The following is a 209,551-nucleotide window of genomic DNA, read 5'->3' as shown; positions in this document are numbered from 1 at the left end:
TAATCTTTACTCCCAAAGGTAATCATTTTGGTATAAGCCAGGAATGACTGGAATACTATCTTTTTTTTTTTTTCCTTCCTTAACATACTACATGGTACCTGCTTTTGGCTAAAGCATGTTCATGATGGGAATGTTCATGATGGGAATGAAATGGCACATGCTCCATCTTGCTTGAGAGAGCTGTTCATCATGCAGGTGTGCGTATACATTTCTTTTAGGCATACCCTCAGCTGCAGGATGCAGGTAAGAGTTGAGTGTATCTATCCTGAGAAGGGTATGTGAGTTGAGCTGTGATCTGTTTTCCACTTCTTATTCCCACCCTGTCCTTCCAGCATCTAGAAGGTGAAAACCCAAAGGCAAAGATTCAATAAAGGAGGAATGTTGGGAGGAGACTTTCAGGTGTTGCTTGTTCTCATTCTTGCAACGCTTATAAGGTCCACCTGCAGTTCTCCCAGCATTTACAAGATGGTGGTATAACCCTTCCATGGAGCTCCTCTGACCCTAGCAGAAAGTTCACTTGAGAAGCCGAGGTGGAGAGACAATCTTACCAAGGATCTGAAACCATGATATCATGCAGTTTATAAGGTGCTTTCCGACATTATTTCATGTATTTACCTACTCCCACCACGAAATCTTGGATGTTGGTATTGTTCTGATTTTTTCCTGTTGTTCTTCCCATTCTCAGAAAAGTGAAGTGTCTTGACCAGGCACTTAACGGAAACTGGCTTTGAATTCCTTTTGATCCCAAGAACAGTGCTCCTTAGGCTCTACTCCACTGTTCCAAAGCATTAGATGCCACCAGAGAATTCTGAAGGTCAGAGTTGTGGGGGTTAGGGGTGGTGGGGCAAGGAGTATGGACTGAGACAGAAGAGAGAAATTTCCTGCTCCACATAAAGGAGCTTGACTTTGCTGTCTGCCTCAGATGCTCCCCACCAACCCCTGGGGGTTCTGGTCTGGCTCAAGTCTGGGAGAGGAAGCAGCAGGAATGGACTGAAAGAAAAGTTGAACTATGGTGCAGGGAGTCTTAATGACTGCCTTGGCGAACCCCACAGGGAGCTCTGGAGCTCTGGAGCTAAAGGGCTTGCCAGATTGCCCCAGGGTGTGTGGAACTGGCTGGGCCTGTATCTCCTGCCTCCATTGGCAATTGGAAGTGGGCTGCCCCAGGAAGGGCATGCTCATGGTGAGGCAGCTCTGAAGGGGTCCAGCTGAAGGCTGTCTGCCAACAGCACGCCTAGCAGCTGGGGCAACTAGTCCTCTGCTAAGGGGGGTTCTGGGGAGTGCATCTCCATCACAGTCCCTTTATGGGGACTATCCTTTTGCATTCTGTTTCCACATTTCCAAAGCCTCCCAAATCCAAAAGGACTCACTCAGAAGCATCAGTGCATCATTCAAGGCCTCAGAGATCAGTCTCTAGCCTCATCGATGGTGACAGTTGTTCTGTCCCTCCAAGTTTTCACTTGAGCAATACTAAAATCATGTGTAGTTTCCTGGAAATTCCACACCCCATTCATCCATGCTGTTGCCTGTGGTGATACTTCTGTGGATAGTGCCCATTTAATTCATTTGTTTGAAAAGTATTTCATAGGTATCTACTATCTACCAGGGCCATTATCTGTATCAAAATCCAGCTCAGCTCTCATTGCCTCTGGGAAAATTTACCCTTTTCAAGAAAGAATTAGTCATTACCTCCTACAGGTTGCTTTGTACACACTTCTTTTTTTTTTCCCCCATCATATTTACACCATTTGCCCATTAGTCTCCTTAGACTGTGAGCCTTTTCACCTTGGAACTGCCTGCCCTGCACAGGGCCAGACAGATTTTCTTTGGGTCCTGAATTTGTAACTCTCTGTTTTCAAAGACTATTAGATATGAACCACTTGCTTGACTCTTTCACTCCATACCTCTTGCTCTAGAAAAAGCCTCTGCTTTGTAGATGTTCTGCATTTGTTCCAGACATCAGGGCATCAATGCTCCATCAGCCAAGTGGAAAAAATTTCGTGTGTTTTTAATTTCTTCCCTGGATCTGTTATCATCACTATGCATTGCTGTGGGGATATTGGTTTTTCTGATGAAGGAATTAAGATGTAGAAAGGTCAAGTGACATCAAATCTCATGCAATGAATTAGGTTGGTAGCCTAAAATTAGAATTAAAATGTGTTTGAAACTGATGTGGCATCTGCCTGATTCCCTCTGCAAAGTGGAAAGGTTTTAATCATTGTGTGGATTGATCGCTTTGTAGTTTTAAACATATAGTGGATTTCATTGATTCCAGAGAATCAGAGGGTTTAGAGTTGCTAGGCTCCAAACTTGGTTCCCAGCCATCTCTTAAAGTATAAAAATGAATCCAAGGATTTCTCCTGAGCTGTCCTGAGTAGGGCTCATGCTGACCAGGCACTTTCCTAGCCTTTCTCCTTTGCTACTTTTTTGCCATCTTGTGATCTCATGGTGGGTTATTCCTTTGGTTTTTGAAGAGTCCCAGAGGTATGCTTTCAATGCCGCTGGGGATTCACAGTTAGGATTATGGTGTTATGGGAAATACCAAGACTGGGGCACCTGAATTCAGCCCCTGATTCCCTCTGTGACTTCCCTGGTGACCTGTGCAACTCATTCCATTTTTCTGGGCCTTGGTGTTTTGCGGCTGAGGAGACTGAAAATGAGAGGCACATCTCTTGCTCCCTATAGTCTCTCTAAATTCTGGATGCAAACTAAATTGTTCTTCTTTAGCTCATCTCTTATCTTAGGCATCTAAAAGAAGCAAGCCTAACTGAGAACAAAAGAACCACCCAGTTGAGTCCAATACAAATTGCTGACCCATAGAATAATGAGCTAAATAAATGGTTGTTGTTTTAGAACACTAAGTTTTGGGGTGATTATAATTTGATGAAAGGTGGGGCTGAGCTGGCTCATGTGTCTATAGCCAGGCACCAGTCTATTGGTCACTTGTTTGGCTTAGGGTCACTTCCTAATAATAAGAAAATTATATATTTGTATGCACCTAATAATGTAGCCTTAATATATATAAAACACCAATGCAGTTAGGCTAGAGAAAGCCTTTAGAAGCAGAAGAATTGGGGGAGGGGGGGCGGCAGAGCAAGATGGCGGAGGAGTAGGAGACCTGGATTTCGTCTGGTCTCAGGAATTCAGCTGGATAGGGATCAAACCATTCTGAACACCTACAAACTCAACAGGAGATCGAAAAAAAGAAGAGCAACAACTCTCTCATCAGAAAAGTGACCACTTTCTGGAAGGTAGGACGTGCGGAGAAGTGAATCTGAGGCGATATTCGGGAGGATAGATGGCGGGGGAGGGGCCTCCGTCGGCCGCTTCTGGCAAGTGATAGAGCCGCAGAGCACAAAATTGGAACTTTTAAAAGTCTGCTCCACTGAGGGACGTCATTCTGGTGGCTAAGCGGGGGGTGGGACCCTCCGGGACAGTGTGGTCTCAGGACCCTCGGGGTCACAGAAAGACCGGGGGTGCCTGAGTGTGGCAGAGCTCCCAGGTAATGGAGCAGGGAAGCCAGCTGCAGAGGCGGAGCCCAGGCGCGGGCTCTCAGCTCGGGGTTGCCATAAACCGTGATCCGCGGCACAGTCGGGCCCCTGCTCCTCCAGCAGGGACCCCACAAGCGGTAGATCCGGGGAGACTCACCTTCCTCCCCGGGGAGGAGCCTCACGGGAGTGCACCACAGGGATCTGCTGGGTTTGGAGACTCCACCCGGGGTCGGGTGCCAGAGATAGAAACGCGTGGTCACAGGCCGGGTGAGCACGGAGTGCGGCCGGAGACCAGGGAGACGGGAGTGACTGACGGCTTTTCTCTGGGGGCTCATTGAGGAGCGGGCTCCGAGTTCTCGGCTCCTCTGGGGCGGAGATTGGGAGGCCGCCATTTTCACTCTCGGCCTCCAAAGCTGTAGGGAAAGCTTGCAAGGAACTAAAGCTCCCGAGAGCAAAGCCAAGCAGATTACTTAGCCTGGACTGGGCAAGGGCGGGGCAATTCCACCTCTGGCAAAAACATTTGGGAACCACGGCAACAGGCCCCTCCCCCAGAAGATCAGCAAAAACAGCCAGCCAAGACCAAGTTTACCCATCAAAGAGAATGGCAGAACTCCAGCGCTAGGGATATACTGCACATAGAATTCATGGCTTTTTTACCATGATTTTTTAGTCTTTCAAAGTTAATTTTTTTTAACTGTCTTTTTTTTTTTGAATTTTTCTTTTTCCCTTTTTCAACCAATATCTTATCAATCCCTTTTTAAAAAAATCATTTTTATTTTTCATTGTTAGAGTCATATTCTATCCCTCCATAGTAGTTACCCTTATTTTTGGCATATATATATAAGTTGTTCTCACTTTAAAATTTTGAGATACAGTTTCTTCCAACAGATCAAAATATACCCTAAATCTCTAGTGTATGGCTTTGTTTTAGTCTCCTGCCTGATCACATTCTCTGCCTTTCTTTTTCTTTTTTTTTTAAATCCTCTTCATTCTTTTTTCAAACAACTTCTTATCAATTCCTTTTATAATTTTTTAAATAATTTTCATCTTTACAGTCATATTCCATCCCTTCATCGTATCAACCCTTATTTTTGTACATATATAAGTTTTTCTTTCTTTAAAATTTTGGGAGGCACTTTCTTATAACAGACCAAAATACACCCCAAATCTAGTGTGTGGCACTGATCTATGCACCAGCCCGATCATATTTGATCATTTTCTTTTTTTTTTCTTCTGTTTTGTTCTGTTTTTATCTTTTCTTTTTTCTTTTCATTTTTTCTTTCTTTCCCTTTCTTTTCCCCTGGCTTCAGGTCTTTTCTGATTTGTTTAGAGTATATTTTCTGGGGACATTGTTACCCTGTTAGCATTTTGTTCTCTCATTCATCTGTTTTCCTCTGGACAAAATGACAAGATGGAAAAAATCACCTCAACAAAGAGAACAAGAGATAGTACTGACTGCCAGGGACCTACTCAATATGGACATTAATACGATGTCGGACCTAGAGTTCAGAATCATGATTTTAAAGATACTAGCTGGGCTTGAAAAAAACATGGAAGTTATTAGAGAAACCCTTTCTGGAGAAATGAAAGAACTAAAATCTAACCAAGTCAAAATCAAAAAGGCTATTAATGAGGTGCAATAAAAAATGGGGATGCTATCTGCTAGGATAAATGAAGCAGAAGAGAGAATCAGTGATATAGAAGACCAAATGATGGAAAATAAAGAAGCTGAGAAAAAGAGAGATAAACAACTACTGGATCAGAAAGGGAGAATTTGAGACATAAGTGATACCAGAAAGCAGAACAATATTAGAATAATTGGGATTGCAGAAGAAGAGGAAAGAGAGAGAGGGACAGAAGGCATATTGGAGCAAATTGTAGCAGAGAACTTTCCTAATTTGGGGAAGGAAACAGGCATCAAAATCCAGGAAGCACAGAGAACCCCTCTCAAAATCAATAAAAATAGGTCAACACCCTGAGATCTAATAGTAAAACTTACGAGTCTCAGAGACAAAGAGAAAACCCTGAAAGCAGCTCGGGAGAAGAGATCTGTAACCTACAATGGTAGAAACTTTAGATTGGCAACAGACCTATCCACAGAGACCTGGCAGGCCACAAAGGACTGGCATGATATATTCAGAGCACTAAAGGAGAAAAATATGCAGCCAAGAATGCTATATTCAGCTAGGCTGTCATTGAAAATAGAAGGAGAGATAAAAAGCTTCCAGGACAAACAAAAACTAAAGGAATTTGCAAACACAAAACCAGCCCTACAAGAAATATTGAAAGGGGTCCTCTAAGCAAAGAGAGAGCCTAAAAGTAACATAGACCAGAAAGGAACACAGACAATATACAGTAACAGTCACCTTAAAGGCAATACAATGGCACTAAATTCCTATCTTTCAATAGTTACCCTGAATGTAAATGGGCTAAATGCCCCAATCAAAAGACACAGGCTATCAGATTGGATAAAAAAACAAGACCCATCGATATGCTGTCTGCAAGAGACTCATTTTAGACCCAAAGACACCCCCAGATTGAAAGTGAGGGGGTGGAAAACCATTTACTATGCTAATGGACACCAAAAGAAAGCTGGGGTGGCAATCCTTATATCAGACAAATTAGATTTTAAACCAAAGACTGTAATAAGAGATGAGGAAGGATACTATATCCTACTTAAAGGGTCTACCCAACAAGAAGACCTAACAATTGTAAATATATATGCCCCTAACATGGGAGCAGCCAATTACATAAGGCAATTAATAACAAAAGCAAAGAAACACATTGACAACAATACAATAATAGTGGGGGACTTTAACACCCCCCTCACTGAAATGGACAGATCGTCTAAGCAAAAGATCAACAAGGAAATAAAGACTTTAAATGACACACTGGACCAAATGGACTTCACAGACATATTCAGAACATTCTATCCCAAAGCAATGGAATACACATTCTTCTCTAGTGCCCATGGAACATTCTCCAGAATAGATCCCATCCTAGGTCACAAATCAGGTCTCAACTGGTACCAAAAGATTGGGATTATTCCATGCATATTTTCAGACCACAATGCTTTGAAACTAGAACTCAATCATAAGAGGAAAGTCAGAAAGAACTCAAATACATGGAGGCTAAAGAGCATCCTACTAAAGAATGAATGGGTCAACCAGGAAATTAAAAGAAGAATTAAAAAATTCATGGAAACCAATGAAAATGAAAACACAACTATTCAAAATCTTTGGGATGCAGCAAAGGCAGTCCTAAGAGGAAAGTATATACCAATATAAGCCTTTCTCAAGAAACAAGAAACGTCTCAAATACACAACCTAGCCCTAAAGGAGCTGGAGAAAGAACAGCAAATAAAGCCTAAACCCGGCAGGAGAAGAGAAACAATAAAGATCAGAGTAGAAATCAATGAAATAGAAACCAAAAGAACAGTAGAACAGATCAATGAAACTAGGAGCTGGTTCTTTGAAAGAATTAACAAGATTGATAAACCCCTTGCCAGAATTATCAAAAAGAAAAGAGAAATGACCCAAATCAACAAAATCATGAATGAAAGAGGAGAGACCACAACCAACACCAAAGAAATACAAACAATTATAAGAACGTATTATGAGCAACTCTTTGCCAGCAAATTAGATAACTGGAAGAAATGGATGCATTCCTAGAGATGTATCAACTACCAAAACCGAACCAGGAAGAAATAGAAAACCTGAACAGACCTATAACCACGAAGGAAATTGAAGCAGTCATCAAAAATCTCCCAACAAACAAAAGCCCAGGGCCAGATGGCTTCCCAGGGGAATTCTACCAAACATTTCACGAAGAATTAATACCTATTCTGAAACTGTTCCAAAAAGTAGAAATGGAAGGAAAACTTCCAAACTCGTTTTATGAGGCCACCATTACCTTGATCCCCAAACCAGACAAAGACCCCATCAAAAAGGAGAATTACAGACCAATATCCTTGATGAACATGGATGCAAAAATTCTCACCAAAATACTAGCCAATAGGATCCAACAGTACATTAAAAGGATTATTCACCATGACCAAGTGGGATTTATCCCTGGGGTGCAAAGTTGGTTCAATATCCACAAATCAATCAATGTGATACAATACTTTAACAAAAGAAAGAACAAGAATTATATGATCCTCTCAATAGATGCAGAAAAAGCATTTGACAAAGTACAGCATCCTTTCTTGATCAAAACTCTTCAGAGTATAGGCATAGAGAGGACATACCTCAATATCATAAAAGCCATCTATGAAAAACCTACAGCAAATACCATTCTCAATGGGGAAAAACTGAGAGCTTTCCCCCTAAGGTCAGGAACGCGGCAGGGATGTCCACTCTCACCACTGCTATTCAACATAGTATTAGAAGTCCTAGCCACAGCAATCAGACAACAAAAAGAAATAAAAGGCATCCGAATCAGCAAAGAAGAAGTCAAGCTCTCACTCTTTGCAGATGATAGGATACTTTATGTGGAAAACCCAAAAGACTCCACCCCAAAACTGCTAGAACTCATACAGGAATTCAGCAAGGTGGCAGGATATAAAATCAATGCACAGAAATCAGTGGCATTTCTATACACCAACAACAAGACAGAAGAAAGAGAAATTAAGGAGTCGATCCCATTTATAATTGCACCCAAAACCATAAGATACCTAGGAAGAAATCTAACCAAAGAGGCAAAAATCTGTGCTCAGAAAACTGTAGAATACTCATGAAAGAAATTGAGGAAGACACAAAGAAATGGAAAAACGTTCCATGCTCATGGATTGGAAGAACAAATATTGTGAAGATGTCAATGCTACCTAGAGCAATCTACACATTCAATGCAACCCCATCAAAATACCATCCACTTTTTTCAAAGAAATGGAACAAATAATCCTAAAATTTGTATGGAACCAGAAAAGACCCTGAATAGCCAGAGGAATGTTGAAAAAAAAAAAGCAAAGCTGGCGGCATCACAATTCCAGATTTCCAGCTCCATTACAAAGCTGTCTTCATCAAGACAGTATGGTACTGGCACAAAAACAGACACATAGATCAATGGAACAGAATAGGGAGCCCAGAAATGGACCCTCAACTTTATGGTCAACTAATCTTCGACAAAGCAGGAAAGAATGTCCAATGGAAAAAAGACAGTCTCTTAACAAATGGTGTTGGGAAAATTGGATAGCCACATGCAGAAGAATGAAACTGGACCATTTCCTTACACCACACACAAAAATAGACTCCAAATGGTTGAAAGACCTCAATGTGAGACAAGAGTCCATCAAAATCCTAAAGGAGAACGCAGGCAGCACGCTCTTCGACCTCAGCTGCAGCAACTTCTTCCTAGTAACATCATCAAAGGCAAGGGAAGCAAGGGCAAAAATGAACTATTGGGACTTCATCAAGATAAAAGGCTTTTGCACAGCAAAAGAAACAGTCAACAAAACCAAAAGACAACTGACAGAATGGGAGAAGATATTTGCAAATGACATATCGGGTAAAGGGCTAGTATCCAAAATCTATAAGGAACTTATCAAACTCTATACCCATAGAACCAATGATCCAATCAAGAAATGGGCAGAAGACATGAACAGACATTTTTCCAAAGAAGACATCCAAATGGCCAACAGACACATGAAAAAGTGCTCAACATTGCTCGGCATCAGGGAAGTCCAAATCAAAACCTCAATGAGATACCACCTCACAACAGTCAGAATGGCTAAAGTTAACAAGTCAGGAAACGACAGATGTTGGCGGGGATGGGGAGAAAGGGGAACTGTCCTACACTCCTGGTGGGAATGAAAGCTGGTGCAACCACTCTGGAAAACAGTATGGAGTTTCCTCAAAAAGTTGAAAATAGAGCTACCATACAATCCAGCAATTGCACTACTGGGTATTTACCCCAAAGATATAAATGTAGGGATCTGAAGGGGTGTGTGCACCCCAATGTTTATAGCAGCAATGCCCACAATAGCCAAACTGTGGAAAAAGCCAAGATGTCCATTGACAGATGAATGGATAAAGAAGATATGGTATATATATATACAATGGAATATTATGCAGCCATTAAAAGGAATGAAATCTTGCCATTTGCAATGATGTGGAACTGGAGGGTGTTATGCTGAGCGAAATAAGTCAATCAGAGAAAGACATGTATCCTATCACCTCACTGCTATGAGGAATTCTTAATCTCAGGAAACAAACTGAGGTTGCTGGAGTGGGGGGTGGGGTGGAGGAGATGGGGTGTCTGGGTGATAGACATTGGGGAGGGTATGTGCTATGGTGAGCGCTGTGAATTGTGTAAGACTGTTGAATCACAGACCTGTACCTCTGAAACAAATAATACAATATATGTTAAGAAAAAAAAAAAAGAAAAGAAAAGAAGGAGATAGCAGGAGGGGAAGAATGAAGGTGGGGAAATTGGAGGGGGAGATGAACCATGAGAGACGATGGACTCTGAAAAACAAACAGGGTTCTAGAGGGGAAGGGGGTGGAAGGATGAGTTAGCCTGGAGATGGGTATTAAAGAGGGCGTGCTCTGCATGGAGCACTGGGTGTTATGCACAAACAATGAATTATGGAACACTACATCAAAAACTAATGATATAATGTATGGTGATTAACAGAACATAATAATAAATAAATAAATAAATATATAATTTGGATACTGACCCCTAACCAGATATATCATTTGCAAATATCTTCTCCCATTTAATAAGTTGTTTTAATTTTGACTCTTAGAATTGGACAGGGCCTAGAAAGTAATTTACAAGGAGAAATGTAAGAAGTAATATCCATTTATCCAAAAAAATATTTACTGAACACATACTTACCTTAGTTCTTATATGTTAAGAAAACTTCTATTAACTTGGGATATATAAGTAAAGAATAAAGAAAGAAATTCTTGCTCTCATCTGCTCACATAGTTACCTTTTTTTTCATCTGCTCACATAGTTACCTTTTTTTTTGTATGTGATGAGAGCTCCTGAAATTTACCCTGTTAGCAAATTTCCATGGTACCATATAGAATTATTAACTATAGTCATCATGTTGTATATATATATATATATATTTTAGATTTTATTTATTTATTTGCGAGAGAGAGAATGAGAGACAGAGAGCACAAGAGGGAGGAGGGCCAGAGGGAGAAGCAGACTCCCCACTGAGCAGGGAGCCCGATGCGGGACTTGATCCAGGGACTCCAGGATCATGACCTGAGCCGAAGGCAGTCGCTTAACCGACTGGGCCACCCAGGCGCCCCATCATGTTGTATATTATATCTCTAAATATTCAACCTATATAATTGCAACTTTGTACCCTTTAATCAACATCTCCACATTTCTCCCACCTCTCTGAGCCTGGTAACCACTGATCTTCTATTCTCTATTTTCATGTATTTGACTTTTTTTAGATTCCACATATAAGAGAGATCATATAGTGCTTTTCTTTCTGTATCTGAATTATTTCCCTAGTATAATGTCTTCCAAGTTCATCCATGTTGTTGCAAATGGCAGGATATCCATCCTTTATTAAGGCTGAGTAATATTCCATTGTATATACATACCATGATTTATCTATTAATCTGTCAAAGGACGCTTAGATTGTTTTCACATCTTGGCTATTGTGAATAATGCTGAGGTGAAGGTGGGAGCCTGGATATCTCCAAGGTACTGATTTCAGTGCCTTTGGATATATACCCAGAAGTGGGATTGCTGGATCATATGATAGTTCTAGTCTTCATTTTTTGAGAAACCTCCATACTATTTTCCATAATGGTTATGCCAATTTACATTCCCACCAACAGTGCACAAGGGATCCCTTTTCTCCACATCCTCATCAACATTTGTTATCTCTTTTTAAAAAAGATTTTATTTCTTCATTTGAGAGAGAGAGAGAGCACAAGCAGGGGTTGTGGGGTAGAGGGAGATGGACAAGCAGATTCCCTGCAGAGTGTGGAGCCCAATGTGGGGCTTGATTCCAGGACCCTGAGATCATGACCTGAGCTGAGGTCAGATGCTTAACCAACTGAGCCACCCAGGCATCCTGTTATTTCTTTTTATTAATAGCCATCTTAACACATGTGAGGTGATATCTCATTGTGGTTTTGATTAGCACTTTCCTGATGATTAGTGATGTTTAGTACCTTTTCATCTACCTATGGCCATTTGTATATCTTCTTTGGAAAAATGCCTATTCAGGGACTTTGCTCATTTTTTCAAACTGGTTGTTTGCTTTCTTGCTATTGCATTGTAGGAGTTCCTTATACATTTTGGGTATTAACCCTGTTTTAGATAAATAGTTTGTAAATATTTTCTCCCATTCCATAGGTTGTCTTTTCATTTTATTGATTGTTTCCTTTGCTGTGCAGAGCTTTTTAGTTTGATGTTGTCCCACTCATTTATTTTTGTTTTTGTTGCCTAAGCTTTTGGTATCACATTCAAAAAATCATTGCTGATCAACATCTGGCAGAGTAGTTGATACTGGCCTTTGTGTCCTCATACCCACAACAACAGCAACTAGACAGCTGTCCACCAACAAAAACAACACTGGAAGAGCTGAAGAGCCCCATTAAGAATCTACTGTAATACAGTGGAGCAAAAAATGAATAACTACAGAGAAAAGATCACTGAGGAGATTGTCTTAGTTGAGATGTTTGGAGATGACTAGGAACAAAGAAGAGGAGTGGAGGCTATCATGGATCAGATGCCACTTGCTGCCATCTCCCTAATGGCCTGCTCTGCCGAGGACCCCTTCTGCCTTTGCCACTGAGGACTTCACAGCCCCAGCAACAGCTGCAGATTCCCCATAGCTTTCATTGCAGAGGACCCCATAATGTCACTGGCATAGACCCCAGCACAGAGTTCACTAACAGCTTTTGCCACTGACATACAAAGAGCCATAGCTGCCATGGAGCCCCAGAAAAAAGATGCTGCTGTGCACCTTTCAGAACGAGCTGCTGTTGTGTTGCCCTGGAACTTGGACTTCCTGTCCCCACAGCCCCATGCGTGCCTGACTGCAGAGCCACAGTTGCTCCACATGTAGCTGCATTTCAGACCCCGGCTTTGTGTACACCCACACTCCAGACCCTGGCTTAATGATTGCTATGTGTACACCCCCATCTCAGGTGCCAAAGCCACTGTTAATGCAGGCAAACCAGCACCCCAGACCCTCAAGTGCTATTTCTCCATGCATATCTTTGCTTTAGGACCTGGCTCTGTGGCCACTTGTACTCACCTGTGTCTCAAGCACCCAAGCCATCATGTTGTGGGCTAGCCTGTGCCCTAGACTTTGGAGATGCTGTCACTCTGTGAGAACCAGTGCTCCAGACTCCAGCTCAGTGGCTGCTCCACAGGCACAAATGTGTCAGATACCAATACTGCCACCACCACGAGGGCATGCATGAGCTTGACCCAGCACCAAGAGGAATCCACTTGGCCAAGATATCCCTTATAGGAGAAAAAGAGATCAGGTGGTCCCCAGTAGCCTTCACCACTGAAGATTCCAGCAGCCTTTACTACTGCTACAGACACTTTGGTCTAAGCCTTGGCTGTTGGGGACCCCTACAATCTTTGCCATCGCTAACCAAAGCTGAGCTGCACAGAGACTATACCAGCAAGCCTTCCCCAAATCTGAAACCACCACACCCACCCTAGCACCCACCTGCAGGTGAACCATTTGTATGTCTGAAAGAGGTGATTGCTCTAGCAAACATTCAGACATCAAGCAAAGCTATGAGAAACATGAAAAATTAAGGAAACATGATATGACCAAAGGAACATAATTTTCCAGTAACTTACCCCTCCAAAAAAGAGCTCTATGTATCGTCTGACAAAGAATTAAAAATAATTGTTTTAAGGAAGCCCAGTAAATTACAAGAGAACACAGACAACTCAATGAAATCAGGAAAACATTATGTAAATAAAATGAAAAGTTCAACAGAGAGACAGAATTCATTAAAAAGCACAAACAGAAACTCTAGAGCTAAACAATATAATGAATGAAATTAAGAAATGCAATAGAGAGCACCAACAGCAAACTTGAACAAGGAGAAAGTAAGAATCTGATCTTAAAGGTAGGTCATTTGAAATTATCGAGTCAGAGAAGAAAAAAGAAAAAATGAACGAGTGAAGCAAGCCTAAGTGAATTGTAGGGCACCACAAAGTAAAACAGTATTTACATTATGGGAATTTCAGAAAGAGGAAAAAAAGAAAGGAGCAGAAAGACTATTAAGGAAATAATGTCTGAAAACCTAAATCTGAAGAGTGATATGAATGAACATCTAGGCACATAAAGCTCATAAATCCTCAAAGAGACTCAACACAAAGAGGACTTCATTTAGACACATTACAAGAAAACTGTCAAATATCAAAGAGAGCTTATTCATGAACAATGAGTAAGTCAAAGAAAAAAATCAAAAAAGAAATAAAAAAATGTCTTGAGACAGATGAAAATGGAATTGTGACATACCAAAACTTCCAGGATGTAGTAAGAGCAGTTCTAAGAGGGAAGTTTATAGTAATAAATGTCTATAGTAAGAAGAAAGCAATCTCAAATAACCTAACTTTGCACCTCAAGGAAATGAAAAAAGAACAAACTAAGCTTAAAGTTAGCAGAAGGAAGGAACTAACAAAGATTTGAGCAGAAATCAATGAAATAGAGACTAGAAAGACAATTGAAAAGATCAACATAAGAAAGTGCTGGTTTTCTAAAAAGATAAAATTGTCAAACCTTTAGCTGGACTAAGAAAAAAAGAGAGGGCACTCAAATAACATCAGAAATGAAAGAGGAGACATTAAAATTGATAACAGAAATATAATGGATCTTAAGAGATTATTATGAACAATTATATGCCAAAAATTGAATAACCTAGAAGAAATGAATAAATTCCTAGAACATGCAGCTTATAAAGACTTGATCACGAAGAAATAGACAATCTGAGCAGATCAATAACAAGTAAGAAGATTGAAATAGTAGTCAAAAATCTCCCAACAAAGAAAAGCCCATGTTTTGTGTCAGTCTTAGCCTATCAATAGTGATGCTATGGGCTAGAAATACCTGGGGGCACTCGCCTGGACTGGTACCTGGGCTGGCGAGCCCCATAGACATTTCCTTTGCCAGAACTAATGTTATAGCTGCATTGGCCCTTGAGGTTCTTATAATGATTGTAAGATGCACTTCAGCAACGACTATCTGGGAACTTTGGAAAAAAGCAAGGTTTATTACAAGTCCTGGAGGGTGTGCAGTATGCCCCGGGACCACACAGCAAGGTTGTGGGGAGAGAGAGAGAGAGAGAGAGAGAGAGAGAGAGAGAGAGAGAGAGAGAGTGTGTGGACCTGGGTTTTGCATTTATTAGGGTTGAAGGAGGGGTGTCTAGGGTTTCACAGGCTCAATCTATATTGGTGAATTTAAAACATAAGAACAGGAATTAAGTCACAAGAAGGGAAATGCAGAGTCACTCAAATGCTTAATTATGTATGTCACCCAAGACTTTCATGCATAAGGCAGCCTGGCTCTTTGTCTTGTGTGTAGCAATATGTTTATTTGAGTTGGATGTCTTTATAATAGATGACTTGGCAATCAGAAGCGTAATGTCTGGCACATTATATTACAATCAAACAAGCTAATTGTCAGGCATTTACACTACATCCCAGAACTGGATGGCTTCAGTGATGAATTCCACCAAAAGTTTAAAAAATTAACACAATCCTTTTCATATTTTTCCAAAAAATTGACCAGGAAGGAACACTTCTGACCTCATTTTGTGAGTCAATAATTACCCTGTTACTAAAGCCAGATAAGGACACTAAAGAGGAGAAAACTACAGGCCAATATCTCTGAGGAATATAGATGCAAAAATCCTCAACAAAATGCTAGCAAACAAAATTCAGCAGCACATTAAAAGGATAATATACCATGATCAAGTGAGATTCATCTCTGGGATGCAAGGGATGGTTCAACATATGCAAATCAATAAATGTGTTACACTATATTAACAGAACAAAGGATAAAATTGATCATCTTAATAGATGAGGAAAAGGCAGTTGACAAAATTCAGTATCCTTTTATGATAGAAACTCTCAATAAATTGGGTATAGAAGGAATGTACTTCAACTTAATAAAGAACATATATGACAAGCCCACAGCTAACATCATACTCAATGGTGAAAGGTTGAGAGCTTTTCCTCTAAGATTAGGCACAAGACAAATGTGCCCACTCTCTCCACTCCTATTCAACATAGTACTGAAGTCCTAGCCAGGAGCAACTAGGAAAAAAATGGGAAATAAAAGACATCCAAAACAGAAAAGAAGAAATAACATGGCCTCTCTGCCAATGATGTGGTCTTATATTTGGAAAACCCTATATAATTCCACCACAAAACTGTTATAATAATAAACAAATTCAGTAAAGTTGCTGGATACAAAGTCAGCATAAAAAATCAATTGCAATTTATTTGAAAAAGAAATTAGGAGAGCAGTCACATTTACAACTGCATCAAGAAGAATAAAACTTAGGAATAAATCAAACCATGGTGTTGAAATACTGGTGCACTAAAAATTAAGACATTGATGAAAGAAATTGAAGATGACACAAATGAATAGAAAGATATCATATATTCTTGGATTGGAAGACCTCAAACTACTTAACTAATCTCCAACCTACAGATGAACCGGTAATTTCCAGTTTTTAGTCAGTTTAAGACTGATATTAAAGACATCATTACATGGGCACTTATCATACAGATGGACACCAGCAGAGGACCATCCCAACATACAGTGGTTGAATATAGTTTTGATTGCATTGTGTTTTGGCAAATGTTGATAAATAAATTCACTACTAGCAATGAGATTGCTGCAGCAGAAGAGGTATGCATCTTAAATTTTAATAGATCTTGCCAAATAGCCCTTGAAATGGTGATATTAATTTAAATTCCCACCTGTGGTGTGAGAGAGGGCCCACTTTCTCTTACATTTATTAGTGCTGGTTTCATCAGATTTCAAAATTTTGATAAATCTGATATATTAAAAATGGCAAATTGTTTTTATTATAGTTCTTTAATTATGAATATGATCACCTTTTTTGGGAGGGCTATTTGGATTTCTTTTTTGTTTTGTTTTGTTTTGAAACTGCCTATTTATAGCCTTTAAATAGAATTTTCCATAGAGTTCATTATCTTTTTCTTATTGATATTAGGATCTCTTTGCAAATAAAGAAAATTATCTGTCATATGCATAACTAATATTTTTTATAGTTTGTCATCAGGTTTTAGACCTTGTTTTATATATATATGTAGGAAAGATAGAGAGTGGAAGTTTTCCAATTTTATGTAGCCAATTTGGCAATTATTTCCTTTATGGTTCCTCCTTTTGTGTATTTTTTGTGTCTTATTTCTTTTATTTAAAAAAACCCCCAAATTATAGAATGGTGTTTGCAATGATCACTTCTCTTAACAGCAGCAACTCCCCTCGATCAGTACCTCCCCAGGACTCTCCAAAGCTGGCTATGGGAAGAGAATCTCCCAGCTGGAAAAACACCTGACAAACAAAACAAATTCTGTTCCTTGAGTACTGACTTTCTTTCTTACTGTCTCTTTTTCTCACTGCCGTTATCACATTGTCTCTTTGGGTTTCAACCTTTCCAACCCTATTCTACTTTACAGTCTGGAATGCTGAAAGCCCAATTTCTCAGACTCCCTTGTAGCTAGGGAGGCTGTGTGACTCAGAAGTACATAGAAGTCTGTTGGTGATGCCTTTCAGCTTCCTTGTTCTTTTTGCCTACAATGTGGACACGAGACTGCAGATGCAGACAATTTTGGTTAGGATGGCAGAAAATTGGAAAAAGTCTGTAATCTTGTTATAGGCGTTAGATCTACCACTGTCTACTGCCTATACTGGACTTCTTGTCATGTGATTACAAATTCCTTATTTGAATGAGCTATTGTTTATCAGGCTTTCAGGAACCAGCAACCAATCATGACCCTACTTGATGCATAGGTGTTCAAAACTCCTCCTTTAAATCTCTAGTTCAAGTGCAGACAACTCCCTCATCTCTTATACTTTAGTCAAGACTCTTGGATTTAAGTGACAGAAGTGAAACTCAAAACAATAAGTTAAGACAATAAGAAGAATTCAATGGCTCATGTAACCCTTTGAAGGAACAGATTCAGTTGGGTTTTTGGAACTCAAACAGTGACTAGGCTCCATATTTCTATCTTTAATTCTATTTCTTTCAGTTGGTCAGTCCAGTTTTTCATACCAGTTCTTTCTAGAAGTCTTGAACCATCATCTCAATAGTTCCTTGGTCATGTCTTCCCAGCTGAACCACCAGAAAATAAGGATCCTCTTGTTTTGTGATATTAGCACACTTGTTACAGAGCACTGGGAACTTCCTCATTCCTAGGTCCCCTTCCCTTGTCGGGTGTTATCCAAAATCTACCACTAGGAAGCCTCTTCTTTGACACTCTGACTCTGAGTAGTCAAAATTAGAGTCTCACCTGCATGCTACCTTGGTAGCCCCTTCTTGGTCCCGATTTCTTGTCAGACTTCTACTTTTCAGCTGATGCATGTAAGAGGGTAGCTTTTATCTTGAAATATTGTCAGCAAATCTTAATAAAATATAAACATCCTTGTGGGCTTTTCACACATGGCTTTTATGATATTGAGGTATGTTCCCTCTATCCCTACGCTGCAGAGAGTTTTAATCAAGAAAGGATGCTGTATTTTGCTGTATTTTGTCAAATGCTTTTTCTGCATCAAGAGGATCATATGGTTCTTATCCTTTCTTTTATTAATGTAGTGTATCATGTTGATTTATGGATGTTGAGCCACCCTTGCACCCCAGGAATAAACCCCAGTTGGTCATGGTGAATAATCCTTTTAATGTAGTGTTGGATCCTATTGGCTAGTATCTTGGTGAGAATTTTAGCATCCATGTTCATCAGGGATATTGGTCTGTAATTCTCCTTTTTGGTGGGGTCTTTGTCTGGCTTTGGGATCAAGGTAATGCTGGCCTCATAGAATAAGTTTGGAAGTTTTCCTTCCATTTCTATTTTTTTAAATTTAATTTTATTATGTTATGTTAGTCACCATTCTATTTTTAGAAACAGCTTCAGAAGAACAGGCATTAATGCTTCTTTGTTTCGTAGAATTCCCCTGAGAAGCCATCCAGCCCTGGACTCTCGTTTGTTATGAGATTTTTCATTACTGCTTCAATTTCCTTGCTGGTTATGGGTCTGTTCAGGTTTTCTATTCCTGTTTCAGTTTTGGCAATTTGTAAGTTTCTAGGAATGCATCCATTTCTTCCAGATTGCTGATTTTTGGCATATAGTTGCTCATAATATGTTCTTATAATTGTTTGTATTTCTTTGGTGTTAGTTGTGATCTCTCCTCTTTCATTCATGATTTTATTTATTTGGGTCCTTTCTCTATTCTTTTTGATAAGTTTGACTAGGGGTTTATCAATCTTATTAATTCTTTCAAAGAATCAGTTCCCAGTTATGTTGATCTATTCTACTGTTCTTTTGGTTTCTCTTTCATTGATTTCTGCTCTAATCTTTATTATTTCTCTTCTTCTGCTGGGTTTAGGCTTTATTTGTTCTTTTTTCAGCTCCTTTAGGTGTAAGTTTAGCTTGTGTATTTGAGAACTTTCTTGTTTCTTGAGAAAGGCTTGTAGTGCTATATACTTCCTTCTTAGGACCACCTTTGCTGCATCCCAAAAGTTCACAGCAAATATCATTCTCCATGGGGAAAAACTGAGAGCTTTCTCCTAAGGTCAGGAATACAACAAGGATGTCCACTCTCACCACTGTTGTTCAACTAGAAGTACTAGCTTCAGCAATCAGACAACAAAAAGACATAAAAAGCATCCAAATAGGCAAAAAAGTCAAACTCTCACTCTTTGCAGATGATATGATACTCTATGTGGAAAACCCAAAAGACTCCACCCCAAAATTGCTAGAACTCATGGGAATTCAGCAAAGTGGCAGGATATAAAATCAATGCACAGAAATCAGTTGCATTTCTATACACTAACAATGAGACAGAATAAAGACAAATTAAGGGATCAATCCCATTTACAATTGCACCAAAAGCATAAGATGCCTAGGATTAAACCTAACCAAAGAGGCAAAAGATCTGTACTCTAAAAACTATATAACACTCATGAAAGAAATTGAGGAAGACACAAAGAAATGAAATATTGTTAAAATGTCTAGGCCACCAAGAGCAATCTACACACTCAATGCAATCCCTATCAAAATACCATCAACTTTTTTCAGAGCTAGACAAATTATCCTAAAAGTTGTATGGAACCAGAAAAGACCCCAAATAGCCAGAAAAGAAAACCAAACCTGGTGGCACCATAATTCTGGACTTCAAACTATATTATAAAGCTGTAATCATCAAGACAGTATGGTACCGGCACAAAAACAGACACATAGATCAATGGAACAGAACAGAGAACCCGGAAATGGACCCTCAAATTTATGATCAACTAATATTTTTATTTTATTATGTTCAATTAGCCAACATATAGTACATCATTAATTTTTGATGTAGTGTTCAATGATTCATTAGTTGCATATAGCACCCAGTGCTCATCACAACACATACCCTCCTTAATACCTATCACCTGGTACCCTCTCCCCCACTCCCTCCCCTCTGCAACCCTCAGTTTTGTTTCCCAGAGTCCAAAGTCTCTCATGGTTTGTCTCCCTCTCTGATTTCTTCCCATTGAGTTTTCCCTCCCTTCCCCTATGGTCCTCCATGCTATTCCTTATTCTCCACATATGAGTGAAAACATGATAATTGTCTTTCTCTGCTTGACTTATTTCACTTAGCATAATCCTTAATCTTTGACAAAGGAGGAAAAAATATCCAATGGAAAAAAGACAGTCTCTTCAACAAATTGCATTGGGAAAATTGGACAGCCATATGCAGAAGAATGAAATGGGACCATTTTCTTACACCTTACACAAAAATAGACTCAAAATGGGTGAAAGACCTCAATGTTAGAAAGAAGAATCCATCGAAATCCTAGAGGACAACATAGGCAGCAACCTCTTTGACCTCAGCCTTACCAACTTCTTGCTAGACATGTCTCCAAAGGCAAGGGAAACAAAGGCAAAAATGAAGTATTGGGACTTCAACAAGATAAAAAGCTTTTCCACAGCAAAGGAAACAGTCAATGAAACTAAAAGTCAACCTACAGAATGGGAGAAGATATTTGCCAATGTCTTAGCAGATAAAGGGCTAGTGTCCAAGATCTATAAAGAACTTATCAAACTCAATACCCCAAAACCCAGTCAAGAAATGGTCAGAAGACATGAACAAACATTTCTCCAAAGAAGACATCCAGATGGCTTAGAGATGTATGAAAAGATGCTCCACATCACTTGGCATCAGGGAAATACAAACCAAAACCATGAGAGACCACCTCACACCAGTCAGAATGGCTAAAACTAACAACACAGGAAACAACAAATATTGAAGAAGAAGAGAAAGGGGTACCCTCCTACACTGTTGGTGGGAATGTAAGCTAGTACAGCCACTCTGGAAAACAGTATGGAGGTTCCCCAAAATTTGAAAATAGAGCTACCCTATAACCCAGCAATTACACTACTAGATATTTACACAAAGGATACAAATGTTGTGATCCGAAGGGACACCTGCACCCCAATGTTTATAGCAGTAATGTCCACAATAGCCAAACTATGGAAAGAGCCCAGACGTCCATTGACAGATGAATGGATAAAGAAGAGGTGGTATATATACACAATGGAATATTACTCAGCCATCAAAAAGATGAAATCTTACCATTTGCAATAACATGGATGGAACTGGAAGGTATTTTGATAAGTGAAATAAGTCAATCAGAGAAAGACAATTATCATATGGTTTCACTCATATGTGGAATATAAAAAACAAAGCAGAGCCTCATAGGGGAAAGCAGGGAAAAATAAAATAAGACAAAATCAGAGCGAGAGACAAACCACAAGAGACTCTTAACTCTAGGAAACAAACTGAGGGTTGCTGGAGGAGAGGTGGGTGGGGGATAGGGTAACTGGGTAATGGGCATTAAGGAGGCCACATGATGTAATGAACACTGAGTGTTATATGCAACTGATAATTAACTGAATTCTACATCTGAAACTAATGATACACTAGTTTATTTATTTATTAGACAGAAAGAGAGTACAAGCAGGGAGAGCGGCAGGTAGAGAGAGATGGAGAAGCAGGTTCCCCGCTCAGCAGGGAGCCCGACGTGGGGCTCAATCCCAGGACCCCGGAATCATGACCTGGGCTGAAGGCAGCCGCTTAACCGACTGAGCCACCCAGGTGCCCTGATACACTGTATGTTAATTGAATTTAAATAAAATGTGATAAAAAAGATGATAGTTGAAAGATGGTATATATTATATATCCTTATCATTGCAACTACAAACCTAGTAAGAGGAGAGGAGAAAAGCACGTTTTTTTCTCATGCGACTAGCTCCACCCCTGCTCCAAATTATGTGAGAATGTACTTTCCTAAGGAAAACAATAAAATTGAAATAAATAATTTAAGGACAAAGGGCACTAGCAAGAGTTATATGAGTCACAGTGTGGTTTTTTCAGAATAATGAAAGAGTGGTTGGGTTTTAAGAACTTCTCCACCATTGACACATACAGAATGAGGCCAAAGTAGAAAAACAGAAATGCTTCACTACAAATTTATCATAATTTATGAGATAAGTAGATATATATATGCAAAAGGAGATGGTAGAAGACTTCCAGTTAGAATTTACAGAATCATTTATTTTTTTAAAGATTTTATTTATTTATTTGACAGAGCACAAGCAAGGGGAGCAGGAAAGGGAGAGGGAGAAGCAGGATCTCTGCGGAGCACGGGAACCCAATGTAGGGCTTGATCCTAGGACCCTGGGATCATGACCTGAGCCAAAGGCAGATGCTTAACTGACTGAGCCACCCACGCGCCCCTAACAGAATCATTTAAACCACTTTCTTTCCTCTCTGAAACCACAGAAAACAATAAAGATTATAGGAGACCCAAATCCCAAATCATCATCTGTAAAGAAAGCTGCCAATGCAGTGAAATCTAGATAATTCTATTTTAAATTATAACCTATTTATCTCCTACTACACCTGAATCCCTCTTTCTGCTTTCTGCCTCCCTAGCATTTATTACTTTTATCATACTATATAATTTACACCAAGTAACAACATTTATGTTTTCTTGTCTGCTGCCCCTTCCCCCTTCCTCTCAATAGTATAAATTCTGCAAGGGCAGGGGTTTTTGCTTGTTTTGTTCAATGATACATTTCAAAGACTTAGAATAGTGCCTGGAAATGGTGACCCCTCAGTAAATATTTGTTGAATGAATGAAAATGCTTCTGCAGATGCTAGAAGTACATAGAATTCTCCATGAATAGGTGGTATAATGAGATTATCAACTGTCAACCCCTGATCTTAGAATAGATGGTTTGCCAGAATTTCATTGAGCTCCATTTGATGTTAAATAGTAGTAAGACATTTCAGGCTTACAGAGGAACAGCAGACATGCCATCTCATGAGAAGCACACTGTGGAACAGCAGTGTAAGGAGAAATGTTAGGGGGCAAGGTGATTTAAAGAGAAGGAAGCACAAAATCACAAGATGAAGAATCTGTAGTATTGGCTTCACCAAGAGCCATGGATGGCTCCTGACAGCTGAGACAAAGGAGAAAAGTCCTAGAACAGAAAGTTGGTGGGAGACTTTCAGGACAACAGATCTAAACCCTAGTTGCTAGCTAGATCAGCTCACCCAGTCTGATGTCTGTTATCATACCATATTCTTCAGCAAGTAACTGACCAAGAAAGACTGGCTTCTGTGAAAAGATGAACAATAATCATAAAGAAACTAGCTGGGAATATGAGGAAAATATTGAAAGATAAAAGTGGTGAGGACTCAAGAGGAAAAGATGGTGGAGGAGTAGGGGACCCTATTCCAACTGGATCCCGGAATTGAGCTGGATATCTACCAGACCACTCTGAACACCCATGAAATCAGCCTGAGATGTAAGAAGATAGATCTGGATCTCTACAAACAGAATATCACAGGCAGTCGGTTTTGAGGTATGAAGCAGGGAGCCATGATTCCATGGGCACATATCTGAAGATAAAAGGAAGGCAGAGGGAGCCAAGCTCTCAGGATCCTGCACCGCTGGTGAGCAATAGCCTCCTGCACTGGGGATGGGGTACAGACTCGCAGACCAGTAGTGGCGGGGAAAGGACTTTAGGGCAGCCCCTGGACGGAAACCCTGAGTGGTGGGGCTGCGCATGCAAACTGGGGGCAGCTGGTGGTTTTAGAAGCACAAAGGGCAGAGACATGCCCTGACCTGGAGGGGAGAACTGTGAGTATGGCTGAGGGGGCGCATAACCCAGGACACTGCAGTTTATAGCAGCATAGACAGAAACGGAGATAGTGTGGCCTGGAAAGCTCAGTGAAGAACAGACTGCGATCTCTCTGCTCTGAGGCAGAGGGTTGGAAACGATCTCTTCTGCTCTGACCCTTGGAAGAGACATGGAAAGCTGCCAGGGAAAGCTGCCAGAGAGCAAAAGCCCCCCAAAAACTGTTTTTCACTGAGCCCATCCCCCCCCCCCCACAGGGGCAAGGCAACTCTGCTCAAACAGGGTTGCCTGAGTAACAGCGTGGCAGGCCCCTCCCCCAGAAGATAGGCTGGGAGAACAAGATGCCAACAACCTTAAGGTCCCTATAAAACAGCTGCAACTTGCTTGGGTTGTGGCCAATAATTTGGACTCTGTACATTCCCTCAACCACCCCTCAACAGAATGACTAGGAGGAGAAACCCCCAAAATAGGGAAGACTCAGAGACTGTGACTTCTGCCACAGATTTACAAATGGATACAGATATAACCAAGATATTGGAAATGGAATTCAGGGTAGCAGTTGTGAAGAAAATAGCTAAACTGGAGAAATCGATTAATGGCAACATAGAGTCTCTAAGGAAAGAAATGAAAGCTGAACTGGCAGAACTTAAAAATTCTATCAATGAGATCCAACCTAATCTAGATAATCTAACAACTAGGGTAAGCAAGGCAGAAGAATGAATTAGTGATCTAGAAGACCAATTGATAGAAAAGAAGGATAAAGAGGAGGCCAGGGACAACCAACTCAAAATCCATGACAACAGAATCAGAGAAATAAATGATACCATGAAACATTCCAGTGTCAGAATTATTGGGATCCCTAAGGGGGTGGAGAGAGAGAGAGGACTAGAAGATATAGTCGAGCAAATCAGAGCTGAGAACTTCCTTAATCTGGGGAATGAAAAAAACATTCATGTCTTAGAGGCAGAGAGGACCCCTCCCAAGATCAAGGAAAACAGGCCAAAACCCCAGCATGTGATAGTAAAACTCGCAAATCTTAGAGCCAAGGAAACCATCTTAAGGGCAGTTGGGGGAAGAGATTCTTACGTACAGAGGGAGGAACATCGGAATAATGTCAGACCTATCCACAGAGACCTGGCAAGCCAGAAAAGGCTGGCAAGACATATTCAGGGTATTAAACAAGAAGAACATGCAGCCAAGAATATTTTATCCAGCAAGGCTGTCATCTAGAATGGATGGAGAGATGCAGAGCTTCTAAGACTGGTAGAAACTGAAAGAATATGTAACCACTAAGCCGGCCCTGCAAGAAATATTAAGGGGCATTCTATAAAAGGAGAAAGACCCCAAGAGTGATATACAACAGAAATTTACAGAGACAATCTATAGAAACAAGGACTTCACAGGCAACATGATGACAATAAATTCATATCTTTCAATAGTCACTCTCAGTGTGAATGGCCTAAATGCTCCCATAAAATGGCACAGCATTGCAGATTGGATAGAGACAGGACCCATCTATATGCTGTCTACAAGAGACTCATTTTGAACCTAAAGATACATCCAGACTGAAAGTGAAGGGATGGAGATCCATCTTCCATGCCAGCGGACCTCAAAAGAAAGCTGGGGTAGCAATTCTTATATCAGACAAATTAGATTTTAAGTTAAAGACTGTAGTTAGAGACACAGAAGGACACTATATCATTCTTAAAGGGTCTATCCAACAAGAAGATCTAACACTTGTAAATATCTATGCCCCCAACATGGGAGCAGCCAACTACATAAGCCAACTGTTAACCAAAATAAAGAGTCATATTGATAATAATACGTTAATTGTAGGAGACCTCAGTACTCCAATCTCAGCAATGGACAGATCATCTAAGCAGAAAATCAACAAAGAAACAAGAGCTTTGAATGACACAGTGGACCAGATGGACCTCATAGATATATATGGAACATTCCACCCTAAAACAACAGAATACTCATTCTTCTTGAGCACACATGGAACTTTCTCCAGAATAGACCACATACTGGGTCACAAATCAGGTCTCAACCAATACCAAAAGATTGAGATTATTCCCTGCATATTCTCAGACCATAATGCTTTAAAACTGGAACTCAAACACAAGAAAAAATTTGGCAGAAATTCAAACACTTGGAAACTAAAGACCACTTTTCTCAAGAATGTTTGGGTCAACAAGGAAATCAAAGCAGAACTTAATCAATTCATGGAAACCAATGAGAATGAAAACACATTGGTCCAACATCTATGGGATACTGCAAAGGCGATCCTAAGGGGGAAATATATAGCCATCCAAGCCTCACTCAAAAAAAAAAAAAAAAAAGAAAAATCCCGAATTCAGCAACTAACTTTACACCTTAAAGAACTAGAGAAAAAGCAACAAATGATGCCTAAGCCACACATTAGAAGAGAAATAATTAAAATTAGAGCAGAGATCAGTGAATTAGAAATCAGAAACACAGTAGATCAGATCAGTGAAACCAGAAGCTGGTTCTTTGAAAGAATTAATAAGACTGATAAACCACTGGCCAGACTTATCCAAAAGAAAAGAGAAAGGACCCAAATTAATAAAATTATGAATGAAAGGGGAGAGATCACGATTAACACCAAGGAAATAGAAACAATTCTTAGAAATTATTATCAACAATTATATGCCAATAAATTAAGCAACCTGGAAGAAATGGATGACTTCCTGGAAACCTATAAGCTGCCAAGACTGAAACAGGAAGAAATTGACAACCTGAATAGGCCAATAACCAGTAACGAGATTGACGCAGTGATCAAAAACCTCCCAAAAAACAAGAGTCCAGGGCCTGATGGATTCCCTAGGGAATTCTACCAAACATTCAAAGAAGAAATAATACCTATTCTACTGAAGCTGTTTCAAAAAATAGAAACAGAAGGAAAGCTTCCAGGTTCATTCTGTGAGGCCCGCATTACCTTAATCCCCAAACCAGGCAAAGACTCCATCAAAAAGGAGACTTTCAGACTGATATCCCTGATGAATATGGATTCCAAAATTCTCAACAAAATCCTAGCTAATAGGATCCAACAATACATTAAAAAGATCATCCACCGGACCAAGTGGGATTTATCCCCGGGATGCAAGGGTGGTTCAACATTTGCAAATCAATCAATGTGATAGAACACATTAATAAGAGGAGAGAGAAGAACCATATGGTCCTCTCAATTAATGCAGAAAAAGCATTTGACAAAATACAGCATCCTTTCCTGATTAAAACTCTTCAGAGTATAGGGATAGAGGGAACATTCCTCAAGTTCATAAAATCCATCTATGAAAAACCCACAGCGAATATCATCCTTAATGGGGAAAAGCTGAGAGCCTTCCCTTAAGATCAGGAACACCTCAAGGATGCCCACTCTCACCACTATTGTTCAACATAGTACTAGAAGTCCTAGCAACAGCAATCAGACAACAAAAAGAAATAAAAGGTATTCAAACTGGCAAAGAAGAAGTCAAACTCTCTCTTTTCGCAGACGACATGATACTTTATGTGGAAAACCCAAAAGACTCCACCCCCAAATTACTAGAACTCATACAGCAATTCAGTAATGTGGCAGGATACAAAATCAATGCTCAGAAATCAGTTGCTTTCGGGCGCCTGGGTGGCTCAGTTGGTTAGGAGACTGCCTTCGGCTCAGGTCATGATCCTGGAGTCCCGGGATTGAGTCCCGCATCAGGCTCCCTGCTCAGTGGGGAGTCTGCTTCTCCCTCTGACCCTCCCCCCTCTCATGTGCTCTCTCTCTCTATCTCATTCTCTCTCTCAAATAAATAAATAAAAATCTTTTGAAAAAATAAAATTAAAAAAAAAAAAAGAAATCAGTTGCTTTCTTATACACTAACAGTGCAACTGTAGAAAGAGAAATTAGAGAAAAGATTCCATTTACAATAGCACCCAAAACCATAAGATACCTTGGAATAAACCTAACCAAAGAGGTAAAGGATCTATACTCTAGGAACTACAAAACACTCATGAAAGAAATTGAAGAAGACACAAAAAGATGGAAAAACATTCCATGTTCATGGATTGGAAGAATAAACATTGTTAAAATGTCTATGCTACCCAGAGCAATCTATACCTTCAACGCCATCCCAATCAAAATTCCAATGACATTTTTCAAAGTGCTGGAACAAACAATCTTAAAATTTGTATGGAATCAGAAAAGACCCCAAATCGCCAAGGAAATGTTGAAAAAGAAAAACAAAGCTGGGGGCATCAAGTTGCCTGATTTCAAGCTATATTACAAAGCTGTGATCACCAAGACAGCATGGTACTGGCACAAAAACAGACATATAGACCAACGGAACAGAATAGAAAGCCCAGATATGGACCCTCCACTCTATGGTCAAATAATCTTTGACAAAGCAGGAAAAAATGTGCAATGGAAAAAAGACAGTCTCTTCAATAAATGGTGCTGGGAAAATTGGACAGCCACATGCAGAAGAATGAAACTCGACCATTCTCTAAAACCATACACAAAGATAAACTCAAAGTGGATGAAAGACCTCAATGTGAAACAGGAATCCTTGAAACTCAGCAATTTCTTTGCTTTTATTCACTTTCAGTTTCCTATTCTTGTGTTACAATCAAGGTTTAAAACCCTTAAAATTAAAAGATGACCATGGATTTCTGTTTCTGACCATGGTAGAGTAACAGAGATTGTACTGCCCCCTTGCTGTAGATAACTATAAAACTGGTCAAAATATATGAAGCAACTATTTTTTTTAATTTAAATTCCAGCTAGTTAACATACAATGTAATATTAGTTTCAGGTGTGCAATATAGTGATTCAATACTTACATACAACACCTGGTACTCATCACAGCACATGCACTCCTGAATCCCCATCACCTATTTAACTCATACCCCACCCACTTCCCCTCTGGTAACCCTCAGTATGTTCTCTATAGTTAAGAGTCTATTTCTTGGTTTGCTTCTCTCTTTTTCCCCCCCTATGATCATGTGTTTTATTTCTTAAATTCCACATATGAGGGGCACCTGGGTGGCTTGGTGAGTTAACCGGCTGCCTTCGGCTCAGGTCATGATCCCGGGATACTGGGATGGAGCCCCCCATCAGGCTCCTTGCTCAATGGGGAGCCTGCTTCTCCCTCTCCCTCTGCCTGCAGCTCCTCTTGCTTGTGCTCTCTCTCTTGCTCTCTCTCTCTTTGTCAAATAAATAAAATCTTTTTAAAAAATTCCACGTATGACTGACATTATATGGTATTTGTCTTTCTCTGACTAACTTAACTTCGCTTAACATTATACTCTCTAGCTCCATCCACATCATTGCAAATGGCAAGATTTCATTCTTTTTAATGGCTGAGTAATATTCCAGAATATATCCCACATCTTCTTCTTCTTTTTTTTTACGATTTTATTTATTTATTCATGAGAGAGAGAGAGAAAGCACAAGCAGGGGGAGCGGCAGGCAGAGGGAGAAGCAGGCTCCCCGCTGGGCAGGGAGCCCGATGCGGGGCTCGATCCCGGGACCCTGGGATCATTACCTGAGCTGAAGGCAGTCACTTAACCAACTGGAGCCACCCAGGTGCCCTCTTCCACATCTTCTTTATCCATTCATCAGTCGATGGACATTTGGGCTCTTTCCATAATTTGGCTATTGTTGACAATGTTGCTATAAATATCAGGGTGCTATATCCCTTCAAATCAGTATTTTTGTATCCTTTGGGTAAATACCTAGTTGTGCAATTGCTGGATCAGAGGGTAGTTCTAATTTAACTTTTTGAGGAAGCTCCATACTGTTTTCCAGGGTGGCTGCGCCAGTTTGAAGCAGCGATTTTCAAGCATTGAACAGTAGGCACTGCAGGGCTCTAATCCTCAAGAGAAGAGAAAACATGAGTTGAACTCTGCACTTACTCCAGCTGTCTGCATGAGGGAGTTTTCCAAACTGTGGCACAGGAAAGTGGATCCCAGAGACCCGTGAGCTGATGGGGTGGCTGAAATGCGTGTGCCAGAGAAACAGAGAGAAGGAAGCAGTGCAGAGACGGATCTCCTAGAAATCTTTGGTGACCACTTGAGCCTTTGGCTGACACAGCCCACGAGGACAGATGCAGAATGGCTACTGTGGGTTTGTGAGCTAAACGGAGCTTTCTGAAGTCACAAAGTGCTGGGGAATGCTGGAGTTCTAACCAGCTAGGGTGGAGAGGGCTCACTGAACAGAGGGGGCATTTAGCCGAGACCTCTGAAAGGCCATAATTTAAGAGTAGAGCTACACAAGTCCTAGAGCAGCCTGCCCTAGACCTACCCAACCAGAGTCCAAGGGGAAAAATCTGATCTGTCAGTAAATTAACTGCCTTATATAACAGAACTCAACATTCATAAATAAAAATGACCTATAGGTGTTTTGTTTCATCTCTTCCCTCCTCTTGCCTTCACCTCTTCTTTCTATCCCCCCTTCCCTACTTCCTTCCTTTCAATTTTCTGGGTTTTTTAAATCAGCATTTTCTGTTAGCATTGTTGAATCAATTAGATAGTTTCTATAATTTACCAAGACCTCAAGCAGTTGACATAATAAAGGAATTTTCCAATGATTGATTCAATTCATTCATAGTACCATCTGGGTATGGTGGTTATTTTAGGGGTACATCTTCAAGAACCTACGCAGTTTATTGCAATATGATTGGCTGATTAAGGTTTTCTCCTACTTCAGATCATTTTGGTAATTTATATGTGCCTGTATAATCACCCATTTTGGTTAATGTTAGTGTTTATTGAATGAAACTATGCATGGTAAGAATCTCTAATTTCTAACCCTTTTTCTAGGTGTAGCTTTGCTCTGTCAACTCAAACTTTATCTATCAGGTCTTCTGTTTTGTTGTTATCAGAGTGGCAAAAAAATTTGTCAATTTAATTCCTCTCTTCAAAGAGTCAGTCTCTGGTTTTACTGACCAATCTCCCTTTTTAAAAAGTATTTTTTTGTTTTCATAATATTGTATTTTCTCTTTTGAAAAGCATTCCTTCTTTTGTTTTATGATCTGCATTTTCTTTGTTTTGCTTTGAAAGTTTTTTTCTTCATTAATTTGAATGTCTTATTATCTGTTTTCAGTGCTTCACATAAGTACATTCATAACTTTGACAGTTCTTAAACCTGCTTTTTAAAAACTTCCCATTCATATGGTATTTATTAGCTTGAAGAGTGAAATGGTGAACTTGAAAGTTGAAAAAATAGTGCACTTAGAAAATTTCCCTCTTACCATCCTCCAAATTGCCTCCAAACATTTATTTCCATTATTATTCTAAGGTCCAGTTTTAATGATATTGACATTTTGTTCTATATCTTTATTTCCTATACTCACCTAGTCTTAATTCTCTATTTAAAAATATCAGTAACCTCCATTTATCATTTTGGCTCATGACATCTTTAACACAAGTTCTTTTTTATTTTTTCCTTTAGTCATTTGGTTCTTTTAATCACTTTTCAGACGTGATCTTCATAGAGGCCCATAGTGCTTTATACCTTGGGTCTTTACATGTTTGAGAAAAACTTTTGGTTGTTTTAATGTATGGATGACAGTGGCTGGTAAGTCATTCAGAGCTCAATCAGGGAAGTAGAATGCTGAGTTTGGCATGTAAGATTCAGAATAGGAAATAAATAAATTTTACACAGCTGCAGAGGATCTGGAAAGCAAAGATTCTGGAGGGAGTGAAGAATCTGAGAAGTCATCAATTTGAGATGAGTGCTGAAGTGAGAGTGCAAAGAGGAAGCACATGGGAAGGTCCATGGGAAGCTATGTCTCTACTACCTCCGTCTCTCTTGTCTTCTGTCAAGCAACTGGTGTTCAGCCTGTGGCTGCTATTGATCAACAGGATCATCATTTGAGAGGAAGAGCTGGAAATGAAGCAGAGAGAGCAAGGGTAAGCTGTAGTATCCCACCCCCACCTCCATCATGGCAACCTTCAGACCTGTAATCATACACCAAGGAGAAGTCTGGGAAATGTAGTTTTAACCAAACTGACAGCACAAACTTCTAACTGGGTATAAAAATTCTTGTAATTTTTCACAGCTTTGCTTTCATGTGAATACTCTCAAAGTCCTTCCCCACTTTATAACTCAACCCTCAGATCACAAAATATACATTAACATCCATTTTGATTTCTGTTATGTATAACTTTTATTTAATTAAAAAAAAGTCTTTGCATTTGAGGATTTGAGGAAAGAATTGGCTTCTTAAAAAAATATTTTGGAAGCTTATTTTCTTTCTCTGAGGCTGAAGCAATTTAAATAGTACCAACTCTTTCTATTCTATTTCTATTGAGAAATTGACTAATTAAAATATTGGAACATTTTGTTGTTTTGTTTCCTTGTTTGGTGACAGCATAAAGAGAGGAGTTTTTTGGGAACTTCTTCAACTTCCTTCATGGATTTAATTAATTTGCTTTTTCTATTTCTTCTTGAGACAGGTTTAATAACTGTTCAATTCCAGAAAATAATTCTTTTTAATCTAAGTAGGAGTGATGTTCTTAATTACTATTTTTATTTGTTTGTTTTCAGCTTTTCTTGAGTATAGTTGACACAAAATGTTACATTAGTTTCAGGTGTACAGCTTAGTGATTTGACAAGTTTATACATTATGCTGTGTTCACCACAAGTGTAGCTATGATCTGTCCTATTACATCGCTATTACAATATCATTGACTGTATTTTTTTTTTAAAGATTTTATTTATTTATTTGAGACAGAGAGAATGAGAGACAGAGAGCATGAGAGGGAGGAGGGTCAGAGGGAGAAGCAGACTCCCTGCTGAGCAGGGAGCCTGATGCGGAACTCGATCCCGGGACTCCAGGATCATGACCTGAGCTGAAGGCAGTCGCTTAACCAACTGAGCCACCCAGGCGCCCCTCATTGACTGTATTTCTTATGCTGTGCCTTTTATTCCAATGACTTATCCATTCTATGTGGGAAGCCTGTATTTCCCTCTCCTCTTCACTGATTTTTGCCCATCACCCTAGGCCCCTCCCCTCTGGTGACCATCAGTTTGTTCTCTGTATTTACAAGTCTGATTTTGCTTTTTGTTTATTTTTTTTTTATTTTATTTTTCTTAGACTCCACTTAATGAGTGGAATCATATGGTATTTGTCTTTCTCAGTCTGGCTTATTTCACTTAGCATAATACCCTCTAGGTCCACCCATGTTGTCTCAAATGGCACAATCTCATCCTTTCTTATAGTTGCATAATATTCCTGTGTGTGTGTGTGTGTGTGTGTGTGTGTGTGTGTGAGTCACATCTTTATCCATCTACTGCTAGACAGGTTGCTTCTAAATCTTGGCTATTGTAAATAATGCTGCAATAAACATAGGGGTGCATATATCTTTTTGAATTAGTGTTTTCATTTCCCTTGGCTGAACACCCAATAGTGGAATTATTGAATCATAAATTACTATTATTGAAAGTAGAACTCCTTCATTGAGTTTTTAATTTCATTGACATCTGATGTGTGATTTTCAAATTTACCTTATCATTTGTGATAGTGCTTTGTTCCTATCTCATGCTATTGTTATTCTTTCTTTTAACAAATAATTTCTTTTTATTTATTTATTTATTTATTTATTTATTTATTTATTTATTGAAAGAGAGAGAGAGAGCACAAGCAGGGGGAGCGGCAGAGGGAGAAGGAGAAGCTGACTCCCTGTGGAGCAGGAAGCCCCTTGTGGGGCGCAATCCTAGGACCCTGGGATCATGACCTGAGCCAAAGGCAGACACTTAACCAACTGAGCCACCCAGGCATCCCTTAACTAATAATTTCAAGTATACTTAATATTTTATTTTTATCTGATAATTGCATTATCTGAAGTTTTGAGGTTCTCATTTTGATATATGTAATTTCTGAAGACTCTTGTTCATGATGGATTGATTTTTGTGTTCTTGTTGCTTTTATTTTATTTTTTTGAGATTATCAAATTTATTTATATTCTTTTTAAAATTAATTAATTTTTTTATGTTTTGTTAGTCACCATACAGTACTTCATTAGGTTTTGATGTAGTGTTCCATGATTCATTGTTTGCGTATAACACCCAGTGCTCCTTGCAATACGTGCCCTCCTTAATACCCATCACCAGGCTATACCATCCCTCCGCCCCCCCTCCCCTCTGAAACCCTCAGTTTTCTGGAGTCCATAGTCTCTCATTGTTCATCTCTCACTCTGATTTCCCCCCCTTCATTTTTCCCTTCCTTTTCTAATGTCCTCCATCCTATTCCTTATGTTCCACAAATAAGTAAAACCGTATGATAATTGTCTTTCTCTCCTTGACTTATTTCACTTAGCATAATCTCCTCCAGTCCCATCCATGTTGATGCAAGTGGTGGGTATTCATCCTTTCTGATGGCTGAGTAATATTCCATTGTATATATGGACCACATCTTCTTTATCCATTCATCTGTTGAAGGGCATCTCGACTCCTTCCACAGTTCGGCTATTGTGGACATTGCTGCTAGGAACATTGGGGTGCATGTGCCCCTTCTTTTCACTACATATAAATTTATTTTCTAATTTTGAATTTGTACTTATGTTGGGCAGAGTTCTGTCAGAATCTTGTGAGCTCTGGGTCAAGCATGTTTCTCCTGAAGATGATTTGTGTTGGCTTTTGCCAGAAATCCCAGGGTTGTTTTTAATCTAAGACCACTTTTTATGATAATTTCTTAACTTGGGAGTCCAAGATCATGCATTGAACATTTGAACCCCTATCCTGTATGAGAGCAGAGGTTTGCCTATCAATTCTCAAGTGAGACATTCCTTTTTCCCAGATAGGGCCCAGGCCAAAATAGATAAGTTATTTGGAATGTCCTTCTTTTCTGGAAAGCATTGTTCCTTTCCAATATCCCCCCCCCTTTTTTTTTACCAAGAGAGTAGCTCTTCGAGAGTCTTGGTTCATGTAGGGGTCTTATTCCAACCCCTTGCACAGGCCCAACATCTTATCTCCCTGTCCCTGAAGGTCATTAAATTTCAAGCTCCTTCATTTCTTTAACTGGCAAATGATGCCAGAGTGAAGGTACCTTCTGCTTTTCCGTTTCTTTTTGGTTTTGCCTGGGAGACTCCTCTTTCTTTAAGCTCAGGCATAGAATTAAAAGTATGCTTCACCAACATTTCTGGTTGCTTTTCAGTGAGAAGTCCCCTTCTGCAATATGCCTTGCACATAATATTAATGGAATTGGAAATCTGCCACACAGTTTTAGTTTCTTCTGCTGCTTAAAATTTAACTTTAATTTTTAACAAGATTTTATAGGTACATAATTTAAAAAGTCAATTGTTTCTACTAAGATAGCTACAAAGGATGGAATTTTCTTGCCCTTTACCTCCTCAATTCAAGCTCTCCAAAGACAATCACATTCAACTCTTTTTTAAAAAAATTATTTTATTATTTTTAAAAAATATTTTATTTATTTATTTGACAGAGAGAGAGACAGCGAGAGAGGGAAAACAAGCAGGGGGAGTGGGAGAGAGAGAAGCAGGCTTCCCACGAAGCAGGGAGCCCAATGTGGGGCTTGATCCCAGAATCTGGGATCATGACCTGAGCTGAAGGCAGATGCTTAAAGACTGAGCCACCCAGGCACCCCACATTCAACTCTTTTGTATAATTTTCTTACCCATGTCTTTCTTGATGTTTTATTTTTAGATACTCCCTATTGAATTTCTACTACAGGCTTTCTTAATCACATATACATGCCCCTTCTCCTCGTCCTCCAAATAATTATATCTTTTTAAATGAGATCAACATGCAGGGTTTATATTACTACAATTATGTAAATATTATTCCTAGCACAACCATGTCATACATTTCATAACCCGATTGTTTTTTGGGGGAGTAACAGTCACTTCTATTTTTTGTTTTGTGTGATAGTCACTTATACGTGTCCCTATTTTATTGCCAAATGCTGTGAGAAGTATAATGCTTCTCTCAATGTATTCAAACACATGAGTTATTCTATCAGTTTTCTCTCTCTACATCTCTCCTGGAGCCCCCTGCCGTTGGTGCCAGTCTAGTCGAGACTGCTTGCTCTTCACTGCAGAGCTGTCACCTGAGAACTGCAGGGGAGAAACTGAAGGGTGATGATTGTCTAGAGTGGGGATAGCGGTGGGTGTTTGAGTCATACAGGTATATACACTTATCAGAGCTCAGCAAATGTGCACTCAATTTGTGTATTTCATTGTATGCAAATTTTGTATCAAAAGGACAAAAGCATAAACAAATATTCAACTTTAGTTAGTGGCACATTGGCTGAAGTATTTAGGGGGAAGTGTACTGATGTCTGTAACTTTGAAATGTGTCCAGAAAATAAGATGAATAAGTGGATGGATAGGTAAAAGGATGGGCAAGCATGTTAAAGCAAATAGAGTAAAATGTTAATGGTAAAGTCTAGATGAGGGTATAGAGTAAATTCACTGTAGAATTCCTTCAACTCTCCTGAATATTTGAACATTTTTATAATAAAATATTGGAGGGAAAAAGAGAGAAGATAGTAAAATGAATTAGTCTGTGTAGGGGTCTAAACAGGCTCTCAAGATAAATGTATCAATTATAGCAGTGCTGGTAAGGAGCTAAGGAAGGATAAATGAATTATAAACTTAGCTACTTGTCTTTGGAGTCTAATTTTTCAGTGTTCTGTCTCAAATATATCCAAATTCAAAGGAGCTGTAAGTTTGCCTGATTCTTTCCAGGGAGAATCAGCGGAGCTATAGGGGAGGAGGAGAGCAGAAATCCTAGAGGCAGGAGCTCTTCATGAATGCGTATGCCCACAGCAAACACTTCCGCCCTTGAGTGTCAGCTCGCCTAGAGGATCAGAGCTTTTATCCAGCCTCAGGGTGGAATATTCTTTGACTTAGGAAAGTTGTCACACTGACAACTTTATTTTTACCAGTGACATAGATAGTCATCGACATAATCATACCAAATAAGCATGGTGTTCAGAAGGCAATTACAGAGGGCTCTGGGTTGCTATGGTGATAGACCAGTCAGCCAGACCTGATATTTCTCTCCCAACTTATTAAAATAGCTTTAAAGAAATAGAAAAAGATAAAAACTAGCAAACACACTGGAAAATGAAGATAAAAGATGTCAGAGTTGGAGTGGAATTTCTTCAGAACACACCATTTTAGGATGATCAAGGAGCATCCTCTTAGATCACTCACCTTCTTGTCCACCTTATGCAAACAGACAGTTTGGAGCCCCTCAGAGAATTGAGGAAGGCTTTGAGTGATGCCTCCTAAATCTGGGACACAGGAGTTCACTGGAAAGCAGTGGATCTTACTCTAAAACTCAGACTCCTGATCCTTTCTTTCTCTATTCACTGAGAGATTAATATTCCTAGCCACAAATATGATAGGAGTAGAAGATGGGCAGAGGTCCATTGTATCCTCGGATTCTTTGTCACTGAAGAAATTCACCAAACAGTCGCAGAGACAGGCAGGGTTCTGGGGAGCAGTGCTCACATAGGATTTAATGCTCCATGTACTACAGTTCACCGGAACAAAAGCTGTAAACATCTGAATTAGCTGTAGAGATCTCCAGCTGTTGGATCAAGTGAACAGCCAGTCTCAGGACAGCAGACTCATGCTAAATGAATACTGTTAGACTCTACTAATTAAATTAGTAGCTGTCCAGGTTTACCTGACATTCTTATCTAGGTCTGAGATGAGGAGGTGCCAGCACTGGAGAGGACAGTGAGAAGAGCTAAGGACATCCCACACTGTCGCCAAATTCTAAGTAAACGTCTCTATTTGAAGTAAGTAAACAGAAAAACTCTATGGATACTATACAAAGAATGCAACATAGGTACAACAAGTGCTCTGTTGATGATTATGAGAAGAGCAAATATCTGAAAATGATTTTTTTCCACAGAAAAAGAACACTTTATTATTTTATTTTTTATATTTTATTTTTATTTATTTTTTAAGATTTATTCATTTTAGAGGTGGGGAAGGGACAGAGGGAGATGGAAAGAGAGAATCTCAAGCAGACTCCCCACTGAGGGCGGAGTCCAAGGTGGTCCTTGATCCCATGACCCTGAGATTATGACCTGGGCTGAAATCAAGAATGGGACATTGGGGCTCCTGGGTGGTGTAGTCGGTTAAGCATCTGCCTTCCACTCAGGTCATGATCCTGGAGTCCTTGTATTGAGCCCCATGTCAGGTTCCTTTCTCAGTGGGGAGACTGCTTCTCCTATGTCTACCTGCCTCCCCCCGCCCCCGGTTAGTGCTCTCTCTCTCTCTCAAAATCTTTAAAAAAAATGAGTAGGATGCTTAGGGGTGCCTGGGTGGCTCAGTCCATTAAGCCTCTGACTCTTGGTTTTGGCTCAGGTCATGATCTCAGGGTCCTGAGATCAAGCCCTTTACTGGGCTCCATGCTCAGCTGGGAGTCTGCTTCCCTTCCCTCCCTCTCCCTCTGCCTCTGGCCCTCCCCCCACCCCCCTTGTGATCTCTTTTTCAAATAAATAAATAAATCTTTAAAGAAAGAAGAGTCAGACACTTAACCAACTGAGATACCCAGGTGCCCCAAAAAAGAACATTTTAGAAATCAGTTATTGGTTTCTTTCCTAAAAGATGAAAAAAAAATCTCTACAACACAAAGATTGAGGAACACATTAAAGTGAGAGTAGAAATGCAAAATGTTCTGGCTTACATAAATAATGCATAACAATCTGAAATATGATAGAGTATTTTTATAGCAGTGACAGTGGAAAGCTGAAAACTCTGTCGTGTTTTAGAAAACAAACCTGGAACACTTTCAGAATACAGAGGGGGAAAACTGAAGAGAAGAAACTGATCAAGAAGATGATAGATGGGAAAGAGAGAGTAGAGATTTTGTTTCAATAAATTAAATGAGAAAAACAAGGACATGACATTGGCTGACAGTGAGGAAAAACCATCCAGAGCTAAATAAAACCTTAAATTCAAAATTTGAAAAGGCTCTCGCTCTCTTTTGTTCTTGATAAAGTTAACAAAATATTCAACATGTAGGAATATCCTGGCAAGAATTTTAATATCAAAAGAGGAAGAAAAAAATTTTGTAAAAAAAAATTGTAAGTATCCAGGTTGAAAAGGAGCGTTAAGTGTAAAAACAAAAACATGAAGCAGGCTTCAGGTTATTCCCCCATGATATGTAATCACAGAAGACAATGGAATAATATCGACCATCTTCTAAGGGGGAAATAAGATGATGTAAAAATTCTATACTTTGTCAAATGTTTTGGGTGCTCAAAAGTCAGAGATATCCTGCGATCAGCAAAAACTCTGAAAAGTAATAGTTACTCTTCCTTTCTTAAGAAAATTTCTCAGTTATGCATTCCAGTTAATTGAATAAATCCAAGGCTAAAGAAAGAGCTCTGGTTCTGCTCTGGTGCTAAAAACCTCATACAGCCTGTTCTCATGAAACAGTTTGTACAAAATACAAAGACAACTCCTTGAGATCTGAAAGGTGAACAAAAGGATGCAGGTTTTGGAGAGGAATTAAATCATGTGGTGGCTACATAGTGTTGTATTTGTGTTTAACTTTTTTGTTGTTGTTGTTCCTCTCTTAAAGCCTCGTTTTAAGAGCAGGCTACATTTCTTTCTTTCTTTTTTTTTTTTTTTAAGATTTTACTTATTTATTTGAGAGAGAATGAGATAGAGAGAGAGCATGAGAGGCGGGAGGGTCAATGGGAGAAGCAGACTCCCTGCTGAGCAAGGAGCCCGACGCGGGACTTGATCCTGGGACTCCAGGATCATGACCTGAGCCGAAGGCAGTCGCTTAACCAACTGAGCCACCCAGGCGCCCAAGAGCAGGTTACATTTCATGGAAAGGCAATATGGTCACAGTAGCACTGGCAGCGAAATCTTTGCAGGAAACCTTGTCTTTCTGGCCAGGAACCAAAAAAAGTGGGTTTTTTTCTGTGGGCCAGATAGAATGGGGAGAATCTCAGAGCCCAGGCGAGGTCTGTTTTTTGTAATCCCTTGGGTAGCTGCTTAGAAAAAGAAATTCAGCCAAAGCCAACTGATGAGTTAGAATGAAATGCTAAATATATTCAAAGAATCAAAGAGAAGGCAAGAAAGTGGAAATATTTAAAAAATAAAGAAGAAAAATTAGACCAAGAAAAACTGATAATACAATGGGAGCCTAAATCCAAATTAATTGTTATATTAAATGTTAATGTATAATCACTCTAATTATAAGACAGATATAAACAGAGTGGATAAAAAGCAAGACACTATAATTCTTCCTGAAGATGCACACTCTGAATATAAAGACACATACAGATTAAAAGAAAAAGACACGACATGCAAACTGTATGCACAAGAAGAATGAAATCATTATTCTAAATATTACATAGAATAGACTTCAAGACAAGAATGTTACCAGAAACAAAAGGGATATTTCATAATGATAAGAGGAACAGTTCATCAGAAAGACACAACAATTATAAGTATGTATGTCTTTAACAACAGAATCTCAAAATACATGTAGCAAACATTGACAGAATGAAAGGAAGAAATAGATAATTCCACAATTACAGTATTTTACAAATAACACCCCTCTTCCAGGATTTGATAGAACAACTGGACAAAAAAATTCAGGAGAGCCCCAGAATATCTGAACAACACTGTTGACCCCTTGGATGTGATTGATGTTTATAGAACACTACATCCAAAACTGTAGACTACGCATTCTTTACATATGCACATGGTGTATTCATGATGACAGATCACATGCTGGGCCACAAAACAAGTCTCAATAAATTTAACAGGACTTACATCATGCAGAGTGTATTATTTGACCACAATAGAATTAAAGTGAAATTAATAACTAGAGGGTGTTATGCTAAACAAAATAAGTCAATCAGAGAAAGACAATTATCATATGATCTCACTGATAAGAGGAATTTGCGAAACAAGACAGCGGATCATAGGGGAAGGGAAGGAAAAATGAAACAAGGTGAAACCAGAGAGGGAGACAAATAAGAGACTCTTAATCTCAGGAAACAAACTGAGGGTTGCTGGAGTGGAGGGGGGTGGGAGGGATGGGGTGGCTGCGTGATGGACTTTGCAGAGGGTATGTGCTATGGTGAGTGCTGTGAATTGTGTAAGACTGATGAATCACAGACCTGTACCCCTGAAACAAATAATACATTATCTGTTAATAAAAAATTTAACAGAATAATAAAAAGAGATCCAGAAAAACCATGAATACCTGGAAATTAAACAGCATATTTCTTCTTCTTTTTTTTTTTTTTAACATGTAATGCTTCATGAATTTGTGTGTCATCCTTGTGCAGGGGCCAAGTTAATCTTCTTGGTGTTTTTCCAATTTTAGTATATGTGCTGCCGAAGTGAGCACATGAAATACCTTATTTCTAAATGATTCATGGGCCAAAGACAAAATCACAAAGGAAATTAGAAAATATTTTGAACTGAATGACAATGAATACAACATGCCAAAGCTTATAAGAAGCAGAGAAAGCAGTCTTGAGAAGGAATCTATAGATTTATATACTTATATTAGGAAAGAAGAAAGATTTAAAATCAAGGACTAAGATCCCACTTTAAGAAACTAGGAAAAGAAGAGCAGAGTAAGAATAAAACTAGTAGAAGGAAGGAAATTATAAAGAGAAGAGAGTAAGTCATTGAAAGAGAACAGACAATAGAGAAAATTAACAAATCTGAAAGCTGGTCCTTTGAAGAGATCCACAAAATTGCCGAACTTATAATGAGACTGATGAAAAAAAGGGAGAGAACACAAATCACTATTAGCAGGGATGAGGAGGAATTATCAGCTACAGATCCTTCAAAAATTAAAAGGATAATAAGAAAATATTATGAGCTTTTTTTTTTTCCAACATGTTAAAAAAACTTAAGACAAAATGGAGAAATTTCTTGGAAAATACAACTTACCAAAAATGACAAAAGAAAAAACAGAAAATCACAATAACCCTATTATATGTATTAAAGATCAAATTTATTATCAAAAACTATCTCACTGAGACAAATCTAGGTCCCAATGATTTCAATGGTGAAGTCTATGAAAAATTTCATGAAAAAAAACCTTACCTTATACAAATTTTTTCAGAAAATAGAAGTGATCACTGCACAACTTATTCTAAGATGCTAGAATTATTTTTATATCAAAACATTCAAAGAAATTACAAGAAAACTACAGATCATTATCTCTCATAATTATAGATATAAAAATCATTAACAAAATATTAGCTAATGGGCAAAGGGGATCAAAAAGTACAACTTCCAGGAATAAAATAAATAAGTCATGGGGACATAATCTACAGCATGGTGACTGTAGTTAATAATACCGTCTTGCATATTTGGAAGTTGCTATGAGAGATCTTAAAAGTTCTCATCACGGGGGGCAGAGCAAGATGGCAGAGGAGTAGGAGACCTGGATTTCGTCTCCTCTCAGGAATTCAGCTGGATAGGGATCAAACCATTCTGAACACCTACGAACTCAACAGGAGATCAAAGAAAAGAACAGCAACAACTCTCTGAACAGAAAAGCGACTACTTTCTGGAAGGTAGGACGTTCGGAGAAGTGAATCCGAGGCGATATTTGGGAGGATAGACGCAGGGGAGGGGGCCTCTGTTGGCCGCTTCTGGCAACTGATAGAACCACGGAGCACAAAATTGGAACTTTTAAAAGTCTGCTCCGCCGAGGGACGTCACTCTGGTGGCTAAGCGGGGGGTGGAACCCTCCGGGACAGTGTGGTCTCAGGACCCTCGGGGTCACAGAAAGACCGGGGGTGCCTGAGTGTGGCCGAGCTCCCAGATAACGGAGCCGGGAAGCCGGCTGCAGAGGCGGAGCCCAGGCGCGGGCTCTCAGCTCGGGGTGGCCATAAACCGGGATCCGCGGCACAGTCGGGCCACTGCTCCTCCAGGAGGGACCCAATAAGCGGCGGATCCAGGGAGACTCACCTTCCTCCCCGGGGAGGAGCCGCGCGGGAGTGCACCGCAGGGATCTGCTGGGTTTGGAGACTCCACCCGGGGTCGGGTGCCAGAGATAGAAACACACGGTCACAGGCCGGGCGAGCACGGAGTGCGGCCGGAGACCGGGGAGATGGGAGTGACTGACGGCTTTTCTCTGGGGGCTCACTGAGGAGCGGGGCCCCGAGTTCTCAGCTCCTCCGGGGCGGAGAGTGGGAGGCCGCCATTTTCACTCTCCGCCTCCAAAGCTGTACGGAAAGCTCGCAGGGAACAAAAGCCCCGGAGAGCAAACCCAAGCAGATTACTTAGCCCCGACTGGGCAAGGGCGGGGCAATTCCGCCTCCGGCAAAGACATTTGGGAACCATGGCAACAGGCCCCTCCCCAGAAGATCAGCAAGAACTGCCAGCCAAGACCAAGTTTACTGATCAATAAGAGCGGCAGAACTCTAGCGCTAGGGGAATAATGCACATAGAATCCATGGCTTTTTTACCATGATTCCTTAGTTATTCAAAGTTAATTTTTTTTAAACTACCCTTTTTTTTTTAATTTTTCTTTTTCCCTTTTTCAACCAACATCTTATCAATCCCTTTTTTAAAAAAACATTTTTATTTTTCATTGTTAGAGTCATATTCTATCCCTTCATAGTAGTTACCCTTATCTTTGGCATATACATATAAGTTGTTCTCTCATTAAAATTTTGAGATAATTTCTTCTAACAGATCAAAATATACCCTAAATCTCTAGTGTATGGTTTTGTTCTACTCTCCTGCCTGATCACATTCTCTCCCTTTTTTTTCCTTTTTTCTTAAAAATCCTCTTCTTTCTTTTTTCAAACATCTTATCAACTCCTTTTATAAAATTTTTTATAATTTTCATCTTTACAGTCATATTCCACCCCTTCATCATATCAACCCTTATTTTTGTACATATATAAGTTTTTCTTTCTTTAAAATTGTGGGAGGCACTTTCTTCTAACAGACCAAAATACACCCAAAATCTAGTGTGTGGCACTAATCTATGCACCAGACTGATCATATTTGATCATATTCTGGTTTTTTTTGTTTTGTTCTGTTTTTGTTTGTTTTTATCTTTTTCTTTTTTTTTCTTTTTCTTTTTTCTTTCTTTCCCTTTCTTTCCCCCTGCCATCAGGTCTTTTCTGATTTGTTTAGAGTATATTTTCTGGGCACGTTGTTACCCTGTTAGCATTTTGTTCTCTCATTAATCTATTCTCCTCTGGACAAAATGACAAGATGGGAAAAATCACCTCAACAAAAAGAACAAGAGGTAGTACCGACTGCCAGGGACCTACTCAATACAGACATTAGTATGATGTCAGATCTAGAGTTCAGAATCATCACTTTAAAGATACTAGCTGGGCTTGAAAAAAAGCATGGAAGTTATTAGAGAAACGCTTTCTGGAGAAATAAAAGAACTAAAGTCTAACCAAGTCAAAATCAAAAAGGCTATTAATGAGGTGCAATCAAAAATGGGGGCGCTTGGGGCACCTGAGTGGCTCAGTCGTTAAGCATTCGCCTTCGGCTCAGGTCATGCTCCCAGGGTCCTGGGATCGAGCCCCGCATTGGGCTCCCTGCTCAGCCAGAAGCCTGCTTCTCCCTCTCCCAATCCCCCTGCTTGTGTTCCCTCTGTCGCTGTCTCTCTCTCTGTCAAATAAATAAATAAAATCTTTAAAAAAAAAATGGGGGCGCTAACTACTAGGATAAATGAGGCAGAAGAGAGAATCAGTGATACAGAAGACCAAATGAGGAAAATAAAGAAGCTGAGAAAAAGAGAGATAAACAACTACTGGATCACGAGGGCAGAATTCGAGAGATAAGTGATACCATAAGACGAAACAACATTAGAATAATTGGGATCCCAGAAGAAGAAGAGAGAGAGAGAGGAGCAGAAGGTATATTGGAGCAAATTATAGCAGAGAACTTCCCTAATTTGGGGAAGGAAACAGGCTTCAAAATCCAGGAGGCACAGAGACCCCTCTCAAAATCAATAAAAATAGGTCAACACCCCGACATCTAATAGTAAAACTTAGGAGTCAGAGACAAAGAGAAAATCCTGAAAGCAGCTTGGGAGAAGAGATCTGTAACCTACAATGGTAGAAACTTTAGATTGGCAACAGACCTATCCACAGAGACCTGGCAGGCCAGAAAGGACTGGCATGATATATTCAGAGAACTAAAGGAGAAAAATATGCAGCCAAGAATGCTATATTCAGCTAGGCTGTCATTGAAAATAGAAGGAGAGATAAAAAGCTTCCAGGACAAACAAAAACTAAAGGAATTTGCAAACACAAAACCAGCCCTACAAGAAATATTGAAAGGGGTCCTCTAAGCAAAGAGAGAGCCTAAAAGCAACATAGACCAGAAAGGAACACAGACAATATACAGTAACAGTCACCTTAAAGGCAATACAATGGCACTAAATTCCTATCTTTCAATAGTTTCCTCCTAAGAGGAAAGTATATAGCAATACAAGCCTTTCTCAAGAAACAAGAAAGGTCTCAAATACACAACTTAACCTACACCAAAGGAGCTGGAGAAAGAACAGCAAATAAAGCCTAAACCCAGCAGGAGAAGAGAAATAATAAAGATCAGAGCAGAAATGAAATAGAAACCAAAAGAACAGTAGAACAGATCAATGAAACTAGGAGCTGGTTCTTTGAAAGAATTAACAAGATTGATAAACTCCTGGCCAGACTTATCAAAAAGAAAAGAGAAATGACCCAAATCAACAAAATCATGAATGAAAAAGGAGAGATCACAACCAACACCAAAGAAATACAAATAATTATAAGAACATATTATGAGCAATTCTTTGCCAGCAAATCAGATAATCTGGAAGAAATGGATGCATTCCTAGAGATGTATCAACTACCAAAACTGAACCAGGAAGAAATAGAAAACCTGAACAGACCTATAACCACTAAGAAAATTGAAGCAGTCATCAAAAATCTCCCAATAAACAAAAGACCAGGGCCAGATGGCTTCCAGGGGAATTCTACCAAACATTTAAAGAAGAATTAATACCCATTCTTCTGAAACTGTGCCAAAAAATAAAAATAGAAGGAAAACTTCCAAACTCGTTTTATGAGGCCACCATTACCTTGATCCCCAAACCAGACAAAGACCCCATCAAAAAGGAGAATTACAGACCAATATCCTTGATGAACATGGTTGCAAAAATTCTCACCAAAATACTAGCCAATAGATCCAACAGTACATTAAAAGAATTATTCACCACGACCAAGTGGGATTTATCCCTGGGCTGCAAAGTTGGTTCAACATCCGCAAATCAATCAACTTAATACAATACTTTAACAAAAGAAAGAACAAGAATCATATGATCCTCTCAATAGATGCAGAAAAAGCATTTGACAAAGTACAGCATCCTTTCTTGATCAAAACTCTTCAGAGTATAGGCATAGAGGGGACATACCTCAATATCATAAAAGCCATCTATGAAAAACCCACAGCAAATATCATTCTCAATGGGGAAAAACTGAGAGCTTTCCCCCTAAGGTCAGGAACACAGCAGGGATGTCCACTCTCACCACTGCTATTCAACATAGTATTAGAAGTCCTAGCCACAGCAATCAGACAACAAAAAGAAATAAAAGGCATCCAAATTGGCAAAGAAGAAGTCAAACTCTCACTCTTTGCAGATGATAGGATACTTTATGTGGAAAACCCAAAAGACTCCACCCCGAAACTGCTAGAACTCATACAGGAATTCAGCAAGGTGGCAGGATATAAAATCAATGCACAGAAATCAGTGGCATTCCTATACACCAACAACAAGACAGAAGAAAGAGAAATTAAGGAGTCGATCCCATTTATAATTGCACGCAAAACCATAGGATACCTAGGAAGAAATCTAACCAAAGAGGCAAAGGATCTGTACTCAGAAAACTATAAAATACTCATGAAAGAAATTGAGGAAGACACAAAGAAATGGAAAAACGTTCCATGCTCATGGATTGGAAGAACAAATATTGTGAAGATGTCAATGCTACCTAGAGCAATCTACACATTCAATGCAACCCCATCAAAATACCATCCACTTTTTTCAGAGAAATGGAACAAATAAACCTAAAATTTGTATGGAACCAGAAAAGACCCTGAATAGCCAGAGGAATGTTGAAAAAGACAAGCAAAGCTGGCAGCATCACAATTCCAGATTTCCAGCTCCATTACAAAGCTGTCTTCATCAAGACAGTATAGTACTGGCACAAAAACAGATACATAGATCAATGGAACAGAATAGGGAGCCCAGAAATGGACCCTCAACTTTATGGTCAACTAATCTTCGACAAAGCAGGAAAGAATGTCCAATGGAAAAAAGACAGTCTCTTCAACAAATGGTGTTGGGAAAATTGGATAGCCACATGCAGAAGAATGAAACTGGACCATTTCCTTACACCACACACAAAAATAGACTCCAAATGGTTGAAAGACCTCAATGTGAGACAAGAGTCCATCAAAATCCTAAAGGAGAACACAGGCAGCAACCTCTTCGACCTCAGCCACAGCAACTTCTTCCTAGAAACATCACCAAAGGCAAGGGAAGCAAGGGCAAAAATGAATTATTGGGACTTCATCAAGATAAAAGGCTTTTGCACAGCAAAAGAAACCGTCAACAAAACCAAAAGACAACTGACAGAATGGGAGAAGATATTTGCAAATGACATATCAGGTAAAGGGCTAGTATCCAAAATCTATAAGGAACTTATCAAACTCAATACCCATAGAACCAATGATCCAATCAAGAAATGGGCAGAAGACATGAACAGACATTTTTCCAAAGAAGACATCCAAATGGCCAACAGACATATGAAAAAGTGCTCAACATCGCTCGGCATCAGGGAAATCCAAATCAAAACCACAATGAGATACCACCTCACACCAGTCCGAATGGCTAAAGTTAACAAGTCAGGAAACGACAGATGCTGGCGGGGATGTGGAGAAAGGTGAACCCTCCTACACTCCTGGTGGGAATGAAAGCTCGTGCAACCACTCTGGAAAACAGTATGGAGGTTCCACAAAAAGTTGAAAATAGAGCTACCATACAATCCAGCAATTGCACTACTGGGTATTTACCCCAAAGATACAAATGTAGGGATCTGAAGGGGTATGTGCACCCTGATGTTTATAGCAGCAATGTCCACAATAGCTAAACTGTGGAAAGAGACAAGATGTCCATCAACAGATGAATGGATAAAGAAGATATGGTGTGTATATATATACAATGGAATATTATGCAGCCATCAAAAGGAATGAGATCTTGCCATTTGCAACGACGTGGATGGAACTGGAGGGTGTTATGCTGAGCGAAATAAGTCAGAGAAAGACATGTATCCTATCACCTCACTGATATGAGGAATTCTTAATCTCAGGAAACAAACTGAGGGTTGCTGGAGTGGGGGGTGGGGTGGGAAGGATGGGGTGGCTGGGTGATAGACACTGGGGAGGGTATGTGCTATGGTGAGTGCTGTGAATTGTGCAAGACTGTTAAATCACAGATCTGTACCTGTGAAACAACTAATGCAATATATGTTAAGAAAAAAAAAGAGAAGATAGCAGGAGGGGAAGAATGAAGCGGGGGGGGGAAACGGAGGGGGAGACGAACCATGAGAGACGATGGACTCTGAAAAACAAACTGAGGGTTCTAGTGGGGAGGGGGGTGGGAGGATGGGTTAGCCTGGTGATGGGTATTAAAGAGGGCACGTTCTTCATGGAGCACTGGGTGTTACGCACAAACAATGAATCATGGAACACTACATCAAAAACTAATGATGTAATGTATGATGATTAACATAACAATAAAAAATTTTTAAAAAGTTCTCATCACAAGAAAAATAATTTTTTTGCGACTATGTATGTGCTTATTGTGGTGATCATTTTGTAATATGGTATCATTATATGGTATACATGAAACAAATATAATCTCCTATGTCAATTATACTTTAGTAAAAAATAAAAAGCAAATGGAATCCAACAAGAAGGAAGATATATCATGACTAATTAGAGTTTATCCTAGGGATGTAAGGTTGATTTAACATTTGCAATGAATCAATGTAAATCACTATATTAACAGAATACACTAAAGAATCATCTGATCATTTTAACAGATGATGAAGAAGCATTTGACAAAATTCAACATCCCTTTTTTTTTAAAGATTTTATTTTTTATTTATTTCACAGAGAGTGAGAGAGCACAAGGGAGTGTGGCAGAGAGAGAGGGAGAGGGAGAAACAGACTCCCCACTGAGCAGGGAGCCCCATGTTGGGCTGGGTCCCAGGACTCTGGGATCATGACCTGAACTGAAGGCAGACACTTAACCAAGTGAGCCATCCAGGTGCCCCAAATTCAACATTCTTTAATGATACAAACTTTCAGTGAACTAGAAATAGTAGGGAACTTCCTCAAATTGATAAAGGGCATTTACAAGAAACCTATAGCTGATATGCCTAATAAAGGTCTGACTTGTTGCCTGCTGAGGTTGGGAACAAGGCAGGAATGTGTGCTTTTAGCACTTGCTGCCCTACAAAGCGCTTGGCCTTCTGAACTCAAAAGAAGTGCATTTGTAATCATACCTTGCATTTCAGACTACATAAGCCTGAGCAGTTAAAACTCTCTGAGGCTGTTTCCACATCTATGAATGGCTATATCAGCTAAACATCTGCCTTTGGCTCAGGTCATGATCCAGGGTCCTGATCCCAAAGGACCCCCAAAACAAGGAGTTGGGAGTCGGGTTAGGTGCCTAGCACAAGGCCTAACAGCAAAGAGGTTATATAAATCTAAGTATTACATTAGTACCTACCCAATAGTCTATAAGCTCTCTGAATGCAGAACCCATTTCTCTTTTATTTATTTCCATCTCTTTGGTGCTTAGCTCAGTACCTAGCACAAAGTGGATATTATGTAAAAATTTGTTGGCTAAATTATTGGGATTAAAACACCGATAAATGGGACCTTAAAGATTCTTTAGCTTTCTAAATGAAATTCCAAGACTGGGCCATTCCCACTGAAAAATAATTTTCTTTGATTTCTTTGATGAAGTTTGTGTTGAGTTGTTTATCTTCACTTGAGACTTGGTTGCTTTGGGGGAGTCCTGTTAATCCTGTATGCTTTGATTACAAGCTCTGAGACAAGACAGATGCTTTGGCATTGTACTCAGGACCCGCTCTTCTAAGTCTGTTTCTCAAGTGAGCAGTCCTTCAGTCTAGTTAAGTTGATTTCCCCACCCTTCCTTGAACATTTTTGCATTGTGCCATTTTAGCCCTTGCTGGGGTCATGTGCTCTGCCTGAAATGCCCTCTTCCCTCTTCTCTCCAATCAACATCCTACCCCATCTTCCAGGCCTCTCCCTTAGGAGTCCTTCTCCCATCTGACCTTTATCTTGTCATAAATGTTATTTCTGTACCCTGAACTTTGGAGGAAATAAAATTAAGAATAAAAAAAAAAAAATCTGCTGCCAGTGCAGAAATTCCTCTCCACTAACTATAGGAAGACAAGAAAACAGTTTGGTTATTGAACCAGACTGTGATGGGCATCACAGGCCATCTGCTATCCAGTTGCAAAGACAGAAAGAAATCTCACCTTCTGTACAGCCAGCCAGCTATAGGCCACTGCATGCATGTTCTGAAGATAAAGAACTACTTCTCAAGAAAGAAGCCTTTTACAGTGCCATTTGTCACACATCGTTCATCCTGAATTCATCTGGTAATTGGGTGGCTATCTGTGTTTGCTAACTGCCTTGGTCCAAAGAAAAAAACTTTCATATCTTTACCACAAGAGGTAATTTTGCAACTTGGAGTCAGGTGCCCTGTCAAAGTTAGGATCCTACCCTACCATGGAAACTGGGAGATAGGAGTGATATCTTCTTCCTTTACATTTTGTTTTATTATTTTTTTAAGATTTTATTTATTTGTCAGACAGAGAGAGGGAGAGTGAGCGCAAGCAGGGGGAGCGGCAGGCAGAGGGAGAAACGGGCTTCCCTCTGAGCAGGGAGCCCAATATGGGACTCTATCCCAGGACCCTGAATCATGACCTGAGCCAAAGGCAGATGTTTGACTGAGCCACCCAGGCATCTTTTAAAGAGACGGCTCCCAAATCCTCGAGAAAAACATTTCTGGGTTGTAAAACTGTCAAGAGGCTTATTTAGCTTTTTTAAAGATTTATATATGTCTCAAAGAGGCAGAAAAAGAATTTAGAAATACAAATTTTCTAAAGTAAATGCTCTAGGAAAAGGGAAGTGGGAAATCTCTTCCTTTTTTCTTATATACTAGAGAGACTTAAAACAATTTTTTTGAATTTGTATTTGCCCTTACAAACTCATATAGCCTTTTTGGTTAGTGCCATTAAAATGCTACTCCACTGTTGGAGCTATTTGTATACTCCTCATCTCTTTTTCCTACTGGATTGTGGTAGAAAAGGTGTCCTATGCATTTGTGCTGTGACACGTCATGTGTCCCAAGTACATTACTGGAGGTTAATTAAAATTGATTGGCTAATCAGTATACTGGTGTGGTATAATATCCACAGTTCGGTTATATTTCAGAGCCACTTTGTGTTCAGTTATGGACCATCTATTCTGCTATTATGGTGTTAAGTTTGATAAATGCACTTTGGAGGAAAGAATTAAAAATCACTTTCAAGGGCAAGGTCTACATATTGCTAAGTTCTGCTTAAAATTTCATAATGGCTCCTAAATGTCATAGCCAGAACCTTCGGTATAGAAGGGATGGCACTGAAATCATGAGTCAGAACACTGATATGCATGGAAGAGAAACTACACATGATTTAGTCCAGTTCGGCCTTTAGCAACCAGAATTCTCCAAGGGAATTATTCCCTATTGTCTTAAGGTGGTAGTTCTCCAACTGTGGTCCCAGATGAGTAGCACAGTGATGCCTGGAAGCTTGTTAGAAATGCACGCTTTCTTCAGGCTCCACAATATATCAGCTGGATCAGAAACTATGATGGTGGGCTCCAGCAATCTGTGTTTTAACAAGCCCTTGGGGGTGGTTGATACTGACTAGTGTTGGAAACCACTGACTTAACACATCCTTTGCATGCCATGAATTAACTTCTTTCCTTTGCATCTAGAATGGTACTAATTATGTACCATTGTTGGGAGAGTTAGGGAAATAGCTGCTCTAAATATGTTTGTATTCTGTGGTTCAGGTGGGAGAAAGACTGGATGGTATTTTAGCTCTTTCATGTTCATATCCACCCTACAGTAAATGCTAATAATACACAGGACAAATGGGTGACCATGTCTGGAACCTGGAGTCCTGCACATTCATTTGTGGGCCTGTTGTCTTTTTATTTGCCCCATCTCTGGCTTTGATCATCAATGAATGAACATCTGTAATCTCTTCTGGCTCTCATCCTTTGAGTCCTTGTGGTCCTCTGTGGCTTGGCCTCAACTTACTGTCTTGGGAACTGCCTCCTCGAAGAGCCCAGGTAGGTGCACCACGTACATTTAATGGAACCTTCCTGTTTTCCTGGTGCTGGTACTAGAGGAATCGGTTTTTAAAAAATAGTACCTCTGGCTGCAAAGTTGGAAGGATGCCATGTGTACTGAATTTAGCTAAGCCAAGCAAAACCCAAGAACTTCAAAAATTGTGAGAGAAAAAGATAAAGTCTTCCATTCCTTGAGGGCTTATTATTGAACAACTGTGGTAGGTTGTAGTTTACACTTCAGAGAGAAAAACCCAATAAAATGGGGGAGGTATTGAGGTTTGGTGGGGAGCACTGAGAAATGGAGCACCCTGCAAGGGAAAGGCCAGGGAGAACTCCCCGGGGAGACGGTGAGGGAAGAAGGGACATAGGATAGCATGTCTAATGAGAATTTTTTAATTAGTTTGCTCTGTGGTGTGTAATTAGGGCCCGTACTGATTAAGGGCAGTACAACAACTGCCCACTCAAAAGTCTTCAACAAAATCTGCACTGCTCACTAGTGCTTTTAATATGAGTGAATTCTCTTTAGGGAATGCAACTAGTGTTGAGTTTGGGGTGGTCAAGAATCATAAAGAGGAAAAACAGATCATGTGGGGAGATCTGACCTCTGGGTTCCACTAGACTTTACAAGTGTTAACTTAAAATTATTTCCACAAAGATTATAACTCCTGACTGTTTTCTAGCTTTCTTAAGGTCAGGATGGAGACAGTGGTTTAATTAAAACATAATTCAGAGACCAAGTGGATTAAAGAAGAATTTCCCAACAGTGGTACTGCTGACTATTGGTATGATTTCAAAAAAAGGTATTAAAGAATCAAATGGGGGTGGAAAAGTTCTCATCTCTTTCTTAAGATGAAGACTCCTTTCCAAGGTCCATTTTCATTTGACCAAGATGATAGTATGGCCTGGACTACTTAAACTTGAGAACTGACCTCTTTGATGGCTCCTTGGCTTGGCAGGACACAGCTAGAGTAGCTCACGCTCCACTAGCTAGGGGCATTATGATGTGGTCTTCAGCTACTATTCCTACAAAGGCTGAGGGCCTCTCAATCTCCCCGCACCCCATGCAGAGCTGTCTCCCCTCAATTTCTCATGTTTTCATAGAAAGCCATTCAGCTTGCACTCAGCTGTCTTGATCTCACATGTTCACATCTGCTACTTAACATTGTTTTCCAAGTATATGAAAACTTTTATACTGAAGATGAGGCTTTTGTTTGGTTTAAGAAGACAGAAACATCCTCTAGTTAAAGCATCCATTTTTTCCCAGTTATTACGATTGTGATAAGAAAAATAACCTTTTTTCTTATCCCCCCATCTCATTAAAAGCTGTCATCTACCCTGAAGCTCAAGCCAGAAATTTACAGACCAGCTCTAACACTTCTCTTCCCTTCATATCTCACCTCCGATCTATTGCCAAACCAAAGTATTTTATTTTATATTACAGCTGGACTCTGGCCACTTCCCTCCATTTACACGGCCACCAGCCTAGTTCTAGTCACCATCCCTCTGATCTGGGCCACTGCAATAGTCTCCATGCAGTTTTTGTCCATTTGGTTATCACAAAGCAGGGACAAAGTTCTACTTAAAATGTAAATGGACTCCTGTCATTTTCCAGCCTAAAACCTTTCAAAGATTTCTCAACATGTTTGATAAAATGCAAACCCCACAACATGCCTACATAATGTTTGACCATGCTTATCCCTCCAAGCACGTTTTGGGCTATTTTCCCTGAGTGCTTTCGTTTACTAAATTGCTTACCTAGTTCCACTGTATTGGGATGAACAGTATTCGCAGACTTAACAAAGCTTAGCCTATGGAATGGTTCTGACAGCTCATACTTAACCATACTCGAAAAGCATTTCTAAGGTTCCTCACTAAAGTATTTAACCTTAGATGAAGTTAAATAATGTACCGTGAGTTTAGTTACTGCAGACATATGTCTTTCCCAATTAAACTTGAAACTGTTCTCTAAAAGGTTTACAGTGGTAAGTCTGTCTCCCTCTATTCCTCACAGACAACCATGCTTATTAGTGAATTTGTGAATCTTCCACAGATATATTGCATGTAGACAAGCAAATAAAAATATTCTTTTTTTCTTTTTATAAACATAAATCTTAGTAACATTGTACGTACTTACTCTATATCGCTTTTTGTTCTAAGAATTTTACCGTTGGGGTGCCTGGGTGGCTCAGTCAGTTGAGCCTCTGACTCTTAGTTTAGCCTAGGTCCTGATCTCAAGGTCATGAGATTAAGCCCCAGGTCAGGCTCTGTGCTCAGAGGGGGCTCTGCTTGAAGATTCTCTCCTTCTGCCCCTTCCCCCTTCACGCACTCATGTTCTCTCTTTCTCTCTAAAATAAATAAATAAATCTTAAAAAAAAAAAGAATTTCACATTTATTAACTCATTGAATCCTCTATAAGATATACACTGTTATAACCTCTAATTTACAGATGAGAAAGCTAAGGAACAGGGAAGATATATGACTTTTTTGAGATCACATAGCTTATAAGTACTGGGGGTAGGATTTGAACCTGGGCTATCTGATTCTAGAGTCCATCTTTTTTTTTTTTTTAAAGATTTTATTTATTTATTTGACAGAGAGAGACACAGCGAGAGAGGGAACACAAGCAGGGGGAGTAGAAGAGGGAGAAGCAGGCTTCCGGCAGAGCAGGGAGCCCAATGTGGGGCTCGATCCCAGGATCCTGGGATCATGACCTGAGCCGAAGGCAGACGCTTAATGACTGAGCCACCCAGGCACCCCTAGAGTCCATCTTCTTAACCACTAAATTGTATGAATTCAGAGATAACCAGAATTAACATAACAAATGTATTTTATTCTGCATATTTTATAAAGATAATATTATACTCTTCCTATGGTATAGTAATGCATTTTTTAAAAAATCCATTTATTCCCTTCTACTAGTTAATAAATTATTATTTTTTAAGTCATTAATTTTTTAAGTCATTAATCTTAAAATATAACATGTATAGTCAATAAAATCTACAATTAGTATTTCTATTCTTATTCAAAATTCAGAAAGAATCTGCATTTGCTTTGGCTGGGTATCACATGGAACCACCAGCATGGAAACCCTTTAACTTCTAGGTCTGGCGATTACGGAGGCAGAGGTGGTATAAACCTAAATCCCAGACCCACACTGGAGCAAGCCTACAGTGATCATTTCTCAGCAAATCTGCTGTTGTTATTTTTATAATTTTTTTTCCATGCAGAAAAGGAACATAAAGAGCTCCTTCCCATATTGGCTCCCTTTGCAAGTACACAGAATTTTCTTCAAGGACCCTCTAAGTGACTCCCAACATGCTTCAGGCTAAAGGCTGCTCTCCTGATCCCTGAATCAGCTAGCCATGACCCCCAAATTCTAGGTTCCTAAAATTGGCTTTTTTCTCCTAGAAGCATCAACTTTTGTCCATCTTTGCCTACTTCTGTAATTTTAACTTACTCTTTATTTTTTCTGGCCTTTAGGGATTTTTGTACTTCTGTATGAGCTCAGCAATGCATTAAAAAAATATGTGAGTTCTAATTTACCTAGTAGCTCATTTATTCATGACGATGGAGCTTTTCAGAATGCCCTGTCTACCGTACTGCCCAAGGCAGAACTCATGGAGTGATCTTTTCAAAATGTTTTGTATCCTTACTTAGAATATTTTAATGGAGTCTCAATAATCTTAGAACTATAAAGACCTCCTTAATGTAGTTATAATTTTGCATTTATTTGAGTTATCATTTATTAATGTCTGGCAGCCAGTCTCCAAGATGCCCTATGATTCCCACCTCCATGTATTTATGCCTTGTGTAGTCCTTTCCTATATGGACTGAGGCTGGCCTATGGAACCTAGTATACTGTGGAAGTTACTGTCTGTGACTTCTCAGTTGAAAGCATGGAAGACTTTTTTATTTCTGCCTTGCTGTCTTGGATCACTCATTCTTGGGGAAGCCAGCTGCCATATCATGAGGTTAGTTAGGCAACCTTCTACCAATAGGTATGTGAGTGAGCCATTTTGGAAGCATATCTTCCATCTCCAGTTGAGCCTTCATCTGGCTAACATCTTGACTCTTGAGAAACCTTAGCCAGAACCACACAGTGAAACCATTTCCATTTCCAGATTCCTGACTCACAGAAATTGTCTGAGATAATAATAATCACTGTAGTTTTAAGCCACTGGGTATGGAAGTAATTTATTGTGTGGCAAGAGATAATGATAGATAACCAACACAATGTCCACCTCTTCTCCGACACTAAACACTTTACAGAGCAGGGATTCTGTCAGGTTTTACTTTCTTTTGCAGGACCTGTGACTGGCATATAGTAGGGACTAAATAAATGTTTGTCTAATTGATAAATAAAGCAATGAATGTAAAGATTGTATGTCTTGTGCTACAGAAATGACCAGAAGAACACCTCGGTGGTTAAGATGCAGGAATAACTATCCTGACATCATTTAGTGGCCTGTATTTTCCTTATGGACTGAGAAATTTTGAACCTGGAGTGTGAAAATGTGGAAGATGCTGTATCTATGGGGTTTCAAAATATTTGGGCAGTGAAGCAAGACAACAGGGATCAGGCTAAGTAGTTCTCATCATTAAGCCCTTAAAAGGAAACAAGATATCACAAATGATCCAAAAGATTTTGGTTCTATTCCAAAGTAGGAATTAAAATATAAAGTAATTTGAGTGTGTGGGTGTCTTTGGGTATGTATGTGTTCACCACAGTGATAGTGATGGTGGGATGGTGGCCCTGAGAATGGGGGTAGGAATTGTGTTGGTGACGGTTTTAGAAAAGGATGAAAATAAAACAACAATGCAATATTGTATCAATCCATTGAAGAATCTGCTCTTTAGCTGATGGTTTCATCTCAGACTTTTAAAAAAGATTTATTTATTTGAGAGAGAGAGAGAGAGAACGAGTAGGGTGGGGGAGGTGCAGAAGGAGAGGGAGAGACGGTGTTAAGCAGACTCCTTGCTGAGTGTGGAGCACAATGCAGGGCTTGATCTCATGACCCTGAGATGCTTGAGTCGGATGCTTAACTCACTGTGCCACCCAGGCGCCCCTCATCTCAAAGACTTTCTCTTCTGCCCTGCGATGATTTCCTTTTACTTTCCCAGAATGCCTCACACCTTCCCTCTGCTTCTCCAACAAATGGCAATTCAAGTCCCACCTCCCTGATTTGTCCAGCTCTAAGTTATAACTCTCCCTGAACTTTATATTGCATTTATTGTCTGTGGATCCTTCATCGGGTTCTTAGCTGGTGTTACTTCATATCATGGTTAGTGTACTATGTGCCTGATTCCTTTCCATGAGACAGCATTCTTAAGCAGGAGCAAGACTCCCTCAGTCGGAGTTACTATTCAGAGCAGTGGGGAGCACAGATAGACTAAAATAGGGCTACCTGAAGAGGGGTGGAGGGTTAGTCCCCGAGTCCCTGAGGATCAGTTTCAGTTTCATGCCTTAGTGGGAAGTGTAGAGAGAGACTTCAATGAAGCTAGAGTCAGGAACTGACCAGGGAGTGGACTGGAAGGCAGGAAAAGACAAGCAGATTCTGGTGCAGGCATGAAAACACAGGATCAGGAACTCAATTTTTTTTTAACTGAAGTATAATTGACATACGGTATCCTATTAAATGTTTCAGGTGTACATCATAGTGATTCAGTATTTTTAGACATTATAAAATGATCCCCACAATAAGTTTAGTTACTGTCATCCTACAGAGTTATTACAGTATTATTGACTATATTCCCTGTATAGTATATCTTCATGACTTATTTATTTTATAACTAGAAGTTTGTACCTGTTAATCTCTCCTTCTTGGGTACTGTCTACCTGGTCCCCAGGACAGAATACTCAGCTCAAAGTTGGAGATCTGGACTGATGCTCCTTCCCCAACTAGACTATGAATTCCTCAAGGATTGGTATTTTTATGTATCTCTTTGTATCTTCAAGATATCACATAGTGCTCTAAACATGATAGCTGCCCAGTACATTTAAAAAATGTAAATATTACCTAAATTTTGATTGTTTTACTATATTTTCAAATTTAACTGTATTTGTATTTTATCCTCATAGAGCTCTGTGAGGTAAGAATTATAATCTTCATAGGCAGATAAGAGGATTGAAACTTATGTAGTTATAAGTGGTATGTATATATGGTCCAAAAATGGCCCATTTTTTGATGAATCCCCAAAATGAAAATGAAACAAAATTTATAACATTGTCTGAACTAAAAACATACATACCCTAATAGAGCTCACTTAGACAAACCTTAATGAATAGGTAAGAATCATTTGTTTTGTTTTGTTTTAAGATTTTATTTATTCACTCAAGACACAGAGATACAGAGAGAGAGAGAGCATGAGCAGGGGGAGAGGCAGAGGGAGAGGGAGAAGCAGGCTCCCCGCTGACCTGGGAGCCCTATATGGGGCTCGATCCCAGGACCCTGGGATCATGACCTGAGCCGAAGGCAGATGCTTAACCATCTGAGCCACCCAGGTGCCCCGATAAGGATCATTTGTAATTGGAAAATAAAACAAATAGGATTTGCTAAATAACATGTTTTTTTCCTTAAAATATTTTCTCCTTCATGACGTGCCTAAATTATTACTAACTCTGAATTAATAAGGTCCAAATTAATAAGATTCAATTGCTATGTGATATGTTAAAATATTAATTTGTACTTGTTCTTCCTACACTTGTTCTTTCTACCATTTCAAGCAAGTATCCAGACCCTGGATAATTCCTGGGATTTAAATTTATTTTTTACTTTTATGATTTTGGCAAGGCTAAAACCTAAAGCTGCTTGAAATCAAAGGATCTTCACATCTTTGTTGGAGGCTAAATTCACTGAAGAGATTATGCTATATGCCTTTGAGGAGCGGTTAGGGAAGAGAAGAATGGATATAAAGCAGAAGTCCCAACCCCATCCACCAAGAAATGTCTTTGGGACACACAATGTCTTTGAAATGCTTTAAATTGGATTTGTATAGGTGAGGTGAACTCTACTCAATTTGATACCATCCCTTCCTCCTCATGACATTTGATTTGGGAATTCTGCTAGAAGGCAATAGTAGCAGAAAGAGAGGGGCTTTTCTAGACTGAAAAAGACAGCTTTAGGCCATGAGTCAGGAGAAAGCAACTCTTAGCATAAGGTGCATCTAGAGGGAGTTGAAGGTAGAGAGCACCTTGCACTGTCTGAAATAAAATAGGTGAATTTACTGCTTACATTGTAGGAAGAGATCTTCTGGCAGGCAAGATCTCATTGAATAATTCAACCCACTGATCTCACATGGGGTTTTGGTGTTTGTGGGTTGTGTTGTTTTCAGAGGTGGGAGTGAATTGACCTCAGCATTAGAAGCAGGTTCAATACAGGGAGTCCACCACCTATTGGCTGATTCCCAAAGCATGAGACTTACAGAGGTATTTGCTCATTGAATCCAGTAACCATTAATTAAATAGGTTTAAAGCCCATTTTGTATGTTATATGTACTGTATATTATGTTCTTACAATAAAGTTAGAGAAAAGAAAAAAAAAAACCCATTCTGATGTTTGCTTGGTACATGGCTATAAAACTACCAGTCTTTTCCTAGAAGACTGGGATTTTAATTTTTTTTTTATTTGTTTAATTCTCAGAAAGATGGAACCCTGAGCTCCCGTTTGCTGCCTAGACAAAGAATTCCATACCCACATAGAGCTCTCAAATGGAGCTTCAGACCAGAAGGGACCACTGGGTTTTGGACATGAGGATGTGAGGGTCAACTCTAAGCACCTGGAGTTGAAAGGCTCTTCTCTTGTTTTCAGCTGTCATGGTGATCACACGGCTTCTGCTTTCCTCTCTGAAAGGAATTACCACAACAGCAACTAATAGTGAATTATCCAGCAATCCAAGGAGATGGGGACTCAGAGCAAGATTTGAGTTGATTTAAAGAAAATAAATAAATGCAGTAGTTCTTTCACAGCTTTGTTTATAGGCTGATACCATTTCCCTCATTTTATGTATGGAGAGATTGATACGAACCTATCACTAAAAGATGGGATTGGAGGTTTTGTTTAAATTGGATGTAGAGGGTAAGGGACCAGGAGTCCATAGCCCAAGTATGCATGTTTCTGCTTCTCAAAAGAAACCCATTTTTTCTTTCTTCTCCTTTCTTTCTTTCTTTCTTTCTTTCTTTCTTTCTTTCTTTCTTTCTTTCTTTCTTTCTTTCTTTCTTTCTTCTTTCTTTCTTTCTTTTGAGAGAGAACACAAGCACGGGGAGGACAGAGGGAGAGGGACAAGCTGACTCCCCGATGAGCGCAGAGCCTGGTGCAGGGATGGATCCCAGGACCCTGAGATCATGACCTGAGTTTAAGTCAGACACTTAACTGACAGAGTCACCCACGCATCCTGGAAAACCATTGTTTCTGAATGAAGGACTGGGCTAGATCGTTTCTAGGGTCATTCATAATCTAACATATTAGTTCCATTAATGTTTCTTTTAATAGAACTATGATGGCAGGTTCCATGTTTCAGAATATAAATGCATGATTGTTAAGAAGCCAAATCTATTCATTCATTAGTAACAGCAAAAAGTAAATAAGCTTGGTTATTTTACACACAATACTCTAGATTTGCAAAATAACTTCATGTCACTTAATTTATATTGAACAAAAGTCTATATATCTTTCGGAGTAGGAGATAGTAGAAGTGTACAGAACTCCTGGGTGGCCTCTTCCTAGCTCTAGTACTGCCATTGGCAAGAGTGATGATAGGACCACAGAGTTCCTGGTGCTTTAGCAAGACCCTCATCCCCAGCTGAAGGCCTCACCAGCCCCCTCTGCTTCAGTCTTTTGGGCTTTTCTGTCACCTGCTATAGTCCTTTCCACATCAGCCACCATAGGAAGCATGATTTTCAGGTCTTTGAAGATCAGCTGGACTCTCACTCCCATAAGGCTCTGTGCACCCCTAATCTTTCTGTCCCTTCTTCCACCTATTTCCAAAGCCCCTAAACCTCTCACTGCATCTTCTGGAACTCAGTTATCAGCAAAATCTTCTATGTTCTCAGCATCTTCTTTTATTTCCTTTTCTTACCTAATTGCTATGATTAGGACTTCCAGTACTATGTTGAATAGGATGGTAATAATGGGCACCCTTATCTTGTTCCTGATGTTAGAGATTTGAGCTTATCACCATTAAATATGATTAGCTGTGGGCTTGTCATAAATGGCCTTTATTATGTTGAGGTATTTTCTCCACTCAACGTACTCTGTTGAGAGTTCTTTTATCATAAAAGGATGTTGAATTTTGTCAAATGCCTTTTTGGCATATATTGAAATGATCATTTGATGTTTATATTTCATTTTATCAATGTGGTGTATCACATTGATTGATTTGCATATGTTGAAATATACTTGCATCCCAGGAATAAATACCATTTGATCATGTTGTATGATCCTTTTAAAGTATTGTTGAATGTGTAAGGGGCGCCTGGGTGGCTCAGTCATTAAGCGTCTGCCTTCAGCTCAGGTCATGATCCCAGGATCCTGGGATCGAGCCCCGCTTTGGGCTCCCTGCTTCGCAGGAAGTCTGCTTCTCCCTCTATGACTCCCCTTGCTTGTGTTCCCTCTTTAGCTGTCTCTTTGTCAAATAAATAAATAAAATCTGTAAAAAAAAAAAAAAGTACTGTTGAAAGTGTTTTGCTAGCATTTTGTTGAGAATTTTTGCATCTGTATTCATCAGGGAAATTGCCTCTAGTTTTCTTTTCTTGTAGTGTCCTTGCCTGGTTTTTGTATGAGGGTAATTCTAGTCTTGTAAAATGAGTTTGGGAGTTTTCCCTTTCAGCTTTTTGGAAGAGTTTGAGAAGGATTGTTAGTAATTTCTTTTTGGGAGGGAGGAGCGTGGAGCCCAGTGCAAGGCTTGAACTCATGATCCTGAAATCAAGACCTGAGCTGAGATCAAGCGTCAGATGCTTAACCAACAGAGCCACCCAGCACCCCTGTCATTAATTCTTCTTTAAATGTTTGGTAAAATTCACTCATGAAGGCATCTGGTCCTAAGCTTTTCTGACTTGTGAAGTTATTGATTCAATCTCTTTACTCATTATTGGTCTGTTCAAATTTTCTATTTCTTAATGATTCAGTCTTATCAGGTTGTATGTTTCTAGGAATTAATCTTTTTCACCTAGACTGTCCAATTTGTTGATTTAGGATTCATAGTTCATAGTAGTTCTCTTATGATCCTTTGTATTTCTGTGGTAATGTCTTTCATTTATAATTTTATTTATGAATCCTTTTTTTCTTAGAAAATCTAGCTTAAAGTTTGTTAATTTTTTTTATCTTTTTAAAAATCCAATGCTTAGTTTTGTTGATCTTTTCTATTTTTTTCCCACTCTGTATTTATTTATCTTCTAATCTTTGTTATCTTCTTCCTTCTGCTAACTTTGGCCTTAGTTTGTTTTTCTTTTTCCTTGAAATATAACATTAAGGTTTTTTTAAACATGTATCTTTTTTTTCCTATGTGGTATTAATTGCTATAAAATTCCCTTTTAGGGGCACCTGGGTGGCTCAGTGGATTAAGTGTCTGCCTTTATCCCAGGGTCCTAGGATTGAGCCCTCTGTCAGGCTCCCTGCTCAGTGGGCAGTCTGCTTCTCCCTCTCCCTCTGCCCCTCCCCCCACTCATGCCCTCTCTCTCTCTCTCAAATAAATAAGTAAAATCTTTAAAAATTTTTCCTTTTAGAACTGCTTTTGCTGCATCTCAGAAATTTTGGTATATTGTATTTCCTTTTTGTTTGTTTCAAGATATATTTTTTATTTCCCTTGGAATATGTTGTTTAATTTCTACATATTTGTGAAGTTTCCAATTTTTCTTCTGCTATTTATTTCTAGTTTCATGCTTTTGTGGTAAGATAAGATACTTGGTATAATTTAAATCTTTTAAGATTTGCTAAGATTTGTTTTTGTTAAGAAATAACATATGATTGGGTGGCTCAGTCATTAAGCATCTGCCTTCAGCTCAGGTCATGATCCCAGGGTCCTGGAATCGAGCCCCGCATCGGGCTCCCCGCTCAGCGGAGAGCCTGTTTCTCCCTCTCCCACTCCCCTTGCTTGTGTTCCCTCTCTGGCTGTCTCTCTCTTTGTCAAATAAATAAATAAAATCTTTAAGAAAAAAAAGAAGTAACATATGATCTATTCTGGGGCAAGTTTTTATGTGTGCTTAAGAAGAATGTGTATTTTGGGGTGCCTGGGTGCATCAATTAAGTATCTACCTTCAGCTCAGGTCATGATCTCAGGGTCCTGGGATCGAGCCCCACATCGGGCTCCCTGCTCAGTGGGGAGCCTGCTTCTCCCTCTCCCTATTCCGCTCATGCTCTTTCACTCTCTCGCTCTCTCACATGTGCTCTCTCTCTCTCTCAAATAAATAAATAAATAAATAATTTTAAAACGCATTAAGAAAAGAAGAATGTATTCTGCTGCTATTGGATGGAATGTTCTGCATACGTGTTAGGTCCATTCGGTCTGATGTGGAGCTCAAGTCTCATGTTTCTTTCTTAGAGTCAGACGTGCTACTGTTGTGGCACAAGGTTGGTCAGCCTCACGTTTCCTTCTTGATTGTCTAAATGATCTGCTCATGACTGACTGTGGGGTACTGAAGTCCTCTACTAATCCTGTATTGTCTATTTCTCCTTTCAGATCTGTTGATATTTGCTTAATGTGTTTAGATGCTCTAATGCTGGGTGCATATGTATTTATAGTTGTTACATCCTTTTGATGAATTAACTCCTTTATTACTGTATATTCCCTTCTTTGTCCCTTATTACAGTTTTTGACTTACAGTCTATTTTGACTGATATAGGTATAGTTAACCCTGCTCTCTTTTGATTTCCCTTTGCGTATAATATCTTCTTCCATTCTTTCATTTTGAACCAATGTGTGTCCTTAAAGTTGAGGTGACTCTCTTGCATATAGCATATAGTTTGGGGCTTAGGTTTGCTTTTTCAAAAAAATCCATTCAGCCACATGTTGTCTACTAGCAGGATAATTTAATCCATTCACATTTAAAGCAAGTATTGATAGGTAAGGACTTATTAATGCCATCTTACTCTTCTCTGGTTCTTTTATAGTTCTTTTGTTCCTTTCTTCTTCTCTTGCTTTCTTCCTTTGATGATTTGCTGTAGTGGCATACTTTGAATCTCTTTTCCTTATCTTTTATCTACTTCTTTGCTTTGTGGTTATCACAAAGCTTACATAAAATATCTTATAGATATCACAATATATTTTATGCTGATAACAACTTTGATTGCATACAAAAACCCTCCCCTTTTATTCACCCACCTCATTTTGTTTTTGATGTCACAATTTACATTTTTTATATAGTATATAACAAATTACTGTAGCTATAGTTATTTTTAAAGATTATTTCTAGAGAGAGAGAGCTCTAGTGGGGGGATGGGTAAAAGGAGAGGGAGAGAATCTTCAAGCAGACTCTCCACTGAGCATGGAGCCTGACATGGGGCTCAATCCCAGGAGCCCAAGATCATGACCTGAGCTGAAATCAAGAGCTGGCCACTTAACTGACTGAGCCACCCAGGTGCCCCTATAGTTATTTTTAATACTTCTATCCTATACAATTTATACTAGAGTTAAGTGATTAACATGCCACCATATTACAGTATTAGAGTATGCCCTTAACATATTAATGACAGTTATTTTAAATTCCTGGTCTGATAATTCCAACCCTCCTGACATGTCCGGTTCTGATGCTTACTCTGACTCTTCAGATTGTGTTTTTTGCCTTTTGGTATGCCTGGTCATTTTTTCTTCATGGTCAGACATGATATCATGGGCAAATGGAGCTGCTGTAGATAGGCCTTTTGTAATGTGGTGGTAAAGGTATGGGGAAAGGAGAAGCATTCTCCTTCTGATTAGGTTTCAATTTTTCAAGTGAACTTATGCCTCGGACTGTGCTTCTCAGATTTTTCTCCCCTCCTACGTGGGTCAGAATTGCTAAAGTGAACTGGAATTGGGCATTTCCTTCCCCAAGGTCAGTTAGCTTCTGATAACACCCCAGCAGGTTAGGCTCTGGTTAACTACTTTCTCCTGATGTTAGGCCTTGTTAGGAAATACAGAGTTTCCTGGTGTATTACAAGATGAATTCTTTCCCCCTCCACTTGCCAGAAGGTGAGGGATTTTTCTTTGATATTTACTATGTTCCTGGAGGTAAATCTCACACTATTGTGGAACACACCTACAACGGGTCCTTCTGGAGTTTTTAACTCTCACAGTTGCAGATCAGGTTTTCCTACCCTGGCACGTGTTTTCCTGGGTGTTTCCACTCATGAGTCTCTGCTTTGGTAAGCCTTGACTCCATGTACTCACCTATCTGCCTCTCTAATCTTGGGGCAGCAGTTTGCCCTGTGTCCTCATCTCTTGTATAGATCCTAAAAGAGAATGTTATTTCAGTATGTTAAGTTTTTTACTTGTTAAGATAAAGTGGAGACTTCTGATATCCTTACATGTGCCAGAGAGGGAAGTCTCATAGTAGTCACTTTTTGCCTTTTCAATGACCTAGTTAACTACTTTTATATTAACTTCTCTGATAAGATAACTGGTGGAGCCCTGGCATCCAGTCTTAGGTGTTTACCTAACAGAAATGAAAGCATCTGTCCATATAAAGTCTTGTACATGGATGTTCATTGTAGCTTTATTCATCATAACCAAAACTGGGAACAACTCAAACATCCATCAACATGGAAATGCATAAATAATTGTGGTACACATGGAATAGTATTCAGATATAATAGAACAAAATACTTATATACCAGCAATATTAATGCATTCCAAAAGCCAGTAAAATAAACCAGACACAGAAGGCTCACACTATCTGATTCCATTTACATGGTATTCTAGGAAGTATAATGATAGAAAAAAATAGTGGTAGCCAGAAACCTGAGGTCAGCAAAGGGGATTGCAAATGGACATGACAGAACTTGCAGTGGTGATGGTAATATTCTATCTTATTGATGATTACACAACTATTTGTTTTTAAAACTAATTGAATTATACATGTAAACTTTGTGAATTTTATTTTATGTAATTATACCTCAATAAAAAAGTTATACCTCATATAACAAGTAGAAATTGAATCTTAAAAAATACAATTTACAGTAGTTTCAAATATGTGAACTATTTAGGCATAAAGGTCACAAAAGATATGCTAAACAGGTTTTGTATGCTGAGGGCTATAAGACATTGCTAAGAGAAATTAAAGATCTAAATAAATAATGAGATAACTGTGTTCACAGGTCAAAAGATTCAATCTTTTTTAAAATGTCAATTCTCCCATCCAAGTATTAACCAGGCCCAAAACTGATCTATAGATTTAACAGGATTCCAATAAAAACTCCAGTAATTTTTAAAATGAAAATTGACAATCTGATTCAAAAATTTATGTGGAAATGCAAAAAATCTAGAATAGCCAAAATAAGTTTGTGAAGAACAAAAGTGAAGGACTTACACTATCTGACTTTAGACTTATTATAAAGCTACAACAATCAAGATGGTGTGGTATTGGCATAAAGATGACAAATAAATCAATGAAACAGAATAAAGAATCCAGGAATAGACAACATATATGTAATCAATTGATTCCGATAAAGGTGAAAAGGTAATTCGTATAAGAAAGAACAACTTTTCAACAAGTTGTGCTGGAATATTTGGATATTCATATGCAAAAGTAAATATTAATCCATACATTACGTTATATACAGTAATTAATGCAAAGTAGATCATAGACCTAAGTGTGAAACCTAGAATTATAAAACTTCTAGAAGAAAATAGAAAATCTTAGTGACCTTAGGTTGGGCAAAGATTTTTTTTAAAGATTTTATTTATTTATTTGACAGAGAGAGAGACAGTGAGAGAGGGAACAGAAGCAGTTGCTTCTACTATTATTCCTCCTGGGAAAAAGTAAATACACATAAAACATATAGTGTGTGTGTGTGTGTGTGTGTGTGTCTAAAAAGCAAACACTGCTTTCTCCTTCATTGTAGCCAAAGATAGGTGGTCACAGTCTCCAGTGAATGACAGGGCTTGCATGCTACTCAGTGTTTGCATTACAAGTGATGAGAAAGCATCTATAGTGCTAGGCCTTTCTTATTTGGGGTCATCGGCAACTCCACTGAGCTTGGGGTGTGCGGGCTTTCACTTCTTGCAGAGTCCTCTTTGTCCTTAATATTTGCAGTTTCTCTTTCAATAACCTCACATCCTGCACACTCTAGGCAAAGGCAAGGAAAGTTTCAGTCCAGAATTCTGCTATGTCTAAAATATTCACGTTCTCTCCTGTAGAGGAATGCTTTGCTATAAGGACCTCTGTTGTTGGGTGTGAAATCATTAATTATTGTGCTCCGATGTGTTCTGTGAAATGTGCCATTTCCACCAAGCAGGGAAAAAAATGCTGTACAAAATGACTTTTGGGACAAGACTTCAGATAAGCACAATGGAAGAAGGTAGTATTTATTGAGCATCTACTATATACTATATTAGACATGGGTGACAGATCCAGACTTCACAACAATCTGTAGCATAGGTATTATCCATGTTTAGCAGAGGGGGAATCTGACAGAAAGAGATGAAGTAACCTGCCCCAAATCACACAGCCAATAAAAAACAGCTGGGTTTTTTTTCTTTTCTTACAGCATTTATTTTTTTTAAATTTTATTTTATTATGTTATGTTAGTCATCATACATGACATCATTAGTTTTTGACATAGTGTTCTATGATTCATTGTTTGTGTATAACACCCAGTGCTCCATGCAGTATGTGCCCTCTTTAATACCCATCACGAGGCTAACCCATCCCCCCACCCCCCTCCCCTCTAGAACCCTCAGTTTGTTTCTCAGAGTCCATAGTCTCTCATGGTTCGTCTCCCCCTCTGACTTCCCCCCTTTCATTTTTCCCTTCTTACTATCTTCTTCTTCTTTTTTTTTTTTTTTTTAACATATAATGTATTATTTGTTTCAGAGGTACAGGTCTGTGATTCAACAGTCTTGCACAATTCACAGCGCTCACCATAGCACATACCCTCGCCAATGTCCGTCACCAAGCTACCCCATCCCTCCTACCCCCCCACCACTCCGGCAACCCTCAGTTTGTTTCCTGAGATTAAGAATTCCTCATATCAGTGAGATCATATGATATTTGTCCTTCTCTGATTAACTTATTTTGCTTAGCATAATACCCTCTAGTTGCATCCATGTTGTTGCAAATGGCAAGATTTCTTTTTTTTTTTTTGAAGGCTGCATAATATTCCATTGTATATATATGCACCACATCTTCTTTATCCATTCATCTGTCGATGGACATCTTGGCTCTTTCCACAGTTTGGCTATTGTGGACATTGCTGCTATAAACATTGGGGTGCATGTACCCCTTTGGATCACTACATTTGTATCTTTGGGGTAAACACCCAGTAGTGCAATTGCTGGGTCGTAGGGTAGCTCTATTTTCAACTTTTTGAGGAAACTCCATACTGTTTTCCAGAGTGGCTGCACCAGCTTGCATTCCCACCAACAGTGTAGGAGGGTACCCCTTTCTCCGCATCCTCACCAACATGTGTCATCTCCTGACTTGTTATTTTTAGCCATTCTGACTAGTGTAAGGTGGTATCTCATTGAGGTTTTGATTTGTATTTCCCTGATGCCAAGCGATGTTGAGCACTTTTTCATGTGTCTGTTGGCCATTTGGATGTCATCTTTGGAAAAATGTCTGTTTGTGTTTTCTGACCATTTCTTGATTGGATTATTTGTGTTTTGGGTATAGAGTTTGATAAGTTCTTTATAGATTTTGGATACTAGCCCTTTATCTGATATGTCATTTGCAAATACCATCTCCCATTCTGTCAGTTGTCTTTTGGTTTTGTTGACTGTTTCCTTTGCTGCGGAAAAGCTTTTTATCCTGATGAAGTCCCAATAGTTCATTTTGCCCTTGCTTCCCTTGCCGTTGGTGATATGTCTAGCAAGAAGTTGCTCTCGCTGAGGTCGAAGAGGTTGCTGCCTGTGTTCTCCTTTAGGATTTTGATGGATTCCTGTCTCACATTTGGATCTTTCATCCATTTTGAATCTATTTTTGTGTGTGGTGTAAGGAAATGGTCCAGCTTCATTTTTCTGCATGCAGATGTCCAAATTTCCCAACACCATTTGTTGAAGAGACTGTCTTTTTTCCACTGGACATTCTTTCCTGCTTTGTCGAAGATTAGTTGACCATAGAGTTGAGGGTCCTGGGCTCCCTATTCTGTTCCATTGATCTATGTGTCTGTTTTTGTGCCAGTACCATGCTGTCTTGATGACTACAGCTTTGTAATGGAGCTTGAAGTCCAGAATTGTGATGCCACCAGCTTTGCTTTTCTTTTTCAACATTCCTCTGGCTATTCGGGGTCTTTTCTGGTTCCATACAAATTTTAGGTTTATTTGTTCCATTTCTTTGAAAAAAGTGGATGGTATTTTGATAGGAATTGCATTAAATGTGTAGATTGCTCTAGGTAGCATAGACATTTTCACAATCTTTATTCTTCTAATCCATGAGCATGGAATGTTTTTCCATTTCTTTGTGTCTTCCTCAATTTCTTTCATGAGTATTCTATAGTTTCTGAGTACAGATTCTTTCCCTCTTTGGTTAGATTTATTCCTAGGTAACTTATGGCTTTGGGTGCAATTGTAAATGGGATCGACTCCTTAATCTTTCTTCTGTCTTGTTGTTTGTGTATAGAAATGCAACTGATTTCTGTGCATTGATTTTATTATATCCTGCCACTTTACTGAATTCCCGTATGAATTCTAGCAGTTTCAGGGTGGAGTCTTTTGGGTTTTCCACATAAAGTATCATATTATCTGCAAAGAGTGAGAGTTTGACTTCTTCTTTGCCAATTTGGATGCTTTTATTTCTTTTTGTTGTCTGATTGCTGTGGCTAGGACTTCTAGTACTATGTTGAATAGCAGTGGTGATAGTGGACATCCCTGCCATGTTCCTGACCTTAGGGGAAAGCTCTCAGTTTTTCCCCATTGAGAATAATATTCGCTGTGGGTTTTTCATAGATGGCTTTTATGATATTGAGGTGTGTACCTTCTATCCCTAGACTCTGTAGAGTTTTGATCAAGAAAGAATGCTGTACTTTGTCAAATGCTTTTTCCTGCATCTATTGAGAGGATCATATGGTTCTTGTTCTTTCTTTTATTAATGTATTGTATCATATTGATTCATTTGCGGATGTTGAACCAACTTTGCAGCCCAGAGATAAATCCACTTGGTCGTGGTGAATAATCCTTTTAATGTACTGTTGGATCCTATTGGCTAGTATTTTGGTGAGAATTTTTGCATCCATGTTCATCAGGGATATTGATCTATAATTCTCCTTTTTGATGGGATCTTTGTGTGGTTTTGGGATCAAGGTAATGCTGGCCTCATAAAATGAGTTTGGAAATTTTCCTTCCATTTCTATTTTTTGGAACAGTTTCGGAAGAATAGGTATTAATTCTTCGTGAAATGTTTGCTAGAATTCCCCTGGGAAGCCATCTGACCCTGGGCTCTTGTTTTTTTGGGAGATTTTTGATGACTGCTTCAATTTCCTTAGTGGTTATGGGTCTGTTCAGGTTTTCTATTTCTTCCTGGTTCAGTTTTGGTAGTGGATACATCTCTAGGAATGCATCCATTTCTTCCAGATTATCTAATTTGCTGGCATAGAGTTGCTCATAATATGTTCTCATAACTGTTTGTATTTCTTTGGTGTTGGTTGTGATCTCTCCTCTTTCATTCATGATTTTATTTATTTGGATTGGTTTTCTTTTCTTTTTGATAAGTCTGGCCAGGGGTTTATCAATCTTATTAATTCTTTCAGAACCAGCTCCTACTTTTGTTGATCCATTTTACTGTTCTTTTGGTTTCTATTTCATTGATTTCTGCTCTGATCTTTATTATTTCTCTTCTCCTGCTGGGTTTAGGCTTTATTTCTGTTCTTTCTCCCACTCCTTTAGGTGTCAGGTTAGGTTGTGTATTTGAGACCTTTCTCATTTCTTGAGAAAAGCTTGTATTGCTATATACTTTCCTCTTAGGACCGCCTTTGCTGCATCCCAAAGATTTTGAACAGTTTTGTTTTCATTTTCATTGGTTTCCATGAATTTTTTAAATTCTTCTTTAATTTCCTGGTTGACCCATTCGTTCTTTAGTAGGATGCTCTTTAGCCTCTATGTATTTGAGTTCTTTCCAAATTTCCTCTTGTGACTGAGTTCTAGGTTCAAAGCATTGTGGTCTGAAAATAGGCACGGAATGATCCCATCTTTTGGTACTGGTTGAGACCTGATTTGTGACCTAGGATGGGATCTATTCTGGAGAATGTTCCATGGGCACTAGAGAAGAATGTGTATCCCGTTGCCTTGGGATGGAATGTTCTGAATATGTCTGTGAAGTCCATTTGGTCCAGTGTGTCATTTAAAGTCTTTATTTCCTTTTTGATCTTTTGCTTAGACGATCTGCCCTTTTCAGTGAGGGGGTTGTTAAAGTCCCCTACTACTATTATTGTATTGCTGTTGATCTGTTTCTTTGCTTTTGTTATTAATTGGCTTATATAATTGGCTGCTCCCATGTTAGGGGCATAGATATTTACAATTGTTAGGTCGTCTTGTTGGATAGACCCTTTAAGTATGATATTGTGTCTTTCCTCATTTCTTATTACAGTCTTTGGTTTAAAATCTAATTTGTCTGGGGGCGCCTGGGTGGCTCAGTTGTTTAGGCATCTACCTTTGGCTCAGGTCATGATCCCAGGGTCCTGAGATCGAGCCCCACATCGGGCTCCCTGCTCGGCAGGAAGCCTGCTTCTCTCTCTCCCACTCCCCCTGCTTGTGTTCCTTCTCTCACTGTGTCTTTCCCTGTCAAATAAATAAATAAAATCTTAAAAAAAATAAAATCTAATTTGTCTGATATAAGGATTGCCACCCCAGCTTTCTTTTGGTGTCCATTAGCATGGTAAATGGTTTTCCACCCCCTCACTTTCAATCTGGAGGTGTCTTTGGGTCTAAAATGAGTCTCTTGCAGGCAGCATATTGATGGGTCTTGTTTTTTTTATCCAATCTGATATGCTGTGTCTTTTGACTGTGGCATTTAGCCCTTTTACATTCAGGGTAACTATTGAAAGATATGAATTTAGTAACACTGTATTGCCTGTAAGGTGACTGTTACTGTATATTGTCTCTATTCCTTTCTGGTCTATGTTACTTTTAGGCTCTCTCTTTGCTTAGAGGACCCCTGTCAATATTTCTTGTAGGGTTGGTTTCGTGTTTGCAAATCCTTCAGTTTTTGTTTGTCCTGGAAGCTTTTTATCTCTCCTTCTATTTTCAGTAACAGCCTAGCTGGATATAGTATTCTTGGTTACGTATTTTTCTCCTTTAGTGCTCTGAATATATCATGCCAGTCCTTTCTGGCCTGCCAGGTCTCTGTGGATAGGTCTGTTGCCAATCTAAAGTTTCTACCATTGTAGGTTACAGATCTCTTCTCCTGAGCTGCTTTCAGGATTTTCTCTTTGTCTCTGACTCCTAAGTTTTACTATTAGATGTCAGGGTGTTGACCTATTTTTATTGATTTTGAGGGGGGTTCTCTGTGCCTCCTGGATTTTGATGCCTGTTTCCTTCCCCAAATTAGGGAAGTTCTCTGCTATAATTTGCTCCAATATACCTTCTGCCCCTCTCTTTCTTCTTCTTCTGGGATCCCAATTATTCTAATATTGTTTCATCTTATGGTATCACTTATCTCTTGAATTCTGCCCTTGTGATCCAGTAGTTATCTCTCTTTTTCTCAGCTTCTTTATTTTCCATCATTTGGTCTTCTGTATCACTGATTCTCTCTTCTGCCTCATCTATCCTAGCAGTTAGAGCCACCATTTTTGATTGCACTTCATTAACAGCCTTTTTGATTTTGACTTGGTTAGATTTTAGTTCTTTCATTTCTCCAGAAAGCGTTTCTCTAATAACTTCCATGCTTTTTTCAAGCCCAGCTAGTATCTTTATAATCGTCATTCTGAACTCTAGTTCCAACATCTTATTAATGTCCATATTGATTAGGTCCCTGGCAGTCGGTACTTCCTCTTGTTCTTTTTTTTGAGGTGAGTTTTTCTGTCTTGTAATTTTGTCCAGAGGAGAATAGATGAATGAGAGAATAAAATGCTAACAGGGTAACAATAACTCCAGAAAAATATACACTAAACAAATCAGAGGAGACCTGAAACTGGGGGGGAAAAGAAAGGGAAAGAAAAAAAAAAAAGAATATGATCAAGTATGATCAGGCTAGTGAATAGATTAGTGCCACACACTAGATTTTGGGCATATTTTGGTCTGTTAGAAGAAACTACCTCCCAAGATTTTAAAGAAAGAAAAACTTATATATGTACAAAAATAAGGGTAAATACAATGAAGGGATGGACTATGGCTGTAAAGATGAAAATTATAAAAGATTTTATAAAAGGAATTGATAAGATAAGTTGGTTGAAAAAAGAACAAAGAGAAATTTAAAAGAAAAGGAGAGAATGTGATCAGGCAGGAGACTAGAACAAAGCCATACACTAAAGATTTAGAGTATATTTTAGTCTGTTAGAAGAAACTGTGTCCCAAAATTTTAAAGAGAAAACAACTTATATATATATACAAAAAATAATGTTAACTACAATGAAGGGATAGAATATGACTCTAAAAATGAAAAATAAAAAAGATTAAAAAACAGGGATTGATAAGATGTTGGTTGAAAAAGGGAAAAAGGAAAATTCAAAAAAAATAGAAAAATAAAAAAATAAAGAAAATTAAAAAAATTAACTTTGAAAGACTAAAGAATCAGGGGGAAAAAAAGCCATGAATTCTATGTGCTGTATTCCCCTAGTGCTGGAGTTCTGCCATTCTTATTGATCGGTAAACTTGGTCTGGTCTTGGCTGGCAGTTTTTGGTGAGATTCTGGGGGAGGGGCCTGTTGCCATGGTTCCCAAATGTCTTTGCTGGAGGCGGAATTGCCCCGCCCTTGCCTGTCTGGGCTAAGTAATCTGCTCGGGTTTCCTCTTGGGAGCTTTTGTTCCCTGCAAGCTTTCCGTACAGCTTTGGAGGATGAGAGTGAAAATGGTGGCCTCCCAATCTCCACCCCAGAGGAGCCAAGAACTTGGGGCCCCGCTCCTCAGTGAGCCCCAGAGAAAAGCAGACACTCACTCCTGTCTCCCCGGTCTCCGGCTGCACTCCGTGCTCACCCAGCCTGTGACTGAGCATTTCTATCTCTGGCGCCTGACCCTGTGTGGAGTGTCCAAACCCAGCAGATCCCTGCAGTGAGCTTCCGTACCGCTCCTTCCGGGGGAGGAAGGTGAGTCTCCCCGGATCTGCCGCTTGTTGGGTCCCTGCTGGAGGAGCAGGGGCCCGACTGTGCCCCAGATCACAGTTTATGGCAACCCCGAGCTGAGAGCCCGTGCCTCGGCTCCCTCTCTGCAGCCGGCTTCCCTGCTCCGATCCCTGGGAGCTCTGCCACACTCAGGCACCCCCGGTCTTTCTGTGACCCTGAGGGTCCTGAGACCACACTGTCCCAGTGAGTGTTCCACCCCCCACTTAGCCACTGGAGTGACGTCCCTCAGCGGAGCCGACTTCTAAAAGTTCCGATTTTGTGCTCCGGGGCTCTATCACTTGCCAGAAGCGGCCCAGAGGCCCCCTCTCCCGCCGTCTATCTTCCCGAATATCACCTCAGATTCACTTCTCTGCATGTCCTACCTTCCAGAAAGTGGTCACTTTTCTGTTCAGAGAGTTGCTGCTATTCTTTCCTTCAATCTCGTGAGTTTGTACGTGTTCAGATTGGTTTGATCCCTATCTAGCTGAATTCCTGGGACCAGATGAAATTTAGGTTTCCTACACCTCCACCATCTTGCTCCTCAAAACAGCTGGGTTTCAAACCAAGGTTGATTTTGTTCCAAGGATTAAACTCTTAGCCACCATGTTAAGACACACGAATACAGTATTTCATTGAATTCTTACGACATTGTGGTGTGACAAACACAATTATCTCCGCCATTTTTACATCATGTCACTATCAAAATTCATATTATAATTCAGATGGTTTTGCATTAACAAGGATAGCACATGTTCCCCAAAATAGCTTGGAAATACATAATAAAATTGATATTCTTGTTCAACAGCATTTTTCTTTTTCTTTTTTATTTTATTTTATTTTATTTTTATTTTTTTAAAGATTTATTTATTTGAGAGAGCGAGAATGAGAGAGAGAGAGAGAGTACATGAGAGGGGGGAGGGTCAGAGGGAGAAGCAGGCTCCCTGCTGAGCAGGGAGCCCGATGCGGGACTCGATCCCAGGACTCCGGGATCATGACCCGAGCCGAAGGCAGTCGCCCAACCAACTGAGCCACCCAGGCGCCCTCAACAGCATTTTTAAAAAGATATTTTACCATATTTTCATTACCTTTAAAATCAAGGTGAAGATACAAAACTGAAGTTGGCTTTGGGCTGTTTAAAAAGGCTCATAGCTATCAACCTTGCTGGCTAAGTCAAGGGAACTTGTACTTTGAGATTTTAGGCTTCTTCTCATCATGGGAGCTGAGGGCAGGCTGTACCCAAGTATGCTACAAGAACATACTATTTTGAATTGAAGCCACTTGGGAAACAGCCAGTGTGAGGATACTCAAGAAAGCATGTTGGCTTACTTATCAATATTGCATTTTATTTATTAATTGTTCTACCTACTGGTATACAGGCATGACAGAGTGACATTGAGTCACTTGGTGAGAGAAGTGTTTTCTTTTTCCCCCATCTTTTAATAATTCTGATTGTATCAAGGAGAAAGTCAATCATGTTCATTTAAATCATCTCCCATCCAAAATCATCTTGTGTATTTCTGGTAGCACGGGTTTCACATTTTTGGAAATGCCACCAGTATTTCTCCATGGGAACTAAAGAGTGAAGGCTAGACCACAATTTGATATGTTATCTCATTATTTAAAACAGTTGCAAAAATCCCAGACTGTTGAGTTTGGGTTAATGAACAGCAAATATAACCAGTGGTGAACTCTCTGAAAAACATTTAATATTGTTTCCACAATTTGGAAATTCTGGATTCCTTTTCTTTGACTCAGTAACTTTTTGTTTTCTAGAGAAAAAGGCCATTTTCTAGCGAAAATGAAGCCAAGGTCAGTACATCTAATATAAGTTCAATTAGGCTATTTTCTGTATTAGGAAATCAAAAACTTGGTGATTTTAGTGTCTGAATTCCTTCAAATGTCCAGTTTAAAACTCCTACTTTCTGAAACAAATTAATTGAGATTAATGCATCCTTAGGAGGATGAATGTAATTCTCAATAGAAGCAAACTTCGCATTAAAATTTCTCTAGGGAAAAAGCTTGTTTAAACTTTACAAGCAAAAGAAAGGAAAAGGAAGTGTTGAATTCTGTGGAAAAGGTTGTATGTAGATCCCCAAAGCCACTTTTGTGTCATATTGTGGTCGTGAAAATTACATTGGAATTGTATTGTAAGTAAAAACATTCCTACAATAATACTTTTCAGAAAAGTTACTCAAAGAAGCCAACTTTCTTTGACTCCAATGCTATTTGAATACTACTTCACTAGTTGTGGAGAAAGGGTCCCACCCTTCTCCTGAAGTGTAGCCGGCTTCCTTTCCTCCCTCGGGATTTTACTCTGGGTTGAGGAGGAAGGTTCAATTTATAAATATTTGCACACTGGGGGTGTATGGACACAGCCTGAGCAAGGCTTCCAGTGGGGCCAGGCGTGAACATGAACTGGAAGTGTAATTTGTCCCCAAGACTCCAGCTTTTAGAGCTTCCAGCCTTCAGTGTCGCTTGCTGTGTTTCACTCTGATGGCCAAGGACACATTCTCTGTTAGAGTCTGAACAGAATCTGAGATTCACTGATATTAGAGGATGGGTCTTGGGGTAGGTGGGGAGTGCATCTCAACCAGGGAAACCGTTCTATGGAAACTTGAAGTTTTTTTTCTGATAATGTTCTAGAAACAATGCTGTGTGTTGTACAAAGAGCACAGCCTCCCATCTTCCCCAGCCATTCTGCTTTTATTGGGTTACACTGGTTCTCATTATATCACTTGGAGGATTGTTGAGGTGGGTCATGTTTGATAGTCAGAACAGGTCTGGTGGGTGGTACCAGGGCTGGTGAATACTCACGGCATACGTCCCCACACCCCAACACACACACACACACACACACACACACATGCTCGCACACGTGCACATGTGTGTCCCTTAGTAGAGAGAGAAACCAAATAAGCAGGTTGTGGGGCTCTTGCCCCCTGTGGTCCTGGCTGAGACCTCCTCCCAAAATTGAACAGAACTGTGTTCAAATCCAGGATTTCAGGATGTTCTGTGTAGAACATCCCATAATCCTGACTGTACTAAGTGGATTCCAGAAGTCCAGGACCCCTTTGGCTTAGAGCAAATACACCATCTTCTGAGGAAAACCATTTCCCCCCTTGTTAATAAAAAAACAAACAAACAAACAACAAAAAAAACCAAGTTATTAATTTACTCCTGTTTGTGTTCTCTTTGTTTAAAAAAAAAAATGATAATAAAGGGGAAAAGTCCTGAGAGCCTTCATTCAGTTTCCTTCTCTCCATCCTTCCAACCCCATCCCTTCTGAGAAATACTTGGAAACGTTCTAATTTACTTCGGAAGCAGTCCCAGAATCAAGCAGCCTAGTGCCTCAGAGGTCCGTGTTGAGTGAGGGGAAGCTCCCATCTCTTGTGTTTGCTCTTGGCTTTTTAACAAATTCTCATCAGTGTGAGTGACTTCAGCGTGTCTCTTCACCAGGCACAGACAGACAGTATTCAAGGACACCAGCTGGGAACACGTGTACATATAAAATCTCAGCTGTGAGCACATGCCCAGGAGAAAACCAAGCAAACAACAAGCCCTTCATCTAAGAACAGACAGTGCTTCTGGAGTTCTTCATTGTGATCTGTGTGCTAAATCACATCTTCATTTCTGTTGCCTGCTCCACTTTCCAACTCTGCTCTTGCTGGAAGCTCCTGGAGAGAACTGTTATCCTTATCATGGGTGTTCTCTCTCTCTCTCTCTCTCTGACCCCAGCTTCCCCTCTTTTGGAATTTTCTCTGCTTCTCTGCGGGAGGGTTCTGTAGATACCAGTGAGTAAATCCTTGGAGCTAAATAGCGAGTCCTCAGCCCAAGCAGCAGCAGTGACCTCAGCTCAGCAGCCAGCAGATAAAGGCTGCCCTCGGTTTCTGAGAAACTTCCCAAGTTCTTTTGGCCGCTTCCGGCTTCTCCGGAATCGCTGCTAAGCCAGCAGGCAGCTGGACCGTCTCTGGACACTCACATGTAAACCCGCTAGCAGTTAAAACCCCAGCGAGTAGGGCAGCCTGGCCAAGGTCAAGGGTCGGCGGCGGCTATAAAAGGCTGCCGCTGGTTACCACCTGCGGCGGCGCAGCGCGGACCCTGGCTTCCCGCGCGCTCCCTCAGGTCCGCCGAGGGCGCCCTGCGGACCCCTGCAGAACTGGGGCTTGGTCTCTGGGATTCTGAGCGGCCCCAGACCCGGGGAAGTTCGGGAAGCTCGGTGAGTGTGAGGTGCGGGAGCCTGAGGCCCAAGGTGGGCAGAGGAGGGCGCAGAGGGCAGATAATGCCGGTGTGAGTGAGGTTATTCCCCTCCGGTGATTTTGCACCTGTGGGATGCCCTAAAATCCGAGACTCTAAGGAATCTTGCAAATTGTTGAGACTAGGTTCTTAAAGGCTAGACTTAGAATTGGAAAGGACCTTAGAGCAGTGCTATTTGAAGTGTGGTGCAAGGACCCCCAGCATCCCCAAACCCTGGGGCCTGTTAGAAATGCAAATTCTTGGGCTCCAAGCCAGACCTGCCGAACCAGAATCTCTAGGTATGGGGACCAGGAATGTGTGTTTTCACAAGCCCTCCAGGAGAGTCTGCTGAAGCTAACATTTGCTTACCCCTGACTTTGAGGTCATTTAGTTTAAGACTTGCACCCCTCACTCCGTGCAGGAACTTCCAAGTGAACAGGAAGGGCTGCATAGATAATAAGCCATGAGGCATTAGATGCTAGGATATAGTCAGATATAATAAGAACTTTGAAACACTCATGGCATGTGGGAATTGCTGTTCAGTGTCAAACTGTGAACTGTGACGTTTGATTTCCTCAAAAGAGCACTCAGGGCTTTAAGGAATTTTACCGTGTCTCTACTATGTGCAAGGCTCCAAGCAAGGTTCTTTCTTTCTTTTTTTTTTTTTTTAAATGTTTTTTATTTATTCATGAAAGTCAGAGAGAGAGAGGCAGAGGCAGAGGGAGAGAAGCAGGCTCCCCGCCTAGCAGGGAGCCCGATGCGGGACTCGATCCCAGGACCCTGGGATCATGACCTGAGCCCAAGGCAGACGCTTAACCATCTGAGCCACCCAGACGCCCCAAGCAAGCAAAGTTCTTTCAAAGTGAAGGAGGGAGTTGTGTACTTTTAAGATCTCCGGACAGGTGGAGTAGTTTTCCTTTAACCAGGATCTTTGTAATTTGGTGTAGTGCTTCATACCCTCACATTTATTTCGGGTTTTGGTATTTAAGTGCTCCTCCTGAGGTTAATTTTTGTTACTGTTTTTAACCCAGAATGCCAGATTAGATTTTTTTTTTCAAAGATTTTTTGTTTTTTATTAGCGCGCGCGAGAGAGTACAAGCAGGGGGAGAGGCAGACAGAAGGAGAGGGAGGAGCAGGCCCCCCACCCAGCAGGGAGCCCGATGTGGGCCTCGATCCCAGGACCCCAGGATCATGACCTTAGCCGAAGGCAGACGCTTAACGACTGAGCCACCCAGGCGCCCCAGATTGGATATTTTGAAAGAGATTAACTTTGTGAGTTCTGAACAAAAATCCTTAAGAAAAACTCTAAAAATCCTTAAGACATATTTTTTGATGTTTGTATTGAAGTCTACTTAATACATTTTACAAGTAGAATATATAGGGATCCTGAGATTTCTTATGAATCAAAGTGAGAAAGACAATTTGTCATCTTCATTGATGAATCCAGTACCAGAGCTAGCTACCTCATAGAGACTCTGAGAAGAAATCAGTTGCTATGGGAAAGCCCCTTGGAAACGATTATGGATGCCATAGGGACCCAAATTATGCTGTTCCCTGATCTCTGAGGTTCTGTCGTATAAGTACCGCGCGCTAACCGATTGCGCCACTGGAGTTCCATGATCTCCGAGGTTCTGAACCATTCCTGCAGATTCCTTCATCACTGCTGAGAACCTCGCCCATGACATATTTGATGATGAAAGTTGTATGAATGGTTTGCTGTTAGTTGTGGTTTTTGTTCTCCTTTGGTGGCTTAACTTAAATATTAAGTCTAAATCTACTACTGAGTCATCCTGAGACTCTGGAGCAAATGTCTGTGGATGTTTCTCAGTTTTCCCCTCTTGTCAATGGGTGGATGCAGGGTATATGCTTTTGATGTGGTACTTGCCAGCATTATTCCAAAGTATCCCCCCAGAGTTTCCTACCTGCTATATGATTACAATATTGAATCTTTATTGATATGTTAAGTAGACAAAATACTTAATACAATGATCATAGTTAATTATGTATGCATATTTTAAGTTAAAACATTTGAGACGCTTGCTCACAGATTTCAAAGGCTAACTTCTGTTTTGAAAACAACTTTAGAAATGTCGGTTAAAATTACAAGTTATTGCTAAGAATGTCATGTGCCTGTGAAAATAAAGCTTGCCACTGTAAATATTCCTCATCCTGAATCATAGCTGCATGCGGAGCTTGCTCATAAGAATTCAAAGGGCATATATACTCAGCATCCTTTTATAATGGAATATAAGGTTTGCAACATAGGCCTTTTTTGGTCATATTTTATGTTGTTATTTCCCTCCTTCAAGTTCAAATCACCTTCCAAAAGAAAAGACTTTTTAACCCTGGGACATTTATCCAGAACCTCTAGCTCTGACAGTGGGGGACAGGAATTTACTTGAGATGTGTACTTTTCATGGCATTGGAGCTTGCTTTGAGGATGCCTCTGTCAACCTCCTAGGATCTCAGATCCAGGTCCTCTCTGAGCAGGTACAGAGGAGGAGGTGACGGGCACTGGGCAAAGTTGGGACCTAGGATACAAAGGAGATTCATGCTTACCTTATGAGGAAGGACTAGCCCTGGATTCTTCTGACCTGTTTGAATTCTAATCCTTCAAGCCATGTTTTGGGGTCATACTGTAATTCAAGACTTGGTCTCTGAAAAGTCGCTGTAAAATTCTACTTTCTTTGATGGACAGGAGTGACACTTTGAGACCTCTCCCGTAGCCAGGTTGGAGGATAATAAAGGATATGAAGAAGCCAGAATAGTGGAATGAGAACTTTATAAGGACAGTGTAGTGCGGTGGAAGGAACATTATCTTTGCAGTCAGAGAGACTGAAAGTTTGGGGGCAAGCTGTACTACCTCTCTGAGCCTGTTTCTTTATCAGTAGTAGTAAGGGTATAATCATCATGCAAAAAGACCTACTCTTCTTCTGGTTCATCCACCTTCAGTGTTTATTTCATTGGCTAGCATTAGCTACAAAGGAGGTTTGGAAATGTGTTTTTATAGCTGAGCACATTGCCCTATCCATCAGTATAGGGGTTCTATTGACAAAGAGGGAATACTGGGTAATGAATAGGCAACTAGGAGTTTCTGAAAAATGAATGCAGGACAAGAATGGTTCTTTGGAGATTGTAAAGTGACAGTGGTTGTGGTGGATAGTGGTGTGTACATGTGTGTGCATTGGAGAATAGAAGGTGGTAGAGAAAATGTGATAGTAAGTTTCTAGGCAACTAGATGGCTTGAGGATGTTCAAGTTAAGCAGAGAGGCCCCTGAACTAGAAGTGCTCTGGGTGTGAAATTGTGCTAATAATGGTATCTGTAGGTCTTGAAGCAGTTTACATAAATGGCTCTATTTAAATCTCACAGTAATCCTGAAAGGTCAAAAAATAGATGTGTTTATTATCACTTCACTGATAGAAAAGTTGAGGCTTAGAATTATTAAACCCTTGTGTATGAGCACATGCTCAGCACAGAGCTACTCTAGACCTTAGCTTTTCTGGCACCCAGTTGATCTCCTTAATCAGGAAGGGTCAGGTTGTAGAAGAAATGAGAGAAGGAAGATAACTTTGCATACTTCATTTTTACCATTGCAATAAGGTAAGAAAAAGTTGGGAAAGAGGGAGATAACATAATGAAATTTTGTAATTTAATAATTAAAGATGATTTAATGATCTAAGAGCCTATATACCTGGGTTCAAATCAGCATTTAATCACTTACTAGCTGTGTAAACTTGGGTAAGACATTTAACACCACTATTTTTTTCTGTCTTATGAGGTAATAGTAGTACTCGCCTCATAGAGATGTTGTAAAGATAACGAACAAGAAATAGTGACTGGTACATAATAAGAAATAAATGCATGCTGTAAGTGCTTGCTGTTTCAGATAGACCATAGCTAAGAGAAAAATTGGAAATCAATTGAGTTAATTGAGATAGCTGACTACAAGATAAATTTAGGAAAGAAACCAATAGTTTTTCTATAAAGTAGTAACAAGCAGCTAAGAGTATAATGAGAGGGAAATGTCTATTCTCAATAACAATAAACTACAGAATAGCTGAGAACTATCAATGTGAAATGTGTAGGACCAACTCCTATGGATCCCTGCTGCCTGAACTTTACCTTCCACCCTGTATATTAAATGAATGTGTCACAAACTATTTCTCATTTGAGAAAGATTAATTAGATGAAAACTTTTCCAAAGTAAAAAAACATCTGCATTAGCAGGTCAAAAGTTTCATCATATTCTGAGAAAACAAAAAACACCCAAACCCAAATAAGATTAGCATGGTGTTATTTAAGGAAAAAGAATAAAATATTCAAGCAGAAAAATAAAAAAATAAATTAGACTGGCCATATAAATGATCTTAGCAGCATCAGATTTCAGAAGACAATGACTCAGGGGCACCTGGGTGGCTCAGTCATTGGGCATCTACCTTTGGCTCAGGTCATGGTCCCAGGGTCCTGGGATCGAGCCCGGCATCAGGCTCCCTGCTTGACGGGAAGCCTGCTTCTCCCATTCCTGCTCCCCCTGCTTGTGTTCCCTCTCTCGCTATGTCTCTATCTGTCAAATAAATAAATAAAATCTTTAAAAAAAAGAAGACAATGACTCAGTGATGAGAGCTTAGAGGGAAAATGGCAAGAATGAGACCAGGGAATTCTATAGTCACATTCAGTAGATGGCTTGTGCTATATTTTCATTAGACAGCACTGATTTAGATTGCTGTGGATGGCAAGTGGGAAGGTATCAGAAAGACGTTCTTCAAGTTATGCCAGATGTCAGGGCTTATAACCTAATCCTTGTTACTCAGGTGTTTTCTGAGGACCTGCATTCTCTAGGAGCTTGTTAAAAATGCAGAATCTCAAGCCCCACTCCAGAGCTACTGAATCAGAGCCTGCATTTTAACAAGATACCCAGGTAATTCTTGTGCACATTAAAGCTTGAGAAACACTGTCTTCCTTAGCCACTTCCTAAAAGTTGTCTAGCCCAGCACTTTCTAACTGGTGTGTGTTGTAAGGACTGTGGATCTGCTGAGACATTGATCTCGTTAGCCTGTGGGGTAGAAGACCTTGGGCTGAGGACCTAAAGAATAATGTCATTTCCTTTGTGTATCATGATCTATGGCTTTGCTGTCCAGTATGGTAACCAGTCATCATATGTGACTACTGGGTTGAAATGTGAGTAATCTGAGTTGAGTTACGCTATAGGAGTAAAATACAAACCAGATTTTGAGGATTTAAAATGAAAAAAGAATGTAAAATGTTGTGTTAATTACTATATCGATTACACATTGAAATTACAGTATTTTGGGTATATTGCGTTAAGTAAAATACATTAATTAATTTCATGTATTTCTTTGCTAATGTGGTTGCTAAGATATTTAAAATTGCATATGTGGCTTGGGGCGTCTGGGTGGCTCAGTCGTTAAGCGTCTGCCTTCAGCTCAGCTCATGATCCCAGGGTCCTGGGATCGAGCCCCACATCGGGCTCCCTGCTCGGCAGGAAGCCTGCTTCTCCTTCTCCCACTGCCCCTGCTTGTGTTCCGTCTCTCGCTATGTCTCTATCTGTCAAATAAATAAATAAAATCTTTAAAAAAAATTGCATATGTGGCTTGCATTCTGTTTCTGTTGGACAGTGCTGACCTGGTTGCTTTAGGTGACGAAAAGAAAAATCAAAATAAAGAACCCAAGAATGGATATGGACTTTACCTAAGGTTTATTCCCTAACCAAAGAGGTAAAGGATCTGTACCCTAAAAACTACAGAACACTTATGAAAGAAATTGAGGAAGACACAAAGAAATGGAAAAATGTTCCATGCTCATGGATTGGAAGAACAAATATTGTCAAAATGTCTAGGCTACCCAGAGCAATCTATACATTCAATGCAATTCCTATCAAAATGCATCGACATTTTTCACAGAGCTGGAACAAATAAATCCTAAAATTTGTATGGAACCAGAAAAGACCCCGAATAGCCAGAGGAATGTTGAAAAAGAAAAGCAAAACTAGAGGCATCACAATTCTGGACTTCAAGCTCTATTATAAAGCTGTAGTCATCAAGACAGTATGGTACTGACACAAAAACAGACACATAGATTAATGGAACAGAATAGGGAGCCCAGAAATGGACCCTCAACTCTATGGTCAACTAATCTTCGACAAAGCAGGAAAGAATGTCCAGTGGGAAAAAGACAGTCTCTTCAACAAATGGTGTTGGGAAAATTGGACAGCCACATGCAGAAGAATGAAGCTGGACCATTTCCTTACACCAGACACAAAAATAGACTTAAAATGGATGAAAAACCTAAATGTGGGACAGGAATCCATCAAAATCCTAGAGGAGAGCAAAGGCATCAACCTCTGTGACCTCAGCTGCAGCAACTTCTTGCTAGACACGTCTCCAGAGGCAAGGGAAACAAAAGCAAAAATGAACTATTGGGACTTCATCAAGATAAAAAGCTTTTCCACAGCAAAGGAAACAGTCAACGAAATTAAAAGGCAACCTACAGAATGGGAGAAGGTATTTGCAAATGACATATCAGATAAAGGGCTAGTATCCAAAATCTATAAAGACCTTATTAGACTCAACACCCAAAAAACAAATAATCCAGTCAAGAAATGGTCAGCAGACATGAACAAACATTTATCCAAAGAAGACATCCAGATGGCTTATAGATATATGAAAAGATGCTCCACATCACTTGGCATCAGGGAAATACAAATCACAAACACAATGAGATACCACCTCACACCTAAAATTAAGACGTCAGGAAATGACAGATGTTGGTGAGGATGCGGATAAAGGGATACCCTCCTACACTGTTGGTGGGAATGCAAGCTGGTGCAGCCACTCTGGAAAACAGTATGGAGTTTCCTCAAAAAGTTGAAAATAGAGCTACCCTATGACCCAGCAATTGCAGTACTACGTACTGACACCAAAGATACAAATGCAGTGATTTGAAGGGGCACATGCACCCCAATGTTTATAGCAGCAATGTCCACATTAGCCAAACTGTGGAAAGAGCCCAGATGTCCATGGACAGATGAATGGATAAAGAAGATGTGGTATATGTATATATACAATGGAATATTACTCAGCCATTGGAAAGGATGAAATCTTACCATTTACATCAACATGGGTTGAATTGGAGGGCATTATGCTGATTGAAATGAGTCAGTCAGAAAAAGAGAAGTATCATATGATCTCACTGATATGAGGAATTTGAGAAACAAGACAGAGGATCATAGGGGAAGAGAAGAAAAAACAAAACAAGATGAAACCAGAGAAGGAGACAAACCATAAGAGACTCTTAATCATAGGAAACAAACTGAGGGTTGCTAGAGGGGAGGTGGGTGGGAGGATGGGGTTAATTGGGTGATGGGCATTAAGGAGGGCATGTGATGTGATGAGCACTGGGTGTTACATGCTACTGATGAATAACTGAACACTGCATTTGAAACTAATCATGTACTATAAAGTTGGCTAATTGGATTTAAAAAAATGGATATGGACTTATAGGGCACATTAATCCTATTTAAACTTAGAAATAAAATTGAAATAGTTGTGGTATTGTGATCACAGAGCAAGAATTATGTTCTTAAATATAAAAAGCTACAGTATAAAAACCCTAAAGTTTAAAAGATAATTTCATGATAACAGATCGGGAGACTTCTCTTGCCCCTATAAAATTCAATCAAAAAATGAAAGAAGAGGGGCGCCTGGGTGGCTCAGTCATTAAACGTCTGCCTTTGGCTTGGGTCATGATCCCAGGGTCCTGGGATCGAGCCCCACATTGGGCTCCCTGCTCTGTGGGAAGCCTGCTTCTCCCTCTCCCACTCCCCCTGCTTGTGTTCCCTCTCTTGCTGTGTCTCTCTCCGTCAAATAAGTAAATAAAATCTTTAAAAAAGAAAAAAGAAAGAAAAAGTTCTGTAAATAAATTGACTAAGTGGAGTTTGTTCTAGAAAAGCAAAAATAGTTAAATATTAAGAGCAGTGATAAATTTTTCACTAATATTTTGTTAATAAGTTCAATAGATAATTTGTAGTACATGCTGAAAAAGTCTTTGGTAAAATTTAGCAGCCATTCTTGATCTCCTTAAATCTTAGGTTAAAATAAGAAGAAAAGGGGTATTTTCTTATTTGTATGATTAGAAATATATATTATAAATAACTGTCAGCATATCACACTTAATGGTGAAAAACTTGAAATATTACTATTAAGTTAGGAACATTAACGCCATTATTTAACATTGTTGTCGAAGTTCCAGTAAATGTAATCGTTTAAGAGAATAATATAAGATATATACATTTAAAAAGAAGGGGCCAATATATCATTATTTGTATTTAAAAGAAGAGTATACTAGGATAATCTGAGTTAGCAGGAAGGTTCAGTAAAGTAGCTGGTACAAATAATAATTTAGTGAGGTGAGTAAAAGAAAAGATTCCATCTATAAAGCAATAAAAGTAAAAAAAAATAAAAATCCAGCACTGTGTATATTCATAAATTTTTTTTTAAAGATTTTATTTATTTATTTGAGAGAGAGAGAGCACATGAGAGGGGGGAGGGTCAGACTCCCCTCTGAGCAGGGAGCCGGATGCGGGACTCCATCCCGGGACTCCAGGATCATGACCTGAGCCGAAGGCAGTTGCTTAACCAACTGAGCCACCCAGGCGCCCTATTCATAAATTTTAAGAGTGTATCCAGATCAATGCAAGACAAACACTCATGAGGGGAAATGGGTAAAGATCTTAGTATACAGTTCATAAGAGAAATATAATTACCAGTCTCACTAATAATCTTGCAAATTCAAAGAGCCATATGGTAATATGGAGTTTCCTGCCTCTAATCAGGATTCCAAAACTTAAAAATTGTGTGGTGAGAATGTGGAGAAATAAAGACTCCATATGTTCCTGTGGGAAAACACGATTTGGCATAGCATTTTTTGTTACAATTGTCTAATATTGATTATAATTTTAGATATGCATTTCCTTTGACCCAGAATTTCCACTCCTAGTAAGTGATCCTATAGAAATACTTCCTTCACTGTGCAATGCTGTTTATTGTGACATTGTTTGGAATTGTGAAAAAATTGAAAACAATCTATAGAGAATTGGTTAAATAAATTAGGCTGCATCAATATAATGGAGTACTATGCAACTATTAGGAAGAATAAGGTAAATACAAAACTGATATTAACAATATTTAATGACTAGGCATTGGCCAATCAGAATAGGTGTTGGTTTCAACCAGTATGACCATACTGGTCTGTGACAATTATTGAGGATTTTCAAATAGTTAAATAAATAAGGAAATAGATTAACAGATAATATGAGTATTAATAAAATTTAAATTAGGAGGTACAATTAGGAGGAATATTTGAGCCAACAATTGTTTTTAAAATTAAATATATATATATATATATACCAGGAAGAATAATAGAAATTGTACCGTAATACTAAACTTGTATAATTGTTTAGTGTAGAGTTGGCAACCTACCACCAAATAAAGTTTTATTGAAACACAGCCACACAAGGCCAACTTATCCACTAGGCACAGAAGACACCGTTGTCTAGGGCCCCCAGTACTTTTAGGGCCTCATGAAATGCTTTAATTTCTTTAACAATCAGAAGGAAAAAATTAAACTTTTAGGGTCAAAAATATTTAAATTTTTTCTTAACATAAGGGCCCACAAAAGTCTGTTAAGTTTTGCCCATGACAGAAAAAAAGAACATTTTTAAATATCAAAAGTTATATCAAAAATAATTTTTAATTAACTTTATTCTGATGGGAAGCTCAGAAAGCAAAATTTCATGCGACCCGCAGCTGTCCTAATGGAGCTCTGCCGCCATGCTCATTTGTTTACATGGATTGTCTGTGTTTGCTTTTGCGAGGGTAGAATTGAGTATTTGTACTGGAGTCAAAGCCCAAAATATTTACTAGCTGGCTCTTTACAGGGAAAGTTTGCTGAGTCTTGGCTTAGTGTGTTAGCACTCACGATATAAAAGCAGATTATCTTTATGACCTGGATTTTATTCTTACTTATTACTGCCACCTACACCATCAATCTTTCAAGACCAAAAATTCTGTTTTTGAATTCCTCACATTCCTTCACGCTTTGCTAAAGGGGGGGATGCCCTTTATGTCAACTCAGAATTTTAAGAGAAGGAAAATCGCCAAGTAGTCAATATTTATATTAAATTATCTTCATCTCATACATCATAAAGAATATAAAAAGAATGGGAAAAAGAGCAGTGTTAAGGAAAAAAATGTATCTTCACATAACATGCTCTTTCTGAATGTCATCTGCGAGTATCTGCTTCGCGCAGCATGGACGCAACACAGTGGCCTCAGGAATAATCCAGCAGATGACCGTGCTGAGAATATTGTTCCTGAACTGTAGTGCCAATGGCTTATAATTCTGCTTCTAAAGTTTTAAGAAAATAATAATAGTTTACAAGTTAGGCATAAAATTTCAGATTTATTTTTGGATCCCTCAGGTTTATACTATGATGCAGCCTCAGTTTTGACTATATATTAATGTTAAGAGTCAAGTTTGCTTTTAATTAGCATGCACTGTGATTCATTTATGCGTAGGAAAGCTTCTCAAAGAATAACATGCAAACTGGTGTGAGTTTGATCTGTAGGGAATGGGAATATGTATCAGTTGGTACAGCAAGGTGGAGGTACTTAGAAGTAGTCCGTGCAACTCGGAAGGAATAGAGTGTTACTGACATTGATTAGAATTTCCAGCTCATTGGGTTAATATAATGCAGGTCAAGTTGGTTTTATTACTGTCTTATTCACCCAGAGTCTATAGTTTACATTATGGTTCACTCTATTTATAATGACCTGTATCCACCATTATAGTATCACACAGAGTAGTTTCACTGCTCTAAAAATCCTCCGTGTTGGGACGCCTGGGTGGCTCAGTCGGTTAAGCGTCTGCCTTCAGCTCAGGTCATGATCCCAGGGTCCTGGGATCGAGTCCCACATCGGGCTCCCCACTCTGTGGGGAGCCTGCTTCTCCCTCTGCCTCTGCCTCTCTCTCTCTCTATCTCTCATGAATAAATAAATAAAATCTTTAAAAAATAAAAAATTAAAAAAATAAATAAAAATAAAAATCCTCCGTGCTCTGCCTATTCATGCCTCCTTCCCCCACCTCCTGGCAACTGCTGATCTTTTTACTGTCTCCATGGTTTTCCCTTTTCCTGATGTTTCTACAGTTAGGGTCATAGAGTATGTAGCCTTTCAGACAGGCTTCATTCACTTAGCAACATGCATCAAAGCTTCCTCTGTGTCTTTTCATGGCTTGATAGCTCATTTCTTTTGAGCTCTGAATACTATTAGTGTCCAGATGTCCCACAGTGTATTTATCCATTCCATTTGGTGAAGGACATCTTCGTTACTTCCAAATCCACTTTCAGATAACACTGTATCTCTCCATGGGTACTGCCAATACCTTGTAATAACCGAGTATCCCTACTTCATCCCTCCTGTCTCTTTTATCATTGTTATCTTTCATTTCACTTATATATAAACTATAATCATCAAGTACATTATTATTATTTTGAACAAACATTTATTAGGCTGTTTAAGAATAAGAATAAATGTTTGTATTTAGCTTTACTTATTCCTTCTCTAATGCTCTTGTATTAACTACATTTTCTTAATTTCTGTATTCTTGAGGCTCTGGCATCTGGAGTCTTGCTGACTAGGGAGGGACTGCCTATCCCCATGGTTGACTAATTCCCAGAGATAGGAAAGAATTTGCCTGCAAGCCCTTCTTTGATACATAAACCAACCAAACCCGAGTCCATACCTGCACCTGACTACTCTTATTTGGCTCTTGAACTCTGGGGCATTATCCCCTTTTCTTAATCATCCCAGGATTGTGCTCGACAACCAGGGACCACCCTGACAGCCCAGAGCCCACTGAGATTATTCAAACTATCCAATTCTAAATCCACCTGGCTTGTTGACTTGGCCTCACTCATTCCTTCCCAGAAAAACCACAATGAAAGCTCCCACTCACAGTTCCTTTCTCTTTCTCTGCCCACTCCTCTTGCCTTAGTTCTTCCCTAGATGGCCCTTTGTCCTGTGCTTTGCCTCCTGTTTCTAGGGGGCTGTGAGTAAAATAAATGCTTCTTCCTTCATGACAATCATTTTTGTGTCTGCATGTCCTACTATACCTGATTAAAATAAATCCTGGATACCATTAAAACTTGAATCTTTATGTAGATTCAAGTGTCTGGCCTCTATTATTTTCTTTCCCTGAAGAACTTCTTCTAACATTTCTTGCAAGACAGGTCTGCTGGTGATAAATTCTATCCATTTTTGTTTGAGAAAATGTGTATTTTCCCTTCACTCTTGTGGGATAATATCCCAAGATGCAGAATCCCAAGTTGGTTTTTCCTCTTAATACATTGAATATTCCACTCCATTCTCTTCTTGCATGGCTGGTTGCCGAGGAGATGTCAGAGATAATATTTATCTTTGCTTCTCTATAGATAAGGTGTTTTTTTTTTTTTTTTCTTCTGTCTTCTTTCAAGACTTTTGCTTTATCTTTGATTTTCTATAGTTGGAGTATGCTATGCCTGGGTATAGTTTTTGTTGGTGTTGTTGTTTGTTTTTGTTTTGTTTTGGCATTTATCCTGCTTGTTAGCCTCTGTGCTTCCTGGATCTGTGATCTGGTGTCTACATTAATTTCAGGGAAATCCCAGTCATTGTTGTTTCAAATATTTCTTCTATTCCTTTCTCTCTCTCTTCCCCTTCTTGTATTCCCACTATAAGTATGTACTACTTTTTGTAGTTGTCCCACTATAAGTATGTTCTACTTTTTGTAGATGTCCCAAGAACATCTAGGGATGTTCTTGCATATTCTGTTCCTTTTTTTTTTTTTTCAGATTTTTTTCTTTGCTTTTCAGTTTTTGAAGTTTCTATTGACATATCCTCAAGCTCAGAGATTCTTTCCTCAGCCTTGTCCAGTCTACCAATAAGCCCAGTAAAGGCATTTTTCATTTTGTAATGATGGGGTTTTGGAATATAGGTGAGGTTCGGTGGGGCGAGGTCCGGAGCTGACGACAAAGAAAGAATTCTTAAGACGTCTTTGGTGCAAAATGGTGGTTTATTAAAGCATGGGGACAGGACCTGTGGGCAGAAAGAGCTGCTGCACTGGGGTCTTGAGGAGTGGTGATTATACACTTGGGAGTTGGGGGAAGTAAGGAAAAGGGAGGTTTCAAAAGAACTTTCATATGCTAAAGAGGACTGACCTACAAGATACCTACAAGATACCAGAGGTCTTTTTTTTTTTTTTTTTTTTTGTTAGTCACCATACAATACATCATTAGTTTGTGGTGTAGTGATCCAGGATTCATTGTTTTCGTATAACACCCAGTGCTCCATGCAGTACATGCCCTCCTTAGGTCTTGCCATTGTCAAGTTAAAGTTGTTTTCCCCTCTAGCAAGGTATTAACATTTAGTTGGGAGATCCCTGGAAGAATGTCACACATGTCCCACCCAAGAGTGGGGGGTAGGGGGAGGTTACAGGGTCAGCTTATGCTTTGTCTTCAGCTTGCCTTCTGCTCGCTCATCAGCAACAGTGTTTTTGACCTCTTGTGTTTCTTCTTGATTCTTGACATTTCCATGTCCTGCTTACATTTCCCATCTGTTCTTGCATGCTGTCTACTCTTTCCATTAGAGCCCTTTGCATATTAATCAGTTATTTTAAATTCCTAGTCTGATAATGCCAATATCCCTGCTGTTTCTAAGTTTAGTTATGCTGCTTGATCTGTCTCTTTAAACTGTGTTTTTGCCTTTTAGCTTGCCTTACAATTTTTTGTTGAAAATTGGATATGACATAGTGTGCAAGAGGGACTGCGATAAATAAGTGTTCAGTGATGTGGTAGTGAAGTGTGGATGGAAGGGAAGTGTTCCATAGTTCTATGATTGGGTCTCTGTCTTTTAGTGAGCCTGTGCTCCTGGCCTGCAAACTTCACAGGTGCTTCTCAGGTTTTTTACCCCCCTCTGCTGGGACAGGATGGCTACAGGGGACTGGAGCTAGGTATTTCCCTTCTCCCAGGTTGATTAGGTTCTGGTAAAACCCCAGTAGGTTAGACTCTGGTAAAATAGTGTCTCCTGAGGGCAGGTCTTGTTAAGAAGAACAGAACTCTGGAATATTTCAAAATGGTTTCTCCCTCCCCGCTCTCCCACTGGCCCTCCTGCTGGAAGCACAGTGGTGTTTCTCGAATCCTCACTGGGAGAATGTGGTAGAGCTCCTAGAGGTAAAACTTACAAAAGTGTGGGACTTCCCCTGGAGTTTTTAACGCTCCTATTTGTCCACATCGAGCCTCCAACAATTTGTCAATTATAGTTTAGGTTCCTGTACCCTGGCACTGTGGTTCCCATAGAGGTATCCAGAGAGATTTCTGCACACGGGATTCTGCTCTGATGAGTTGTGATTCTTTGTATCCACCTGCCTCTACCTCTAATGGAGCCGTGGTTTACCCTCTGACTTCACTTATCTGATGGATCTAAGAAGAGTTGTTGATTTTCAGATGGTTCATATTTTTACTTGTGTTGGGACACAGTAATGACTCTCAAGCTCCTTACATGCCAAACTGGAAACTGAAAGTCCTGGGATGCTTTTAAGAGAGAAACAGGATGGGGGCGCCTGGGTGGCTCAGTCGTTAAGCGTCTGCCTTCGGCTCAGGTCATGAACCCAGGGTCCTGGGATCGAGCCCCACATCGGGCTCCCTGCTCGGCAGGAGGTCTGCTTCTTCCTCTCCCCCTCCCCCTGCTTGTGTTCCCTCTCTTGCTGTGTCTCTCTCTGTCAAATGAATAAATAAAAAAAAAAAAGAGAGAGAGAAACAGGATGCTGTTAATCACTATACTGAAACAACACAGTCTTTCATTGGTATTATTCTAGAAAACGGCATCACATATTTGTGGATTATTTCACCTAATTTTTATGTTTGCTTTACTTAGGAAAAAAATAATTTTTAATTTAAGCATCAACTAAAAGTGTCCTGAACCCCACATCCTAAAAATAAATATATTTGACAATTTAAAAAAATTGGGATCACACTCCACACACTCAACTTTGCATTTATCCCCTAACCCACTGTATGCTTTTAATTAAATTTAGCAAGCATTTACTTGCTTTGCATTGTATTTGGAGAATCCAAAAGTAGACTAAAACATGATCCCTTCCCTCAAAACTTACACTAAAGATGGATCAACCAAACATGTACAAAGAAACAATACAGATAATAAAATACACACACGAGCTATTAAAAACTAGTGGTGTAGGCTGAATGTTTGGGGCAAATGGGAACATGGAAGGTAGATGCAGCCACAGTAGTCAGGGGATAGGCCAGGCAGTTTTGAAGTCTAGCTGTGATTTGAAGTTGTCTATAAGACAAGGGCTATTCAGGCTTGGGACAGAGGAAGAAACAGTGTGGGTACCATGGAGTTCGGTCAGCTCCAGAGGGATTGGGAATTTGAGAGCTCTCTAGAGACTCTGGTTCTGCAAAGTTGCAGCAAGAAGAAAGCATCCTAGAGGCCCCAATCCTGAATTTCCCAGTAGGTCTGGTATCTAAGCATATTCAAAGGTTGTCAAGTGCATGTTGGTCCAGATTCTTTTGCTTGTGAACTATCAAACTAGTTCAAGCACAAAATGGGATTTATTGGCTAAAATACCTAAGGATGAGCCAAGAACATGTCAGGCTGATCAAAGTGTTCAGTTGATGTCATCACAAACATGTCTCTCTTGATCTTGGGATTCTCCTTCATGGTGGCAAGATGACCCCAGCAACTCTAGGCTTATATTCCACCAGTTTGGCATCTTTGCAGCAAGAGAGTTTCTTCCTCCCAGTAGATCTAGCAAAAGCCCATGTATTGGCTGATGCTTATTGGTGTTGATGGTCTAGGTCAGGTGCTCATCCTTGGATCAATCACAGTGATTAGAACAGTGCTGGCTTAAGTCAGGTGTTCTTTCCTGGAATAAGGGCAAGATAATGATTACAGCAACTACATGGATTGAAAGTAGGGAAAGTAGTTTCTCAGAAGCAGTTGTGAATGTTGACACACCAAATAGATAGATGTCTACTGCAAGATGCCGTATATATGTGATCTCATATAAACATCTCAACAACACAATGCTACAACCATTATTGATCACAACTTACAGATAAGGTCATTGAAGTACAGACTTTTTTCTCTTTGCAAATGTACCCCTGTACTCTCTATAGAGAGCTTGCTTAGGCCCTTTAGGATGGCCTAACCCAGTGATTCTCAGCCTTGGCTGAACATCAGAATCACCTGGGGTGCTTTAAAAATCCCAGTGCTCTGGCCACACCCCTGACCAATTGAGTCAGAAATTCTGGGAATGGGACCAGGCATCAAGTTTTTTTAGTGGTTATCTAGTGTGTAGCCATGGCTGAAAACCACCAGTCCAGAGGTTGTTTTCTTTTCAGAAAGTTGTAATGAGAATGAAGAGCAGAGCCATGTTCTGTTTTGTCAGCAGCAGCACCAATAATGAGGCACAGACTCAAGGAGATAAACTACTGCAGGAAAGCAAACTACCACTCCAGTGGAAATCAGGCAGTGAGAATATAGACAGATATAACTAATTTGGGAGTTTTATGATATCAAGGGCATCTATGGTTCAATGTCATTTATTCCTATGTGGATATAACAAGCCTTCTGAAGTTTTAGCAGATGGAAGCCTTAGAAACATAAGCAAGACATTCTTCTCTCTGGGGATGTTTATTAAAAAAAAAATCCGGTCTGTAAGAAGGTTTTGGATGAGATGGTTGAAGGGTAATTAATAATACTTGAAAAATGAAAATTTCTGATGCCTGGGGCCTCTGTTATAGGAACCTTCTGGATGTACTCATGTGTTTTCTGCTCATGTTCTGGTAAGAAGAATGACTGCCTCGTCTGAGAGGTCCAGACCTTGGAAGGATGGACCTGCTTGATTTCTGTCTTCATCAGAGCCTGTCTTCAGCAGAAGAAACAGGTTCTGATTCACAAAAGGAAGGCATTTTATTGCTGAGGTTCAACCCCTTGTTGTGCATATTAGGGAACCAAGTCTCAGAAAGGAGATCACAATTTGAATTATGAATTCCGATGATGAATTTTTTTCCCAACCCTTGATCAAACTTGTGGAAGTCATTAGAATATATCAAGTGTTTTTATATGCTTTTGTTGATATTTTTCATAAAATAAAGTTTTATTTTTTTAAAGTTCATTCTTACTCCGTTCTTTATAACTTATTCCGAAATATCATGTTCATTTATTCTTTCCAGTAAATATTTACCCTATGCACCTAGTGTGTGCCAGGCACTGAAGTAGATGCCATAAATCATTATTGTATGATGGTGTCTACAGTGACATTTTAGAAACCAACAAGTTCTGACCCTTACTATACTTTGGAGCTTAGCATTTGGTGCTTTTTATATTTTATCTTTTCATACAACTATTCCAGCTCCCTAAGTAGGCTATATATTCTTGGAGGGACTATTTAATGGCTTTTACTCTTTGTGTCCAAGAGCCTATTAACAGTTCCATTAATTATTAATAAATGGCAGTATTGGATGACTGGGCAAGTGACAGCTGGTAGATTTGTTAATTAAGCTGCAGCCCATGTTTCTTAGGTGCCTTATTTGTCTTGGTTTTAGAAGATAGTGGCATCAACATTTCTGCCTTCAGTCCTAATCTAACTTGCTCTGATGAAGATGTCCTCAGAATGGGATACCAGTCCTTCCCCAAATAAGAAAAAGCCGAGAAACTGTTTCCTTGTACTGATGCTCTGCGCCACCGAGCTGTGGGCTCCTCTGTATCTTAGGTCTTTGATCTCTCCTCTTACCCTTTGGGCATTAGGTAACCCCTTGGTTTGGAAAGTGCAGCGAGGGGCTCTCTAGTCAAAGTGCCGCTGATGCAAATATCAGCACTTCCACGGTATCCCCAGGGATTCTCCTTGCCTCCTCTTCCTTCAACCAAGAACCATCATCAGCTCATAATTGCCAACAGAATAGAGTCACTCCTAAAATGCTCCTTAGAGCCTTTAGAGCCAGTCCTCTGCCATCTCTTCATCCCAACCCTTGCCTTTTTCTTCAGCCGTGTCTGCCACTCCTCCTCATTCCACACCCTGCCCCACAGCCAAAGCAGAAGCCGGCAGCCTCCAGGACACACCGGCTGCTTGCTGCCATCCGTGATCTTTGCTGTCCCAGCACCATGGACACCAGAGCCATCTCCGCCCATTATCTCTGCCTTTTGATATTCTAGGCATCCATCAAGTCTAATCCAAATGCCACCTCTTCCTTGAAGATTTCCTTAATTCTGCTGTTTCCCTGCACTCTGTTCAGGCCCTTGTTTGAGAGGATACATCATTTTGCCTTATTTTAGAAGTGTTTGCCTCAGTGTTGGACTTCAGACCTTCCTTCTCTTCCTTCTCTCCTTTCTTTCTGAGCACTTGCTCTGTGCTGAGCACGGGGGATGTAAAGATGCAGCAAACATGCAGCAAACATGCTGTGGTCCCTGGTCCAAAGAAGTTTACAGTCTGGAGGGGGAGGCAGACATGTGAGCAACCAGCATGAAAATTTCAGGAGAGTGAAGATTTTTGTCTCTTTTATCCCCAGCTGAATCCAAACTGCCTACAACAGTGCAGAGAACATAGTTATTCTCAAGAAGTGTTTGTTGAGTGAATAATCAGAAGTGTGTGTGGATGTAGATGCACACGTGTGTACATATATGTACGTATGCATGTATGTGTGTATATATAAATATACAGACAGGATAAAATAAAGTCCAATGAGACTGCAGAGGAAGGAAGACTTTGCTGAGTTTCTAAGTCATGAGTTGGACTTTGCCTGGCAAAAATTCTACTCTTGCTTTGGCAAGGACTGGGTCTTAACCTTCGTTTTCCTATGTTTCCTAGCCTGAGCTTCATGCATCATGGTAACTCAGTAAATGTTGATGGTACTGAACTGAAGCTGTTTCTAGCTAATCTGGAACTCTGGACCCTCACTTCTCACCTGTTTTGCCTGACCTATATAAAAGGACATACTGGTCCTAGTATGATGCCAAATCTCTTCCCTCCCATAAAATCTGCTTCCTTGATGAGCTGACCCTGGGGATTTGGAAGGCCTTTGCTTTTTATTAAAGTGGAACTAGGACTGTCCACACAGTATGGCCTCTGCTGTGATGGCAGGCTCCAAAGGACTTGTCTAGAATGGTCCAACATAGCTTTGCCACACAGTTGCTCAGACTGGTGGAATTTGCTTCCCACTCACAGGACATTACTTTATCAATCTCAGAATACTCCAAGCATGGCCTTTTGCTTCTAGAAAGGCCTGGGATTGCTGCTGTGTGAGGTATGTTGAGTAGAAATGGCTGGACTGATGGAGCTTCTAGCACCTTCTAAGTAATTAACTCAATTCAACAACTATTTCTTGAGCACTCACTATAGAGCAGACACTGACCCAGGCAAATGGGACATTCAATAGTGAGGGAAGAAAGGCCAAATCCTGCCTTCAACAGGTGTTTGTGGTGTGTAGTGTGTGTGTGTGTGTGTGTGTGTGTAGAAGTAGGGGATTAGGAAAAGTAGGCCAGTAACTACAGAACAAGACAAAATGTGACAAGTGCAAAGCAAGAGGATGGTCTCGAAGTCTGAGCAGCTAGTGTGGGGGGTCTGAGTGTGTTGATGGATTTGGAGGTGTAGTTGAGAGGGGACATCCTCTCCGTGGAGTGGTGCCATGGGAGAAACAAGAGAAGCATGAAAACCAAGGGCAGCAGAGCCATGTGTCACCCATGAGGTGGGCATCCAGCACAGGAAAATAAGACAGGGTAATTATCTGGCTTCTCTGTCCCTTCTGAGAGGGAAACCCGTGTGCCTCCCTGATGTTCCCAGAAATGGACCAGAGCACCAGGGAGGCTGAGACCTAGGCTGTAAGCCTCAGTACTTCCGTGGACCAGCTGTATGACATTGGCCATGCTCTACAACCTCACTGGGCCTCTGATCCTCAGCTGGTAGTGAGTGGGGGCCCACAGGCAGTTGTAGCCTGCTGGAGGCTGTGGTTCCTAAATTGCATCCTTCTGCCCCTGCTGGAGCTCCATATCCTGGTGGGAGCCTGTTCTTGGCCTGCTTGGGGTGCAGGTACCCTGAGTTAGGGATAAATAACCAGGGACGCTGGAGAGAGGGGAAACAGGGTAGGGCACAGGTGAGATGGCCTGAGTTTGCTTTCTTACCATCATTCAGTCCGTCTTGCTCCTTTAGCTGCAAAGGGAGAGAAAGAGAGAAATGAAGCTTGGTGGTTGCAGAATGCTGTTTGTATTGTGTTTGATTTAGGATTTAGCAGTATAAACCTCCAATAAACTATTTACATACTTATTTCCAATCCAGTGGACTCAAGACTGACACCAGTGCCTTTGATGTAACTTACTGCATAATTGCTGTTTTCTTTCAGTGTCTGAACCTGTCAGGAGGTTGGAAGCTTGCATTGCACCTTTGTATTTCACTAAATTAAGCTTCTTTGTTTTCTTGCTTCACCAAATCACGCTTAGACCCCACGCCTTCTGTTTTAAAACAGACTGCCTCATAGAAAGTACAGTTTGCCATTCAGAATGGGGGAGATTTGTGGAATGTAGTCAGAAGGGAGATGATTATTCATTATTCCATTATCACTCTCCTATTTTGTCTTGTGGCAATGGTGAAAGAGTTCCGTTCCCCATCTCTCCATGGCTGGCCGACATGCGCTGAACATCCCTATGGGAAATAGGGAGGCCGCCTCATTGCCATCCGGTGCTGCATGTGGGACCTTCTCTTCAGATGTGTGGTTTGGCTACCAATGCGCCCTGAGGTGGGCTTGGGTATTCCCCCCTCAGAGACTGTGCTGGCTTGAATTCCCGATCAGCCTCTGAGAGTATGAGCATTTGAAAGTGGGAGAAGGTACAAGTTGGTTCACGTGGCAGCTGTTTGAACTTGGAGTTTCTTTGTGCCCTAAATCCGGTTTGGGGTAGAAATCCTCCAGCATGGCCGATTGACTTTGCCAAGGTATCGCTTGCTCCTACCGCTCTCGGCTTCAGGATCTTCCATCATAACATCACGGGATCGGAGATACTTAAGAGTTAAGACGATCCGTGGAGGTGTGAGTCAACCCTCTTCTAGGTGCTGGGATCCCCACTCCGATGTCTTGGGACCTCTTTATCCTCATCTTTCCTTCTTCTCTGCTAGTTTGGACAGGTTGGCCATTTACTAGTGGCTGCTGGCTTCCTCTACCGAATCCAATCAGGAGAGACTGGGGAGTTGAGCCATGGAAGAACCAAGAACCGTTGATAATAAATAATTAATAAAGGGTAGCTGCTCAGGAATAAGCACAGGGCCTGGGGTAGAAGTACGTGGGGAAGAGCTGGGGCTGGGAGGGGGCTTGGGAGTGGAGGGCCTAGGTTACAGCACTGCGGTTTTTTTGCTCTGAGAGGCTGCTCTCTTCTGCCCCTCCCCCCCATGCGGAGGGACACCAGGTTTCACCCTTCCTCAGGAACACATTACTAGCCAAGGGAATGAGAAATGAGCTTACACATGCCAATTAGTTTTCCCTCAAGAGCACAGGCAGTGTGAAAGACAAATCAGAACAGCTTATACTAAAGGAAGCAGAGATAATAGAAAAAGCAAATAAAAAGGTGAAGTGAAAACCATCAGCTAGATGCCAAAATAAGACACCCCTCACTCATATCCCCAGATCCCCAACAACCATAATTTGGCATTCATCTCTGAACAGGAGTGTCTTTTTGTGAGAGCACTGGGATCCCTCTAGGAGATGTGAAACCCAAGGTAGTGCAAGACCGTGGAGAGCCATTTTGAGAAGGCAGGCTCCGGCCCAGGTACCTGACTTGCTAACTGTGGTCTCTGCCACAGACCCAGAAACAGCTCTGTATCCCCGAGAGCTCAGTTACAGCCTCCTTGGCTTTGGTCCTGTCACCAGCCCCATACGCAAGGGACCTGGGCAGAGTCACCCTCACTTGTGGACCCTGAAGTGGCCTGGGAATCAGCTCAAACCCCTCTTGGCCGTGGTCCAGGAGCCCCTGGATGTGATGCCATCAAGATGGCAACATGGGTTTTCCCAACTTCAGTCCCCTTCTCAAGAAGACTGACTAGCAACTATGCATAGGCAAGATACCATTGTGAAGATCTCAGAATCACCCCCTAGGCCACAGAGACTGAGAAAGACAGCTTTAGAAGGTAGGAGAAGCAGTTTCACTTTGATCGTGTTACCACTCCCTCAGGCTGACAAGGGGATCACTGGGGGAATCTGCAGGACTTGACCACCAAGGATCAGACAGAGATGAAGGGGGACCTGGTTTAGCACAACCAGCACTCAGATCTTTTTGGATCACATGTCTGCATGCACTAGCCCCTGGGCGAGATCCCAGCCAGCAGTTCTGCCCGTCCACTAAGTCTAGCCCATGGCCCTGTCCGGCCAGGGAGGGATTTGAGTCCCTACCCAATGGGCAGAATAGGCCATGGAGCCCATTCTATAGCCTCACCCAGGCGAGGAAGCAAATTCGCAGCCCCTGCAACTGCCAAGCATAGCCTCCAGCCCTGCCTGAGAAGAGGCCTGGTCAGAGAACCTTGGCAGCTGTGGAACCTTCCCGCAGCCCTGGTCAGGCGGGGAACCAAGCCCTCAGCCCTGCCCAATCGTTGAGCATAGCCTCTAGCCTCACCTGACCTGGGAGATGGAACAGTGACCCTGGGCAGCCTTGGAAGACAGCCTCTGGTATTGCCTAGGCAGGGAGCCCAGCCAGGGACTCTGCCCAATTAGGGTGCAGAGACTGTGGCTTCAATCTACCAAGGTTTCCAGACAGTGAGCCCACCCAACCTCAAAACACAGGCTCCAGCCCCACCCAACTTCAGGATCCAGGTAGAGAGCCTGGACGGCAGTGTCACCGTCAGCCAACAGGCTACCCTGTTGGGAAGCTCAGCCTGCAGCCCCACATATTTGACAGGCAGCCTATGCCCCTGCCTGATTGCAGAACAGAGCTTTGTCCAACTGTGAAGCGGTCAAAGGTTTAACATAGCCAAAGTAAAACTGATGAATCGCTGAAGTAGTCATCGGTAAAAATTATTGTGTACACAGTTTGCAAACCAGGAGCACTCAGACCAGAGCATGGAATGAGTCTCGGGTATATTGTTATAAGGCAGCTTAGAGAGTGACCCTTTATTCTTCACAGGAATTGGTTACAATATTATAATTTTCAATGGTTATATCATACCAATTATAAATAATAGTTCTAATTTGCTGATCATTTCTAGAGGCACAAGAAAGAAATGATGCAGGTCAAGGTAGCCTTGCAAAAAAAGCTAAATGAAACTTTGTCTGCATGATTAAGCAGGTTCTGTCTGTTTAGGGAACTTTCAAGACTCACCGCCATCCATCCTTGATTTCAACAATTCCGTCTGTTCAGGCTTTCTCTCGGCAGGCTGAGAGTGTGCCCAAACCATGATAGCATTATTCTCCATTACCACTGTTGATGTAGTCAGGCTGAAGAATCACACATTCGCTGTTTCCATTAGTTGAGTCATCAGGCCAGAGGGCCATGTAATCACTTCTTCATCATTCCTGCAGTTATTGTTGATTTCATCCAGTTGTCTGATCCTGATGGACACCATTTGGCATATAGAGTGGCTGCTGACAAACATTTAAAATCTTTGAGAATATATGGAGCACTTGAGAGGTTGATATGAGAACAGTCAAGGATTTAACCAATTAAATAAATCAAATCAGTTATAATCAGATTCAGGCTTTACCTTTCTAAGCCCCTGTATGATTTTTTCACAAGTTATTTACATAAGCACAACACGATGTATTAGCAAACACACATCCTCGTGACCGGGTAAGGACGGGTGAACTTGAGGATATCAGATTTCAGGAGGCCGTGTTGCAGGTGGGCTTTCTTCTAAATTAGGCCTCTCTATGATATGTGAGCAAGCAGGCATTTTAATGAGAGGCATTTCTGTGGAAACAAAAGAAAAACAAAGGTTAATAGTTTGAGCAAATTATAAATTCAGGGGCACCTGGGTGGCTCAGTCATTAAGCGTCTGCCTTCGGCTCAGGTCATGATCCCAGGGTCCTGGGATCGAGCCCCACATCAGGCTCCCTGCTCCGCGGGAAGCCTGCTTCTCCCTCTCCCACTCCCCCTGCTTGTGTTCCTTCTCTCACTTTGTCTCTGTCAAATAAATAAATAAAATCTTTAAAAAAAATTATAAATTCAGTTTTCTGAGTTTGGAGAGAAGCAAGTTGAGAAGATTTCTAGATGTCAGGTTCTAAGCGTCCTTAGATGGAGGAAGGCAAGCAGTGATAATCAGACAGATTTTCCTGGTTTGCAGTGTGAATATGTCTGGTGACCTTTCTGAGTGGCCCCAGAGCAAAAGGCAAGAGGATTGTTCACACATTGAGCTGTTGTGCTGAGTCTCTGAAGTTTATATCAAGTTGTCCAGCTTTAGCTTTCATGGCTTTGGAAAAAGGGCAGCTTTTTGTTTCACAGTGGTTCCAAGTCAAATTAGTGGGAGAAAATTGAAAATGTTAGTTTGGAGACTTTTAGCCACCTATTGGAGGAAATTAGAATACAGGACCCAGTCCAATTTACAGGTAGAAAACAATCTTCAAATACAATTAACAGTATTAGAATCTGATCTCTATGAAGGTATATTACTGAAATGTAATTTTTTCCTGCATAATCATTTCCTTTCCATCAAAGACAACAATAGCGAGACAGATTTGTTTATAAATTAAGTCTAGTTTTAAAAAACTTGGCTTGATTATTTATGATAAGTGCAGTAAGAATAGTGATTGACCATATAGGCTCTCTTAAATCCGGAAAACAAAACATTAAAAAAACAGCTATGGGGGCGCCTGGGTGGCTCAGTTGGTTAAGCGACTGCCTTCAGCTCAGGTCATGATCCTGGAGTCCCGGGATTGAGTCCCGCATCGGGCTCCCTGCTCAGCAGGGAGTCTGCTTCTCCCTCTGACCCTCTCATGCTCTCTGTCTCAAATAAATAAATAAAATCTTTAAAAAAAAAAAACAGCTATGTTTTAAATTAAGTCATAAAAATTACAATCATCCTTATTAGTTCCTTTAGTCTTCAGTAATTAATTCATGTTGATCTTGATCTTATGTTGGCAGTTTTAAAAATTCATCTGTTTTCCATCAAAGTTTTAGAAATTCTTACCCAGTTCAGTGTTACAATCTTAAAGTTACCAGAAACCTGCTTTCTGGAATACTTGTCCATTAATTTCTCTGAAGATGAAACATATTTATGAAAGTCTCAGAGTAAAACAGAAATGACAAAAGACTTAAAAATGGCCACAGTTAAAGATCAGATGAGAGTTCATTATCATATAATTGACAGGGAAATTTGGTTATCTGTGATATAAAATATTGTAAGACAGTAGCTGGAATTTTGGCTGATAACACTATATCAGGACAAATCTGATAACCAGGAATTCTGTATGATTTCTGGAACATTTATATGAACAACTTCCGAATAATATTTCTTAAAGAAAGTTTAGTATCACTTCTTATTTAACAGTGCTTCCCATGAAATTAACAGATGCAAAAGTTACATAGTTGTTAAAAAAAAAGAACAACTTAGCTCTTTCAGTAGAGAAGATTCAGTTTTCTTAGGAAGTTCAAAGACCTGATAGGGACAAAACATAGAATCTTTGTTTTTTATGCAGAATACACTTATGGTAAAGAAAAACCTTTGTTTACAGACCAGAATCTAAGAAAACTGTGTCCTTTTAATGGAAAGAAAACCATAGTCTGATTTTGCATTAGTATACTTTTGATATTACAATTTTTCCTTTTTTTTTTTTTTTTCTTTTTAACTTAACTAAATCTATTTTAATCCTAGCTTGACCACACATAAAATTCCTTTCTCAGGGTGCCTGGGTGGCTAGTTGGTTAAGCATCTGCCTTCGGCTCAGGTCATGATCTCAGGGTCCTGGGATCGAGTCACATATCGGGCTCCCTGCTCAATGGAGAGTCTGCTTCTCCCTCTGCCCCTTCCCCCACTTGTGCTCTCTCTCTCAAATACATAAAATTTTTTTTAAAAAATTCCTTTCTCAAGATTGATTTTCCACAAGCCTACCACAGCTTTCTATATTTATATAGGTTTTATTCTTTTTCCTTCTTGTTCTGCAACAATCATTTTACTTTAGGATAAAATTACCTTCTTTTAGTTCCTTTACCAAAAATGCATCTCCATTCATCATACCTTCTTTTATTGAAAACACATTTTCTATTTTTCACGTATAGTCATTTTTTTATCCTTATTATTTCTAGTAGTTATATAAAAACAAAAATAAACACAAAAACAAAACAAAAACTTCCCCAAACCTCTTTTATTTTGCTGATAATTTCAACTTTATTAGTTCAAATATTATTTTCTCAATTTCAAAACTTACAAAGCTTATCTAGACAAGAATACAAGGAATTGTTATAGAGTAATTACAGCTTTACTCTTACAGGATAACATAATTGCCTATATACTATGTTAAATGAGTATAAACTCCTATGTCATATAGTTAAAATAAACCATATCCCTTTTGGGAATTACAATATGGGGATTTGCTCATGTCTATAGGCTCATCCTGACACTGCTCTTTTAGATTGGGAATGATAGAATGGATAAGGGCAACAGGATCCCCACATCATTGCTAAAGAAGTTTGCTCTATGTTGAGTAGGCAGAATAAAGATTTGAAATGGCAGCACTATAAATATCTGGGAAGCCACGAGCAGAAGTCTCAGCCTTGTAAGCAGTTCTAAGAAATGGGGAAAGTTATTTTATTTTTATTTATTTATTTATTTTTTTAAAGATTTTTTTTTTATTTATTTATTTGAGACAGAGAGAATGAGAGAGAGAGAGCACATGAGAGGGGGGAGGGGCAGAGGGAGAAGCAGACTCCCCGCCGAGCAGGGAGCCCGATGCGGGACTCGATCCAGGGACTCCAGGATCATGACCTGAGCCGAAAGCAGTCGCCCAACCAACTGAGCCACCCAGGCACCCGGGAAAGTTCTTTTAAACCAAGATTGCTATCTGGCTCCAAACCTGAAAAGAGAAGGTAACGAAGTATGAACCTCTCACAGAGTGATCACAACCTGGCCTGGGGGGTGGGGGTAGGGGGTCACAACTGTGTGTGTACAGGACAGAAATGATGATTGTTCTTGTATTGGCCTTTTTGGCTGGTTGCACAGACCCTTTTGTTACTCAGTTTATTGTTTTATAAGAGCAGTGGCTTTAAAACATGGATCATTCCATGGCAAGGAATATAGTGTATATTGTAGCCCAGCACATACTTATGTATATAAAACCATATAAGTAACTGAAATAAAGTTTAATAGCCAGGCACGTATTTTCTCCATTCAGTATATGCCATGTATGTACTCTGTTTTGCATTCTATGAAGTTATTCTCTTTTATTTATATATAGAATATAAATTTATAATAAATCTATAAATTATAGATAAAATGAAGATATATATTATCCATTTATCTGTATGGATCAATATAGATAATATGTATATTTTCTATTTAAATAAATATTAATCACCATTCCCCAATGGTCTGAGACCACAGTTGGAAAAACGAGACATTACAGTAAATCATTCTGCCATAGGAGAAAGCGCTCATGGGTGTTCCCCTGCTTCTCACCTTCCAAAGGGATGCTTTCCGCGTTGCCTGCATTCTCTTAGCACCAACGCACACAGTTTGCAATGTTCATTTATGCTTATTACTCTAAATGTTCTGACAATTTCTCTTTGGTTCATTTTGTATTCTCAGCTCTTCTTCCAACTTTTTCAACGATTTGACAGCTCAAGTTGTTTTCCAGTGAAAATTAGAGAGCATACAATGTGAACTATCATAGATTAGCATTCTATAGTAGATTAGTCAGTTTGCAAAAACATTTCTAAAATTGTTAGAACCATATTCTTTCTCATAATAAATTTTTTCAGTATGGCATAAAACATGTTTATTAATAGACTCAAATGTGGGTGGTTTTTTTTTTTTTGGTCTCTGTACAAAAATGAAAAAGCTGAAAGTAGATACACTTATGTTTAACATTCAGTGTTTGTCTTATTTGGAAATGATTTAGATAGTCAATGACTATCCATTATCCAGTTTAACTTCGTGCAAACTTTGATCTTATTTATATTTACTTAAATTACTTGTTTTTAACAATTATGCTTGGATTAGAACTATGAGGGGCTCTGTTTTCCAATAGCTGTTCTAAAACATCTGGAATTGCGTGTTTTCCCTGATTTTTGAACAGGATGGGTGATTTACCCATCAGCAAACAAAAACAGAAACCAGAAAGCAAAACAGAAGCAGAAGACAAGTGTACACAATACAGTTGGAGAGCTCAGAATGCAGAGAGCGGAGCTCAGATCCAAGAGAGACTTACCTCAAGCTCCAGAGTCGGGGAGAAAGCTGTGAGCTCAGTGGGCTGTGGGTACCAGCACTTCTGTCAACTCCACTGGCATTGAAGTTGTTGGAGGTCTTCCATGGATCCCATTTCTAACTCCATGAAATGTCAAAAGCTCAAAATAGCCAACATAAAACCAATGAATCACTGAAGTGGTAATTAGCAAAGTCATACACCACAAAGAGACAATTTGCAAAAAGACAGTTTGCAAAACAGGAGCACTCAAACCAGAACACAAAATGAGTCTCAGGAGTGTATTGTTACAAGGCAGCTTATATAGTGAGAAAGCAGTGACTTTATGCTTCACGGTGATTGATTACAATATTACAATTTTCAGTGGTTGTCTCATATCGATTTTAAGAAACAGTTCAAGTTCGCTTATGATTTCTAGAGGCATAGGCAAGAAATGATCCTGGTCAAGTTAGCTTCCTAAAATAAGCTAAATTAAGCGTTGCCTGCATTACTAACTGATTCTGTTTGCTCAGGGAACCTTGGAGGCTAGGCTCTATCTGTCCTTGATTTTAACAAAGCCCAGATGGTGGCTCCACCTAAACACAGAGTCCAGCCAGGGGCACCATCTAGTCACAGAACACAGCCTGAGATTCCACCTGACCAAGAGCAATTGCAGAGCCTGTCCCACAGCACTGCTCAGTCGCAGAGTCTAAATGTGGACACCTTCCTGCTGGGGAACACAGCCTATGAGCTTGCTGGACCAGAGATGATTACAGAGCCCAGCTGGTGGCTCTACAAAAGTGGAAACACAACATACCCAAACTTCTGGGATGTAGCAAAAGCATTTCTAAGGGGGAGAGTTTACCATTATCAATGCATCCATTAAGAGAAAAAGAAAGATCTCAATTAAATAACCTAACTTTACATCTCAGGAACTAGAGAAAGAAGAAAAACCTAGCCCAAAGTTAGCAGAAGGAAGAAAATAATAAAGATTAGAACAGAATAAATGGAATAGAGAATAGGAAAACAGTAGGAAAAATAACAAAAATAGGAGTTGATTCTTTGAAGAGAGAAAAAAATTGACAAAACTTTAGCTAGAATCACCAAGAAGAAAAGAGAGAGGACTCAAATAATGCAATTATAAGTAAAATTATAAATAGATATTACAACTAATACCACAGAAATATAGAGGATCACAAGAGACTATGAATAACTATGCCAACAATTCGATAACCTAGAAGAGATGGATAAATTCCTAGAAACAAAAAACCTACCAAGACTTAATCAGGGAGTTATATGCGAACAATGAATCATGGAACACTACATCAAAAACTAATGATGTAATGTATGGTGATTAACATAACATAATAAAATAAAATAAAATAAAAGACTTAATCAGGGAGAAATAGAAAATATAGAGAATGGACCAATGGGTAAGGATACCAAATCAATAATCAAAAACCTTCCAACACAGAAAAGTGTAGGACCACATGCATGGCTTCACTGGTGAATTGTACCAGACACTTAGAGAAGAATTCTCAGACTTTTCTGAGAAATTGAAGAGTAAGGAACACTCCCTAACTCATTGTACAAGGCTGGCATTAACCTGAGACCTTAACCTGAAATAAAGACACTATGAACTCTGAGAAACAAACTGAGGGTTCTAGAGGGGAGGGAGTGGGGGGATGGGTTAGCCTGGTGATGGGTATTAAAGAGGGCACGTACTGAATGGAGCACTGGGTGTTATATGCAAACAATGAATCATGGAACACTACATCAAAAACTAATGATGTAATGTATGGTGATTAACATAATAAAAAAAAGAAAGAAACATAAAAAAAAAGACACTATGAGAAAACTACAGGCCACTATATCTGATGAATATATATATGAAAAATTCTTTCTTTTTTAAAAGTTTATTTAAATTTCAGTTATTTAACATACAGTGTAATATTAGTTTCTGATGGACAACTTAGTGATTCAACACTTACATATATAATACCTCTGTTCTTCACAACAGGTGCAAAATTCTTAACAAAATACTAGCAAACTGAATTCAACAGTACATTAAAAGGATCATATGCCATGATCAAGTGGGATTCATCCCTGGGATGCAAGAATGATTCAACATATGCAAATCAATAAATGTGATATCTCACATTAATAGAATGAGAGGTAAAAGTTATGATTATTTCAATAGGTACAGAAAAGGCACTTGACAAAATTCTACATCCTTTTCTGATTAAAACACACCTCAACAAATTGAGTAGAATGAACATACATCAACATAATTAAGGCCATATATGACAAGTACGACATATACTCAGTGGTGAAAGGTTGGAGGTTTTTTTCTCTAAGATCAGGAACAAGACAAGAGGGCCCACTATTACCATCCTAGTCAACATTGTTGGAGTAGGTAATCAAGAGGACATGACTGCTAATTGACTCTCAAGCTGGACCCAGGCAATCAGAAGCTCCTCATCTCTACCCTGTCCTTAGTATATATGCTATACCCACCATTCCCATATTAGGAATTGTCCAAGGATATTACCTCAAGAGAATAAGGTGTGGTTGAGACCATCTAGACAATATATGTAACTGAACCCAGTTAAGGCCTCTACATAAACTTTTAAGATTCTGGTGGGTGGGTGTGGATATCTACTTATCTTGCTTCCACCCAAGAAAAGCCTCATGAGTAAATTCCATCGCTTATTATTGCCACCTACCAATCTGAAGTGGTCTGCCTCTTTCTTTACTTTCTCCTTGCCTTCTGTGTACAGGGGCCAGTTTGTGAACCAACAGGCATAGTACTAGAAGTACTACTGCCAGAGCAATCAGACAAGAAAAGAAATATAGTCACCCAAATTAGAAAAGAAGTAAAATTGTCTTTGTTTGCAGATGACATAATCTTATATATAGAAAATCCTAAAGACTACCAAAAAACTCTTAGAACTAATGAAAAAATTCAGCAGGATATAAAATAAATGTACAAAAATCAGTTGCATTTGTATACACTAACAATAAACTCTCAGGAAAAGAAAAAAAAACAATCCCATTTGAATAGCATCAAAAACTATAAAATGCTTGGAATAAATTTAACCAAAGAAGTGAAAGATCTTTACACTGAAAACTATAAGACATTGATGAAAGAAATTGAAGAAGACACAAATAAATGGAAAGATATCTGTGTTCACATTATTATTAAAATATCCATACTATCCAAAGCCACCTACAGATTTAATGCAATCTCTATCAAGAGTCCAATGGCATTTTTCACAGAAATATTAAAAAACAATCCTAAACTTCATATGGAACAACGAAAAACCCCAAATAATCAAAACAATCCTGGGAAAGAAGAACAAAGCTGAAGGTATTATGTTTCCTGATTTCAAACTATATGAGAAAGCTATAGTAATCAAAACAGGCTGGTACTGACATAAAAACAGATACATAGACCAATGGAACAGAATAGAGACCCTGGAAATAAACTCATTCACATATGGTCAATTAATATACAACAAAGGAAGCAAGAATATTCAATGGTTAAAAGGATAGTCTTCCCAACAAATGGTATTGGGAAAACAGAACAGCCGTGTACAAAGGAATGAAACTGGACCCCTATCTTAACACCACTGACAAAAATCAACTCCAAATGGATTAAAGACTTAAAAATATAAGACCCCAAATCATAAAACTTCTAGAAGAGAGCAAAGGGGAAAAACCTCCTTGACACTGGTCTTGGCAACAATTTTTTGTATATTACACCAAAAGCTCAGGCAATGAAAGCAAAAATAAACAAGCAGGGCTACATCAAACTAAAAAGCTTTTCTTTCTTTTTTTTTTTTAAGATTTTATTTATTTATTTGAGAGAGAGAGAATGAGAGACAGAGAGCATGAGAGGGAGGAGGGTCAGAGGGAGAAGCAGACTCCCCGCCGAGCAGGGAGCCCGATGCGGGACTCGATCCCGGGACTCCAGGATCATGACCTGAGCCGAAGGCAGTCGCTTAACCAACTGAGCCACCCAGGTGCCCCCCAAACTAAAAAGCTTTTCTGCACAGCAAAAGAAATGATCTACAAAATGAAAAGGCAACCTATGGAATGGGAGAAATTATTTGCAAACCTATCTGATAAGGAATTAATATCTAGAATATACAAGGTGCTCATACAACCTGATAGCTTCCTCCTAAAAAACAAACTTGCAAATAATCCAGTTAAAAAATGGACAAAGGACCTGAATAGACATTCTTCCAAAGAAGAGGTACAAATGGCCAACAGGTGCATGAATAGGTGCTCAACATCACTAATCATCAGGGAAATGCAAATCAAAACCACGCCTCACATTTGTTAGAACGGCTATTACCCAAAAGACAAAAGATAGAAAATATTGGTGAGAATGTGGAGAAAAAAAGAACAGCTATACATTGTTGGTGGGAATGTAAATTGGTGCAGCCACTATGGAAGACAGAATGGAGGTGCCTCAAAAAATTAAAACTAGAACTACCATATGATCCAGCAATTCCACTCTAGGTACATATCCAAAGGAAATAAAATCACTGTTTTGAAGAAGTATCTGCATCTTCATGTTCATTGCAGCATTGTTTACTGTATTCAAGACATGGAAACAAACTGTCATTGACAGATAATTGGATAAAGAAATGTCACACACACACACACACACACACACGAATATTATTTAGCCATAAAAGAAGGAAATCCTGCTATTTACAACATGGATGAATCTTGAGGGCATCATGATCAATGAAATAAGTCAGATGGAGAATGCAAATGTTGAACAATCTCACTTATGTGTGGAATCTAAAATAACCAAATTCATAGAAGCAGAGTAGAGTAGCAGTTTTCAGGGGGGTGGGGGGGAGGAATGTGTGAAGGTAGTCGAAGGACACATACTTCCAGTTATAAGGTGAATAAGTTTAGGGGATGATTACATCTGTAGTTACATTAACTATAGTACAGTATGGTTACTATAGTTAATAATACCTTATTATATACTTTAAAGTTGCCAAGAATATAGATCTTAAAAGTTCTCAGCACATACACACACACATACTCACACACACACTCACACACACACACAAAGGTAAGTTTGTTAGCTAACTTTACTGTGGTAATCATTTTGTAATGTATACATTTATCAAATAATCAATGGTACATCTTAAACTTACTCAGTGTAATCTGTCAATTGTATCTTAACAAGTTGGAAAAAAAGTGAATTGAAAATTATGGAACATGCTGTTTGGGGGGACAGGTATTGGAATATTATTTGGTGTAACCCAATGGATGGCAGTTTGGCAATACTCATAAAATCTTAAACATACCTTAGACCTAGTAATTCCACCTCTACAAAATTAAGTTATAGATATATGCACATATTCGTGAAATGGTGTATATGCAAAGTTACAATATTTATGTATAGTGTTTATTAAGTGCCTACTATGTGTCAAAACCTGGAGATATAATGATGAACAAGACAGACAGAAATCCCCATTCTCTTAGAGCTTGACTGCAAGCTCTAGGGAGAGAAAGGAAATAAAAATAAATGAGTAAGACATGCCTGCCTACCTCACTTGCTGCTGCTCCACCGTTTTGGTGCCAAGACCTGCAGAGTGGGGACCTCAGCTGAAGAGGGAACTAGAGTGGAGCCAAGCCAAGGGTTGCAGGCTGGAGTGGAGCTGCCCACGGTTGGCCACCCAGGATATCTTCTTTGAGGTTCTAGAACTCACAGGTGAATAGGGCAACTCAGTTAACCCTGGGCTGGGTGCAGCCCAGTCTCACTTTCCAAATATACATCCAACCAGAGGAAGGATATATATATACAACTCTGAATGTTTATTGATTCCTAAATCAGCATGGCTTTTTAGAGAGGCCTTCCTTTTATCCCTGACTTCTAATAATTTCCTCTTCTTGAAAAACATTACTGAAATATGGAGCAAGGAGTTAAAACAAATTCTCTCCTCCATAGACAATCTATATTAATTGATTGGAATATTTAACATCATTAAAATGGCAATATTGGGGGCACCTGGGTGGCTCAGTTAAGCATCTGACTTGATTTTGGCTCAGGTTATGATCTCAGGGTTGTGAGATCGAGCCCCTTGTCGGGCTCTGCACTCAGCAGGGCATCTGCTGGAGATTCTCTCTCTCCCTCTCCCTCTGCCTTGCAACCCCCTGCTCATGCTCTCTCATGCTCTTTCTCTCTCTCTAAAATGAATAAATAAGTCTTTAAAAATGAATAATAAGGGTCGCCTGGGTGGCTCAGTCGGTTAAGTGACTGCCTTCGGCTCAGGTCATGATCCCAGGGTCCTGGGGTCGAGCCCCGCATCGGGCTCCCTGCTCAGCGGGAAGCCGCTTCTCCCTCTCCCACTCCCCCTGCTTGTGTTCCCTCTCTCGCTGTCTCTCTCTCTGTCAAATAAATAAATAAAATCTTTAAAATAAAAAAAATTAAAATGAATTAAAAATGAATAATAATACTGCACAAATTTATCTATACGTTGGAGGCAATCTCTATAAAAATTCCAGCTGCCTTTTTTGCATAAATTGACAAGGTAATCCTAAAAGTCATTTAGAAATATGTGGGGCCCAGGACAGCCAAAACAACCTTGAAAAGGAACAAAGTTACAGGACTCACATTTCCTGACTTCAAAACTTCCTACAAAGGTAGAATAGTCAAGACTGTGTGGTACTGGCATAAGAATAGACATATAGATATAAATGAAATAGAATTGGGAGTCCAAAAATAAATTCATATACTTATGGTAAATTTGTTTTTGTGCATACCAAGACAACTCAATGGTAAAAGAAAAGTCCTTTCAACAAACGGTGCTAGGACAATTGAATATCTATATAAAGAAGAATAGAATTGTATCCCTACCTCATACCACCCACAAAATTAACTCAAAATGACTTGAAGACCTAAATGTAAAAGCTAAAACTATAAAACTCTTAGAAGAAAACATCAGAGTAAATCTTCATGACTGTGGAGTAGGTAATGGTGATTTAGCTAGGACACCAAAAGCCCTAGCAACAAAAGAAAAAATAGATAAATTGGACTTAATCAAATTTAAAATTACTTGTGCCTTAAAGACAGCCTTGAAAGTGAAAATACAACCCACAGAGTAGGAGGAGCATATTTGCAAATTATATATCTGATAACTGTCTAGTATCCAGTATATATAATGAGCTCATATTACATACTAAAAAAAGAGAAATAACCCAGTTAAAAATGGGCCAAGTGTTTGAATAGGTGTTTCTCTAAAGAAGGTATACAAATGACCAAAAAGTAATTGAAAAGATGCTCAATGTCATTCATCATTAAGGAAATGCCAATCAAAACCACAGTAAGATACCCTTTTACACCCACTAGAATAAAAAAAGACAGAAAATAACAAGTGTTGGTGACAATGTAGAGAAGTTGGAACTTTTATTCATTGCTGGTGGGAATGCAAAATGGTGCAACCACTAAGGAAAACAATTTGGCAGTTTCTCAAAATGTTAAACATAAAGTTACCATAAGACCAAAAATTCCACTCCTGGGAATCTACTCAAAGTATTTCCTCAAGAAATGAAAACATGTATCTACACAAAAATTTGTACACAAATATTCATAGCAGCAATATTCACAATAGTAGAAACAACTCAAGTGTCCATCAACGGAAGAATAGATTTTTTTAAATGTTGTATATCCATACAATAGAATATTAGCCATAAAAAAGAATGAAGCACTAGTACATGTCACAACATAGATAAATCTTGAAAACATATGTTAATGAATAATTCTAAACACAAAAGGCCATATGTTATATGATTCCATTTATAGTAATGTTCAGAGCAGGCAAATCTATAGAGAAGAAAGTAGATCAGTGTTTGCCAGGGTCAGTTGGAAGGGGAGGATGGGGATTAACCCCTAAGTGGTATGGGGTTTCTTGTGGGAAGGGGTCATGAAAATGTTCTGGAATTAGTGATAATGGATACAAATTCTCTGATATACTAAAACATATTGAACACTTTAAAAGGGGTAAATCTTACAGTATGCAAATTATATCTCAATACTAAAATTAATGAATAAGTAAAATATATGGTATTTTAGAATATGATGAATATAGATTTAAAAGTCATTGTTGACATGATTCAGCCACTAACTACTGGGGAACCTTGTTAGTAGCCATCCTTAGCAAAATAAGGGTTTAGTCTAAATGATCTGTTGGGTCTCTTCTAAATCTAGATTCCAATGATTCTTTCAATGTTCCTTAATAATCATCAATTTCAAAAGAAATGCTGGAAAAGTAAACTCTAGAAGAAAACCCAGCCCTTATACCTTTGGTATCTCACTTAAGGCAGCTCTATTTTTGCATATTGGTCATTTGATCTCTTTTCCTCTTTATAAAGAACAACTCTGAATTGATGGAATTTCTAAAAGATTGTAATGTCCCCTGAAAATTTCTGATTGATTGTGAGCTGCATGGAGAGAAACTCAGAGCTTAAGTAATTTGTAAAACTGAGTATCTCTGTAAATGCGAGAACAGTTTTCACAAGGGTTTCATGAGGGAAGAGACATGAGGGGCTGCCTGGGTGGCTCAGATGGTTAAGTGTCTGCCTTCAGCTCAGGTCATGATCCCAGGGTCCTGGGATCAAGCCCCATGTTGGGTTCCCAGCTCAGCAGGGAGTGTGCTTCTCCCTCTCCTTCTGCCTCTCCCCCTGTTTGTGCTCTATCTCTCTCTCTCTCAAATAAATAAATTAAATCTTAAAAAAAAAAGAGAGAGACATGGATAGTCGTTGGCTTTTTTGAGCCAAGGTGTGAACACACACAATAGTCATTGTCGACATGAAAATAGAAGGTTAAGGGGGCACCTAGGTGTCTCAGTCAGTGAAGCCTGACTCTTGGTTTCAGCTCAGGGCATGATCTCATGGGTCATGGGATCGAGCCCCGCATTGGGCTCCATGCTCAGCGGGGAGTCTGCTTGAAGATTCTTTCCCCCTGCCTCTCTCCCCATCGCCCCTAAAATAAATAGATAAATCTAAAAAAAAAAAGAGTAAAGAATATGTGATTTGTGAGGACACAGATTTCATATGACACATATGTATGGTGGTTAAGAGCTTGGACTCTGCAGTCACCTTGTCTGGGTTGACTTCCTGGATCTACCACTTACCAAGCCACTCTGTGCTGGTTCCTCATATGTCAAATGGCCAGTGTATTTGTCCCTCCCCGTAAGACAGTTGTGAAGATTAAATAAGATGATACTCATAAAGCACTGAGAAAAGTATCTAAGCCATGGTGAGGACTCAGCAAACAGCATTCTCTGTTTACAGTATATACTCCAAATGCTTCATGAGCATTTTAAACACACCTGGCATTACTTGACAGGTACTTGTTCAGTGAATTGCATTCTAACCCCGATTCACCAGTAGTTATTTCTTGTTATACAATGAGATTTTTCATATTGTACATAACATTTTTTACAGAATAAAAGCAAGAAACCGTCATTAACAAAATGAAGATCCTGCTAATTATATTCGTCTTAATCCTTTGGACTGAAACATTGGCAGATCAGAGTCCAGGTACCGGTATACTTTATGTTTATTATCATTTAGGAAAAGAGACATTTTTATGCCTTAACTAACATTCATTTTAATACATAGAAACAAAGGATTTATTTGTTTACTTAAAAAATCAAAGCAGACAGCATTGATTGAATTGTAGTTGGAGGCATGCTATGTCAAGTAAACTTAATCTCTCAAAGGTGATAGAAAGCCAGGGGCAAAAGCATGAATTATGCTACACCTGGCTAGAAGAACTTTAATTATTCATTGATTTGCTTAGGTCCCAATGTTCCATGTCTCTGTGAATAGAGTCGACTCATTTGTTTTGTAGGTCAGTCTGCATCCTAGGATTTCCTGATAAACTTCTGAGTTACTTGGAGAGAGAGAGAGCAATTGTTAGGCATTTACTAGCACATCACTAATTTTCAGCATGGAGGTGGCCAGCTGCTAAAGTGGATGCTGGTGGTGCCTCCCTTGGGCCCAGACTCTCTTCATCAGGCTGGTATACTGCTCGCCCCCCACCCTACCTCCGGACCCAGCTGCTGTGAATATTGCCTGTAACAGCTAACAGACATGGCCCACTTTCTCAGGAGACTTGCTCTTGGCTCTTCTAGAGTCAGCTAATGCAGGAGATTGTGCCCATAGCCCTCCACTCCTTCCTGCAATTCCTAGGGATGGTCTGCAGCCAGTGACTGACTGAGAGAAGAGTATAACAAACTGGCCCTCTTGCCTCAGAGAGTGACATGCTCCAGAGTCCTCTCAGATCAGGCAAATATGGTGCTTTGCTCCTCTCCTACTTCCCTTATCCTGCTTCCCCTCAGTGAAGCCCCTGCCCCCCTAGTCCCTGTCTTAGATCTGCTTCTAAACTCTCCAACCCGACACCTGCTTACCTGATATGGTTTCTAAAAGTTACTCTTTTGGGGGCGCCTGGGTGGCTCAGTTGGTTAAGCAACTGCCTTCGGCTCAAGTCATGATCCTGGAGTCCCGGGATCGAGTCCTGGGATCGAGTCCCGCATTGGGCTCCCTGCTCGGCAGGGAGTCTGCTTCTCCCTCTGACCCTCCTCCCTCTCATGCTCTCTGTCTCTCGTTCTCTCTCTCTCAAATAAATAAATAAAATCTTAAAAAAAAAAAAAGTTACTCTTTTTTTTTTTCTAAAAGTTACTCTTAATCCACAGACCACTTGGGGGGCTTTCTTGTTTATTCTTTAGTATATTATCGGAGTTTGGGGTTCCACAACCAAAAAAAAAAAAAAGAAAGAAAGGAAAAAAAAGTCTCTGGTATAGAGTTGAGAAAGAAAAAAATTATTGCTTCATTTTACAAAAGTCCTCTTGTTTGATATTTTCACAAAAACCAGTACAGTTTCTTCTGTTTGACCTCCAGAAGACATTTTCCTTGGGATTCTGAGTTACTCTTAACCGAGGACATAATCTCAGATGAGTATTGTGGTCTCAAATGTAAAGGCTGAACCAATCAATCACCTTGTTTAGGTTTGTTGTCATTTTATTTTGATAGGGCCGGGCCCTGAGTATGCAGATGTCGTGTTTCTGGTGGACAGCTCTGATCACCTGGGAACTAAGTCCTTCCCGCTTGTGAAAGCATTCATCAACAAAATGATCAGCAGTCTGCCCATAGCGGCCCACAAGTACCGCGTGGCCCTGGGCCAGTACAGCGACCAGCTCCACAGTGAGTTCCAGCTGAGCACCTTCAAGAGCGGGAACCCCATGCTGAACCACCTCAAGAAGAACTTCAGCTTCATTGGCGGCTCCCTGAGGATCGGCAACGCTCTCCGGGAGGCCCACAGGACCTACTTCTCTGCACCGGCCAGCAGGAGGGACAGGAAGCAGTTTCCCCCGATTCTGGTGGTCCTGGCTTCTGCGGAGTCTGAGGATGATGTGGAAGAGGCCTCCAAGGCCCTGCGGGAAGACGGGGTGAGGATCGTCTCTGTGGGGCTGCAGGATGCTTCTGAGGAGGAACTGAAGGCCATGGCCACCGCTCAGTTCCATGTCAAGCTCCGGTCGGTCAGGGACCTCAGCGCGTTTTCCCAAAACATGACACAGATCATCAAGGAAGCCACCCAGTACAGGGATGGAGCCGCCCCTCCTGATATAGAAGGTAAGGAAGGCCTGGGTCCCATGTAGGCAGCTCTGCGCCTTCCACCCTCATCTCCTGCAGCTTGAATCCTAGTTTTGGCGATTCGCCACACTGAAGTCCTGGACATTTCTACACTTTCCTGTCAATTCCAACTGCCGTGTCTGCTTGTGTCTTTTCTCTGACGGGCATCCTCTTGCACTCCTTTGTCTTCTTACAGCTTGGATGACTCCTGACATCATTTAAATCTCAGCCCTATAGTCTTATCCTGTTGGAAGGCTTTCCTTTCAAATTTCTTCTGTGTGCCTCACAGTTCCCTGTGCATGCTTGGTGACAGAGGCACCTCCCAGAGTGAATGATTACTCCTTTCTGTTATGGTCCCCTCCACCAATGAACTGGTGGCATGTTGAGGGCAGAAGTGGGCACTTACATGTACCTATGTATTCTTCAGGCCTACACAGCGCCTGACAATGAGCTAGCATTCTATTTCTTTCCTTTTTTTTTTTTTTAAAGATTTTATTTATTTATTTGACAGAGAGAGACACAGCAAGAGAGGGAACACAAGCAGGGGGAGTGGGAGAGGGGGAAGCAGGCTCCCTGTGGAACAGGGAGCCCGATGCGGGGATCAATCCCAGGACCCTGAGATCATGACCTGAGCCGAAGGCAGACGCTTAACGACTGAGCCACCCAGGCGCCCTAGCATTCTATTTCTTAATGAGCGAATAAATGGAAGTCTTACAGATGAAGAAAGAAGTTCCGAGTCTGTTCTCTGGCCCTCACAGTCCTGGCTTGGTGTGAGGCCCGTGGTGAATGCTCCATAAATGCTTGTCAGCTAATACAGAGTGACACTAAATGGGAAGGATAACTTTCAGATGAGACCAGGCAGAGAGGAGTACGCCCTTGGTTGTACAGTAGAGCCACAGTGGGCTACGGTCTTGAGCCCTCCATCTGCTGTGTTGGCTTATCCCCTCCTGCACTGTTTCTTTCTCCTTACACATGAAATCTCTCTAATGAGTGTCAGGACCTGCTAAAGCCAGGAGTTTGACTCATTCCCCCTCTCAGTTATGCAATCATTTTGTGCTTGAATTTTCTACATTTAAGACCCATTTTTCTCCCCACATTTTAACATTTTTGATATTAGGATGTGTCTTGCAATAATGCTATTTTTTTTTCAATTTCTAAGAGCTGCCATTAAATAATAGCATACTTGACAGTAGACTGGATCTTCAAACTGAATATTGGAAATATTTCTGACAAGCTTATGGGTATGAACGAGACCCATGAATAGCTCAAATTGAACTGACTGAGCACCCTTTCTTGCATAATGTAGCACCTTAGCTATCACATCCCCCAACATAAAATTTTCCCCAACTTATTTTCTGAGAGCCACCAAGAGTTTCTCATGTGGCAGCACAGGCCCTTCCTCTCAGGCTCCATCATCCACGGTGATGCCTGTTGTGTGCACAGCTGCTTGAGAGCAACACCTTACTTCGGTTACTGCAGCTGGTTTCCCTTGGGGGATGCTGTTTCTCGGCTGTATCTCTAAGCAGCCACCCATCAGAGCCCCCAGGTGCCACATCCACCTTCCCATCAGCCTCTGGACATCCCTGTTTTTCACACAGAAATGTAAAAGACCTCCTTCTCATCCGCTTGCCTTCTTGATCCCCTAGGCCAAAAGGAGGAATACTTATGACCCCATGACTTACAATGTCTCACGTGAAAAATGCTTTATTATGTCTTAAGTGAGTGCTCCATGGAGACCTCAAAACAGAAGACTCTTGAGTACAAGTAGTTTACTTGGCAGGTGATCCCAGACAGCATTAGGAAGGAATGGGTAAACTGAGACCGGAAGCTGCCCATGCAGTGTTGATGATCAGGCAGGCAGAACCGGCCAGTGCACAGCTCCAGAGAGGCACTCAGTAAGTGTGCCATACTCATGAGAGGCTCCCACCATTCTCTCCAGAGTAAGGTAGAAAGAGTTCCTGGCAAAATGGATTTTCTTGGCTGCCTCTGCACTCAGTTGGTAATGATGGGCCATTCTGAGCAGGTACTATCTAGTTCTAAGACTCAAGGAAGCCACCTGGTGTGGTACAAAGTGCTCTGAACACAAGGTCAGAAGACCCAGACACTGCCACTAGCTGGCTGTGTGAACTTGGGGAATTGATGTCATCTCTCTGAGGCTTGCATCAGCATCCTCATTTGTAAGTGGTGGGAGCTGGGATGACCTTGAAACTTCCTTTCTGCCCCACCGTTACTGATTCCATGGCTATAGCTATGGCCTGGTTTTTTAGTAGGACCAGTTCAGGCCTTAATAACATATAGATACTAACATATCATAATAAAATAAAATTTAAAAAAATTTTAAAAATAAATAAATAACATATAGATTCCCTGAATAATAGGAAGTTTATTTCCCTTTAGCATTATAGGGCTGCTGATCAAGGTGACCAGCTGTCTCTCCTCTATTCAGATACTTGGGTTGGTGGTGGCTCTTCTATTTTCACGTATGACTTCTAAGGTGCCCTGGGAACTGTGACTTCTGAGGTGCCCTGGGGATTGTTGTACAGCTGGTGGGTGGGGAAAAAAGATGAAAGATCACTCATGGGAGGGTTTTGTGGAATAAGCTTGGAAGAGACACACATTAGTTTTGCTTACATTTCATTATCCAGATTTTAGTCCCATGGCCACACCTAGCTGCAAGTGAGGCTGGGAAGTCATGTCTAGCTCTATGCCCAAGAAGAGGAAATGGGTTTTACTGAGTGTTTACAAGGTTCTACCACAGTTAGTGTTGCTCCTGAGGCACCAGGAAATCCCTTTCCTTCCACTCTCCTGATCTGTCACTCCTGCTGCCTTGGAGAAATAGCAAGTTCGTATGATTTATGTTCTTTTTCTTTCAGAGAAGAAACCCTCCTGTAACCCTCCACTCTGGGGACCTGGGAGATCCTTCAACTGTATAGGTGGCTGCTTAGTCTGTGCTCTGAGGGACAGTAGGATTTTACCACCTTCTTAGAGGGTTCTGTGTGCTGGTTGTGCTTCTCACCTAATTTACTTCACAACAATATAGTACAACAAGGTTTTGCTTGATGGGATACTATCCTTGCCTTTAGAGGTTAAGAGTAAGAACTTCAGAGTCAGTGAGGTCTAGATTCAGACTCTGGCTTGGCTGCTAATGGCCTTGAATAAGTTATTTAACCTCTGAGCTTCAGTTTCCTTACCTATAACGTGAGGATAGTAGTACCTACCTTGATATGGGTGAGATGGCTTGTATGGCATTGGGCACACCATTTACTGTTATTCATAGTAATAGCTATTTGCAAATAAATACTAACCCGAGTAGGTCATGCTGGGAGTTTGTTTTAGCTAACTGCGTGGGGGTGAAGAGCACATTGATAGATTTATGAGAATTATTTTTAATTTGAGTTCTCACTAGGCACCAGGTACTGGAGGGATAGAGATAAATAAGACATATCTTCTGGTTTCTAGAGCTCATAATCCTAATGGGTAGCTGTTGGCAAGACTGAGCTTATCTCTTGGCTAAGCTTTCCACAGATATCATTCCTCCACCTGTGCCTGGAGTAGGCATTTTCTGTACATACGGTGTACTGTTCCCTGAATTCCAGAGTTATACAACCAATTGCATACCTGGCATCTTCAATAATATCCCAAACTTAGCATGACTGAAATGGAACTCTTGAATCCCCCTTGCAACTTGTTCTTTCTACTGTCTTCCCTGTCTTGGAAAAAGATACCACCAATATCCACTCAGTTGTTCATGCCAAAAACCTATTTTTCACCACTTCCTCTTTGTCTCTTAACACTAGCATCCAATTTATCATCAGGCCCCTCTCTGTTCTACCTTTAATTCATGTATCAAAACTACCCTGTTGTTTCATCTTACCTGCTATTATCCTTGTCCAAGAAACATGATATCTTTCCTGGACTAGGGCAATTGTTTCTTAATGGATATCCCTGAATTTGTTATCTCTCCTCAGCAACTGGGATGATATTTTAAAGATTGTGCGACTTAGGAGCTGCTTCTCTCTGGCCTCATCCATCGTTGTTCCCCTCACACACTGTCACCAGCCACTCTGGTCTTCTTGCTTGTTCCCACCTCCTCCTGTTCCTTCTGCCAGAATTCCTCTTCCTTCAGAACACGTGGCTGAATCCTTCTCTTCGTACCTCAGCCCAAATGCAATCCTCTTAGAGAGGCCTTCCCTGACTTCTTTTTATCTCACATGAGTTAGTCCTCATCCCACCTCCCCAGAATAATAACTCAGTTGACTTACTTGTTTTAGTTCCTTGTGAGCACTGAAATAATATAATCTAATTATCTGTCCTCCCCATAGAATGTGAGCTTCCTGAGGTCAAAGATATTTCTGTTAACCCATCCCTGCCTAGCACTTGAGAATGGTGGTGGACATGGAGGTGGTGATGGTGGTAGATATGGTGGTCGTGGTGATGGTGGTGGTTGGTGGTAGTGATGGTGGTTGGGAGTTGTTGGTAGTGGTGGAAGTATAGGTGGTGGTTGGTTGTTGATGTTTGGGGTGATAGTAGAAGTGGATGTGGGGGCACTGGTGGGTGGTGCTGGGGTTGTCATACTGGTGGTGATGGTGATTATGAAGATCATGATGGTGGTGGTGGTGGGGAATGATAGAAAAGTTGGTAAGAAGCATTTTTCAGAGAAAAGGAACATTATTGCAAAGACTCTGCAGTCAGTGACCCTATAAGTCCTGTTCAGAACTTCTATCTGTTGTTTATTAAAAGAAAACAGTGCTAACTACATCTGTCATGACTACCTCTATTTTCACTAATGCCTTTTGACAATCTGTAAAGTGCCTTCCTCACTCTGGGCCAGTGGTTTGTACTAATCCTCATGCTTTTTTTTCTCTCCATATTTCCCTTCCCAGTGGCCTGTCGGAAAGATTCATTAGCTGACGTCATGTTCCTAGTGGATGAGTCAGTTGGCACCAGACAAAACTTAAGGAACCTGCAGAATTTCCTGAGGAACATTGCCACCTCCATGGATGTGAGGTACAGCTGCACACGCCTTGGACTTATGAGTTACAGTGATAGAGCCAAGACTATTTCCTTTCTAAATTCAAGCACAACCCAGTATGAATTTGAGGAGCAAATCCAGAAGCTTTTTGTCCAGGCTGGGAAATCCAATGCTGGGGCTGCCATTGAGAAGATGAGGCTAGAAGCCTTCTCAGAGTCAAGTGGCAGCAGAAGGGCCCAGGGAGTGCCTCAGATCGCAGTCTTGGTCACTCACAGACCATCAACTGATGAAGTGCGCGATGTCGCAATACAACTTCGGCTGCAGGATGTGACTGTATTTGGTGTGAACACCCAAGGGGCTAACAACACCCAGTTAGAAGAAATAGTGTCTTACCCTCCGAGACAAATGGCTTCCATGCTCAAGTCCTATGCAGACTTGGAAGCTTATAGTAAAAACTTCCAGAAAAAGCTCCACAATGAAATTTGGTCCCAGATTTCTACTCATGCTGAGCAAATGGACCTTGACAGAACAGGTATGTTTAAAAAAAAAAAAAAAAAAAAAAACCTTTTCTTATTATAAAAGTACTATGAGTAGTGGCCTAGAGTAGGGGCAGGAGTGAGGACTGACTGTAATGCATGAGGGAACTTTGGTAGTTAGGGAAATAGTCTAAGACTAGATTTTGGTTTTGGTTGCAGAACTTTATAAATTTACTAAAAATAATCAAATGATTACAAAGGGTGAATTTTTCAGTGTGTAAATCATACCTCAATAAAATGTAAAAAAGTAATATGTGTTAATTATAAAATAGTTTAATAATATTGATGAACGTGAAGAAAATAAAATCATTTATAATCCTGTCAGATAAAACCATTTTTAACATTTATTTCTCATGTCTTTTGGTTTCTTCTCTCTCCCTATTACTTATGTACACACACACACACACACATTTTATTTTTATTTATTTATTTACTTAGGAGGGGGAGGGACAGAGGGACAGGGCAAAAGAGAATCGTAAGCAGTCTCCACATCCAATGTGGAGCCTGACTCAGGGTTCGGTCTCATGACCCTGAGCTCATGGCCTGAGCTGAAATCAAGAGTTGAAAGCTTAACCTGCTGAGCCACCCAGGTGCCCACATACACATTTTTAAAAGATGGTATAGCATTGGACGTCTTAGTTCTGTCCAACAGAACTTTCTGTGATTAAATGTTCTCCATCGGCGCTGTCCAGTAAGGCAGTCACTAGCCACATGTGACTATTGAGCACTTGAAATGTGACTAGTGTAACTGAGGATCTGAATTTTATTTAATTTTTCTGAATTATAAATATAATTTTAATTCAATTTAGTTTTGATAGCCACATGTAGCTGATGGCTATTGTATCATACAGTGCAGGAATATATAGTTGGGTAATTTGTATCAGTTACAATTACATTTGGGTGTGACCAATAGAAATAAAAACAGCAGTTAACCATGAGGATGAAACTATTTTTTCTGTTTCACAAATAAGTTCTAAGGTAGACAGAGCTGGTGTGGTGTACCAGTGTCCAGTCTCTTTCTACATTATTTTTGTTGCCATTTGTGGTTTTTATTCCCAGGATCATAGTCCAAGATAATTGCTCCCAGCATCACATTCATATGCAACAAGCAAGAATGATAAAAAAAAGAAGGAAGTAGGCAGGCTTCCACCTTTTTTTTCAAAGATATTCCCAGAAATGACACATATCATTTCTGTTTACATCCCAGTGGCCAGAACTTAGTCACATGTCACACCTTGGTAAAAATGGGAGCTGGAAAATGTAGTCTTTATTTAGGGCTGCCAGTACCTTGGTAAAAACTGGGGGTTTAATTAGTGTATTATAGGAGACAGTAATATTGGGGATAACCAGTATTATCGTCCTTACCCACTTTTCTGTCAACCTTGTATCATGAACTTTCATCCATTTCCTTAAATATTATTTTGCAACATTCTTTTTAAGTTGGCAATAAAATTCCATGGTATGAATGGAATATAATTTGTTTAACATATCCTAAACTGTTGGATACATAGGTCGTTACACATATTTTTCCCTTCTAAACATCTTGGATAATATCATCCTTGCACCTATATCTTTATGCACATGAGTATTTTTGCACTTCTTGATCTTTTCTATTATGTTTGTCTTCCATCATTCTAGTGAAGATATCCTAGTTAAGATGCACTGTGAATCTGCTATAGTTTTACCAAGCTCTTTTCAAAGGTACATATCAAGAGTTACTTGATGTGACTTTGTGTTTACCTAATTCTGAGATACCTGTTGTCTTCGTACATTTCCTTTGTGTATAAAATGCTTCTGAACAATTGGAACTGGAATTTGGCAGAACTCACATGGAAAAGAATTGTAATCTTCCAATGGTATTAAAGGCCAAGTTTAATATTATTTATTTATTTTTTTATTTTTATTTTTAAAGATTTTTATTTATTTATTTATTGGAGAGTGAGCGAGAGAGAAACAGCATGAGAGAGGAGAGGGTTAGAGGGAGAAGCAGGCTCCCCACTGAGCTGGGAGCCCGATGTGGGACTCGATCCCAGGACCCTAGGATCATGACCTGAGCCGAAGGCAGTCGCTTAACCAACTGAGCCACCCAGGCGCCCTAAAGGCCAAGTTTAAACTCAGACCAGTCGGTTGAAGGTTTAAGAATTCATCCTGGGCCAGCCCTGGATTTTCTGTGGCGTATACATTACACACAGGAGCAAGAAACAAGTCCTCTGTTCCCTCCTGAGTGACCTGTGGGGGAATTCCCTGAGGGGCAGCCACCTTGGTCTAGTACCAGCTATTAGGGTACAGGAGGGATGTGTAGTATGGTCTCTTTGGAGAGTTTACAATCATGTGACAAACAAATTATTATTTTCATTATAGAAATTCTAAATGGGAAGTTAGGGGACCAAGGCTAGGGGCAAGGGCCATCCAAGGGGGATAGCTATTCTTTTTTTTTTTTTTTTTTCATGTTCAATGTCAGGGTTTTATTATTTTTTTTTCTCAGATTTTTTTTTTTATTCTTATGTTAATCCCCATACATTAGGGGGATAGCTATTCTTCATAAGGCTTCGGTAGGTGGCTTTTTATTAATTCAGTGGCTCTCAAAAATTGGTACCTGACTCAGGTTGGGTTACTCAGAAGTAGATGCCAGAGAAGGCTTTGTGTGAAATTGATATATTAGAAAATATGCCCAGGGAAAACTGAAGATTGGTACTAAAGTGAGGGTTGGGACCAGGAAGGGAAGGATGATAAGCCAAGTCCCATGGAGGTTCAATTCTACAGGGCCATTCTAGAGACAGTGTAGGTTAAGCCTTAGAATTGTCCCAGTCAGGGGGCAGCGTATCTAGAGAATTTATATTCCAGCACATGAGAGAATGTACATTTCCAGGCACTTCTTCAAGCCCCAGGCAAAGAAGGTTCTAGCATACTGAGTGCAGCCTACCCACAAGCAGACACAGGTGTGAGCCCTTAGAATGAGAGTGTTAGGAGCCAATGGGCACAGAAATGGTAGAGTTTGAGGGGATACAGGCTAAGTGCCAACAGTATCTGCTGCAAACTTATCAGAGTTTCCTGGGGAGTTTATCACTAATTCATTGGCCCAAGCCCTCCCCAAAACCTAATGAATCAGTCTCAAAGTAGGGCCTGGGCACTTGCATTTTAGTAAGATCCCTTATAAACTCCTCTTAGTGATGTTTGAGAACCTTGGACTTAGTGAATTTGCCATGGTCTAGAGTATGATGGCCAGCTTTGTAGTTTCAGAATGGTCAAACACAGAGAACCAATCTATATTGACTTAGTCACTGTAGCCACCACATCTGTCACAGAGTAGGTAGCCAGTTTTTTAAATCAGATTTCATTAAATCAAGGAGAGATTCACATTAATCAAACCAAGAGACTGATGTGCAGAAAAAGAGTGGCAGTTATATTTATGACGAGGACTATCACTGCCCAGGGGCCTGGACATACATGTCCTCTGAGAAGTACATTTTCTCCCTATAGGCATGCATACTGAGAAACTAAATTGAAATCAAGATATTGCTGGAGGTTGCAGAATCAGAGCAATGGAATTCGTTTTATGATTGAAATGTCTAGTATCATTCAATTGGGTAATTTAAAGTCAAAATATACATCTCTCTCTCTCTCTCTCTATCTCTGCATAACCATATAGGTGAGACCTTTGGGCCAGGCGACACATTTTTCTTCAACATTGTCCAAATATTTTGTGATGATGGCAATGTTCTGTATTTACACTGTTGAATATGATAGTCACTAGCTGCATGGGGATGTTAATCATTTGAAATGTAGCTAGTGCAACTAAGGAGCTGATTTTTGAATTTTATTGAATTTTAAGTAGTTTAAATTTACCTTTTAATAGCAACAGATGACTAGTGGCTAGTATATTGGACAGCACAGCTCTAGGTGGGCTAGGTGTTATGGCCTTGGTTACCCACTGTGACTCACATTTTTTTTCTCCTTCATTGCTGACCACCACTGTATTTATTCTGAAAAACCCCTGATTCTTCCTCATTAGGTAAATACATCAATCCATTCTGGTTGCTATTAAGTTTTGCTGGCCTGAGATTAATCCTATCTTTTGCAGATAACTGCTTAGCTTTGCCCTAATATTTTATGTATTGATTTCATAGTTTAAGTCTCAGGTCCCAACTTATTTCCAGTATTTCTGATTTCATAAAGACCAACTCCCCATAGCCTGAAGTAGTGTCAATAGCTACAAGTTGCCAAAAAGCTGTCAAGAAAGCAAATATTGTGAAATGACTAAATTATCTTGTATTTTAAGATCTTTTCACAGACTCAACCAGATAATTACACTAATAACCTAAATTTTAAAAGTATGCTCTTTCTCCTACCCAGTTTCAGTAATTGATAGAGTTGTAAATAGACAATTATTAAAGCATGTTTTCATAGAATCTACTTAACAAAGGAAGGAACACTGAGATCTCTTTTATTTAAAATTTTTATGTTGAAATCTTGTGATGTACCAGGTGTACTAGGTGGAAACAGAGAAGGAGGCAGTTTCTGCCCTTGTGGGGCTGACACTCTGTGGCAGGAAGCAGTCTGTGCTCATGAACAAATGAATAAGATAACTTCCAAAAGTATGGGTATCATAGAGACAACAGAGAAAATAAGGTAATAGGGTAGGCAATGACTGATGTGTTTTAGCTAGAGGGGAAGAGAGGGCCTTTTTGAAGAACTGGCATTTGAGTTGGCATATCCATGATGAGATAAGAAGGAACCAGCTATGTGAATATTTAGGGGGAAGAATATTCCGGAAGAGAGAAGGGCAAGTGCAAAAGCCTTGGGGCACTTTCAAAGTACGGAGAGCAGCCCAGCATGGTTGGAGCACAGTGAGTAAGATGAAGAATTGCTGGAAGTAGGGTCCGAGAGAAAAGCAGGGAGAAAGTGGAGGCCAGTTTTTTATTTTTAAATTCTAAATGCAGTGATAAACCACTTAAGTAGAAGAGTAATACGATCTGGTTCTAGTTTTAAATATAGGGTTCTAGTTGCTCCGGGAAGAAGAAGTTACCAGGGAACTAAGAGCAGTAGGTCTTCTCCTCCGTTCCATTTCTCAAGAAATGATAAGGCATAGACTGTCCACAAAGTCACGTGTCAATACTAGAAAAACAATTTAACTTGCAGCCTGGAGACTTGGGAATCTGGTCCTTCCTTTTAATTAACTGGCTGTGTGACCTGAGACAAAGAAGCACTGGGCATCACTCTGTTTCAATGATAGGATCATTGTTGTGAATTTCAAAGGAGAAAATGGGCATGAACAGGTTTGATGAAGTAGACAGATTCTGTGCAAATGATGAAGAGTTCTCATTCTCTAGAACCTTCAGGGTCTCATGTTCCTCTATAAACCCTCTTGCAAAGTTCTCCCCAGAGTCTCTGTAATTAACAAAGAATGCATTTTCCACTTTTTTTTTTTTTTTTTTTTTGCAGGCTGTCTAGATACAAAAGAGGCTGATATCTATTTCCTCATTGATGGCTCAACCAGCATACAGAGAATACACTTTGAGCAAATCAAGGAATTTATGTTGGCTGTGACAGGAATGTTCAGCATTGGCCCAGACCAAGTCCAAGTTGGAGCTGTGCAGTATTCACATAAGATGAGAGTGGAGATTTATATCAGTGACAGTTCTAATGATGTGAACTTAAGAAATGCTATTTTGAACATTGAGCAACTCCAAGGCAACACCCATACTGGGGAGGCCCTGGATTTCATGCTGTCAAGAATAAAAGAGGATAGGAAGCATAGGACACGCAAGGTTCCCTGTTACCTCATTGTGCTGACTGATGGGAGGTCCACAGATGAAGTCCTGGAGCCTGCTGAGAGATTAAGGGCTGAGCAAGTCACCATTTATGCAGTTGGCATTGGGGAGGCTAACAAAGCACAACTCCAACAAATTGCTGGGGAAGAAGAAAGGGTTAGCTTTGGGCAGAACTTTGATTCTTTAAGAAGCATAAAAAATGAAGTTGTTCACAGAATTTGCACTGAAAAAGGTAAGCAAAACAAAAAAGGCTTTAGTCTCTGTACTGCATTAGGTACTTTGGGCAGACTAATAGCTGGGCTGAGACAAGAAGTGATGTGACCAGTTGTATGGTTAACATTTTGCTAACTTCCTTTATCACCAGGGAGGGATTCAGCCCCTTTAAACTAATTGCCAATATTGGAAAATCCCTCTGTAGGCAGATGCCCTGAGGCCATCTTGAAAGTCGTAAGTAGGAAGGTTGCTGAGAATACTGTGGCCTTGACAAAGCCCACTGGTGTGGTGTGTAAGAGACTCTATTCTGTGTGTGCACATGTGTGCGTGTATGTGAGTGTGTATGTGCATGCGCTAATTAAAGCAGATGAGCACAGTGGAAAGAAAATGGGCTCTTGCTTTAGGATCCAACTCACTTTCCTACCTGACCTTCAAACTTCCTCATCTATTAAGCAAGGGTAACACCTACATCATAGAATCCTTATAGGTTTAGCATAATACACATCAACCATCATTTCTCTATTATGAATGCATATCTAGTACACATATAACAATTGCTTATTTTTATTTGTAACAGAAACACATATTTGCATTTTCATTCTGACTAAAAATCATGTAACAAAAGTTAGGAAGAACAATTTGCAAATTCCTCTACCTGATTGTGATTTCTTTTATTAGTAATAGCCACTTACTAATTAAAGATGATATGCGCTGATTGCTAGTATTAGCATATCATGTTAACTTATTGGTTAAGATAAAGGATGCTGGAGTCAATGAGTCAAAGTTCAAACCCCAACCTTATTAGCTGTGGACCTTGAACAGGTTATATACTGTCTACCTGCCTTCATCCCTGTGTGCAGGCCTCTAGTGAAGCTTGAAGGTGATAATGCATGTGGAACACTTAAAATAATGCACGTGGGCACATAGTAACTGCCACATAAAAAGGAGCTATTGTAGAAGTTGGCTAATGTATTCACTGATGAGAAAAGTAAAAGAATTTTCACTTATTTGAACTTACAAAAGTGAAAAAGTTTTGGGATTTTCTGAGTCACTAAAATAAAAAAATAGATAAACAATGCAACTAATGAATCGTTGAACATTACATCAAAAACTAATGATGTACTATATGTTGGCTAACTGAACATAATAAAAAAAGGGCAAAAAACAACAACAACAAAAAAACAAAAAAGAAAAATGGATAAGCAAATAAGTGGAGCTCACAGCAAAATCCCAAATCACAATATTGTTCATTATTCTCCCCGTTATGGACAGTAGTTGGGTCTAGAAAAAGTACAAGAGTAAAAGTTCCCCAACGTTTCCTGGGGTTGATGCAAAGAAAAGTAAAAGGGTTCCAGGAAACAGAAAATAGATTGTATCTCAGTCTTTCAAGGGACACAGGCCTGGGCCAATGTGAGGAGGTGCAGTACATCCCCTGTGGGTCAGGTAGTTGCAGGGCAGGTGCCTGAGCACTGGCACACCTGAGAGGAGACAAGCTATGGATAAGGAAATGAGCCATAAGATGGCGAACAGAGGCAGGGAAATGAAGGAACCAAAGCCCGAGGACCTAGAAAAACACTGACTAGTCTCAGAGCAGATGCACATGGAGTGAGACACAGTGTATTTATTGTTTAGGGGGCAAGAAAAGGGGCTGTAACAAAAAGACCCCAAACTACACAATGAAGGGTATTATTTCTCTTTTGTATAATGGTCCAGGGTGAGTAGTGGAGGTCTAGCAGAGAGGCTATTCCGTGCTCAACACATAGCTCCCATCTTAGGTCAAAAGTGAAGCTCTGGTTCTCTTCACCTTGCATTTGTGGAAAGGGAGAAAGGGCCATATGAGCCCACCACACTCAATTGTTTTAATGTTAAGATCCAGAAGTGGGCAAGTCACTTCTGCTCATACCTATTGACCAAAACTTAGTCACAGGCCCATGTGTAGCTTCAAGGAAGTCTAGGAAATACGGCCTTTTCCTGGGCAATCATCTGTCTAGTTGAAACTATATCGACATGGAAGGATGGGAGACCAGATATTAGAGGACGGGAAGCAGTCTTGTCACAAACATATAAGGAGGTAGACCTTGTGAGTACTAAACCACATGTAAAAGTCTACTCCTTTCCATATGTTTCACGGAAGGGAGGCTTCCACACTTCACAGCAGTGGGGCCTTGCCAAGGCCACAAAGATATTTAGTGACCTCTCTATTGATGACTTTCAAGATGGCCCCAGGCAGCTTGGGTCTTAAATGGTGGTTTTAATGTTCCCTGGTGGGCCTTACATAAATTATTAAAAAATAATAAGCATTGTTTTATTCTTCTTTGACTACTGCTAATTGTTTATTTTCAAATAGTATAGGATAGACTCTGTGAGTGTTGAGGGAAGGACTACTAAGAGAATGGCAGTGACAGCAGGTAGACCAAAGGGATAAAACTAAGGAGATACATGCTAACGACAATATATTTACATATTATATATAGAGAGAGAGATAGATGTACTCACACATACCTGTACAATGAATTAGTAAACTGGATTTTTTCTATGGCTTATAGAAATTGGTCTTCAATGTGTACATCCATGTACATACACATACATATGTATACAAAAATATGTCCATTTCCAGTCAGTAGCATTTCTACAAATTTTATATATAAATAAAGGAATAGTCCATGCTGAATGGATATGTGCTTACTAATGCACTTATTATCTCTAGTAAAAGTTTCTCATCCCAATTTTTAATATTGATTTATAATGTTTATCAAATCACTTTAAAATATCCAAGAAAATAATGGCATATAAAGATTGCTTAGAATTTTGTGTTTCTACATTATACATAAAACCCTGAAATATAAGTCCCATGAGTGTAGGGAATTGATTGCTTTTTCTTGGATTCCTTTTTTTGATCATCATTGCATCCTTTAACACGTAACCTGATAGTTGGCATTTCATACACCTCAAGAATTATGAATAAATGAGTTACAGATAAATGAATGATGCATAAATGAATATATGCTTTGGAAGTTGCATTTTCTCTTTAAAACTTCTTGGATTCAGTGGATTTCTGATTCAGGGTTATAGTCAGCAGGCCTCTACCCACAGCAGCAGATAAAATTTTCAAATGCGGTAGCAGGTGCTTGAGTTAATTTCTGATGTTTTCTGACTAATGCATTTATTTCTGTCTTAGTGTTTCTCTATATTCTGAAAATCATGTCAACCTGCCTCATTTCTGGTCTTTCTGACAACATGCAGGATGTGAAGACATGAAGGCTGACATCATGTTTCTGGTGGACAGTTCTGGCAGTATAGGACATGAAAATTTTGGAAAAATGAAAACCTTCATGAAAAACCTACTAGCTAAGATTCAGATTGGTCCAAACAGAACTCATATTGGTGTCATTCAGTTCAGTGATAAAACTCAGGAAGAGTTCCAGCTTAATAAATACTTTACACAGAACGAAATTTCTGATTCAATAGACAGAATGTCTCTCATCAACAAAAACACTTTGACCGGAAATGCACTCACTTCTGTAGATCAATACTTCACCCCTGCCAAGGGGGGCCGTGTTAGGGTCAAAAAGTTTCTTATCCTCATCACGGATGGAGAAGCACAAGATTCTGTGAGAGAGCCTGCTAAATTTCTTCGGGACAAAGGTGTGGTCATCTTCTCTGTGGGGGTGTTTGGCGCCAAGAGGACGCAGCTGGAGGAGATCAGTGGGGATGGCAACCTGGTCTTCCATGTTGAGAACTTTGATGATCTAAAGGCAATAGAAAACAAACTCATTTTTCGTGTATGTGCTCTCCATGGTAAGTGACACTGTTATCCTTCAGGACTCCGGGATGTTAGCTGTTGACTTCATAGGGTGAACAGTGGGTTGTACCATGGGCTTTAACTCTATCTGGACTTTGGTGTTAAGTTTTGGTCTTATTTATGTTGTATTAAAACACCTGTGACCTCCAGGGATATTCCAGTTTAACAATCTTGTCAGCCAGTTTGGCAACAGAGTAGTCTGGCTGTGAAGACTTCAAATCTATTGCAAAAAGTTCTCAGAATTTTCCATTGAACTTCCAACTCTTCACTACCTGCATACCTAGATTTTCCAGAAGAAATTTTTAATCCCAAATGATTCCCCAGAATTGTTTCTTGCCTACCTGCAATCATTGTCAAGTAGTAAATAACTAGAAATACAAATTCATCTTCCTTTTAGTTAAATCAAATCCAATATCCTAAGCATACCCTCCCCCCCAAAATCCTCTTTTTAAAAATTTTTTTAATAAAGATTTTATTTATTTATTTATTGGAGAGAGAGAGAGAGAGAGAGAAACAGCATGAGAGGGGATAGGGTCAGAGGGAGAAGCAGGCTCCCCGCCGAGCCGGGAGCCCGATGCGGCACTCGATCCCAGGACCCCGGGATCATGACCTGAGCCAAAGGCAGTCGCTTAACCAACTGAGCCACCCAGGCGCCCCCAAAAAATCCTCTTTATTTTAAAGATATAGTGTGTATTTTCATTCCTTCACCTTATTTTTCTCCACCTCTATCAGTGAGGTATTTTACATTTGCCTGTTCATGTATCTATCCCTTTGGAAAATTTTAATTTGTTACTTTTTAAAAATGATTGCTCAGGATCATTTTTATCTCACACAAACTGTAGTTCTTTTCAGATTGTGTCAAGCAAATCTTTAGTTTGAGTCCATCAACTTTAATAGCTCTTGGATAAGAACTTGCTATAAATCCACACATAAGACTAAAAACACTTGTGCTTTTAAACCTACCACGGACCGTTCTCTGTGTTTTGGATACAACTAAGAGAAAACATTGAAGTGTTGGTAAATTTGTTGTATGTTGTTCCCCTGGCAACATAGAGACTTCCCTTGGACTATATTATTCAGAATTCTGTGTGAGAAATTTTTATGAAGTTAACAAACAAAATGTCTTAGTGTAAACTCTGAGTTTTAGGCAGTGGCACTGCAATTTCTCTCATAACAGCTTAGTGTAAATGGCAATGATCCTCAAACTCTGGGTAATGTTGAGACATTCTAAGACAGGTTGGCCTTAAGGCCACATCCCCACCTTTGAAATCAACGGAGCTCTTACTGGTATTTCTTCATTTTGATAAACATAATGTTTATGGAGCATAAGATGAAATTTCAGCTGACTCACACATCAAATCGACTCATAAACATCAAGTCACGTCATTGCCCCAGGTTCCTACGGATTTAGTATGGGCTCATCCATAGCATCTTAGACTTGAGAATTTGAGACCTCATTGCCAGAAATAAGGATTGGAGTTACCATATGCAGGTAGAAAATGGAGAAAGCGAAACTGTGGAAGGCATGTGGTTAAGTTACATGGGGAAGAGGGAAGGGAAAGAGGGGAGAGAAACCCCACCCTTTGGAGACCTATCCAGAGTACTCACTTGACTTCCAATGTAGAGGAGATCTTGGGGCTGCGGGGAAGTGATAGGGCCTTAGCTCTCCCAACTACTTGGGGCCTTTCTGGGTTCTAATTCAGGAGGTGAGGGGAAGGAGTACAAATGAATGCAGAGAGGCATGGTGCACATGGGACAGTTTGTCTAGCAGAAGCTGAAAAGACAGCTGGCACCAGAGGGAGTAGGACAAAAATCCCAGCTGATACAGAGAGCCTCTGTGCTCTTTAAAATGGCGGGCCAGTTTGGCAAACATCAGTCATATCTCACCATTATATTGATATTGAACTACCTTCTGATGTTTCCATTCAGTTGAAAGTCTGCCTAGCAAAACACATCACATGTCCTAATGAAATATAGCAGAACAGAGTGGTGTGGCTTAAGAACCACCCATTGCAGAGTCATTGTCAAGTACAATGTCTGCGAAATCATGATCTGGGCAAGTTGTACATCACTGAGCCTCAGTTTCTTACTCCATAAAATGGCAACAGCCACCTCTAACAAGTGAGATGCAGTGTCTGGCACATAGAAGGTTCATGGCAGAGGTTAGTTTTTTCTCCCTTCTCAGTTGTCTGTGTAGAATACACTGCAGAAAGATTGTGATGCCTGTTTTCTTCTTCTTTCAGATTGTAAAAATATTAAAGTGTTGGACATCGTGTTTGTGCTGGATCATTCAGGCAGCATAAACACACAAGAGCAAGAAAGCATGATGGATCTAACTATCCATTTGGTGAAGAAAGCAGATGTTGGCAGCGACCGAGTTCGGATTGGAGCTCTCAAATACTCGGACTATCCTGAGGTTCTTTTCCACCTTAGGAAATACTCAAACAGATCCACAGTCATTGAGCACCTGAGGAGGCGCAGGAACACCGGAGGGAGTACCTTTACTGCCAGGGCTCTAGATTACACAAACATAATGTTCACGGAGGAATATGGCAGCCGCATCCAGCAAAACGTGAAGCAGATGCTGATCATCATCACCGATGGGGTGTCCCATGACCGCAATCTGCTCAATGAGACAGCACTGAAATTAAGAAACAAAGGCATTGATATCTACGCAGTGGGTGTAGGACAGGCCGACCAACTTGAACTTGAGGCTATGGCAGGGAGTAAAAGCAATACATTCCATGTAGATAATTTCAACAAACTGAAAGATATTTACCTGCCTCTACAAGAAGGAATGTGTAGCAATGCACGTGAGCGTAAGTTGTGATTTTCAGATCATATTCACCTTACCCCATTTCAGGACCTCTTGTGCCATTCCATTAATGGTCTCAATGCAACCACTGAGCACCAGTTGCAGGCCAGACTCAGGGTTGCCTAATTTGACAGGTAGACTTTTGTCTTCAAAGATCTAGGGCTGTCTAAATGGGATTATAGGCATTATCTAGGGCCATAGGAAGTTGAAGTAGTCTAATGTGCTTTTCTAGATGAGGGCCACTAATACAGACGGAAGGATATGGTAGTTCAATATGGAGTAGTGGAGGGACCTAAGCTGATTCTATAAGATACCACTGGGGTAGGGTAGGCTGCAGGTATCACACTTGAGGAAAGTGTAAGATTTGCCACCTGAGCTCAAAGTGAGCAACGAATTCATCTCCTTGGTTTCAGATACTAGATGATGGTATTATCTTTAAACAAAAACTGTGACTTTTCCCAAGGCAGCAGGACCTTCTCAATTCTGCCTGTTCTAGCCTGCCCCTAGACTCCCACCCTGAAATTTGGTCTCCTTGCCCTTAGTCTTGCCATCTTGCATTCCATTCTGAACACTGAGTGATCTTCCTAACACACACTGGACTATTCATTCTCTGCTTACAGTTTACAATTTCTGAATTCCTGAGTTCCATCTAGCCTTGCCCACATCTGTTGCCGCCCCCCACTTCACAATCTCTCCTGTCAATCTGAAATACCTCTGTAGCTTTGTACACAGCATTCTATCCACCATGAACACACCAGCCCATATTCCCTCACTACATCTAGTTTGTCTGTCATGTTTCAACATTTTTTTGCCAGTTTCCTGATCCAATACCTGACAGTGATCCCAGTGTGTCTCCCAGATTCTGCACCTTCTATTTCTCCTGGTGGTAGCACTGGACACATATTTGCTATTCCTTTATCTTTATCTGTCACAAAACTGACTTCCTTGGGCAGGCTTGGCCTCCTGTTTATCATTGGGTCCCCACCAAATCTAGTACACCACCAGGACTATAGTCTTTTCCTACAAAGATGGAGTCTGTTTTATTCTCATCTCCCATGTCTACCTTTTGGAAGCAGATACTGAGGCAGAGTCTAGGATGCCTGGTGTTTATTAGGGATCCACACCTTGTGAAGGAAAGTGGGAAAGTAGGATGGGCAGAAGAAGTTGCACAGTGAGGCATGTTTGACAAAGCTCCAAACCTGGCAAAGAGCTCTGGAGCATGTATTGCCCATTGGTGTTGTCCAGCGTCAGACTAAGATGACTGGGTGGTTATGTCCCCTTCCCACTTAGTCCCCAGATGTGGGCTGCCCTGGGAAGGGCACGGTCTTTTGCAAGACATCTCTCTGCAGTGAGGCTGACCCTGAAGGAGCTGACTGCCAGAGGCCCCCTGTTGACCACACTCCCACAGCTGGGCAGCAAATCCTTCCTCAAAGATCTATCTGGGCAGTCCATCTTTGTGTCTACCAGACTACCCTTAGAAAGAACTGTGTGGCAGCTGGCATTCTTTTGTCTCAATTGTTTTTAGTAATCACTTTAGTGCTGCCCCTGTTCCAGCCATTGCATTTGATTGTAAGTGAGGGTAGAATATTATCCCTGGGTTATGGGACATTTCACATTGGATTTCAGAGAGATGATCCTTTGCCCCGTTTACTAACCATTAGCATTTGTCCCATTACATTTTAATATTTGGGTTATGATATTATAAAAAACTGCAGTAGAAAAAAATACTGGATTTAAAGATAAAAAGAATGAGGCAGTCCAGGTACCCGCTCCACTGTATAGCAATTGTGTATTCTTAAGCAAATTACTTAACCTCTGAATTCCATTTCTGTATCTATAAAATTATATTAATTCCTCATAATATGGTCATGAATATTAACAGTTACTGTATGCCAAAAACATTTTTAAAATGGTAATTCTCAACACAAATGGTAGTATTAATAGTAACAGGAATACTGACCATAGTACCATTACCTTGACTTGGGTGAACCTTCCAATTTGGGTGTGTTGAAGGGATTTCTAGCCTTTGCAATTACTTTTTAATGAACATATTCAAACTATTCAAAGTTCTTTCTCTAAGCAACTTTCAGTGTCTTTTCAAATGAATCACTTAAATATTAAAATTTGAAACAAAGTCTATTATCTTTCTCCTTCACACTATTTTTCCTCCTTGAGGGCCAATCGGTGATTCTCTCTTCTATTAACTTATCTCAATTTGCTACTAATGTGGGGATTTAGTAAAGCAATTGAAGAATTCGAGGAAGGGTAAAATTTAGACTAATTCATGAGGAAAATAATTGTTTTGTTTTTCCAAATTGCAGCGTGTGACATTCAAGAAGCTGATGTGGTTTTCTTTTGTGATGGCTCTGACATGGTCTCCCACTCAGAGTTTGTTACCATGACAACTTTCGTGTCAGACTTAATTGATAATTTTAACATTCAGAACCAGAGAATAAAAATTGGGTTGGCTCAATTTGGGAGTGGCTTCCAAAAAATTGTCCAGTTGAAAAACTCTCTGACTATACCGGAGTTGAAGACTCAAATTCAAACCGTCACCAAGAGCAAGGGGTTTCCGCGAATTGGCCAGGCCCTTAAAAAAGTGAAGGTCATGTTTGATCCATCTTCTGGTGGGAGAAGAAACGCTGGTGTCCCTCAAACTTTGGTTGTTATCACATCCAGGGATCCCTACTATGATGTGGCAGATGAAGTGAAAATCCTGAGAAACCTCGGAATTTGTGTCCTGGTTTTGGGCATAGGAGATGTTCATAAGGAACAACTTCTGCCAATAACAGGAAATTCTGAAAAAATAATCACCCTCCAAGACTTTAATAAATTAATGACTGAGGATGTGAAAAAAAGAATGGTTCGTGAAATCTGCCAGAGCTGCGGGAAAACCAGTAAGTGCTCCCCTTGGTCTTTTTTGTTTTTGATTTAATTGCCACCTTCCTGGGGCTTCATTTCCCCAAGGCGTCCGGGGGCTGGCTCTAGTTGAACGTATTTTTCGAATAGGGTGCAGTGAGAATAGACCTCTCCTCTGTTTCCAGGAAGGTTGGGATCAGCCATTCTTGCTCAGAGATGAGGAAAAGGGTGCAGAGGCTGGAGGAGGTCCTGGGTTGTGTCCTCTGGTCAGCCCTGTCCCCTCACTGCAAGCCAGGCTTTGTGCCCCTCTTACCACTGAAAGTCAGTCTCCTATTTCTGCCCCCTGCACTTGTGGCAGGCCTAGAATAATGCCTTGTGTCCAGTGGGAAGTAAGTAAAACAGACATTGGCTGGTTGGCAGCTTTACTATTTTAACTTTTTTAAACCATTTTGTAAGGGACTTGGTGTTCCTGTGTGTGTCTCTGTGTGTGTCTGTTTGAGCCTATGTGTGGGCATATTTTCTTCTTCTTTTAATGATGGCATTTGTATAATCACAATTAGTAAAGATTTGAATTTGTCCTTAGTGATTATTTGATTCCCAGAGGTCATGAACACCAATGGCTGCAAAGGCCAGGAGGGTAATGTAAGTGAGTCAAGCGGGCAGGGAGGGAAGGAAATGAAGGGACAGCAATGAGCCATCTGATGGGAGGCCAAAATTCACTCCAGCTGAGAGTCACTGTGTAGGATTTAGGTTCTGTACATTTGGGCTAGGAGTTGGGAGGACAGCACCTCAGGATATAACATTTTGTGGAATTTGTACAACATGCAGAAATTCCTTGGCGTGCTTCTGTTCCTAGAGTTATGGCTGAAACCACTTCTTTCACAAAATGGGTTGGTCTTTCCAAGCTCTCCAGATCTTCTACACCCCATTTGGGATGCTCGGCTGAAAGCAGATTACAGTGGTAGAAAAGGCCCTGGCACCGGAATCCGATGCTCTCGTGTAGTAGCAGCAACCTCCAGGAATCATGATTTCCTCCCGTGTAAAATGAGCAACGAACGGGGCTGGGTCAGAAGTGACCAAATGGCGACTTGCAGCTGAGTTGTGTTAGTCCTGTCTGGTGTTGACAACTTGTTAAAATTAGTTGACAGCTTTTACAAACTGAAGGTTTCACAGGAAAAATGAAGATTTCAGGCTCTCCTTGGAAAAATCAGGCAATCTCACCACACTGGGCCCCTTCTCCCGCATGGCTACTCTCAGCGGGAGTTGAGCAGTGAACAGATGGGTCGTTGTTCTCCGTTCATTCTCTTTGCTCCCGGCCCATCTAACTCCTTTACATTATCCACTTGGCCTTCATAGCCATTTGTGTTTGTGACCTCTGAATTAAATAATCTTTAAGGATATTTCAAATATTTAATATGTTATGATTATATGAATCATAATATGTCATCATTAAAAGAAGAAAATATGCATGTGCACACACGCACACACATTCACACACACAGCCAGCCACTGAAAATGAGGCTAAACCATGATTGGAACTTGAACTAGCTATTGGAACTTGAAATATCTGAAAGAGGAGAGAGGAAATACCTGTGCTGATCAAGCAGTCAATATCTTCTTTCTTGAACACTGGATACTAGGGATCCTCCAGCCCTGGGCCATGCCATGACTGCTCTTCTTTTTTCTGCCTGGTCAGCTCTTCCTTGCTCCTGTCTACTCATTAATCCGGCCTCATTTCCCTTGGTCTCCAGATTGCTTTATGGACATAGTGGTCGGGTTTGACATTTCCACTCACCTGCTGGGGCAGCCGCTGTTCCATGGCCACCCCCGGCTGAGATCCTACCTCCCAGGCATCTTAGAGGACATCACCTCCATCAGGAGGGTCAGCTGTGGAGCAGGCACAGAGGTGCAGGTGAATGTGGCCTTCAAGGTGAACAATGACCAAGAATTCCCTGCCAAGTTCCAAATCTACCGGAAAGCAATATTTGACAGCCTGCTGCAAGTCACTGTCGATGGACCAACTCATCTGAATGCACAGTTCCTGCAGTCGCTGTGGGATACATTTAAGGATAGATCTAAATCCCAAGGACAGGTACTCATGTCACATTCAATCTCTCATCTCCACATTCTTTCATTTGTTTCTTCCTCCCCAATTATATATTTCATTTTCACATCATTCCATCCTCTGCTTTTCTCTTCCTCTAGGTGCTACTCATTTTTTCAGATGGTCTTGGGGGTGAAAGTGAGATAATGCTTGAAGATCAATCGGCCAGGCTCAGAGAAGCAGGTACTGAGTTGCAAATTTAAGTGGTGAAGCATAGAATGTGCTAACAAGTCCCTTCTTACTCAGGTGTTGTAGATCTTGGGATCTGTCTGGCCACTGGTAGCAGATGCTGTTGATGCCTCCCCAAACCCTGTTGACAACTTGTATGCTCATCCCCCAAATGCTGCAAATGCCATGGCCAAGTACTTATATCTGTGCCCTTCTACAGTCATGTGTCCTTGACTGACCTGAACCATTACCTAGAAGTAAGGGTGGGTTTATACCATGTCCCACCTGGAAATGGAAGGGGATAAAATAAAAATAAATTAAAAAAATAGAAAATAGAAAATCGATATAGGGATAAAAACCTTAGCACCCTTGCCTCAAGTGGGTCAACTCTGATACAGTTTACACCCCAGAGTCCTTCATGAATCATACCAAGTTGAAGATTTTACTGAGACACATTCTTGCTTACAACTTTCCCCTCCCTTTCCTCCACCTCTTTCTCCCTCAATAAACCACGTACATACAAATTCCTCTCTTAGATTCTGCTTCCAGGGCTCCTGACCTAGGACACTCCCTACTGTTTCTGGTTATCCATGTGAAAGATAGCCACATAGATCTTGAAAAGCACTTCTTAGTACATATATCCCCAATCTATGTCATAGTTTCAGACTGAACTGGGAGCTAAATGCAAAAGTTGAGAGTCTTATACAGTGACACGAGGCTCCACTGATTGTCAGATGGGGTGCATTATTTGAGACCTCCTGGGTGTGGACTCACACTGGCCTCTGGGGTTTAATGTCCATGAGCAACCTCCCTAGAGGCCACAAAATTTCCTGCTTGATTGCTGGGTTGTATCATTCTCCTTTCCCACTGTTCTGGGCACATCACATTCCTCAGTACAGCCTCTGGTTCTTTACAGGGTCTGGCTCCGCTCCCCACTCTGGCCTTCCCTCACTCCCCACACTCAGCGTCTTAGGCACACAGAGCCATCCCCTTCTTCCTCCAGCATACCTCACGCCTCAGTCCCCCAGGCCTCCATTCCTGGCATACACTTTTCTTCTACCTAGAACTCTCCCCATCTCAGCTCCTCCCCAGTCCTTCTCCTGTCTCTGGTTCTCTGCCTTGACCAGCTTCCATTCATCCTTCAGGATCAGCATAGACATCAGTTCTTCCCAGAAACCTACAACTTTCTAAGGCTAAGTTGGGAGCTTCTCCTTTAGGCTTTCAAAGCACCCTGCCATTCCCTCTCAGGACATTTACCACTACACAGAGCAGCCATCTGATTCCTGTCCACCTTTTCCATTGGACTGGACTTCTGTGAAGGGACAGAGTGTGCCTGTCCTATTCATCTTGTGTCCCTGGTATAATGATTAATACATAATAGGCTTCTAATAAGCAAAGATTTGTTTAATGAAAGTTGGGTAGAGTAAATGAGCTAATGAGTGAATTAATGAGTGAGTGAATGAATGAATGAATAAATGGAGTCCTGGCTATGGCCAGGAGTTCACCCTGGGCTTTCCTCAGGCTCGTAGGGCTTGGGCCCCCAGGGGTGTTTGGCCATGGAGATGACTCTGAGAACTATTATTAATTTACATTCAGAAAAATTCAGAAAACCTCTGAAGATGAACAATGCCCTTTCTTAAAAATTGCTTTCAAATACCCAAGAATTGAATCAAAACTTGGTGGTGAAGCATTAAACAGTTTTCTGCTAGTGTTTTTCTGTCGGGTTTGAAGCCTGAACAAGCAAGCAAGCCTGTTGGGTTCCTCATAGATCAAGAGTCCTACTTCTTATGTTTCCTTTTCCCTTTTCTGGTTCTCTGAACATCACTCATCGAGTAGAAATACAATGGGCTTTTCTTCTCTTTCACGTGCAACCCCTTTGGTTTTGAATCTCTTATGTTTACTGACTAGGACTTGATGCTCTGCTGGTGGTGTCCCTAAACACGACTGCCCACGATGAGTTTTCCAGCTTTGAATTTGGAAAGGGATTTGATTACAGGACTCACCTGACCATTGGCATGAGAGAACTGGGCAAGATGCTGTCACAGTACCTGGTGAGCTGTGGAGCAGAAATGTAGTTATTCAAAAGGCCATCGGAATGAAATTGGAGTTTTGATGAGTATTTCTAGAGACTGCCTTGCTTGCCCCACTAAATGAAGTGCATGGTCTTTAGTAGAAGAAAAAGTATGAAAGACCAGAGCAGTGTATTTTTATTTTTGTGTGTCCTTCCCTCCTTTATCATCTCACCAAATGAATGCGCGGGCAATAAAAAAAACAACCAGCCCCTAGTCACATAGAAAAGCTCCCAGCAGTTTATGCTGCAGAAATCCCCAGATAACAAGAGTCTGTCAAGGAGGAGCCAACTAGTCTTGTGCAAACTTGGCCTGTGGCCATCCGTGTGGCAGGTGCCCTTTCTATAGACAGGTCATTTCCTGGGAGAGGGAATGCTGCGTCGCAGTTGCTAGCTCAGTGCCCTGTCTTCAGTATTAAGTCAAAGAGCACCTCTGATCCTCTGCAGCCCTTCCCCCAAAGAGAGAGGATGGCCGTGTAGGTGGTGCATTATGATCTATATGAATACTGTTCTTATGCCGTGAAGTTCCTGACCATTGTTGCTCACTCAAGTTTGCTTTTTCCAGGGAAACATTGCAGAGAAGACTTGCTGCTGCACATTTTGCAAGTGTTCGGGGGCCCCAGGTCTTCATGGATCCCAAGGACTACTAGCCACGAAGGTGCCATTCAGTTGTGAAACTATTTTACCCAGTGTGCCTTGATTTGGTGGGTGGGACTGAGGCCAAGCGGTGCACTTTGCAGCTTTCACTTGATGCTGATGTAGTTGCTTTGGGCATTTATTTCATGCGATTTCTGTGGTATAGGAGCCAGTTCGGAAGGGCTCACTTTTGATACTGCTGTTGAGAATAACTCCCATTTTTCTTACATATCATTCGTGACGTTGCTCCTTGGTTTTGCAATTTATACTTTCGCACCTGCTTTAAACAGTTTGAAGAGTGCAAAAGGTGGCAAAGGTTGTATTTCATCAGTAATGAATGAAATTGAACCTCAAAAAGAGCAATGCATTGCAGATTAATAGCCCTTTAAAAATGAATTCTAGAAGATCAATTACGCAACAATAGCTTAAATGAATATGTCATGGTGTCTTCATTAATGGAATGCTCTAAGGTGCTGAGGCTGAATGAACTACAGGTACATATAACAGCATGAATAAGTTTTACAAACACAGTAATGGCAACAAAACAAAACAAAACACAGAAGCACACATAGAGTATGATTCCATTTATAAAAGGTTTGAAAGCAGGCAAAACTAACTTATGTCTAGGGATGAATAATTCAGTAATAAAGTATAAAAAAGGCAAGAAAGTATTATCATAAAAGCCAGGAGTGTGCTCCCTGGGGTGGGGGTGGGGGTGGGAGTGCTTGGCATTGGGAGGGCTGCAGGCTGCATCTGGGTGCCAGTGATGTCCTGTTTCTTGGCCAGGGTGGTGGCTACATGGATGTTCACTTTATAATAATTAAGCTGTGACTTTATATTTCATTTATTTTATGTACTTTTTCAAATGCATTTTAGATATCATAATTAAAAGGAGTCTTTTTTTAAGAGAGCAAATGTAATACTTGCTCATGAGTTCTGCATTGTCCATCCTTGGGGGTACATGATCTTGGCCTTTTTACCGAGTTGCGATGTTTTGTTCAGCACAGTTTCCTCTCTCCTCACTTTGCTCCGGTCAGTATTAGAGTTACATTCCAAGAGCACAGCCCCCAGGTGTACTAAGCAGACAGGCAGGACCTGTGTTACACGGTGAGGAAAGCAAACCTCTGATTAAGCCTTTGCCACCAATAAGCCACGAGGCAGTTAAACCACATGTGGCAGAGGGAGAAGTGATCGCAATTGAAATATATGTAACCTCCTTGTTGGGAGAAGTGTTTCTTCTTCCTTGAGCTCTCAGAAAAGCAAAAGGAAATAAAATGATCTCTTTGGAAATGTGATCGATTTGCCTTCTAGAAGAGTTGTAGGGGCCACAGCTGCCCACCATGCAGCCCCTCAGGCACAGGACCTGCCCTGACGCCCTGAGCTGCAAAATGGGCTCCGCAGGTCAGCCTCCGGTAGGAGTCAGGGGTTGTCAGACTCTCCCCAGACTCACAGCTACCCCTGTAGACGCTGCCACCAAGTTGAAGGGAGGGACTTGTCTACAATGCCTAACGATTTCACAAGTTCAGATTGAAGAAAGCTGGCTGAAATGTATTCTCTCTATCCTCCCAGGGTTCTCCAGGTCTGAAAGGCAGCAGAGGACACTGGGGAGAGGACGGAGACCCCGTAAGTTTTTCTGACCCTCCTCCCCCCAACACAAGCAATGATTTTCTTTTGCACGGACAGCTTTATGTTCCTACAAAAAGGGTTTTATTTACATGGGGGATTTTGGTGGTTTTGAAAGAAAATGGATGCTCCCCCCGCCTTTTTTTGGTCTGGATCGTAAGCACTCACTTTTGAGGGGAAGGAGGGAGCAGGCTCACGCACATGTTGCCTGGCATGTTTTTATCAGTGGCAGGGAGCAGGGCATGGTCCTGTCTCCCCTACGCAGGGCAAAGTAGGACTAGATACTAGTGAGGAGCTATCTTTGGACCTGGAGCTCAGTGCTTAGTACATGGAAAGGCATGGCTTCATGATTCCATGCAACACAGAGGTTTTCTAATCTCAGTCTTTGACCCTTAAAACCAGAACTCTCCCTTGGTTCATTAATTGAATTATGAGAATAGATTTGAAGGAACTGAAACACTTGAGTGGCTCTGTTTGGGGTGGGGAAAGTTAAGGAAGCATCCAGCCTGCATCTCCATCCCCTTAGAATCAAGCTAGCTCTCTGTCTGGGCAGCAATATTTAAAACAAAATTAAATCATGCCTGGGCAGGTATAATTAAAAGCATAGGTTTGGCCAGGCAGCCAAGGGCTGACCTAGACAAGAAACCTAGCAACACACTTAACTTCTTGACTCTCAGTCTCCTGATCTATAAACTGATATATTCCTCTAAGGCTCTAGTGCTGACCTAGTTTACAAAATGACCACTGAGGGGAGTGCTCTAACCCGCCCACCACGTACCTGCAGAGGGCTCTTGGAGACCACCCAGGCAGCATGGAGGGCTTTGAGTGTGGCTGTCTGGCCATGAGCCCACATCTGGCTAACAGTCCAGTCAACAGGAAGTCAAAATGTTTCGGCATCTCTCAGCAACATGTGGCCACAAGCAAGGCCTCCTGTTTTCCTGGGAATAATCTTCAGAATAAAGAAAGCAAAGCAGGAGGAAGGAAAATCCCTTCTCCCCTCCGCTACCAGGAAGGAAAGAGTCAAGCTCATTGCTAAACAATTATTTATCCAAACAGCAAACCCTAAGCACCCATTCTGGACCCAGATCTGACTGAGGCAGGCACAAGGGGCATAATTGGGTAAAGAGACAATGAGGGGTTCCTGCCCTCAAGGAGCCCCACATTCCTTTTCTCTGGAGATTCATTTTACTCTAGCATTTACCTGTGTTTAAATATTTCCTGGGAGAAACAGGATTGATGGGAGACACACACATCATTGACCTTGAGCACTCTTTCCCCAGTGGATGGTCTGACTTTGGGGCTCTTTCACCTGGTGGTTCTTTCCGTGAGCACTAGCACTTCCCATCCTTGAGTTCTTGTAGTAGTGGCCTGTCCCATCAACGGCTTCTACTCAGCTCTGGTCCCCTGGGACCGGCTTGCTTCAGTACCATCAGCAATGCTGACTTTTCCAGGGCAGGACTGGGGCCTTGGGTACCATGCCAGGGTCAACATGTATTACTGGAGTATTTGAAAGGTGGCTGGAAGGTGAAGCATCTTCCAAAACTTTGGCTGTGCTGTCTAATGAGGACAGTGAAGCAATTGGGCTCATCCTGCATCTCTGTGAGATCTTGGGTCCGTAAGGAAGCCCCCAAGGTTGACGGGGAAGGCATTTGAATAGAGGGGAAAACCAGAGTTAAACAAATGCATTTATGGAAGGATGTGCTTTGTGTGGGGCTCAGAGTGCTCCTGTGCTCTAGCTTCACTCGTAAAAAGCAAACTGTTGGCAACTTCTGGCAAAAGAGTCACTTTGGATACCTGTTTGGTTGCCTTTTCTTAGGGAAGACGAGGAGAAATTGGACCCCCAGGAGATAAAGGGATTACAGGATGTCCAGGGGAGCAAGGTCAAAAGGTAAGGCTCTGCTGGAAATGTGATTTTGAATTCCCTACAACGTGCTCTGCGTCTCTCTTCCTTCCCTCCCTCCTTTTCTCTCTTCCACCCACCGTTTGCTGTTCTCCAGTTACATGTCAGTGTCCTCACTGTGGACTAATTCTGCTTCTTAGAAATCTCAATGAGTTCAGAGCATTCATTCAATCCATCTATCATCCCTTTGTGGTTAGAGAGCCAGAAGCAATTAAAGGAACACACAATCACCTTCTTTAGGGAGGCAGCACCTTCTTGCTCCAAAGGCCTGTGAATCCACCTGCTGTCTGTCTTTGACATGTCAGTGAGACAGATTTCATCTTTTACAGGGAGCCAAAGGATTTTCTGGACATAAGGTACCGTAGTGTCTTCTCAGTCCAATTTGATTTCCCGATGGGATTAGTTTCCCAATAAGCATGTGGCAGAGCCCTCCTCTGAACTGATTGCGCTCCATTGTCCCTTAGGGAGAACAAGGAGAGGATGGGATTGACGGACTGGATGGGGAAGAGGTAAGCCATCTTTCAGGTACCATAACATGGTCACGAGGTTGTATTTCTCTTTAAATGGGAATTTTGTTTTCCTTGACTTCTTTTAGGGCTTTCATGGATTTCCTGGAGAAAAGGGAGAAAAAGGTGATCCAGGATCTCAGGTAACACTTTCAATACATCAAAGAAGGAGAATTTGGTAAGAGAGACAGTCTTAACTGCTGTGTGCCAGTGCTTAGTAGGGAAACACTGACTTGACCATGAAATGAAGTTCTGTTACTACTGAGTAGATGCTACAGTCCCATTTGGGAATTTTCAAGAATTCCAGTGAGAAGGAATCGAGGCATGCAAGGTTCTTCTAAGGGCATATTCCTCAGAAGTCTGAAAATGATTGTTTTTGCCTGTCACCAGCTTCCATGTTCTCTTTATTGCATCAGAAAAAAAAAAAACCCAACATAAAAAGCAAGGGAAAAATACAGAATTATTTTGGTGACCTTGCTATAGCAAATCACAGTGAAACATTTTTTACCTTAAATTCATTTCAAAACTTATTAATATGTACCTACTTAGTACCAAACAGCTCAGTTTTTATGTTCTGATCCGTTTATTTATCCAATATTTTGAATACCTGGCATGTGCCAAGCACTGAGTTAAGTGCTGAAGATTCAGAGATGAACCACACTGTCCTTGTCCTCAAGGATCCCTGGCCATAGAAAGACAGATATATTAATAGCTAATGACAGTGCAGAATGTGATTGAGGCCATGTTGTTGGCAACTACATGAGAGTCCAGAGAAGGGCACCTAACTCAGCAGGGTAGGGAGCAAGTCCAGGAAGTCTTCCTAGAAGAAATGATTCCTGAGCTGAAGATGATAGGCATTAGCAAGACATAGAGGAAGGGATTCCAGACAGAGGGAACAGCACAAGCAAAGACATGCAGGCTTAGGGGCACTGCAAGTTGAGCATTAGAGCACAGGTAGAGGGAGGTGAGGTTCTAGAGGTGGTGGGAAGAGGTTGGGAAGGCACTGGTGGGCCATGGGGAGGAGTTAGGCTTTTAACCATTAAGCAATCGTGAGTCTTTGAAAGATTTTAAGTACAGGGACCACAATTGAATTTGAATGTCAGAAATATTACTTGGCAGTGGTATGGAGGATGTGTCAGAGGTGACATAGATACAAGGCAAAGATGAGAGGATCTAGAATAATTGTGGTGAGAAGTGATGAAGCCTTCAAGTAAAGCAACATCAGTGAGAACAGACGCAAGACATGAGAAGAACATAGCAGGGCCCAGGCTGGAATGAGCAGCTAGAGTGCAGGATTTAAGAAAGTATTCATTCTGGGCGCCTGGGTGGCTCAGTTGGTTAAGCGACTGCCTTCGGCTCAGGTCATAATCCTGGAGTCCCTGGATCGAGTCCCGCATCGGGCTTCCTGCTCAGCAGGGAGTCTGCTTCTCCCTCTGACCCTCCCCCCTCTCATGTGCTCTCTCTCATTCTCTCTCAAATAAATAAATAAAATCTTTAAAAAAAAAAAGAAAGTACTCATTCTCAGAACTATGCAAAGTGTGAGTGTCTCCCTAAATTTTGCACCCTAGGTAACTTGCTTTTCTTACCCTAGTTCTGGCTCTGGGACATAAGATCTCTAGATCTAGGTGATCAGAGAAGCAGGAAATGAGGAGTCAGTCAAAATGCCTTCAAGGACCCTGGTTTGGACAAGCTGAGTTGGGGACACTTGAGTTTGAGGTGACAAGTGGAACATGCCCGTGAAGGTTTCCAGTGGGCAATTTAATTATAAATGTCAGAAGTTCCTAGACTGGCTGTGATGTCCAATATAATACTACTAATATATGACAATTTAAATTCAAATTAGTGAACATGAAAAATTCTGCTCTTCAGTTGTCCTAACCACATTTCATGTGCTCAGTAGCTACCTATGGCTAATGGCTACCATGTTGGACAATGCAAATATAGAGCATTTCTATTACTGCAGAAAGTTCTGTCAGATGCGCTATGCTAAATCATGAGAGTTTTCCCATTGCTCAGCCTCACTATAGATAATCCTGACTATAGGCTTAAAACTGCACTGAGTACTGCTTGAGAAGTCTGAGGAAACTGGCTGGGGGAGAGGAACATGGATCATTTTGTCTGATTGGTTTTCTTGCCTCCAAAACACACCCTTGACGTTTTAACCCCATTATAAAACCCTCATACAAGCTAACTCAGAAACTTACTTTCTTTTTTTCCAGGGCAGCCCAGGTTCCAGAGGCCCCCCTGGGGGATATGGGGAGAAGGGCTTTCCAGGAGATCCTGTAAGTTACTTGGTCTAGTTGCCTCTGAATTGTGTAGTTGCTCCAAGTTCCTCTCTCCTTTCCCGTGTGTCTCCCACTAACCTGTAGGTGAAGGCTTGTCTTGGGAGTCAGGGTAGTAGGTGTTGACTGAGACTTAAATGCTTGGGAAAAAAAATCTGTGTGCATCTGATCTTGGCTGATTATATTGGAAATTTGGAGCTGGGAAATGTTCCATCCTAATCATCCTTAGTGTTATGTTGAGACTTTCAAGTTACTTTTGGGGAGAAATTTCCATAAGTTTGCTTATTGGGCTTCTAATCTTACAGATTCTGTATTTGCAGACTTGATTAAAAAGGAATCTTATTGCATCTCTAAGGGAGTAGCATAAGCATGTTTGGACTAGTGCATCAGTGAAGCTGCCAATACAGAGAAGAGAAAATCATCATGGTGTCAGCAGGCGGTCTTTAGCAGACACTCTTATTGCTTCATTTGTCACCAAACCCTCTTCAAACTTGGGGAAATATTATTTTCATTTTTTCAAAAATCTATCAATTTCAAATACGTTGAATTTTCTCTTACCCTTCCTTAGTTAACCCAAATTAGCTTACTACTTGAATATTGTACCATGGTATTTAAAAAAAAAAAAAAGCTGATATTTCTTCATTCTAAAATACTTTCTAAATCTTCCTCTAGGGCAATCCAGGACAAAACAGTAACATCAAAGGACAAAAGGGCTCCAAAGGAGAACAAGGAAGACAAGTAATGGGATCTATTTTACAGACGTAGAATCTATAGATCTATTTTATATATGTATGAATGACTAATTCTGTTACTGAGCTGAGACTTCCATAAGGTCTAAATTAATTACTTAGTAAAATATGTAAACAACACCCCTAAGGTCCCATTTAGAAGAGCCTTATTTCCTGAAAACAAGACACATCTGTAGTAGGTTACACTTCCATGGGTAAAATTATTAAGTTTCTGGCAGGTGATATTATATGGGGAAACTGCTAGTTAGCAGTGCATGTTGCTATACCATTTTCCTCTTTAATAGATACGGACCCAATAGTGTTAATATGCACAAAGATTCTAGCATGACACATTTGTTCTGCTGTTTTAATAGTGCATGAGGTTTTTATGCCGATGTAGTTATTCAGAATCCTGTGCCTTACAATCTTGGGGAAACAATTGTATTTCTAGGGTAGAACCGGACAGAAAGGGACACCAGGCAATCCTAATTCCAGAGGAAGTAGGGTAAGTATTTCCGTGAACATTTATTTTCTGTCCTTATCACCTGAAGGTGCCACGGAGGCATTCACGATATTTGCCACTGCAGAGCTGGCTGGTCCAGGGCTGATACATTGGTACTATCGTCATTTGGGGCCAGATGACATTGTGAGGAGCTATCGTGTGCTTTTATAGGATGTTTCAGAGCATCCCTGTTCTCTACCCACTACATGTCAGTAGCTCACTCCCCCCAAGTTGTGATAGACAAAAATGTCTGCAGATTTTGCCAAATGTCTGGGATGAGGGTAGTGGGGAATGGGGGGCGGGGCAAAATCACTCCTTGTTGAGAACCTCTGTGACAGTCTGCCTTCCTCTTTCCATCTTCCAGAAGCTTTTGAATGTCTTTGGAGAGAGTCAGTGCCTTTAACATGAAAACCCTCCTCCAGCAGCTTAGCATCTTTGAGCTTCTGTAAGAAAATTGGGTAAACATACTCTCTTTCTCTTCAAATGTTGTCAATGGGAAAGAAGAGTTACAGATAAGTTCTTCCTGAATTAACCAAAACACTGGTGACTAGGGCCAAGTCTGTGGCAACCTCGAGACCCTAGGACAACTTTATAGCATCTCATGTGATATTAAGCCTAAAACAGGGATATTGGATTTCCCCTTCTTTTTAAGGAACAACCAAGAAATCATTTTTCTTTTTGTGGACTACTGAAGTGAGAGGTGACATTTCCAATGTGTTAGAAACCCTTTTATTGGGCGCCTAGGTGGCTCAGTTGGTTAAGTGTCTGCCTTTGGCTCAGGTGGTGATCCTGGGGTTCTGGGATCAGGCTCCCTGCTCCTTGGGGAGCCTGCTTCTCCCTCTGCCTCTTCTCCCCTCCTCTGTCTCCCATGAATAAATAAATAAAATCTTAAAAAAATAAACCCTTTATCATGCCCTCAGAACGGAGATTATAAAAAGACAATAATGCACAGCGCCCTAGATTTATTTGGCCCCGAGCTTTATTCAAGAGGGACCTGAAAATACTTGGCTTGCTTTTCTATTACAGATTTGGAGTCTTCTCATCACTTTGAAGGCTGTGGCTGATTGCCTTTCTCTCTGGAATAGATAGTGGAGAAATGTGTTTTAATTCCTCTTGCCTTTGTTTATCTTAAATCATAGTTCTTAAGGGATAAGATCTATGGTCAGATGGCTTAGGCTTCCCGGTGCTTCTGGTAAAAATTCTTTGGGACTTTGCCCTCTCTCCACACAAGAGAATTGAAATTAACTGGAGGAAGCAGCAGAGCAGCAAGATGCCCTACATGCAATGAATTTTAAAGATAAATAGGTACTTTTGTTGGTTTAAGAGAAAATACTCTGAGTTTGAGAGAGCTTTGTAACTGTCACCATCAATCAAGCACTTTTTGAAAAGAGATGCTAGGCATGGGGTTGGGGATTACTACTTGGACAAACCAGCCAATGACTTTAAGTCAGTTCAGAGACAGGAGGCTCTCAGCCTCCCGCTCCCATCTTCATCCACATCCCTGCCCAGCTCCTACCTTTGTAACCACTTTTCTCCTGAATTGAACAAGGCAATGTGAATATAAAACAGCATCCAGCTTTTCTACCTCTTCCCCCACCTTTCCAGTGAAGGCCAGAATTCTCTCTGAGGGTCAGAGGATCTTAAGTAGGTGACAGGTTCTAAGAACACAAGCAAACGTGTAAGACATGGCCTCCTCTGTGACAGAATTCCAACTTATGCAAGTCAATTGTACCAGCTGTTGCCGAAACCGTGGCATGATGTACTGAGAACCAGAGGACCTGAAATGACATTCCAGGCCCCTTGTTTTTGGCCTACCACACACAAATGCTTATAAATAATAGCACTTATACTTCCGTAGCATTTATTTTGTGTCACGTCCTGATCAGATCACTTTCAAATATTAAATCCTCATAACAAACCTACCAGGTAGATACTGTTATTTTATCCATTTTACAGATGAGAATATTCAAGAACCCTTGGGCAACTTGCCCAGGATCCGGATAGGTAGCAAGTGGCAGAACTGGGGTTTGGACCCAGACCATCTCACTCCAGAGTCTGGGGTCCTAACCTCCTGGCTAAGGCTTATTGCACAGTTGCTCTGGGCCACACAGGCTTTAAGGGGCAGTGTCGAGCTCAAGAGTGCCTGACTTCTAAAGACACATCCCTAAATATTGGGCAGTATTGTCTGATGTGGAATAAATGTTCTTTTACCCTTTTTAATGGAATTATGACATCGCAGGGTAACAGCGGCCTCAACTTCTGTTGTTTGCCATTTCTTCCCTGCTTTCGTATGTCAAGAGCTCTATAGTCACATCAAGGTACAAAGAGCTGACAAGGTACAATGGGTAACTTCTCCCAGAGGGCATTTGCATTTTGAAAGGAGAGTCCCTGAGTGGGGGGCAGAACCCCAGTGGAGGAATTCCTATCATCAGCCAACCTGGTGGAGATGATACTTGGTCAGGTAGTTCACTCGAAGGAACTCTAGAAGGTATGCAGTTGGAAGAAAACTGATTCTCAAATAATTTCCATGGCTACCTTTCTCATGCATGGATAGAATTATTTTATTTTATTTTATTATTATTTTTCAATGTTTTATTTTTTAATTAGAATTCAACTAGCCAACATTTAGTACATCCTTAGTGTCAGATGTAGTGTTCAATAATTCATAGAATTTTTTTTAAAGTCCTTAGGAGGGCATGTGATGTAATGAGCACTAGGTATTATATCAGACTGATGAAGCACTGACTTCTACCTCTGAAATTAATAATACATTATATGTTAGTTAATTGAACTTAAATAAAAAATTTTAAAAATAAAGTCTTTGTCTTGTACCTAATCATAGTTGTTTATCACAATACAAAGTAAATTGATGGTTGAGATATTCCACAGCTCGCTCAAAGGGGCAGGGGCGAGGGGGAGGCTTGAGGGTACAGATTTTATTGTTGCTGTTTAGGGGGAAAGAAGTTAGGATCTGAGATCTGAATCATCTGCCTTGATCACGGTCTGGAAAGGACGGGGTGTGGCAAAGCAGCCACTAGGGGGAGAGCCTGAGCTGGCAACGTGGAAATCACCTCTGCTTAAGTGCTGGCAGATTTCTGGCTTCAGAGATCAGCCCCTTTCTCAGATGAGCATGGCAATGCCATCGGACTGCCACATAGTTGAGCAGACCCCATCAGCCATTTCCTTCTTGTAGAATTCCGTGGAAACAAACCTCAGTGGGCCAGTGAAGCACTGAATCTCACAATTTTTACTCTCCCCTAAGATACTTTCAGGGCCTCGGACAGAGAGATGGAGAAGACACAAGCTTGTTCTCACATAGGAAGCTCTGATTAGCAGACAGTACTTTGTGGGATTTGCTGAAGAAGGAAAGGTGGAAGACAGGTTCTTCAGAATGATTTGATTCTCCAAACAGCTTCCTGAATAATTGTCAGAGGCTGTTAGACTGGAGCTGGATCTGTAATGACTTTCAGATTGGCTTTCAATCAATCCCCCAAATGTTAGTCTATAATGAAGTGCCCAGTGTGAAAACTTGTCTTTGGAAAGTGCCTCAGGGAAGCCATTTCTGTGAGCTACTCATTACTTATGTCTGTCAGGGAATGAAACAGGCTGGTTTGCCTCTAAAGAACCCTCCATCTGGATACATACACAACACTAACACTTTGCCTTTTCTGTTCCAGGGAAGGGAAGGCCGAAGGGGGCCCCCAGGTGTCTCAGTAAGTCCCCTTTACTTCCTGCCTTCCGTAGTAGACGGTTCCAAGGAGATTTCTCATATGCAGATGGCCCCGGGAAGGAATGAGCATTTGACAAGGACGTTGTAGGAAGCGCAGAGCACTAGACATGGCCCCACCGATGCGGGGAAACACAAGGGTCCGTCAGTTCAGCTGCTAGGAACTGGACAGGCCTGACCTAAGGCAGAACCCCCTTCACAGACATGTCCTAGACAAGAGGACTTGCTGTCCATTTGACTGCTTTTCGCCCACGCTGGGAATCAACTGCACGAGAGTGAAATTCTTTACTAGAGTCAGAAATGACCTTGCGTTCATTTTTTAGTATGGAAATGAATAAAATCCTAGACCAAGTAAGTGGTGAGCCAAGATTCAGTCAAAATAGTACCCATGTACTGTATATTAGAGTACTAGATAGTATAAAGAGAGAATCTATATGGAAACTGGAGAAAGTGTTAACACTGAAAACTCATTCATCAGGGGGAGCCGGGAGATCCTGGACCTCAAGGTACCCAGGGAGCTGATGGATTACAAGGCCCACAGGTGTGTTGAAGAATTTTGTAAATATTGATATATAATGCTGAGTTATCCTGATGGGAAGTCAGTGGGTAGTTCTGTATAAACATAAATAACTGAGAAATGTTTAATCTGCTCTCGCCTTCCTCCTTGGACCATGTTCCTGGAATTCTACATGGAAGAGTGATTTTTCTCCATCAAACCTGCTCCTATTTTGAATAGAGGAAATGGGTGATCTTGTGCTCACCACTATTGTATCAGATTGTTAGTAATAATGAGTTATTAAGACCTTAATATTATATTAGTAATGAGTACCAGGATCAACAAATTGGTTTTCCTTATTAACTGAAGCCCTGCACACAGATCCCATGAAGGAAAGTTAGGAATTGGAAACTATTACTCAACTCATCTAAAATTGATTCACAGGGGGTGAGTGTGCTTTTAGAATATTATTGATGGGGCTTTACATGAGCCATTTTTTTCTTGGTCATATCATTACTGATATGAGTATCGGAGTCAGGACATCTCTGTCTCTCTTTCATGTTGGAAAGATGCTGGGGTCATCCCTAGGTAATGGCTTTGTAATACATGAGTATTTAGTTACCTTATGGAGCCCACTATAAGCCAGAACTTGTCTGGAAGGTGTGCGTAGACCTAAGACCTTCTCAAGAGTTCATTTTTCTTCTAGGAAGTTTCGGATGATTCACACTGAGGTAGAATTTGGTGTTCTCTTGAGGATTCCGGGGTCCCTGAACCAAGCCACCAGCTAGCAAATCCTTTAGACTGAGTAACCATGGGATCAGTCTAGATCTATCCCCAGGCTTTGTAGGGAAGGGGTGACATTACCTCAGCTACTCTAGGGTCCCTTTGATACTTAGGGAGTGAACCAAGGCTAGTCCAGCGGGTGCAACCACCATTTGCACTGGGCAGCTGGGGCCATTTTATAGCTGGTGCTTTGGTAGTGGGAACATTTATCAGCACCTCTAGTTTTTTCTTCTATGTGAAAGATCTGTATGTGTATTGTATGGTAAATATAGTATATATACATGTATTTGATGGTAAATATAGTAGAAAATATGCTTAAACTCCTCTGCTAAAATGTCCTTTTGTATGAACTTGAAACAACTTTGCTCTCCATTTTACACATTGATGATGAGGACTCTGGCCCTGGTAACCTGCCCCAACAAAGGAATCCATCTGACTGCTGTTTACGAATTCCTTCCTTCTTCTAAGGGTTTTACTTCTCCCTTTGGTCTCCTTTTCATTTCTCCCTGTCAGAGCGGGATGAAGGTCTTAGACCCAGGCAAGAATTCCTTGATGAGATCTGTACCACTGAGTCTGGGCCTCCTCTTCATTCTTATTGTAAGATAGGCTTACCCTCAGAGTTAAAAGGCTACTTGAGGGTTGGACCAGTGCTTTTCTGTGGACGTGTTTCATAAGTATGTTTTCATTGCTTCATCGCACTATGTTTCTTTTGTTACCACAAAAGGGGTTAAATGGAATTCCCGGCAGGAAAGGAGAGAAGGGAAGCGAGGGGCATAAAGGACCTCAGGTGAGTGACCCAGGAATGGTCTCCAGCAACACCATTTCCTCTTACTTCAAAAACATCTTCCTATACAGTTTATTTTATATTATCTACATATGGGGTATTTTATTTCTCAATCAACTTGGGACAGGGGCACCTGGGTGGCTCAGTCGTTAAGCATCTGCCTTCACCTCAGGTCATGTTCCCAGGGTCCTGGGATCGAGCCCCGCATCAGGCTCCCTGCTCAGCGGGAAACCTGCTTCTCCCTCTGCCTGCTGCTCCCCCTGCTTGTGCTCTCTCTCTCTCTGTCAAATAAATAAATAAAATCTTAAAAAAAAAACAAAGAAAAGAAAACTTGATTTATTAAAAAAAAAACTTGGGCAGACTTGGGGGAAAAAATTGGGGACAGGTTTTTAGCATAGCTCTGATTCCTTGCATGTCTCTTAAGCCCTCCTCTCTCTCCTTCACTGGGTTTTACTGGGAAGGTACAAACCCATTGCATCAGCCTGAAGAAAGCATTTGGAAGATTACAAGTCCTGCTGATTTCTGGACATTTCAAATCCCAACACACTATTCTGGTTTTTCTGACTTTAAAAAATCTATCTGTGCCATGCCTCTCTCCGTTGACTGTAGATATTTGAAATTGACTCTACAAAGATCCCTTGTTACCCAAATTGATTTGATTCCTCAGCTCAGCTTTGAATTCACCCTCTGAATCTATTCAGTCCCTGAGTTTCTGACAATGAGTAATACGATTTCGGATGGTGAGGGATTCCTGTGAAAAACGTTCTGAATCTGTTCAGTTCTTCAGCTCTGATAGCAGGAGCTCAGAAGGCAAGGAATACCTGTGTTTGCCCAGTTATGGTCCCAGCATGTTTGTGGAAGATACTGTTGCCCATTTGCAGATTGGGACTGAAACACATTCTGCTTTGGACGTGCTCATGGTGTAGTACACGCAAGTGGCCATGTCTCGTTCTCACAAAATCAGTACATTATAACAAATCTGTGGCATTTAGAACGAACATTAGTCACGTCAAGGGCACCTTTTCTATTTCTCACTAAGGCCCCACACGGACCAACGGTATCCCTGCAGAGGAAGACTTGTGGTCCTCTAACCAGGACTATACCCTGAGTCACCTGTTTTGCGTGCAGATGTCCCTCTCCCCTGGGTGGCTGGGTCTCTTGTTAAGGAGGCATCAAGGAGCTGTTGGAAATGACATGAAGAAAAGCAAAGCTAATCTAATGGGTTTTCTAAGAATTGCTACAGGGCCAACATATGTGTCTCGCAATTTCATTCAGGGCTCTTCTGGGCCAGTGGGAGCTAAAGGGAACATTGGAAGTCCTGGGCCTTCGGGGAAAAAAGTAAGTGTTATCTCTTTAAGATGTCAAATACTGAGAAAAAAGTACCTCCCTTCTTTTCTTGATTTCCATGTGAATTCCTCACATGATCCAGGCACCATCAACCACCCACCTGGCTTTCTGCTGATATGTTCTTTTCCTCCCATTGAGCAAAGAATTTCTAACTGCTTATCTCTTCCCTGAAATGGCCCCATTTCACTAAGAGAGACACAGTGAGCTCAAACATGAAACAACTCTGAAAAATCTCTTCACCTCCCCAATGTCCTGAATGCAGAGTGCAGGAGGGAGGTAAGGGGTGTCCAGACTCAAATCTGTTTGTGCATACAGTTCTCTAATTCACCCTACTGTCTCTGAAGCGGCTCTTTTGGGGTCTGTCAGATCGCAGACTATTGGCCCATTCAGAATCCCACTCCCCTGCTTCAAATCTTTCGGGGGCTCCCTGCTCCGGGGCCAGCTTTGTGGCCCGGGCAGCTGTGCGGTCACACTGGGGGCGGAGCTCAGAAGGGCCCCATGCTCGGTTTAATGTCCTGCTGTCAGCATCTTGAAAGTCTTCGTATTTGGGGGTGGGGCCTAGGCTTTCGTTGTACACTGAGCCCCACAAATTATGCAGCCGGTCTTAACTTCCCTGTGGCTCTTAGGACAATTTCCAAACTTTAAAGTAGCTTAGAAGGCCCTCTGACCCTGTTTAGTTCTGAGGCTTCAGAGCACTTCTCCCTCCTGCACGCCTGCCCCAGGCTTCCCACCAATGCCTTCCCTCTACCCAGACCATCCTCACTCCTCCCACGATCCTTCTTCTGGCTCACATAACTTAGCTGTCAAGCCTCGGCGCCCCTGCTCCTTTCCTTCAGGCAGCTCGCCTCCTTAGCCCCACCAAATCCAATTTAGATTCCCCTCTCCTTCACTGCCGTAGCCCCCTGCGTTTATAATTGCCTGTCTAATCGTCTCTCTTTCCAACCACACTTTTTTTTGGTGAGTCAGGACCCACAGCTATCTTGTTCAACATTTTATTTTCCAGGACAGTAAATCCTTGGATGGGCAAACGCATCAGCCAATGAATCAACTCTCCCTGGAGTAGATTTTCCACTCTTCGCCTCCTCCTTCAGTCATTCCCATCCCCCAGGGAAAGCGGTGTTTGTGCCCAGCCTTGGGCTGTGCTGCAGTTTTCTGCTTACCTTTGGGGAGGTCGTTACTGGTTTCCTACACCCCATCTCCTTGCTGAGCATTGAACCCTCACTGAGAGGCTCGAGTCTCCCCATCTCAACTTCCTATGGTGGGAGCCACGTTTGATTTTACTGGTCTGAAGCTCTTCTTGTCTCACTTACTAGGGAGAACCTGGAATTCTTGGAGATCCAGGGCCAATGGGGCAAGCCGGACAGAGAGGAAGACAGGTATGACGTTTTAGGACCCTTAACTTCTCACTGCTCCAAGTGCTCAGTTCTGTGGTAAAGAGAAGGGGACTGATGAAAGGTATTGAAAGGTATTTTAGGACCTCCTAGGAAGATGCAGGGACATACTCCCACCCCCTGCAGCTCTCCTTCTATAGCTAGTCTGTCTGTTAAAGCAAAAGGAAAACAGCTCGAGGGAAAGGGGGGCTTGCAGAGAGGATAATGGTTAAATTACAGCAGGACATTTCAATATTTTCACAACCAGGATGGCCACATAGATGCATGGCAGTTGAAAAACAGCATTACCCATTTCTCTCCCTGTCTTGCAAAACTCTAAGGCAACAGCAAGAAGAGGGGAGTAGAGCCAAGAAATGAGCCAACTGTTCCAGTGGCTCTGGCCGTACCAGCATCTCTGTCCATGGAACAGCCAATATAGGAGACATTTTTTCATTTCTTTTCAAAAATAATGTTTATTATAAGTGTTATATATAGATATTGTAGAAAATTTACCAAGCATAAAAGATGGGAAATGGGGAAGAAAAATTACCCATAATCTCACTATTTTGAAATATATATCATTAACATCCTGGAGATACCAAAAAAACTACTCAATTTTTCCCTTTTACCAGTGTATCATGAGTATATTTCCATGTCATTACATTTTCCCCTAAACATCACTTTTAAAAGCTTCAAGATATTCTACTGAATGTGTATACCTTAGTTCATTTGACCAATCTCTTGCTATTGAATACCTGATTTGTTTTCAATTTTCTATTGTCATAAACAGCGCAGCAATGAACATTCTTGTATCTAACTAAATTTTTAGACAAAATCATAATTTCTATCTAGAAATTTCCAGAAGTAGCGTGACTGGTTCAAAGAGTATGTGCCTATTTAAGTTAAGCTTTGAACTCTTTTGCAAAGTGGCCTCAGGAATATTCAAATGACTATGCACCCATGTGTTACATAAGAGAACGTGCGCTTCAGGGCATCCACACCCACAGTGGGCTTTGTCACTTTCTTTTTTTGATCTTTACCAATTAACAAAAAATAGCATCTCATTACTGTTTCAGATTGCATTTCTTTGGTTACTAGTGAGGAGGACATTTTTCCATATGTCTATCAGCCGTTAGCAATTCTTCTTTGGGGAAATTCCTCAGCATGTCCTTTGAATCAGCTCCAGTATTCCAGGCAAGTAACTGCCGCTGAGTCCCTTGGTCCTGACCATCACTCTGCCCTCTGCAGTATTTGCAGGGCGGAGCTGGCCAAAGTACCAGGGCATATAGCAGGAAATGAGGAAAACCCAGCAATGTGCATGTCCCCAAAGCTTGAGGTCACTGATAAAGCCCCTCCACTGGAAGTCCCCAGTATAGATTGCAATTAAATTTCACTTTTGAGAAATTAAAATGAACTGGTATGTTCACAGGGAGATTATGGCATCCCAGGCTATGGTCATATGGGACGAAAAGGAATAAAGGTAAATATGGAAAGCAATTATTTCTTTAATTGATGAAATAAACCTAAATAATATAAAAAGAAACTATCATACTGCAGAAGTGGTCTGTTGATTTATTTATGTTCTCTGCTGCAAATTGTAGGGCCCAAGAGGTTTCCCTGGAGATATGGGGCAAAAGGTACTGTGCACATGACCTTGTTTTGAAATTACCATGACCTTAACTTTCTACTTGAGAATGAAGGTTAAAGAAAAAAAAGCAAAAAAGCAGGGCAATTGTTTTGCCAGGGCTTCATGAGTAAAGGACCAGATTTAACTACTATGGATCTTTAAATTGGAAAAGACTGACCTGTCCTTCGTTGCCTGATGTCCCTGTTCTTGAAACTCCTATCTCTAGACATCCTCTCAAGTCTAGTCCTTCTGTCCTCTTGATTTCTCTGCCTCGGGAATCTTATTCCAAACTCTTGGCTTCAGCTATTGCTGTTTGTTCTATCATTGTGACCTTCACTTCCCCTTGCCTGGAAGGTGACAACATTCTTCTCATGGTCTCCATTTCCACCTTCTCCCTACTTCAGTTAGTCCCAAACACTGCTGTCACTTGGTGTCTTCGACAGAATGACCTACTCATGTTCCTCTCCCAAGCAAACAGTTTCCAGAATTCCTCATAGCCTCCCAGATTGAAATCTACCTCTGTGCTCTACCACTAGACATACCTTCCATTTCAGTCCGAGCAGCTCCTGTTCTTATACACTGGAATTCTGGGATAAGATTTCCTTTTTTTTTTTTTTTTAAGTGTGCTGTCCAGAAGAGTGTCTTCCAATAGTTGGTGCTCAAATTAAAATACAAAATATGGATTACAAAAAATTGAATGTCCAAGCAAATCAAATCAACTACAGGAAAACAGCTAATTTTTGAATCCTCTTAAAAGTGCTTTTAATGGATGAATTACCAGAAGAGATTCTTTCCTTAGCTAGAGAAGAGTGCGAGAGGGAACTATATAAATAACTGTTAGGACAAGAGTTCTCATTGTAGAAGACCAATTTTCTAATTTACTGATGAAGAGAGAAAATTAGCATGTTTCAGTTTAAGGATAAATGTGAAATTTGTTTTTTGATAAATAGGCGCTAAAATTCATTTCCCACCAAGGTCAGAGCAAATTTTTTTTTTTTTTTACCTTCAGCTTTTTCAGAAATGACTCATGAATTTAGGAAGTAATTATTTAGTATTTTCTGTAGTTAATACTCCATATGTTTTTCCTGATCTTCAAGCATTTTTTCTTTAGATATTTTTAGTAACTGATTGGGCAGCCATTTCCTTGATATTCATGCATAAATATTTGTATTCTTAGAAAATTAAAAATAGTTTGGGGAATATTTAAGTGTATCAATAATTTAGTTCCAAGCAACAGGGGAAGGTGACATTTAATGTTTAATATATAGTCTTGTTATAAGATCAATTAGATTTTAGATTAGAGAGAATTATTTTTATTCTTTTATAGAAAATATTTTAATATATTGATTTTTTATATCTGAATCTTTAGGGTGCTGTTGGTGATCCTGGAATTCCTGGGGGTCCTGGACCCAAAGGATTTAGGGGATTAACAGTAAGCGGCCTATAATTCCAGAAATAATAAATGTTTCTTTGGAAGACTCTGGCTTTTATGTTGTAATAATAAATGTGCTTTATTGCTCTAACCCAAGGGCATCTGAAATGCCACTCTCTGGCTTTGTGACCTTCACCACAGCATTTCAGGGTCTCTATTTCTATAACATGAGACTTGAACTTGACACCAAAGATCACTTTCTGCTCTAAAATTCTATGGTTCCATGAATCTGAACTATTTTAAAGATTTATGGATTGATAACTGGCTGTTCCAAGAAATGTCAGTGCCTCCCAGTGTTTTCTAAGCCACATATTAAAGCCCAGAATATTAACCCTGAGCGGAAATGCAACTGACATCTTCCCGCTGTGTTACTGAGAGTTTTCTGACAGTTCCACTACCCATACCCAAGGTCATCTAGGGCATTCATTTTAAGGAAGGCTGTTGAGATCTTCTAATTAACCAAGTGTAGAGTAAAATGTTATAGTTTTTTAAAAAACAAAACGCTGAGACAGCATCTTTTCATTTTGAAGTGTGAATGTAATATCAGTGGTCATTATCAGCATGAAAGAGATGCAGTTCAACATATATTTTCCATCTGGCTGGATAAATTTCATTAACATCCGTATCTATCACCTTGAAGTATGGGAATGACGCAGCCCACCCATGTCCTCTTATGTATGTGGAGAATTATTTTTTGATTTGATCCTTTGCAGATGGGAGGTTTTTAATTAGATCTCTGTGTGCCCTAGTATATTTGCTTTTTTTTTTTTTTTTAGCACCAATCCTAGTTTATGACTAATTTAGATTCAAATGTACAGCCAGTGCCAGAGCAAAGTATGTCACTAAATGGAGGGTCTACGAGGGAAATGGAGGTTTTCCAGTGGTTAAGAATGGCTATTTATATTACAAGAAAAGGAATTTACTTGAGTTGAATTAATAGTTGCTTTCTTTAAAAACATTTTTTTTAAGGGGCACTTGGGTGGCGCAGTTGGTTAAATGTCTGACTCTTGATTTCAGCTCAGGTCATGATCTCAGGGTCGTGGGTTCAAGCCCCCACATCAGGCTTGTGCTCAGCCTGGAATCTGCTTGATATTCTCTCTCTTCCTCTCCCTCTGCCCCTCCCCCTGCTCATGCACTCTCTAAATAAATAAATAAAATCTTTAAAAAAAATTTTTTTAATTATAAAGTCTCATTAAAACTGAGGTCGTTTCCATGGATAGACAGCGTGGAAACTAAAACATGTTCTTATCTGCAGCTCACTGTAGGCCTGAAAGGTGAAGAGGGACCTCCAGGACCCCCAGGCCCTCCTGGACAGAGAGTAAGTACACCATTAGAAATAAGTAGCCTAGGGGCGCCTGGGTGGCTCAGTCGGTTAAGCATCTGCCTTCGGCTCAGGTCATGATCCCAGGGTCCTGGGATCGAGTCCCTCATCGGGCTCCCTGCTCCACGGGGAGCCTGCTTCTCCCTCTCCCTCTGCCTGCCTCTCTGCCTACTTGTGCTCTCTATCTCTCTGTCAAATAAATAAAAATAAATAAAATCTTTAAAAAAAGAAAAGAAATAAGTAGCCTATACTAGTTTCTAGGTTGTTCCCCAAAAGGGGTACAGATTGTAAACTCAGAGCACTGGGTTCAAGTCCATATTCTGCTTCTTGCTGGCTGTGTGCCCTCCCACTTCCTACTCTCTGCCTGTTCTCTCAGTTTACTTCTAAAATGGGGACAACATATCCTGTCCTACCACCTCAAAAGGTAGCAGTGAGGACCGCATTCTCAAATGTGAGCACTCTTTGTGAATGATAAAGTTCAGTGCAAATATTAGCTGTTACTGTTATTTTTTTTTACTAAAGTTTAAAAATAGGGATGGGAATGTGTAAGCTTCATAAAGGTGTCCTGGCGAAGTTCCAGCATGCAAGACAAGTTGATAGTTTTCCAAATCACTGTTGTTGCCTTCCCAACTTCAAAATATAGACTCCAGAGAGATTTGGAAATATGACCACAGCTTCGCACTCTGCTTCCGGTGCAAACGAAATGTCACCTCTGGAAGCAATCCCAGGCAGAGTCAGGCACATCTCCCAGTGATGAAACGTGCCATACCTCTATTTTAGTGCTTCTCCTGTTACCATAATGATTTATTTACACATCTCTCTCCCCTGATGAGCATAGTCAGGTAAGAACTAAAAGTTGCCAGCACCTGGGTTTATGTAGGAGGCGCAGTAAGCATTGTGTACAGAGTGGAAAAACAGATTATCTTGTTCTGTGCACTCTCAGTGTTTTGTGACTACCTGGAGGAGTTCTTTCACTTGGGACCTGATAGAGAAAACAAAAGCATGGATGTTTAGTGGATGACAATAGAATTGGTGAATATGTAGTCTCCTGGGTGAGACTCTAGTCTCTGAGTCATACTGATCTGCTCTGGATTTATCTCCTTTCCAGATTCTGGAGTTCTCATGTGGGGGTCCCACGTCTTCCGAGCCTCCATGCTTGGCCCTGCTGGTCCACTAGAGCATGGTTTCACTGTCCTGGGCTTGCTGGTCTACCAGAATGTGGCTTTTCTCTTTTGGGCCTGCTGGTCTGCTAGAATCAGATCAGCTTCTTTGTCTTGGGCTCTCAGTTCTCAGCCTCTGCTTAAGAACTTGACTGAAGCTCTTCTTTAACTCGGTTCTTTAGGACAGATGCTCTGGAGCTCTGATCTTCTGTAAGATGTGGACTGCCTACTCTTACTTATTAGCCAGAAACTGTTCCTCTGTCTGTTTAAATGGCTGTGCATTCTTTTCTGTCTTGTGCCATAACTTACAAAAGGAAGGTTGAGACTCTTCATTTCTTAGTGAGATATGTAATTTCCTGATTCTGATCAGGAAGAACCTGTGCTCCCAATGGGTAGAATTATAGATACCACAACATTTCTGGATAACACCAACAGTACACAATGGGCCACCTCAGGATTCAGTAGACATTTAACTGTTAATTGGATGGATGGATGGATAGACGGATGGACAGATGACCCAGTTGTCATTTAGAACAGGGGTTCTTACACTGACATCCCTGGTTGAGCTTCTGAGGCCAGTGAAATTGTATGAGTGTGAGCCTGTAATAGAATTTTCTGGAGCCAGCCTACTAACATTCACCAGTTGCCAAAAGAGACCTATGTGCATTGAACATGTTAAGAACTGCTGCCAAGGAGAAGCCTGATCCTGATAGGGGAAAAGAGAAAGAAAGTTCAAGCTGTGAAAAAAGCATTGTTTTTTTGTTTTGTTTTGTTTTTTTGTTTTTTTGTTTTAGGAAGCTTCCTTGATTCATTTCAGCCAATTATGCGTACTCCTTTGTTTATAACCTCTCAGCATTTATGAGCTTACTCTTTTGTGTAATGTTCTTCTTTTGTATAATGCCCATCTTGCTACGTAATTATCTCTGGTTCTTTCACATATGTAGAGGTGTATGCTACCACCTGCATTTTAAACTCCTTGATTTGTAATACATCTGTACCTCTGAAGTCTTAATAAATTCCTTTCCTTGTGGTATGCTTTGGGAAGCCTGCTGTTTACATTTCAAGTTTTCTCATGAGAAGTACCTTCTAAGTATTATATCCTTAGTACAAACATCTTTAAGAAATACTTTTGTTTCTTCTCACCTAGAAAAGTAATTCAGTTCACTCTGGGCAGACATTAGCTTAACTAATCTAACACTGAAACAAAGAAGTTTACACCATTGATTTAAGTGGGGAAATAGCATCATAATCTCCTAGTTCAGGAATACTTTAACCACTCTCTGCCAGCTGTGCTTTTAAGAATGAGGTTTTTTTTTTTCTTTACTCTTGTTTTGTCACTAAAGACTCCAGTTCACATTCCAATAACCTGCTCTGGTTTTGTTTTCCTAGGGCATGAAAGGCATGGTGGGGAAGCCTGTATATTCCGTATGTATCTCCTTATTCACAAATGAAAACCTAACCCGTCCACTGGCAAATAAATATGACCCCTCAGAGGTCACTGTGCTCATGTTTCTGTTCTCTTTCTCTTTTTTTATTTACAGCAATGTGATCTGATCCAGTTCATGCGGGACCATAGTCGTGAGTATCTGTGTGTCGTGGGACGAGGGGGTTTGTGGATTGGTGAGGGCACTTAGGATGAGTGTGATGTGGGTATGCAGAATCAGTAAGCTAAATCCACTGGGGGCATGTGTCCTCTGCAACAGGCTTGTCCTAAGTACTTGCTGTAGGAACAGCTCGTATCAAAGGTGGGAGGGAAAGGGGTATAAGTAAAAGACTCAAGAAGTGTGATTCATGTAGGAGAGAAAATGTGCTTATGGGAAACAATTGGAATCCAACTCAAAAGGTGTGTGAATTAGCTCACACGATTTTGTACAAAGGTCTGCAAGGGCCTGGTGTTAAAGGGATGAGCATGGAGATTTGGGTTTAGTCAGTTAGTTACTTAGTAAATGAAGTCTCCTTGGACAGGGGTACTTGGATTCAGTTATGGCGAAGTAATAGGGGAGTAGCAAAAGAATAGTTTCAGCAGAGGAATAAAGCAGAAGTCAACAAATAGACAGATTGTCTTTGGTTAGGAAGAAACGGAAGTGAGGTAGAAGAAGCCCAGTGATCTCGTTTCTGAAAATTTATCCCAAGGAAATAAAACAAAAGAAAGAAAAATTATATGCAAATATGCTTGTTGAAATATTATTCATTAGAGCAAAATGAATATACCTTTAGACTATTTGCACTTAGAGAATAATTAAGTTATAGTGCATCATCTTCTGATCAAATACTGAGCAGATAATTGGTTTTTTTGAAGACTCAATCAGAATATAAATAATATTGTCATTAAAAAGCAGAAAATTAAATTGGATCCTCATTATTTTTACATATAGGTAAATATTTACACAGAAAAAGTTCTAGAAGCAGAAGTAGAAAAATGTAACAACTTACTTTGTTAGAGTGGTAGAATTTTAAGTGATCTGTCTTTTTTCATGCTTCCATGGTGACTTATAATGATGCTTATACAATCACAGTCAGAAGAATGTAAGATGGGAAAATTGGAGAGACTTTACCACAGGAGACTGGATAAAGATGTAATCATTGCAAGGGTGGGGCAAGGAAAGAACAAAAAGAAAAAAAGTTTGAAATAAGTATAAGGCCAGAGCAGGAGAGGCTTAGGACCACTGAGGATGAGAAGGCAGGAGGAAACGTGAAGGGAAATCACTTGGTGGGAAAATAGGATGACTTTAAACATTTTAGAGGTAGGGGGATGTCGTACGGGCCCTAAATTATCTACAGGCAGCTAAATAAATGGACTGTCATAAAGGTGAGGATCAAGTGAGGAGACTGTGATGTTGAAGTCACTCGCACACTTGTGGTCCTTGAGGCCACAGGGATGGGTGAGGTCCTAAGGATGTGAAACGACAGAGAAAGAAACAGAAACCCAAGGGATGAATTCAGGAAGACATCTTAGCAAAAAGAGTGGGGCCAAAGGACAGCAAATGGCATTGCAGAGATGGGGAAGTCCAGCAAATGTGGGTAGCTTGAAAAAAAGCAAGAAATGCCAAGGGACAGAAGATTCAAAGGGAGAGGACCCAAGTGAAAGACATTGCTTGAGAATTGAAAGGCTCTCCAGCACACAGAGGAAGTAAGAACCAGGGTCTGGGGTCCTGGGGGGGAGAACAGAGGGAGAGCCATTGAGGGGAGGGGAATTCTTCTCAGGAAATCAACAGATATCTTCCCAAGGAAGAACGAAGGGGAAGGAAGTTGTGGGGGAGGTGAATACTGGTCTGTGGAGGGTTAGGGATTTGAAGACAATTTTCCAACACTAAATGAAAGGAGTTAGCCAGGAAATTAGGGAGCCAGGGGCGTGTGGGTTCTGTAACCAGACAGGGTGCTGGTTGGGGAGCATGGAACTCTAGAATTCAGAACCAAGATGGGATTTGGATGACAGTTCTTTAGAGCTAATTCAGAGGGCCCCGCTTTATAGGTGACATCACGAAGGCCCTGTGGGGTTGAACTCCTGGTCTACCAAGTTTGCTTTTCAGTCCTGTAGCACCCTAGTCCTGCAACACTGGGGTGAGGCCCCAGTCCTGAGCTGGTGATTGGGACTCCACCCCCAGAATAAAATAAGAGCTGTAGCACCCTAGTCCTGCAACACTGGGGTGAGGCCCCAGTCCTGAGCTGGTGATTGGGACTCCACCCCCAGAATAAAATAAGAGTTCTAGGAGGCTGAGGGGAATGTGGAGTGGGGGTGGTTGTGTTAGGAGTTAATTGGACAGTTACGTAGCCAGGGCCAGGGTTCCCAACAAGAAAACAAGGAGCTGGGACAGCTAAGACGAAACTGCACCAGCTTAGATAAAACCCACAGCAGCATCTCGCCTAGCAGCCTCTGCAGAAGTGACTTTTGCAAAACATCCTGTAACAAAACAATTAACCATAAAACATTGGTACTATCACAGGTAAGGCAGTTAGTCTCCAAATGTCAGCCCAAAAGACCATCAACACAGGAACAATAACCCGATAGATAGACGGGTACATGATCAAAGCCCTAATTGGCACACCTTAGCAGCTAATCCACCAGTTGCAAATAAAATAGGAGGGCTCAAATGATTAGAATTTTGGAGGGAGGGGCATAAGTGAAGAAGATTTTTAGGAAAAATAAACACACTTAAAGAGATCAAGTAGTTTCCCTGAAGTCAAGCAGCTTTGCCACACTCAAACCCAGACAGGTGCATCCGTTTCCAGAGCCTCACAACTGGGTTGGAGGTGGACAAATGGAGGTTCTCAGAGAAAAAGGGATCTGCTGCAGGCCTTGAGATGCAGAGGAGGCTGTGGGTTCTGAGTCCTGTCTGTTGGCGGTTAGCATCTCAGCAACCACAGGATTAAGACAGTCAAAGGGTGTTAATAGGGGTGACGTGAGAGGGCATGAGCTGTGGGACAGCAGGGTGGAGGCTAGGTTGTTGCCAGTGCTAATAAAATTTTTTATTATATCGGAGTGATTCATTTGCTTTTTAAAAATTGAGAAACATGAGCAAGGAAATTGTCAGGCCAGTGCTTTCTAAAGATTTACCAACATCTCCCTCTGATTGGTCCCCTGTTTATGGAGTAAATCACTTAGAAAAACCAGATGCTGTTTTGCTCAGGAGAAATCCTTGGGGGCTTCCCTCCTCTCTCTAGATACAGAGATCACTCAAACCCAGGCGCTGTATTTTTTAGCAGAGACCAAGTTTATTTGGAAATCCCCACATTTCTGCGGGAAAAGAGAGGTTCCCAAGGTGCAAGGAAAATAAGCTCCATATTTTAGCCTTGCCTTGCTGAATGACTCTCAAGACGATAAGAAGAGAGAGAGAGAAAAAAATTGAATTTGAGCTATCTTGCCTTTTAATCTGAGGCTCATCTATTCTACTTCTAAGACAAGTGATCAGTGTTTCAGATTTCAACCGAAATTATGCTGAAGTCTGCTGGCCATGGTTCACAAGGAGAAAAGGTCAGGAAGGTTCACCCATTAATAAAATTCAGTGTATGTGTTCCTCAGGCCTCTAACCTTGACTTCCTGTAATTTAGGAATTAGCCTCATTTGCAAGTAGAGTCAAACAAATATTAAGGTTTGCTGAAATTTTGTTCTGGGGGATTATTTTGTCTGTGTGCCAAAAATGTAACAGATTCTTCTCTCTCTCTGTCTTTTATAGCTTGTTGGAAAAGTGAGTATTCTTACTGTACTGTGTTGCTGGCTGAAGTAATTAGCTGCATTCTGACAAGACCCATTTGAAAGAAACTCTCAGCCCCATGGGAAAAAGGGCTTCTTCCTTCTATGCTGACACTTCAGTTTTGTGATTATGGCTGTAGTTGTCAATGTCATGTTTCTACCCGATGGTAAAATGGTGACACCCAGCCCCAAGCCCCTTCACACTATTGTGCTTTCTAGGTCCTGTCTCAGTTTCACAATTCAGTTTCTTCATGGAGTAGGCCCGCATTGCTGGGGAATTCAGGGACAGGGCTCTGAATGACCACATTCTCTTGCTCTGTTGCTGACCCTGTGGACACTGGCTTCTTGGACCGGTGATGTTTCTTTTCCTGTCTCTGACCCCCACACACATATTTCATCTCACCAAGTGCCCACCTTTTGTACACCTGACCTTGCTGTGGATGGTCTTCCTGGGGCCTGGACTGCAGTGGGTGTTGCATGGCACCTTAGATCCCTTGGACCCCATTGCCGCTGAAGCGGTTATGTCAACGTCAAGAGCTCCTGGACTTCCAGAAGCCTGCTGAAGTAGACCCATAGGGACTTTTTTTTTTTTTTAAGATTTTATGTATTTATTTTGACAGAGAGAGACACAGCAAGAGAGGGAACACAAGCAGGGGGAGCAGGAGAGGGAGAAGCAGGCTTCCCACCGGGCAGGGAGCCTGATGTGGGACTCGATCCCAAGACCCTGGGATCATGACCTGAGCCGAAGGCAGACGCTTAATGACTGAGCCACCCAGGCGCCCCGACCCATAGGGACTTATCCCAAAAGTTTGACCTTATCCCAAATTTGGCATCATTAACTTTAATTCTGAAAAATAAACAGACAAAAAAAAAAAAAACACCCAAAACTTACACATATAAGTACCCAATAAAACTTCATGGATTTGAATTAAATTTATCAGGTACTCTGCTGGGCACTAGGAAAAGGAGAAAATAAAAATAAATAGAAACTGGTTGTGCTTTCTGGGAGAATCTGTGACAATAGGTCAGTCTTGAAGATGCTTGCCTAGCGCTTCTTTAATAATTTTTCGTATTAGGGCAAAGAAGGGGAGAATACTTAATTTTTCATATTTTACTGTTCATTATTAGCTTTGATATTTTTTCTTCACTATAAAATTCCTTGATTCAAAACATCTCTAAATCAACCTTTCCTCTCCTATTCTATTGCTGAGAACAGTGGGTTGGGGTATGGGATATTTAGAATCTAATGTGCTTGGGGAGTTAGCCAGCTTGAGGATAGTAGAGCAGCCTATGTAGATGAGGGTGTTTGTTTTTTAAATAATCCCCTTTTCTCTTCCTGTGTTCAGACTTTAATAGCACCTTGAAAAGTTAGGTTTGATACATAGGGCAGATTCCCTATGAGGTTCCTAAAGTTCAATCACCAGAACATTATTAGCATTGAGTTGGAAATTGCAAACAGCCCCATTTTTATAACAGCTCATTGCAAGCCTTCTGTGGTCATGTTGCTCCCTTCCTCCAGCCACCCTTGCTTTCATTTAAAAGCTAGCTTCTGTGAGGGCTCTGAGGGCCCCTCTCTTGGGAAACAGCCTCTTTGTCCTCCAAATGCTCATGAAGAATAATAGTCACTCTGTACCTCTCCGTGGAGCAATCATCTCCAGGATAGATTCCTTGAGGGCAGGCTTGAATTTGGGTCATCTTTGCATGTATCTCAATGTATGTCACCCTGCATATCACCCAGTGTGCTACTTAGTGAATATTTATTGCATAAGTGAATAAAAATCTTCTGACTGACTATAGTTATTAGTAGATCATTTCTGAAGATTTTTGAAGACAGTGAACTTTCAAAACCCTCAAAGCTATCATTTCCTTTTATTAATTTTTTAAAAAATTTTACTTACAGTAAAAATAATTTTTTTGTGTGTGAGTTCCATTTCAACACATGCATAGATTCATGTAACCACCAACACGATCAGGATTCAGAACTGTTCTATCAGCCCAGATACTCCCGTCAATTTCTTTTTAAATAGCAGGCTGGTTGAGGGCTGTGAAGTATTATACCACTGCATATGAATGCTCTAGACTCATGTAACACTTTCACATGAACAAAGAGTTACTTGTGCATACCTCTAGTTCTGGAGCTGGAGGCAACATCTGCATCTCCCTAGCCCTTGGTGTGAACCAGGCTCACCCCTAGAGTAAAAGAAGGGCTTTTGATCAGTGAAATGACGTCATACTTCTGCATTTCATGTTCGCAGAAAAGTGTCCTGTGTACCCAACAGAGCTGGTATTTGCCCTGGACCAGTCCTACGGTATCTCCGAACAGAGATTTAATGAAATGAGGGAAATCATCAAATCCATTGTCAATGACCTTAACATCAGAGAAAGTAACTGCCCTGTGGGAGCAAGAGTTGTTGTAGTTTCCTATGACTCAAGTACCAGCTACCTCATCCGTTGGTCAGACTACCGTAACAAGAAGCACCTCCTCCAGCTTATTTCCCAAATGAAATATCAACCCCCCACAGAAGCTCGAGACATTGGTAATGCAATGAGGTTTGTGGCCCGGAACGTTTTCAAGCGGACATATGCAGGAGCCAACGTGAGGAAAGTTGCTGTGTTTTTCGGCAATGGACAAGCGGCCAGTCAGTCATCCATCATCACCGCCACCATGGAGTTCAGTGCCCTAGATATCAGTCCGGCAGTCTTTGCTCTTAATGAAAGGATTTTCCTTGAGGCTTTTGAGGTAAGAACTTCCCTTGGCAACTTCTTCATGTGTAACATGGTAAGATGGGGCTAGTGGGGAGTAGGGTGGGGTGTGGGATACATGATATTACATGATACGTGATACAGATGTTTTCTGTGATTTCCCCAGCTGTATTGTTGCCAGGGTCCATGAAATCCAATGTCTAATAACAACAGTAGTCAGTGATAACAGTAGCCACATTTGCTCAGCTCTAGCTGTGCGCCAGGCACTGTCCCTAGAACTTGACATACATACTCACAACCCTCTGAAGTGAATGCTGTTGTTATCTCCATTTAAAACAGAGGAAACTGAGGCCCAGAGAGTTTGAGTGACTTCTCCAATTTTGTACAGCTAATAAATGGCTAAATCAAAATTCAAACTAAGTTTTGTCTGATAGAACGTACCATGAATATGGGGCTCTACCAGCCGCCTGCAGATCAGGTGTTTCTCACATCTGTGTTTTAAACACATGATGAGTTTAAGCCTTAAACTCATCATTTGCTATAGTCTGAGAATTGTCTAAGAGGAAGGCTACATCCATGTATGAATTTTCAGGTAAAAAAATCTCTTTGATGCAATCACTTGGAAAACATTTATCTGAAAACACAGAGAGAGACTCATGATTGGTTCAATGTCTGCACAACAAGACACTGATGTTTGAGATCTTTTTCAAGTGATTCAGTGACTGATTACCAAGACTTAATAATCTGATCAATACCTCTTTAATCTCACATTATTTAAATTAATGAAGAATTTTCAATGTCCCAATATTTCTGTGGCCACTAGAAGGCAATTTGGGAAGGTCTTTGTAGAAAGCAGATGTAGGTAGCATGTATGCTTGAAGTCTGCAAGTCATGTCTAAACTCATTTAGAAAATATTTTCAGTATTTTAGAGGTTTTGTGTTGGCTGGAATAAAAGGGGGATGGGGTGTGTCTGAGAGAGAGAGAGAGAGGAAGAGAGAGGGAGAGAGAAAGAAAGAGAGAAGTACTGAATAGAGCAAAGGGCTATAATGCAAGATAATGGTGATTAGTTAGGGGTTTTTCAAACTAATCCTTAAAGTGAGCGCACAATGGCTTCCTTATAATGGTTAAAGAAAATGAACAAATCAACATATACTTGTTTTTCATTACAGTTTGACAACACTGGAACATTTCAGGTGATCCCAGTTTCTCCAAATGGGGAGTATGAGCCATTAGAAAAATTTCGACGCTGTACACTTTGCTATGGTAAGACTCATGAGAATTTATTGTGCAGAAACAAATGCCTTCTGGGTGAATTATTAAATCTGGCTTTATCAGATATTTCTAGTTTTGAATATAGATTCTATTTTAAGTTTCCCAGTCTTCCAACACTGTACATCAGGGTTTCAATTTCTGTAATATTTAGAGCTTCCAGAGAATGTGAAATTGGTTTAGAATACCATCCCAATTGATGTGGATTTTCTTTGGGGACAGTTTGGTAGTGTGTATCAAAAACCTCTAAAATACTGAAAATATTTTCTAAATGAGTTTAGACATGACTTGCAGACTTCAAGCATACATGCTACCTACATCTGCTTTCTATAAAGACCTTCCCAAATTGCCTTCTAGTGGCCACAGAAATATTGGGACATTGAAAATTCTTCATTAATTTAAATAATGTGAGATTAAAGAGGTATTGATCAGATTATTAAGTCTTGGTAATCAGTCACTGAATCACTTGAAAAAGATCTCAAACAACAGTGTCTTGTGCAGACATTGAACCAATCATGAGTCTCTCTCTGTGTTTTCAGATAAATGTTTTCCAAGTGATTGCATCAAAGAGATTTTTTTACCTGAAAATTCATACATGGATGTAGCCTTCCTCTTAGACAATTCTCAGACTATAGCAAATGATGAGTTTAAGGCTATGAAAACCTTGGTGAGCTCTATGATTGACAACTTCCATATTGCATCAGACCCTAGAATCTCTGACTTTGGTGATAGGATTGCCTTGTTGAGCTATTCTCCTTGGGATAGTTCTAGGAGAAAGAAGGGTGTGGTGAAAACAGAGTTTGGATTTACAACTTACAGTGATGGAGTCCTAATGAAGAGGCACATCCAGTCTTCCCTCCAACAGCTAAAAGGAGAAGCCACCATTGGCCATACCCTACTATGGGCTGTGGAGAACCTCTTCCCACAAGCACCAAACTTGAGAAAACACAAGGTCATTTTTGTGATCTCAGCTGGAGAATATCATGAGAGAAAGGAATTCTTAAAGAAGGTGACTCTGAGGGCCAAATGTCAAGGCTATGTCATATTTGTGATTTCCCTGGGCTCTGCATATAAGGAGGACATGGAGGAGTTAGCCAGCTACCCACTTGATCACCATCTGATACAGCTTGGGAGAATTCATAAACCAGATCTGGATTATATTACGAAGTTTATAAAGCCAATTGTTTATTCAATCAGACGTAAGTCATTATTTTGTTTTTCTTCTTTGTTTTAATAAATTAGTGTTTGTTAATAGTAACACATCTTTGAAGCTATAGCTAACCCAAATATACAAATTAGATGGTGAGATGGGGACAGGGATGGGACACATCCTGCTTATACTTTGTTTTTTCTTGGTCCTAATGTGGTGAGACCTTTTTCATGATAGAATGTCTTTTATACAAAATCTCAGCACTAAACGCACAGAGGGATTGGAGTTCTCTAGAGCCACACCTGCTCAACCTAAAGAAGTTTTAGCAGTCGTTAGATGAGCATTTACATAAAAGTTTGCCCACTGCACCTAGTTTATTTTCAACTGGTGTACGGTGTATCTCAATGTGGTTTTGATTTGAATTATTATTTTATCAAAAAATATAGTAATAGTATACATGTGAAATGTGCTTTATTTATCAATATTAAGATTTTCCAGCCATATTTTAGTTTCTCAGGTTAAACACCATACCTGCTGCTAAACATCCTACAATGCACAGGATACCCCCTCAAAGCAAAAAAAAAAAGATACAGGCCAAATTGTCAATAGCACTGAAGTTGAGAAACCCTGCCTCTAGGGCATCCCACAGAATCAGGGCTGAACCTGTTCTTTCTGGGACTCTACCAGGTTTAGACCTAGGTTCTGTTGGAACCAAACCTACCACACTTTAAAGTCCAAAGTTGCCCTGGTATTCAAGGAATCTCCAATAGCACCATCATGACAATATCTTGAGAGTTCACTCTCCATTGCAGAGAGGGCTCCACCTTTTTGCTGTAACTCATATTTGATTGCAAAATCCAGTAACTTCCCCCTTGGGAATATCATGTTATTTCTTTAACTCTAAATGCCTGCAATTGTATGATACACCATTATATTATGTAAAAAGAAATAAAAAGTGCTTCCAATTAAATATTGTTACCAACTTGACTGTCTGCAAACTCTAGTTTTGTATTTTATAGTAACTGAAGAGTTCTTTTAGACAGACTGGCAGATGTCACTCTTGTGCATGCATGAACAGGGAATATGTGTGAAATAGACTGGTGGGGCATTCCTAGGACTTCTTCACATTCAAAACTGGACTCCTGTGAGCTATTTCTTGACTCCAATTCACTGAGATCTATCTTGTTCAATGCAGTATTGTTCTTTATGTCATCAAGATTGATGGCGACACAGCACTTTTAAAAGACTCTATAAAACAATTCAAAGTGGGTCTTGCTGGGCTCTTAAGTTAGGCTTTGCAATGATTAGAGCTAGCTTACTTTTGTTGCCACCTGCACAGTGTTGGTAAATATATCCAGTTCAGTGCCTTCCCATAACCACTTGGTTTGTAGTGGTTAAGACCCCTCTACTAATACTTCCGGGGATTGTTCCTAAGCTACTACCCTTATTCTACAAGTTTTGGTACTGGCATGTTTGCTGTTCCCACATGCACAGGCAGCGCCTCCTCTATCACTGTTCCCGCCTTACTAACGGCACCTGGCAGATGCGATTGATTGGAAGACTTAGTCTCATTTCAGAGAAATGGGGTGGGGGGGGGAATGCTTATCTTAGAACTAGAGAAGTACAATTGTTATAAAACCACAAACATTCTCTGAGATATTTTCATGGAATTGTGGATCATTCCATGGCCAAAAGCCTCCTTTAACTAAAAACTATTTTCCTGAATGAAGAAAAATAATGATATGCTTTTTAATATAGAACAACAGTGGGAAGGGAGTAATGGGGCATATTATTTAGGTCAGTAAGCTAAAATCTTTTTTCTTTGATTATTTTCCTCCTAGGAAATTGGTGTTAATGGTATGGAAGAACAGAAATAGCAGCATGTAATAAAATGCTACCCTTTCTGTGTTTGCTCTATTAACATAAACCTGAGTGAAAAGCTTGACAGATTCAGAATAAAATTTCCCTTAGATTCTGTTGCCTGAGCATGTGGAAATCATGTGTTTCTGCATCACAATTAACCTTAAATGAACAATTTGAGGAGGTTTGTTTTCCATGAGCCTAGTAATTCTTTGGCTGCAAAACAATCTAAAATCAAGTTTTAAATGCTGTTTCTAGTTGCTAGTATTTTCTGCTTCCACCCCAGCCAAGTTTTGCTGAAATATTTTAGTGACATTGATTGCTTTAAGAAGATTCCTTTTGGGATTCTTTTTCCTTAGCAAACATCATTTCTGATTTAAAACCCTAACTCTAACTTTGCTCTCTCCATAGGAGGATTCAATGAGTACCCACCACCAGTGCTTGAGAATGCCTGTAGACTCATCTCAAGAGGAGAGGCTTATCAAAATAAGGATCTTCTGTGAGTTAGAAATCTCTTCTATTTACAAGCGACTGTTAATTGACTGATGGGTGTATAACTGCTGATGGCAGGTTATTAGGTTGAGGGAGCTAATAAGGCCTCTGAAGTAAAGTCTTCCCATGTATTCCATTTTCTGTAGCAGAAGCTACACAGCAAGGATGCTTTATGGATTGATGTTTCTATAACATCCTCATGAGCTGTATTACAATTTTGCCTTTCAGTTCATGGTTGCCTGAGCAATTCCCACATTGAAATCTATCCCAGAATAGAACTTACAATATAGCCTCAGCCGCTGCGACCTCACTTCCCATCTCTCCCCAGCATCAACACTCAATTCTGGCCACACTGGACTCTTGTCTGCCTGTGTGAACAGTTGCTTCACCCTCCTTGGTCTTGGGTCACACCACTTGGAACCCTGTCCCTTCCAGTGAAAGCTTACCCAATGTCCATGGCCCTGATGGAAGCTATCTCCTCTTTGAAGCCCATTTTTACTTTGAAGATCCTTACTTTCGTGTACATTCTTATACTTCTGTGGAGGCAGTTATTACAGTTTATCCCAATGTCTTGTCTCACTGAAGTCTGGGGTTACATACAATTCATTGTTTCATCCCCCACAAAAGATAGCATAAAAGATCCCACCATGTAATTGCACATATAAGTATTTTTTTTTAAATTGTATCCTAAGTAACAATATAAATAATTAATCTGAATAAATCTTGAACCTCAAACAGAATGAGTGGCCCATTTGGTTTCTCTCTGCTTCTCTGTATTTCCCCAAGCTTGGATCCCTAACTGCAGTCTTGCAAAAACCCAGATTTAAGCCTATAATTACTTCTTCCTCTCAGATTGTAATTAAGCAGAGAGCTTCTCAGAATAGGTAAGGTCTCTTACACACATCCAGAAGCACAATGGCAAGATGAAGTGTGCTCAGAATTCATTCAAGTACATATTCCTATAATGTCAGATTTCATTCACTTGGTAGTTTAGCAAGGAAGTGTCCAGCAGCCAACACCTGAAGAACAATATGGCACTGATGTCATGTGAAGCAATATTTCCCAGCATTGAATAGGTCATAAATTTATTTAAAGGCAAATCAATTCTTACAGAACTGCAGACAAAATATTATAATGTTATTCAGACATGTACAAACATAAATATAGCTGCAAATACTCTGTTTATAGTTCTTGTGCAACTATCAGACTAAAATAAATGTGCATCGAATCCAAGCAAACTCAGTAAAACACAAATTTAAAACACTAATTCAATAATGGATGATTTTTCTTTGCCAAAATAGAATTCCTGAAAACTGAAAAAATATGGTACATATTGGTAAAAGAAATGTAAAATATGATGCATGTTGCAGAGGTACGCCTGCTTTCAGGTTGCCTACTCTGTTGCATGATGCCTTAATTCCTCACCGCTGTCTTCACTCTTGCAGAATTGTCATTCATATTGTGTGTCATATCATTTGGTTTTAGCTTGGTGTGAATGTATTATTCATGTATTATGTCTGACTTTTTTCCCTTTCCTCATTAACTCCCAACAGTTAAAGTAATATTGCCAGGTACCAAATACTAGTATCAAATACAAATGTGAATATGGACATTGAAATGACATAAAGGTGCATAAATAGAATAAAAATAAGAATCAACTTATGTGGACTATGTTTTCTAACATCATCTAAATAAAAACATATTCTCAAATTATCACAGCGAATTCTTAAAACTCCTAAAAATGTAAATGTAGACACCATTTTAAGAGATCTGATGTCAATGAGATAAGTTCTTTATAGTCTTATTCTTCTCAGAGCAGTTCTCGATTTCTGTTTCCTCTGTTTTCTATGGGGAGTGACATCAATCTGAGAGATTGTATGGTTGTTCCAAATAACCTATGATCGAGTTTCTTGTCATTTATTTAAAACTCTGTGGCAAATCAGACTCAATTTATTCCAAAATAATAGTTATTAGGCTATAAGCAGATGAGGGAAAAGGAAGGATAAATGGGAATTGTTTATCAGTTTATTCTTTTTAATAATAAAAAATCTTAATGAATACTTTTATTGAAAGGAATTTAGATGTTTACCACTTGTTTTTTTTCTAAGAAATGATTAAGTAACTATATCAAATTGTTGAGATATTTTATTTGCATTCCCCAAAGCTACCAAGATTCATCTAAAACTTTTGTTTTTATCTGCTAGATTTACTCCTGAGCCATATGAGATTTCTTCAGGAGAGAACAGCTTCATTGGCCAGGAATTAAGTGCTGGGAAAGACTCGTCCTTCATGTGGGAGGACAATGGAAGTAACCATTTGGTTTACATACCAAGCCACATGCTTATGCCACAAGAATTAACGATCACATATGAAAAAGGTCAGGATTCTGAAGAAATTGCAAGTTTAACTTCTGGTAAGGAAACGAAAAGTTATGATGGAATTTTTAAATAATGGGGTCCTCGTCTTCTTTTTTTTTTTTTTTAAAGATTTTATTTATTTATTTGACAGAGAGAGAGAGAGAAACAGCGAGAGAGGGAACACAAGCAGGGACAGAGGGAGAGGGAGAAGCAGGCTTCCCACGGAGCAGGGAGCCCGATGTGGGGCTCGATCCCGGGACCCTGGGACCATGACCTGAGCCGAAGGCAGACGCTTAATGACTGAGCCACCCAGGCGCCCCTAGGTCCTCATCTTTTAATACTAGTAGAGAATCAAGTAAATGAAGGCTGTTCTCTAAGGCAAATTTTTTCAAGTTCAAGATGGTTAGCTACAGCCACTGCTTTGGTTGAAAATGAAGGTTTACATGGTGATAGGCACCACTGAGATGACCAGTGATATGAGCTCTAAGAAATGTCCCTGATGTTCTCACCAGGCTTAAGATTTCTCTAGAAGGTTAGTGTGATGTAGAAGGAAACAATACAGAGAACATCGGAGCAAAGGAAGGATTAAAATCACTTTAAAAGCTGGCTGGACCAGTGCCTCGGACTCTGATTGCATGAGAAGGTATGGTATTTTTGAGGTACTTGGAAATGAGAGAGCACAGACTGTCTCTCTGCCTGCTCTATACATTTGAGTGGCAAAGCAAGAATACCTTCTGGCAGAATTTAATAGGTTTCAAACAAATCAGATACATAGGATTTTTGTCTGTGTTTTCATTAAAAGGGAGGACATTCTAAACAGACTTCAACCATTTCCAGCTATGCATGTAGAGGCTTCCAAAATGCTCATTTGGCCAGAATAACAGCATTGAAAGCATTATGTCTGAAGTATCACGTATGTTGTTAGATGATGCAAGTTTAAAAGAAAAAGGGGCCAATTTCATGCCAGTTATTCCTAAGAATGAATGACATACATTCTCAGTAACTTCCTTGGATAAATACCTTTTCTTTTCCTTGGGTTCAACACTCTCATCCTCACACTGTCCCCCTATTTATGAAATATAAATATTTGCACTTTAACTGACTTTTCGAAGCTAGAATTAATAATAAAAAAGTCCATCATTAGTTGAAAAATAGGCTTAAAAAAAGACGTTAATGCAGTAAAACGAAATGTCTGTAGTACCATGGCATCAAGGCATTCAATTGTGTATATATTTTAAACAATTTTTATTATCATATAGACATGGCTTAAAGAAGAGAATAAGATATTTATTCTTTTGGGTGTTCATTTCAATGATATGGTACAGGAATTTATTATGGTTTGGTTTAAAAAGAAAAAAAAAAACAACGTTGTTTGGCAGGGTTATAATACCAAATGATCAATTGTGATCATTTTGTTAGAGGTAAGCATTCTAAAGTCTAATAACTCAGAAATGTGAATCTCTTCAGGAAAAGACAGATATGATTGGATATTTAAGAAAAAAAGAGAGGGGCACCTGGGTGGCTCAGTCGTTAAGCATCTGCCTTTGGCTGGGGTCATGATCCCAGGGTCCTGGGATCAAGCCCCGCATCTGGCTCCCTGCTCAGTGGGAGGCCTGCTTCTCCCTCTCCCACTCCCTCTGCTTGTGTCCCCTCTCTCTGTCAAATAAATAAATAAAATCTTAAAAAAGAAAAAAAAATAATTCATCTTTGTTGCCATTTTTAACAACCATTGTTCGGTAACAATAGACTTTTTTCATTTGGTTTACCAGATGTTGGGGAATCAAGATACTTGTAGCCAGGGGAAGGTTTATTTTGGCTGAAGAAATCATTGTACATGGCTCTACTAGGAAAAAATGTAGATTATTAGTTGCCCCTCTCCATTTCTCCTGCGGTGGGTTGAAGTGTGCTGGGAGTTCTCTGGAGGATTATGTAATGTGGTAGCCTGCAAACAGTGTGAGTCTCAGACTTAAGGATAATAGATATTTTTTATCCTCTAAAATAAATCTGAGTTTCATATCACAAGTGTTGTCTAGGGATTTTGTGCTCTTCCTTCCTTCCTTCCTTCCTTCCTTCCTTCCTTCCTTCCTTCCTTCCTTCCTTCCTTCCTTTTTCTTTCTTCCTTCCTTCCTTCCTTTCTTACCTTTAGCCAGTTGCCAAAACCTACTGAGAACTTTCTATATAATGTGCCGTCCTCATGGAGAGTACATTGTGTGGTTCAGATATTTTATTCAATTGCTAAGAGATGGACTTTGATTAGTTCCAGATGTATTGCACAAATAAAAGGTTGATAACTCCATATGCCGTGCTTGTTCCTCATTTGTTATGTGATTCTTACGGCTGAGGGCTGATCTTTCTGCCCTTGAACTGAGAGTCTTGGGGAAAAGTCAGGAATCTGAACCATTTAAGAAATGTATAGTTTCCAGAGTTCTGTGGGCTGGTAATGAGTTGTGTATCTTCCACGAGAAGCACAATCACTATCTCTCTCCTTATGCTTCTCCCTCTGCTTCTTACTACCTGCTCTGATTTCCAAGTTCATCTTCAGTCCATCACCTTTCTTGGCCTTCTCCAATCCTTATAGCAGCTGAAGGACAGTCTGTATCAGAATCACCTGCAAGTCCTTCATAACCGCGGATTGCTAAGCCCTCCTCAGAGTCACTGCTTCATATTTAGGGGTGTGAGTGGCAAGGAAAAGGCTAGAAACTTCAAGACCACCATAGGTGATTTTTGTATGTCTGCAAATTTGAGATCCACTATCCCAGGGATTCTCAAAATGTGGTCCCTGCATCAGCAGTACCAGCAGCATCAGCAGAAACTGGGAACTTATTAAAATGCAGCTTCTCAGCACACATCGCAGACCAACCAAATCAGAAATTCTAGGGCTGGGGCTCAGCAATCTGAGTTTTAACAAGCAGCAAAGGTGGTTCTAATAGAGGTTGTGTTTTAAGAACCACTGCTCATCCTACCACTTTGGCATGCCAGATTTGCTCTGCATTCTCAATGGAGCTGAAAGCAATTGAGTACCTAGTACCACAGAACAGAAGTGGGAATTCCTATTTCCAAAGGATTCATTATTTTACTCATCTAAAACCACTGAACAGTCATGCTTCCCTCCATCCAACATCTAAAAAAAAAAAACACTTCTTAAGATCTAAATATATAGAGATAATAATCATGCATTTTGACCACATGTGCAATATAAAAATTCTTTGGAAAATTCAGCCCTTCTTAATTACTTACCAATGGAATACACATAGTTCTATGGAATTATGTAATGAAAAATTGGTGGTTTAATTCTAATTAAGTTGCAATGTTGACCCAGTGACAAGCCTAGCACTTTCATCAAAGATACTAGGTTAACCAATATTTAAGATTTAGTTAGTTGACTTTCAATATTAAAGGACAAGATAATTTGTAATGAAATGTTAAATATCAACCCAAACTCAGCCTGGGGCTCACTCATAGTTTTAAGTGGTCTCAGGCCATAGGATAACATCAACTAACGTTCTTTTCAATGCATTTCACTGAGAAATGGGAAGTAACACCTCTCCCTTTCAACTAGCCTGGAATTGTGCTTTGGGAAATTTACAGAGGCTCTGTTTTACATTTTTTTATTTTTCTAACTTTAATCTGATTCTGATCTACAAATCAGCTTTTTTTTTTTAAACCAATATGTCTTTTGACTTTGATTCAATCACAGGGTATTAGAGCTGGAAAGGTATTTAGTGATCACCTCTTGCAAATTCACCTGGGGGTAATTGCACTCTACCCACCCTGGGAGACATACTGCAATGTCTGTAGACAGTTTTTGTTGTCACACCTGGAGGGTGCTACTGGCATTTAATGGACAGAGGCCACAGATGCTGCTAAATATCCTACAATGCCCGGGACCTTCCCCTCACAACAAAGAACTATCCTGTTAAACTGTCAATAGTGGGAGAAACCCAGTTTTAGAAGAAACTTCATGGCCGCAAGTTCATTCAGGAAGATTCAGAATAGGGACTCACAATTCCTACACCCTGTCCACTATTTCCCCATTATACTCTCAAGATTCTGCTGATTTTTAAAAAATTATAAAAGTACTATCATATCATATAAAATTTGAATACAAAGAATCTCAAATCAAATAATTGAGCAAAAGCTATTTGTAGTGTGGAATATATTCTTTGGTTTTTCCATAGGTCTATAGGTTTACATCACTTCAATTGGATATCCTGCTTTTCAGATCATATTATGTCATACATTTTACATATTGCTGCAAGCTTCCTACTGATTTTCTGTATCTCATAATGTTACTTCCAATGAATGAATTTATTTATCTCATTGAACACTTAGCTTGTTTCTAATTTTTGCTGTCATGTATTGAATTTGAATATATTATCTTGACTTCTGCTAAATTTAAACCTGTACTGGACTTAAATGCAGCAGAATTGGGTTCTGAGTCACCTGTGGAACACCAGCTGAATGTCCTACTTTCATTTCAGTATACATTCTAAAGAGGAGGTCAGTAATAAAATTGTGGTCATATCTGAATTTTAATGACATGTTTCATGAACTCTTTAGGAAATTGCAACCACCTTGAAGTTCTGTGGGGGAATAAACTGAGTTTCCTGATTTTTTTTAACTATAGACTGAGGTTGTTGCATTTACTTTTACTTGGGAATTTATTATATTGTTATTACAGTTTTGGTTGTCTTCCATGAAGGTTTTGCAGTGGACAAAACTGATGCAACATGATTGTTTGGGGTATGTGGACTATTTGAATTCAAATGAGGTTTCTGTATGTCTCATGTGATCGTTTATTGCAAGTAATAATGTTCTAGAATACTAGTGACTTTTTTTTTCATGTGGACCCCTTTCTTATGGAATACAACTTGGATACTTGTAGTAATTGGGTGATAGTGGTGGTGTTAGAGGGGTTTGTGATGACAGTGTTGGTGCTGGTTGCGGTGATAGTGAAGACAGTGGTGGTGAAGGTGTTAGCTGTTGCTGATGGTGGTGGTAAAGGTGGGTGGTAGACATGTTGGTGGCCCCAATACTGTTTATGGTGGAGATGGAGGTAGGGGTATGAGAGTGGGGTGGTGATGATCGTGGTGGTGGTACTGGTAGTGGTGGGGAGGTGATGGTGATGGGAACAGTGGTGGAGGTGTGAGGGTGGGACGGTGGTAGTGGGGGTGGTCGAGATGAAGGTGACGGTGGCAGCCCCTATTGAGGGCTTACCATGTGAAAACACTGGGCATTTTTGTAGACTTTCCATGATTATTCAGATGTTCTTTCATGTAGCAAATATGTATTGGCTCCTGTTCTGAGTTAAGCCCCGAGTTGGTCTTTTTGGGGGCTTGGAGTGGTTTTTTGTTTTTTGTTTCCTTGTTTTTTAAAGACTCAGACAGAGGCCCTGTCTTCAAGGAGCTTTTGGTCTGACAGAGTATATTCTCTGTGTACAAAAAAATGCATAACACAAGTCAGAAAGTATTCAGTTTAATTAAAAGTGCAGATGGAATGCTTTGGGGACCAATATTTATTCCTTGCAGTGCAATTCTCAAAGCACCATGTGCACTGTCTCACTTGATGATTGAACAATGTGTGAGGAATAATCATAACCACAGAATCTACTGCTTACTTAGCACAACTCTGTGCCAGACACAATGCTAAGCACTTTATACACATGATTTCATTTAATCTTTACCAAAAAGTCTATCATCATCATCATTATTATTATTATTTTATTACATTTTGTATTTTTTTAAAGATTTTATTTACTTAGAGTGTGCACCTGCGAGCAGGGGGAGGGGCAAATGGAGAGGGAGAGAAAGCATCTTAAGCAGACTCCTTGCCAGGTAGAGAGCCTGACACTGGGCTCAGTCTCACGACCCTGCAATCATGACCTGAGCTAAAATCTAGAGTCAGACGCTCAACTGACTGAGCCACCCAGGCACCCCTACATTTTGTATTTTACAGATGAAGACACTGATGCAAAGGTTACGAGCTTCAAGCTCTTAGCTTTAAGTGGTAGAGCCAGGACTTAAACCCATGCCCACTAACTTTTAACTATGTATGCCATGTTGCCTGATGATGGCATTGTCTGCATTTACAGATGAAATAAATCCAATTGCCAAATTTGAGAATAAGTTCAATCACATCATCATTTGGGAGAATTATTTTTAAATAATTTCAGTAGTGCAATTTTATTTCAAAAATTTAATTTCATTTAAAAAAATTCCTGCTTATAAACTCATCCAGAGGCTATAATGCCAGAATAAACTGGCTTTATAAACTGCTTATAAATTCATCCAAAAGCCAGAGCACAGAATAACACCATAAAGACCAAAATGCTAGATCTGGGTAGCTTGGGTCTAAATAATTCCTAAGGCATGTGTCACTTTTTCTCAGTGTGCTGGTACCTTCTTCAGACTTGTTTCAGAGTGTGAAGTAGACTGCAAGAGTGAGCCTTTCAGACTAAGTGCCACCTAGAAAAGTCTAGGTCAAGAAAAATATTTATTCTAAATCTTTGGGGGAAGAGGATGAAATCTATTTTAAGACCATCTCTTCTACTTGTTTAGGCAAATGGGGGAAAGAGGACCTCATACAATAAAAGAAGGGAATTTTATTTTATTTATTTTATTTTTTATTTTTTTAAAAGATTTTATTTATTTATTTGAGAGAGAGAGAGAGCACATGAGAGGGGGGGAGGATCAGAGGGAGAAGCAGACTCCCTGCCGAGCAGGGAGCCCGATGCGGGACTCAATCCCGGGACTCCAGGATCATGACCTGAGCCGAAGGCAGTCGCTTAACCAACTGAGCCACCCAGGCGCCCAAAAGAAGGGAATTTTAAATGTGTCTGTATTTTCTTTTTCATAAAATTCTTGTGCCTCCCTCCCTTGCTGCCTCAGCTTAGAGCCTGGCCAATGACCTCAGCAGACAGGAGGGAGGACAGGCCTGGGATGGCATCGTTAAATGGAGAGGTACATAAATTATTGCCAACTCCTCTGTAGTTAAACATTCACAAACACAGCAGAATGAGCTTTCTCATTTCTGAGAGCACGTGCGCATATGTGCATGTGCAAGTCGTCTTCCACTAATACCAGTTGACTGCATTTCTTTCTTATGGAAATTCTCATTTGTGAAATATAGTAACATGGGCAGGATTTTCAGATGTCTGGGACTTTTCTATTTGTTTATCTCCCTCTAAAAATTATATTTGTGGAGTACTTAGGATATGTTAGGCACTGTGCAAACTTTATTTAATTCTCTAAAAAACTTTATTAGGTTTTATTAGTTTATTATTACTGTTTTTTACATAATGAAACTTAAGTATGGAGGGATGGGTTGCAGAGGTAACAAATGGCAGAGACAGGACTCAAACAAACTCCAAATGTTCTGCTCATAACTGCTGCTCTACAAGGCCAAGAGAAGAAAAAATTGCAAATTTTATTTAATTCATATAGTTGCCTACTTTTGGAAGAAAACTTCCTCTAGTGGCTTCACTCAGAAGGAATAGCAATTGACCAAGAACCTCATTTTTCACACCAGGTCCCAGGGCCTTTGGTGAAGTGGTTAATATGTCCCTTAATGTGTGCTCTACCCTCATATCTGAGGACCAGTTCTTCTTCTGGAGTTACATGAGTGGGGCTCAAATCCTTCCTCTACCACTTAGAAGCTGTCATTTCTTGGCCAAGTAATTTTCTCTCTCCAAGCTTCTGCTTGCTCATCTGTAAAAGGGGAATGATGGTAATTCCACCCTCATAGTGCCCTACAGAAGGTTAAATGAGAGAAGACATGAACAGAGCTGAGCATAAGACCTAAGTGAACTGAATGCTCAATCAAATACTCAAACAGTGGAAAAGCAGGAAAGAAAACATTGCCAACCTCATGGGAAATCTTATAAAACAAGGTTAATTTAATCTACAGTTAATGTGGATAGAAATAGATATGTAAGGTAGCCCCAGTTGTACATGTGGCTTGCCTATGAAGAACACATGGCTAATTTTGGCCCCTGGACAAATTCCAAAGCAGATCACTGGATAACTCATTCATATCTTGAGGTTTCCCACAAATACCATGTAAGGCAGCATAGCTACTCTACAGCATACGTAATCCCGGTCCAAATGGCTCAGGTCTTATAGATTCTCCCTTCTGTCTAAGTTCCCTTTCCACCCCCACTTCTCCATAAAGTTACTGGAGCACCCATGGTGTTGTGGCTTAAATTTTGGCCAAAGTTGGGCTAATCTCTGAGGCCGCTTCCCTGGAAATCTAGCTGGATCCCTCATTCCTTCCAAGCCTCCTCCACAATAAAGTGAACCAGCCTTTCCTCCTCCGCCATTCTGAGGAAATTCTTCCATAGACTTGAAGATGGGAATTTGGCTCCCTGACATTTCCAGAAAATACACAGCATTGCTGTGAGCTATGGATATATTGTCCCACACTCCTGCCATGTTTTCTTGAGAGAAAATATTTTTGAAGGCCGACTCTCCCTAAGTAAGATGAATTTCGACTCAAAGTAGAATAATCATGCTTCATGTTTGACTAATTTTAGAGTTTCGAACCATAAGAATCTACATTTAGCTTCTTGATTCTCATGCTAATCCTGTAAGTAGGAAGAGAGCCTATTTTTACAGATTTTGTGGGCGAAAATATGCTCCTTAGAAAATAATTCTGCAGGGTACTTTGGAAAAGGATGGAGATTTTGCTCAGTTATAAAGAGAAAATCAGGGGAAAAGCAGTTATCTTTTTGATATGGGCATGCATGAAAAAATATTTCACTAACATAAGTCAATCCTCCTCTTCTATCAGAACATTTATGAAATACTTTTCCACATGTTTTAACCAAATGTGTTGATTGGTCTTCTTAAAGAAGCCAAAATGCTGTAGTTGGAAAACAAAGATCCTAATGACAGAGCAGGTAGTGGTTAGTCATCTCCAGGACTGTAAACTTCCACATGACAGAAATGTCCATTTGACTGACCTTCACAGCCTAATACACTATAGCCAAGAACTCTAGAAGTGTTTTTGATGGTGATGTTTTAGGGCTAAAGTATGTTACATAGCTGTCACAGCAAGGAAGAATATGACATAAATGCTTTTGTCTGCACTTCCAATTTCATATTTAATAGTTTAATCAAGGGATTTTATCTTGATAAACAATTCCAAGAATTTAAAACTAGGTTTCTAGTGGGGAATGGGAAGCCCACAAATTTTATACCTGCCTGTGAAATGCAGAATCTTGTTCAATTACTACAAATGTATTGATAAAGGAAGAATCTGGTATATAAATGATGAGTTCTTAGTCCTTTTGTGAGAAGGAAGAGAACATAGGAACATCTCAAACAAAATCACCAGATCTCACACTAATATTTATTAGATAAATATTTATATCTCTACACACCAACATACATGAAACAATAGTTTTCAAGACAATGGACATCAGGAAATGAAAGACTGATCCCTGAGAGACAAAAACAAATGAAGTAAACCCTATGATTGCTCCAGCTTACTGCCATGGGGCAGGAAGAAGGAACTGGGGTGAAGCCCAATGCACTCCTTGAGATGAGGAGACAGAGATGAGAATCCAGGGAGACCAAGGTGGTAAGAGTTCCCAGGACAAAATGCCAGAGAAGAGAGAGCTGCATAGAGAGAGAACACCAGAGATATGCAAAGGGTCCCCTCAATTATTCAGCAAAGTGGTGAGGGCACATGCATGTGATGAAATGCCCTGAGCCTGGGGGAAGAACCATCAGAAAAGATTACAGAATAGTGCCAGTTGCTCATAGAGGGCCAGGAACAGTGCCTTTTCTTGCCAGAAAGCCTGGAAAAACTCATAATTCATAGAGTATTGGAAAGAAAACTCAGGGAGGTCTTGTCTCAGTAGTGGGGAATAATTAGCCTTAAATTAAGCACTACTCTAGACTAGCCAAACAAATCATAATAGCATTACCTAAAAGGAACAAATAGTTTTCATGTAACATGAATATTTGTAGGAATACACAAGTATTCCACATCCAAAAAGGAAAATTTCACAATATTTGGAACAAAAAGAAGCATGAAAACATGACCATAATCAAGAGCATAATCACTCCAAAACAAACCAGAACTGACACAGATGTTAGAATTAACAAAGATATTAAAACAGTTATTATAACAGTATCTCATATGTGAAAAAATTAAGTAGAGACATGGAAGATACAAAAAAGAAAAAGATTCAAATAGAATTTGTAGAGATAAAGTTTGCAATGTCTAGGATGAACAATATACTGGATGGGATTAATAGCAAATTAGATTTGGTAAAAGAAAAAATCAGTGAACTTGAAGATGTAGTAATGGAATTATCCAAAATAAAACTCAGGGAGAAAAAAGATTTTTTTTTAAAAATGAAAAGAGCATCAGAGTTCTAATACCCTGTCTCAATACTTGGTAGAAAATCAGCAGGAAGACAGTAGTCTTGAGCCACAATAGCAACTAACCTCACCTAATGGCTATTTATAGAATACTCCACACAACAACAGAATACATATTCTTTTAGTACACACGAAACACTTACCAAGGTAGACCATACTGTGGGCCATAAAGCAATTATCAAAATTTTAAGAGATTGAAGTCACACTAACTGTATTCTCTGACCAAAACAGAATTAAATTAAAAATCAATAGCAGAAAGATCTTCAAAAAATCCCTAAGTATTTGGAAACTAAATAAGATGCTTCTAAAAAATCCATGGTCAAAGAAGAAATCAAAAGGGAAATTAGAAAGTATTTTGAAATGAATGAAAATAAAATCACAATATGCCAGAATTTGTGAGATTCCACTAACGCAGTACCTAGGTCATCTATAGCATTAAATACCTATGTTGGTAAAGAAGAAAGTTTTCAAATCAATGACTTCAACTTTCACCTTAAGAAATCAGAAAAAGGTTGGGCGCCTGGGTGGCTCAGATGGTTAAGCGTCTGCCTTCGGCTCAGGTCATGATCCCAGCGTCCTGGGATCGAGTCCCGCATCAGGCTCCCTGCTCCTTGGGATCCTGCTTCTCCCTCTGCCTCTCTCTCTCTCTGTCTCTCATGAATAAATAAATAAAATCTTTAAAAAAAAAAAAAAAAAAGAAATCAGAAAAAGGAGAACCCTAGGTAAGCAGCAGAAGAAAGGAAGTCATAAAATTAAAGTGGAACTCAATGAAATGGAAAAGAGAAAATCAGTAAAACCAAAAGCTGTTTCTTTGAGAATATCAATAAAATCAATAAACTAGTCAAAGTCACCAAGAAAAAAAGAAGACACTACTAATATCAGGAATGAGAGAGGAAACATATTAAAAGGGTAATCAGAGAATATGATAAATAATTTATTGCCTATAAACTAGCTTGGGTGAAATAGACAAATTTCTTGCAATTCACAAATTACCAGAGCTCATTCAAGAAGTAATCTAAATAGCCCAAAACCTATTAAAGAAATTGAATTTGTAGTTCAAAATTTCCCATACAGAAAACTCCAAACCAAAATGACTTCACTGGTAAATTCAACAAAACACCTAAGGAAGAAATAATATCAATTCTACACAAAGTCTTACAGAAAACTAAAGAGGAAGGAATTCTTTCCAGCTCATTCTCTAAGGCCAGATTACCATGATAGCAAAACCAAAGACTTTACATGAAAATGAAACTGTACTCCAATATTCCTTATAAACATAGCTGTAAAAATTCTAAACAAAATTTTAAGTAAATCAAATCCAATATTACCTTGATTGTCATAATCATTACACAAGGTGTAGTGATATCAAAACACCACATTGTACACCTTACAGTTTTTACATAACTTTTATTTGTCAAAAAAAGTCAACAATAGATTAAAAAAATAATGTGGAGTTTACCCTAGAAATTCAGAGTTATTTGAGCTACAAACATGTAATGGAGCGTTTGCCCTGTTAATAACATTATCTATGGTGGGTTTTTAATTTTTTTTTTGCATTCTATTTTATTATTAAGATTTTATGGCATTAATACAGGTTAATTAATTCATTTGTGGGAATTATTGTGAGGAGTAAATAAAGTAATAAATATACAGCATTAATAATGGGGTTGAGCACAAATGGGGATCAATAAATTTTTGCCAGTTAAAAATCTACTTCTTGCTTGATTAGGTTTATAGACACACTTCTTTCATAGAAAAAAAAATTGGCCACCTACTTCCTGTCTTTCTGAGCTGGCATTTCCTGTTGTGGCTTCACTGACCAGTCACCATCCGCATGATTGTGGACATGGTTTTATGATCCCTTAGGCTTAGAGCAGTGCTACTTAACGTCTGATCTACAGCAAGATAAGGCATTAGCGTCAGAATGTAAATCAGGGCACTGTTTCCTTCATTGAGAAAGTCTTGCTACCAAAAAAAAAAAAAAATAGCCAAACTAAACAGTGTGCTTAGTAATGGTGATGACTTACAACATGGTGCAAGCTCCTTATTTTGTCCTGGGCCAATAAACAGTTTGCAGACTGGCACCTTAAGTACCAACATCTTAGAGTATTTAAGGTCTTACACAGCGTTTGGATTCTAAAGTCAGCATCTATACTTGCTCTCATGACATCACACTATGGTACATATTTTGAACATGTGTATAAAGGTATATGTGTTTGTGACATCAACAAATATGACTTTGACATATATACTTTTCTCTTAGAGCCGCTGCATAATAATTAGATCTCATGCAAATATGTACTTCAAATTTTGTAATCATGTGGAGTGCACTAAAAATAGTTATATGTTTCTCATCTTACATATGAAAATAGCTAGAGGATCAATCAGTCCTTTGACAAGGATCTGAAATAGGCTAGGAAATATGTTTCTTTTCACATGATAGCACCTGTTGAATGCCAGTGGTTTCCCATGCAGTGTGTAGAGACATATTTAGAGAATGCATCTGGGAACAAGTACTGTAATTGATTTATGTTGTCTGCCATGGTTATGGGAATAAAGCATGGCAAAATCCCAAGATGTGTATTGGTCATCCTTGGCTAGGAGTTTTAAGTAATTTTAGCCTTCTTTTAGCCAAGTTCAGCCTTCTACTAAAAAGAGTGACTTGAGCTGTTCTATTGCAGGACATGAAAACCATGGCAGAAAAGAAGAACCAGGTCTTACTAATGAACCTGGAGATACCTCTCTTCAAGAATATTACATGGATGTGGCTTTCCTCATAGATGCTTCCCGAAGAATAGGAAATGATGAGTTTAAGGAAGTGAAAGCTTTTCTAATCTCAGTGCTTGATTACTTTCACATTGCCCCAGACCCACTGACCTCCATGTTAGGAGACAGAGTGGCAGTCCTGAGCTATTCTCCTCCAGGCTATATGCCCAACAGTGAAGAATGCCCTGTCTACCTGGAATTTGATTTGGTTACTTATAGCAATATATTCCAAATGAAACATCATCTCCAAGACTCTTTTCAGCAGCTCAGTGGAGATGTTTTTATTGGCCATGCTCTGCAGTGGACAGTTGACAATGTGTTTGTAGGAGCCCCCAACCTGAGGAAAAACAAAGTTATCTTTGTTATATCTGCTGGCGAAACCAACCCCTTAGACAAGGAAGTCTTAAGAAATGTAGCGCTGAGAGCCAAGTGTCAGGGCTACTCCATATTTGTGTTTTCCTTTGGTCCTATACACAATGACAAGGAATTAGAAGAATTAGCCAGCCACCCACTGGATCATCACTTAGTCCAGCTTGGCAGAACCCACAAGCCAGATTTGAACTATATCACCAAGTTTGTCAAGCCATTTGTTCATTTAATCAGACGTAAGTCATTAAACGTTTTCTCTTCTATTGCTTTTGCAGTAGATTTAATGTCTCTGTATACAATCCACCAATTGGCTTAGTAATAAATCCTTACTTCAGTGGTGAGTGGTATAGTCTAAGGTGTGAGTAGGAGGCAGTGAGAAAACCAGAGAAAAATATCAGGTCTTATTGACCTTGAACTTTACTGCTGCACTGTCAAGGTCTTTGCCAGAAAACCCCCATGTAGGTAGAAAGTGTTTTTTAACCCTAATCTGTTTACTATGTACTTGGTACTATGTACCAACTTCTTTAAATGGATTATATCATTTAATCCTCAGTACAGCCCTCAAAGGAAAGTACTAGTATCTCCATTTTACAAGTGAGAAAACTAAGGTTCAGAGACATTAAATAAATTGCTCAAAAGCTTAGTTTGAGAGTTGGCAAATTCTAGACTCAGCCCCATGCATTCTGAACCCAGAGCTGTGCTCCTGTTCTTTAAACCATATTTCAATTCCTATACCCTTAACGAAGTACACTGCTGTAATCAGTAATACCCCACTACCATCACCCTCCATCTACTCCAGGACTTCTGTTTTATCTTTCATTGTAAATTACCTTTGGTTATGACTTTAATTCTTTTGAGCCATGGGCATGAATCTCTTCTAGAGCATTTGTCCCAGACAACTGGCTCAGGCATAGCCAAGCAGGGTCTTAAGGGTGTCTTTTTATAGTGGGGCTTTGAGAGTGACTGCCCCAGCCTCTGTCCATGAGTTGCAATTTTAGACATGGGTATAATAGTATACCTGAGAGCTTGTGACATCAAGCAAATTCTGGCCTGTGCTGGGATTAGGAGTGAGGCAGAGGCCACATTGAATAGTTATTTGCAGCTCCTGAGAGTTTACCAAGAAATAACAGAGATGCAGATTTGCTGCCACTCACAAAGCCCCAGGGCTCATGTAACCCTCAGGAATTTTGGAAATCAAGATTTATATGTATCGTAGCAGGCTTGTCACTTGCAAAAAAAAAATGATGCCTTCTTCCAACCCTAAGATAAATAGGGCAGACAATTACAATAGCTCAATGTGTCTTCTGAAAAGATCTTCCTTTTAGAGGAATAGAAATAGATGTTAGAAGGGATTGAAAGATGTCCTTGAATTGTATCACAAGCCTGTGAAATACAGAGCTTGAGAATTTTTGACTCAATCACTGCTGTATCTCATTGACTTTGCCAATGAGGTATTGCAAATATCAGAGGGTGCCTACTTTGCCGAGTACCTTATAAAATTAATTTCCTCTTGAAGACACCTCCAACCACAGGAAAAGATGAACTGACTTTGGGCAATAGAATATAGAAGGGTAACATTTAGATTAACCAGCCCACTCTTTCTCCAGGTGCCATCAACAAATATCCCCCTGCAGATCTGAGACCCAAGTGTGTTAACATCACCTCTCCCAATCCAGAGAACGTTGGCTCAGGAAACAATGTATTGTGAGTTGGCAAATTCACAGTTTGGGTAATACTACAGTTGGAAACAGTCCTTATAAAAAAAATTTGAAATGAATGGTGCTTTAGTGTTCAGGATGCAAGTTTGGTTGGGATGTAGGGGTGTGTGTGTGTGTGTGTGTGTATGTGTGTGTGTAAAATACTCCTGGTTTGTGATGACTCACAGATCTGGAGTTAATAGCAGATAGAATATGACCCATATTAGAAAGAACCATGTTCCCATTTCTGTAGCTTTTATGAAAAAAAAAAAAAGGCTCTTTGTAATACCTTATATAACACCACTCTAATATTGGGTACTGCCAAAACAGAAAACTTATAACATCAAATGTTAGGTACCACAATTTTAGAGCAGAAGAAAAGCCAAAAGATAAAAAATGGCAAAAGCAACCAAAACATTTGCCATTTAAAAAACAGAACCCATATGAAGACTGGTAAGAAGGATTCTTTTATGTTTGATTTTGCAAAGTACAACCCTAAGTACTCAATAAAAATTCAGTAGTGAAAATAAGATTGCTTTGGAGTCCTAAACCACTGATACAACATTCTAATTTCCTTTTGGAATATTAAAAAATTGCCCCTGAGTCAGATTTCATCCACAAACTATTTGGACTATTCCAATCACATGCATAAAATTTATTGCTGTTCTATATCTGCCTGTATTTACATTTAATTCTGCAAGGGGCTTGGCTAATGTATTTTTCATCTCTTTTCTCTGTCACCTTAGCTTTATTCCTGAGGTGTATAAAATAGAGACAGGAAACAGTGAGCTGTTTGATGAATTTGATTCCCAGGAGCAGCATTTCTTTGTATTAGGGAACAATCCTAGTAATGGTTCTGAGACTACTACTGATTTGATCCAAAAGTTATACATGCTCTTTTCAACTGGAGAACTGATGAATGATAAAGAAGAGGCACATTCAGAAGAAATGCCAGCTCTAGCAGATGGTAAACAACAAGATAAAAAAGGTAACCTTGGATACAATAGAATCGAAGACCCTGAAGTACTTTTGTTTGGATTTTCCCCTGGTGGAAGATGAGCAAGGATGAGCAAGGATAACTCACTGGGACAGGTAGAAATGACAGGATAGAAGTGCCTATCATCTAGGGCTGCAAGGGGTTCCCAAAATGAGGAGGAAAACAAGATATAACTGTAGAAAGGCAAAAAAGGGAGTCAATGGTGTTGACAAAACCAGAACTGAAAGTAGGTATAGATGTTTAGTGTGGGGTCAGGGAATGGAGACAGGAGAGGGATGAGAACAAGGACCACACAGGTCCTGAGTAAGCAAGCAGAGCCCTGCATCCCTGTGCAAAATGCAGGGCGGGGAGGAGCTATGCAACAAGCCTCCAGTGTTTGAGGGTCTGCATTCTCCCTTAGTAACCTAGGCTTTCCTGCTCTGAGATGTGCGCTTCTAGCTGGTGCCTGGAATGGACAAAGCTGCTGTGGGTTTGAGACTTCTTTGGAGGCTGAAGGCAGCTTCTTAGGCAATGTGAGGAGATGGTTCTGGACCTACAACTAAAGGGAAAATGGAAGATGGAGAACAGGAAGCTATAGTAGGCTCTAGAGTAGCTATTCACAATTTTTGCTGTGTATCAAAACTGTATGGGAAATTATTTTAAAATAAATATTCTTGGGTGTCTACTAAAGCTGAAAGTATACATATACTATGACTAGCAACTTTAATGTATATTCTCAACAGAAAAATATATATTCATCAAAAATTATGTACTAAAATATTCATAACAGCACTTTTGTAGTGGCCCCAAAGTGGAAAAAAAATGCCCAACAGCAGGTATGATAAATAAATTTTGGCAAGATTATATAATGAAATACCATGTATGTATGCAGTATATATGTACAATGCTATGTAAGTATGTAATATACATCAACACTTCATATATACATCTATACTCTATGTATTAGATATGGGTATAATTGTAGGTATAGCTAGTATATAGATATTGAACAAGATCAGCAAAATGATGGAAAATAGGAGAGATGAGGATAGAGGAAATATAGAAAAATATAGAAAGGGGAGAGAAGTATAAGAAAAGGAAAATCAAATATAAATACAATGAAATATCTGGTTCCAATCAAGATGGACTAAGCCTACTTTAGCCTCAAGATGGACTAAGCCGATATTGCCTCTCTCTCCCACTGATTACAACTGAGAACTCTGGAGAAAATACAAAAAGCAACCACCAGAGATCTCTGAAAGGTAACAAAAAGCAGATTTTAGTGAAATTTCTCATTTTCTTTTCTGTTTTCTTTTGTGGCTTTGTGCTGAGGGCAGACCCCAGTCCTGAACTGTGTGATGGCAGTGGGGTAGGAGGCTAAAACTCAGTAGAAACCTATTTCTGGGCAGAAGAACTAGAAAAAGGGGCCCTTGTTTGTCAGTGAGGTGGTGGAAGAAATCCCCATTTTCCCTCTCTTTCCTCTCATGGTTTTTTTTTTTTTTAAGATTTTATTTATTTGACAGAGCACAAGAAAGCACAGAAGCAGGGGGAGAGGCAGAGGGAGAAGGAGAAGCAGGGTCCCTACTGAGCAGGGAGCCTGATACGGGGGCTCGATCCTAGGACCCCAAGATCATGACCTGAGCCAAAGGCAGATGCTTAACCAGCTGAGCCACCCAGGCACCCCTCCTCTCACTATTTCACCCACTGTTTTGCTCTGAAGGTGGGCACAGTTTGGAGCTAAGTAGAAGACTAACTAGCTAAAACTAAAGGGAAACCCTGTTTTTCTGGCCAGAGGAACTAGGAAGAGAGGCCCTGTTGCCCAGCATGTGGGGGTAGCCCCAGAGAGAAGAGAACTGGAGAAGGGGATCCTATAGTTCTAATTATGGGAGCTGCATATGCCCTGGGCTCTCCACTAATCTGTGCATGGATGGGGAAGATCCAGGACAGGCTTTGGACATTAAACTGAGGATGGAACCACTGCCCATAGGAGGTAACACAGCACTTGCATTCTGAACCTACCAGGTTAATTGTCTGCTGACAAAAAAAATTAAAATTCTACACAGAATCATACTAGAATTTAGAGTCTATACAATATAATATTCAAAATGTTCAGGATAAAATCTAAAATTAGACAGCATACAGATAACCAGAAGATGTGAACTATTCTCAAAGGAAAAGACAACCAACAGACAAAGCCATTGAAGCAGCTATGATAACTCTACTCCATGAGATAAAGGCAAACAACTTGAAATGAACAGAAAGACATTCTCAGCAGAAATGTGTGGTGATGGGCACTCGGTGTTATATGTAACTAATGAATCATTTAACACTACATCTAAAACAGGGTGCCTGGGTGGCTCAGTCAGTTAAGTGTCTGCCTTCAGCTCAAGTCATGATCCCAGGGTCCTGGGATCGAGCCCTGCATCAGGCTCCCTGCTCAGTGGGGAGCCTGCTTCTCCTCTGCCTGCCATTCGCCCTGCTTGTGCTTGCACTCTCTCTCTCTTGCTTGCTCTCTCACTCGCTCTGTGTCAAATAAATTTTAAAAATCTTTAAAACAAACAAACACTACATCAAAAACTAATGATGTACTAAATGTTGGCTAATTGAACATAATAAAAAAAAGAAACATAGACATAATGAAACAGGAACTGAAAGGAAATTTTAGAAGTGAAAAAATATACAGTGTCTCAAATTAAAAAAAAAAAAATCATTGGACAGCCTCAAAAGCAGAAGGAAGATGACAGAGGAAAGAGTCAGTGAACTTGAAGATATGTTAATTATATGATCTGAAAGGGATTTTTGAAGATGAACAGAACCTTGAAGACTTATAAAATAATATCAGAAGGTCAACATTTGTTTCATTGGCGTTCTATAAGGAAAGTAGAAATAAAAGAAAGTTAGATTCAGTTAGAAGAAAATGTATATTTGAGGAAATTATGGACAAAAAATTCCCAAATTAGTAGAAGATATAACTTTACAGAGTTTAAAACCCCACTCAAGACATATCATTAACTGCTGAAAACAGAAAAGAAAAATCTTGAAGCAGCTAGAGAAAATCTACATATTACAAAAGAAGGGAACAATTCTTCAAATGATGGTAGATTTCTCGTCAGAGCATGGAGGATGAAAGACAGTGAAACATCTTTTTCTTTCACATACTGAAATCAAAGAACTCGGAACACAGAATTTTATATCCAGTGAACATAGCCCTCTGGAATGAGGGCAAAATAAAGACATTTCTAGATAAAGGAAAACTAAGAGGATTTGTTGCAACAGACATGTGCTAAAGGAAAGCAGTGATGGGAGAACCAGGCAGTTGGGGTAAGGCCAAATGACTAAAGACCAGACAGCTGAGAGAACATACTGAGGAGGGGATCCAAGAGGGAAATCAAGGAGGGGATTGGAAAGGGAGACTGGTTGAATGAGACAAAGTGGCATGTACCAGCTGCAGCTCACCCATGTACAGGGCCATATTATCTATAAGGTAATTTCATATAAATGATCCCATTGAGTTCCCTCCAAAACCCTGTGTAGGAGACAGGAAATAATACCCCTCATATTTAGCTGGAGAAACTGAAGCTCAAATAGGTTTAGTGCCTTTCTGGGACTTGACCCTGGTCTGGCAGGTCCTGATTTAGTGTGCTTTCCCAATACTGGAAGAAGGAATCAGATCTGAGATAGAGAGGGTGGATGTAGGAGGGGTTATCTTATTCAGCTCAGGCTACCATAACAAATGCCATAGACTGGGGGGCTTAAACACAGTAATTTATTTTCTCATGGTTCTGGAGGCTGGGAAGACCAAGATCAGGGCACAAGCCAATGTGGTTTCTAATGAGGGCTCTCTTTCTGGCTTGCAGACAACCACCTTCTTGCTGTTTTCACATGGTGGAGACGGTCCTAGTGTCCCTTCTTCTTCTAAGGTCACCACTTTTATCAGATCATGTCTCTATCCTTAAGACCTCATTTAACCTTAGTCACCTTCTTAAAGGCCCTATATCCAATATAGTCATGTGCGGGATAGGACTTCAACATATGAATTTGGGGGCACACAATTCAGTCCACAGCAGGGCATATAATTAACAACATAATCACAGGAAGGAACCCTATAAATCCAGCATTTCCCAAGCTTGTCTCTTTAGGAAATGTTAGTTTGGCTTCTTTCTTGGAACCATGGAAGATTAGAATTTGAAACTGGAATGACTTTAGAAATCAGTGAGTTGTCCTGTATCTTTTTATAGGTAAGGAAATGGAAGCTGCAGACATCTAAAAATGTCTTACCAAAGAATATTCACAGCACCTGATCCAACACCATTTTGTCACAAAGATTTATACCCTACAATTATGTTTATAGAACACAAATTCACCTTAAAGTTAATCTATGGAAAAAGGATAATAAAATCTTTATCTGAAAAAAAATCATTATCTGGGTTGTTGAAAGGTTGGAGATGATACATATGAAGGTCAAAATACACACTGTGCTTGGTACATAATCAGCTAGTATTATCCTACACGAATGATCTAAGTCTGGTAATACATTTGACAATTAAAAATAAAAATCCATTGTGAAGAATGATCAGCCCTTATATGCTTATCTTTGTTTTCCCAAAGAGAGTGGGCTTTTCTTTTTGCCTGTTCATTTTTCTGATGTTTTGATTTTATCCATCAACTTAATTTACAGATTATTTTGCTCATTATAATGAACATTTGCAAGATTTTAATGTGAATTATTAAAAAGTATAACTGTATTCCTTTTCCCATTATGCCAATTTAGGGCTTGTTTCTTTGTCTTTATTTTTCTAATATCAAGTGCCATGTTTCTCGAAGTGTGGTCCCTGGACCATCACATCAGTAACATCTAGGAAGTCATTGGAAATGCAGATCCTTGAATCCTACCAAAGACCTGCTGAATCAGAAACTCTAGGGTTGGGGCCCTCCAGATGATTCTGATGCAGGCGAGAGTTTGAGAGCCACTGACCTAGTGTTACAAATATTGAGCCCAAATGAGTCTTCTTTAATGGGAGTCCTTTCATTAAATATTAATAGGTAATTGGGGGGAAAATTTTCCTGTAAAACACTGATAAGTAGGTATCATTTTTGCAGGACTTCTCATGCCTTTATTGGGCTAATCTTCATTGTGATTCTGAGAGGGGCTATAGTCAAACCACTATGACCACAGAATCTTGTATCAGGGAACATCTTATTGGACTAGTATTTTACAGAAACCACTTTGGGAAGCAGTAGTTGAAAGAGTGAATCCAGGGATCACTGGATGGGGACATGGATTTGACTCCTATTTCTGCAGTTACTGGTCATGTGATCATAGGCACATTACTTTGTCTTTCCGAGCTTCCGTTTCCTATCTGTAAAATGGACATAATAATAGAGCCTACATTGTAGGGTAATGTGGTCACTAAACAGATGTGAAGTGCTTTAAATAGCACTTTACACAGAGTGAAAGCTTAATACATATTAGCTATTATTTAAAATTATGATGATGATGACGGTGATGCCAGTGATGATGACAAATGACATTAGAGTTGATGGCCATGGTGGAAAGAATGCCAGATTGGGAATGAGGAGATCTGGATGCTAATTTTGGTTCTGTCACCAACTAACTTTGTGATCTCAAATAGTCACCTGATTGCCTTAGTCTTCAACTTTCTTATTTGTGTAATGAGGAGCTTGGGAAGGCTAGTGTTTTTCATACTGAGAGACCCACAGACTTCCCAGGGCAAGGATTTCTAAAAATTAGTCTGTCTAAAGGACTCTGTCTACCTGAGAATGTCTCTATCTGAGGAATCATGGAGGGTCTCCTTTCCTGTATCCCCTTTTACAAATGCTCCCCCACCTCATGCAAAAAAAAAAAAGGCATATTTCTCAGCCATCCTTTTTTTTTAAGATTTTATTTTTAAGTAATCTCTACACCCAACGTGGGGCTCGAACTCACAACCCTGAGATCAAGAGTTGCATGTTCTTCCAACGGAGCCAGCTAGGCATCCCTTTCTCAGCCATTCTGAATCTGATTATGTGCTTTTCCCAAATGTAAACCCTCCTAGGGAGGCACAGGATAGGGGGTGGGGAGCATGTTGTCAAACAAGGAGTTATTTTAAATACTGGATCTGCAGGCCTCCTTTAAGCCTTCAGGTCTTTCCCATCCTATACATGTTTCTGTTAAGGAAGAAATGTGTTGCTAGAAATGAGGTATTTGAACTCATGTTTGGATGTTTTGAATTCAGGTATATTATAGAGTGAGGATGGTAGGAGTGATGATAAGACTCATTTAGTAATCTAGCCTGTTCCATTCCCTGATCTTGGCAAAAGATACAATTCTTCTAAGCGCGAAATCCGTGAGAACAAAGCAAAGAGCCTATAAGTGAAGTATCGATGGACAGCAAGCGTTGTTTCATCAGGCCAAAAAAATCACAGCAAAACCCTTAATCATTTACCTATCTTGGAATGGAATCATAAGTAAGATGTCATCACAGAGACCCTCAGTAACATACTTATTTTGATTGGAAGACCAAATCTCCCAACTGAAAGAGGTGTTGATTGGTTTTACTGTAAGGACTAGTTCTGCTAATTAGGCTATATTGGGGGATATGTCCCATTAAGAGAATGAGCTAAGTTGGAGCAGCAAAATTCTGAAAAAAAAAATATAAAACAGATCATAAGAAATATTACTATTTTTTTAAATTTTATTATGTTATGTTGGTCACCATACAATACATCATTAGTTTTTGATGTGGTGATCCATGATCCATTGTTTTAGTATAACACCCAGTGCTCCATGCAGTACGTGCCCTCCTTAATACCCATCACCAGGCTAACCAATCCCCCCTCCCCCCTCCCCTCTAAAACCCTGTTTGTTTCTCAGAGTCCATAGTCTCTCATGGTTCATCTCTCCCACCAATTCCCCCCCCCATTTTTCCCTGCCTTCTCCTAATGTCCTCCATGCTATTCCTTATGTTCCACAAATAAGTGAAACCATATGATAATTGACTTTCTCTGCTTGACTTATTTCACTTAGCATAATCTCCTCCAGTCCCATCCATGTTGATGTAAAAGTTGGGTATTCATCCTTTCTGATGGCTGAGTAGTATTCCACTGTATATATGGACCACATCTTCTTTATCCATTTGTCTGTTGAAGGGCATCTCAGCTCTTTCCACTGTTTGGCTATTGCGGACATTGCTGCTATGAACAGGGGTGCATATGGCCCTTCTTTTCACAACATCTGTGTCTTTGGGGTAAATATCCAGGAGTGCAATTGCTGGGTCATAAGGTAGCTCTATTTTTAATTTTTTTGAGGCACCTCCACACTGTTTTCCAAAGTGGCTGTACCAACTTACATTCCCACCAACAGTGTAAGAGGGTCCCCTTTCTCCACAACCTCTCCAACATTTGTTGTTTCTTTCCCTGTCCATTTTTGCCATTCTAACTGGTGTAAGGTGGTATCTCAATGTGGTTTTGATTTGAATTATTATTTTATCAAAAAATATAGTAATAGTATACATGTGAAGTGTGCTTTATTTATCAATATTAAGATTTTCCAGCCATATTTTAGTTTCTCAGGTTAAACACCATACCTGTAAGTGAAAGAATAACTGGTATTATTAATTGCCATTTGGTAAGTTTAATGAAGTGTTTTTGGGTACATTTCCCAGAAGTGAGAAAATGTTATCCAGTGACTGGGTAACAGATTCTTTTGTAAAAAAAACCTTTTGAAAGATTACTGGGTAGTTTTTGGCACGTAACTCAGAATTCAAAGATTTGTTTGGTATTGCTATAATAAAACTCCTTCAAAATCCATTTGTCTATGTAAACAATATTTATCAGTACTTAAATCTATAACAATATTAATAGAATTAATATTAAACTATGCCTCACTCTAACAATAAATTGTAGTAGTAAGTAAAAGCAATAGGCAAAAACTATCCATCTCAATAAGAAATGCATTTCCAATAAAATTTTTGACTTTTGTTTTGGTAGAATTACCAAAATTTAAATATATATGCTGTTTTGATAAATTGTAATGGTAATCCATCAGAAAAAAATGTTAACACATAGAAGCTTATAGTCATAGGAAATAAAAAGCATGTGCTTAAATATATTTTTTGCAGAGGATTATGATTAGGCAAACAATAAAAGATTTTAAAGCATTTAAATATATTACAGTTAAATGAAATTCTGTGTGGGAAGTGGAATGGAAATACATGTTTAGAGAAAAATGAACACTACAAAATATCTGACTTTGAACCATGAGCATGTTTACATAATATTTTAAATGGCAAATGGTGCTATCAAATCACTGTGCTATATATATTCTATTGGGTAAATTAAAAGAAAAATGTGACAGTTTTATTTCTAAATGTGAGTTTTTATAATATGTCACAAATTACATCCTTTTCAAATACTTAAACTCATAATGAAAAAATAATTAGATGTTAACTTTAAAATACGCAAGGCAAGAGTACATGATTGTTTTGACATAAGTCTGAAGACAAGTACGTGGGATCATCTCTCATATCCTGCTTTTGGGTCAGGTTCCCTGAAGCTGAACCTGGGGTGAGGATTTGTGTGCATGTGATTTATTGAGATAGCACTCACTCACAGGAGAAACTGAAAGGGAATGGAGGCAGCAAGACAAGGAAGGAGTGGAAGACAGACAAGGGTGTCATCTCAGGCAAAGGACCATCAAGTACAGCTTCAGCTTGCTACATGCAGATATAACGGCATGTTGAGTTATGCTGCAGAGTCATCCTGACCTGAGACAAAGAAGTTGGGCTTTCTCACTCTCTTAGTAGATCATCGACCAGCCAGTGGCTGTGAATTCCTAGGCACTCGTGCTATATGTGATTAAAGCCACTCCAGTGGCTGGATAGCAGCCCTCCTAAGAATAGTAGGTGCCGATGCTGAAGCAAAAACTCACACAAGGGTGGTTAGGAAGGAGAGGGGAAGAGGGATAGGAGGAGAAGGAATGTTGTCCTGGAAATGCTAAAAAAGAAGATTAGAAGGATTCTGGGCAGAGTCCTAGCTCTGCACATTCCTTCCTGCTCTGAATCAGTGATACCAGCCACTGAATGTGCTAAGTGTGGAATTTCAGATGATGAATGTACCAACATTTTCCCAGGAAGAAGCATATCTATAGTTCTACTTATATGTTGCTCATTTGTATACATCATCACATCACCCTTTTATTTTGACTATTAAAAATGGCAAAACTATGTGTGTTCAATTCATATGTGACAAAAGAGGGGTCTAGAGGGAACATTATAAACAAATCCCATGACATGAAGAACAATTCATATTTTTATGTTTTGCAGGTGGTGAGGACTCAAGGTGATCATAGCAGAAAGGGAAGATCGCTCCATTGGCAATGTGTAATTCCATGTGGTTCTAACCAGAAACTATAAATCATCTGTTAGAAGTGGAGTGGTGAGGGGCAGGAACTTTTCATGAAACCAATTGGCTAATAACGTGCTAATTTTGTTCTGTTTCAAATCTGAAAGGGAGACTTTTCTGAGTAAAGACATCAACAAGCAGAACTGAGAAACAAGGAATGATTTCATTTCTTCTGCGAACTGTGATAACTGACCAGGAAAAGTTAACTGAATCTTTTCTTTGACAGCTCTGCATGGTTCAGGTGGCAATATGATGATATATCTGCTTAAAGAAGATTTTTGTCATAATTTTCATCACATCTACATCTCAAATTGGGCAGCTGAATAAAGAGCAGTTAGAATTAGAATTTCCTAGGAATGTCTCCTATCTCTTCATAGAATGAGAAACTCATGTCCATCTCTTCAATTCTGTTACAATTCTCCTGGTGCATCCAGCCCTGAGTGCCCTGTAAAACCCACCTGGCAAGCTGCTACCACCACAGTCAATGCTTGCTCTTTACCAAAACACAGAAAAGAATGGAATTCGTGAGAAAGAAAAATGTGAGATGAGGCTAATTTTATGAATGGCTGTTTTGTGCTGTGATCATTTGTATTACATTTTAGCATGCTTTGCTTTGTATGTACTTGATTTTTGCTGGGAAAAAAAATTTATAGAAAAGCATGAATATTCTATATGACCAGAGCTGTTCTTGGGAATTATAATGGAACAAGAAACAAGTTCTAGAATAAAAGCAAGTCTGACCTGGAAGTGTATTCTGTTCATGTTTATTTACCTGTTCTAACTCAGGCCCATTGAAACACCTGTACAGGATTGAACATATTTGGGAAAAAATATATATATATATAATGTAAAATAAGCCAATAGTGAATTCATTTTTTAAATCTTTCAATTTGGTGAAGGCAACTAGTAATTGCCAAGTGAGTAGATTTTGTGCATTTTAAAAGCAACTATGTTAATAGGGTAATACTACTGGCAATTTTGTACTTATCCCACATAATTTTCCTTAACATTACTCTTTTTGTTTGAATAATTTAAAAATATACCAATCAATTAAAGCTAGGCTGTCAAAAATTTTACAGTACCCACATATTACTCTCTGGGAAGATCTAAAGCAAACTCTACTCTTTAATAAAATTTTGTTTTCCCTAAGAATCCTGATATGTACACATGTGTATAAGTGTATGTATGAGGAATACATCAGATCCCTAAATATGAAAATAACATTGTCAAAAATGTGAAGCCAGAGGAACTCACACTCTGCTTATGGGAGTGTGGATTGTTCTGCCTTTGAACAGCAGGTTAGCAATACCTCGTTGGGTTGATGATGCACATATCCTACAACCCAGCTGTCCCACTACTAGATCTATATGCCTGTAGAAGCTCTCACACAGGTACAAGATGAACCAAATGAAAACACGTTCACAGCCTTGTGTGTTTCAGTGAAGAGTTTTGAAACCAACTGAAATGTCCTAAATGTGGTCTATTGTACACTAAAGCTGCATCTATAAACAGTGGACAAATAAGGAAGATAATATTGAAACAAAAGAAGTTGGGCGCCTGGGTGGCTCAGATGCTTAAACGACTGCCTTCGGCTCAGGTCATGATCCTGGAGTCCCTGGATCGCGTCCCACATCGGACTCCCTGCTCGGCAGGGAGTCTGCTTCTCCCTCTGACCCTCCCGACCTCCCCCCTCTCATGTGCTCTCTCTCTCTCAAATAAATAAATAAAATCTTAAAAAAAAAAAAGAAACAAAAGAAGTTGCAGAACGATACATTATGACATCATTTATACATTTTAAAACCTGAGAAGCAATATTACCTACTATTTATGATTGCCCACAACTATAGTAAAAGCATGTATAACACCACCTATATAATACCAAATTCACAAAAGTGGTTATCTTTTAGTGGGGAGGGGTAAAGCAGGGGTCCAATTATCATTATAATGTCTTATTTCTTACTCTGGAAATTAGAAAAAATGGTGTTCTTTATATTATTTTTTATACATTTTTGGATGCCTGACATATTTCATAATTTTAAAAAGAGTAACCCGGTCATAAAAATAATCATAAAATTCAAGTAAATCCTTATGCTACATCCAACATCATGTTAAGAATTGTGAGGAATTTAAAAATATGTGTAACTGGGCGCCTGGGTGGCTCAGTTGGTTAACCATCTGCCTTTGGCTCAGGTCATGATCCCAGGTCCTGGGATCGAGCCCACGTTGGCCTCACTGCTCAGCAGGGAGTCTGCTTCTCCTTCTCCCTCTCTCTCTGCTGCTCTCCCTGCTTGTACTCTCTCGCTCTGTCTCTCAAATAAATAAATAAATAAATAAAATCTTAAACTCATGTTTCTATAAAAAAATAAAATAAATA

The 209,551-nt window shown here is 40.1% G+C and overlaps 1 protein-coding gene and 1 non-coding gene across 2 annotated transcripts; one reads left to right on the top strand and one right to left on the bottom strand.

Annotated features, from left to right (window-relative positions):
• Positions 1-41,134: 41,134 nt before the first annotated feature.
• On the bottom strand, positions 41,135-41,241 carry LOC123834975 (U6 spliceosomal RNA). Its single transcript, XR_006788549.1, has one exon. It is a non-coding gene; the product is annotated as a U6 spliceosomal RNA (small nuclear RNA).
• A 37,427-nt stretch (positions 41,242-78,668) lies between these two features.
• COL6A5 (collagen type VI alpha 5 chain) lies at positions 78,669-207,918 on the top strand. Its single transcript, XM_064588080.1, has 41 exons — positions 78,669-78,904; positions 116,835-116,930; positions 118,425-119,024; positions 123,908-124,528; positions 129,975-130,535; positions 133,760-134,314; positions 136,562-137,137; positions 139,455-140,030; positions 141,744-142,084; positions 142,198-142,279; positions 144,173-144,315; positions 144,898-144,990; positions 146,538-146,591; positions 148,408-148,479; positions 148,821-148,847; positions 148,956-149,000; positions 149,087-149,140; positions 151,217-151,279; positions 151,952-152,017; positions 152,459-152,512; positions 156,187-156,222; positions 156,715-156,777; positions 158,240-158,302; positions 159,575-159,637; positions 160,960-161,022; positions 162,446-162,496; positions 162,618-162,653; positions 164,013-164,075; positions 165,331-165,393; positions 167,946-167,981; positions 168,098-168,134; positions 171,731-171,742; positions 174,003-174,487; positions 175,621-175,714; positions 176,260-176,919; positions 179,142-179,229; positions 181,427-181,635; positions 194,649-195,338; positions 196,710-196,806; positions 197,546-197,787; positions 207,099-207,918. The coding sequence occupies exons 2-41, from the start codon at positions 116,864-116,866 to the stop codon at positions 207,116-207,118; spliced, it is 7,821 nt and encodes a 2,606-aa protein (XP_064444150.1). The 5' UTR covers positions 78,669-78,904; positions 116,835-116,863; the 3' UTR covers positions 207,119-207,918.
• The last annotated feature ends 1,633 nt before the right edge of the window (positions 207,919-209,551 follow it).

This window comes from Mirounga angustirostris, unplaced genomic scaffold (genome assembly GCF_029215605.1).
Source record: "Mirounga angustirostris isolate CCGP_5_RB_7025 unplaced genomic scaffold, mMirAng1.0.hap1 SCAF_1, whole genome shotgun sequence".
Classification (NCBI taxonomy): domain Eukaryota; kingdom Metazoa; phylum Chordata; class Mammalia; order Carnivora; family Phocidae; genus Mirounga; species Mirounga angustirostris.
The sequence above is the reverse complement of the archived record's forward strand: the minus strand, read 5'-3'. Positions and strand labels throughout refer to the sequence as shown.

Coding starts and splice junctions, on each gene's coding strand:
- COL6A5 (XM_064588080.1), top strand. CDS start 116,864: ATGAAGATCCTGCTAATTATATTCGTCTTAATCCTTTGGACTGAAACA. Junction 152,018..152,458: donor AAGGAGAACAAGGAAGACAA/GTAATGGGATCT, acceptor TTGTATTTCTAG/GGTAGAACCGGACAGAAAGG. Junction 175,715..176,259: donor ACGCTGTACACTTTGCTATG/GTAAGACTCATG, acceptor CTGTGTTTTCAG/ATAAATGTTTTCCAAGTGAT.